The 288,358-nt window shown below is 44.6% G+C and overlaps 6 protein-coding genes and 1 non-coding gene across 17 annotated transcripts in view; 3 read left to right on the forward strand and 4 right to left on the reverse strand.

Annotated features, from left to right (window-relative positions):
* Positions 1–22,328: 22,328 nt before the first annotated feature.
* On the reverse strand, positions 22,329–46,515 carry MALL (mal, T cell differentiation protein like). Of its 2 annotated transcripts, XM_060117689.1 has the most exons (4): positions 46,411–46,515; positions 26,777–26,944; positions 24,395–24,517; positions 22,329–22,391 (listed from the first exon to the last, which is right to left on the reverse strand). In XM_060117689.1, the coding sequence occupies exons 1-4, from the start codon at positions 46,513–46,515 to the stop codon at positions 22,329–22,331; spliced, it is 459 nt and encodes a 152-aa protein (XP_059973672.1). The 2 variants fall into 2 exon arrangements, with proteins under 2 accessions (XP_059973672.1, XP_059973673.1); XM_060117690.1 differs by lacking the exon at positions 24,395–24,517.
* Positions 46,516–57,609: 11,094 nt separating this feature from the next.
* Positions 57,610–116,557, reverse strand: NPHP1 (nephrocystin 1). 9 transcript variants are annotated; one of them, XM_060117682.1, is made up of 21 exons: positions 116,454–116,557; positions 113,467–113,540; positions 104,939–104,999; positions 103,728–103,852; positions 99,264–99,456; positions 98,849–98,950; positions 95,251–95,351; positions 94,887–94,929; positions 93,832–93,919; positions 92,249–92,343; positions 90,161–90,289; positions 79,702–79,776; positions 77,275–77,385; positions 76,121–76,203; positions 74,185–74,261; positions 73,150–73,249; positions 64,528–64,640; positions 62,202–62,275; positions 61,215–61,280; positions 60,250–60,294; positions 57,610–58,789 (listed from the first exon to the last, which is right to left on the reverse strand). In XM_060117682.1, exons 1-21 carry the CDS (start codon positions 116,520–116,522, stop codon positions 58,517–58,519), a joined length of 2,097 nt encoding a protein of 698 aa, XP_059973665.1. In that variant the 5' UTR covers positions 116,523–116,557; the 3' UTR covers positions 57,610–58,516. The 9 variants fall into 9 exon arrangements, with proteins under 9 accessions (XP_059973665.1, XP_059973664.1, XP_059973663.1 ...); XM_060117681.1 differs by having other exon boundaries at positions 93,832–93,916; positions 99,264–99,471; XM_060117680.1 differs by having other exon boundaries at positions 99,264–99,471.
* Positions 116,558–121,458: 4,901 nt separating this feature from the next.
* Positions 121,459–122,756, reverse strand: MTLN (mitoregulin). Its single transcript, XM_060117717.1, has 2 exons — positions 122,414–122,756; positions 121,459–121,554 (listed from the first exon to the last, which is right to left on the reverse strand). The coding sequence occupies exon 1, from the start codon at positions 122,719–122,721 to the stop codon at positions 122,551–122,553; it is 171 nt and encodes a 56-aa protein (XP_059973700.1). The 5' UTR covers positions 122,722–122,756; the 3' UTR covers positions 121,459–121,554; positions 122,414–122,550.
* A 10,743-nt stretch (positions 122,757–133,499) lies between these two features.
* LOC132501554 (two pore channel protein 2-like) lies at positions 133,500–177,157 on the forward strand. Of its 2 annotated transcripts, XM_060117191.1 has the most exons (19): positions 133,500–133,747; positions 141,116–141,204; positions 142,191–142,305; positions 144,609–144,737; positions 148,840–148,956; positions 149,288–149,406; positions 149,605–149,706; positions 151,163–151,289; positions 154,914–155,115; positions 162,399–162,543; positions 164,385–164,570; positions 166,082–166,146; positions 166,942–167,029; positions 168,588–168,657; positions 171,282–171,501; positions 171,603–171,693; positions 173,878–173,991; positions 174,226–174,350; positions 175,291–177,157. In XM_060117191.1, the coding sequence occupies exons 1-19, from the start codon at positions 133,673–133,675 to the stop codon at positions 175,434–175,436; spliced, it is 2,325 nt and encodes a 774-aa protein (XP_059973174.1). In that variant the 5' UTR covers positions 133,500–133,672; the 3' UTR covers positions 175,437–177,157. The 2 variants fall into 2 exon arrangements, with proteins under 2 accessions (XP_059973174.1, XP_059973175.1); XM_060117192.1 differs by lacking the exon at positions 144,609–144,737.
* On the forward strand, positions 173,378–173,480 carry LOC132502256 (U6 spliceosomal RNA). Its single transcript, XR_009534449.1, has one exon. It is a non-coding gene; the product is annotated as a U6 spliceosomal RNA (small nuclear RNA).
* Positions 177,158–182,013: 4,856 nt separating the features above from the next.
* BUB1 (BUB1 mitotic checkpoint serine/threonine kinase) lies at positions 182,014–224,205 on the reverse strand. Its single transcript, XM_060117317.1, has 25 exons — positions 224,097–224,205; positions 220,766–220,825; positions 220,547–220,685; positions 219,534–219,730; positions 217,070–217,113; positions 216,066–216,166; positions 214,521–214,573; positions 214,244–214,428; positions 212,871–213,022; positions 210,173–210,429; positions 208,531–208,589; positions 207,083–207,211; positions 206,876–206,986; positions 206,032–206,131; positions 204,981–205,062; positions 203,828–204,002; positions 198,431–198,518; positions 194,077–194,312; positions 192,795–192,938; positions 185,630–185,745; positions 185,160–185,321; positions 184,825–184,982; positions 184,551–184,725; positions 183,893–183,999; positions 182,014–182,336 (listed from the first exon to the last, which is right to left on the reverse strand). Exons 1-25 carry the CDS (start codon positions 224,120–224,122, stop codon positions 182,141–182,143), a joined length of 3,252 nt encoding a protein of 1,083 aa, XP_059973300.1. The 5' UTR covers positions 224,123–224,205; the 3' UTR covers positions 182,014–182,140.
* Positions 224,206–230,760: 6,555 nt separating this feature from the next.
* Positions 230,761–288,358, forward strand: part of ACOXL (acyl-CoA oxidase like) — a 352,026-nt gene continuing 294,428 nt past the window's right edge. Inside the window, 10 exon segments of the mRNA XM_060116983.1 lie at positions 230,761–230,896; positions 256,824–256,920; positions 268,709–268,763; positions 268,766–268,791; positions 278,748–278,834; positions 279,165–279,263; positions 284,413–284,527; positions 284,838–284,921; positions 285,079–285,081; positions 287,016–287,088. Of these exon segments, the coding sequence (XP_059972966.1) occupies positions 230,772–230,896; positions 256,824–256,920; positions 268,709–268,763; positions 268,766–268,791; positions 278,748–278,834; positions 279,165–279,263; positions 284,413–284,527; positions 284,838–284,921; positions 285,079–285,081; positions 287,016–287,088 (764 nt within the window). The 5' untranslated portion in view covers positions 230,761–230,771.

The raw sequence follows: 288,358 nt of genomic DNA on the forward strand, positions 1-288,358 counted from the left end.
GTGCAGGGAGCTGGAGATGCACAGCAGCCGTGTACACACAGGGGTGGGGTCGCCAACCGGCTCCAGGGTGTACAGCCTGGCGAGAGACCCTGGAATGTAATCTGGGTTTCCGTCATTCCACAGCTGGAACAGGACTGGCCCTCGCCGGCCCATGCTGGGCTGGGCCACGGGTCACTGGGTGCCTTTAAGTCTCTGTCCGTGGTGGAGGACTGGAGCCCAGTGAGCCCACGGTGGGACGGACTGGGGCAGCGCTGGGCCCCCGTCCCTGCAGCTCCGCCACCTGCAAGGGTGTTGTACCAAGTGCTCACGGGAAGGCCTGTTCTGACTCCTGGCCCCTGGGGTGGATAGTATGGGAGTTGTAGGGCAGGGACAACGGGGATCTCAGGAAGGGCCCTCAACGGGCGCTGTGAAGTCTGCTGGGTGTGGGTCACATAGCATGAGTTCAAGTCCACTTCTGTCACCTGGAGGCTGCGTCAAGTCATTTCACGCCCCGAAGAAGCCTCAGTCTCCTCACTTGTTAAGTAGACACACTTGTGGTACCTCCCCTTGGGGCTGCTGAGGGATTAAACCAGCCTTTCCTACCTGGAGCCCATCCCACCAGCGGTCTAATCAAGGACAGCCTCAGGCACTCGTGATGATGCAGACACCTTCCTGTCTCTCCTCTCTGTAAAGCCCACCCAGCCTGCATCCCCCCACTCCACCGGCCTTCCCTGTGTCCTGGTCCGGATGGTCCCTTCCTCTTCACCCCCAATTCCTGCTCCTCCAGCAAGCTCTTCCATGAGCCTTCCAGACGGCAGGGGCCTCGGGGCACAGGTTGGAGACATCATCTGCGACACTGTTTTGACCACAGTGGAGCCAAAGGAACAGTGTGGTGTTGAAGAGGCTATTTCCGGGTTGAAAGATGCCCTCATGCACCCCAACCTGCCAGGGAGGGGAGGCTGCTTCCCTCTCAAGGTGCCACACTGCTTTCTAGACAGACAGCTGCCACAGAGACAGGGGACCGCAAGCCAAGTTAGAGGCGGTTTCATCACCCCTGCCTTGCAGAGATTCTGGGATCTGCCATGTGGAAACTCTAATGTGAACCTACAGTGACCTGGAGAGATGTTCAGATCTACTACATGGAAGGAAGCGTGTGTAGTGAGAGCCCATTTAGCTGCACACGTGCGCAGCGGATGTTAACACAGAAATGTCAGTTTAGGCAACCATGGACGGTAGATGCTGTGTTTCACAGGAGAGGCCGGACCCCACTGGGTAGAAGGAGGAGGGGGCCAAGTGCAACCTACTAGAAGTCAAGAGGCCTGGCTCTGAACGTGACTGAGGACATGGAGGATGTTGGGGCCCCGGTGCACAGCTGCGTGAGAAGGAAGATGTTCTAGAACAGAGACCAGAGCGACTGCTCAGAGTGGAGCCATCTTCATGGGAGTGAGCACAGCACCGTGAGGTCACGTGTGCTAACGTCCATGCATTTACTCGACGAGGAAACCCGGACAGGGCCCAGGGAGGTCATCCCTGCAGCAAGGCCGCCACTTTAGGTCACACTGCGGGAAGCTTTGGCCTGGCAGAGAGGGAAGTTCTCATGGGAACCCCCAGGCACGCTGTGCCCTGGAGCTTTGGAAACAAAGCGATGAAAATCAGTTACAAGACTCCTAACAGTGGGCTCACGTCGCGGGGTAAAAGGCTGAGAGTTGGAAATGAGAAGGAGTTTGGCGGGCCTCAGGAGCTGATCCCCAAGGGGTGGGAGGGGGTATTATCTGCTTCCAGGGCAGGGCTTTAAGGATCCTGCTTGAAGAGGCTAACATGTGACCCCACGGTTTGGGGAACACAGGGACTGGTCTGGGATTCCAGCCTGAAAAATCCAGAGAGTGAGTGACCAGCTGGTGGTCTGCTCTCCTGCTGGAGCCCCCAAGGGTCGTGGCAAAGGATGCTGGGAAGGTTGACTGTGGACCAGAGAGCGAGGGAGGGGCCTCGCATGGGCTCACATGGGAAGAGGGCCACACTGAGGGGCTGGAGGCAAGGCTGGCTGCCCAGGGCTCCTCAGTCAGCAGCCAGGGTGCACAGAGACAACCTCCCTCACTGCGGATCTGTGGGTCACAGGTGCGCAGCAAAGCACTTGAAGGGGGTTGGGGATCTCCCTAGAAGTTATGATAACACCTGTCTAAGAAAGAGGCAGCTCCCATCTCTGCCAGTGCCGGATCACACCACAGGACCCGTCTGGTAAATCTGGTAAAACCTTTCCCACTGCCATTCCTTCCTCTTCCCTGATTCACCTGGCAGCAGCAGAAACTGCATTGGCAGAGGAAGCGACATGACCAAGGAGGAAGGAGTCTGCAGCAGGCTGGAGCTGGAGCAGGTGGGATGGGGGGAGTGGGAAGGGATGCCGCATTGGATCCAGTCTTTATCACCTAAGCATGACCTGACCCCCTGTCTTGGCTGGTATCCAGGATGAGAAGTAGCCCTGAAGAGTGAGTTGAAGGGACAGGGAAATGAAAACGCAGCTGCTTTTCAATTGCTTTGTACAAGTGCCCATGAACATCAGTCTGTTGGAAGGGCTGGGCTTGGTAGGAAAAAGAGGAGCAACTTTCTTTCTTTCTCTCTCACCCCCCCCCTTCGAACGCCAGTCAGCATCCTTCCTCTCCCCACCCCTGGATGAACTCTCGGCTCCTCTCCTCACAGCAGCGCTGTCCAACAGAAAGATAACATGAGCCATAGTTGCCGCGTGCGTAAGTCTAACATTCTAGTAACCACAGTGGAAAAAGCCAAATGAAACAGGTAGAATTAATCCATCTTAATAATGTCTTTTATTTAACCCAGTATATGTGAAACATTATCATTTAAACATGTAATTAATATAAAAATTGAGCTATACGTTTTTTCTGTACTAAGTCTCTGAAATGCAGTGTTTTTTAAAAATTTTTTGTTGATGGTTTCCTTGGCTGTACAGAAGCTTTTTAGTTTGATGTAGTCCCACTTGTTTACTTTTGCTTTCATTTGCCATTGCCTCTGGAGTCAGATCCAAAAAAAAATACTGCCAAGGGCAAGGTCAGGGAGCTTACTGCCTATGATTTCTGCCAGGAGTTTTATGGCTTCTTACATTCAGGTCTTTAATCCATTTTGAGTTAGTTCTGTGTGTATGGTGTTAGGAAATGTTCTAATTTCATTCTTTTACATGTAGCTGTCCAGTTTCCCCAACACCAGTTATTGAAGAGACTGTCCTTTCCCCAGGGTGTGTTCTTGCCTCCTTTGTTGTAAATTAATGGACCATAAATTTATGTTTATTTCTGGGCTCTATTCTGTTCCACTGATCTATGTGTCTGTTGCTAAAGGAAACAGAACAAATGAACAAAGAAAACAAACCAAAACAAAAAACCTCATAGATACAGAGAACAGATTGGGGGCTATCAGAGGGCCAGGGGCTGTGGGTTGGACAAAAGGGTGAAGGGGGCCAGTTGTGTGGTGACGGATGGGAGCTAGACTTTTGTGGTGGTCACTTTGCAGTGTATACACATATCGAATGATTATGTCGTACACCCGAAACTAATGTACTGTTAACACTGCTTTTACGTCAATTAAAAAAATGAAATGCAGTATGTATTTTACAAGTCCAGCACATCTCTGTTCAGACCAGCCTCATTTCAAGCACTCAATAGCCTCATGTGGCTCTCAGACATCGAGGAATGGTTTTGTTTTCAGGTCTTAAAAAATCTGGTCCAGTCTGGAACCAAAGCTGCGATCTTTTATCCCATTCAGAAGTCCAAACAGACTTGGGCTTGGAAACCAGCAGTAGAAGACCAGAGGGTGGCGGGGTGGAGGGCTGCTTTTCTCCCTTCCTCACTTCACCTGTTCTCCCACTGATAGGCAGTCTTCCTGCCCCTCCGCCCCACCCCCCTTGCTCTGCCCAGGACCGGGGGCAGGGGCCATTACAGGACAAGAACAGAATCCTGGGTCGCTGTGTCTCTCCGAAGTTGCTCCTGTCAGGGTAGCACCCTGGGCTGTCTTCTGCCACCGTGGGCTTCCGTGCTGGGGAGTAGCCACCCCAGGTTCCTTGACAGGGGCTCCTCCCCTGCTGGCTGTTTGCACTCAGCTCTGGGCTGCTGGCTACCCTCCACTCCTGGATTCCCCGGGGGGAGGTCACCTTGCCTCTCCAGGCCTCCCGGGCCCTTTGGAGATGCCTGTTCCTGAGACTGGCCCTGCTGCCCACCCACGGAGGGCAGTGCCCTCTCTGCATTACTCTCCCCGCTCTGCTCTAGGGGTAGCTCCAGCCCAGCTCTTGCTCTTAGATCCTCCAGGCACAAGTCTGGTGCTGCACCCTGGCACCTACCTCCCCACCCCCCAGGTGACCCAGCCAAGTTGTCTGGCAGCTCCTTTGATGCCCCTTTGTTTGCTTTGCGGGTACTGTCCTCCCTTACCCCCTACCATCAAAGTGGGTAACGGACAATAATAGTGGTAGAATATCCCTTTGATAAAACCTACGTGGCTGGCCTTCCCATCTCTCCACGGAGACGCCAAGACCCCATTATCACCCCGTCACATTTACAAAGACCGATAGGAAGGGCACGCCCGCACCAAATTATTAACTTTGGCAGTCCCCAAGGTAGAAGCGTTCCAAGTGAGTTTTATTTTCACTTTTGGCACCTTGAAATTTCCTAAAATATTATTAAAATGTCTGCAATTTACTATTTCTATCATGAGTTTTTTTTTTTTTTTTTGAGAAAACCAATGAGCCTAGGAATCAAATAATATGAATATTCTAGAGAAAGTACGCATCAGGAGTGAAGTAAATAGCCGGTGTTTGTGTTCCGGGTCTGTGCACACATGTGTAAACAGGCTGCTGTGTATTTGGAGAGTAAAACTTCTCACCCAGCAGCTCTCCTCCCTTCCTGGGCTCTGTTCTGCGTCATCTCCCAGCCTCCTCACTGGCTGCTGGTGTTTTGGTATCTTTGGCCAATGGCAGAATCTAGCAGGATGTTGGAAGGCGGCAGAAGGAAGGAGCAGCTGTTCTTTCGCTCTGCTTCTGGCGGTCGTTCTGGCTGAAGCAGCAGCCCTGGGCTCCAGGGGCCTCGGGGATCCCCTGTGGCCGTGTCCCACTGCAGCAGTGTCGGCAGCAAGACCTCCTGGCGTCTCCACCTCCCCTCCATGTTCCCCTAGCACTTACCTCCTGCGGCTACTAATCTCTGGGTTACCTCTCATTCCTCGTTTTTGCTCCTTCGGCCCTTCAAACCATGGGTAACAAGTTCCCTGAGTTAAACCCCCTCTCTGTGGAACACCTCACGCGGTTGCATTTCTCCGCACCGCACTCTGGCTGATTCAGTCACAAGCACTTGCCCATCGTCAGCCGGGGTAGCTCTGTGGGCACAGCCCCACAGTCCGCTTGGCCGTCGATGCCTCTCTGCCTCCCAGGTTGTAACAACAGGGAGCACCTGGCCCGAGGCCAGCTTGTCCCTGGCCTGCAGCGCCGAGTGTCAGCCTCAGGCCCGGACTCCTGGTCTCTGTACCGGACATCCTGCGCCGTGCCTGCCCCGGGACCCCACCCCCAGGGACAGCGCACACCCCTGGAGACCTGTCTGTTCCATAGACCCGAGGGGCCTCTCCCCTGTGGCCTCGGCTCACACTGACACCACAGCTACGACTCCAGACTGTCCCCACTGAAGGACCCCTTTGGGACATTTAAACCTTTATCTTCTGGGTGAGGGAATGAAATTGACACAGAAGCAGAGAGAAGTGATCTGTCCAGGGTCACATAGGGACTTGATGGAACAGCCAAGGCCAGATCCCAGGCCTCCTGCTTCCTGATCTTAACCACTTAAAGTAAAGCAAGGGGCTTCCCTGGTGGCGCAGTGGTTGAGAGTCCGCCTGCCGATGCAGGGGACACGGGTTCGTGCCCCGGTCCGGGAGGATCCCACATGCCGCGGAGCGGCTGGGCCCGTGAGCCATGGTTGCTGAGCCTGCGCGTCCGGAGCCTGTGCTCCGCAACGGGAGAGGCCACCACAGTGAGAGGCCCGCGTACTGCAAAAAAAAAAAAAAAAAAGCAAAAACTTTTGATTTTAGATCATTGCGGATTCCTATGCAGTTGTCAGAATAATACAGAGAGAGACCTTGGTACCCTCTGCCCAGCCTCCCTCAATAAGAACGTGTTGCAAAACCATTGTACAGCATCACAACCAGGATGTGACGCTGGCACAGGCCACTGGTCCTGCTCAGATTTCCCCGGTGTTATTGTACTTATTTGTGTGTGTGTGTGTGTGTATTTAGTTCTGTGCAGTTTTATCACACGTAGATTTATGTATCCACCACCACAGTCAAGATATAGAACATGTCTACCATCACAAGGAACCCTTATGTGTCCTTTATAATCACACTCAGTATTCACTTGCCCCACCCCCTCCTTAGCCCCAGGCCCACTGATCTGTTCTTTATTTCTATAACGTTGTCATTTTTAAAAATTTTATTTATTTTATTTACTGATTTTTGGCTGCATTGGGTCTTCGTCACTGTGCACGGGCTTTCTCTAGTTGTGGCTAGCAGGGACTACTCTTCATTGCGGTGCCCAGGCTTCTCATCGCGGTGGCTTCTCTTGTTGTGGAGCAGGGCTCTAGGCACGCGGGCTTCAGTAATTGTGGCACGTGGGCTCAGTAGTTGTGACTCGTGGGCTCTAGAGCACAGGCTCAGTAGTTGTGGCGCACAGGCTTAGTTGCTCCACGGCATGTGGGATCTTCTTGGACCAGGGATTTAACCCGTGTCCCCTGCATCGGCAGGCGGATTCTTAACCACTGCGCCACCAAGGAAGCCCCTATAATGTTGGCATTTTCAGGATATTTTTTGATAGAATCACATACTATGTAACATTTGGGGATTTTTTAACTCAGCATAATTCTCTGGAAATTTATCCAGGTTGCTGTGTATATCAATTGTTCTTCCTTTTTAATTACTGAGCAGTGTTCCATGGTATGGATGTATGACTGTTTGCAGAACTAGTCACCTGTTGAAGGGATCTGGGTTGTTTCCAGTTTGGGGCTGTTACAAATAAAGCTGCTGTGAACACTCATGCACAGAGTTTTGTGTGAATGTAAGTTTTCATTTCTCTGGCATAAGTGCCCAGGAGTACGATTATTGGATCATAAGGTAGTTGCATGTTTAATTCCACCGAGTGCTATGCCATTTTACATACACTACCATCAACAATGTATAAGTGATCCAGTTTTTCCATATCCTTGCTAGCTTTTGGTGTTGCCATTGTTTAAAATTTTAGCCATCCTGATAGATATATGGGTTTAATTAACATTTTCTTACTGGTGAATGAAGTCAACTTTGCATGTGCTTATTGGCCACTTGTATACCCTTTTTTTTCATTCAGATCTTTTGTCCACTTTTTAATGTAGCTTTGTCTTTTTACTATTGAGTTGTAAGAGTTCTTTATATATTGTAGATACAAGTCCCTTCTCAGATATATAATTTGCAAATACCTTCTCCCATTCTGTGAGCTGTCATTTCACTCTTTTAATAGTGTCTTTTGAAGCATAAATGCTTTTGATATTTATCAAAGCCTATTTATTTATTTATTTATTTTGCTTGTAGTTTTGGTGTCTTATCTAAGAATCCATTGCCTCATCCAAGGTCATGAACATTTACTCCTATGTTTTCTTATAAGGTGTTAGTAGTTTTAGCTCTTACATTTAAAAAATATTTTATTTTATTTATTTATTTTTGGCTGCGTTGGGTCTTCTTTGCTGCATGCAGGGTTTCTCTAGTTGCAGCAAGTTGGGGCTACTCATTGTTGCAGTGCGTGGGCTTCTCATTGTGGTGGCTTCTCCCGTTGCGGAGCACGGGCTGTAGGTGTGAGGGCCTCAGTGGTTGTGGCATGTGGGTTCAGCAGTTGTGGCTCATGGGCTCCAGAGCACAGGCTCAGTAGTCGTGGCGCACGGGCCTAGTTGCTCTGCGGCATGTGGGATCTTCCCGGACCAGGGCTCGAACCCATGTCCCCTGCATTGGCAGGTGGATTCCTAACCACTGCACCACCAGGGAAGCCCTTAGCTCTCACATTTAAGTCTTTGATTCATTTGGAGTTAACTTTTGTATCTGGTGCAAAATAGGAACTCAAGTTCATTCTTTTACATGTGGATATCCAGTTGTCAGCACTGTTTGTTGAAAAGACAATTCTTTCCCCATTGAATTGTCTTGGCACTCATGTCAAAAAACAATTGACCATAAACGTGAGGGTTTAATTCTGGATTTTCAACCCTATTCCTTTGATCTACATGTCTAACCTTTTGCCAGTACCACAATGTCCTGACTACTGTACTTTGTATTGTTTTAAAATTGGGAAATGTGAATCTTCCAACTTTTTCAGAGTTGTTTTGGCTATTCTGGGTCCTTTGCAGTTTCGCATGAATTTTGGGGTCAGCTTGTCAATTTCTACAAAAACTGCCACTGGGCCTCCCTGGTGGCGCAGTGGTTGAGAGTCCGCCTGCCGATGCAGGGGATACGGGTTCGTGCCCCGGTCTGGGAGGATCCCATATGCCGCGGAGCGGCTGGGCCCGTGAGCCATGGCCGCTGGGCCTGCGTGTCCGGAGCCTGTGCTCCGCAACGGGGGAGGCCACAACAGTGAGAGGCCCGCGTACCGGAAAAAAAAAAAAAAAAAAAAAAAAAAAAAAAGAGTAAAAAAAAACTGCCACTGGGATTTTGATAGGGATTGCACTGAGTCTGTTGGTTAAATGGGGGAATATTGCTATCCTAACAATATTAAGTATTCCGATGCATAAACATGGGATATCTTCATATTTGTTTAGGTCTTTTAAAATTTCTTTCAACAATGGTTTGTAGTTTTCAGTGTGTACAAGTCTTGCAATTTATAAATTAAATTCTTTCCTAAGTATTTTTTCTTTTTGATGTTATTTTACATGGAATTGCTTTCTTAATTTTATTTTTGGATTATTCATTGCTAGTGTACAGCCAGCAATCACTTTTAATGGGCCTTTGACTAACATTTGTTTTCAACTGCAAACTTACTTAAGGAAAACTCTTCTAACATTTAAAACTTTATAAGTTTAATATATGTTTTCCTTTTTAAGCATTTCAATGGTCTGATGACAAAGTCATTTTGAGACTTTTAATTTCAAATTCTGAATTTGAATATGATGAACCTTACATTCTCTTAAATGTTCCAGCACTGTTTACAAACTTAGATTTCAGCCTAAACCACAAATCTAAAGCAATTACACACCAGAGTCTGAGAGTCCCCAGTCTCTAATACATTACTTGCAAAAAATTCCAGATATGAGACTCCTTCCTGACACCCAGCCCCAAATACCCAAACATTTCTGAATTCATGCGGAGTCCTTCTGATCTGGGCATCCAGGTGCCTGCTGGCAAGGACAGTTCTTGTGCCAGTTACCTGAAGACCTTGGGGGCAAATGCACTCACTCAACTGAGAAACGATCTAAAAGTCTTGATCAGGAGCTGATTGTAGCCAGTTCAGACAAACAAGCTTACCCCCAAAGGTATGTACATAAATGCAAGTGCAAGTTTTCTTTTTTTGAAAATGTATTTTGATGTTTCATACCAATTCCACATTTAATATCTCCCCCAAACTTTTTTTTTTTTTTTTTTTTTTTTTGCGGTACGCAGGCCTCTCACTGTTGTGGCCTCTCCCATTGCAGAGCACAGGCTCCGGACGTGCAGGCTCAGCGGCCATGGCTCACGGGCCCAGCTGCTCCACGGCATGTGGGATCCTCCTGGACCGGGGCATGAACCCGTGTCCCCTGCATCGGCAGGCGGACTCTCAACCACTGCGCCACCAGGGAAGTCCATCCCCTAAACTTTTAAATTTATCTTTATAAGATAATGTAATGAATTTTTTCATTAAGCCCTATATAGTTATCTCAGTTTATCCCAATGTGCAAAAAGAGTTGTATTATTTTCTATGTGTTCCACGATGTATAAAGGATTGGGAAGTAAAATGTAAGGAGGTTCTACTATGTGCCTGGCTGTCGATCCGCATTACCTTACTTCTCACCTCTGACAGCTGACCAGTTGGCTGTCAATAAACATTGGTGAAGGAAGGAATGGCCTGTGCCTGCCACTTACATTTTGGTGTGAAATTATTTCTAGAGCATTACTTCACCTCTATGTGTGACATGAAAGGCAAAGGTTTCATTTAAACTGTATCAGTAAGAGATGCCCGTGGGGCTGGCTGGTTTCAGCCACACAAGTGTTTCGACCCAGGGCTGCAGAATACTCTGGCCTGATTGGGCACTGAAAACCCAGAAGATCTGTTGATCTTGGGCAGATGCATCCACCTGCCTTGGGAACGGTGACTTCAGGCAGAGGGGAACCAGCAGCTTCCTGTGGTAAGCCCACTGCTTTGCCCATTGCTTTGGCCCCAGAGCTGGGGTCATTCATGCCCTGCTTTTTTCCCCTATCTTTCTTTTTTTTTTAATTGAAGTATAGTTGATTTACAATATTATATTAGTTTCAGGTGTACAGCACAGTGATTCAACATTTTCACAGATTATACTCCATTAAAAGTTTTTACAAGATAGTAGCTCTAATTCCCTGTGCTATACAATGTATCTTTGTCGCTTATCTATTTTATACACAGCAGTTTGTACCTCTTAATCCCATACCCCTAATTTGTCTCTCCCCGCTTCCCTCTCCCACTGGCAACCACTGTTTTGTTTTCTATATCTGTGAGTCTGTTTTGCTATATTCATTCATTTGTTTTATTTTTTAGGCTCCACATCAACCCTTGGGGACTAAAACATATGCTACTAAAAAAGAAACCAAGAGGTTAAAGAAGAAACCAAAGAGGAAATCAGGAAACACCTCAAGACAAATGAAAATGGAAACACAACTTTCCAAAATCTATGGGACGCTGCAAAAGTAGTTCAAAGAGGCAAGTTTCTAGTGATACAGGCCTAACTCAAGAAACAAGGAAAATCTCAAATAAACAACCTAACTTACCACACCCTGCTTTATCTTGCCCTTTCTGGAATGCATGGGAGATATTACTAGCCAGTTTCTCACAGAAGCCACCTGAGGTCAAGGGCGGAGCCCTTGTTTCCCTCAGCTTCCCCTCAGCTGTACAGGCCCTGGGGACCTTCACCGGTCAGATCCAGGCCTGAACGCGGCAGTCCCCCTGGTCCTCTGCTTCGTGAACTGTGGCCTGGCTGGGTCCCCCCTTCCACCACCCATAAGCTCTCAGCCCACACCGAGCGAGGACCCAAACCTCCATCCCAGGGAAATGGGCACCGGGCGGCTGACTCAGCTGGGCGACCGCAGGCGTCCCGGAAACAAGCCCACGTGAAGCAGGGCTGTGCTGGGGGCAGGATGGCCCTCTGGCATCTTTGCAGGTTGCCCGTTGCTCGTCACCTGGCCTGCTCCTTACCCTCCCTCCTGAACAGAGGAAGACAGAGGCGGACAGGCTTTCCCACAAGCCCTGCAGGTGTTCCCTGCAGCTTCCAGCCAATCCCTACAACACAGTACTGGGCGACAGCTGCTCTGGCCTTTGCTTGTGGGCTGAGCCGAAGAGGAAAGGCTGTAGTGTCCACAGGTGCGAGTTCAGGCTCATAGATCCCACTGTGGGCAGCACCCTACGCTGAGGGTGTGTGTGTGTGTGTGTGTGTGTGTGCAGGTATGTGTGCAGGTGTGCACACACGTGTGAGCTATGCAGGCTGTAATTTCCAAAACCAAAATGGACCTTTTCCTGCTTTGCACATTCTTTTACATGAAAGAATTTTACGGAAGCATAAAAATGAAATCATAGTCAGCTATAGTTCCAGTGGATCACCTCGGAATAAAAGCAAAAATTTACTTTCTACGAAATTGGGGCTCTTCTAAGAAACTCCAAGATTCCCAGCACTAGAGATAGCGGCTAAAGACAAACTCAGGCCAATGGTCAAGTGGCAGGAGGGGTGTAGGAGCGAGACAGGATCCATGGCCTGGTTTGGCCCTGAAGATGGCTGTCCCTGGTGGTGGCCTCCGTGACGCCCACCTCAGAGCCCTCAGCACCTTGCTTGGCCTCTTTCCCCTGGTTTCTCTTTTCAGGGGTCTGTGAGCCCCTCGAGGGCAGAGGCCATTTCTTACTCATCACGGCATCCAGTGCCCAGTGCCCAGCCTGGGATGCAGTAGGTGCCCCGAACTTGTCAAGGAGTACCTGAGACGGGGTCCTGGGTTGGGGGGAACAGATGGTCCTGATTCTGTGCTTTGTCCCCTCCCCAGGTCCCAGATCTTCTTACTCTCCTCCTTCACATTTCAAGTGACCTCCAGCCAGGACCAAGGCCTCCCGGCCTCCTTGGAGACGTGGGCTCCGAGTGAACGTGGGAGAGGCCCGTATTTGGAGCACCCCCCAACCCTGCTTCCGAGCTGGAGCCTCCTAGGAGCTCTAGCGTGGGGAGCATCTGGGGCCCTTGGAGATGTGGCCCTGGCGCCAGCCCCACCCCTCCACCTGGAAGGCCCCACCAGAAGACAGCGCTTCCCACTCACTTGCTGGGAGACAGCGAGGCTGTCACTTAAGACCTGTCACGTCTCCTCACAAGTAGACACCCCGATGGCCAAGGGAGAAGAGTCCATGTGAGGGCTTGGGTCTGCAAGGCTCTATGAGAGGGTTGGCCATTATTCTAAATTACTGATCTAAATTACCAATTTATGACTAATATGAAAAGTGTAATCCTCCTTATATATGTATCATGATGTGGAATCCAAAGTAGTAGTGTTTTGTTCTTGGGGAATTCAAGGATACAGATTTTTTTTGGCCACACCCCGTGGCTTGTGGGATCTTAGCTCCTCGACGAGGGATCGAACCCGGGCCCTCGACAGTGAAAGCACGGAGTCCTAACCACTGGACCACCAGGGAATTCCCGAGAGTACAGATTCTTAACCAGGACACAAGTCTCCAAAGATGCTCTGGTCAGCAGGGTGGCCAGTGCAGGCACAAGGGTCAGAACTCCCTGCTTAACCCGCACCTCTACCCCGAGGTCCTCATCCCTGTGGGAGAATCGTGGTAACTGCTAAGACCTGTGAGCCCAGGCGCTGTCATGGTCACCCTCCCCACCCCCGCTGCTGTTGGTTCCAGAAACACAGCTGCTTTGGACTCGGAGCCCTTCCTTACACTGTTCCCCATCCCGATGGCCCTCTCCCACCTAAAGGCTGCATCCCACCTTTAGGACCCCAGCCTGCGACTCCAGGTGGGGGAAGGACTCCAGGTGTTTGAACGTGCTGGCAAACTTTCAGGAGGTCCCATTTTCTAGGAGGCCCTTTGTAAATCCCTCCCCGCTATTTCTGAGGCAGGAGATAGATGGGCCCCAGGCCGAACAGCTGGAGTTGGTCCCCTGTGGACAGAAACTCCAAAATAGCAGGAGGGAGGAGAAGCTAAGCCCTGCCCAGATAAGAGATAGGAGACCACATATTTCTCATTCTCAAAGTCAAGGGGACCTTCCAGACTATAAAGCTTCTTGGAGGTCAAAAGGGGAGTGATGTCGAGCTACCCATAGGCCTCTTCCCTGGGATCCATCTTGGCTGAGAGATGTGCGCACACACAAGGGAGGACCCTGAGATAAACCGAATACGGACTCAGAACCAGACAAGTCAAAATGGCGGAAGGAAACCCGGAAGAAATGCCCCATATAAGTGATTTAAACTACCACGAGGGCGCGACTCTCTCTGAGCCCGCCTGTGTGTCTATCCACACGTACCCTTTTTCCTCCTAATAAACACTTTGCTTGCTTCACTACTTTCTGTCTCTATGTGGAAATTCATTTCTACACAGCTGACAGGCCAGGGCCTTGTCACTGGCCACTGGTCCCTGGTGGTCTGAGGCTAGGATTCAGTGCTTTCACTGCCACAGCCTGACCTCAATCTCTGGCGGGGAACCGAAACCCTGCTTCAAGCCGCTGCAGGCCGAGGCCACCCGAGATCACTTCCAGTTTGGGTCAGTGCCCCATCACCCTAAGACGTGAGCCCTGTGGCCCCTGCCATACCCCACTCCTGAGTCCTTGACAGCAGAGCCCTGCCCAGGGCCAGGCATACAGCAGACACTCAGCAAACATGCAGGAGACAGAAGAAAACCTGTGAGTTTTTGCTGACAGCAAACATCGAGAGGCTGCCCCTAGGAGGCATGCGCCCTGCCCCAGAGCTCTCAGCTGCTCCCACCCCTGTCTCCTGAGTCCGCACCAAAGGAACCTGGCTCGGACAGGACCCCCCGGGTTTGACTTGGGCCTCATGACCTGCCCTCTCAGTGCACAAAAGTGACCTGGGGTCTCCCTCCTCGATTTTCTCCTCCACCCTCCCTGACCACCTCTCTAGGAGGAAGCAGTGGCCCCAGAGGGCCTTCCAGTGCATCTTTGCATCCACAGAGAAGCAGACCAAGGCACAGAGTGAAGGCACATGTCCAGGGTTGCAGGTGTTAGTGCACGCTGGGGGCCCCTCCTCGGACCCAGCTGCAGAATTTCAGCAATGGGTAGGGCCACATAACAGGGCTGGGGCCCAAAAACACCTGCATAAAGGTATCTGTTCAGGGGCGCTGGAGGGGGCTGGGGAGCTGGGTGGGCGGGGTCAGTGATGCCCCTGGAAGCGTCTGGAAACCTGGGCATATACCTGATAGAAGCTGATTAAAGGAAAGGCTGGCTTTTAACATCCTGGGATCCTCCATGCTCCGCCCTCCCTCCCTCAGTAGCCCCTGGGAGCAGCCTTAGCTCAGCTCCCACCCAGCATGTGTCCATCCCCGGCACAGGCTCATCACCCCAGGGCCCAGGAGTTTGTGGGCGCTCGGTGAACATAGCCCAGTGAAAAGAGTGGAGTGGGTGGTGATGGCTGGGAGGGCATCAGACAGAAGTCCCTCCGCCCCCCTTCCAGGCAGAGCAGACCTCTCCCCTGGCTTGGGCACAGCTATCCCCCCGCCACAGCAACGGCGGATGGACAGAGGGGACCTCCGTGTGATACCCGCCCCCTCTCCTTCAGCCCTGACCCAACATGCAAACTGTGCCAGAGCAGGTCCCTGGGCCTCCTTCCCCATGTGTGAGGCAGTGGGTAAAGCTCCGAGGGCAGGGAGCATCTCTGCTGTCTCCTGCGGCACGGGCAGCCTTCCCTGGCAAAATCCCCAAAGACGGCCGCCTGCGTCGAGTCCCCACTTCCCGCCACTTCCGGCCCGACCACCTCCCGCCTCCGGGAAGGTCCGCTCTTTCCCGCATCGGAGCGGAGCCCGCGCGCCACCCAGTGGAGCACTCGGATAACTGCACCGAGCTCCTTCAACCAGTTTCCCACCTCAATCTGGCTCCTGAATTATTTTCGCTTAAAAGGAGTCAACTGTGAAAGGAGAAATAGTTTCATGATCTTAATGGAGGTGGAGTCGTTTCCTATTGTTGCTGAAGGAAGGGACCTAACCTCGCGGGCGCCCTTGCGGGTTCCTGCCAAGTCCGATTACACAAGTCAGTAATTATCCCACTTCACAGGTTCCCATCCCACAGCTGCCATGGCGTCGACAGGTGCCCCATAGCTGACCTACACCTTGAGATAACTTGGCATGAGTACATCATAACATTAGCTCATCCTGGTATAGCTCCACTGAACCTTGACATAATACTCCCTGACATATCTAAACCTTGCATAACTGCATCTTGACATAAATGCACCTTAATATTACTCCACCTCTGCGTAATTATAGCTTAACATTAGCTGTTCCTGGACCTAACTTCACCTCGGCATAAGCCTACCTTGACACAGCTCATCTTGATGCAACTGCACCTAGATATCATAGTGTAGGGATCCCGTGCATCCCACTTTACAGATTGGAAATGTGAGGCCTGAAGCGGTGACGCGCCTTGCCTGAGTTCACAAGGCTGGAAAGAGGCAGAAGCAGCCTCCTCTGCACAGCCTTCCCTGCCCTCCACCATCCCCCGACTCCAGGCCTGCTGGAGTTGGCCCCCAGAGAGATGGCCCCTGCATTTGTTTCTTCCTAAAGACCTGCTCTCCAGGTAAAGAAACAAAGACATGAGGAAGGAGGTGCCCTAAAAAGAGCAGCCGCAGCCCGAAGCCAGGGTCCTCCTAGTGCAGAGAGGAGGACCTGGCTCCCAGTAACACCCGAAGCTCACAGTTGCCCCTCCCAGCTCCCAAATCCCCGTGCTTCTCACGTCTGGCTCTGACGTTTTTGGAGGCATCGTCTTAACAGTCCCCTCGGAGGAGCCGCCTCTATACCCGGGCCCTCGGAGCTCTAGGGCGCACTTAGTGCCTTTTTATCCACCCTACTGTGTGCTGGGCCCGGAACCAGTGTGGACCGGGAAGCAAGCCTGCCAGACGGGTAGCTCCAGCCGACTGCAGCAGGACCACCCACGCTGGACTGGGCCCTGGAAGTGGCACACCGGGCTCTTCCGCATTGTGGGTGGGATTCTAGGGTGAAAGGAGCTGAACTGTCACGTGAAAGTCCAGGAAGAAAAGGGACAGGGCAGAGAATACCCGTTTGCCCCCAGGAGGTCAGACCGGGGGCTGGAGGTGAGACCCGGGAGGGAGGGCTTGGGAGCCAGCCCTGCCACCAGTCCCTGCAGGCTGGCAATGGCCTTTGCAAGGCCGCATCTCTGTCATCAGAGCCGGCCAAGCACTCAGAGCTGAGGTCAGGAGGCCCTGGCAGGGGACAGTAGGGAAGCGCAAAGACAATAAAAACATCCAAGACCCACCCCCCTGCCCTTGAAACGTCCTGGTTTGGTGGGGGGACACCACAGCATTTAGAGCAACGCAGTGGGACGGCAGCACACGCCCCAGGTACAGAGGCGGCCTGAGAAGGCAAAGATGAACTCCAGGGGACAAGAAATCCATCTTGCAAGATAAACAAGAGTTTTTTTTACGCACACAGGAAGGTCGGGGCCTTCGAGTTCCCAGGAAGAGGGGATGGAATGTCCACCACATGCACAGACACAGCGGCAGTGCTGAGCTGGACCATCAGAGCTGGGTGAGCCCGGGGTGAGGGCCAGACAGCGATGCAGCTGGACTTGGGACAGGGGTCAGACCTGCATTTAGAGCCTGGGCGGTCACTTTCCAAGGAGTTTGGACTTTATTCTGAGGGCAGTGAAGGATTTGGAGCCAGGGAGGGGCAGAATCTTATCCACGACTGGCTGCCTGGCCCTGGGGACCTGGGTCCTGGGATTCCCAGTGATGAGGACCTGGGAGGTAGTACGGAGAAGACAAATTTCAGATTCATTCAGGACGTAGGGTGTCTGGGGATAGCGCTGAGGGGAGGCCAGGCTTTGCGGGTGGAGGGGACGGCAGGAAAGAATACAAGTCTCAGGCAGCTGTGCGTTCAGCCTCTGTATCAGCCAGCAGACCACGGTGGATTAAGCAAACAGGGAGTCCTTTCTCACATAATGAGAAAGAAGTCTGAGGAAAGACATGGCTATGTTTGTCCAACAGTCATCAGTGTCTGGGCCGATGTCTTTGCCCTCTCCTTGACAGTAGCCCGGCCATGATGTTCTTGTTCACGGCAGGAAGGGACATGGCCGAGCAGTGGGCATGGTGGTGCCTGCCCAGCCCACCTCTTCACACTGATGGACATGCCCCCCTCCCCTCTGGAAACGACCTGATACCAATGATTGCCAATGATGGCTGATGTGGGAGACAAAGGCTCTGCCCTCTGGACTCAGGCAGGGCATCCCTGCAAGGCGGCCAGCTCATCCACCAAGGCCTCGGCTGCCACCTCATTGCAGGCCACCTCCTCCCTCTGCCTGGTCCTGCGTCTCCCACCTGTCCTAGGTGCATCTCCCAAGAGCCCTCCCCAGTGAAGCTGCACACACACAGCCTCGGTCTCAGAGTCTTTCCCCGGGGAAACTCAATCTAAGACAACCAGTGATGTCTGACCCTTTTATCCAGAGAGCAAAAGGTTTCCCCAATCTTGTACCCCACCCTCCACTGGAGCAGACCTCCGCTTCTCTCTCAGTAGCCAGAATCGAGCCCCAGCTGCAAGGCAGCCTGGGTACATTGCTGCTGTTAGCAATAGCTGGATCCTGCCGGCAAAGGGGGAGCCAGACATGGGTGAGGGAACCCTGACTGTCACACGCGCTTAACTTAACAACTCGGCGCTAACGTGAAAGTGAGAAGAAAGTGTGATTCAGGGATGCACAACCTTCCTGGGATGACGTTCTGCATGTTTTGATAAACTGGGCCATATTTTTCTGTTTCCTGTGCTTTGAGAATGGCTCCTTACAGCTAAGGGTCAAGACGAGGAAGAAAACTTGGAGAAACACTGGGGCTTTGAGCTATGACTTGATGGTGCAGCGTTCTAGATGCGAGATCCAGATGTCTTCCTCTTCTGTAAGGTAAGGATGCACCGCCTCTGAGGGGGCTGATACAGGGAGGGGGGCTTGTGCAGAGGCCTGGGGGCGGGGCTGGGAGGGGAAGAATGGGCCAGAGATGACCCTCCTGGCTTGAATCCTGCAGGAGATGCAGCCAAAGGCCCTGGGGCAAGGGTGGAAGTGGGGCCAATGGGACACTTTAAAGTGGGCAGAAACCAGTGTGCTTCCTGGATGCCCTGGTGGATAAGTTAGAATAAAAGAGGTGTCTAGGTGGGGTCTTGACTCACCCCAGGTGCTTAATCACTACCTCTAACATTTCTTCTCTGATAAGACACACACACAGAGGAGATAGAGGGTCTTACACACCCATTCCAGATTTGTATGCAGAGGTCAATCCCAACGCAGTCAGGCTGATTAGGTCAGTACAAGTTCCTGGGAGTAAAGCCTCTGTGCAGGGGAGGTCCAGAGTCACCATGGAAATGTCACCCACAGCCTCCACCCCCCGGCCCACGAGTCGCTGAGAGGTGATGGTCCAGCTGCTGTGTAACGACCAGGCTAGGACAGAGGCAGGGACATGCGGCCTTGGAGATGGTTGACCGAGGGACAGGAGTGCTGGGAATAGGATTCGTCATCTTCTGGTGTCCCAGGCAGCACCGGGTCCCACCCGGGAGAATCTAGCAGCAGAACGTGGGGTGTGAGCTCTGCAGATGTCGGGGGATGTCGGCACTGCTCCCCCACTGCCCATCACGTTGATCAAGGGCTGCCTGAGGTCCCCCATGGTCAAAGTCCAGCTTTCGCTGAGATGTGCTCCCCGGCAAATCCCTAACGGGAAGGTCAGTGACAGATCTGGGGGCAGGAGGGGACAGGAGGGTGAGGGTAACACCCTGTCAACTAGGGATTTTCCATTCCTGCTGAGGTAGACCCCAGAGCTAAGTATGTTGTTTATTTTTCAAATTTTAATGGTTGCTTTTTCTTATCTCATTTAAAGAGCACAGCCCAGTTATTGGTCAAAGCAGACCTTCGGCTGTCTGGACAAAGCTGCCAATCAAACCTGCTACCGACTTGTTCAGCCAGGGCCATAGAGTGCAGCGGGCAGGACCCTGCATCCCAATGCCCGTGGCCCCAGTGCCCAGCATGGGCTTGAGGCTCAGGACAAGGTCGTGGGATTGAGGTAGGAGATAGATGGGCCCCAGGCTGAGCTCCAAAATAGCAGGAGTGAGAGAGGAACTGAGCCCTGCCCAGATAAGAGATAGAGACCACATATTCCTTGTTCTCGAGGTCAAGGAGACCTTCCCGACTATACGTGTTCAGGAGGTCCAAAAGGGAGTGATGTCAACCTAGCTATACTCCTCTTTGCTAGAATCCATCTTGGCTAAGAGATGCATGTGCACACATAGGAGGACCCCGAGATAAACCAAATATGGACTCAGAACCAGGCAAAGCAAGATAATTGGCCAAAGGAAACCTGAAAGAAATGCCCCATGTAAGTGATTCAAACTATCCTGAGGGCGCAGCTCTCTCTCTGAGTCCACCCCATGTCTATCCACACGTACTCTTTTTCTTCCTAATAAACACTTTACTTGTTTTGCTACTTTCTGTCTTTGTGGGAATTCATTTCTGCAAAGCCAAAGGGCCAGGGGCCTTGTCACTGGCCATCGTGGTGTAGAGGCTAGGAGTCAACCTTCTCACTGCCTTGGCCTGACTTCAATCTCTGGCTGGGGAACCGAAACCCTGCTTTAAGCCGCTGCAGGCTGAGGCCACCTGAGACCAAGATGTCTTAGTCTGAGCTCCCCTGAAGCCCACCCTGAGGCGAGGACTTCGGTGCAGGATCCAGGGAGCCCCATGGGAAAGCAGGGGCTCCCTGGATCCTGCCGGGTGAGAGCCACCCAGCAAAGCCCAGCCTGGCTCGGCCCAGGGGGTGCACCCCTCTGCCGGGGGCTCTGAGGAGTCCGGTGGGCTGCCTCGGGTCTTCCGCACAGAAGATGAGAGCTGGGGAGAGTCCTAGAGAGAGAGGACAGCCGTCCTGAAGGCAGGAAGGTGGCCGGGAGCTACAGCAGCTGCAGGTGAACTAGCGGGTGCCGGGGCTCAGGGCTGGGTCCACAGAGTCTGCCCAGTGGGTGGGGGGCTTTGCAATGTGATGGGAGGACAGGACAGCACCCCATGAAGGAGAGCAGGGACATGAGGGCAGAGGGCTGGGCAAGGGGTCTTCTCCTGCCCACCCAGGCCTCTGCACCTCCCAGGCCTGGCCAGGGCATCCCTGACTTTGCTTAAGCTGCATGAGTTTGGTTTCCGGAACTTGCACCCAAACTATTCTTACTGAAGTGGAAATGACACCACAAACCAGAGCCCTGGAGACAGTCTCAGTGTCCCTGTGTAGCTGCCCTAGAAGCAAGGCCTGGTGGGCTGGGCCTTAAAACCCTCCACGGGGTGCTTTCTGTGTAATTGCTGTCGGGACCTGTCACCTGGTGGCCCGTTCCAGTGCGGACACCACGAAATCGACCAACTCCAGGCTTTTGACTGTACAAATGACTTTTATTTGGATGTGGCTACTCAGTAAATATTTAACAATGACCATCTCAGATAGCCACCAGGCAAGACCGTGAGAGATGAACGGTGGCTTTTCAAGCTACGGGGGCGATTAGAAAGTGAGCTGTCAGGGAATGAAGCCGGAGTTTTCTCTCTGGTGACTTTCCCTCCTGCCTCCCCCTCCCCTTCAGGAGCAGAAAAGAGTCAATATAAAACTGTAAGCCCTAGAATAGGCTAAGACAAGTCCCTTCCACATAATAATTTATTTCATTTCAAAACGGCATCGTGCCCATGCAGTTAAGGGGCTGAGCCCTGACTCAACGTTAGAGATTGAGGCCAAGCAGCTGGAACCCCAGCACAGGGACAGAAATGCCAGAGGGCACAGCCTACTTTTGAAAAACATTTACTTGGGAATCCAGCACCTCGATTGTACATTTCTCTGTGCCTTTTCTTTGAGAATGGCCCCGGAGTGCAAATGCATTTGCAAGCCCTGGCCCCTGGGAGGCCTTCAGTGCAGGAGGCTGGCTGGGTGGTTCCAGGCCCCTCCCAGCTGGACCACTCGGGGATGCATGGGAAACAGTAGGAACCCTGGGATGGGTCCTTTCCGGCCTCATCGATGTCCCACGTGTGACAGGAGCCCAGAGGAGAATCCTGGCATGTAACGTCCTGCCGGCTTCCTTTTCTGGGGGACAGGGTGACTCCCAGTCCTTAGGGGGTGGGGTCTGGAGGCCTGACCCAGGGGTCCTGCAGCCCTGCAGTTCTCTGAGCAGCGCGGCCTGACTTACAGTTACAGAGAAGCGGGTTACACCCTTCCCTCCCCGACCCCTCCTCCCCTCCCCTAGGTCTTGCTGTGTAAAAATTCTGTAGAACCAATCGCTTATTTCCCCCACAAATCTACCCTCAAAGCTGATTTTACACAGATTTCTCTTGGCTCCCAAAGCTGGGGAGGAAAGGGGAGGGGATGTGAATGGGGGTCGGTCAGCGGGTTTGGACCACTGCTGAGAAGCAGAGACAGGACCACGGGACAGAAACAAGGTTTGTGGGCCTTCAGGTCTGAAGGCGTTGACAGCACCATTTCGATTTTAAGAAAATTATGAAGGTTCCCATAGACCTGCTGTGGGGAATCTCGTTGCTGAGGCAGGATCCCCAAACAGGCCTGATGATGGTAGACCTGGAATTGTCAGTAGTGAGGGCTTACAGATGTTAGTTTTCTAGAAGACGGAGGTTCCTTGTCAGATAATTCCAAGAGACAGTTACTTTCCCAGGCAACACAAAACAAAACACAAAACAAAACAAAACAACAAAGCCCTCCTCCCAGCTTTTTCATATTCATCACAATGAATTAAAATGTCCAAACAGATCTGCCCAGCATGTGATTTCATCACTCGTTCTGAAAAGATGGTCTGTTGATCCCGTGATGTCATCGCTGAGCTTCTGTTTATGACCCAGATGGTAAATGCTGAAAACCAGCTTCTGGGAGCTGATACTCCAGGCTTCCAAAGAGCATCTCCCATGTCGGCCCAGCTCCCTGCTTCTTCAGTGGTAATAGATGCTGAAGGCATGGAGGATGTAGAGCAGGGAGGTGATGAAGGCGAATAACTGGAAGAGCCCGGGAGTTACTTCCTTAGGGATGCTGGTGATCGCTCCCCGCTCCCAGCCCACAGAGGCCCTTAGCTGCTGGGAGGCCCTTGTTCTGACCCTGCTGCATCGTCTCTCTGCCCAAGCCCTGCCTGGCTTAAGGGCGGCAACCACTGGCCAGCCTCTCATCCTCCTTGAAACGCTCCATCCCCGTGTTCCACTGTGACTGTGCAGCGTCCCTGTCACCTGCAGACGTGGGCTCCTCTACCTGGCCATAAAGTGGGTCCATCTCCATCCCTGCCCTGGACCCACTCCCCCTCTTCTCTCTCTCTCTCTCTGTATCTCTCTCTTGCTGTCTGGTTCTGGGCACTCTCCCCCCACCCACCTTCAGCCACCGTCTGGGCTCTGATGACGAGTTTCACTCACCGGTCCAGAACTCAACTCTGTGCACCCACCTCTCAGCCCCTCCGAGCCTCAGAGGCCCCACGAGCTCCCTGGGGTCCAAACTGAACTCCTGAGATTTCCTCACAAGCTCAGTCGGCCCCAGGACCCTCATCTCATCCAGCTACCCAAGCCACAAACCTGTGATCCCTCCCACGCCTCCCTCCCCAGGGGTCCCTCCCCAACCCGCCACATCCAAAGCCATCCCCAGAGTCGCCCAGCTGCACTGCCTGATGATGTCCTGGCCCAGCAGACGACTCCAGCCTCACTTGAACCCCCTGTCCAATCACACTCTGTTCCATTCATTCATTCATCCAACAAATATCTTGTAAGCACCTGCTGTGCTTCATGAGCAACTGTGGCTATAACGTTGAACAAAAATTCAACAATTCCTATCCTCCTAGAGCTTACATTTTAGTGGCAGAAGCAGAAAATAAGCAAGATAAACCAGTAGAGTAGTACGGAAGGTGGGGCTAAACTCGCAGGAGAAAATAAAGCAGGAAGGGGACGGGGAGGGGAACGGCCTCACCCAGAAGGAGATGGAGCTGCAGTGCTTATCCTGGGGCCAAGGCCAAGGCGAGAGCGGGTCCAGGGGCAGCAAGGAGACGGGTGTGGCTGGAGCAGCAGAGCAAGGGCGAGCAGCCGGGCTGGGGGGTGTGCAGAGCGGTGCTGGGTCAGGAACAGGAGGAAGCAGACAGGCCCGAAAGGCAGCCAAAGTCCCCTGAGGCCTCCCTAGTGGGTCATCTCCCTTGCCTGGCATCCTTCTTACAGTGGGGTCAGCACCCTGCGCCACACCCCTTCCTCCTGCTGCCTGACCCCTCTGGGAGTCCCCGACTGACACAGGACCTTTCCGGTCACAGCGACAGGTGGGGGTGGACTGGGACCCAGCCTGGGTATTAGACCTTCCTGGGAAGGTGTAAGGAAGGGTAGGTGGCTCCAGAGGTGACATTCCCCAGCTGTGAGCCGCCTGCCACATGAGGGCGCCATCCCACCAAGAGAAGAAGGAGGCTGCCTCGCGGGGTCTGGAAAGGCCGGGCCCTGCTGGCCTAGAGTCTCCGGTCCCAGTGGACCTAAAGTCCAGGGGTCCTGCTCGTCCCATGACTCGCCTGGACCACCTTGCCTCAGATTCCATCAGCCAATATGTTACCCTGTGCACGTCTGTCGTTGAAATAAAAGGACACGGGAACTTGAGCCATGCTGAGGAATTTCGGCTCCCTTCCAGCAGCAATGGGAGTCACTGCAGAGTTTTCAATAAGAGATGTGTATTTTGGAAAGCTTACGTTTTGGAAAAACATATTCTGAGGGCAGCGTAGTGGGTGTAAGAGGGGGCAAGAAAACCAGAGACGAGAGATGACACCTGAACTGGGGCTTGGTACCCTGCGAGCTTGGGCACACCTGATTGCGTGCGTGTGCGTGCACGCACGCACACACACACACACACACACACACACACACCCCTCCTCCTATCCTGCAAGGCTCCTTCAGCCTGAGGGCTCAGGAACATCTATTCTGCAGGAGACAGAATTAAGCCTCATGCATTTCCCTCCACGGTGGCAGCTGTCATGCTCTCGTCCAGCACTCACCGAGGCTGCAGTGTTTATGTAGTAGTTTTTCAGGTCCGAGGTCTCAGACACGATCGTGGCATGTACTTGTAAGACGGCGGCACTCATGTACAGGATGCCAGTGGTCCCGTGGTACAGGCTGTCCTGGAAAGATGGAACAGAGGCCATGGCCACAGTCACGCGGACACGCGAGCAGGCAACACTTTCCTCTTTGACTACGTAGCTGGGAAGAGGCGGCAAAAGAGCCTAGCCTTCTCCCGAAACTCCTGCTTTTTTCTTTTGCAGTGTTTCTAATGAAATTTCTATGTGGTGAACAATAGTGGATTAATATACAGCAATAATAATACCAGTATGAACCAACATATTAGACCTTGGCCGGCTTCTTCCCAGCCAAGCTCTAGGCTAAGCCTTTTCCCCATTTATCTCATTTAACCTTGTCAACTACAAGGTCGGTACTATTTATCGTTAGTGCCATTCTGAGGAAAGAGAAGTTCAAGGTTAAAGTCAGTGAACAAAAGCTGAGCCAGGATTTGAGCCCAGGCCACATTAACACCAAGCCTGTGCTCCTAACCATTAGGGCTATGAAGACCTGCTGTGCGCTGGGCGCTGTCCTAACAGTATACACGTGTGTCATTTCATCTTCACAGCTAATTTCATAAGGCTGCTACTATTAACATCTCCACTTTACAGATGAGAAAACTGAGGCTTAGCGGACACATGGCAGAGTCAGGCTAATCTGACTCTAGATTTCAATGTTTGAACCTCTATGTTAAACCCTCAGCAGAGTTTTCAATACCACAAGGATGTCATAGTTATCAATTCTGGGAGAAATGTCATAATAGGTAAATCGGCATTTTGCAGCCCCTATAGAATATTCATCAGTAGATGAAAGAAAGCATTAGAGAAAAAGTTGATGGGGTAAGGTTGTCACAGTGAAAGAGGGACCACCAGTCACTGTGTGTGATGTGACTTGAAGCCACTTCTGAAGCGTTCTTGCAAGAAAGGTTTAACCCATCTTCAGTTTAGCCTTTTAGATGCTAACTTCCAGCTTACAGAAAATTCAGGGACTAGACGAGCAAGTCAAATCACACCAGGAAGAAGCAAACAAACCCAAAATGTGGGACCTTCTACAGGACAGTTGACCACCCAGTTTCTTCAGCAAGTCCCCGTCAGGGAGAATCATTCTAGATTAAAGGTACCCAAGAACCATCACTACCAAGTGCAAGTGGGCATGGTGAGGACGCCGATTCAAACAGGCCAACTGCAAAAAGATGTTTCAGTTACAATGGGGGAAACCTGAATGTGACCTGCGTCTTTGATGATACCGAGGAATTATTGTTCACTTTATGTAAGTGTGATAATATAAGAAAATTTGTGTATTTTTTGGAGGTATACTGACGTGTCTGGAATGGAATGACATGATGTTTGGGGTTTGCTTTAAAATTCTTCAGGGGGAAAAAATAAACGCTAGGTGAAGCAAGTGTGATAAAATCTTGAAAATTCTGGAATCTGGGTTATGGTTACATGAGGGTCCATAATATAATCCTCCCTCCTTTTTGTATATGTTTTGACTTGTTCAATATAGAAAAAATTTTCAGTGGTTATCAAGATGATGTGATGAAAAAAGTTAACGACATAATATTAAACGAAAGACTCTACATCCAAGGTGATTGGTTCAGTGCAATTTATACATTTTGCATAAAATTTGCCGGGAATATGGAAGAATGGATTGTGATAGGTGATTGTGGTAGGATCTTGAGATTGGGGTGATTCTCTTTCTACTAGCCTTTCCTTCAATGCTGCTCCAGTGATTTTACCATAAATTAAATCTAGAGGGAAAACGCTTCCAGAGGCGCTTGCTGCAGGAGTAGCCAGGCCATGGATATTCCGTAATGAGGGAGGCAATGGGGGGGCATACAGTGAAGGATGGACTCTGGCAGAGGAAAGCTTTCATTCCGACCTAATAGTAAACACATTGAAACAAAAAGTCGGGGTTCCCTAGGCCAGGGGTCCCCAACCCCTGTTAGGAACCGGGCCTCACAGCAGTAGGTGAGGGGCGAGGGAAGTGAGCAAAGCTTCATCTGCCACTCCCCATTGCTCCCCATTGCTCCCCATTGTTCCCCATTGCTCCCCATCGCTCCCCATAGCTCCCATCACCGCCTGAACCATGGCTCGTATCACCGCCTGAAGCACCCGCCCATCCCCACCCCGGTCCGTAGAAAAATTGTCTTCCACAAAACCGGTCCCTGGTGCCCAAAAGGTTGGGGACCGCTGCCCTAGGGGCCCAGGCCAGGAAAGGTCTCTGGTTCTCCTTCCCGCCCAGGAGGCCTGCTGTCCTCACCACACCCGGGACGTTGGCCTGGGAGGAGCCTGAGGGCCTGGGTCGCTCTCACTTGTTCTTACCAGGATTTTCCAGGACTCCAGACTTTTGTAAAATCCGAACACATAAGAGAAGAGGAGCATCAGAGAGATGAGGAACGAGGTGAGCGAGACGTACATCACCCACCCTTGTAGCAGGGGGTTTGCTACCTGGGTGGCGGCCACCAGGATCCAGACCCAGCACCCAAATATCTGTAAGAGAAAACCACAGGAGAAGGGGTTTTATTGGCGGGTGTGGGGCACGTTTCCCTTTGCAGGTCACCTCTCTCCTCTGGCTCTGGTTAAACGCTCTTCGGGTGGAGTTAGTGGGGTTCAAGAGGGAAATGGGGAAGGAAGGCTGGCCCCTGAGTCAGAGTCGATTTTGTGAGGAAAGTCACCTGGTTAACACAGAGGTTTCCAGGGGAAGGACTTGGCTAAATTTGGGCTGTGGATAGGTCTTCTTGGCCCAAACAGTGTTGGCATATAGAGTTTTTGAAACATTTCTGCGTAAGTTGCCAACATTTAAAACGGGATATTTCACACAAAAAATTCAGATTTCAGACATTTTCTTGAGAAATCCATAGTTCTGGCCACAGTGAACCCATTTCCCAGGCCAGAGTAGCCTGAAACCAGTTGTGACTGGCTCTTTAAAAAGGACCTGGAGTTCTCAGTGGACCACATCCCCAACCTTCCCAATCCCTATGCCATTGTGTGGCACATTCCCGGTTGCTCACTTTCACTGAGGAATAGTATTCTCCTTCTGGCTCCCTTCATCCACTGACAGTGCCTGCCTGGCCCTGTGGCTATTTGGTTTGGAGCCTCCTGGGTATAGTATCTGGTGCCCTGGAGTCAGTTACCAGTTGGGCCATACAGTTCCAGTTAAATCACCTCTCAACTCTGTCTAGCCACTTATTATCCCTTTGGTGGAAAAGCCAAAACTTTTTCCTGTTGCCTCGGGCTCTGCATTTGTTTGCTTTGGGGCTGGGCTTGCAGCCATGTTGGTGAGCCCAGGGAGGAACTAAATGTCCACCAGACAGCACATTCAGTTAGAGGCCTGGAGGACAAGGGTTTACAGGCACATGAGCACCAAGGAGTTTTGTTCTTGGTTTGTCTCCTCTCCTTCCCAACCCTCCTTAGAATGTCCTGGTGAGTCTCCTGGGTTCCCCCTGTCTTCACTCCTGTTACATCTGTGCTTTTAAGCACCACATGGGCTGGCGATCCCAGGAACCCAGTGCAGGACATTTCTCTCTCTGCAGCCTTCAGCCCTGCATGCATGCTTGATGTCTCTACTTGGACATCTCTCTGCACTTGTATGACCCCTGAGAGCAAGTGCCTCATTACAATTTGCACCCTAGGCACCCGACTTGCCTCACCCCACTCCTGGCCCTGCCCCCCAAGCTTTTCAAGTCTAACAAGTACAAAATCTGAACTCACTGCCTCTCCCCAATTCCTTCAAGACCCTCATCCGCACCTCCTGAGAATGATCCTTCTGAGGAAGAGACTTATGGGATTGGGAACGAGTGTACAGTGGCCTCCAAAGATAATGATAATGTTCTATTTCTTTCACTTCATAGTAGGTACATGGGAGTATATCTTTTATTAAGTAATACAATAATTCTGAAAAAGAAGAATTTGTTGGACTATGAGACCACTGGGGATTCGGGGTGATGGGAAACGGGGAGCCAAGGATGTCTCTTGGGTTTGTGCTTTGGCGGATTCACACTACTAGATTAAAAAATTTTTTTTTCTAAAGTTACAGCACTCAAAATAGTTGTCAGTGCGGGTGACTCACATTTCTGTCCATCTCAGGAGAAAGCTCATCCCCTTCCCTAGTCCTATTGCCTTTTCACACAAATTTTAATATTTTTTACTTAAAAATTTTATTTTATTTAGTTTTTGTCTGTGTTGGGTCTTCTTTGCTGCGCACGGGCTTTCTCTAGTTGTGGCGAGCGGGGGCTACTCTTCGTTGTGGTGCGCGGGCTTCTCTTTGCCATGGCTTCTCTTGTTGCGGACCATGAGCTCTAGGCGTGCGGGCTTCATTAGTTGTGGTACGCAGGCTCAGTAGTTGTGACTTGAGGGCTTAGTTGCTTCATGGCATGTGGGAATCTTCCTGGACCAGGGATAGAACCCGTGAGCCATGGCCACTGAGCCTGCGCGTCCAGAGCCTGTGCTCCGCAACGGGAGAGGCCACAACAGTGAGAGGACCGTGTACCGCAAAAAAAAAAAAAAAAAATGCATTCACTCAGATGGCCTCATTTCTGTACAGCAATTCTAACTCCCTTGGGCTTTCTAAGACCAGAGAGCTGCCACTTGATACCTGCCGCCACTTACTGGCAGCTCACCTGTGCCAGGCCCGCGGGAGCGGGCGAGTGTGCCTCAGCCCCAGCCGGCCTGTCAGTGCTGGCAAAGGGGTCCCCGCCCAGCTCCTGCCATCAGAGGCCACACCGGGCAGACACTGCTGCATGCATGCAGTCTATATGTCCCCACTCATTCTCACCACGGTCTGTGAGGTGCTGCTGACCTGGAGGAGACTGAGGTCTGAGGCCACGCAGGACACAGGGTAGGGCACCTGTGCGTCTCGCTTCACAACCAGATTTCACACCCCAAAGGTAGGGCCTCCGGGCATTTGGGAATCTACTCCAATTGCACGGGAATCTTCTTGGCGTAAAGGTTGCATAATCCATAATTAACATTACACAGAGGAATGTTACTTACTTTTTATTTCCACGCCCTCTACCTTCTGAACAGTTGAAGGGACCAGGGCCAAGGACAAACTCCAGGTGAACTGAAAGCCAGTGGAGTTTGTTATCCTGTTTCTGTCTCAAGCAGCCTAGGTTGGATTCATTACAAGGAAGGCAATTTTGAGTATTTGTCTTGACTTCTTTTTTTAACTTATATTTAGCTTTTTCCAAATTTTCTTTGGCAACCTAAACTGCTGTGTCCTTTTAATCCTCATTTTGTATTTCTCAAGAGCAGGAGATATTTTTAGATGTTTGGGGCTGGCCTTCAACTCAGAAGAATATTTGATTAGAGGCAGACATTTTGAGCAAGTGTATTTCCAATACAGTTCTGGCAATTTCTTAAGCCTGTTCCTTAAGACCAAACGCAGATTACTCATCTATGCATTTTCTAAAGGCTGAACCTAAACTGGAAAGGATCACTTAAGGGAAGACAGAGCTTAACAAGAAGTTTATTAATTTCTCATTCTTCTCTAGAACATGGAGAATAGCCCCCTCACGTTTAGAGAGCTGGTTAAAGACCTAGAGGAGGAGAACCGGGGTAACAGCTCCCAGATGGGAGCGACGGCTGATTCCAGGTCTAGGGTGGGAAGTTGGGCAGGATACCTCATCACAGCAGGTAGCAAAGGCTTCTGGGGTTAGGTCAGAAGGATTCAGAAGGCTCCTGCTGGCCAAAGATGGGACAATTTGACCTCGAACTAAATATAATAACTACTATGGGATTGGACTCTATCAACCAGTCACAAGTCATGAGTTGAAAATGATACTCTTTAAAAAGCCCTACTTTGGTCACTTTTGGAGGATGCTTATTATTTTGGAAGTCATGAGTTGAAAATGATACTCTTTAAAAAATCCTACTTTAGTCACTTTTGGAGGATGCTTATTAGTTTGGAAGGCAGCTATGTTCGCCACTATGCCGCCAATAATTATTATTTTGAAAAATGCTCAATAAAGGAAAAGAATTAAGCCAAAAATATGGCATAAGGGTAAGGAGCTTCTAAAATACATGGATTCCTGAGTCTTAACCCTCAGAGCAGCACCCTGAGTCTTGCTACTCCTGGAACCATCCGGGGACTTTGTGGAAGCCCCAAGGTCTGGGTCCTGCCCCAGAGATTCTGATGGAACTGGTGAGGGAGGCTGCGCTGTTAAAAGATCTGCAGGGGCTGCAGCCAGGACTGAGAACCCCCAAAGCCCCTCTCTTTGCTTCCAGGCTCATCCACTTCAGTTCATGAGACAGGAAGCATCAATGTTCCCGGATTCGAATCCTCCCTCTGCCTATTGGGCAGGTTATTTAACTCATCCACGTGTCCATGTCCTGGTCCATCAAACAGAGGAGGTAGGGATGGCTTCTCTCTCCTGGTTTCTGTGAAAATTAGATGAGTTTCTCTGGACAGGGGGAGTGTTGAGTAACCATTTTTGGCCATGTGATAAGCTATAATGAGATTGGAGGGTATCTTCCCTGAGAAAGACCCAGAAGAGGGAAACTCCAAGGCCAGCCTTCCTGAGGGATGGTAGGTTCACTTCTGTCAGAGCTGGAAGACTAATTAGCGGGGTGAGTGAGAACATTCAGCGAGCACAGACCCTTTTACGGAGTTGATGAAAGCTTTGGTCACCTAGAAAAATGTACCGATGTATGTGCATGAGTTTTGTCTACAAATCTTGGGACTCACAGACCCTCAAAGCCCACCTGCAGCCCCCAGGTTGAAGTCAATTGCCATTGCCATTGCCAGGTTAAATAACGGTGTTGTCAGCCAATCTACTATTTTGACAATATTGATCAAGACATTAAATGCACATATTGTTCGACCCAGTAATTTCACTTTTTGGAATTTGTCCTATAAATAATGCACATGCACAAAATGATGCATGTATAAGGTTGTTTATTAAAGCCTTGCTGCAGAAATAGAGACACAAATGTAGAGAACAAACATATGGACACCAAGTGGGGGAAAGTGATGTTGAGGGTGGTGGTGGTGGGATGAATTGGGAGATTGGGATTGCCATGTATACACTAATATGTGTAAAATAGATAACTAATAAGAACCTGCTGGGGACTTCCCTGGTGGCTCAGTGGTTAGGAACCTGCCTGCCAATGCAGGGGACACGGGTTCGAGCCCTGGTCCGGGAAGATCCCACATGCCACGGAGCAACTAAGCCCGTGCGCTAAAACTACTGAGCCTGCACTCTGGAGCCCGCAGACCACAACTACTGAAGCCCGCGCGCCTAGAGCCCGTGCTCCGCAACAAGAGAGGCCACTGCAATGAGAAGCCCGCACACTGCAATGGAGAGTAGCTCCCGTTCACCACAACTAGAGAAAGCCTGTGTGCAGTGACGAAGACCCAACGCAGCCAAAAATAAATAAATAAATTTATATATATATATAAAAGAACCTGCTGTATAAAAAATAAATAAAGTAAAATTTAAAAATTCAACCCCCCCCCCCAAAAAAAGCCTCGCTGGCTACAGAAAGATAAAGAAACATCCCAAATGTTCATTCAGACGGGGCTAGTGAAAACAATTATGTCTGCACAATGGAACACTCAGCAGCCTTCAAAAAGAATGAAAACTCTGTATACCAAAATGAAACAAACTCTAAGAACTGTACAAGGCAGAGACCAGCGTGCCCAGTGTGCTATGATTTATATAGAAAAAGAAGAAAATGGATGTGTGTGTGCTTGTGTATTATGTGCATTTGTTTGTAGATGCACAGAATGTTTTTGGAATGAGACTCAATAAACCAATCAGTGCCCTGGCCTCCTGGGAGGAAAATTTCTTGGCTCAGGGACAGGGTTGGGAAGGTTTAAACTAATCCAAATCACCAACATATACACTGAAAAAGAAAGAAGAAAGACGCTGTGCTGGATGATGGATGCTCGTTTCAAAAGTCAAAAGATTTTGTAGCAACATGGATGGACCTAGGGATTGTCGTACTGAGTGAAGTAAGTCAGAGAAAGACAAATATCATAGGATACCGCTTATATGTGGAATCTAAAAAAATGATACAAATGAACTTATTTACAAAACAGAAATAGAGTCACAGATGTAGAAAACAAACTTATAGTTAGCAGGGGTGAAAGGGAGGAGAGGGATAAACTGGGAGATTGGGAGTGACATATACACACTATTATATATAAAATAGATAACTAATAAGGACAGCACAGGGAACTCTACTCAATACTCTGTAATGACCTATGCGGGAAAAGAATCTAAAAAATTTTTTTAAAAGAGTGGATATAGGTATATATATAACTGATTCACTTTGCTGTACACCTGAAACTAACACAATATTGTAAATCAACTATACTCCAATAAAAATTTAAAAAAAAAGATTTTGAATGGGAGAGACAAAAACAGAATTGCCTTTCCCTTGGGGAGAATTGCCTTTCCTTTGATCTGTACACCTGGACAGAGCAGCAGAGAGCTGAGGGGCCTCCGAAGGGCCCATGCAGGGGCTGGGCTGCCACAGGGCAGTGAACTTCACACCCTGAGAGCTTCTGAAGACAGAGCTGCCCTAGCGATGACCCCATGTGAAGGGGGGAGGAGGAGCCAGAAGACACCTGGCTCAGGTCTGCACCTGGGCTCCTGGCTGCACCTAGCAGGTGTGGTCCAGGTGGGGCGGACCAGGTACTGAGAACCAGGAGGAGATACTGGCGATACTACAGGTGATACTACTGGTGATACTACAGGTGGCAGGTTTTTCTGCATAGCTGGGCAGTATTTCAGCCTGGCTGGTCCACTCACCACCAACACTGCATTCCTTTTCTTACCACTTGCCTTAATCTTCATGAAGCGTTCATGGCCCCTCCTTCCCTTTCCTGGTACTCGGGTGAGCGCAGACTGTACCACAAAGCCTCAGAAACTGCAGGCTGGGAGGAAAAGGCCTGACTCAAGATGGGGAGGCCCAGGAGGTCAGCAGTGCCAAGTGAACTGGGGGCTCCCACCCGTTCTGATGGCCCGGGAGGAACTGGCTCCATGAAGGACAAGTTCTGGCCTTGAACACGGTGGAAACCAGAACTCCCTGAGGGCTCCCTCTGATGCTGAGATGTCTCGAGATGAAGAAAATGATTGTCCCTCACATTCAGGTATCCATGGCCCACGTTGTGTAAGTCCAGGGTCTTTTGGCCATTGTTTACCCCTCTCCCCTTTAAAAAGAACTGTGGTAAAACACACTGAACAAAATTTACCATTTAAACCATTTTTAAGTGTACAGTTCAGTGGTATTAAGTGCATTCATGTCATTGTGTAACCATCTCCACCGTCCATCCAGCTCCAGAATACTTTTCATCTGGCAAAGCTGATACCTTGCACCCATTCAACAATAACTTACTACTTCCCCCCTCCCCCAGCCCCTGGCAACCATCCTTCTTTTGTCCCTATAAATGTGACGCCTCTAAGTACCTCGTATGTGTGGAATCACAGAGTATTTGTTCTTTTGTGTCTGGCTTATTTCACTCAGCGTATTGTCCTCAAGGTTCATCCATGTTGTCAGAATTTCCTTCCTTTTGAAGGCTGAATAATATTCCATTATACCATGTACCTATTTTGTTTATCCATTCATCCATCGATGGACACGTGGGCTGCTTCCACCTTTTGGCTATTGTGAGTAGTGCTGCTGTGAACATGAACGTACAACTACCTGTTTGATGCACCTCCTTTAAATGGGAAAAATAAGAGGAGATGCATCCAGGGGCTGCACTTTGGACCCCATCGGGCAGTTCTGGTGCAAATGCCCGAGAGACACAGCTCCTTTGAACAGAGCACCCCTGTTTGTGCCACTGTGGCTAGAGCACACGTCCCTTTGGAGTTTGGTACCGTCCACTCAAAATGCCTTAACTCCGGGGTGATTTTAATGGCTTAAACGGCATGCCAGGAATGAGGTCTGTTATTATGTTTCAACCCTAATATTTTAAATTGATTGTAAAAATAATGTTAGCAGCAAAGGAATTTTTTAGTATGTTTCTCCCCAGGCCTAGTGCTGGTGTATACATATTCTTTATAAAGTTGTAAATCATAGTGAACATACATTTTGTTTTCAACTTTTCATATTTGTCTATTTTGCTACGTGGCTCAGTAATACAGTCGATTCTTGTCGTTCAAGGTAGTTCTGTAAAGTTGCCCTCAGCACTGGCAAATTTAGTTGTGAATTGTGAAGCATTGCTCCTGGGAAAATACAGAGCTAGGTTCCTGTGAGATTGTGGTCACAATAGTTTCATCAACTGATCAACACATAACTTTGTTTTATGTGTGTTTCTGTTTAAAGACACCTTATTTTAATATATACTGTTGATCCATTAACATTGAGCTCTCAGCCAACAGCTCTATAACTACAAGCTTATCTAACACCTATTTGCTACATACGGCAAATCACTGCCTTGTCAAACTTAGGAACACTAGAAATAAGTTCAGCAGAGGACTCGGGGCTATTTTAAACAGCAAAATCACCAACCAAAAGCACAAAAATATGCATGACATGGCACTAACCAGGCCTGGGAAAGGACCTTGTTTACAGCATGAGCTGTAAGAAGGCAGCTGTCAACCTCAGGTTTAGCGTGTGTGTTCTCAAATTTGTGACTTAAATGTTTTTCCACTCTGCACATGTCCTCAAATGCCAGTGACAACACTGCAAGTATTGACTTGGGGGTTACACATACATTTTAGTAAGTGAGTTTGCAAATGCAGAATCCGTGAGTAATGAGGCCTGACTATACTTTCAATGCCACCATTACATTCCATCAAGTTGATAAAACTTCATTTACTCAATGAGGCCCCAGGGCAAGGAGGTTGGATGTTTCTAGCTTTTCCCTGTTATAGATGATGCCACAGTAAATAACACTGCAGAGATAGTTGTCTTCTTTTAAATTCTTTCTATGGAGGAAATTGCCCAACTGGGCGTACTGGTGGGTGGCGTGGGGAGAGAGGGGATGTAGTGGGTGACTTTCCAACATGCGTTAGGTTCAACGCATCCCTTGGCTGGGACACATAAGTGACTGCCCTGGCCGGTGAGATGCAAGCCTTCTGGGGACTCCTGGGAAGGGCTTCTTCCTGCCCCAGTGATGAGACAGTTCCACTCCTGCTCTGGCCATGGCTGTGTCTGGTATTAGGCCTGAAGCTATGATGAGGAAGAGGAGAGAGAGAGAAGGAAAGATGCATGCACAACTGCACTGCCAAAGAACCAGCCCTGGCAGAGCCTGCCTAACCTCGGGCTTCCCGGGACATGAGATTGTCTACCTCCCTTCTGCTGGAGCCAGTCTGAGCCAGCGACAGCTCTTGTCATAGCCCTGCTGAGGACGTGGGATGCGAGTCTGCACACATCACCCACACCCCTCACCCCCTCACTGGCTCCCCGTGACCCCCAGGCCACACTCGGCTACCACCCAGCAGGCCCTGCCTGTGCCAGTCTCCCTGAGGCCCCTGCAGTGACCCCAGCATCGGGCTGAGATCTGTTAGTGGGTGTTGAAGTCCATCTAGTCACCACCAGCATTAAGAGGTTAAGTAAACTAGCAGGAACGTGGATGGACCTAGAGATGATCATACTAAGTGAAGGAAGTCAGACAGAGAAAGACAAATATCGTATGATATCACTTAGATGTGGAATCTAAAAAATGATACAAATGAATTTACTACAAAACAGAAGCAGACTCACAGACACAGAAAGCAAACCTATGGTTACTAAAGGGGAAAAGGGGGGAGGGATAAATTAGGAGTTTGGGATTAACAGATACAACCTACTATATGTAAAATAGGTAAACAACAAGGACCTACTGTCTAGCACAGGAAACTATATTCAATACTTGTAATGACCTACAATGGAAAACAATCTGAAAAAAATATATATACATATAACTGAATTGCTTTGCTGCATACCCGAGACTAACACAACACTGTAAATCAACTATACTTCAATAAAAAGTAGCTTGTTTTGAAAAAAAAGTTAAGTAGACTAGAAGAAAAACTACAGTGCATTGTCCATAGAAAGGGAAATACTGTTTCCTGAATCTTTTGTTTCAGTTACACACACACACATACACACACACACACACTCACACACACACGAAGTTGCCATGAAAATACATTTCTTCAGTGCATCACGGTCAGCTGTGGAAACCCCAGCTCCAGCCTGCCTTCCTGCCTCTGGCCCAGGGCCTCTAGCCCTGGGCCTCTAGCCCTCTCCACAGTCCCTTCCTGCACTGTGCCAGCGGGCGGACACTCCCCCCGCGTCAGCTCAAAGCCCTGGCAGCTGCTGCAGCCAGAGCCCCATCCTGCGTCCTGGGGGGCCACGCTGAGGCCTGTGTGGGAAGCGTGAGCCACTGAGAGGGAGGGAGAGGGGACGGCGGGTTGTCAGACACGTGGGGGAGTCCTGGAACGTCCCCTATCTGCGGTGATGGGACTTAGCATAAAGGCACGGGCGGCCTCCACAGCTTGGGGGTTGGGGCCCAGCCTCTTCCAGGCCGCACCCCCCGACTCCGTGGGGTCAGGCACCCCTCAGCAGTCCTGCCCTGGCTGCAGGCCTCCCTGCGGGCAGCGCAGGGCCCCCAGTGCCCACGTGGGTCCTCTTTAGCACACACGAGGCCACTCCCATTTCCACACCCGGGGCTCTCAGCCTGTGAGGATCTCTGGGCTGACAGGTCACCTACTCTGACCCGGGAGGAAACCGGTTTGAGAGGCGGAGCGACTTCCCCGTGGGGGCGCGGCCGGCCCGGGCTGCCATCCCGGACCCCGAGGCCACTCAGGCCACTGGCATTGCGTGGAAGCGCTACGCTCCGTAATTCAACCCGGGACCCTTCCATACAGCAGCCGCTCCATCCTGACTCCCCGAGTGAGAATTTTCTCTCTGTGGCTTTAAGGTGAGCAGGAAGCTGCCGGCCCAGGCCCCTTGGCCTCCACGTGAAGACCCCTGTCTTATTCGGTCCAATCCAGGAACAATGGTGCGGGCCAGAGCTCCGCCCCCGGCAGAAGAAGTCATATACGAACCCCTGGTACCCACAAGGGCTCGCAAGACTGGGCTGGCCGCGCGCCAGGAGATCAGCCCCTGCCCTGGGGTGTGAGCCTGGGAGGGGCAGGATGCCGCTGGGAGGGGCTGGTGAGTCAGCGGCCAGGCCTCCTCTGCCTTCCTCCCCTCGCCACCCCCGTCGGCTTCCTCCCCTCCCCATCGGCTTCCTCCCCGAGGACCGCGCCTGCCCATTCAGACACCCACCCCCACTGGCCCCGCTTCTCATGGACTCAACAGTCCAGATTTACGATGTAACATAAACTAAGGTAATAAAAACCTTATTCCTCCAAAGTCTAAAGGGCTTAAAAAAACAAATAAAAACCTAAGAATTTTAGGGGCAAATTTGTTTCCTTTTAAAAAAAAATTTGACCACCTTAGAAAAGTTAGAAAGTACAGAAAAGATGTGAAGAAGCGGATAAATACATCCCACTCCCCGCAGTGGTCCCCATTTCCCAGGCCTCCCCCCTGGTCTCTCCCTCCTTGGCTCCCACTATGTTTATTAACCTTGGCTCCCTTCACATGTCCCCAGGAAGTCCCCAGATGAGCCCTGGAATTGGGCTCAGGGGAGGGCCCCACCTTCTCCTTCCCTCAGGAACCGCAGACATCCTGTGACCCGTGGCCATGTTCCTGCCCCTCACCAGGCACCGAGGACCCACCCACTCTAGTTCCAGTTGACTCTTGCTCAGCTTGCCCTTCCCCTGCTTGTCTAAGACCAGACCCTCGAGGGCAGGGACCGGACCAATTGTCACCTCCTCCAGGAAGCCTCTCCTGCCTACTCCTCCCCAGTCCCTGAGCTCCTGGATGCAGGACTCTGACCTGTGGTCTTTGCATCCCCGATGTGGGGCACGGAGCCTGGCATGAAGCAGGTGCGCAGCACGTGCTATTGATCCACTCCAGAGGCAGGTGGCAGCTTGCTGGACTCTCCCCTCCTGGCAGCGCAGTCTCATCTACCTGGGCCTGATTCCCACACAGGTGGCAGTACCTGATGCCTTCTGGGCCAGCCACTGGCCCAGCCACGGACTGGCATTTCTGCCAGGAGCCGGGACCACATGGGAACAAACACCCATCTGTTTCATCCTCACGCATTTCCTGCTCCATCACCTCCCGGGCCCTAGAAGTTCTCTAGGTCGGGAGCATCTCCCCTGGGAGAGCAGCTGGGCTTCCCTGGAAAGCTTTTCCAACCCCCTTCCTCCTCCCCCGGCACAGCACGTAGGAAGGACTGGGCAAGAACGTGCTGTCGGAGAGGACGGTGTTCAAATAAACACACACACTCCCACTGCCACCCAGCATCATGTGGGCAGAGAGAGGGGCCGGGTGTCAGGGGCTGGAAATGTAAGCAGTAAGCAGTAAGCAGTGCAGGCGCAGAGAAGCAAAGCTCAGAGAATCCCTCCAAGGGAAGGGGCTGGGGGGCGACGTCTTCGTAATAGGTCAAAGGACTCTGGAGCCCCAAAGCCATGATGTCTGGCCCCCGCTGGGTGGGGAGTCCACGGAGGCCCCACTCTGGGGCCTACCTGGTACCTTCTGGGTCCAACCTGAGGCTGGAGGTTGGGGGCAACTGTAGCACATGGGCACCGTCCGACTCTGCTACAGCAGGGCTGGGCCGAGATGGGGAAGGTCTGACCAGGTGGCAACAGCTGAGGGACAGGCTGGCTGGCAGGTAGGGAAGGAAGGACTGGGGAGAGGGGAGAGGGGTCAAGTCCAGGGAACCGGCGTGGGGCTCCTCCACCCCGCCCTACTCTGGCCTGCTTCCCTGCTCTGCCAGTTGCCCGCCTGGACGACACTCTGGCAGCCTCTCCTGCCTCCCACAGGGAAAGTTCCCCAGGAAAGTTCTCTTGGAAGGGCACTGGCAGAGGTGGAGCCTTCTTATCAGTGAGGCTTCTTATCTGGGGCTCCCTCAGCCCAGCGGGGACTCACTGTGCTGGGCCGCTCCCTGGTTCCCTCTGCCCGGGGGCCCAGTTGTTCCCTTCAGGGCACCTGCCGGTTAAGAGAAGTCCTCCTGGTGGGCTGACCTTCCAGCAGCAGCCTTGGTGGCCTGTCTTGTCTGAGCTGAGAAAGGCCACCAGCTCAGGGAAGGTTGCTTATGGTTTGACTGAATGGTCGGGGGAAGAACAGGACCAGACGTCCAGACACAGGCAGAGGGGAGTGTGCAGATGTGGGCATGTGGGCTGTTCGTTAGTTAGCTCTGAGGGTCTCAGCTCAAGACCATCCTGCCGCACTCTGCTCCGCCATGCGGCTGGAGCCCTGCAAGCCACGTTTCCCGGTTCCCTTTGAAGGTGGATTCTTGCTAGGTTCTGGCACTGGGAGAACTTGGAGGGGACCGGAAAAGGAGACTTTTCCAGGTCCTGTCACTGTCACGCCAGCAACAGTTAGCTCCAACCCCAAGGTCCCTGTGCCCCTCCTCTGGGGCAACCACTGCCTGGCCTCACTGCAGCCCCACTGCACCCCCGCCAAGGCTGGGCTTCCTCTGGAGGCTGGAGGATGCACGGTGCTTGCTTTGTGTACTCATCACTCTCTGGTGCTTCAGCATCTCCTTGCTGTTCCTTCAGCCTTTCAACAACTGCAGGAACAATTCCCTATGTCGAATGCCCTCTGTGGGCAGAACGCCCTGTGCTTTCTGTTCCCTCCTGCATTGAAAGGCACCACTTACTGGTCTCCTTGGCTTGTCACCATCTGCCCCCATTAAGCATCAAACTCCCTGAGACGGGGCCATGTCTGTCTTCTTCCTCATTATATTCCCGTGGTAGGCACAGGGTAGGGGCTCAATACATATTTGTTGAGTGAATACATGGGATTTAAGTGGGGCCGACTTCTTCTTTCCTTACAGCTTGATTTTATATATTTGTTAACCTCTCAGACCTAGGAAGTCTTAGTCTGAACAAGCAAATATCTCATCCCTAATCCAAGCTCTTTAAGAATGCCAAGCCCTCACCCTGAGGGAGCTTGTCCTGACAGCTTCTCTAGCGGCAGGAGCCTTTGACAAGTGAGGCTGTGCACCCTTGCTTTTTACCCTGTTTCCTGTCTTGGGATGCTCCTCAATGTTCATGCATCACTCCTTTAAGACAGGGTCCGGGATTTACCATATCCCTCTTATGATTACATTTTGACTCTTGTATGCCCCTGAAAGCAAAGCATGGGGCTAGAGCAATAGTAGAATCTCAGTAAATATTTCTTGGTTTACAACTGGGATTTGCTCACAAGAGACCCACGCTTTCTAGTAAGAGGTCCAGACGACCACCAACAATAACATAGTATGGGCTCACATTTCTAGAACAGTTGTTACTGAAACCCCAGAGCCGTCTTAGGAGATCTTTGCTGCTGCTGCTCCCCCCTTGTTGAGGCTCAGAGTGGTTAAGTAACCTGCCCAGGGTCTCACAGCCGTTAGGCGGCAGAGCCAGGCTTACCCCTCCCAACTGACTCTATTTTACTGAACCTGAACAGCACAGGGGGAGGGGCGGGAGGCCTCCCAGGGCAAGGGCTGGGCCTGGGGCCAGGAAGCCAAAATGGGTCCAGGCAACTGGGGAGGTTGACATCCGACTCCTTTCCACACGGCGCCTCCCATCCTCCTCAGGATGCTTGCTCTTCCCAGCACCACACTTTGATTTACCTTCCCTTTGCCCTGTCCGCCCTCCCTGTCGCAGCTTTCCTGGGGCCTCCTTGGGCATCACTGTGTTGGGTCTCAGTGGCGCCCTGGCCATGGAGGCTGTTGGCCCCTGGTCCTGCAGTGGCTGGGCAAGGTCAGGGGCGAGGCTGGGGACCAAATGTGCAATGAAGGGAAGGACAGACGCCACCAAGATGAAGTAAAGCTGGGGCACATTGAGTTTACTTTTACTGCTCCCCAGAAGTATGCAGAATTGAAAAGGGAGCAGAGGGAAACAAGAGAAAGGATTTTTCCTTTTGGAAAACTCAACTTCTCAAGAAGTGTTGTAACAAAGGGGAGGTACCTGCCCTAAGCCAGGCCCAAGATGAGCCCTAATTCCCTCTCTCAGCCCCACACCGTTGACTGACGGTTCTGGGGCTCAGTAAGCTCTCAAACGGGCTTTTACATATAAACAGAGTAGAAAAAGAAACAGGCTGGGGCTTCCCTGGTGGCGCAGTGGTTGAGAGTCCGCCTGCCGATGCAGGGGACACGGGTTCGTGCCCCGGTCCGGGAAGATCCCACATGCCGTGGAGCGGCTGGGCCCCGTGAGCCATGGCCGCTGAGCCTTTGCGTCCGGAGCCTGTGCTCGACAGCGGGAGAGGCCACAACAGTGAGAGGCCTGCGTACCGAAAAAAAAAAAAAAAAAAAAAAGAAACAGGCTGAAATGAAGGGGAAGCTGGGAATCTGGATAAGATATAAAGGTGAGCTTCCCCAGCGGGAAGGTTCTGGAATGAGCTTCTAGGGTGGTCAGAGTATTTCCTTCTGACCACTGTGTGGGCAAATTAAAAAGCTGAAAGCATCAAACACCAGAGTGTCCAAACTGACTCTCCTTTTAACTGGCTGACTCTCTAGAAACCTTCTTAGCTGTTTCTTTGTAATTAGTCAAGTATCTAATTAATAAGTTAACTAGTGAAAAGGTTGAAAGTTAAAAGACTTCCTTGGGCTCTTATTTACAAAGCTGTCCCTCAGCTGTAGTCACCAGGGCCAGCTGTGTGTCCACCTTTCATCTTGTAAAAAAGCTGATGAGCCAACTCACAGCAGGCAGGTAACAGTCACGTGATCCCTGCCCCAGGCCGGCCACCCACACGCTGTTTGCTCTGAAGAGCCAGGCAGTGGGGCTGTGAGTCACCTGGTCCCCAGCCCGCCGGGCACTGGTACCAGCAGGCTCCCACACTCACTGAGGAAAGGAGGGAATAAACAATGTCTGTTCACTGAATGAAGGAGAAAGGAAATAAACGACATCTGTTCTCACCTTAAAATGCACTGATTCAAAGGCTCCTCACGCTTCGAGCTTACGTTTTGAAAGTAATATTGTTTTCAGATGAGAAATCTGAATTCAACTGTAAACCAGACAAAATACAAACTTTAATGTTAAAATCCCCAAAGTCTTATCCGCTGCCGGTGGGAATGTAAAATGGCCCAGCCACTCTGGAAAACAGTTTGTCTGTTTCTTAATAAAAATGAAGCAGACACTTTATTATACATACAACCCAGCAATCACACTCACTCTGGCATTTCCCCAGAGACGTGAAAATTACATCCACCCAATAACCTATATGAGAAAAGAATCTAAAAAAGAATGAATAAATGTATATGCCATAACTACTGAAGCTGGAGCGCCTAGAGCCCATGCTCCGCAACAAGAGAAGCCCACACAATGAGAAGCCTGCGCACCACAATGAAGAGTGGCCCCCGCTCACCACAACCAGAGAAAGCCCGCACGCAGCAACAAAGACCCAACGCAGCCAAAAATAAAAAGAAAGAATAAATAAATTTATAGAAAAAAATTATAGGGGTGGAATTAATAGTATTCAGGGGTGAGAGAGAGAGTGAAGGAAGACAAGATGGGGTGACTATAAAACAGAAGCAGGAGGGGAGATCCTCATGGTGATGGAACGGTTCTGTGTCTTGGTGGTAGGGGTCACGTAAATCTACACGTGTGAGAAAATGGCATGGAAGTAGAGACATAGCTTACAAATGTTGGCTCCCTGGTGTCATATTGTAAGAGAGAGTTATTACAAAAGGTGTGACTACAGGAAGAGGCTAGGGGAAGGGTGTGGGAGGCCTCTCAGAACTCTGTTTGCCTATCAATGTATAACTATGACAAAGGTTTGAAAATGTGCATTTTAGTGTTAAAAGCTCTAAAATAAAGCCACTTAGGCAAAGAGCGTTCACAGCAGGCTGTGGGGAGCGGAGCTGGTAGGGAAGCCCAGAGCCCCTGGTGTCTGGGCTATCCTAGTCTGTCATCATCGTTGATACAAAATAGCTGGAGGCTGTTGGCAGCGGGGCTGCCGTGAGGCCCCAGGGGAGCCCTCTGCTGTCCCTGTGTTTTGGGGCCCTCGTTTTATAAGAAGACCCTCGCTGTCTTAGGAAACAGTGGCTGGAGGAAGCTGTGCCTGCAGTCACCCCTGATGTACACCCTGGCCGCCCCCATCATGGACCACTTCTGAATCCAGGTTATAGAGTTTGCTTTCTCTGCCCCTTTTGGCTGGCCGGAGCTCCCAATTTGAGAATTCACTCTCTGGACTCATGGCCTTAGAAAAGCATACGCCTGTCCCTGATGCCTTAGGCCCCCCAGACTGAGAATCTGGGACCCCCCCCCCCCAAGGCCTGGGGCTCTGTGGGGCGGCAGCAGGCAGCATACCCAGGTGGCTGGGGACAGAGGGGCTTCTGCTAGGCTGATCCTGCGCTCTTCTCTCCAGCCCAGCACGTCTCCCGCTCAGGGGGATCAGAATCAACCACCAGGGCGTTCCCCGGTGGTCCAGTGGTTAAGACTCCGTGCTTCCACTTAAGGGGGCGCAAGTTCGATCCCTGGTTGGGGAACTAAGATCCCTCAGGCCACGCGATGCGGTTAAAAAAAAAAAAAAAAGAATTAACCACCAACTGGACATTCTTCCGTCCTCGCCCGTTTACCTTCCCATCCCCACCCCAGATGTGATGCACACTTGGTCCGATATTCCATGCTAGGAACGCTCGTTTAAGGAGAAAGCAGGTGCAGAATAAACCCATTAAACATATACTCATATGTGTATAAATACGAATATATGCATATACATGGATTATAATTCCTTCTGTATTTTCTAAGTGTTCAGCGATGAACAAGGATTACTTACGAATTAAAACTGAAGTTGTAATGAGGAAACACCAGACAAGGCCAAATAGAAGGACATTCTACAAAATAACTGATCGGTATTTTCAAAAGTCTCAAGACAAAGATGGAGGGAATCGGCCCAGATCAAAGTAGATGAAGGAGTTACGGCCACCAAATGACATGCAGAATTCTGAACTGGATCCTGGACCAGGAAAAGGACATTTGTGGGGAATTCAGCACAATCTGAACAAGGTTCATTAGAACAGTGGCTAGCATGGTATCAATGTTAATTCCCTGATTTTGACAGTTGTACTATGTAAGATGTGGCCCTTAAGGGAAGCTGAGTAGAGAGTATATGGGAACACTGTTCTACTGTTACTAGCGTTGCTATAAATCTAAAATGATTTCAAAAGAAAAAGAAATGAACAATATGGAACCAGTGACATCATCCCACGCCCTGGGATACTCAAGGCCCCAGAGCCCAGCATAACCAAGCACTTTTCTTCCCCGCCGGGAATTCGCTGCAGGAGCCCAGCGTCCTGGGGCTGTGGGCACCAGATGGCCCTTCTCACGACTGCCCATCCTGACTCCTGAAGCCCCATCCCTCCAGCCTCCTGCCTGCCAGCCTCTCCTGGGGTCCAGGCCTTTCCCTCTCCTGCCCCCCAGCCTGGAAATCCAGCCTGTCCTTTGAGGTCCAACTGCAAATTCACCTCCTCAGTGACAGGCCCAGACCCCTCTCTGAGGTGACAAGGTCGGGTGGCCTCTCCTTGCTGGTGTCACAGCGCAGGACCTTCGCCCCCTCAAGCACCGTCTGACTGTAGCAAGGAAGTGCTCGCGGGCCTCTGTCCAGCAGACAGGGAACCTGGGAGGGCATGGGTCCTGTCGCCAGTGGCTGGTGTGACTGACATGGAGCATGTGCTCCATAAAAAGGGGAGGAGTCGACCCCGACCCTGGCCATTCTTGTGGCTGTTCCGAGGCAAGGGGCGCGCCTGGTCCAGAGAACTCGCAGGAGCGCTGAGATGCTATCAGTCTGGCGGGATGCCCTGACTTGTATCCCCCTAGGGGCCAGGCCTGGCAGAAACCTGCTTCTTGGGTGGGGTTTCAGCTGGAGCCACCCAAACGTGGGGCCCACCCTGCCTGGCTTCCCTTTCTTTCCTTCTTTCTTTCTTTCTTTTTTTTTTTTTTAAGGCAGTGCCACACGGCATGCAGGATCTTCGTTCCCCGACCAGGGATCGAACCCGAGCCCCCTGCAGTGGAAGTGCGGAGTCCTAACCACTGGACCACCAGGGAATTCCCAGGCTTAGCTTTCTTGTTGCCATCAATGGGCTCTCTTTAGCCAGTTTGCCAAAAGATCACTCAGTCAGGCCAGCCTTCCAGGCAGATGACAGGGTGACAGGGCCGTCAGTTCCAGCTGGAAGTTGGAACCACTTTCTTTTTCTCCCTGCCTGGGGGCAGAACTGCCAGACTCAGAGTTGGTAAAAAAATATCACCCACAAACTAGATATTTCAGAAGGTGCTCGAAAACCAAAAGAAACTTCTCTGCCCTAAAGTGTTCACCAGACTTGTGATCCCCGTCAGTGAAAAGGACATGGTGACAGCCAGCTCGGAGTGGACTCGAATTCTGTTGAACACTCTGGACCCAGCAGGGATTGGGACCCCGTTTCAGCCCAGGGACCCGGAGAGGAAGGCAGTGACAGGTCGTTGAGAGCACCTGGAGCATCTCACACGACTGTTCTATGGCAGATGTTGTCATAAGCAACTTCCCACACAGCTCCAAGTTCAACGTTAGCTGACGTGACAATTAAGAAAATCCTGGAAGAGCTGCTCTCAGAAGGAAAGACAGAGTGCCCCCGTTGTGAACTTTAGAAAAGCACAAACAACAAGTAGTTGGAGAAAAGAAACCACATAATAAAAGTCCGTTCCCAACATCTTCCTGAGGACCCAGGATACTTTAGCAGTTCGCCCACACCTCCGATCACCAGGTCGCCTGCCCAGTTACCCCGGTGGGTTTCATTTTGGGAGGAGGTGACCCACCCATACTGCAGAAGCCCAGAGGCGCTCAGGGAAGGATTAGGGGACACCCAGCCTGGAGCCCCGTGGGGGAGACTGGAGGCCACAGCAGCTCTGGCCTTGGAGCCCCTTCCCCAGGGAGCTGCTTCCAGCTCCAGGCCTGCGTCTCCCAGCCCCGGCTTTATGCAGGTGGCCCCCACGGGCCGCACTCACCAGCTCGGGCAAGAAGAAGGCGTAGGGGATGGTGAGGAACAGTGCGACCCCCGAGGGCACTTCGGGCTGGGTGTAGCTGGTGGGAGGTGGGTCGCGGGAGGCCATGCTCTCACCCACTGCCTGGCGCCCTGGCTCCACAGCCTGTGCCCGCAGCCCTTCAAATATCACCTCCTGCCCGACACACCCATCAGAGGACGTTGCCTGGAAGGAAAAAAAAAAAAAAAAAAAACCGTTCCAGCCCAGCAGGTCCTTCCACTGGCTCCAGCCAAGAGAATCCTCAGTGAAATGCGGTTTGTGCATCAGACAGGTTTTCGCCCGGGCTGGGGCAGAGTCGCTAAGGAAGGAGAGCCCAAGCCTCTTCCTAGACTTTTCCTCCTAAGGAAGTTTTGAATCCCAGGCGTGCTACTCCAGGGGAGGCCGGCTATAGCCACCACCCCAACCGGGTGCCCAGAATACAGGCTGAGCCGCTTGAATGACAAGGACCGTTTATTGAGGAGCTACTAGGAGCTAAGAAATCTGCAGTCAATTCTGGTGCTCCCACAGCCCGGCACGTGACTGGGTGGCCCCTTTCCCAAGTGAGGAGACCAAGAATCTGCCAGGTCAAGTCAACGTCACAGCATGCCCTGCTCCCGCCTTCTCCATCCTTGGGGGCCTCAAGCCAGAGGGAGAGGAATAGCCCTCACTTCCAGCTCCTGCCCCGTCCTGGGGACGTGGCACTTCCTTCTCTCTCTGCACCCTTGTCACCATCCTCCTCTCCTACTTTTCTCTCCCAGCAGAGGAGGAGGCCTCCCTCTCTGGGAAGAATCCTCCCCAGTGGGCACCCGAGCTCTCCTCCCCTCTCTGCCCCAGCGCCCCAGCCGGTGCTTCCAGGAGCCAGGCTTGGGGCCAAGCGGTTCCTTCCTGCCTTCCGCCTGCCTGCTGGCCGAGCTCCAGGGCTGTGACCCAGCAACCAAGTGGCTCCTTTCCCTCTAAAGAAAGGGCCTGGAGATGTGGGCCCTTTGCCTGTCAATCTGAGAATCTGCCACCCTGCAGGAAGGCCTGGTGCCCCAAAGTCTGCTGGGGATGCTCGGGGTTTGGAGGTCCATTCTCCCTGCCCTCTGTGGCCTCAGCCCTGGAGTGGAGGGGATGAGGGAGGACCGCTCTGTGTGCTGGGGTCAGGAAATGTCCACCACAAGAGGCCAGTTCCTGAACAACCAGGGCCGGCCCTCCCGGGCACAGGTCGGGGTAGCAATCTGCTGAGCCTTCGCCTGGTTGGGAGAGAGCTGGGTGAGGGCCAGGGGACAGGGGAGTTTGGACAAATGAGCCCAAAGCAAAGTCACTGCAAAGAGAGGCAAAGGGCACATGGAGTAAACGTCAAGCCAGCCCGGTCATGCCCTCCTTCAGGCCTGGGGAGATCTAGAGGGGAAGTGAGGCCCTGATCCCACCTGCCTTCCAGCCCCACCTCATTTGCCGGATGAACCCAGCACAGCAGGCTCTGCCCCAGGAATCCCACCTCTTGCCTCCTCTCCGGACTGTTGTAAGTCAGCCATGGCCACTCTCTTGGGCTGTAGGATACCCTGGACTCAGCCACCTACAACATGGCACATAGTCTATGGGAACAGCTCAGGGAAAACAAGAAGGAAAATAACCTTTCTCGGGCTATGAAGTAGAGTTAATACCAGAACCTGGACAGGGCCTGAGCCACTTCTACCTTCCGAGACAATTCATATGTTTAGAAGGGAAGATGCGACAAAACAAGGCTGTAAAAAATTTGGCATAGTTTAAACATTTTACATCTAGCCAAGTCATGTTTAATTATATGCGATGAAGTATAGGACACTCTACGGAGGCTCCTCATAAGAAAGCTGTAGGATTCATAATGCACCACAGGCAACGGGATGCCAGGACGGACAGAAGTTTAGAGCTGTGAGAACATCTTCGCCTTCCAGTCCAGCTGATGCCTCGCTGGGGCTGTAGGTGTGGATGCGCTGTGAGGCAAGGTCAGCGCCTGGTGTGAGGCTGTGGGTCACATTTTCTCCTTTGTGTGTTGGGGCGAGTTAAATGAGATACAGTCTATTTGAAAACTTCCAGGACAGTTCTGGCTAACGGCAGACGCTTTACAAGTAGTTGTTCATCTACTTCTAATCCTGAAATCACTTCTCTTTGCTTCTCCTTTCCATAGTAAGACCAGCACCTTCTCTGTTAATATTTCCATCCTGATTTTTTTTTAATTTTTATTTAATTTTGGCTGCGTTGGGTCTTCATTGCTGCGTGCGGGCTTTCTCTAGTTGTGGCCAGCGGGGGCTACTCTTCATTGTGGTGCGTGGGCTTCTCACTGCGGTGGCTTCTTCTGTTGCAGAGCAGGGGCTCTAGGCGTGTGGGCTTCAGTAGTTGCAGCACTCGGGCTCAGTAGTTGTGGCTCGCAGGCTCTAGAGCGCAGGCTCAGTAATTGTGGCACACGGCTTAGCTGCTCCACGGCATGTGGGATCTCCCCAGACCAGGGATCGAACCTGTATTCCCTGCATTCGCAGGTGGATTCTTAACCACTGTGCCACCAGGGAAGTCCCTCCATTCTGATTTTAAAAAATCATTTCAAAATTGTTTTTGTTGATGTATAATATGCTTACAGAAAAAATGCACAAAACATTCAGGCCATGAAACCACCACCCAGAGCAAGAACTAGAACGTTGCCAGACTCCACCCAGTCTTTTCGCCCTCCCTTCTCCCCAGATGTCTTCTCCCATGATGTCTAACCCTATCACTCAGTTCTGCTTGTTTTTGAATGAATTTCTGTGCGTCTGGCTTCTTTCGCCCAACATTATGCCTGGGAAACTCATCCACGTTGTTGTGTGCTGCTGTAGTTTTCCATAGCAGTGTAGCAGTTACTCACTGCTGCACAGTATTCCATTATATAAATATTCTACACTTTATCCATTCTATTGTTTATGAACATTTGGGTTATTTCAATTTGGGGTCTTAATTAGTAACACTGCTATGGAAATTCTAGAACATATCTTTTAGGGCATCTAAGTATGCATTTCTATTGGGAATATCTCAGGAATGGAATTGTCGGTCATGTGGTGTGCGTTTTTAGAAAATGTCAAGCTATTTTTCAAAGTGGTTAAACCATTTATACTCCCACCAACAATGTATGCAAATACTGTTGCTTATAATTGATGTTTGCGTGTTTATTATAATACACTTGGTGTTTGCGTGATATATATGTTCCTACTCTTTTACTTCTAACTTACCTATATCACTATATTTATAATGGTTTGTGTGTGTGTGTGTGTGTGTGTGTGTGGTTATGACAGAGTTGGGCCTTTGTTTTTAATCCGTTTTGCAATTTGCTGTTTTGTTTTGTTTTGTTTTTTGTCTGGGTCACACAGCCTGTGGGATCTTAGTTCCCAGACCAGGGATTGAACCCTTGGCCATGGCGGTGAAAGTGCTGTGTCCTGACCACTGGACCACTAGAGAACTCCCAACAATTTGCTGCCTTTAATTGGTATTTTTAGGCTATTTACATTTAATGTAATTATTGATATATTTGGATTTTGGTCTACCATTTCATTTTTTGTTTTTTATTTGTTTGCTCTGTGTTTCATTTCTTTGTTTCATCTTTTGGGCCTTCTTTTGGATTTTAAAACCATTTTTAGTATTCCATCTTAATTCATCTATCTATTGAGTTTTTTACCATGTCTCTTTGTATTATTTGTTTAGAAGTTGCTCTAGGAGTTACAGTATACATACTTAACTTTCCAGTCAACTCAAGCGTACTTTGCCACTTCGGATGCAGTGAAGACCATACAGGTCCCTTTACCCTCTTCTTTTCAGTTGTAGTTGTCATTCATGTTATAAATGCATACGATGAAAACCCCATCAGACAATGTTATGTTTTTCGCTTTCAACCATCATACATATTTTAAAGAACTTAAGAGAAAAATTTAATCTGTTTACCCAGATATTTACCATTTCTGTTGCCGTTCCTTCATTCTTGATGTTCCAAGCTTTCCTTTGGTATCATTTCCCTTCTGCCTGAAGAACTTCATTTAGCATTTCTTTCAGAGCAAGTCTGTTGACAATAGATTCCCTTAGTTTTCCCTCATCTGAGAATGTCTTAATTCCACCTTCGTTCCTATAGGGTATTGTTGCAGAATATAGAATTATGGGTTGCCAGTTTTGTTTTTTCTTTCAGCACTTAAGAAATGTTTTGGCCTCTGGTTTTGATGAGAAATTCTCAGTAATTCAAACTGTTGTTCCCTCTGTTGAATGCATTGTTTTTCTTTGGTTGCTTTCAAGACTTTTTTTCTTCGTGTTTAGTTTTATAGTTTGATTCTGATATGGCTGTGCATGGCTTTCCCTGAGTTTATCTTTTTTGTTGTTCACTAAGCTCTTGAATCTGTAACTTTTAAGTCTTTCATCAAATTTTAAAAGTTTTCAGCCATTATTTCTTCAAAAAAACTTTTTTTTTTTTTCTGTACTACACTATTTCTCCCCTCCTACTGAGACTCTGGTGACAAGAATGTTAGACCTTTTGGCATTGTCCCATGGGTTCTTAAGGATTTGTTTATTTTTTCAATCTCTTTCCTTTCTATTCTTCAACTGGACAATTTGTATTGACCTATCTATATTGATTTATGTTGACCTATTGAACTATCTTTAAATTTACTGAGTTTTCTATCATCTGCATTGTTATTGAGTTCATCCAATTAATCTTTTTCATTTTGGTTATTGTATTTTTTATTTCTAAAACTTCAATTTGGTTCTTTTTATATCATGTTTCTCTGATGAGACTATTCATTTCGAGGGGATTTGCCCTTACTTCTTCTTTTTTTTTTTTTTTGGTACGCGGGCCCCTCACTGTTGTGGCCTCTCCCGTTGCGGAGCACAGGCTCCGGACGCGCAGGCTCAGCGGCCATGGCTCACGGGCCCAGCTGCTCCATGGCATGTGGGATCTTCCCAGACCAGGGCACGAACCCGTGTCCCCTGCATCGGCAGGCGGACTCTCAACCACTGCGCCACCAGGGAAGCCCCTGCCCTTACTTCTTAGAGCATGATTATAACAGCTGCTTTATAATGTCTCAATTCCAACAACCATGTCATCTCAGGCTTGTTGTCTCTTACTGTCTTTTCATCTTTCCCCTTTGAGAGATTTTCCTGGGTCTTCAAATATCAAGTAGTTGTGGATTTTACCTTGGACCTTTTGAATATTATGTTATAGGATTATGGGTCTTCTTTAAATCCTATAGAAAATGTTAATTTTTTTGTTTGCTTTAGCAGGTGACCAACCTGGTTAGAGGCAGGCTGCAAGTAAGTTCCTGTCTACCTTCTCTGGTCTGAAACCACCTGAACAATGTCAGTTCAGTTTTTAAGGCTTTGCAGTGCTACTGAGATCTGTTTGGTGTGTGTGCTAGTCTTGGACCTAGGATCAGTCTGGGACCGTGCTGCTCAGTTCTAAAATCCTTTGGCATGCTGTTTAGGGGCAGCTAAGACATTCACACACTACTTTATGGGATCACTTTCTTTAGCTCCCTCCTCCCCATGATCCCCCCCCCACTTTCCAGTTCCCAGGTGATCCTGACCCCTCCACCCTCACCTTGGTCCCCTGGCTAAAAAGCCAGGGTTTTACTTTCCCTGTTCTACTGTGACAAAAAGCAACAAGATATATTTACACAGAGAAAGAGAGAGAAAGAAGGATTTCCCCCCATGCTCTTAGGACCACAGTTCCTTTGGTCAGAGAGAAGGGTGCCCCTCCTTAGAGTTTAGTCACCTGTCTGGCTGCCACTGCCATTGTCACCCCTACTGTCACTAGATTGCCTGGGGGCAGGAAAGAACGGCAAAAACTCCACAAATAAACGGGGGTTTTCTACACTCTCTCTGACTTATACAGGCTCTCTTTCCCATTCCTAAGCCCAGAAATGGAGGGCTTTTTCGGAGACGTTTTTGGTCTGCATCTTGTACACAGTTCTAGGTTTCATGTTGTCTGAGCCCAGGCCTAAAGAATCTGGAGGGAAAAAATGGGAAACTCACCACCACTTTGGTAGTATTTTCAATTCTGGTTTCCTTCCCAAATAGTCCCACTTCTACTTATTTTTCAGAGTCCTCAGAAAGCTGTTCCATGCATCCTATCCAGGGCTTTAGTTGCATTCAGTGGGGAGGAAAGGGTAGAATATCTATCTCTATTTGACCAGAACCAAAACTCTACCAGCCTGTTTTGATTCTCTGTATAGCACTTATCACTACCTCGTATCTTTGTTTATTGATTCGTTTGCATATTGCATATTGTTTTTCTCCCGCCCCTGCCCTCCCTCGGATGTTGGCTTCAGGGGAGCAGTAACTTTGTTTGTATTGAATATTGCCTGGCACACAGTAAGCACTCAATAAATGTTTTCGAATGATTGAATCTACCCTCTCCATTAGAAAGACTTTGGAGACAACTGCTTCTCTCTTTTTTGGTCTCTTCTTCCTCAAACTCTATCCCCACCAATAAATCGCCTTATACATTTTTCATAAAAGCTTTATTGGTGGCCTGACAGATAAGGGGCAGGCCAGGAGAAAGCCAGAGATGCTTGGAGAAGGGACAGCGTATCCATTCCTCCCACTGCACGTGTTAGAAGAACCCATCCCACCTGGCTCTAACAACCAAGGGAATTTATTACCTCAGGTAAGTGAGAAGTTGGGGGAATGTTGGCTTCAGGTGAGGCTTGATCCAGGGACTCAAACAATGCTACCAAGGACCTAAGATCCCCTGTTTGGTCAGCCCTGCCTGCCTGTCGCTGTCACTACCATTGGCTTTGTTCTTAACCTCACTCAGTGCTACCCCCATGTACACACAGCTCTAGGCTTTCACTTCCCAGTAGTAAAATCGCTGCAATACACAGTGGTTCCAGATCTCACATCTCCTGCTACACTGGGCAGGAAAGGAGAGGGCTCTGGAGTAAATCTTCTGAGGTTTTCTCTCTATTGGCCCATTCTTAATCCAATCACTGTGACCAGGGGAGTGGCATATCCTGATCTTCTTGAGCCAATCATAGCCCTTCCTGGAGCTGTGATGAAAGGGATGAAAGGGTGTGGTGTAGTGGTGGTGGGGGGGCTCCTCCAGAAGGAGAAGGGGGGTGGAGCTACCAGAAGTCTATGGATATTGGACAGCAAATGCACCAGATGTCCATGCACTTGCTTCCCCCTGTAGAAGGAGGAGCCCAGCCCTCCCCCTTCACACTGCAGGGACACTCATGTCTCACTGGCTCTGGCCTGCTCATTCAGACACAGCTGGATTGCAGCTACTATCTCTACAAATCAACCTGACTCCCAAATGGGGGAGTTAGAAGGCACAAACCCACAGGACCAGGCTTGGGATGCGGCTGTGGTTAATGCTGGTTGTGGCCATCAGGAAGAACTGAGTCTGGTTCCCAGCGTCCTTGGGGTCTGGGCAGGCACAGAATGCTTCAGGGTCAAAGGACAGCTGGCAGGAAAAAGGACAGACTCATGGGATAATGATTGGGTCCTCCAGAGAGACCTCCCTGGAGAATGGCTCAGAAAGCCTGGAGCCTTTTTTGTTATCTCCCCAAGTGGCCTCTTCGAAAGGGCAAAGTTCGGCAAAGTTAATCTTTGTTGGCAAAGTCAAATACAAACGAGCAGGTTAAGGTCCAGTCTGTCTCCAGAGTATGAGAAATGGACTACCCAATGGCCATATTACCAAAGTCCCGAGTGCAAGCTGTTTTCCATCCTTGATTTCTGATTTCCATTTTATACTCTGCCCGCACGCCTGCACGCCCTCATTGTGTCTGTCACTGAGACATAAATTCTGAGGCCTCCGTTTTCCTACCCATCATGCACAGCCCTTCACTCACCATTCATTTATCACTCCTCCCATCCCTCGCCGTCCAAATCTATGTGATTACTCGATTACTGCCTTCAAGTATCAGAATTTCTGCTAGCAAGTCTGGCTCTTGAGGGACCCACATGTTATTAAATCCACATATTCCTGAGTTTCAGACAGCGAACGGTGGGAGTGCAGAGAGTGAGGGATTCATCCAAAAACTGAGTGGAAGCCAGCTGGTCCCCAACATGGGATGGCGGTGTCTGGGGAGAGAGAGCACGGTAAGAAGGACCACCTGTGCTGATCGCTTACTCGGTGCCCGCTTCAGGACTCTTAACCCCGCAGACACGGGATGGCTGGAATTTAAATATCACGGCAGCAACGGAAAGACACAGCGAGAGGCCCTTCCAGCAGTCTGTGCCCTTCTTCACGGTCCTCATGTGTGATTACGTCCACATCGTGCATTGTAAGTCAGGACAGGGATCTCATCAGGGCTGCTCCCACCGGGTCCTCCAAGCCGATGCTGTGCCTGGAGCATAGTAGGTGCTCAGCAAATACACAATGAATGAATGAATGAATGAATGAACGAACGAATGGGCGATTATAAACCTCAGATGTACGGTGCCTTGCATCAGTAGGGCTCTGTCTCAGATTCTCTGTTTTGAGGAAGTAGAACACAAAGCAGCTAGGTTACAGCCAGCTCTGGTCACCTCCACGCCCAGAGAAAACCTCCCAGCTTGGAATGCTTCACACCAAAGGAAGTGAGCAAGACCACAGCAAAGGATGTCCTGTAACACTGTAAACTGACAAAGCCCTGGGCTGGCAGATGTCACTTCCAGTGCCCTCCCTGGTCCCTGGAGGTTTCCCAGATGCTGCTGGGTTGGCAAGTCAAACCTGCTCCGTTTGTATGTGGTATCATGCATTTCAACCACTCCCTTGTGAGTTCTTCTGGCCTCAATCTTAGACCATAAAACCACTGGCGACTGAGGTGGTACCTGCTCTGTAGTGCACGCCCCGTCCCTTGCCATCCAGACGGGGCCCCCAGACCAGGGAATTGCAACATTTTCCGCCTCCAGCAGATCTGATGGATATGATGCTCAATCCATTGCATGAGGCTGGAGGTGGAGGGAACGGGCCAATTCCCCCGTCCTCCACAAGGGTTCTTTTTTCTTTTTTTTAAAGATTTTTTTTGTTTTTTGATGTGGACCATTTTAAAAGTCTCTATTGAATTTGTTTCAATATTGCTTCTGTTTTATGCTTTGGTTTTCTGGCTGCCAGGCATGTGGGATCTTGGCTCCCCGAGCAGGGATCGAACCCGCACCCCCTGCACTGGAAGGCAAAGTCTTAACCACTGGACCACCAGGGAAGGTCCCCCTGCCCCGACCCGTGATTCTGATGCGGGGACCCCCCCTCACAGGGAGGCACCCCATACTTGCTGCCCTCTTCCTGCTCCCCCGCTTCAGTTCACGGTTAAGTCGGTGTGTTGCCAAGTCACGCTCCTTGACACACGGACCCCCAAGGGCTCATTTCCAGGATGTTTTTGGCTCCTTGCCAGCCTCTTCCTGTTTTGGAAGCTAAAAGGTGGCATTAAAAAGCCAGAGAGGTTTCATTGTTTTGAAAAAAAAAGCCTCCACTGACTGAGGAGGTAACTTCAGCCTCTCGATGGCAGAGACACGCTCACCCTTGCGGAACAGCCTCCTCCGTGTGGGCCAACTGCCACCGCGCTTTCCTTTTGGGCCTGAGCGTGACTAAAACTGTTTTCTCTCCTGTCTCTGTGTTTTGCTTATGTGTCAGAAACCCTGAAGTTGGCCGCATTCGTCAAACACGACACATTTCAAATGAACACCAAAGACAGCCTGTGAAAACACCCCCTAAGGAAAGCTCCCTCGCTCCACGCCGTGCATTCACTGAAAGGAATTCACCAGCAGTATTTTCTTTCACTCAGAATGCCCCACCTCTGGCTTGATGCTAAGAATAAGCTAAATGATTAGAAAAAGTAAAAGGTGGCAGCTAGGAATTAAAGAGTCTACAGAAAAATGACCTTCGCAATGGGGAGTGACATGGTTTCATGTTCTCTCAAACAAGACAGCAGGGACCTAAGATGAAACACCTCTGACAGAGGGGGAAATCTCTGTACACACGCTCGCCACCTCCATTTACACAGGCGGGAACCCCTCTCCTGCAGCAGGAGCTGTGGAGGCCCATGGTCCCAGAGGGAGAGAGGCACCGCCCTGGGAAGGGGACAGGCAGCTCATCATGATGGCTTCCCACACGTCACTGAAGGCATGGGGTGGGGTCTGGGGCGGGGGGGCGGTGGAGACGTAGCCAAGTCTCTTCTCCAAGGCCATGTTCTCTCATGACATTTGTGGCTGGGAGCCCTTCCATACCATGTTAAGTTCGGAGATGAAGGCCCACGTTGAGTTTCGGTTAAGGGTTTAGCGGAAGCTGACTAAAGATGTAGCCCAGGAGTTTCATAATACAGTGGATCTCTAAAAGTAAATGCCTGCTTTAAGGCAGCACGCTGTCAAAAAAAGTTCCTCAGTTGGTGCTCTGATAGTTTAGGTTAAACTCTAATTTGATCGTCTTTTTCTTCCAATAGCCTTCTTATGTTTTATTTTCACATGCAATTTTTTTTTTTTTTTTTTTTTTTTTTACGGTATGCGGGCCTCTCACTGTTGTGGCCTCTTCTGTTGCGGAGCACAGGCTCCGGACGCACAGGCTCAGCGGCCATGGCTCACGGGCCCAGCCGCTCTGCGGCGTGTGGGATCTTCCCGGACCGGGTCACCAACCCGTGTCCCCTGCACCAGCAGGCAGACTCTCAACCACTGCGCCACCAGGGAAGCCCTCACATGCAATTCTTAAATGTTTGCACTGATGAGGGGAATGTCTTAGGTTGTAGATTATACATGGTCTCTCTACGAGGTACATTAGCTGTGCCACTTACTAGCTCTGACTTTAGGAAAGTTATTGAATCTGCCTGGCCTGTTTTTTCAGCAGTAGTAATACAGGAAAAAAACAGTGCTGGCCTCCTATAGTAGCTGTGAGCGCTAACCTAGTAAATGAGAACACATGCAGCAGGCACTCAACAAATGCCAGCTGTACTGTTATTGTTAACAGTGAAGCCTTGGGACAATTTACTGGCAGTCACTGGTTTATTTGAAATGCAACAAAATCTTTGTTCTTTGACACAGGGGTGGGTTAACTTAGTCCCCAAAGCCTGGAGGTGTTTTGTTGTTTTGTTTTATTTTCTTTTTAAGAGCACCAATTATATGGACTTGAAAAGGTAAAACTAGGTTCTGTTTTTATATCTAATTAGAATAAACCACATTCAAATATTAGACTGAATTCAGTGATTAATAACACAACTTTCTCAAATAGATTATTACTCTGATTTCCCCTACATTTCACAACACAAAGTTTATTAGCAAAATCGTATATTTAATATATTCTGGGTCCTAGACTCTTATCAGATATATCATTTGCAAATATCTTCTCCTATTCTGTGGATTATATTTTCACTTTCTTGAATAGTCATAAATTTAGCTTTTGATAAAATCTTGCTTTCATACAAATCTATAGATACAGTTAACTTAAATTTGTTACTTGGTATTACATACAGAATGGACGGACAACAAGGTCCTACTGCATAGCACAGGGAACTATATCCAATATCCTATGACAAGCCATAATGGAAAAGAATATAAAAAAGAGTGTATAACTGAGTCACTTTGCTATACAGAAGAAATTAACACAACATTGTAAATCAACTATACTTCAATAAGAAAAAAAGAAACAGACTCACAGATATAGAGAACAAATTAGTGGTTACCAGTGGGGAGAGGCAAGATAGGGGCAGGGGATTAAGAGGCACAACTATTAAGTATAAAATAAATAAGCTACAAGGATATATTGTATAGCACAGGGAATATAGCCAGTATTAATAACTTTAAATGGAGTATAATCTTTAAAAATTGTTAATCACTACGTTGTACACCTGAAACTTTCATAATATGGTAAATCAACTCTACTCAATAAAAAAGAAAAACAAAACAAAAATTTGTTAGTTGGTTTTTGAAAATAAATTCTTTAAATTTAGATATAATAGTATTTCTTATAAAAATTTACTTCATTGTATTAACACATATTCAAATTACCAGATAAATATTTCTTATAGAATGTGGCCTGGACAAAAAAGAATAAAGCCTAAGTTATGATGGGACAGTTACTTCTGGTTCTGTCATGCGATGCAGGTTGTCATGGAGGGTCTATCAGATTCAGCGGGAAGTGGAAGGTCAAGGGGCACCGCTGTCAGGCGGCGATCTTTCTTATTTCACCCAAGAAGTCATAGGTCTGCTCTGAAATGTCAAAAGGCTCATGGAGCCCCGCTGGCGACAGCAGAGCCTGGAGGGCGCCCTCGTTTTCTCGGTTTTGCTTGAGGAAGTCGGCGATGACCTTCCATCGGGCAGCCTCGGTCTCCTCCTCTGCCCACCTGAACGGGGGCAGGAGCGCGGAGTGGAGGAGGGGGAGCGCGCAGTCGTGGTAAACCAGGAGGAACACGGCCTTCAGGAGCTCCTTGTCTCTCTGGGAAAACAGCGGCACCACTAGTGACTGTGAGTGGACCCAGCTCATTACTCCTCACGTGTTACACTGTATGAGCTCTGTTCACTAGAAGCCGCCTAGGGGGTGGGAGGGAGGCGCCATCAGTGTCTGGCAGGGAGTCGGCTCTGAATCGGCTGCTCAGTCAGGACGTGGAGAGAGACAAGTGGTTCTCTCTGAGGGTCTGCAAGGGGCTCCTTGAGGCCAGGGTGCCCCCTGGGTGCCACGGAGTGTCTCGGACATTCCATCAAGCAGACTGGGGTGCCAGAATCTAATTCCGGGGACAAGGGTGCGGTTCCAGGTAAATGGAACTAAGACACAGTGTGACATCAGCTGTATTGCTGAATGAGGTCAAGGTGATACGGGGGTATCAAGGGCTCTGCGTGAAATCCAGAGAAAGGAGCCCCGAGCAGTAAGAACGTGATGTCAACCCCGCCTCCCCATAACAAGAGCTGGGCAATATCCACACGGGTAAGCAGCCCGGCTCTGACAGCTGGGGTGGGAATCACAGCCGGGGTGGCGGTCTACACTGCAATGTGGCCCCCGCAGGCTACCGTGTGTGGAGAGGCAGCTTCTACAGGCCCGAGGCCCAGCACCTGTCCACTGCCAAGCTAGAAGGGCATTAAACCTGCCAGTTTTAGTCAAACAAAAACTCAAACAAGGATACAATATATACACTTTTTGTTCAATTTTTAGTGTCTTTGTTTGTTCTCCCACGATTCCTTGAGGATAATGAAAAGTTCAGATTAGTAGTCCTAAAACCATGGACCATGGGCCCAATGCAGCCCACTGCCATCTCTTTTTAGAAATAGTTTTACAGAAAACAGCCCTGCCCAGGTGTTTACATATTGCCTGAAGCTGCCTTGCTTTACAGTGGCAGAGCTGGGTGTTTGAGACAGACCACATGTGGCCTGCAAAGCCAAAAATATTTACTCTCTGGCCCTTTACCAGAAAAGTTTGTCAATCCCAGACTAGAGCAGTCAAGCCACTGCTCACTGATCACTGCAAGTTCTGTTTGGTAATGACCACATGCTCTGGCCATGTAAGCACAGCCATGCATGCTTTCAACGTGTGCTACAGCTTGTGCCAATTTTCTTCCTCCTTCTCCTTACCTGATACGGACTTTGAGAGCTAGGGGAATTTTTTTTTTTTTTTTTTAATGAGAGAAATTTGATAGCCAACTGGGACACTTTGGCTTAGAAAGTTCCCCTCAGTTCAATAAACTCAGTGATCTGAAATGACTCTCAATCAAGTGTTTCTCTTTACACTTGGAATCCATCACCCATACCCTTCTTGGAAGGTGTCTCTGCAACCGTAATAACACCGTTTAACTGTCAAGAGGGATTAGGACCACGGTTACTTCAGCTAAAAAAGAGGCACGATTAGGGTGTGCAGCAGACACTGAGCACCAAACGTGTGAAGCTCGGGGTGCACAATCACGTTACCTTCTCTGATCTTTTTAATGTACTCTCTTTCTCAGCCCAGGAACTCTAAAAAGCAAATAGAAATATTATGTTAATCCGAGTATTCACAAGTCTTTGCCACACCTCTGCAACTTCACTCTGTAATTACACTTACGGACAGGATTACAAAGGCTGTACAGATCCTGCACGTGTAAGGAGTGAATCTCTAATTAGGCATCATGTGCTAATGACCCAGAACCAGACTGACTAGGCGGGATGTATCAGTGAACGATTCCTCAGAAGCCCGTGATTCTTACAAGTCAAAACTAATTTAAGAACAGAATCAGTGCAACGCTAACACATGCATGCAAACTGCACCAACGCAGCACCTAAACAATAAAATACCATTAAGCTTTCAAGGTAAGACAGTCATGGAAATAGAACAGTCTGCCAAATACCATACTCCTGGACAATTCTGTTGGCCGAGATGAGGAAGATGGTCAGGGAGAGGTAGAATGAAGTACAGCTTTGCAAGTAAGTATTTCCAATCTGTGTACAAAGTTTCACGAAAGCTTCTTTAAAGAAATAAAACAACCAGAGTTCAATTAACCCCATGGAAGTATGAATCAGAGACCTTCCAGGGCCCAGCATGGCGCCTTAGCCATAGTGGGCTCTCGTGAAATATCTGTTGAATGAATCAATGTATGTACGTTTTGTATAACGAGTAAATATTAATATACTAATGCTTTATAGGGGAAGAAAGAGAAATTCTGCATTATCTAACTACAGTGCCAGATGAGCTTGTCTGAAATTACAGATAAGCATATGCCAAGAACATTTTCTTACATCTTTTTGCTAAAACCTCATCATTACTGTTGACACCCGCTCCCCAGCCAGACCAGCACGTGCAATCAGTTTCAGAGTCTAATAAAAACCTCCGTAGATGATGCTCCCTCCTTCCAACTCCACCAGGCCGTGTGACCTCCCTCCTTAGCAAGAGGACTCACCTCCCAACACAGCTCCCCTCCCTCCTGCGCATGTGCTTCTCCACGGCTCTGTGCTGTCCGGAGTCCCTAAAGCAAAACGCTTCATGGGTTGCCCACCACCTACCACACTCTTCACCCACAGGATGAGACTGAGGTCGCCCTTGACCGTCTACACACGACATCCGACAGGCCAGACTGGGTCGTCTGCTCTCCTCGAGAACACGCCCTATTCCCTGCTTCCTCAAACTCTTTGCCTGTGCTGATCATCCCACGTGTGGTGTCTTCTTCTCCCGGCTCAGGATGTCGAAACCCGACTTGGCCCCCAGGCTTTCATTAGGTGCATCTCCCTGAGGACCTCTTTAATGAAACAGGCTCCTGATCCTCAGATGCTGCCTTCTTTAAATCTGCAAGGACCTGGATTACACATCCCCTACGGCACTTATGTTATCTGAGTATTTGCCTCACAGGCCTAATGTTTGTTGATTCTAATATTTAAGTTGAACTTTGTGAAACTGCCGTTTTTGAAGGCCAATAAATGGCTAAAAATTAGAGATTTCATATGGTTCAACCTAATATCCAGCTGCGTTTTCATACAACAGATAACATACTTCAAATTAAAATAAAAATGATATGCATGCCCTGATTCGCCCCTGAAAACTCAGTCAATTTATCTAACAAACCATTTTGGATTTTTGCTCTTAGGACACAATCGGTGGCCATCTTAAGTCAAGGAACAAACAATAGGGAGGAGATAGCAACGGGGTAGATGGCAGGCACTCCATCTGCTTATTGGGTCAGGGAAGGCAGCCCTGGGGAAGTAACATCCACATGAAGAAAGGACAGATGAGACCAAGTTAGCTAGATAATAGACAGGGATCGGGAGACATCATCCAAATAGGGAAGAAACAAACCCCACAAAAACCTAGAGCTGGTGTCAGAACTCATGATGCAGTAAGTCTAACCGCTTTTAGAACCCGCCGGGTTTCCACCATGCCGCATACTACTCACCCTGAGTGCATCCATGATGTCAGGCTGCTCCAAGAGCTTGGGGAAGGTGGCCAGCACTGGATTACTGATTAAATCTGAAATACAAAAGAATAAAAAGGATTTTATATAACCTTCAGCCAATGTATTTTATAGCAACGGACATAAAAACATTCATTCAGATAGAAATTACCGTGCCACGTGATCTGTTGATAACACATCCTACCCACTTGACCCTCTCGGAGGGCTGGAAGCTGCCCCCTCAGCCTCCATCCGCCCCTATATCCACACCCGGGGAAGTCTGAAATGAGTCTGGTACCAAGGAGATAAAGCTTTTAGGTGGGAGTAAAGTGGCTCTGAACAGAGTAAGACGAGAACATTTTGTTCTTTCTATGTTTTTTTTTTTCAACCTCTCTTTCCTCCTCACGACTGAAGTGTGGTGTGGTAATAGAAATCTTCCAATTAGGAGGCTCCCGCACTCTCAGGAGGCTGAGTGGGAACCAGGGGGCACCAAGGGAAAGGAGGTGGAGGGCGGGCAGCTCCTGCCCAGCCTGGGGCCAACGGACGGTGCTGGATGACATCGGAAGGAATGAGGAGTTGGGGATTCTGACCACGTGCCTAAATACTGTGCAGGAGAATACTGATATTACACAATCAATAATGGCACGTGGAGGGCTGTGCAGTGAGGCCCACCAGGAAGGACACTTCAGAAACGGCAAGGGCAGTGACTTCTATAATCTTGTGTCCTCAGTAGAGAAAAATCCTCTCTAGGTCTTACTAAGTTTATTCTGATGCGCAGATTCAAATGAAGCCAACAATTCTGAGTAGGCTTCTCCCTACCTACGGGAAAACTAATAAGCCTTCTCCTCTTTAAGGAGTCAGGTCGTTCGTGAAGTTTTTCTAGAGTCATTGAAACGAACTCAGAGGCAAGTGATGACTAAAAGGCTTAAACTGTCCTTCCTTTAGAATTACAATTATTCCTTGAGAAATGTTGGCGCTTCTCTGACTCTAGGTAGTTCCATTTCTATCTACCTATCCAGGTGGTGTGTGCCTGGGAGGGGACTCGTGTCTAACCATGAACTCCACTTGTCCACGAGAGCCGAGTCACCATGGGGCTCTCTCTCCCTCTCACTCGATTCCAGCCACACTGGCCAGCCTTCAATTTCAATCCTTCCAGTGCACTCAGGTTTTCTTGCCTTGGGTCTTCAGACATGCTGGTCCCTCTATCCAGAAAGGATCCGCCCCCACCCATCTCCCCTGTATGTCTAACTCCTCTCTCAGGTCTTATCTTAAATATTCCTTGGGCTTCCCTGGTGGCACAGTGGTTGAGAGTCCGCCTGCTGGTGCAGGGGACACGGGTTTGTGCCCCGGTCCAGGAAGATCCCACATGTCGCGGAGCGGCTGGGCCCGTGAGCCATGGCCGCTGAGCCTGTGCGTCCGGAGCCTGTGCTCCGCAATGGGAGAGGCCACAACAGTGAGGGGCCTGCGTACCGCAAAAAAAAAAAAAAAAAAAAAAAAAAAAAAATTCCTTGCCCAGAGAAGCCTTCCCTCATCCTATGAATTAATTCAGGTCTTCCTAGGGTATGCTCTTGTTGTGTATTTCCCTTCAGAACACTTGAGGTTGAAAAGGATTATTCATATAATTTTGGGTTTGAAGTCTGTTGTTCCACGAGAGTAGGGATGATGGTGCCTGTCTCATTCATCACTGGGTCCTGGCACAATGCCTGGCATATACTAGGCACTCAATAAAGAATATCCAATAAAATTCAACTTTCTCTGGAGGTAATTCTTACAACACATGCATATCTCTGTGCAAGTTGAATCATGTGTGACAGCTCACTGATTTTTTAAAATTACTTTTTAACATTTTACTTGGAAAAAGTTTCAAGCTGACAAAAAAGTTGCAAGAATAAAAACAGAACCCCTGAACACCGCTTACCTGGATTCACCAATTTTATTGATTTTTAAACTTCTTGCATTAAGAAACAGTTATTTTGGGTAATTTTGGTTACTTTCCAAAAAGATGATATACATATCAAACACGTAGTAAAAACATTATTAAAGACATTAAAGGAAAATATGATTATATCTGAAATTTAGGATCTCAAGTCCCCAGAATCTGAATGGTAAAAAGTGTATATTGTAAAGAACGGAACACGTACGGAGCTCACACAGGATGCACACTGAGCACAATGCTTTGCATCTGAAGTAAGTGATTGACACAGATGCTATTCTAAATATTTTACTCCAAATGTCACCTTCAGAAGCAGAAGATAAAGGCTGGCAGAGGTTACATTTACTCAAAGCATGATGCACTGTTTTACGTAAGGAAACTGCAAAGACTTCTCACCAGCACTGTGCATGCTCATCCTGTCTTTCAGGAGCACGTCTCCAAGAATCTGGCGATAAAATATCAACAAATGAACGGAGCACATACTTCCAATTAATGTTTCCGGCAGTAGACTATTAAAGAAGAAAAAAAATGTATTCATTAAACAATCCCCTATGATCCAACCTATGGTGTTTTTAAAATGTATACTTATTACTCAAATGAAGAGTTTCAAGTTTTGCTTCATTGAAAAAAATGTTTAATAATTTTGAGGAAAACTTCCACTATAAGTTGACCACATTAAACTTCAGAAAACTTTTATTTTTACGTGTGTACTTTCAAGTTGCAACTCTGGGTTACCATTCCTGTGTTTCCATGTTCGCATATACACCCATCTTAAATGTCGAATAAAAAATAAAAGTCATCAATTATGTGCTTTAGAAAGAACGGGACTAGTCAGCTACAAGTTTTAACAAAGCCATGTTGCCACCCCACCTGACGTGACGAATGCAGAGGAAACAAGTCCAGACTGTTCCCGGTGCTGGGTGGAACACAGCAGGGTGTGGCAGACCAGACTGAATTCTGACTTTGCTATGCTACCTCCTAGCTATGTGATTTTGGGTTAATTATTTATTCTCCTTGTGTTTTGGTTTCTTCATTTGTAGAACACAGATAGTCATAGCTGCATCTCAGGTTACTAAAAGGATTAAAATGAGGTAAATGTGGAATGCTTAATGCAATGCCTGGTACATACTGTAGTAAGGTCTCAAGGACAAGAAAATTTCAATATTAAGTTACACTGATATCAGTTTAAAATAGACTGTAAGAATTTTAGGATGTTGTATGTAATCCTCATGGTAACCACACACAAAAATGTATAGAATATACACAAAAGGAAATCAAAATGTATCATTACAAAAAAATCAATTAAAAACAAAGGAAGGCAGTAAGGGAGGAAAGGAGGGACAAAAAAAAAACCTTAAAACATATAGAAAACAAATAACAAAACGGCAATTAAGTCCTTCCCCATTAGTAATTATTTTCAACGTAAATGGATTAAACTCCCCAACCCAAAGACATAGATTGGCAGAATGGATTAAAAAAACAGGATCCAACTATATTGTGTCTACAAGAGACCCACTCTAGATCTAAGGACATTCATAGTTTGAAAATGAAAGGATAGTTAAAGATATTCCATGCAAATAGTAAACAAAAGAGAGCAGGGATAGCTATACTAACATCAGACAAAACACATCTTAAGTCAAAACGCTGTTACAATGAAAGATATTATATAATGATAAAAGGGTCAATTCATCAAGAAGATATAACAATTATAAACGTATACAACAAACATCAGAGCTCCTAAATATAGGAAGTAAACAGTGACAAAAGTGAAGAGAGAAATAGATCTACAATCATAGCAGGGGACTTCAATACCCCACTTTCAATAAGGGATAGAACAACCAGACAGAAGATCAATAAGGAAAGAGAACTTGAACAACACTGCAGACCAACTGTAACTGACCGACATATACAGAACACTCTGCCCAATAGCAGAATATACATTTTTCTCAAGTGCACACGGGACATTATCCAGGACATTCTCCTAACATATGTGGTCATATATTAGGCCACAAAACAAGTCTTAACAATTTAAAAGACAAATTATACAAAGTATATTTTCTTTTTTCCAAAGTATATTTTCTGATCACAATGGAATGAAACTAGGAATCAATAGCAGAAGGAAAACTGGAAAATTCACAAATATGTGGATATCAAACAACATACTTTTAAGCAACCAATGGCTCAAAGAAGAAATCACATGGGAAATCAGAAAATATCTTGAGACAAATAAAATGAAAATACAACACACCAAAACTTATGGGATGCAGTGACAGCAGTGTTAAGAGGGAAAATTTATAGCTATAAACACTTACATTAAAAAAGAAGAAAGATTTCAAATCACCAACCTAACTTTACACCTTAAGAAACTTGAAAAGGAAAACAAATGAAACCCAAAGGAAGCAGAAGAAAGGAAATAATAAAGATTAGAGCAGAAATGAACAAAATAGAGAATAGAAAACAACAGAGAAAAATCAATGAAAGCAGAGCTGGTTCTTTGAAAAGACATAAAGTTGACAAACCTTTAGCTAGGTTGACTAAGAAAAAAAGAGAGGGACTCAAGTTACTAAAATCAGAAATGAAAGGAGACATTATTACTGATTTTACAAAAATTACAAAGGATTATAAAAGAGTACTATGAATAACTGTATGCCAACAAATTAGATAATATAGCTAAAACAAACTCCTAGAAACACACAACCTACCAAGACTAAATAATGAATAAATACAAAATCTGAACAGACTTATAACTAGAAAGGAGATTGAATAGTAATCAAAAGCCTCCCAACAAAGAAAACCCCAGGACCAGATGGCTTCACTGGTGAATTCTACCAAACATTTAAAGAAGAATTAATACCAATCCCTTTCAAACTCTTCTGAAATGAAAGGAATACTTCCAAACTCATTCTGTGAAGCCAGCATTATCCTGATACCAAAACCAGACAAAGACACAACAAAAAAACTACTGACCAATATCCCTGATGAATACTGATGCAAAAAATCCTCAACAAAATACTAGCAAACATAATTCAACAGCACATTAAGTTTTATACACTATGACCAAGTAGGATTTATTCTTACAAGGCGAGGATGGTTCAAAATAAGAAAATCAATCGATGTAATACACTAGATTAACAGAATCAAGGGAAAAAACCACGTGATTTTCTTAGCTGATGCTGAAAGCATTTGACAAAATGCAACATATTTTCATAATAAAAACACCCAACAAACTAGGAATAGAAGGAAACTATCTCAACATAATAATGGCCATATGTGAAAATCCCATAGCTAACCTCATACTCAATGGAGAAAGACTGGAGGCTTTCCCTCCAAGATCAAGATCAAGATCAAGATCAAGATCAAGACAAGGATGCTCGTTTTCACCACTTTTATTCAACATATTACTGGAAGCCCTAGCCAGAGCAGTCAGGCAAGAAAAATGAATAAAAAGCATCTAAGTTAGAAAAAAAAGAAGTAAAATTATCTCTGTTCACACACAACGTGATTTCATATGTAGAAGATCCTAAAGATCACACACACACACACACACACAAAACTGTTAGAACTAATAAATGCAGCAAAGTTGCAGGATATAAAATCAACATACACAAAACAGTCATGTTTCTATATACTAACAATGAACAATTTGAAAAGGAAATTAAAACTTTAATTTCATTTAATAGCATATCTAATAGCATTGAAAGAAAGAAAATACTTGGGAATAAAAAAATAGAAATAAAATTTCAATATTGAGATTTCAAAATATAATCCGGAAATACAACAAGTGAGTGCTTTAAAACCTGACACCTGGTACACACTAAATACTTACTGGGAATATTGAGCACCAGAGTTAACCTTAGCAGATACTCAAGAAAATGTCTTGAATCATTCTAAACACACATTTTCTGTGTTCTTTTTAGAAATACATGAACTCTGTCACTAAGCATGAAGAAGGACCGTATAGGATATCTCGAAAACCTTGCAAACAATGTCCTCTACCAAGAGGAAGATGTCTTTGGGCTAAGGGAAACCACCTAAAGTTAAAAGAGACTTTAACTTCAGAAAATAATCCTTCCTTCTAACTTCTAGGATGAGAATTTTAGAAGGGAAAATTAATCACAGAGGTAACATCCAGGCTTCCAGCCTGCTGAAAGAGAACAGAAGGAACGTGACCCCGGGGATGGTGCAGGAGTAATGGGTCCCTATGACTAGTTTCACGGAATTTAGATACGTATCCTTGACCACTCCCTAACCCTTGCATTTCTAGAAGTGCCCCAAAACACAAGATAGATTCTCTTACCACACTTATGTTCATATAGAGCATTTCATACACAGAGCCAGAAGCCATCCTTTTCCAGCCCTGCTAAAATTCTGATCGTGTATATACCTGACCTAGATTTCAGGTTGGCTGCAGGGGAACATTTAAGCTGCCTTGATGCCACCACATGCCTTCTCGGTGTTCATGCTGTGATTCCCAAGGGTTGTTCTACACCCCGCCCTCTGGTCTATGGCTCATGTGGGCAGTGTTTCAGCAGCTTGCCCAAACTCATGTCTCATGCTGATAAGCAGACATTAATTTTCCGAGGGGAAGGGGTGGAACCTTCCTTCCATTCTCTCCTCCCCTTCTCTCCCAGACTGGCCTGCACTGTCTGGCAGGCATCGCGGCCAGCCTGCAGTAGAGGCCTTCAGCGCCCACAGTGCAGGCACTCCTTTCCTTCTGGCACCTCCCCCTAACATGAAGCAATCCTGCTGGCTCTTTATCAGAGCTTCCTTTAGGGAAATCCTTTGATTTTCCCAAATCCAAGATGACCAGGAAGCTCTGAGCTGAAGAAGTAAAGATATACTTCTTTCTGACCGCACAGACAGACCAACAGAAGGGCAATAAACATGATACTGGCCCCCCCGCAAGCAACACTATTATTTCATTTACTTTTAGCAATAATACAATGGAAGTAAAAGAGAAAAAAAGATGGCATACGTCAAAAAGGCAAAGGAAAATAAACAAATTTGTAGCAAATTTATATACAGGCATGTAGCCTACTGCCACAGACCAGTATGTCTCGGTGTTCAGAACCCGTGCTCTGGGAGTCTGGGTCTAAATTGAGGGCTTTCCCTCATCAGAGGCTTAAAAGCATGCATTTGGCCAAATCACACCAAGTTAAACCCCATCAATAAAACAGCTCCAAAATCAGAAAGGCAAGTCCTGGTGAAACGGAGGATCTATTTGCTCCTCTTCCGTCTCAGCTGAGGGTCAACATGATCAGAGTTGTCTCCGTAAAAGGAGACCCAGGGACAGGATTCTGGTGCTGTTTCTTTGGTCAAGGAGACGAGTCCACGTTGATTCATCGGATTTTCACAGGGCTCCTGACAGCCAAAGGAGACACACACGGAAGACTGCTGGCTGGTGAGAGGGCAGGATGAAGCCAACCAGCAAGGATACTGGGGAAACTGGGCACTAATGCAGACTATAACTGGGCTTCCCACCCTTGGCCCTGCCCGCAGTTTTGTAGGTCCCTTGGCATAACAAAAAGAGCCCCTGTCCTTTCTCCTTCAAGCAGAGAACTCTGGCTAAACAAAGATGAAGGGTTTATTTATTTATTTTTATTTTTATTTTTTTAACATCTTTATTGGAGTATAATTGCTTTACAATGGTGTGTTAGTTTCTGCTTTATAACAAAGTGAATCAGTTATACACGTACATAAGATGAAGGGTATTTTTGTTTGTTTTGTTTTTTCTTTTGCGGCACGTAGGATCCTAGTTCCCCAACCAGGGATCGAACTCGTGCCCCCTGCAGTTGAAGCGTGGGGTCTTAACCACTGGACCACCAGGGAAATCCCCAAAGATGAAGTTCCTAAGCAAGGGAGAGTGGGGACAGAGGCGGGACGGGCTTTTGGAGGAGAGAAGGAGGAGGGCTGTTGGTAGCATCATCCGCCTTCTTTCCCCACTCGCTGCGGGTGGCAGGTCAGGGAGAGGAGACTGGGAAGGGTCAGCCCCGCCTCAGGCTCCACCTCCAGGGCGCACAGGCCTGATCCCAGCCTCTCATCCTGGACCCACAGCACAGCCCTCGCACCCCAGCCCATGGCCCGGCAGTAGGGCCCAAGGCCTCTGGCTTCACCATGCCCATGGCCTGCCTCTGGGAGAGCCTGCCCGAGGCCGGCGGGCCCTGCGGCCCACGCTCGACACTACCAGGAGGGCAGAACGCATTTCTGAATCAGGCAAAGTGGAGCAGCAATTTCAAGACACAGCTCAGGGCTCTGGGCGGAGACAGGAGCGCACACCAAGACGAGGTGGGGGAGGCCAGGGACCGCAGAAGGCAGAGCAGAGCTCCCGACCTCTTTTACACCAGCAGGAAGAGCTCTACTTGGAAATTATTTCACAAACATTTTTCGGGTGCCTACTGTATGCTGTAACCAACGAGGGCTCAGTTCCTGAGGTCAGGGGATGAGGACCTGGGACCCTTCTTTGAGAACCCAGCACACAGAATGTTCATTGCTTTGGGAGAATGGGCCCGCCCATCTGACCGCCGCACACCCAAGTCAGATTTGATCTCTAGATTGTAAGTAAAGCGTATCTGCAAACTGATATTTGGGGCCAAAGAAACACTATTAAGAGCTGTACTTGACAGACACGCTTGGGAGTGCTTCGGACTCTCGAAAGCTTATCAACAAGAGGGGTAGCGGGAGGCTGAAGAAGTAGGAAGAATGGGGCCAAACAGGATTCTGGCTTTTCTTCTACAAAGACCGCTACTGTGCTGCTTTTATTAATCTTGAAAAATAAAAACTGTCCAAGGAAAGATTGGCCAAAAAAAGGGAATTTATAGGCTCTATGAACATCCAGGAAAAAAAAGAGCCAAGAGAATGAATACTACCCGTGAACACATAATTAATGGTTATTGAAAGATTTAACTGTTAACACTATAATTATGATACACATTTCAGTACTAGAGATAAGAACAAGGGATATTTAAACTGGGAGCATGATCTAGAATGAGAAAAGCAACCATTCACAGAGGTGGGCCAAGGTTCCCTGCTTCCTGATAATCCGCGAGCAGAGAGCAGGTCACTGGGGACCAGTCAACTGCATCAGTCTCTGTTCCCAAGCCAGGCTCTTCCCTCTGCCCCTCCTGGCCACTGTGTACTCTCCACATCTCCACGTCATCAAATGGCACCTCTTCCAAACCTTCAAAGCTTATTTTTTTTTCAAAGCTTATTTTGAATCCCCCTGATCCTACCAGCTACATAGCACAACCTCATTTGAACAAATTTGATGGCAGTGCCAGCCACCTGTCATTATATTTACATTTATCTAGACATATGATAATAATAATAGTAATAGTAATAGCTATAGCTGTTTATAATATAGCTATTACTATATAATAGTAATAATTATAGCTGGTACTTATTGTGTGTTACTGTGTGCCATGTACTAGCTAAGTGTTTTATATATTTTCTTTTCCTTAAACCTCTTTAGAGCTTGATGGGGTTAATATTATTATTATGCCCATTTTAAAGACGTAGACCTTGAGACCCTGAGAAAGATGGTAAATGACTTGTCCAGGAGGTTACTGAGTTAGAAATGGATTGACCTGGGATTCTACCAGTGCAAAGTCTCCCTGAAGAAAATGCAAATTAAAACCACCAACAGCTACCACTAATCATTTATTAAAATGGGCAAGGACTTCCCTGGTGGCACAGTGGTTAAGAATCTGCCTACCCATGCAGGGGACACAGGTTTGATCCCTGGTCCAGGAAGATCCCACATGCTGTGAAGCAACTAAGCCTGTGCGCCACAACTACTGAACCTGTGCTCTAGAGCCCGCAAGCCACAACTACTGAGCCCAAGTGCTACAACTACTGAAGCCCATGCGCCTAGAGCCCGTGCTATGCAACAAGAGAAGCCACCGCAAGGAGAAGCCTGTGCACCACAACCAAGAGTAGCCCCCGTTTGCCGCAACTAGAGAAAGCCCGCGCGCAGCAACGAAGACCCAATGCAGCCAAAAATCAATCAATCAATCAATCAAATGGGCAAAACAGAAAAAAATTGATCATATCAAATGTCAAGAATACGGAATAATTGGAACTCTCATATGCTGCTGGAGAGAGTGTAAAATGGCCTAGTCATATTGGAAAACAGTTTGGCAGTTTCTTATAAAGTTAAACAAACACCAGATGATCCAGTAATCCCACTCCTAAGTACTTATACCCACGAGAAAGGAAGACATGCCCCCACACACAAAAAAACTCTTACGCAAATATATAGAGCAGCTTTATTCATAATTGCCCAAATCCAGAAACAACCCAAGTATCTATCAACTAGTGAATAAATAAACACATTATGGTATATCCACCAAATGGAATACTAGTTAGAACAAGGAGGGAAAAACCACTAGCACATGCAACAGCATGGGTGTATCTCAACTGCGTTACACTGAATGAAAGAAGCCAGACTCAGAAGGCTATGTATTGTGTGAGTCCATTGGTAGGACATTCTGAAAAAGGCAAAACCGTTGGGAAAGAAAACAGAGGAGGAGTAGCCTGAGGCCAGAGCTGGAGAGCTGATTACAAAGGGGCATCAGTTCACTGTTTATAGTGATGGGAATATTCTCTATCTTGACTGTGTGGTAGCTATACGACTGTATATACTTGTCAAAATGCAAAGAACGTAAACTAAAAAGGGCAAATTTTACTGCGTGTAAATTATACCTCAACCAACTTGACATTAAAAAAAGTTCCCCAAAGTTCCCTAAGGGTAGGACTGTGGATAATATGTCCCGTTGACTCAAAAGTTTCTATACTATTTCTGACCGTATCTATCATTTGTGCTAACTGGTAAACAGAAGAATAAGCTAATCTGAAATGTATTATTATTCCATTTCCCTACTGATCCTTGGCAGAAGAATTAGGGATGAAAAAAAATAACTAACAAAAGGTGACCAAGCATGTGGAGAAGCCAGAAGCAGAGATGGTCCACAAACGCTGAATGGGCCCAAGTTCACTGGACAGGTAACAGCAGGTACCAACCTTAGCATGTTCCTTGATCTTCTGTTCAAAGATCTCAGTTTTACTAGAAGCTGAGGCTGCCTTCTCACTGTCATCATCTGATGGAAAACACTACCATGTGCTTTAAAAAAATAAAAAATACATCTCAAAACTTTAAGTGCTTAGGCAGTGAATAGAATAAAATAGAGTATTTTATATAATTTTTTATATATAAAAATAAGACAAAGTTTTTTTCAGCACCAGTGGGGCTGAATTGTATGAGAGGCAGGAGTTGCCCATAGGCCCTAAATGGACTGATGAAGTATGATGTGCCCTAAAGACCTTCAGAATGTACCCAACCGGCCCACCCCTGGAGCTGCCACTACATCAGATACCGCGACAGCATTACTGCTGCCAGATGACAAACAAAAAGGGAGTTTAAAGAGCACGTCTGACTCCAGGTAGAACCAGCTGCATCCCAGATCCCAGCTCCTTCCTGTTCCAAGAAGGTGGGACTGGTATTGCTGGGGCGGCAGCAGTGCTGTGTGTCCTCAATCACGGAACAAGGAGGGGGATGTCTGAGGAGCAAGAGGGGAGCTTCAAACCCATCAGGCTCTGAGCTCCAAGAGGCAAGGGCACTATCTGCCTTACTCTCCATGTTCCCTTTATCTAGCACAGTGCCTGGTCAATGAACACATTAGAAGATGCTCAGTATTTTTGGAGGGCAACCTGGTATGTATACCACAATTTCAAATGTCTACACCCTTTGACCTAGCAATAGGCAATCACTGCATTGGCCCATTCTATCAATTCTGTGGTCCAGTGTTCAATGAAAAGGAACCAGTACAGGGTCCTCATGCATCCTAATTTCCTACGTTACAGTCTCAAATATGCTACCAAGAAAATAAGCACTTAGATAAAAATGATTAAGATTTTAACATCAAACGACATATTTTAAAAAATGTGAATTCACGTGAAAAGTGTTACGCTTATTATACTATAGGTATCTTCTCTGATGCATCTTCTGCTTGTTTCATCTTTAAGGAAAGGAAAGAAAGCAACACAGAAGAGTGGTACCTCTTCTGGATACTGAAGGGTCCACTTCAACACCTTTTTCATAAGGGGTGCCTCCATTCAAGAAGAGTTCATAAGTTCTACAAAAGAAAAATATACCATGATGGATACATGTTATGGACATTGAGAAACAGGAGAGTCAGCAGTGGAACATTTTTTAGCACAGATGCATTCACAGACATTTTGTTTATGCCTCATTGGTAAATGAGAATGAAAGTTGTTGATACCTCCATGGGGTTATCATCTCAGTAAATAAAGTCTCTTAACTATGAACCACAGAAAATACATTTTTCTACATAAAAATGAGAAAGATTAATTGATGTCATTAAGGTCTTTTGATTTTAATGACTCGTGTTATTTAAATGCATTTTCCAAATGTTTCAAATCATCATTGGAAATAAAGCTATTATGAATTCATACTATGTTTAAAATATAAAAGTAACATGTAGATTGTTGTAAAAAGTTCAAATGGCATAGAAATGATAAACAAAAAATGAAAAATCCCTCCCCCTTCTTTCCCCCCTAGTTTGGGAGCCCCCTGTCCTATCTGTTTCAATACAAATGGAAACAAACACATACATTTAACCAGTAAATCTCAAACTGACACACGTTTAAAGCTGCGTACTCCGTAAGTGTGGAAGCAGAAGGTAAGAGGCCTCCTTAATCCTGTGGCACCACCTCCCCAGTTCTGCTCCCCAGAGACAACCTCCGGGAACAGTTTACACCCACGCACACACACAGCTCTTCGTGAACAGAAGTGGAGTCGGCACACACACGATTCTGCAACTTGCCGTTTTCATATAATAATATACATTGGAGATGTTTCTGTATCAATACGTAGGCCTCCACCTCATTTAAAAAAATAGCTATGACTTCACTTTAAGAAGGATAGAATAAACACTTTTCCCTCCCACTAAGCACAGCGAGAAACCCTGAACAGTATTAAAGACAAAAAACAAAAGCAGAAAAACAAAAAAAACCCCACAAGAAGCCTGGGCCTCTACATCTACAGGCAGTGGCTGGGGAGGTTGGGTGTGATAGAGTGCCCCTCCCCCTCCCACTGGGGTAACATCAGAGGAGGGCTTTTACCTCTGTCCAGTGGTAAGGAGGTCACGCCCACCCCTGTGGTATCAGTAAAGATGGAAGACGGGAGCATTATCTGAATTAAACCTTTGGGCTTGGGAACTATTATGATCCCATTTTAAAGATGGGGGAAGTTGAGGCTTGCAGACAACCTGCTTACAGTTACACGGACAGAGCCCAGGCTACAGCCCTGAATTTTACCATTCCAAATCTGGGATCTCAATCATCATCCTAGTGACTGCCCATCTGTATCTCTTCTGTGGGTTTCTTACCTTCCAGACTTAGATTTGTGTGTGTGTGCCCATTTTCAAATTTGGATTGTCCTCTTTTTAATTTTTGAAAGCTCTTTTTGTATTAGGGATAATAATCTTGTTACTGTTAGGTATATATTACAAATGCATTACAAATATTTGTTTTTGGTGTTAAATTTGTTTACAGTGGCTGCTGCTACAATTTCCATGTACCACCTACGGAAGAAAGGCGGAGTCACGGAGGACCTGGGGACCCCAGACTCAGCTTTCTCACTCTTTGGCGAGAATGAGGCTCTATTTCAGCACTGTGAAATGTACTAATACCACAGGAAATCACTGAAAGAATATTCTCAGCAGACAGCCGGTGCAAATATCTTTTAAAATACCTTTGCTACATGTGTCATTTCTTCCCCGCTAGGATGAGATCATGTGTACTGTTTTCATATACTACCTAAAAGAACATTGAAATCAACATTAAAAGCCCTCTCCACACAAGTTACTGAAATGTAAATAATACACTCTGGAAACCTGAGGTATCTAGATTCTAAAAAAAAATGAATTTCCACAAAATTTCCCGTTTGGAAGGAATATATAAGCCAACTTACTTTGCTGGAATAGGAATTCCACTGGCATCAAAAAGTTTAAGAAACACCCAGCCACAACTTAATTCTCCTCTCTCACCAGTTGACTAGAAAATAAAAAAGTGTATGAAACTTAATGTCTGCATCAGTCAAATCTATAAGCACATACCAAGTTCTTCTAAAAGGAATAAAACTAGTATTTGCCTTTAGAACTAAAAAATTCTTCACAAGAAAACAAAGGGAAACCCAGTGGAGTCCCATTTGACTTGCAGGCCAGATGGTACAGGCAGGATGTAAAATGAAAATCTCTCGTTAAATTGCTCCTGAAAAACCCCTAAAGCTGATGATATGACAACTGTTACTATTGCTTCTTGAGTGACATAAATATGCTGTGGGATGATTCCAGATCGCCTCAATATACATGAGAGTGGGAGGTTCTGTCTCGGTAAGAAATGGAATGAGCCACTTAAAGCATTCAAGGGTCCTTCTGCTCAGAACTTAACCCCACTGTCAATTGTCAGAGGCATCTGGGGTTCACCTGGGGGAGCTGCTCCTGTCCTACCCACCCGCAGCACACGGATGAATTTGCCTTAAAGAAATGAAAGGACGGTATTACACCATTAACATAATAAAAATTGGCTCTCTGGGTTATCACGAGGCCAAGCACACATCCTACACCTATCAAGCTATTACTGGAATATGGAAATATATAAGTATTACCACAGACCCACACCCACTGATTCAATAGTCTATATGATGTAAATTAATCCAAGTTTCTGGTGTTCCCTTTATAAAAATTACCCCTCTGCCAGGTCCCTTCATTAGAACCCTCATTTACAAGGTTAGGGGCACTCTGACCCTCCAGGACAGAGCTAAAGCACTGTGCTGCAAAGCCGCTGAGCATCTTTTATCACTTTCTGCAAGGTCTCATGTTTTTCCAATCTTCATTCTTTAAAAGCACTGGAGTTTGCCCAAGCTATAAATGTAAACAAGTACACTTATTTTAAACACTACTGGAAAAGTAGCATCATAAAAAAATTAGAATCACTGTCACTCTCATTCCTCAAGAGCTTAAAATTCTATTACACATAAAAACCTCGATTATTTTACTAAAGACAGACATAAGGGAAAACTTCCCCTTTGACACATTAGAAAGCTGTATCTTTCAACTGACATACATTGCGAATATAAGAAATTCCAAGTTCAAATAATATTCCAAGATCTGGAGAAGAAGAATTGGACCTGATGAAACAGTCACCATCAAGCAAGCAGGGCAAGATGCCAGTAACCTGAAATGATACCAAAAACGAAAATTACTAATAAACATGAAAAATGGTTGGAGGATAAACAATGAGGTCCTACTGATAGCACAGGGAACTATATTCAATATCCTGTCATAAACCATAATGGAAAAGAATATGAAAAAGAATGTATATATGTGTATAACTGAATCAGTTTGCTGTACAGCAGACGTTAACACAACATTGTAAGTCAACTACACTTCAATAAAATAAATGTTTTTAAAATGGGGGGAAGGTTCAGCTCTATTCATCTATAAATAGTTTATGTCGCTGCATCATAATAAAGGTCTCTTAAAGGAAACAAAAAGCAGATGGGCTGGACTCATCTATACCAATGATTTGAAATTTTAAAATGTAATTTTTGTGTTGAAGAAAACTACCTTTACGTTCACTTACTCTATGCTTAGAGCAGAGGCTAATGTGAAACAAGCACTGTACCAAGGTCTTCAGAGGTATCACAAAAATAGTTTGATAAGATTTTTTTGGCAGGGGGCTGTGCCACGTGGCACGCGGGATCCTAGTTCCCCGACCAGGGATCGAACCCGTGCCCCTTGCAGTGGAGGTGTGGAGTCCTAACCACTGGACCACCAGGAAATTCCTTGATAAGATATTTATATTTGTAGTAACCGCTGTCCTTTGGAAACAGAACTAAAATTGCGGACTGCACACACACTTGCTCAACTTTCCTCAGGCACGCCTTGGAAATTTTCCTTTCCTTCCCTTCTGCCCTCTCCATTCCCCCTCCCTGGACAACTACATCCCTCTTCCTTGCCTATAAAATCCTACCCATCCTTCAAAGTTTTGTTTCTCTTCTAGAAAACCTTCCCTGAGCCTAAGGACTAGAATTAATTTCACCCTCCTCTGTGCTTCCACAGCACTTGGATCCCTAGGTGCTGCCTGTGTGACATTACATTCTGCCTATGTGCCAGTTATCAACAGCACCCACTCCTTAGAGTGACTCCAAGGATTAGATGAGAAAATGCATATCACGGCCTACCTCACGCCTGGCACGTGGTCAGAGCTCCATAAATAAAGGATATTGGTGTTTTATGTGTCTTCTCTACTAACGTGTAAGCTCCCACAGTACCTAGGAAGAATGCCTCACACCTAAGGACGCTTAATTTCATTCAACAAAGCAACATACACATATTATTTATCCCTCAAAACAGTTCATCTTTATATCCAGGAAAACCTTGGAAAATTCTACCCTAACCACTTCACAGGCACAGAGACGCACTATCAGAACTGTGAAGTACTGTGTTAAAATGGAAGCAGTAGGGGGACTTCCCTGGCGGTCCAGTGGTTAAGACTCCACCCTTCCACTGCAGAGGGCATGGGTTCGATCCCTGGTCGGGGAACTAAGATCCCGCGCTCCGCGTGGGGCGGCCAAAACATAAAAAAAAAAAAAAAAAAAAGGGAAATGAACAAAAAAAAGAGTAGAACAATTATATTGTTACAATTAAAAAAATGTAAGCAGTAGGATGCTTAGAAGATCAAACTGGACTTGTAGGAGTTACGTGGTAGACAAGTGTGGACACACACAGCCCACAGGTGAGGTGACCGGGCCTCCTCCACATGCTGTGTCCTCTCAGTGAACCTCTATCTTGCTGTAAGATCTTCTGATGCAATAGGAGGAGGTTAATGAAGGGTTCTCAGGGGCAGTGACATAAGGGAGTTAGTTGTGGGAGGGAAGTAATGAAACTCTGGAGGTAGAAAAAAAACTAAAGTGAATAGAACTATAGAAAGTTAATATTATTAAAAGAACATAAAGATATCTTTGTCTCCACTGGCATCTATGTGGCACTGACTCGGTGGTTTCAAGCCACTTAACCTCATTCCAGCCTTTGTTTGTCCCAGTCTTGACAGTTGCTGGGTGTAATGACCAGTTCCCTAGGCGTCACCCTTGATTTTTATCTGAAGAAAGCACAATTCTCATGGGCACAGTTGGGGACTGCATTTTTGAAAAACACGCCCTAAATTTTCTCTTTCTGTTTTCATTTTTCATCAGAGGGAATTTTCTAGAATTAAACCTTGTGACCCATTGAATGAGATGATTCATAGGCATTACAACTTTGGTGAGTCAGAAACATGAGTAATTGTTATCAAAGTCCTCAAAGAACATTAATCTAAGGATTCAAATCTGGCCCCATATATTCTATGTTAAATACACATACATTATTTCAGGAATACACTTTGACAATCTTGCCTTAGAAATTAATCATATAATACTTATCAGGTAAAAAAAGAAGTTCATGTTTCATCCCAGTCTGCTTACTTCCATTCACAAGTAAGCAGATTACTTACCTGGGGAGAAAAGGTCCATGTTTTGGGTTTCTTAGGTTGCCACGTGGCCCTGACTGTATGAATGTTGCTCAGAACCTGAAATGAGATTTTCCCATTGGAATCATATCATAGAAGCTCTCTGAAACATTACCACTTCCAGGTCCCAAACACTTAACAGCTGGGCAGAGGGAGAGGGGGATATTTTATTTCTTACTTTGTGTAATTCTGTAATTCTTTTTTCTTTCTACATCAGGTATTATACATACCTAACATTTAAAATGATGAACAAAAACACAAGTGTTACAGCACTTATAACACAACGGAAGAACTGATAAATGAATTCAGACTCAGATCTTTGCACTAGTGATAAACTGTATTAAGTGAAATACTTAATATATGAGATACATTAACCAGAAAATTCAGAGAAATGTTAGGTATGAATGACCTTTTAAGAAATATGACCCACAAGAGCATTTTATGAGCAATCCATTACCCTGCCATCAAGACAGACCCTGCTACCAGCTCAGATACACGGTTACAGTTTTCTTCAAGATCCCTAGGCCCATAAAGTATATTTTTCCTGGAATTTAATCTCTTATAAAATGCTATTGCAAGAAGTTAGTCCTATAATATACACAAATCAATAGAATACAAAAGGAGCAAAAACTGTAAAAAAAAAAAAGAGTTCAAATTCTATAAAGTTATGGCCCAAACTGACATTTTCCAGAAGAAGAGATAATATACAATTTTTATTTTAGATAAAAATATCTTAGTATAGCATTTCTAAAACTAAGCTTTAAAAATAATTAGAAATCATCCTGAACGTGTCCTATGAGGTCAAATTCAATTCACTGCCCTCTGTGTCGCTATTGGTAGGCAGCTAGGAGGATCTCATGGGCAGCTAAGTTGTTTTCCACAGAGAAAGTCTCCATTTCCTTCCACAACTAATATAAATGAATTTATTTAAACCCTTTCTAAAATGATATATATTCCCAGACTGGGCCCTTGGAGTATAAACTCCTTTTGATTACTATCTGGTGTCTAATCTAAGACTGCATTTTATTTATTCTAAGGTCCTTCTTGGTTTTTCAAGAAGGGTTCCCCGCTTCTAATATCTAAGAAGTCCTCTGCAATCATTGAAATTGAGCTCTCATACTATCGCTGCTTTTATCTTCTCAACTTGGAGAATGCTGATTTTGATTGAGGAATAACTTCTTCTGCTTGATAATTTTACATCCTTCTTGAGTTACCAACTCTGAGAGCTAAAAAGGACTTAGTCCAAACATCTCATTATACATTTGAGAAAACTGCCTCGAGAGAGGGTGAATGACTGGCTCAGAGCATAAGGATGAAATAATCAAGGATTCAAAATTTTAGAGATTTTTCCACTCAGCAAACGGCATCAAGAATGCATAAGGGGGACTTTCCAGATGGTCCAGCAGTTAAGACTCCGCGCTCCCAATGCAGGGGGCCCGAGTTCGGTCCCTTGTCGGGGAACTAGACCCTGCATGCCACAACTAAATATTCCGCATGCCGCAACTAAAAGATCCTGCGTGCCGCAACGAACATCCCGTGTGCCGCAACTAAGACCCGGCGCAGCCAAATAAATAAATAAATATTAAAAAAACAAACAAACCAAAGAATGCATAAGGACTTCTGCTCAAGATGAATTTATGCTTCAACACAGCTGTTCTGCTCCAAACATAAAGCAGTGACACTTAAAAAGACAGAGGAGGACTCAAAAGTGAGAGGAATATTTCAGTGGCCCATAAACAGAAGAGAAAAACAAAGAACAGGGCGAGACTAAAACTGGGGGTCTCCTGGGCTCTGAGTCTAGAATGGATGTGGTGACAAGGAGCCGGATTTGTATGTTACAGAGGCTGATGGTACTCAACACATGATAGAGGAACAGAGACAGCCTTATTGCTTGAAGCCAGTAGGATGGAAGAAAGATGGTGGCCAACCCTCCTCCTCATAGGAAGTAAAGAGCCTAAGCAGGAAGGAGGACAAACATGGAGCCATGACACCGGGATCAGAACCAAGTAAACAAGTGAACCTTTAAGTGAATCGCTGATGTCCCTGACATCACCTTAGATCAAGAACGCTAAACTTCACTGCAAGATCTGGTTCTGGACTGGAGTTTGGAGGTGGGGGTAGTATTGGTGGTAGCAACCACAACACCATTAGATTGGTGGGGCTTGGCTGGGGGGGAAGGGTAAAATATCTTCTGCATAAAATGTGCTTCTAAGGACACACGAAGAAATCAAATACTTACAATACAAGAAACAACCCTGAGCATAGATATTAACAAAATATGTCACTATACATAATTACATATTTATTGTTTTTAAAAAAACAGATTTGTTTGCATTAAAAAAAAAAACCCAAAAAACTTCTAGGCAACGAGGACAAGATGGGGCCGTAGGTAGCTAAAGCATGTCAGTATCTTTGGTGTGTTAGGAGAAAGAAACACAGAGTTTAGATTTATGAGAATAATCTACAGCTAAGTAGGTAGGCTAAACATTTACATATTGCAAACTGAAAGGCTTCAATAGAACTAAGTGACAAGGCCATGGGTAGCTGTTATGCTTTTTTCTTCATGTTTCTATGTATTTGAAATAGTTACTAATTTAACAAATATTGCTAATTCCAGTAAAAGTCAGACTGTGGTATAAAACACATGTAAAAGGAAAAGAATAAACAAATTGGAAGATTGTAATGTTCTAAGATAAGAGTCTAAATGTGAGATTTACACTTGTTTTCTATTTCTTTTATTATTGGCAAAACTAATACGATTACTTGATATATTATTTCTTACTGAGTTCTTAAGGGTTTTCAATCAATTTTTAAGGATGAAACATACAATGGTGGTTAATTATGAAATGTGTCAAATATATCAGACAAGTTAAAAGAAACTTATAGTGAACACCCATAAGCTTATCACCTAGATTCTGCCATCAATATTTTACTATACTTGCTTTACCACATATATCTTCTGTCCATCCATCAATTCATCCATCAATTGCAGTGTATAATTTTTTGATACACTGCAAACTTGCAGACATAAGTAAACTTTCCTCTAAATACATTAGCATGCATATCATTAGCTAGAGTTCATCATTTGTTCACAGTTCTTTTTTTGATCGAAAATTTAACACAATGAAATTCAGTAACCTTATTTTTTATCTTCTTGTAATGTCCAGAATGGAGACAGGAAAGTGGGCTGACTAGGAGTCATAGGTCCTGAGGAATGACACAGTGAGTGCTGTCTCTGGAGGCCTAGAGAGGAGCCTGAACTTCCATTAGGGCCCAAAAGTAAGGAGGCACATCTACCCCCAGGGGTGTGGGCAGAGGCCAAGTGGGGAATCTGGACTTCCATTCTCACCTAGCAGTAATAGTGTCAGAGGCCTGCTAAAATAGAAGTTAAACTTATTAAGATCCAGAGACTCCCAACACTCAAAATGTCCAGGATACAATAAAAAAAAAGAAAAAAAATCATTCATTATTCCAAGTACCAGGAAAATCTCAACATGAATGAGATTGGTATCAAAAGATACCAATACTGAGATGACACAGATATTAGAATTATTTGACAAGCATTTTAAAGCAGCCATCTAAAAATGTTTCAATAAACAACTATGGAGATGCTTAAAAGAAATTTAAAACATAGAAAGAAATACAAAGTCTCAAGAAAGAAATAAGGACATCTCAACAAAAAAATGAAAGATAAAGGAGACCCTAATGGAAATTCTAGAACTGAAAAATACAATAACCAAGATTAAAAACAGACACACACACATACCTACAACAAGTCACTGAATAGACTCAACCACAGAATAGAAAAGAGAGAAAAGAATCAGTGAACTTGAAGATAGGAAAACAGAAACTATGCAGTCTGAACAACTGAGATAGAATAGATGGGAAAAAATGACCAGAGCCTCAGGAACCTGTGGGATTATAACAAAAGATCTAACTAACATTCATGTCATCGGAGTCCCAGAGGAGAGGGGAGTTTGGAGCTGGAAAAGTATTTGAGAAAATAATGGCTGAAAAATCCCCAAATTTGGCAAAAGACATAAACCTATGGTTTAAAAAGCTGAGAAAACCCTAAACAGGTTAAACCCAAGAAATCCATGACAAAGTACATAAACTTCTAAAAACTAAACACGATATCTTGAAAGCAGTGAGAGAGAACCACCACCTAGATTCACCCATAGGGAAAAACCAATTCTCATCAGACAGAGGCCAGAAGGAAATGGAACGATATTTTTTGAGTGCTTAAAGAAAAGAATTGCCAACCTAGAATTGTATAGCTAGTGAAAATATCCCTTAGGAATAAAGGGGAAACAGGCATTCTCAGATAAAGAAAATCTAAGAGAATTTGTAGCCTGCAGACCTACCCTAAAAGAATGGTTAAAGGAAGTTCTCTAAATAGAAAAAACATGATAACAGAAATCTCTGAATATCAGGAAGGAAGGAAGAACAGTGGAAAGAGTAAAAACAAGGGTAAATATGAGGAGGTTTCTCTTAAGTTTTCTAAATTATGCTTGACGGTTGAAGGACAATTATAACACTGTGTGATGTGGTTCTCAATGTATGTAGAGGAGATATTTAAGACAATTAGAAAGCAGGGCGGGTAAAGAGGTTTAAAGGGAGGTAAGGTTTCTACATGTCACTTCAACTGGAATGTTGACACTAGCCAACTGTGGGAAGTTATGTAGGTATAAAGTCATACCAAAAGCTATACAAAGAGATTCGCTCAACAGCACGGCAGACAATTCAGAATGGAGTTCTAAAAAATGTTCAGGTAACACATAGGAAGACAGAAAAAAATAAAACAGAGGAATGAAAAAGAGTGAACAAAGAGAAGAAATAAAACAGCAGACTCAAGAGTTAAAGATGCCCCTCCAGGACCTGCCTGCTTTGGGATGCTTTTCAGAGCCCTGAGGGAGTTGCCTTTCATATATTACTCAGAATTTACAGTTCTCATCACTGGGCAAGTTATTTGGAGAAGAGCTTACTCAGTCATTATTGGACGTAGTGTCTCATTAACTAGTTTTAGTAATAACGCTTTTTATTTGTAACTTGGCTTAGGCTTATTAAAGAAGTATTCTTGGGCTTCCCTGGTGACGCAGTGGTTGAGAGTCCGCCTGCCGATGCAGGGTACACGGGTTCATGCCCCGGTCCAGGAAGATCCCACATGCCACGGAGCGGCTGGGCCCGTGAGCCATGGCCGCTGAGCCTGCGTGTCCGGAGCCTGTGCTCCGCAACGGGAGAGGCCACAACAGTGAGAGGCCCGCGTACCGCAAAAAAAAAAAAAAAAAAAAAAAAGTATTCTTAAGTAAATAGCATGAGTATGTAACTATTAAATATGTTCTCTAACTCCTCAACTTGGAAAATTTGGCATAAATTTGTTTCATAAACTAACTTCTATTATTTTTATATACAAGAACTTCTACTATTTTGATATATTATTCAAAATAAAATTCTAATCTTTGTTTTATGTTGTCATGTATGAGAATAGCGAGAGGTACAGCATAAAGTATGGAACCAGATCTGGGAAAAAGAAGGCAATTCATCCTTTCTTGGTCACTGGCGACGCCTACTGGCTCGTTTTTGGCAGTGATCTTGTGTAGAGCATGTAGAAGGAAAGATCCTTACAGTAACACAAGTTCATTTATTTACCCCCAGTGCAGATGAAAGAAAGGCACCTTCCTCATGCTGCGAGTTAGAAGTACACTCAGCAGCAGGAAAGATATCTATCAGTGTTCTCTATCTCACTGCACGTCACCACCATCCACCCAGATGTGGAAGTCAAAGACCTAGTGTCATGCTTGGCGTCCCACTCTCCCTCACCTGCCACATCCAACCCACCACCAACCAAAGTGTGTTGGGTTTTGCCTCCTAAATATCTCTCCGGCCACAGCTCTCATCTCCACTTCCCTAATCTAAGTTACCATCGTCATCTCTCATCTGGTCAACTTTTGATGTTCCATATATTGGTCTAAGTGCTTCACTTACATTAACTCATTTAGTCCTCACATCGACCCTAAGGGATGCACATGAGACAGAGAGCAAGGTCGAGTCATTTGGTCAGCGTCCCACACCCAGCTGGCAGAGCCAGGGTTAATTCCAGGCAAAATGGCTCCAGATTTCGTTTTCTTGAGGTGACACTTGCTGCCCCTTGACCACCACACTGTGACATAGCCCCCAAGTGATCTACTCATATCCCTCTGACCCCCGCCCGCCTTCAATCCATCTCCAGAGAGGAGCCAGAAATCATCCCCAAATGTACGTCTAAGTCATGTCCTACCTCCAGTGACTTTCCCCGCTTTTAGGGTAAAGACGAAACTCCCTACATCATGGCTTACAACGTCTTACGCTGTATCTCCTGCTTCATCCCGTCCTACACTTCCTCTTGCTGCCCCCACTCAGCTCCCTTGGATCCCTTTCCCGAGTCCTTTCCTGCCAGGGCCCTGGCCTGTGCTGATCCTTCAGCCAGGTACACGCTCCCCTTGTCCTCTTTTCTCTTCATCTCCTTACGGCCTGTTCACCCCTCAGATCTCAAGGCAAGCATCACCCCCTCAAGAGGTAGACTATGATATTGAGAATTCTTTTTTTTTTTAACATCTTTATTGGAGTATAATTGCTTTACAATGGTGTGTTAGTTTCTGCTTTATAACAAAGTGAATCAGCTATACATATACATATGTTCCCATATCTCTTCCCTCTTCCGTCTCCCTCCCTCCCACCCTCCCTATCCCACCCCTCTAGGTGGTCACAAAGCACCGGAGCTGATCTCCCTGTGCTATGCGGCTGCTTCCCACTAGCTATCTACCTTACGTTTGGTAGTGTATATATGTCCATGCCACTCTCTCACTTTGTCACAGCTTACCCTTCCCCCTCCCCATAATAGAATTCTTTTCTGGTGCTACAAATTTCCCTCTAAGCAATGCTTTCGCTAACATCCCACAAATATTATACTGCATTTTCATCTTTTTGCTCAGTTCAAAATATTTCCTAATTTCCCTTGAAATTTTCTTTTAACCCATTGATTCTTGAGAAATCTGTTGTTTAATTTCTAAGTATTTAAGGATTTTTCCAGTTATCTTTCTGTTTCTGATTTCTAATTCAATCACATGTGATCAAAGACCGTACATTGTATGACTTCAATTCTTCTAAATCTGCTCAGGATCATCTATTTTGCAGAATGTTCCATACGCACTAAAAAGAATGCGTATTTTCCTCTTTGGGGGTGAACTGTTGTACAAATGTTAATTAGATCCAGTTTGTTCATGGTGTTATTCTGTTCTCTTAATTCTTACTAATTTTCTGTCTACTTGTTCTACAATACTGTAGAGAGAAGTATTAAAGTCTCCAATTATGATTGTGGCTTTGCCCATTTCTCCTTTCAGTTCTATCCATTTTTACTGCATGTATTTTGAAGCTCTGATGTTAGGTGTATAGACATTTCAGATTGTTACATCTTCTTGGTGAATTGTCCATTTTATCGTGTAATGTACCACTTTATTCCCGGTAATTTTCCTTCTTCTGAAGTATACTTTGTCTGATATTAATATGTTTTGAATGGTGTATCTTTTTCCATCCTTCTACTTCTAACCTGCCTATATTATTATGTTTAAGGTGGTTTCTCAAGCATAGCCTATGGTTGGCTCTCTCTCATTCTGGTTTTAATTTGCATTTCCTGGATGACTTATTATATGTTGTGTATCTTTGTATAGGTTCATTGGTTTGTCATATTTTCTTTCTGTTTTTTTAAACATTTGTACTATACTTTTTTAAAAAATTAATTAATTAATTAATTTTTGGCTGCACTGGGTCTTTGTTGCTGCACGTGGGCTTTCTCTAGTTACGGCAAGCGGGAGCTACTCTTCGTTGCAGTGCGTGGGCTTCTCATTGCGGTGGCTTCTCTTGTTGCAGAGCACGGGCTCTAGGCACACACGCTTCAGTAGTTGTGGCGTACAGGCTCATTAGCTGTGGCTCGCGGGCTCTAGAGCGCAGGCTCAGTAGTTGTGGCACAGAGGCTTAGTTGCTCCGACGCATGTGGGATCTTCCCAGACCAGGGCTTGAACCCATGTCCCCTGCGTTGGCAGGCGGATTCTTAACCACTGTGCCACCAGGGAAGTCCCCATATTTTCTTTCTTTAAGTGCCTGTTCAAGTCTTTTGTCAATTAAAAAAACCTGAGTTATCTTTTTGTTTCTTGGATATCCTTGAAACGTTCCTGACCGTAGGGGAAACGTATGCAATATTTCACATTAAGTATGATGATGCTAGTAGCTGTGCTTCAGTTTTCTCTTGTTGCCCTTTACCAATTTGAAGTTCCCTTCTGTTCTTAGTTTGGTGAGAACTTTTTAAAAATCATAAGTGGGTGTCAAAATTTGTCAACTGCTTTTTCCGCATCTATTGAGATGATCAGGTGGTTTTTCTTCTTTAGTTCTGTTAATATGGCAAATTACAATAATCTATTTTCAAATGTTAAATATTGGTTACACAGGTGTGTACATTTGAATTCCTGGAATAAACCCCAGTTAGTCATGATATATTGTCCTTTTTTATACATGGCTAGATTCAATTTGCTAATATTTTGTTTAAGATTTTAGTTTATATATTCATGAGGAATACTGGTCTTGTAATTTTTCTTTTTTGTAATATCTCGTCAAATTTTGGTATCATGTTTTTTCCTGGCCTCATGAAATGAGATGGGAAGCATTTCCTCTTTATGTATTCTTTGGAAGTTTGTGTACTATTGGTATTATTTCTTCCTTAAATGTTTGGAGGAATCCACCAGTGAAACCAGCTGGGTCTGGAGTTTTCTTTACTGGAAGATTTTTAATTACTGTTTCAATTTCTTTAACAGGGGTCATTCAAATTGTTCTATTTCTTCTTGTGTCAGTTTCATTAAGTTATGGTTTTCAAAGAATTTATCTGTTTATTGATGTCATCAAATTTACTGCCATAAAGTTGTTTACAATATCCCCTGCTTATCCCTTTAATGCGTGCAGGATCTGTGCTGAGGTCTCCATTTTCATGTCAGATGGTGACCGTGTAACCAAGCAGGACCCTATGAGGCCTTCCCAGAAAAGAGCCCCACCCCTGTCCTCCGCCTGCCTTTTGTCTGTAGAAAAACTTTACTCAAAGCATAAATTTAATCAGAGAAGTGAAAAAATGCAGAAAGAAAGGAAAACAGTCAAGCAAGACAAAATAATAATACTTTAGCCATTAAACAAAGTCAAGGACCTTTAGTTCTTCCTCAAGGGCTATAGATAATATTCTGAGCCATGTTCTGTGAGCTGTTTTGCAGATACTGAAACCCCCTCCAGGTGGGAGAACTTAACTGTGTGTTGCCCACAGGCACGCAGACCCCAGACTGGTTGGAACCAGAAGGTTGATGACGTTGACTCCCAATGACCTCACCACCAGCCAGTCAGGAGAATGTCCATGAGCCGATCACTCTCTGCTCCTTGAGCGCTGCAACACTCTTCACTACCTGCTCCAGGGTGGAGCACACAGTTCTGAGGGCATTAGCCTACTGTGGCCCCCTTTGCCTGGCAAAGCAATAAAGCTCTTCTTTTCTACTTCACCCAGAACTCTGTTTCCGTGTTTCTATTTGGCACCGGTGAACAGAGGCAGAGTTTCGGCAACAATCATTTGTTTTCTTTCTTTCTCTCTTTTAAAATTTCTTGATCAGTCTTACTAGGCATCTCTCAATTTTATTAATCTTTTCAAAGAATAAACTTTGCCTTTTCTGGTTTTCTCTTGTTTTCTATTTCATTAATTTCTCCTCTTTATTATTTCCTCCATTCTACTTCCTTGGGGGTTGACTCACTCTTCCTTTTCTAGGTTCTTGAGTTCGAGCTTAGATCACTGATTTAAAAACCTTCTTGTCTAGTGTACGCAATTAAAGTCATAAAGTTCCATCCATGCACTGTTTCATCTGTATCTCATAAATCAATTAATTAAGAGTTATTCAAATTTTTTGGTACTGGGTAAAAAATATTCTCTTAGGAATCAGAGAGGAACAGAATGGAAAAGGACACAAGGCAACTTTGTCAGATGATGGTAATGCTCCATATGTTGACTGGGATGTTGGTTATATAGGTGTGTACACCTCTCAAAAATGCAATACTCTAACCTTCAAACCTGAACTGTATACAATACTAGAAGATAGGCATCAGTACCTTTTTGTAAGTGAAAAATCTAAGGCTCAGAGGCGTTAACTGTGATGTATAAATATCACACACTTAGCAACTGAAAGAGCCAGGAGTTAAGTCTGTGTCATCAGAACACATGCAGTTTGCACTCTACCACACATTTTTATATAGATACTTATACACACACACATGGAGAGAGAGAGAGAGGTTGAGAGGGAGAAAGAGACAGACAGACCCTGTGTAGTACGCGGTTAATATGTGGCATTAACACATCGTGGGAACTGGTTTAACTCCTCAGCAAGCTCACCTTATTGCCGTCAAACAGACAGAAGCGCACGTGTCTGCTCAGAACCTGGATGCTCACTCCTGGAAGAGGAATCATCTTACAGCTCCAGAGGGTCAGAATCAAGGAAACACGACTTGGTCTTGACCTAATCTGAGAGAAAAATTAGTTATGAGGAAGGTTTACTTTTATGACTTATAAGACAAATTCATTTTCAAAGCACCTTTTGTAAATGCTTAAGAAAATGCATATAGAATAAAAAAGAACAAAATAATAAATTTTGCTCACAACATACACACACAAGAAAAGTTTCAATAGTCTGTTTAATTTAACCCAAAATTTCAGTTAAAATTTTCATAAATATTTATATTTAAAATATTTGCTTTTGGGACTTCCCTGGTGGTCCAGCAGTAAAGAATCCACCTTACAATGCAGGGGACGTGGGTTTGATCCCTGGTCAGGGAACTAAGATCCCACATGCCACAGGGCAACTAAGCCCGCGTGCCACAACTACTGAGCTTGCACGCCTCAACGAGAGAGCCCGCGGGCTACAAACTACAGGGCCCAGGTGCTCTGGACCCCGCATGCCACAACTAGAGAAGAGAAAACCCGCACGCCACAACTGGAGAGAGGCCTGAGTGCCGCAACGAACCTCCCGCGTGCCACAACTAAGACCTGACACAGCCATATATAAATAAATAATAAATAAATCTTTTTTTAAATTTTGCATTTTTTGTTAAATACACAAAAATTGTGATGAAAAGAACAGTCAGTACAATCAGGGAAAAAGAATGACCTGACCATGGAATCAACTGTATTCCAGGTTCGTTCTTACAGCTCCTTCTTACATAAGGCAGGTCCGCACAGAAGGTCACCACAGCATAGTGGCCAGTGACACCTGGTGTTAATATTATACAGCTAGCTCCTCCTTGTTTCAATTCCAAGCATTTATCTACATTGTTCCCTGGCTTCTTATCAAGATGTTTTGACAGAGAGAACGCACTGACCATTGGATGTAGTTATTCAGTTCTACTTCACAAGATAATTCAGAATGTCAATTAAAAAAACTAGCATTCTAGTTTTTTTTTTATTTAAGAACATCTTCACTTCTTAACATTCTGCTTTATGGTCCTGGGCCTTTCCAGTTAAATAACATATCACTGAAAAAAATCAGACCATGTTTAACAGTTTGTCACCTTTTCAATTTAAGAAATGAGAGCTGACAATTGAGCTCTCTGGGTACAAGTTCACAAAATTAAATGCCTTTTATTCAGTACTAGTATACTACACACACCAAATATAACATATTTGTAAACTTGCAATAGGAGATATTTAATGCTAAAAAAGATTCCAGGCACTGCTCGGGTTGAGAAGGAAAAGAGCACGACAATTCTGCACCACCCCTCCCCAGAAAACCTGACCACACTGGGTTCTCTTATTCTTCCCTGAGGCTCTGGGGGAGCAAGGGAGAAAAAGCAGAAGGTAAACAGGCAGGGGAGTGAGGGGCTCAAATGCACTTTATACCTTCTAAGGAGGAGAAGAGGAGAATTAAACGTCGAGAGCATTTCCTACTTCACATAAGGGGGAGACCAGTAATCCTTCACTCCACGCTCCCCACAAAATATAATCAGAAAGTACTGCCGAGTTCCTCATTCCTATTTAATAAAAATAATATTACTACTACCACTAATAACGATGATACTGGCTAACATTTCCTAAGTTATCGTCACGGGTCAGGCCCTGTTCTAAGGCCTTCACACATTCAGTGCAATTCTCATAATAACCCTATGTCGGAAGTATTATTACTATTTTTCCCTTTTTACAGATGAAAAAATTGAGGCAACGAATGATTAAGACTGATACCTAGTATTATTTCCTTTGTAACAATGGGAGAAGAGAGCAGTGGAGAAGAGAAACAAGATAAAGTCAAGGTGAACAGACCCAAGTTTTGTCTCAGCTATGAAACTGTCACTAAGTGTTTCAAAATTACAATACAGAGACAATTGTTTTTTGTTTTTTTATAACGCATTAATCAATTTACGTTACCTGTATATTTGCAACCATGACAAAATCTGGAAAATTTATAATTTTACTGACAGTAACCATACTTACAGAGCCCGTTTTAGCATCCCACATTAGATCTCTGAAGGCCAGTTGTGAAGTAGTGAGCTCTGGTTGTAAGAAGTAACTTGCTCGAAATTGATTGCCTGCAAAAATAAGTGTTCCTTTATTTTCTTACAAAGAACGAATGAAATTCAAAACCCCAAATTCATGATGTTATGGTACAGACTTAGGAAACAGACGTCGAAAATGCCAAGCTGTTTACTAGCAACTTGCTTCCTAAGACAGACATACTAACAGAGATAAGAGCAACAGCAGGAAACGTAAGGATAGAAGCACATGAGAGCTGATCTTAAAGTGGCTTCAGGAAAGACCTTAAAGGCTTTTAGGCCAGTAACATGCCCCAGGATGAAGATGATCCATTCAAATATTTTTGTAAAATGCAGAAAATCTGTGAACACTTTTTAGATATTTTAGAAAAAGTATATAATCATTAATTTTACTTCTTAACACAAGAGCATTTTAATACTGTTCTTCCATACTTGTGTCATGACGAATACCTATTACAAAATCATTTACTCACCCAAGAACTCAGTTTTGAGTTCCTACTCTGCCAGGTGCTATGCTGGGAGCTGGAAACATAAACGTGAATCAGAGAAATATGGCCCCTGCCCTCATTAGCTTACACTTCAGTGGGGGAAAGAGTTATGAAAAATAAGTAGACAAAAGACAAAATAATTATAAGCTGACTTAGACTTATAAAGGTGCTCAAGTGAATGGGAGTAGGAGGGTCTACATGGAAGGTGTCTCTGGGAATGTACCCTGAGACCCAAAGCATGAGAAGCGGGGAATTCCCTGGCGGTCCAGTGGTTAGGACTCCACGAGGGCCCGGGTTTGATCCCTGGTGGGAGAACTAAGATCCCGCAAGCTGCGCAGCACAGCTTATTATTATTATAATAATAAATAGATAAATAAATAAATAAAAAGAGATTTATAATAAAAAAAAAATAAAACAAAGCATGAGAAGGAGCTGGGTGTTCAGCGAGGGCTGAGAAGAGCTTCCCAACAGAGAAGCCTCAAAGCAGCCCCTCCACAGATGACTCAGCAGCTCAGGGTATACAGGGGAGCCTCCCCACAGCATTATTCCTCTTTAAAATGAGCTTATGAACAAATGTTGCCAAGTATGGGGCAATCCAAGAATGAATAAGGAAACAGAAACAGCGAATAGGGAAAACTCTTTGGAAAAGTCTCACTGTGAGGAAAAGCAGAGAAAGGGAGGCTTCATCCAGAATGGGACAGGGCTGCAGGGAGCTGGTCCGTAAAGGTGGGAGGTTTTAGGTTTGCTAGGACTGCTGATGAGGGAATCAGCCAGTGGGGCAGGGGAGAGCAGGCTGAAGACACAGGAAAGGGTTGATTAAAGAGTCATGTTTTTGAAATAAAGGAAGGGGGCTTGGCCTCTGATAGGATCAGGGCTCCTTCCTCCTTCACAGGCAAGATGAAGGAAAAGATGAGCGTCCAAGAGATGTGAGATGTTACATCTTTTTCAATGACTTGCTTTGGCTGTGCCAGAAAAATGAGATGTAAACCGTGACCGCTTAACTAAAAGTCTGTGGTGGCTGATGGACACCTGTTACCTTCCTCCAGAAGCTGGAAGAGGGTGGAAGGCCTGAACCCAGCAGGAATAGCTCCCATCGTGGTCAATACGTCGACAGTGTTAATCTGCTGAAGAGAGTAAAACAAAAATTTGCTTGGTTTAATTCATGTTTCCTCACCTCTAGGATACTCTCTCTTTATCACTATAGCAACTACAACCCCTGAAAGAAAAACACAAATGTACAGACTTTAGCGGAAGAATATAGCAATTTAACTCCCAATTCCTGAGAAGACGCCATTGCTGAATCCTGGCCTTTCCTGAGGACCTAAGCCCCATGCAGTGCCCAGGGGGCTGAGCTCTGTGCTCCAGACCTGTTGCTTCCTGCATGGCCCCCATCAAAATGGCCTGTCCTGCTCCACAAAGTACGGCCATGTCACAGATCAGTTGATATTATAAACTGATATGCACTGAAGAATTAATGGCTTTTTTGTACACTATATGTACATACACACACACACGTAAGCGCACACGTGCATGTCCATGTAAGTGATAAGTAGGGTAAAAAAGGCAGAAAGAATATATTTACTAAATGGTTAGTGATGATCACTTATGGAAGGAGTGGATTTTCATTTTGTTATGCAACTTTTTAAATGATAGGATTATTGATAGTTTCTTACTTTTTCTTTTTTTTTGGTTGCGCCCTGAGGCATGTCTTAGTTCCCCGACCAGGGATCAAACCCATGCCCCCTACATTGGAAGTGAGGAGTCTCAACCACTGGACCACAAGGGAAGTCCCAAGTTTCTTACTTATTTGAGCTTTTTGGAATTTTTAAATATTAACAAAATTTAACAACTCTCTTTACCCAAATGATAGAAAATTCAAGCAGAATCAATGAGAGACATTTCCAAGCCCTCATAGGCATAGGCTTACTAAACCAGAAATACGTTTTAATGCTCTGTGCATTCCATGCTCTGTATCCTGCTTAAGATCCAATGCTTTCATTTAAAGTTTCCATCCTGTTTTGAATCTGAACCCTCATCAGAGCTATTAGGTAACAAAATGAGACATCATTAATAAGACAAGGAGATACCAACCTCTGAGATGGCTTTTCGGACAGCACTCCAATGAGAATCGGTTCTAGGGAGAAACGGTAGCTAGGTGAGTGTACAGAAAGGTTACGCCTATTCGCTCAATTAGCGAATTTCATTAATCAAAGAACAAAGTATATAATTGTAACTTCTGAAAACCTAAGTCTACCTGAAACTAAGCATAATATCATGTGCTAACAATAATCACCAAGTTAAAGTTGTAATGATCTTAAGCAAACAGTAATATGAAAAGCCCTGCTCCCAAACTATAAGCTGTTTCCATTTCAAGACATTCTTGAATTACTTATAATAGTAAAAATAAACAAAATGTTCCCTAAACCTACTTTGATGTCCCCTCACACCTTTTTACCTTTGTTTAACTTCTGTTCCTTCTGCCGTTTCACCCCCTACCTCTAGGTCTTCTTCACTGCCTTCTTCACTAGACTCCTGGCCTTCTTCTTTATTATAGGGCTGAAAAATTATTGAAATATGAAGGACTTTTTACCTAATGCAAAAATCAAGCAATAAACGTACTTTCAGAAAGGCTCAAGTGTAGATAGGGATTTAGTATATGATGGGCATATAAAAAAATCAGTGGAAAAAGATTTCAATACATGGTTGATAATGTCACTATATGAAAAAATTACAATGACAGAGGTAGAGAACAAGTTTAATAAAAATAAATGCCAGATGGGACATATTCAAATGAAAAAAAAGAAGAAGAAAAGACAAAAAAGCGAAAGAACTATAGAAGTGTTAGAAGAACACTTCTTTTTTTTGGCCACGCCACATGGCATGTGGATCTTAGTTCCCAAACCAGGGATCAAACCCGCGCGCCCTGCAGTGGAAGTGTGGAGTCTTAACCACTGGACCTCCAGGGAAGTCCCTGAAGAAAATAATCTTGAGATTCGAAAGCCCTTTCCAGTCGTGATACCAAAACCATGGAACTTTGATTTAACTACATAAAAAATAAAACATGGGCGAAAGTCAACCAAGAAGATATCTGCCACAGTTTCTAAGGGTTGATATCCTTATTATCAAGATATTACAAAAACTCTTATAAATCAATACAATTTTCAAAAATCCTTAGAAAAATGAACTGAAAAGGCAATTTACAAAGAAGAAATAGAAATGGTCATAAAGCAAATGAAATCATGCTCAACCTCACTAGCAGTACAATAAGTGCAAATAAAAAACAATAATGAGCTTTTTGGGGTTTTTTTTGGTCTATCACAATGGCAAAAAGATTGATGACAACCATCACTGGCAAATGTGTAGACAAGCAAGCACTCTTGGCTGCTGGAGATGGGAGTCCAAATAGGCATAACTTTGCTAAAAGGAAAAATGGCAAATTCAATCAAAATACAAAGGTGTAAACCCTTTGCACCAGCAATGAGCATTTAGGAATTTATTTAAGGGGAATAACCAGACAGTCTACAAGGTATATGTGCAGACTGATCACAACACAGGGTCTTCTTTTCTAACAGGATCCCTGAATATAAGCAATGAATCAGCTAAAAGACTACATTTTCCAAGCCCTCCTTGCAGCTAGGTGTTATCAAGAAACTAAATTCTGGCCAAGGAGATATAACTGGAAGCTTTTTGTGTAACTTCCAAGAAACCTTTAAAAGACGGCAACTCATGCCTTTTGACTTCTTCTTCCCCTTTCCTCTTTCACTGCTTGGAATTGTTAATAACGAAAGATCTAGCAGCCAACCTAAGCTAAAGAGATAACAACCCTAGGAAGAGCTGCTCGCACCTACCCACAGGGTAAAATATTAGATAGCGCCTTACCATTCCTTGATTGCCCATCTCCACACTTCCTCCACACACAAGAGAAATATGCTTCTACCTTATTTAGGCCACTATTTTGGAGCTCTTCTGTAACTCAGAGCGGAAGCTAATCTTACCTTCTTTGCAATGTCATTTATAGTTATTATAGGTTGGAAACCTAAATGTCCATCTAAATGAGACTGGAATACTATGCTACCATTGAAACAGATGACCCAGAACTGAGCTGGGCAATAGGGCAGGCACTCACCACCTGTGCCTACTGACACTTGAAATGTGACCAGTCTAAACTGAGATGTGCTATTTAAGTGTAAAATACACACTAGAATTTGAAGACTTAGCATTAAAAAAAAAGGATTTTAAAATATTGATTATATGTTGAAATGAGATAATGTTTAATATACTGGATAAAATAAATTATTAAAAATAATGCCACCGGGCTTCCCTGGTGGCGCAGTGGTTAAGAATCTGCCTGCCAATGCGGGGGACACGGGTTCGAGTCCTGGTCCAGGAAGATCCCACATACCGCGGAGCAACTAAGCTCGTGCGCCACAACTACTGAGCCTGCGCTCTAGAGCCCGCAAACCACAACTACTGAGCCCGTGTGCCACAACTACTGGAGCCTGCGCGCCTAGAGCCCGTGCTCCGCAACAAGAGAAGCCACCGCAATGAGAAGCCCGCACACTGCAATGAAGAGTAGCCCCCGCTCACCACAACTAAAGAAAGCCTGCGCGCAGCAATGAAGACCCAACACAGCCAAAAATAAACAAATTAATGTTTTAAAAAATTAATAATGTCACCTGTTTCCGTTTACTTTAAAAAAATGTGTGTGGTATAATAAAAATACACATTTGGTCTTTACGCCCAGTCCTTGGCACAGAGTTCCTAAAATTCTTAGAATTTCCTGAGTGACGGAAGTGTCTTTTGTTATTCATAACAAGCCCCTTTCAAACATACTTGAGTTTATGCTCATGAGGTCATGGCTTGGGGAGGGGTGGGTGCTGGTGGCCAGAGGAACCAGTGATTAGAAGGTGGAAACTTTTGGTGCCACTCACCCCCTCACCTTCAGGGAGGGAAAAGGAGCTAGAGATTGAATTTAATCACTGACGACCAATGATTTGATCAATCGTGTCTATGTAATGAAACCTCCAAAAAACCCCTAAAAGACAGTGTTTAGGGAGCTTCTGGGTTGGCCATCACTTGAAGTGCTGGCAGGGTGGCTCCAGGAGCACATGGAAGAACCAGGTCCCACTCCCTCCCTCTCCCAATACCTTGTCCTGTGCACCTCTTCCATTTGGCTGTTCCTGAACTATATCCTTTATAATGAACTGGGAAGCAAAAGTGAGGTGTTTCCTGAGATCTGTGGGTCCCTCTAGCAAATGATTGAACCTGAGGAAAGGTGTGGGAACTTCCAAGTTTAGAGCCGGTCACTCAGAAGCACAGCTAGCCCCAGGGACTTGTGACTGGCATCTGAAGTGGGGCAGTCTTGCGGGACTGAGCCCTTACCTTGTGGAGGTCTGTGCTAACTCCAGGAGCTAGTGTCAGAACTGAACTGAATTGTGGATACCTGGTTGGTTTCAAAGAATCAGTGTGGAAAAACAACATGTATTTGGTGTCAGAAAAGAAACACACAGTTGGTGTTAGAGGTGGTGTGAAGAAAAACAAGACAGCTCAGTGTCATTACTATAAAATTTTAAATTATACTTATGGTTTGCATTATATTTCTATTGGACAGCACTGATCTATATATATTGGCACAGAAAATGACCATGCTATATTATGAAATGTGAAAGAAATAGGCCATAAACATGCATATATAGTATGTCCACATCTTAGTAAAGGATCATATATTTTTGGAAGTTAACACAAAGTTAACTGTGGTTTTGTCTCACAACAAATAATAAATACCTATTAATTTTTATGATCAACATTAACCCACAGAACATCTTCATTGTGGGATAACATTCTAGGGCTCAGCTACATAAGAGCACTTCACAGGTCCCCAGAACTATAACACACAGTGTTTTTCCCATACTCTGTCCCTCTAAAATTGAGGCAAATTCTATATCTTAACTCATTCACTAGTCAGTTGATCAAAGACTACATCTTAGTGTTTTCTTATAAATGAAAAAATGTCTGGAAGAAGAAAAAGGAAAGAATAAACAAAAAAGACTAACCTCCAAGTACGTTCTGGGAATAAGACCTTTGTTTCCTTTGGCATTCTTAGCCATCCACCAACCATCAGGGTTTTTTTCAATTATAAGGAGAATTTCCCCTTTCTTAAAGAAAATAAAAGTAAAAATATTTTAACTAAAATTTACCCCTAAATTCAGAATTATAAACATGAAAACTATTTTCAAAAACAGAAGAGCGTCTACTCTTTTTACCATTTTACTACCAGGTAACTTTGATAACAGAATTTTGCCTGACTACCGCTTGCAAATCTTAATTATCACTTATTTTATTTAAACAGATTCAGTCTTTAAAAAGTCAATATCAGGAATATCTAATCCAGGGATACAGGTAGAGTTTTCTAACTATGTTAGGTATGAAAATTTATCCTTCGGTTAGCTTCCAGTCTGTTTCTACTACCTTAAATGTAAGGTCTCCGACTTGCTGAGCTGTAAAATCTCCAACAGCAATGTATTCTCCACTTGTGGCCTCTTCATCATCATCATCATCATCGTCATCATCATCATCATCATCATCATCTTCTTCTTCTTCTTCTTCTTCATCTTCTTCAGCAGAATTGTCATCATCCTCTCCTTCAGTAAGCGCCCCAGTTCTGCAAAAAATAATTCTTTGACAAGGGTCACCTGCAATAACGTATAAGAACAGATCCAGATTGAGTACGAATATAACTTCTACATATAGAACTGGCCTATATTTGGAAGTGGCAAATAAAGGGAATAAAGGGAAAGTGCAACTAACAGTTTCTACCACCTAGCAAAGAATATACGACCGAGGAACTGAGAGTGATGAGGAGTTAATATATCTGAGGAACGTATGTGACCTGGTGAAGCATGTGCTGGACTTGAGGCCAAGAGACTTGCACTGAAATCTTGGATTCATCCATTCAGCAGATGCTGCTTGACCATTATTGTACAGTGATGAGAGCACGGGCTCTGAGTTTAAGTTCTGGTTCTATCTCCTTCTCATTGAGTGACCTTGGATAGGTTTCTTTTAATCTCCCCATTTCTCATTGGTAAAGTGGAGATAATAATAGAACCTGCCTCATAAGGTCATCATGAAGATGAGAGGAGTTACAAACTTGCAAAGTGTTTACAACAGTGTCTGCAGGCTTTCAATAAAAGTCGGCGATGATGATGATGATGATGATGATGATGATGATGATGATATATGTCAGGTTCCATGTCAGACACAGTAGATACAGAGATAAATGAGACACAATTCCCTGTCCTCAAGGAGGACAATGAAACAATCTATCAGACGGATAAGTACTATATAGTTCAACAGATACTGCAATAGAGGTAAACACAGGATACCAAGGAAGCACACAAGGGGGACACCTAACTTCGACTGCATGGGTGGGGATCAGAAAGGCTTAGAATTAGGTCTTGAGGGATGAGTTGGAATTAATCAGGTAAAAGGGGAGTAGAAAGGTAAGGAAGGGAGTGGAGGAAGGAGGCTCAAGATCAGGGAACTTCAAGTAGCTCATGAGTGGTAGGACGAGGCTTGGGAGAAATAAGCAAGAGATGAGACTGAAAAGAGGTGAGCAGAACGTAGCCCATGTGAGCTTTATCTCTAAAGGTATTCCCTAAAAATGAAGGGAAAGGCATGATCTGATCTGCACTTCAGGAAGATGATCAGGTGTCACGTGGGCAAGAGATTGGAAGAAGGGCTAAAGACAAAGATGGCTGTTAAAAGTGAGACATGAAACAGTTTAAACTAAGAATTAGGGATGAAGAGAAAGGTGTTTGGGAAAGATACTGAGGAGGGAAGAGGGAGGAGCTAAAATACTAGCTTGGATAAGTCGTTAAGTCTCCCTGAGCTTTATTTATTCATTCAACATGCAGCATTTACTGGGCACCTACTGTGTGACAGACACTATGTGCTAGGGGTGTAACAATGAACAAAATAGAGGTCTTTGCTCTCCTAATGCTTACATTAGAGAAGCTTATCTTTAAAATGGGATAACAGGGGCTTCCCTGGTGGTGCAGTGGTTGAGAGTCCGCCTGCCAATGCAGGGGACACGGGTTCGAGCCCTGGTCCGGGAAGATCCCACATGCCATGGAGCAACTAAGCCTGTGTGCCACAACTACTGAGCCTGTGCTCTAGAGCCCGTGCTCCACAACAAGAGAAGCCACCGCAATGAGAAACCCACGCACTGCAACGAAGAGTAACCCCCACTTGCCACAACTAGAGAAAGCCCGCACGCAGCAACGAAGAGCCAACACAGCCAAAAATAAATAAATGAAATAAATTTTAAAAAATAAAAAATAAAAAAATAAAATGGGATAACAATACTTTGATGCAAATGGACATTGCTAACCATAAAACTAGCCAAATAGACCCAAATGGCTCTTCTTTATTATGCTAATACAGTAAATTTCAATTAGTGATTTTTCAATGTTAAATTAACCTTGCATTCTAGAATAAATCCCACTTAGTCATGACGTACTGTCATTTTTATATGCCCTGGATTCTATTTGTTAATATTTTATATTGAGTTTGTGCATTCATTCATGAAGGCCTTGTATTTTTCTTATAATACTCATCAGGTTTTGATATTGAAGTTATCTAGCACTCATGAAATGATTTGGGAAATGTTTCTTTTTCAATTCTCTAGAAAGATTTTATAATACTGGTATTATTTCTTACTTAAATGCAGAAATTTATCAGTGAAGCAACCTGAGGGTTTATTCTGTGGAAAGGTTTTAATTATATATTCAACTTTAGTAGATATTTTGGTAGTATTATTAAGATTTTCTATTTATCTTGTGTAAATTGAGTACATTTTATTTTTCAAGGAACTTATTTTATCTAAATTTTCAAATTTATTGGCATTAAGATGTTCATAGTATCTTCATAGTATCTTTTTAATTTCTGTAGACTCTGTAGTGATTAGTTTTCTTCCCTGTTTTATTGTTGCTGTTTTCCTTCTCTTTCTCTTTTCTTAATCAGTCTTGCTTGGAATTTACCCATTTAATTAACTTTTCCAAAAAACCAACTATTGGTTTATTGATTTTATCTACTGTATGTCTGTTTATTATTCACTGTCTTCTGCTCTTTATTATTTCCTTACTTCTATTTTTCTTGGGTTTAATTTGTTATTCTTCTTCTGGCTTCTTAGGTTGGAAACTTCAGTAATTAATTTTCAACTTTTCTAAACTATGCATTTAAAGTCATAAATTTCCCTCTAAACGCTGCTTTAGCTGCAGCCCACAGTTGTATTTTATTATCATTCAAAATATTTTAAGATTTCCATTGTAATATTTTCTTTGATCCCTAGGTTACATAGAAGTATGTGACTTAATTTGAAAACATTTGGAGATTTTTAGTTATTTTTCTGTCATTTGAGTTTTTAAAAAAATTGATATATAATTGACATATACCATTGTATTAGTTTTAGATTGTCACTGAGTTTTAATGTAATTCCAAGTCATCAGACTACACACTACATGATTTCAATCCTTTGACATTTGTTGACAATTGGTTTATGGTCCATTATGATTCATTTTGGTTAACATTACTCATGCACTTGGAAGAGAGGTGTATTATCTAGTTGGATACAGCATTCTACAAACATATTTTTAATTAGGTAAAGGTGGTTAAGGTTTGTGGATTATATAGCTCTCCTTCAGTGCTAACAATTTTTACTTTATACATTGCAAAGCTATGTTATGAGGTGTCTACACATTAGGGATAATTTTTTTCTATTGAATTTATTATTATAAGATGTATTATTATTTATTTTATAAGATTATTATTATTTTTATTATTATAAGATGTATTTTTATTTTTTATTAGTATAAGATGTATTATTTATAAAAAATTATTATTATTTATTATTATTATAAGATGTATTTTATTATTTTATTATTATTATAAGATGTATTTATCTATTAAATTACTTTTGACCTTAAAGTCTTCTCTGCCTGATACTACTATAGCTGCATCACCTTTGTTTTGGTCAGGGTTAACATGGAATACCTTTTTCCAATCTTTTACTTGTAACCTACCTATGCTGTTTTAAATGGCCCCCAAACATACTGCTGAAATGCTGTGTAGTGTTCCCAAGCACAAGAAGGCTGTGATGTGCCCTAATGGAGAAAATAAGTGTGTTAAGATTTCTTCAGGCATGAATTATAGGGTTGTTGGCTGTATAACAATCCAAATAATCCAAATAATTTTCTTTTTACACATCAACACTGACATTAAAGGCATAGTCCTTATTTTCTTTTTAAAGAATTTTTAAATATATTTATTTATTTTTGGCTATGTTGGGTCTTTGTTGCTGCTCGTGGGCTTTCTCTAGTTGTGGCAAGCGGGGGCTACTCTTCATTGTAGTGCGCGGGCTTCTCATTGCAGTGGCTTCTCTTGTTGCGGAGCACAGGCTCTAGGCGTGCAGGCTTCAGTAGTTGTGGCACGCGGGCTCAGTAGTCGTGGCTCGTGGGCTCTAGAGCACAGGCTCAGTAGTTGTGGCACACGGGCTTAGTTGCTCCGTGGCATGTGGGATCTTCCCAGACCAAGGCTTGAACCCGTGTCCCCTGCATTGGCAGGCGGATTCTTAATCACTGCACCACCGGGGAAGCCCGATCCTTATTTTCTAACATCTGTTTATTTAGCTTTTCCGATCTCTGTTTTATTTCCCCAGCTAGCTTATAAATTACCTGAGAGCAGAGATTATGGCTTCTACTTCTTTACATCTCTCATGGGATCTCACACTTTCTACTATACACAATAAATAAATGTTGACTAATTGTACTGTTACTGCCATTTGTTTTTATCTATATATGACTTTATTCTGAGTCAAACATTAAAACTGCTGGCGGCATAATATCTGAAAGAAAGAAAGGAAGGAAGGGAGCATACTCAGCGACATTTTCTCTACTTATGGACACAGCAAGTTCCTGCAGTTGGTGGGTAAGCTTATCCAAAAGATTGTGTTCCTCCTCTTTCTTCTGATTGTAACTCCCAACAGGGGCAGGTTCATCAGCCTATGAGAGAATATAAGTCTATTTCACTAAAAAAATAAAAATAAAATTTCAGTTTCCGATTACATTTATTTTAAAAGTAAAAAACTCCAATAAGTGCTAAAAGACAAAGCAAATATTGATATGAGACTATGCCTACCTTAGAGAAATAAGTTTAAAAGAAATGTAGATTATTATGTTGGAATGCAAACCACATGACAAAATAAAAGTATACCTCCTGTTTTTTTGTTTTGTTTTCTTGCTTGGTATGGCAGCCCCTCTATAGTCAGTAAGGGACAGGTTCCAGACAGAGGACCGGCTTTGGAGTCAAAAACACAAGTGCCAAGTCCAAGTTCTGCCACTTACTGGCAGTGAGACTGGGGAAGCTGCTTCACCTTTGGAAGGCTCAGTTTCCTCATTTGTGAAACAGGAATAGTTAGGTTTTCAAATTTAGGGTCAGTCTGCCTCCGGAATTACAGTTTTGTGTCACTGGAGAAATGCAGAAGAGACACTCAGTGACCACTTGTCTCAGACGCAGTAAAGGAGATTCACATGCAGGCAGGCAGATGACTTTCAAATGCCTTCCACCCTAAATGCTCTGTGAGTCTCTGGCCCGGACACCTAGCTGAAGCTCAGGCGCATATTAAAAGAGGAAATCCTGATGGGAACTGCCCAGAGTAAATTCTAGTTTGCCCTGTTTCTGCAGAGTCACCAATATCAGGGCTGCCATGTGATATAAGAAGTTTCTCTACCACTTACCCTCAGGGCCAGATTATGTACTCTCCCCACAATGTAATTAAAATGAAATAATTCTAAACTGTAAAACACAAAACTTACTCAATGCAAAAATAAAAATAGCTCCTTCCGGGTTTTTCCGAGTCCTCAATGCTGGGTGAGTTCATTAAAGCTGAACTTTTACCAGGATTTGGAGCCCTGGCTTTTCTGCTCCCAAGCACATTCAGTAAGCCCATCGGGCAGGTCAGCACTGACCACAGTTACACTTCATAACTTAAGTGAACCCAGGAACTTACCCCCTCTAATGAACTTCCACTTAACAAAATATTTGGGTAAAAACAGAATTTTTTTAACATGATTAACCGTAATACTTACTTTGCTTAATTTTTGAAGAGCATTTTTATTTTCATCTATTGCCTGTTTTAATTGGATACATCTAAATTTTAAAAAAGAAACAAAATATTGATTTTTTAATTGTCAGAAAGAAAAGCTATTTTATAAAATCATACATAAGTCTTTAAGCAGGTAAGGCAATTTCTTTTTTTTTTTTGAAAGCAAGCATCTGCCTTTTAAAAATTAATTAATTAATTAATTAATTTTGGGCTGTGTTGGGTCTTCGTTTCTGTGCGAGGGCTTTCTCTAGTTGTGGCGAGCGAGGGCCACTCTTCATCACGGTGCGCAGGCCTCTCACTGTCGCGGCCTCTCTTGTTGCGGAGCACAGGCTCCAGATGCGCAGGCTCAGTAGTTGTGGCTCACGGGCCTAGTTGCTCCGCGGCATGTGGGATCTTTCTAGACCAGGGCTCGAACCCGTATCCCCTGCATTGGCAGGCAGACTCTCAGCCACTGCACCACTAGGGAAGCCCAGGTAAGGCAATTTCTATTGCATGAATGATGTTTAAAAATTCACATGTAAATGCCTTTCCATTCATTAGCTTGGGTGATGCTCATAGTCAAGATCTCAGGTATGAGGTATGATAACCAGAACTCAGAAAACTTCAGTGACTCTGGGCTTCAGTTTCCTATCTCTAAACTAAGGAAAGCACTGGACTTTAAAAATGCTTCTCCAGCTATAAAATTCCATAAACCTAGGATGCAACCAAGACGACAAAACTAATAATGATAATAACAGCTAAAATTTATTTTTTGCATCACAAATACTGCTAAGCAGTTTACAAGCATCACCTCATTTGAGTCTCATAACAACCCTCACTCCAGTTGAAGAAAGTGAGGTTCTGAAAAGGGACCAGAGCTAGTCAGAGGGAGAGTAGCCATGTGAAGGCAGAGTTTAGGATTCTACAGCTGGCCTCTCCCCGCAACAGCACACTCCCCTCGTGAACATGGCCCATCCATATGGGTACAGTGTTTTAGATATTTCATGGACAGCTCATATAATTTGGCTTAAGTCTTAGACACCCAAATTAGAAGTATGAAAACGACCGAGTTTGGGGTTAGTGGAGGCAAACGATTATATATAGAATGGATAAACAACAAGGTCCTACAGCAAGGCACAGCAAACTATATTCAGTATCCTGAGATAAACCGTAAAGGAAAAGAATATAAAGAAGAATGTATATATAGGTATAACTGAATCACTTTGCTGCACAGCAGAAATTAACACAACACTGTAACTCAACTGTACTTCAATTTTAAAAAAAGAGAGAGAAAAAAATGACTGAAAATGGGCTACAGCTAGTTATGAGTTTTCAAAAATCAAATGTTTTCTCCACCAATAACCTGAAAAAGTCATTATTTTTTATGCTGAGTTATTTTTTTTTTCTTCCAGAGACTCATAAAATGAAATGAGCAGTGAAAAGGGGGACAAAAATCCTTTGTGAAAGAGGCAGAAAAGAGAAGTAGAAACATCAACCCGCAGCTGACCCTGCTAGTTATCTACCCCAAAGCCCTTCTGCCACCCTCCTCCATGCTGGCATGCTTGGCCTCCCACTGACACGCAAGTGCTCAGCCTCCACTGCAGGTAGGGTGCGTGTATGGCCCAGCACTGGCCAATGATACATAAAAGAAATGTGTTGGGCAGTTCCTCCCATTTTATTCTCCCTGATGGAGCAGGTAAAGAACCATCACCCTTTCTGCTTTTAGGTAATGATGACTGGGGACTTTGTAATGGTATGCAGGGCTGTCACGGACAAGCTGAATATGACAGAGCAAAATGACGGGAAGGGCTGGTCCTTGAGACCTATATACACAACAGTAGAAGAACCCATGGCAACTCTCTAGAATAATCAGCTTAGTCCCTCATTCTTAAAAAAAAAAAGATAATCCAAGGACCATTGGGCATAATGAAGAAAACTAGCAACATGGAATATAAAATTTAAGACTAACCAAAAGGAAACAAATAAAAAAATCTGAGCCCAGAGGAACCAAAGACAACTCAGAGAACAGAAAAGAACTTTAAAAAAAAAAAAAAAAACTCCCAATCATGGAAGTATTAATGAGATAACCTAAAAACAGGAACACAATGCTAGAAAAAAGAAAAATTAAAGAACAAGGAAAAAGACTTGTAAATTAACAATACAGCTGCTGAAATAAAACATCTACGGAAAAGTTAAAAGAAAAAGTTGGCTGCTCTCGCCTTCTGAGATGGCCCACACTCTGTGGAGTGTGTTTCTCTCTAAATAAATCCACGTCTTACCTATCACTTTGTCTCTCACTGAATTCTTTCTGCAGTGAGACATCAAGAACCTGAGCTTCATTAAGTCCTGAAACCAGGTGTGTGATCTCAGTTAAAAGAAGTCCCAAGCTGGGTTTTGGCTGGGTCTGAGACCTGGCCCATGGGTTCAAATCCCAACCTGAGTTGCACGGTTTCAGAAGGTTTGAGGAAAAGGAACACTGAGAAAGGCTTGTGCAAGGTCAGGATTGGCTAAGATAAGACTGAATTTAGGGACTTCCCTGGCGGTCCAGTGGTTAGGACTCCGCACTTCTACTGCAGGGGACACGGGTTCGATCCCTGGTCAGGGAATTAAGATCCCACAAGCCAAAAAAAAAAAAAAAAGTGTCAAGAGAACCTCTCAGGCATAAACAAAAAAACAAAGAAACAAAAACTAGTGGGGAGAGACCTAGAGGAAAATTCCAGGAGGTTCAATACCTGACTCAAAGGTGTTTCAGGAAGAAACAAACAGAAGTAAAAAAATTATCTTTTAGTAAAAGAAACTCTCCCGGAGCCCATGAGAGACAAGAGTTTTCAAACTGAAAAGACCCCTTGAGTGTTGAGAAGAATTCAAACAACACCTAAATACACCATGACAAAATTTCAAAACACCAAGGCCGAGAAGAAAAGCCTCAAACAGAGATCAATTACAAAGGAATGACCATGAAACTTGGCAGCATCACTGGGTGTAAAGGAACCAGACAATGTCTTCAAAGGTTTAAGTACAAAAATTTTTTACTCCATATCTACCCAGTTATTAATCAAACGTAAGGGTTGAATGTTGTTTTCAGACATGCAAATATCAGTGTGTATTTTAAAATGACTGTGAGGGGATCTTTTTATACACAGAGAAGACTATTACTTGGGTATAAAAATAATTATTAGCTTATTAAAATAAAATTAAAAAATCTAGTTTTCCCTGGTACTTCAATTCAGCATATAACTCTCATTCTATATTAAAATCTAGTAAAGCAAGGACAATTACCTTCTCTTTTTCTTTCATTATTGTTTGATTAATTCAACTTGAGCTAAATTCCTCAAATAATCAATCCTACTAATGAAGGTAGTTAATTAAATTCCCACATCTTAAAATTGATTTAAATTTTATTTTGCTTTTAAGCACTCTGAATGCCTGACTTAAGCAAAATTTTTTCAAATGTTCTAATGAATCATTTAAACTAGCAGCACAAATCTCACATCCATTTGAATGTTATAAATTCTTTAAATACCCAAAGCATACAGATTATTTTAATGATGTCCTAAACTTAATACAAAAGTAATAATAGTCTAATTTGATTTAGTTCATCATGTCTATGTAATTTTAAACTCTAGTTAATTTTAAACTCTCCCAAGGATTAAAAAGAAAATTCAAAACAAAACAAAAAACAATCATCCATCATGAGAACAGTTTTCCCATCTCAAGAGAGCTAAGGTCACCATCCCAAGCAAGGCAGAATTGCTAATAGACAGAGACTTCTGACAGGTCACAGGATCTGGGGCTATATAGGCCAAGGACTTACCATAATTTGGCCTAAGCCACTGATGTTCACTCTGAGCTGTTTTTATAGTTGCTGTCACAACAGCAAGTCCATAACCTTCAGGCTTAGGTTGTTTGCTCTTAGACCCAAATTATACCATGACATAATTCTTGCATTTGATTCAAATGGACCAAAGGCTGCAACTCCACTGAGACTGTAGTGAAGTTCCTTCTCTTGCTTAACTAAATTCTGCATTTCTTGGACAAGTTTCTAGGAACATACAGCCCACCAAAACTGAATCAAAAAGAGCTAGATAATTTGAACAGACCAACCACTAGAGGTGAAATAGAATCTATAATTTTAAAAACTCCCTGCAAACAAAAGTCCAGGACCAAATGGCTTCACTGGGGAGTTCTACCAAGCATACAAAAAAGAACTATACTGATCCTTCTCAAACTCTTCCAAAAGACTGAAGAGGAGGGAACACTCCCAAAGTCATTCTATGAAACCACCATCACCCTGATACCAAAATGAGACAAGGATAACACCAAAAAAGAAAATTACTGGCCAATATCTTTGACGAATATAGATACAAAAATTCTTAACAAAATATTAGCAAACCGAATCCAACAACACATAAAGAAGATCATACACCACGATCAAGTTGTCAGGGTCACATAGATGGTTCAACATATGCAAATCAATGTGATACACCACAACAACAAAAGAAAAGACAAAAACCACATGATCATCTCAATCGATGCAGAAAAAGCATTTGATAAAATTCAACATTTATTCATGATAAAAACTCTTACCAAGGAGCTTCCCTGGTGGTGCAGTGGTTGGGAGTCCGCCTGCCGATGCAGGGGACACGGGTTCGTGCCCCGGTCTGGGAAGATCCCACATGCCATGGAGCGGTTGGGCCCGTGAGCCATGGCCGCTGAGCCTGTGCACCTGAAGCCTGTGCTCCGCAACGGAAGAGGCCACAACAGTGAGAGGCCCGCGTACCGCAAAAAAGGAAAAAAAAAACCTCTTACCAAGGAACTTCCCTGGTGGTGCAGTGGTTAAGAATCTGCCTGCCAATACAGGGGACATGGGTTCGATCCCTGGTCTAGGAAGATCCCACATGCCGCAGAGCAACTAAGCCCATGCACCACAACTACTGAGCCTGAGCTCTAGAACCTGCGAGCCACAACTACTGAGCCCATGAGCTGCAACGAGTGAGCCCACATGCCACAACTACTGAGGCTGTGTGCTGCAACTACTGAAGTCTGCGTGCCTAGAGCCCGTGCTCCACAACAGGAGAAGCCACCACAATGAGAAGCCCACGCACTGCAACAAAGAGTAGCCCCCGACTCACCGCAAATAGCGAACGCCCATGCGCAGCAACGAAGACCCAACGCAGCCAAAAGTAAATAATAAATAAATAAAATTTAAAAAAAACAAAGAAAAACCTCTTACCAAAATGGGTATAGAGGCAACATATCTCAACATAATAAAAGCTACTTATGACAAACCCACAGCCAACATAATACTCAATGGTGAAAAGCTGACAGCCTTCCCACTAAAATCTGGAACAAGACAAGGATGCCCACTCTCACCACTTCTATTCAACATAGTATTAGAAGTCCTAGCCACAACAATCAGACAAGAGAAAGAAATAAAACGTATCCAGATTGAAAGAGAAGAGGTAAAATTGTCATTATATGCAGATCACATGATATTATATATAGAAAACCTTTAAAGACTCCACACAAAAACTACTGGAACTGATAAAGAAATTCAGCAAGGTAGCAGGATACGAGATTAACATACAGAAATCAGTTGCATTTCTTTACACTAATGATGAAATATCAGAAACGGAAAATGAAAAATTTATATATATCAGAAAGGGAAAGTAAAAAAAAAAAAGTCCCTTTTAAAATCACATCAAAAGGGACTCCCCTGGTGGTGCAGTGGTTAAGAATCTGCCTGCCAATGCAGGGCACACGGGTTCAAGCCCTGGTCCGGGAAGATCCCACATGCCACGGAACAACTAAGTCCATGCGCCACAACTACTGAGCCTGCGCTCTAGAGCCCGTGAGCCACAACTATTCAGCCCACGTGCCACAACTACTGAAGCCCGTGTGCCTAGAGCCCGAGCTCTGCAGCAAGAGAAGCCACCACGATGAGAAACCTGCGTATTGCAACAAAGAGTAGCCCCCGCTCGCCACAACTAGAGAAAGCCCACGCACACCAACGAAGACCCAACAAGGAAGATCCAATGCAGCCAAAAATAAATAAATAAATTTATTTTAAAAAAATCACATCAAAAAAATAATAAAATACTTAGGAATAAACCTGAGTAAGGAGGTGAAAGACTTATGCTGAGAACTATAAAACACTGATAAAGGAAACTGAAGATGATTCAAAGAAATAGAAAGAATATTATTAATTTAACTGGAAGAATTACTATTGGATTAATTAGATTGGAAGAATTAATATTATTAAAATGACCATGCTACCCAAAGCAATCTACAGATTTGATGCAATCCCTATCAAATTACCCATGACGTTTTTCACAGAACTAGAACAAGTAATCCTAAAAGGTATATGGAACCATGAAAGACCCAGAATTGCCAAAGCAATCCTGAGGAAAAAGAACAAAGCAGGAGGCTTAACCCTCCCAGACTTCAGACAATACTACAAAGCTAAAGTAATCAAAACAGCATGGTACTGGCACAAAAACAGACATATGGGTCAATGGAACAGAATAGAGAGCCCAGAAATAAACCCACACACCTACAGTCAATTAATCTTCAATGAAGGAGGCAAGAATATACAATGGAGAAAAGACAGTCTCTTCAGCAAGCGGTACTGGGAAAGCTGGACAGCTGCGTGTAAATCAATGAAGTTAGAACATACACTCACAATATACACAAAAATAAACTCAAAATGGCTTAAAGACTTAAATATAAGACATAGAACCACAAAACTCCTGGAAGAGAACATAGGCAAAACATTCTCTGACATAAATTGTAGCAATGTTTTCTTAGGTCAGTCTCCCAAGGCAATAGAAATAAAAACAAAAATAAACAAATGGGACCTAATCAAACTTACAAGCTTTTCCACAGAAAAGGAAACCATAAACAAAACGAAATGACAACCTATGGACTGGGAGAAAATATTTGCAAATGATGCAACCAACAAGGGCTTAATTTCCAAAATATACATACAGCTCATACAACTCAGTAACAAGAAAACAAACAACCCAGTCAAAAAACGGGCAGAAGACCTAAATAGACATTTTTCCAAAGAAGATATACAAATGGCCAATAGGCACATGAAAAGATGTTCAAAATCACTAATTATTAGAGAAATGAAAATCAAAACTACAATGATGTACCACCTCACACTGGTCAGAATGGCCATGATTAAAAAGTCTACAAAAAAACAAATGCTGGAGAGGGTATGGAGAAAAGGGAACCCTCCTACACTGTTGGTGGGAATGTAAATTGGTGCAGCCACTATGGAAAACAGTATGGAGGTTCCTCAAAAAACTAAAAATAAAGCTGCCCTATGATCCAGCAATCCCACTCCTGGGCATATATCCAGACAAAACTCTAATTTGAAAAGATACATGCATCCCTCTGTTCACAGCAGCACTATTTACAATAGCCAAGACATGGAAGCAACCTAAATGTCCATCAACAGATGAATGGATACAGAAGATGTTATATATATATATATACACACACACACACATGCACACACACACACACAGTGGAACACTACTCAGCCACAAAAAAGAATGACATACTGCCATTTGCAGCAACATGGATGAACCTAGAGATTATCATATTAAGTAAGTCAGAAAGAGAAAGAAAAATACCATATGATAACACTTATATGTGGAATCTAAAATATGACACAAATGAACTTATCAGTGAAACAGAAACTGACTCACAGCCATAGAGAACAGACTTGTGGTTGCCAAGGGAGGGGTGGGGGTGTGGGGGAGGGATGGATTCGGAGTTTGGGACTAGCAGATGCAAACTATTATGTATAGGATGGATAAACAGCAAGGTCCTACTGCATAGCACAGAGAACTACATTCAATATCCTGTGATAAACCATAATGGAAAGAATATGAAAAAGAACACACATATATATATATGCACACATACACATATATATGTATCACTGAACCACTTTGCTGTACACCAGAAACTAACATAACATTGTAAGTCAACTATACTTGAATTTAATTAATTAATTAAATATATCTATAAATTCTGCATTTATCTTAAAACATTTTTATTGCCTTCCCACTTTAATGTCTTATAGCTAAGTAATGTTAGACATATTAACTAACCACTGTGAACCTTAATTTTCTCATCTATATTAATGAGTATCTCAAAATGTTATTGTAAAAATTAATTAAGAAAAAGTTTTTAGAGTATGGACCACACTGCTTGGTACACACAGAGTACAAAATAAATGTAAGCTGCCCCTTTTTAACATTTGTAATTCTCTATTTAGTCTTATCATTCCAACATTTAGACTAGGTAGACATAGATAATTAGAAGAAATATTGTAAAATACATTTTGGAAAATTTCATTCATTGTTACCTCAATATTACTTCCCATTATTATTTTGTCTTTTTAGAAATGTTATTAATTAAAAAAGGAAATAATTCCTCAATTTCAATGCTGTAAATACTGCTCACTGAAATGTCAGTATAGTCCTTACAAAGCTAACATAATTTCATATGCTTTACCTTTGGTAAATATCTCGCCTTTTACTGGCTTCTAGAGCTCCTTTCAATCGACTCTCAGAAAGCAAATCATCAACCTACAATAAATGGAGACTGTTTAAAATATCATATTGTTAAATACCATATAACCTCAGGAAATAAAATTTTAATTCTTTTTTCCCAACATTTTATAATGAATACTTTTAAATATACAATAAAGTTGAAAGAACTTTATAGTGAACATCCAAATACCCACCACCTAGATTCTACCATTAATATTTTACTATACTCTTATGACCCATCTATTCATCAATTCATCTTATTTTTTATGTATTTCAAAGTGAACTACAATCATCAATATATTTCCCCTTAATACACCATGGGTATCACTAACTAGAGTTCAATATTTGGTGTAAAAGTTACATACAAATGAAATGTACAAATCTTAAGTATACATTTACTGAGTTTTGGCAAATGCATACACCATGTAATCCAAACCCCTATCAACGTACAGAAAATTACCATTACTCCAGAAAGTATGTACTCATTTGTGTAATCATTTCACAAGAATGTTTTTGAGATACTTCCATATTGTTGTGTGTATCATTAGTTTATTCCTTCTTATTGCTGAGTAGTATTCATTATATGAATAAACCACATTTTAAATCCTCATTCTTACATCTTATATTGTGATTTAGTAATTTCCAAGCACTACGTTTAACTTTGCCAACATACCCACAAAAGAGGCACATACATCTTTTGCATTCTATAGATATTGTGGAGAAGATAAAGTGGATGAAAAAAGAGAAATAAAAATTCTCTACTCTTGCCATTTTGCATCTGTCTGTTATTTACAAAATTCACACACATGGTAACAGAGTTGGTCATCACATGCATGACCCAGATGGGCACCTGATCACTTGTCCCATGGATACCAAGTTGGAAATATGTTCCATTTTTTGCTTCAGGTATCTTCCATGGAGCCAGGGAAGAATGAGCTCACACTACCTACAGAGTCCTTCACAGACATGCAGGGTATCAAAAGGCTCCGGAGCCAGTTTGTCTCCGACTTGAATAATCCTGGCAATAGTTTGCTTTGTTACATCTTTGTAATAATGATAATTTTTTTAGTTTACTTCTACATTTCCTGGTTCTCTCAATGTCTCACTAAATTTAAAATTAAATACAAAACCATATTAAGCATCTGGCCAAAGCTTAGCTTAAGTCAATGTCACATCAAGTTTTATTTTTATTTCTACCAGAAGAGTATTCTATTTTGTTGTACCACTATAATTCCAATAGAGTCCATTAAGAAACATTTATCCATCCCATCTTTTGTACTTTTTAAGTGAAAGTCCAAAAGTGGATAAAATATGAGCATTCAGTACATCTCTTACCTGCTAAAGTTTATAAAATAATTCTATTTAGTGGAAACTATTTGGTAATAGATCAAATGAAAAATAAAAAGTAAAATTAGCAAAGTAAAAGAGGAATTTCAGAAAATAAATTAACAACCCATTAATTACTACTTGCTTTTTTCTTAAAAAAAATTTTTTTTCTTGGCCATGCCACGTGGCCTGTGGGATCCTAGTTCCCCGACCAGGGATTGAACCAGGACCCTCAGCAGTGAAAGCGTGGAGTCCCAACCACTGGACCACCAGGGAATTCCCTTCCTTAATTTTTTTTTAAAGATTTTTTTTTAAACGTGGACCATTTTTAAAGTCTTTATTGAATTTGTTACAATATTGCTTCTGTTTTATGTTCTGTTTTTTTGGCCCCCAAGCATGTGGGATCCTTGTTCCCCGACCAGGGGTTGAACCCACACCCCCTGCACTGGAAGGCGAAGTCTTAACAAATGGACCGCCAGGGAAGTCTCCCCACCCCAACCCAAAATTATGAAAATATCAAAAATTATGAAGCGAAACATAATAGTCATTAGTATTCTGCCACATAGAGTTACCATGCTGGCATGTTTCCTCCCATCTTTTTTTCTATGTATATTACATATAAAATTTTTAAACTGAAATACTGTATATTCAATTTTATATTCTTTTTCTAACTTGACATTTTATCACAAATATTTTCCCTAACATGTTAAAAATCTCCTTAAAATTTTAATCTCAGTATTATATCCCAACATGTTATTTATCCATTCCCCTACTACTGATCATTTAAGTTGCATCCAGCCTTTTGTATTATAAGTAATACTATGATGAATACCTCCATACCTCAACCTGTGTCTCAATTTTTTATTATTATGTACGGTAAATTCCTGGAAATGTAATTCCCAGCTTAGGAGCATGAATACTTGCTACATCTTGTCAAACCACTTTCCAGAAATGCTGTGCCTTATACCCTGCAGCAGTGTAAGTGCCTGTTTCATCACAGCCTCGCCAATACCGGGTATTGTGATATTTTAAGTGTTTGTTATCTCTTACTTCCTTTGCAATTATTTGATTATCTTTTAAGTTAACTTTTCTCATATTTGTGTGTTACTAGTATTTCTCCTTTAGTTCAAGTCCTTTGCTCATTTGTCAGGTCTTATTTTTCTTATATATTAGGACTATTCCTTGACACCTATTTCGCTTGGATTCATGTGAAGCAAAAACACTCAATAGCTCCACTGGATGAGGGATAAAGGAAAGGGGGCATGAAAAGTGGAGGAGAGTGATGTTGGGCGCAGAAGTGGTTGGAATAATTATTGTTAAAAGTTTAGATTTGGAGGTGAGATGGGTTAAGGGAGTTGTTAGGTTGGAGATGGAGCCGTTAGGGTGAGGTGCGGGGGAGGGCAGCACTTAGTCGATCGTCCCGATTTTCTAGCCTCCCCGGGGTTGGGTTGGGAGTGTGAAGGATTATAATCAGTTTGGTGCTGTGGTCAGTTTGATGCTGGGGGTGGGGTAGGTTACAACTTAGAAAGGGAAGGGGGTTGGGTAGGCTCCCAGGGTTAGGGTGCGACCCAGAGCTCGCCCGTCGCCAGAGCCCAGGTCCCCCACTGGACAGCCAGATGATACCTGCTGCTTCAGCTCCCGATTGCGACGCTGCAGGGACTGGAGGGGATCGCGCTGCCGCCTCGCCAGCATCTCCTTCGCCTTGGCGCGGAGCTCACGCCGGTCGCCAGGGAAACCAAGACGGCGGCACCGGAAGGTGACGCCATCACCGCGCGCCCGCCTCGCAGCCCGACTGCTTGGTGCGGGAAGAGGGTGGGGATGATTCTCCCTCGAGGAAGCCGCTCCGCCAGCCCGCAGGTCCTGAGCTCACTGCCCAGCTACTCACCTTTTTCTCGCCAGTCCCAAAGGATTGGGGTGGAGATGAGGGAGAATGCCCCGCAGCGGCCGAAACTACAAGTTCCATGATACTCAGTACTACCACGACATTCCTCCTGGGGTACTTGGTGTTTTGGCACTTGTTTTCTGACACCAGTTTTTCTAAACTTATCTTAAGATACAATTTAAGCATCTCAATGTCTTAAGTTAACTGCAAGGATAGCTTTCCTATATGGCCTTAATGGGATACGTGGTTCTGGCGCATACTCTCACTTCAAAAAGGCAGTTTAAAATTCTTTGCCACTTGGGATACTGCTGAAGTATCACTTCATTGTAGTTTTGCACATTGTCCATCCTGAGTTCTGGGAGGATGGTGACTCTGCTCTACAACAATTTTGTGAGCACCTAATTATGAGCCCCATTTTACATCTCTCAGGGAGGTTGTAATAACATTTCCCCAAGTGGGACTCAGTCCTATAAATCCAGTTCCCAAACTCTTTCCACTACACCGAATAAGAATGACGACCTGAGCTCACTTTTCAAAGATGAACCATACTGATGTGTTCTTCAGTACAACACACAAGGTAATTCCACAGGCCCAACTGCCATAATATTTGCGATACTTTTTTCTTCAATAAAGAGAAGTGACAAGCGCCCACCGCACTGAATTTTCAGGGTGAACACACCCCCATGTAAGTAACAACCCAGATTTGGATACAGAATGTGACCAGCACCCTAGTAGTCTTCCCCTCCTTCTAGTCCCTGCCCACCTCCACCCCCTACACCAAAAGTAAACACTATCCCAATCTCTAACTGGAAAAATCTGTCTTGCCTCTTTTTGAACTGAATAATGGAATCACGCAGTGTACTGGCATCTTGTCAGGCTTTCATTCAACCTGTTTGTGCAATGAATCTATATCATTGTGTGGGTTGTAGTTTGTTCATCCTCATTGCTCTCTGATGTTTCCTTGTATGACATACTCTAATATACTTATCCATCCTACTCTTTTTTGTATCTCATGTCTTTACTTTGAATTAATTTCTCCATCATGGCTCATGATACTTAAAAGTTCACTTAAACAGCCATAGTTTTTCCATTGAAAATCTAACACCAAATGAGGAAGTAGTAAGTACTATAAAGTATTTTTAGATGGATTAATAAATCGTTACTTCTAAGTGATTTTGTTAGAGGTAAGCAAAAAGAAAAAAACAGCACTAAAGACAACCTGTCATTTATGAAATCCTTATTTATTTTACATGTCTATAAAATTTTTTAAAATCTACCTACTTTATAGGGATTTACATATTTTAAGTGGAAAAGTTACAGGGTCATGAAGATGGTACAATTCTATGTTGGTAAAAATAAACAAAATAAACCCCCTACACGTGTACATATGTATGAGGAAGGGTGCAAAAAAGGTTTATTACTCTTGTTCATCTCGGGTGGAAAGATGCTTTGATTTTATACATTTTTGTACACTATTCAGCATGAGAAGTGTTTATTCCTTATGATTCCTGCATCAGTATCATCAATATCACCTGGGTGACTGTTAGAAATGCATATTCTCAGGCCTCACCATAGACCCACAGGATCAGAATCTAAACTTTGACAATACCCCAGTGTTTCATTTGCACCTTCAAGTTTGAGAAATACCACTTAGGTATTCACCACGCTCTAAGGAATGAGATTACTCAGCTAGCTGCCTTCTTTTTCATTAACTTACATTTCTTTTGACTTGTAATGCTCAGTATAGTCACTTTAGCACTAGTCACTGCTTCTGTTGTCATCCCTTGATGACATTACGAAAATCAGAGTAACCTACAAGACCGTTTTGAAGTGAGGTAGCTGAAACCAAAGCAAACCATGGCCATTGTTTCTCTCGAGAACAAGGTATTTCATAAAACTCGTTATGATTTTCTTCCATCAGTGTGTTACAATGTATATCAACTTTGTGTTACAATGTATATCCACTTTGTGTTACAATGTATATCCACTTTGTGTTACAATGTATATCAACTTTGTGTTACAATGTATACCAACTTTGTGTTACAATGTATATCCACTTTGTGTTACAATGTATATCCACTTTGTGTTACAATGTGTATCCACTTTGTGTTACAATGTGTATCCACTTTGTGTTACAATGTGTATCCACTTTGTGTTACAATGTGTATCCACTTTGTGTTACAATGTATATCCACTTTGTGTTACAATGTGTATCCACTTTGTGTTACAATGTGTATCAACTTTGTGTTACAATGTATACCAACTTTGTGTTACAATGTGTATCAACTTTGTGTTACAGTGTGTATCAACTTTGTGTTACAGTGTATATCAACTTTGTGTTACAGTGTGTATCAACTTTGTGTTACAGTGTGTATCAACTTTGTGTTACAGTGTATATCAACTTTGTGTTACAGTGTATACCAACTTTGTGTTACAATGTATACCCACTTTGTGTTACAATGTATACCCACTTTGTGTTACAATGTGTATCCACTTTGTGTTACAATGTGTATCCACTTTGTGTTACAATGTGTATCCACTTTGTGTTACAGTGTGTATCCACTTTGTGTTACAGTGTGTATCCACTTTGTGTTACAGTGTGTACCAACTTTGTGTTACAGTGTGTACCAACTTTGTGTTACAGTGTATATCAACTTTGTGTTACAGTGTGTATCAACTTTGTGTTACAATGTGTATCAACTTTGTGTTACAGTGTGTATCAACTTTGTGTTACAATGTATATCAGCTTTGTGTTACAGTGTGTATCAGCTTTGTGTTACAGTGTGTATCAGCTTTGTGTTACAATGTATATCAGCTTTGTGTTACAGTGTATATCAGCTTTGTGTTACAGTGTGTATCAACTTTGTGTTACAGTGTGTATCAGCTTTGTGTTACAGTGTGTATCAGCTTTGTGTTACAGTGTATATCAGCTTTGTGTTACAATGTGTATCAACTTTGTGTTACAATGTGTATCAACTGTGTGTTACAATGTGTATCAACTTTGTGTTACAATGTGTATCAACTTTGTGTTACAATGTATATCAACTTTGTGTTACAGTGTATATCAACTTTGTGTTACAGTGTATATCAACTTTGTGTTACAATGTGTATCCACTTTGTGTTACAATGTGTATCCACTTTGTGTTACAATGTGTATCAACTTTGTACTGCTGTCTCACGGGAGATACTGAAAAAGAATTTAATAGCTTCGGAGAGACTCATAGTGTAGAACTAGTGGTTAACATGGAAAATGTAATATCTCCATGGAAGGCAATAGTTTCAGGGAAAAAAGCAAACACATTTAAGTAGGGCAAGGGGTAGACAGCTAGAGGAGAAACAGTGAGAGGCAATGTCGGGGGGGAATTGTCCACCACAGGGCTGGGAACACATGGGCACAGTGTAAAGAGGCAATAGGCAGAAAATGAGGGGCAGATTGAGTGGTGTAGGGTGGCTGAAAACCACGTAAGGACTAGGCAGGCCTCGGGGGTGAACAGCACAGGCCCAGAGGGGCAGGATGAGAGAACACTGGGGTGAGACAGGAGAGGGAGACGAGTGTGTCCGGGTGCTGCACATAAGTAATGGGAAAGGAGTCACATTGGAAAGACCAGGTCCACCAGGAACGTGGCACAAGAACAGGCCCATACAGGCAGAACTGGTCATAACCTAGATGCTTAACCAGGCACATACCAACAGTCTGGAGGCACCGTGGATGTGCCATAAGAAACCTACCTTGTCTCAAAGAGCCTCAACTCTTTGACCCTCCGTGATGAATGGTGACTCAGATACTTCAGCCACCTGCAGCCCAGATGGAATGGAGCTCTAAGAACCAACATTTCAGTCCTTAAGTACTGCATTCACAGAATGCAAATAAAATTGGAAGGAATAAAGCATAACGGCCCTACTAAAATGGAAAAAAAAAAAGCTTTCTGTGGAAACGACTTTCCTGAATATTCTTATGTTAATACGGAGCTGATCCTAAATGTACTGAGAAACAAAATTAATCTTTATAGGAATGAGCAAGGGCAGTGTTCTAGAAAACACCTCTGGAAAATTAAAAATAACCTGGGACTTGGTCACTCACTCTTGATTTTCAGACACAGTGATCCCTCGTTATCATCGGAGGATATTATCCTGGAACCCCAGGAGCTGCCACGGATACCAAAATCCAAGGATGCTCAAGTGCCACGGTTGGCCCTTCCTATCCATGTTTCCGCATGTGCAGACTCAATCAGCCATGGATAGTAAGTGGACAGTGGTCCACTTACATATAGATTTATTGAAAAAAATCTACATATAAGTGAACCTGTGCAATTCAAACCCATGTTCAAGGGTCAACTGTAGTTGGGATTTATCACTAAGGTCTATTCAATGAGGTTTCTCCTTCACATGTATACTCCATAATGGCACAAATGAAATTTTTGTCAATAAAAACTTATACTCTGTGCTTGGAGTAGGTTGTCAGCCCCAGATGTGTAAAGGTCTTACATAATTACCCTTACCTCAGTTATTTTTACATAGCCGTTTGCTTTCCAGAGTAGGTCCAGCAAAACTGCTAAGCAAAGGGAATCATAATGGTTCCTAGACCAACTTTGCTTTGCAGTTGTACCAAGGAACTAGCATAGATTCTTTAGAAAACAAGGTATCTGACCAAAAACAGTAATTATAAGTTTTGAGGATCCAAATCTCTTAATGCAGTAAGCTGCATGGGAAGCAAGATACTCCTTTTCCTTTTAATAAAAGGTTCAAATATGTTTAATTTTTTTTATTTTAAAAATAAAATTGATTCATAAAGTGCAAGGAGAAACTATTTCTGTCCAGTTCTCTAATTTCATCTTCAACAAGCTGTTGGAAACAGAAAAGAGAAATAAAAATTAGGGATACATAATGGTTAACTTCAAATTATTCTATTGTTTAGTTAAACCATGAACAACAAAATCTGCTGTTACGGATAAGAAAACTGAGACCCTGTAAATTTGCAGAGCTCTGATGAAAAAGCCAGGACTAGACTCAAGGCTCCTGACTTTCAAGCCATTGTCAGCCTGCCAAGGACCTAAGAATTTAGACTGGAGATGACAAAACATGAATGCAAAGATGTACTATAGTGCTACCAAGGATATTTTAAAAAATAAATTTGGGGCTTCCCTGGTGGCGCAGTGGTTGAGAGTCCGCCTGCCGATGCAGGGGACACGGGTTCGTGCCCCGATCCCGGAAGATCCCACATGCCGCGGAGCGGCTGGGCCCGCGAGCCATGGCCGCGGAGCCTGTGTGTCCGGAGCCTGTGCTCCGCAACGGGAGAGGCCACAACAGTGAGAGGCCCGCGTACAGCAAAAAATAAAAAAATATAAATAAATAAATAAATAAATAAATAAATTTATGTGGGGAGGGGGGAAGGGTGTGGTAGGAACACCTCCACGGTCCTTTTTTTCATTTTCTATTCTTTACAGTATTTTCCATTTTGAAGTTTAATGTTGCCAACGTGCAACGACTTTGCACGTGGTTAAGACAGTCCCGTTAAACACACGCAGTGAACTGAACTGCGACACCAAAATGTGAGTTATTAAGGAAAACAGAACTTCCTCCTCCTTCTGGTGCCTGGGGGGACAAGTCACCTCCTGTGGGCTCTCCAAAGACCCTCCTGTCCCAAGATATCCGGCCGTCCCCGAAGTCTCCCCTTAGAGCGCCGCTGTTAAGTACTGCTCACCGACTCCGGCAAGATCCCGGCACTGAGGGCGGAGAGAGTGAGGCGAGCCTGGCTTCGGCTGGAGCCCCGCGCCGGAGAGACGAGGTGGCTTCGAGGTGGACGCCCGGTGGCCGGCGGGGACCGACAGTGCAGGGATCTCAGGCCAGGTCCAGCTTCTTCTGCGTCGCCGCCAGCTTGTCTTGCAGCCTCTTCTTTCTCCAGTCCAGGTAGCGCCGCCGCAGCCGGTGTGCCTGCCAGCCCACGAGCACTCCGGAGGCGAAAGCCACCAGCACGGACAGCTGCAACGTCCTCTCGGACACGTTCGCCATCGCGGCTCCCAGGCTTCCAGCGCGACCTACGGCGCGGCGGCCGGGTCAAAAAGCGCAGCGCGTTTCGGGGTGGAGCGCGGGCCGTGAGTACCCGGCGCGCCCTGCCGCGCATCTCTTGCGATTTAAAGATTTGTCGATCTCGCCTGCTGCTGAAGACTTCCCCCGCCCTTAGATAGCTCCACAGTTCCCTCCTCTGAACCCCTACCATACTTATTGTTTGGCATTCATCAGATGTTGCCTTGATTTATTATTATTAGCTAACTACGGTGGTGCGTCTTTCCAACCTCATGGTCAGCTCAACCTCTGTATTTTCTCTCAGCAGCAGAATGCGAGCCAAATATGTGACTTTAAATTTTCTGGGAACCCATTTTAAAAAATGCAAACAGATGAAATTATTGTTAATAACGTATTTTACTTAGCTTAATATACATAAAGGATGTTATCTTTTCAACATGTAATCAGAAAAGCTATTAATGAGATCTTTTATTCTTTTTTTATACTAAGACTGAAATCTGGTATAGATGTTATAATTAACAGCACATCTCAATTTGAACACTAAGTTTTCGGTGGAGATACTTGATCAGTTTCTAGAATTCACAAAAGTTAGCTGAAAAATTAGATTCATATACCCACGTTGTTTCAAACACATGTAAAAATTTCTCCAATATCTGAGTTGAGTATCTTTTTAAAAATAAATTATTTATTTATTTTTGGCCGCTTTGGGTCTTCATTGCTGCGTGCGGGCTTTCTCTAGTGAGCAGGGGCTACTCTTTGTTGCGGTGTGTGAGCTTCTCATTTCAGTGGCTTCTCTTGTTGGGGAGCACGGGCTCTAGGCACACGGGCTTCAGTAGTTGTGGCACGTGGGCTCTAGAGCATAGGCTCAGTAGTTATGGCTCATGGGCTTAGTTGCTCCACGGCATGTGGGATCTTCCTGGACCAGGGATCAAACCTGTGTCCCCTGCATTGGCAGGCGGATTCATAACCACTGTGTCAACAGGGAAGTCCGAGTATTGGTTTTTAAACTAAATTTTATTAAGTTGTTATTAAAAATTCAGAAATCAGTTCTTCAGTCACACTAGTCACATAAGGGGCGAGTGGCTACCGTATTGGACAGCAAGGTCTAGAGAGCCATTCTATTCCACAACTAACACTGGGTCAGAGTTGTGGGGATAGAGGGAAAACAAATTCTAATGATGAAATTCATTCTGGTGGACAGACCCTAAGGTAACCCCCAACAATTTCCACTCCTGAAGTTCATGTGTTAAGTCCTTCCCCTAGAGTATGGGCTGATCTGTGATGTGCTGGGAGGTCACTTCTGTGTTTACCTTATGTGATATAAAACTTCTTAACAGACTGAAGACTCCCGTTGTGGGCTTGATGAAGTAAGCAAACATGTTGGAGAAGCTTATATAGTAAAGAACTATGTGTAGCCTCTAGGAATAGCAGCATGCCTCCAGCCAACAGCCAGCAAAAAGCTAGAGCTCTCAGTCCTACAACCACAAGGAAATTAACTTTGCCTGTAACATGAATAGGCTTGGAAGCAGATTCTTCCCCCAGTGCAGCCTCCAGATGAGATTACAGCTTGGCTCATATTTTGATTGTAGCCTTGTGAGACCCTGACAGAGGACCCATGTGCCTGGACCCCTAACCCATGGAAAGTTGAGATTATAAATGTGTGTTGTGGTAATTCATTACACAGCAATAGAAAACAGATACAGTCATGAAAGGGAGACCAGCACGTGGAGCCTGAACTCTTTTAGAGCATGGGCCTGACCTAGCCTCTCTATAGATATCAGCAAATGGACTTTCATACTTGAGATGAAACCTATTATTATTATTATTATTATTAGGGTGATGATACAGACAGTACTGGGTCCAATGTGAATTCAAGTCTGCCATGCTTAATGATCATTTACTTAGCAAATATTTCTTGGATGTTGCAGTAGGTATTGGGAATGTAGAGGTGAATATGCCACAACAGCTGCCCTCAGACAGCTTAGTGCAGAGTGAAAGAGATGGAAAAAAATAATTATGACACACTCTGATGAATTGGAATATACAGTTAAGTATGTAGCTTAGCCTTTAAAAAAGAAAAAAAACCCTCAGAAACCTTCTTTTCTTTCATATTCCGTTCAATCTATTAGTCAATCCTGTAGGTTCTAGTGGAAGAAATCTTCACATATTGAGGTACAGGGAAGTCATTCTGGCTTATGCGTGATGTGCCTTGAACTTTATGCTAACTAAAACAGCCTGTCTTATGGCCTGTCAAGCACACATTATACATCTGCATTAACCATTAAAGAAATTGCCCACCATCTAGTAATACAAAGGGATAAGTAGCAACCCACTGCAGTTGCCCATCTAGAGTACCCCCTGAGGGAAATTCAGGGAAAAAAAAAAAGGATGGGTCATTCTGTGATTTGAATAGATGGTACCTAGGTAGTTAAGATGCATACCTCAGAAAGAATTTCAATGACCCCAGATTTTTGCATCTTCTCTTACATAGAAAGGCACTAAAATCATTAAGTTGTGATATGTGTTCTTTGTGATTGGCAGTAATCTTTTACCAGGATGTATGCTTGACTACGTGTATTTCCTAGCCCCAAAATAATCATGTATATATACTCCTCCCCTACCCCTCCAGAGCAGTCCCTCAGAGCTACTGAGAGGCTGTTTCCCAGGCTATAGTCCTCAGTTTGGCTCAAATAAAACTCTCTTCTGTTCTTATTATAGATTGTTTATTGATTATTTGCATCAATATTTCTACTTTCAAAATATGACCAGAATTAAACTTGTTCTCACTTGACTGCTACCACTGCACCCAAGCTACCATCATCTCTTACCTGAGATACTGCAATAGCCCCTATCAGGTTTGTGTGCTTCCATATCTGTCCACGACATTCTATTCTCAATACAGCAGCCAGAGTGAGCCTTTGAAATCAGAAGGTGGACCATGCAATGCCTCTGCTCCAACTCTGCAGTGCCCAAAGCCCCTGCATGGTCAGATCTCCTCTTCCTCTTACATCTCACTGGTCTGCTCACTGTTTCATTTGTTTTTCGGCTCATTGTTGGGTTTTTTTTTAAGATTTTTTTTGATGTGGACCATTTTTAAAGTCTTTATTGAATTTGTTACATTATTGCTTCTGTTTTATGTTTTTGGTTTTTTGGCCATGAGGCTTTTGGGATCTTAGCTCCCTGACCAGAGATCGAACCGGCACCCCCTGCATTGGAAGGTGAAGTCTCAGCCACTGGACGGCCAGGGAAGTCCCTGCTCATTGTTTCTTGAGCTCACAAGGTTCTGTGCTACCTAAGAACATTTGCATGTGCAGTTCCCCCTGGCGTACTCTTCCCCCAGATACTTGCATGACTAACTCCTTCACCTCCCTTTTTTTTTTTTTTTTTTTTTTGGCCATGTTACTTGGCATGTGGGATCTTAGTTCCTTGACCAGGGATCAACCTGTGCCCCCTGCACTAGAAGCGCAGAATCTTAACCACTCCCTCACCTCCTTTAGGTTTTTGTCAACTGTCACCTTCTCAATGAGACGTACCTGACTATTTAAAAGTCACAAGCCCGGGCTTCCTTGGTGGCGCAGTGGTTGAGAGTCCGCCTGCCGATGCAGGGGACACGGGTTCGTGCCCCGGTCCAGGAAGATCCCACATGCCACGGAGCGGCTGGGCCCGTGAGCCATGGCTGCTGAGCCTGCACGTCTGGAGCCTGTGCTCGCAACGGGAGAGGCCACAACAGTGAGAGGCCCGCTTACCGGAAAAAAAATAATAATAAAAAAATAAAATAAAATAAAAGTCACAAGCCCAACCAGTCCCCACTCTCTGGCACTCCTGATCTCTGTTCTCCTACTGCATAGTACTTACTGCCTTCCAATTGCTGTAGGATTTACTTATTACACTAATTGTTTATCTCCAGCTCTCCCGCTATAATGTAAACTACTTGAGGGCAGGGTTTTTTTTTCTCAGTTGTATGCTGATGAATCCCAAGTGCCTATGACAGGGGCTGGCACATAACAGACCCTCAATAAACATTTGGTGTTGATAACAGGCTGGGAGTGGTCAGAGGAGGCTTCTTTGTGGGTGGCTGAACTGAATCTTGAAAGATAAGTAGGATAATCAGAAGAAAAAACTAAATTTCCCTGAACCTTAGTTTTCTCAGCTGTAAAATGAGGAGCTTGGTATGATTCAATAGCTCTAAGGCATTTTTAAAAGTTTTGGCAGCCTGACCTTGTGTACTTGGGCCACTGGTGTTATTGCAAATTAGAACTTCACTTGGAATCCGTACCTCATCCCTAAGTGGCCTTTGTGTTAAAAATAAGCCCGATGGGAATTCCCTGGGGGTCCAGGGGTTAGGACTCCACCCTTTTGCTGCCGAGGGCCCAGGTTTGATTCCTGGTCAGGGAACTAAGATCCCACAAGCCACGAGGCACAGCCAAAAAAAACCCAGATCATGTACATTGAAGACTTAAATATGGGAAAACCTTAGACACATAGACCTGGCAGAGACCGTAGAAATGCCCTTGTTTTAGCAGAAGGGAACTCTGGCCAGACAGAAGAATGGAACTTCTGGAGAGGAGACAGCTGTGTAAGATTTAAATCCCTCTTAAAAAGCCGGTGTGTCCCTGGTTTGAGACTTTGTATTTTTCCCCTGGGTACGTTGTTTCAACGGGACATTTTAGTAGACTTGATAATGGTCAACCAACTTTGAGGTGATGATTACTGTGGATTTACAGGCTGAATAGTCAAGTGTAATGACTTAACTGATTACAAGAGTGTCTTTTGAATAATACATTAACTGCCACTATTGAGTTTGCTGTTTGAAGTGCTTGCCAAGGGAAAAGATACTACCATTTACAGTATTAGACTTTTATTCGTTGTAGGTTCATTTAAAGTATATACGTACTGCAACTAGAGATGATCATACTAAGTGAAGTAAGTCAGAAAGAGGAAGACAAATACCATATGATATCACTTAGATGTGGAATCTAAAATATGGCAAAAACAAACCTATCTACAAAACAGAAATAGGCTCACAGACATAGAGATCAGACTTGTGGTTGCCAAGGTGGGGGAGGGGGGTGGAGGGGGAGAGGGAGAGGGAGAGGGATGGACCGGGAATTTGGGGTTGGTAGATGCAAACCATTACATTTAGAATGGATAAACAACAAGGTCCTACTGTATAGCACAGGGAACTATATCCAATCTCCTGAGATAAACCATAATGGAAAAGAATATTCACAAAAAAAGAATATTAAAAATAGTATATATGTAAATGGAATTGGTTTCCTCTACAACTCCAGGGCCATAAGCAATGCAGCAGGCATTTTACACCCTAAAAGGTATAGCTTTGTCATGATTAAAATGGAACATTCAACTCAGTAGGTCCTTGAGTTCTGGCCCTGAAGAGCTCTTGCTGGGCCAGTTGTCCCCAGGCCACAAGCCCACACCCTGAGTCTCCGAGTTTAACTGCCAGAGCCTTTGTTTCCCATTCTTATCCCCTGAACTGTTGGATGTGGGAAGAGAAATCCCTGCATGGTTGGGTGTCATGCTGAACGAACTCACCTGCCTCCACCAGTAAGTACACACTCTAAGAGTCTGGGACTGAGGGGAGGTGGGCAAGCAATATCAACTAAATTGTGATTTCTAAGTGTGAATCATTTCCTCCCAGTACAGAATCAAAAATGCAAGGGATGCTACGGGGAAAGCTGCTTCTTCTCTTTGGCAGAAACCATAAAACACTTCTTCATGTCTGCCTCTCTATTCTATAATTCTGGAGACATGCACAGTAGAGTGGTCTCCTATAATCCTTCAGAGAGAACAGAAAAATCCTGAGTAAGACCCCAAACCAGTCTCCTCATAATTCCAAGGTAAGTGGTCACCTATAATTCACTAATTATCACCAGTATTTCCTGAGTGCATACTCTGTGCCAGATATTTAGTGCAACGTAGTCTATGCTGAGCCAGTCTCCAGGATCTACTGGCTAGAAGAAAAAAATGACAACAACCAAATCCTCACACAAATAAATACAGCATTACAAACATTAATCAGTGTGTAGATGGAAAAGTACCATGTACCATGTCTGAGGGAACCCAAAGGAGGGTCATCAAGGTTGGGAGGGTGGGAGTGGTCAAGGGAAGCCTCCTATGGACTTTACGTTTAAAATCTGAAGGCAGACTTAGGAGTAGGAATAGCAGGGAAGGGACTTCTCTTGGCTGAGGGAATACATCTGTGAACATTGTGAGGCTGCAAAAGGCTGACTTAGTGAGAACTTGAGTGGCAGGAGAGGAAGGGAGGTAGGAAATGTAGACAGGACTTTCAGGCCACTCTGATTTTTTTTTATATTTTTAATTTTATATTTTAGTAGAGTTGATTAACAATGTGCTAGTTTCAGGTGTACAGCAAAGTTATACATATACATGTATCTATTCTTTTTCAAATTCTTTTCCCATTTAGGTTATTACAGAGTATTGAGTAGAGTTCCCAAAGTCCCAGTCTGTCCCTACTCTGATTTTATTCACAGTGAAATAGGCAGGCTTTTTTTTTTTTTTAATAACAGGGGAGCTGCATCATCCTGTTTGCATATTATTAAAATTAACCTGATTTTAGTGATTTAACAGAATAGAAACCAAACCTTTCCTTTCATGTACATACATACACACACAAAAAGGTTTATGCTAATCTGGAAGATCCAGTTTAGCTGATTGTAGAAAGATGTTGTGAGATCACAGAAAGCTTTTTCCTTTTCTGCATTCCATGGAAGACGTTCTAAGATATTCGACTTGGTCAAATTATATACAGCCCTTGCTCTTTCAGAAAAGTTTGGTACCCACTGTATCCAATATCTAATTAAACCCAGAAATCCTTCTGACTGTCTTTCCGTGGTTGATCTTGGATAATTTTGATTAGTTTGTAATCGCTCCTTAGATATTGTCCTTCCTTCAGCCAATATGTCTTGGCCAGGTCAGTGAGCAGATGGTTACAGTAAGTCTTAGAATCATCCAGATCAGAGGAACTTAAGAAGAGGACATTTCCATGTGGGATCAAAGGGATCACCTATGAGAATAGCATATCCTTACAGTTTTGGTTTAAGACTTGGGAGAACTATGATGAGGTCTCAATGAATTCCTGGGTCAATTAATATTGACCATCTTTCTTAACTGGGACACTAAAGAAAGTCAAGTATAAAACTATTACAGTGAGGAGAAGATGGTGTTTAGGTTAGGCACTGCAAGGAAGTGAGGTATAACTATTTTGCTAATTCCTCACAGATCTCAAGTCTATATTCTCAGCCATTAGGTATTTTAACAACAAAGCAGATGTATTACATAAACTGGTATAAGGAAGAATTGGTTAGTTACAGTAATGCCCACCAGTGGCTGCTCTTAGGCCTAACTAGACAACCAAACTGAATGACTATAGGGCTTCCCTGGTGGCGCAGTGGTTGAGAGTCCGCCTGCCGATGCAGGGGACACGGGTTCGTGCCCTGGTCCTGGAGGATCCCACATGCCGCGGAGCGGCTGGGTCCGTGAGCCATGGCCGCTGAGCCTGCGCGTCCGGAGCCTGTGCTCCGCAACAGGAGAGGCCACAACAATGAGAGGCCCGCGCACTACAAAAAAACAAAAAACAAACAAACAAAACCCCCTCAATGACTATAATAGGCCACACTTGGATAGGATAGAGGTTAGGAAACAGTATTCTGACCTGGCAGTGTCAGGTGTGTTTCTCAGCAATAGTTTCATAGCAGCACACAGAGCAGTCCAAGTGGAGAGTTACATGTGAGAGAATGAGATCACAGAGGTGGGTGTGAGAGCCAAGCTCAGGTCCCAAATAGGAATCAGTATCCTGCGTAATCATCCCAATAGGCAGAGCTTCCAGGCCACAAGTCCCAGTTACAAGTCACCACACTAAGGGAAGCCCAGAGCTATGGCTTTCCACTGGCATTTATACTCCACTCATGGTCCTTGTAATCTAGATGCATTTTACCAGTCAGGGCTCATTTCTACCATAAGCAATATAGACGTTCCAGCTCTGTCAGGTTTCTAGGGAAAAGGGGCTGGAAAGATAATCTAAGGTCACTTTTTTCAGTGGAGGAGGATTGTTGTTAATCCTTTGCTCACGGGTACAATTGGTCTAAGATCTTCCTTTGCTTCAACATTAAGAAGATATTAACATAGAACAGAATAAATTCCAGAAATAGACCCACAAAAATATGGTCAATTGATTTTTGACAAAGATACAAGGGAAATTTTGTAGGTATAGGATAGTATTTAACAAATGGTGTTGGAATAATTGGACATCCATAAGTAAAATAAGAACCTTGACCCTCAACTCATACTATATATAAAAATTAATTCAAAATGGATCATAGATTTAAATGTAAAACATAAAGTTATAAACTTTTAGAAGAAAAGAGAATCTTCATGAACTTGGGTTAGGCAAAGAACTCTTATTATGATACCAAAAGTACAATCCATACATTGAACTTTATCAAAATTACACAAGTTTACTCTGCTAAGGATACTGTTCAGAAAACAAAAAGACAAGCCAAAGACTGGGGGAAATATTTGAAAATCACATATCCAACAAACACAGTGTGCAGAATACATAAAGAACTCTAAAAACTCAATGTGAGAAAACAAACGGCTTTAGAAAAATGGGGAAAGATTTTATCTGACACTTTACCAGAGAAAATATACAGAAGGAGGAACATGAAATAATGTTCAACATCATTAGTTATTAAGAACATGCAAATTAACACTGTGATGAGATACCACTACACACCTATTAGAAGAGCTAAGACATTTTTCAAATGACAATACCAACTATGGCAAGGATTCTGAGAAACTGGAACTCTCCTACATCTCTAGTTGCAGGTGCAAAATGGTGTAATCACTCTGAAAACAGTTGACCAATCTCTTATGAAGTTAAGCACACACTGACTAGTTGATTCAGCAATTCCATTCCTAGGTATTTGTCCTAGAGAAATGAAAATTTATGTTTACCTTCAAATTTGTACATGAATTTTTTAGCAGCTTTATTCATAATAGCCAAAACTTGGAGAAGACCTACATGTCCTTTCATGGGTGAATGAATGAATAAACTATGTTATATCCATACAGTGCAACAGCACTCAGCACTAAAAAGGGATTATTCTTGATGAACATGGCAACAGGGAAGAATCTCTAAAGCATTTTGCTACGTGAAAGAAACTAGACTTCAAACTGTATGATTATATTTATATGACATTCTGGAAAAGGCAAAACTATAGATTAGACAACAGATCAGTGGTAGTCAAGGGTTAGGGCAGGGGAAGGATTTGACTACAAAGGGGTAGCACAAAGAAATTTTTTAGGGTGCTGACACTGTTCTGTATCCCAACTGTGGTGGTGGTTACACAAATATATATGTGTCTTAAAATTTATAGAATTGTACATTTTTAAAAAGGTAACTTTACATATTAATTTAAAAAATAATAAAAGGTAAACCCAACTGATTTGGAACTATGTGCACATAAAACTTGCACATGAATGTTTATAGCCTATTTCTTCATAATGTCCAAGAGTTGGGAGCAACCAAGGTGTTCTTCAATAGGTAAAGGGGTAAACAAACAGTGCTACAGCCATACAATGAAATATTATTTACAAATAAGAAATGAGCCATCAAGCCATGAAAAGACATGGATTAATCTTAAATGCACATTGCTAAATGAAAGAAGCTAGTCTGAAAGGCTACTTACTGCATGATTCCAATTACATAGCATTCTAGAAAAGGCAAAACTATAGATATAGTAAAATATCAGTGGTTACCATGGGTTTGGGGGAGGGAGAAGGGTTGCACCGTGTAAAAATGCACCGTGGATTTTTTAGGGTGATGAAACTACTCTGTATGTTACGGTAATGGTGGATACATGACATTATGTATTTGCCAAAACCCCATATAACATTACCACACAAAGATTAAACTGTAATGGATGAAATCTGGGGAGAAGTTCTTTATTGTAGTAAAAATACATAATGTTATATTTACCATTTTAACTTTTTTTTTTTTTTTTTTTTTTGCGGTACGCGGGCCTCTCACCGCTGCGGCTTCTCCCGTTGCGGAGCACAGGCTCCGGACGCGCAGGCTCAGCGGCTATGGCTCACGGGCCCAGCCTCTCCGCGGCATGTGGGATCTTCCCGGACTGGGGCACGAACCCGTGTCCCCTGCATCGGTAGGCGGGCTCTCAACCACTGCGCCACCAGGGAAGCCCCTATTACCGTTTTAAATTCATGACCAACAATAATAAAAATCAGGAACATGCTCATGAAAAATCTAGATTTCTGCTTTCTTTCAAAAATTCAGCAGCTCTGTAACCCCAAGTTCCTGTCCAGGCTGGGACTCGGGGAAGGGAGGAGGGTTCCCAACGCCCTCCCCGGAGGCATCTGCCCCAGGTGTCTTCTCTCTGGGTCCACACCCAGCTCTCCAGGGGGTTCTACTAGGACGGAGAGGAAACCATCATTTACTGGGCACCTGCCAGTGGCAGCCACTAAATATATTAACTCATTTAATTCTCAAACAACCCTGGGAGGAAGGTCTTGTTCCTATTTTATTGATACAGAAACCCGGGCTCAGTGACACGCCCAGGGCACATGGCTGGGACCCTTTGCCAGCTTGGCCTCTAACTCTCTGCGCCTCGGGCCCCCCGGATCCGCGTCCAGCCCCCGCCCCCGGCTGGACCACGTCCCCGCCCCCGGCTCCAGCAAGAGCCCGGAGGCCGGGCGGGAAGGGCCCAGAGCCGGGGACCCGCCGCGCCCGCCCCCAGTCCTCCGTCCGCGGGGCCCCGCCGCGGTCACGTGAAGGGCCGAGCGGAGCGCGCCGAGCCCAGGCCTGCTGCCGCCCGAGGGCAGAGTCCGCTGCCCGCGGCCCCGACGCTCCCACATCCTCGCCCCACGCGCCGACGCTGCGATGACCGGGGCCCACCGAGCCGCTCGGCTGTATCGCCCACACCCGTCGTCCCCCGAGGAGCCGCCTGCCCCGGAGGTAAGGGCGCCCCGAGGGCTGGTGGCCGCGAGCCAACGGCAGAGTCCCCCGGCTCCGCGCCCACCGTCCCCGGGACTCCCGGGTGGAGAGCGACCCCGGGCCCAGCCAGCGCCGGCTGGGGGAACGAGGGCCCCTGGGCGGGGATGCGGGTGCGGAGCCCCTCCGCCCCCGGGCTTCCGCAGTCCTCTGGGTCCTCCGGGTCCTCTGGGCGCTCCGGGTGCGGGAAGCGCACGGCGGCTGGAGCGCAGAGGCGCCCTGCCCCAGGCCGCAACCCCGCACGTTAGGGTCGTTACGGAGCTGTCAAGCCTGCACCCAGAGGCCCGCCCGGAGCCGCCTCCCCCGGACGGGGGCCAAGCCGGAATCGGGGCCCGGGTTGCGTGTCGGGGGTCCTGTCCCCGTGTGGCGCGCCCCCGGATCTGGGTGGCCCGTGCCCGCCGCACGGCGCTCCATGGCGGCAGGAAAACAAGCGAGGGAACCGCTGCAGGGAAACGCCCGGGAAGAAGGCTGCAAGATGTGGCGCTGGGAGTGCTGATGCAGCCCTGGCTCTTCCGATCCCTGCGGGCCAAGCAGATGCGCTGCACAAGTCGCTTAGCTCTGCCTTCCCTCCGACAGCCTGAGCTTTGGAAGACTTGAGGCTTTCAAGAGTCCTTCTTGGGTTGTTCCCTTTCGCTGGATGAGAACTCAGAGAGTGGAGAGGGAAGCAAGGCTCCAATGGAAGAGCCTCGGCTCTGATTCAGGAAATTTTAGCTGTGAATTGCAAGACGCTGAAAGCCTCTGGTTTCCCCCTCTGTAAAGTGGCGATGATAAATCACTCCCATCTCGGAGGAGTCTCGAAGACCGTGTCCCTCAGGCCCAGGACACGGTGCCTGGCACACGTAGGTTTTTCATGTGTGCCGCATTTCCTTTGGTTGTGCCAGTGGGTGGGAGCTGAAGGGTGTTTTAACTCTGTCTTCCTCTCCTTGAGTGGCCCCTTCAGCTCTGGGCTGCTGTGCCAGTATGGCCCCTGCAAGCCTGCTCAAGACGGTCCACAGGGCAGGTGGGGTGTAAAAGCCCTGCCCCGGTCATTGCTCCTTGGCCTGCCGGCATCCCAAAGGGACTTGGCCACTTCCAACAGGTGGATTCTACCATGTCCCTGTCCCTTAAGGGAACAAGCAGGGCAGAGCAGTTCAAGGAGAGGAGGGAAAGGATTCTTGGTCCCCAGCTCTGACCCAACCCAGGTCTTGCTCCCCTCATTCTGCAAAATGATGGAACTGACAATGATCACCCATCTTCTATGGCAAGAAAATCTTTTTAGCTTGAGACTGTCCATCTCTCTCTCTGTGTGTACTTATTGCTTCTTTCTCAAAATAAGAGAAGAATGTAAAAAACTAATAATTTGAGACCTCAAGAAATGCGAGGTCTGAAAACAGCCCAGAGTCCTGGCTGAGTCCTGTGTGAGGCGTTGGCTTAATGCATGCCTGCAAGGGCCAGCTATTTATGTCTCAGTATCTTTCAAAGACCTCCCTCAGGGGAGCAGGGATAACAGATGAGGAGCCTGGTACCAACAGGTAGTTCTCAGCAGAACAGTGATAATTGAGTCATGAAACTGAAGCTCTGACCTCGGACACTGGGTAGCCAGTATGACCTGGTTAACCTTTTTAAAAGTTAGTTTGGGGTCACTTCATAAGAAACTGCCTAGTCACCTGAAATGCATTTCCACCCTCTCCTTTCAAGCAGTTTTTTTAGAACCCTTTTCTGCCTGGAGTTTCTTTTGGCTGCTACTAAGATGGCCACCCATTCTGGTACTTTGACCAACACTTTCAGCTTTGAAAAAGAAATAATCCAATGCTAGTGATTCTCAGCCTTACCGTTGGTCAGAATTATCTGCTTTTAGAAATGTAGCTACCCTGAGATTCTGATTTAATTGGTCTGGGTGTGGACCAGGCAACAGCAATTGTAAAGCTACCAAGGATTGAAAGTGCAGCCAAGGCTGAGAGCCGGTGTCCTGTGCTGTTTCTTTGTGACTGTATGTGATCACCTCTTGACACTTCCTGTGCTTCTTTTTGAATGTTCTTATTCTTAAACCCGTTCATCCAACTCTTAGATCACCCTGTTTTGGGGCTCTTGGGACTGTGTGATGCACATGGCCAAGACGTGTGAGTGCAGCTGTTCCAGAATATCTAGCCCCAGATGACCATAGAGACCAGCTAAGTTGGTCCGGACCAGAACGACTTCCTGGCTGACCCAGAGAATTGGGGAAAATAATAAGCGTTTGCTCAGGAGACTGAGTATCAGGGTGCATTGCAACAACTTACCTCAATACAACCCAACATGGCCAGATGTTATGATCTTTTGAAGAGAAACCAGAAGTTCACATTTTTGTGTCTGCTCCAGGTTTTAAAAAATTTGACTCAGTAGCCAGCATCCAGAAAGTGCTCTCTGGGCCAAAGAAAACACATGTTCAGGCTGCCCTTGGCCGGGAGGTTGTCGCTTTCTGCACAGAGGGACATGAGGTGTTTATACCCACACCGAGCTGCGCCCTCTTTTCTTACCCTTCCTGCCTCGGCTGCCGTGCCCAGCTTACCCTCAGCAGCCATTTCTTTGTATGGAATGCTCACCGTATACTTCACAAGCTTCCCTTGGCCGTCTTCCCATATGGAAATGGAAGCTGCTGGTATGGGCAGCCCTCGTGGAGAGAGTGAAATTTGAGATGGGTCCCCGTGAAGGGAAATGGGAAGGGTGTTCTTGGTTTTAGGCGAGCAAGGGATCAGGCGTGGGAGTGGGACAGTCAGTCCACCAATTTGGGCCAGCGAAGGGGGTTCCTGCAGGGAAAATGAGGGATCCAAGACAGAGGGGAGATTGTGAGGCCCCTAAGTGCTAAGCCAGGGGGTTGACATCTGATTCCGTGGGCACTCCAGGCAAAGACAAGTTGCCTGAAGCTTTTGAATGGGGGTGCATGGGAAAGCAATGACCTACTGTATTCTGGACATCAGAGTGCCTGTAACCTATGGGAGGAAAGAAGGGAGGCAGAGACAGACAGACAGAAGGTACAGTGCTTGTAATGACACAGGGAAAAACTGAGACAGGGAAGAATTTTTTATTTGAAATTTATGGTAACTTCTCTTTACCTTAAGTTATGTTAATTTTCTTCTATATCTAAGCAAGTCATATTGGCTTTTTTCAAAGCACTTCTATCAACAACTTCAGTTTTGTCAAGGTTCCTGTTGCCTGATTTAAAGGTATCTGGCGCTTACAGCTATTTATTCCTACACTTCCTTGCTATCCTCCAGAGCTTCTGGAATCCATTTTTCCCTCCTTCTTGTACAATCTCCTCCCTCTCACCCGGAGGTATTTAAGTTATTCACCTTCCTCAGACTGAAGGCATACAAAGTGGGGAAGGTGGGAGGAGAAAACACAAACATCTTAAATACGTTTTTAAGTCTTGGGGAGCGGAAAGGAAATGTCACGGCTCTGAGAAAAGGAGAGAAAGAAAATCAGGAGAAGTCAATTATTGTCGGGGTGCCAAGAAAATACAAAACCTATGAGAAGCAGTAGTAAAATGGCCATATTTAGACCAGTGATGTTTCAATCTTGACTGCACGTTGGAATCACCCGGGAACTTTAAAAATTCAATCCTGGGTCCCACCTTCCAGAGATTCTGATGCAACTGGTCTGGGCAACAGGATCTTTACAAGCAAAACCTCTGAAGGTGATTGTATTCTGCCTCGGAGGTGAGATCTACTGTCCAGGGGGTCAGCAGGGCCTCCCCTAGGGTGGGGCTGCTGTTTTGATGTACGAAGCCACTTATCAGCTGCTTCTGGGGAGACGCCTGATATCCGGTCTTTGCCATTTTCATGGTAGACATGGGCAGTGGTTCTCATGTAAACTTGAAAAGTATGTGCAGTTTTGGAACGGCATGTCTAACATAAGCCACATTCTTGGGGTGGATGAAAAAAATTCATTTTATGGGAAGATACAAATGGCATTAATACGAGTGAGAATGCTCATTTACCAGAAATTTGCCTGTTGAGAGTACTTCTTCCCAAGCAAAAAATGGGTGGAGACTTAGAAGTTATACACAAATGGGATGGAGGGAGGGAAGGCAAGAAGAACCAGAAGATAGAGCAGACGAGACCTTAAAAGGAGACAGACTGTCAGAAACGTAATAGCAGTTAAGAATGCGAACACTTTGAAACGTTACTGTAAAGGTAAATTAGCTATTATGAAAGTGTCAGCATATTTAAACGTGACAGGCATAAGTTCAGCTGGCAAGGGGGCAATTGGATGGGGTGCCGTGGTGCTTGTAGATTCAATGCCGAGAGTCTGGGTGGGGTCTGAGGGAGGTAACCCCCAGGGCCCGGCTGGCTGAGGAATTGCTGGTGAGCATGTTTTTCCTGTTCGTGTTTGTGGACAGACTGTTTTGCTGGGTCTGTTATACCCATCTTTGGGGGTAGATATTAGTACTATCATATTTTTTTGCTTGTTTTTTGTTTTTTTGTTTGTTTGTTTTTTGGCTGCACCGTGTGGCTTATGGGATCTTAGTTCCCCGACCAGTGATCGAACCCGTGTGCCCTTGGCAGTGAAAGCAGGAGTCCTAACCACTGGACCGCCAGGGAATTCCCTCATCATCTTTTAAAATTGGGAACAGTAGTGCCTTTGAGACATTTTGCTTTAAATATTCTTTTTAAAAAACCTTGATATCAGAATTCTTTGCTGTCCCAGTATGATCTTTTTGAGGCTTAATGAAACTTTCTTAAAATTAACATGTGTTCATTAAAAAAAAAAAAATCAGCTCTTGCTGATGCTAGGCATTTTATACCTAAAATAGATTTCTAGGCATATCCTGGGAAACTCTGGTGTTCCTCAATGTTCAAGATGTTCCATGGAAAAATAATTGATATTAGATTTTCTACTATATTTCTAAAATATTTTTGTAAATATGTAAAAGAAAATGTGTGATAAGTGTTTAACATATTTACATGATGCTTCTTCGGTTTTAATAAACTGCCCTTAAGAATTGCCATACCAGCCCTGAGAATGCACATGACTCAGGAGGTGATGGGTTCTTACAGCAGTTAATTCACCTGTGGGGTTATTGTTCCACATCAGTTTTTAATCCAAACTGTTATCTTTTTTGGAGGGCAATTTTTAAAGCTTTATTAAGCTATAATTGATATGTACTAAACCACACATTTAAAGTCTACAGTTTGATGAGCCTTGGTATATAAATACACTTGTGATATTAACACAACATTCAAGGTGATGAATGTATCCATCTCCCCCAAAAGTTTCTTCATGCCTCATCTCTCTGTCCCCTTCCTCCTCCTCCCAAGTGCCCCATCCCCAGGCAACTGATCTGGTTTCTGGAACTATAGATTGGTTTGCATTTTCTAGAATTTTATATAGATAGACTCATATAGTAGGTACTCTTTTTGAGGGGGAGGGGTTGGCCTCTTTCACTCAGCACAATTATTTTGAGATTCATCCATTTTGATATGTTTATCAGTAATTCATTCCTTTTAATTCCTGAGTAATATTCCCTGGTACAGATATATCACATTTTGTTTATCCATTCACCTGTTTGTAGAGCATTATGGTCGTTTCCAGTATTTGGCTATTAAGCTGCTGTGAACATTTGTGTACCAGTGCAACTTTGGAATGGCATGTCTAACATAAGCCACATTCTTGGGCTGGATGTACAAGTCTTTGTGTGGACGTATGCTTTCTTTCTCTTTGATAAATATTTAGGAGTGGAATGGCCAAGAAAGCACCAAACTGTTTTCCAAAGTAAATGCACTGTTTTCCATCCCTACCAACAAGAGTTTTAGTTGCTCCACAACCTTGTCAACACTTGGTGTGGTCAGTCTTTATTTTTAGCCATTCCAGTGGATATGTAGTAGTATCTCACTGTGGCTTAAATTTGCTTTTTCCTAATGACTAAAGACATTGAGCATCTTTTCATGTGCTTATTTACTATCCTTATATCTTCTTTGGTGAAATGTCTATTAAAAGACATAATAACTAATGTTTGTGTTTTTAATGCAATAGAACTTATTTTTTATTTATTTATTTTATTTTATTTTATTTTTTTGCGGTATGTGGGCCTCTCACTGTTGTGGCCTCTCCCGTTGCGGAGCACAGGCTCCGGACGCACAGGCCCAGCCGCTCTGCGGCATGTGGGATCTTCCCAGACCGGGGCACAAACCCATTTCCCCTGCATCGGCAGGCGGACTCTCAACCACTGCGCCACCAGGGAAGCCCTAGAACTTATTTTTTAAAGTGTTGCAATATGAAATAAATTTAAGAAACACAGTTCTACTATGTGTACAAATATCTACTATGTGTGTTTGATATGAAAATTAAATATAAAATTTGGAATCTTTTGACCTCTCTGAATACTTCATGCATTTTCAAAATTAACTTTCTTGACCAGTAAGAGATTTCCATACCAGTCCGGGCAGGAAGATGTCCTCTATTTTGAGGAGGTAACTCCGGTCATCAGTTGGATAATCAGGTTGTGTTTGCTTCTGAAGGACCTAAGGAGGTCTAAATAGCTCGTCTGTTTGTATGTGTTCTTTATCTAGTTTATATAGAATCAGAAGTGTGAGCCATCACCAACGGGGCTCAGCTGTACAGGTCATGGACAAATTAAACTAAATCTCAAGATGCCCCTTTGGTTGATTGGATGTTATCAACCATTTAAAATCATATTAATGTTGGTGAGAAGTAGGAAAACATGTATATTCATGTGCTATTTTGAAGCATATAAAATGCGTAACTTCTATAAGTATTGTCATGAAAAAAAAGTCCAGAATATATTGAGTGAAAAAGTAAGCTTTGTGTCATGTGAAAACAATTTTATTCTTTTAAAATTATGTGTATGTATAGCATGAGGTCATACCTTGAGAAGGAGTTAAGTTCAAAAATTGTCAAGAAAGGCAATAATTTACTTGTCAAAATTAAATTTGAAAATCCCTCTAACCAACTATCAAGTGGCCTAAATATAATTTTATGTTTATATATGTGTGTGTGTGTGTATATTTGTGTACATAACCCTATATATGTATGTATAAATACACCATTTAAGTCATCTATATATACTGTTCAATGCTTTCTTGTTTTCGTTTCCTCCTCTGAGAACCTACATTTAAATTCAGGAAAGTTAAGCATGTCTGTGCCTCGGCCCCACTGCAGGACTCTCATTGCTCAGGAAAACATCTGGAAGTGAACATACAGTACCATTAATGCTGGTTCTGTCTGGCGAGAGTGGGGGCCAGGGGAGAGGTGAAGAGGAGTTTCCTTTTATACTCAATAAATACTTATAGACGAACAAGCAAAGTATCCTTTCTGACTCTAACTGTTGTTCTCCCTTTACTTTCTCCCAACGAGGACCAGGACCTTCTCCTGGCAGCTGCCTATGTTTCTGATGCTCAGTACAACAGAAACGTTCCATTTGAAACATCCCCTCAGGCTGTCAGGTAATTAAAGTGTTAAACGATCACCTAGAATCACCTCTCCTTTAGCGCTTCATATGCTTGAAGTTGAACCCAAACTGAAGGCATTGTTTCCACAAATATTTTGAGAAGTATATAGGGTATGGCACACAGAGTTGGGTAAATCCTATCCTTTTTTTTTTAGTTCTAATGGCATGGTACCTCACAGGTAGGGAAGCCTTCAACAGGTATACTAAGAACAGATAAATGAGTAAATAACACCCAGGACAGGAGATAAAGCATCCAAATTAAAAACATGTCATCATCTTTCCCTCCTAGATATAGGTGTCCTCTTAGAGGCCCCTAAATGAAAAGACGACTTGTACTTTTCCTTTCTGTTGCCTTTTGACATGACTTACATGTTTGTTCTTTTCATGGGAATTCAGCTTTTTCTCCCTAACCCCCTAGGGGTTGAACTAAAACTAAAGCTATGGCTCAGGATAAGAAAAAAAAAATTCTTATCATCAGGACTGAGTGTCAGTGCCTGAAAGGCAGCAGTGAATACCTCATGCCTGGATGCTGGGGGACTGTCCCCCTGATGGGAAGAGACCCGTGTGACCGCGAGATCTCTCTGAGTCCACCATGCCCTGATAGCCTGATGCACATTAGAAATCGGTTAGGCTCCTGTGCCATGTAATAACAGGTCACTCTAATGAGGGTTTGTTCTGCATCAGTCCTCTAAAAATACATCCTAGGGTCACCAGCACCCCACGGGGAGGCTGCTAATCCTAGCTGGAGACTGTTAAGAGAATGTGCTTTGAGATATGATAATATCCCTGATTTTTTCTGTTAGCGGTTTATAGTGTGCGCTCAATTAAATGCTACCCCTCACTCTCTAGAACTGAAAGGAAAGGTGGCCAGAGAGAGGACTTTGTATTTTACCTCCCACTACACTTCTTCTGATGGGATTTGGGGGTGCTGTTTAAGTCCTGCTCATTGTTTATAACCTTCTTTATTCTTCTCTGCTCCAGGCTTTACCACTTCTATAACCACTGGACAACGCGGGCGGTCACCTACTTCTTCATCTGGGTGGACCTCGCTCTCGCCCTCTTCGAGGAACCGGCCTTGTTCCCGCTCCCTTTCTTGGTAAGCATTCAGCCCAGAGTGGCTAACCAGACTTTGTCAGAGATGAGTTGGGTCCCATGCCTCTTCCTTTTTTTCCCCCTCAAATTTCAGTAAGTATGGATTTGGTTTTATTTTTCTTCCTGGGGGGGGGTTGGAAGAATTCTGCCTACTCGCTGAGCTGATGCTTTCATCAGTAAGCATTGGAAAGGGGGTGGCAGGTTTTGGTTTTCTGTGCCTACAGGGACAAGCTGGATAGACAAATGATGTTTTAAAAGCGTATTTATCTAATGCCAAGTAGACAGTGTCATAATATAGTGTAATATATGACTTGTACTGGCCACATTTCCAGCTTTTTTCATAGTCATAAATCATTATTTATAGGTGCTTTAAAGTAATACATCAAATTACCCAACTACTCCAGATGAGTCTAAGTAATAAATTGATGACCTGTTCACATTAATTCTTGACTCGACATGGCTCTTGCCTCTCAGAGTAGTTGTGTCAGAGACTGTATGACTTGCAGAGCCTAAAATATTACTGTCTGGTCCTTTGACAGATAGAGTTCCTTGACCTCTTGCCTTAAAGGACAGCCTTTTATTATCTCCCATGACTCTGCAGGTGACTGGGCTCAACCGGGCAGATTTTCATGTTGGCTAGGATGGTGGATCTCTGGCTGGCAGCTGGGAGCTCACCTGGCTGGAGCTCTGCTTGCCTCCACATGGCCACTCCACATGGCCTGGGCTTCTCCCAGTGGGTGGGTGGGGTCCAAGAAGGAGCATCCGAGGGAGCAAGCACCATCCACCTCCTCACACACCACACTTGCTGATGTCCCAAAGCCAAAGCCCATCACATGCCCGAGCCCTGAGTCAACAGGAGAGGACACTGCACAAGGGGGTGAAAACCAGAAGCATGGTTCTTTGGGGGCTCAAAGTTGGCGGTCTTCCACACATCCGTTTGATGAGGGTGTTCCGATTAGTGAAGTCTCTGGGTAGAAAACTTGTAGCCCGGTGACTTTCGAAACAAACACCAAGTCTGAAGAAGCGGAGCTGTGCATTCGCAAACCTGGACAGGGTCGGTCCCCCTACCCCCCTGCCCTCCCCATGGCACTGGCCGAGGTGACAGGTCCACAGGGTCTCTTCTCAGCCCATTGCCTCCCTCTAAGTCCTCACCTTTCTGTTTGTCATTGGTCACAGGCAGCGTGGGCTTGGCTGCCTGAGTTCCAGAGTGTGCCTTCAGCCAGTGTTTGTACTTCAAGCCTCTAAAATCCAATGTATTATGGGGGGGAGCTTTGGCCAGATTCAGCATTACCAAGAAAATCTTATCTTGAGCAAGGGTGTCCTGGGATTGCCCCAGGCCCTTTTGCAAGCCTGGCCTTGACAGTGAGTCTTTATAGCCCCTGAAAGGTGAACAGGCTGAGAGCTAGAAAGTTTGAGGGGGCTGCAGCCCATATCGGAGCCCAGGCCACATGAGGGCTGGGGTGGGGACGGGGGAATTGTGCCCCCTGCTGCTTTCAGGGCCCAGGCCCAGCCCCTTCCTCCTGTCCCTTAGGAAGCTCATTCCCTCCACCCTCACCCCAGACCTTTCCATCGTCCTAGCCTGAGCCAATCCGTCCCTTTCCCCACCTTGTCCTACTTGCCAACCTCCTCTCCCCATGAATGGAGGAAAGTGCCCGTGTTCGGGAGGACTTACTGTCTCCTGGCGATCGCAGGCAAAGCATGGGCCGCACACACAGCCTGCAGATCTAGCTGCCTGCGGGGAGTTTGGAATTGATGCCCTGGAGCCCACGGAGGAGATGGTCAGGACTTTGCAGTGGGCCCAGGGGCCTCCATTCTCTCCTCGAACCAACCAAATACAGGCAGTGGCACAGCAGTGGCAGCGATGTCTAAGGAATGACCTGGCATTTTGAAACACATCTTTGGAGCGTTATTATTAGAGAAACTGAACTTCTAGGTGTCTATTCTGAGTATGAATGTGGGGAATTTGAGAGCATAGTGGATGTCCCTGCTTCTTCCATCCCTGACCACCCCCCCTATTTTCTGAGGAAATGCCTTCCAGGGGTCCTCTGCCTGCTGATTCAGCCCCTGCCCCAAGGAAGCCCTGCCAGCTGGGTCATGGGATTTGTGGTTCAGAGGCAGGTTTCCTCTTAAGAAAAAGGAACCATTCCAACCAGCAAGGAATTTTGCTGCAACTTTCAGTAAAATTAAGGGACATTGGTAATTCTCACAGGGTGGTGTCAGGGGGGTCGGAGGTCAGAGTGGTAAGAGAGAATTAAGCCATGCCTCTGAGCGGCAGGGCGCTGGCTCCCTCTCTCTCTTCTGTCACAGGCTACCTCGATAGCAGAAGTACTCTGTCTGACTGCATTCTCTGGGAGACTTGTACACTTTGCGAAAGTCACTCCTCAGATGGTTTTCTGGAAGGATACGAAAAACATCTGCATCGTGGTAACCATAGTGGTGAGTGTTCATGACAGTGCCTTTGAGAGTTTGTGGTTAAAGGTAGAAACTATGAAGAGAAAACTATGAAGAGAAACTCAGTAGGTTTGGGGTGGTTCAAGAAATAATGACAGGGCTTCCCTGGAGGTGCAGTGGTTAAGAATCCGCCTGCCAATGCAGGGGACACGGGTTCGAGCCCTGGTCTGGGAAGATCCCACATGCCGTGGAGCAACTAAGCCCACGAACCACAACTAGTGAGCCTGTGCTCTAGAGCCCGCGAGCCACAACTACAGAGCCCACGTGCCACAACTACTGAAGCCCGCGTGCCTAGAGGCCATGCTCTGCAACAAGAGAAGCCACCGCAGTGAGAAGCCCATGCACTGCAATGAAGAGTAGCCCCCGCTCGCCACATCTAGAGAAAGCTCGTGCACAGCAACAAAGACCCAACGCAGCCAAAAATAAATAAATTAAATAAATTAATTAAAAAAAAAGAAATAATGACAATGTTTGTACAGCAAACACCATCAGCACAACTGCCAGCAGATCACAATGACTGAAGCACAAATTGGGCAAAATATGACAGTGTGACTATTTAACATATCAAGAGCACTTCCAAATTAAAGAAAAAAGAGAAACTGCAATAAAAAATGTGCTCAAAATCGGTGAAAGCATCTCATAAAAGAAGAAATAAATAATAGCAGGTATGAAAAAATGTTTAACTTTAAGAACTACATATGAAAGCAGCAATAAAATACCATGTGTTTGCCCATAAAACAATGTTACCAAGATTGAAAACAGAACCCGTCACACTCTACTCGAGGGAGGAATAAGCTGTCTTTCTGGAAGGCTGGTTGGCAGTTCTTTTCGAAAAGCCTTAGGTGTGCATGTGCTTGCTCCCAGATTTCCAATCCTGGGGCTTGGTCTTTAGGAAAAAAAGATGTGTTCAAAGATTTAGCCACAAGATTGGTCATGGCTGAGTTGTTCATAGTATTGAAACATTGGAAACACCTGGATTTCCTGACAATAGGAAATAAATAAAACATGGTACATCCACATCCGTTAAAATGGCCTTAAATGCACTTACGTGTCTATTCTCAAGGAGAGATGCTTATGGTCCGTTAAGCCAAAAGAGCAGGTTACAATACAGTTGGAGCACACCTTTGTTAAAAGAAAAGAGGAAGGAGTGTTAGAGATCCATAGAAAAATCTGGAAGGACATATGCTAAGACGTTATGCCACGTGAGGCAGGGTGATGTGCTCTGAAATGCTGCTGTGATGAGAGAGGGGCCCGGGCAGTGATTAGCTGAGGGTACTTTACCATTAGCATCTCAGCACAGCAGGCAGCCTGCCCAGACCACAGTTCTTCCCAGTTAACCCCCACTCAGAGTCCCCATCTCTGCTCCTTCTACTCCATGTTCTTTGCCTGGAGGGCCATCCATTCTCAGAGCTTCCCCAAACAGTTGGTGGGTAGGGGTCCCCAGGCTGTAGCTGATACTGGTTTCCCCTCTGAGTTTCTTCACTCTGTGGCCACCTACTGGTTGTTTCCCCATCTGTGTTTCAACTCAAACTCAAAGGGACCAAACCCACCCTTTTCATCCCACGACTCCCAGAGCTGCTTTTCATTGGTCTGCGGTGCTCCATCTCCCATCACTCACTCCAAGTCCTCCTTGTCAAGATTCCCTCCGTTCTCTCTCATCCCCGTCCTGCCCAAACCCCCTCAGGATGCCTCTTGCACCGTTTCCCCCTCTCCCCACCGGGACCATTGCCGTGGTCTGATGTGGCCGCGCGTTCTCTCTCTGCTGCACGCCATTCTGCTCCCACGGTGTGGTCCAGAGCCCGGTCTCCCCTTTCAGGAACTGCTATACTCACCTCAGCCCCGGATCCCTGATACATGCATTTGAGATGCCACTGCTGGGTTAATTCTCAGAAGCACACCTCAGGTCACGACCCTCCCTTGCTCAAAAAAACTCTGTGAGCCCCACAGACCGTTGAGCCCGCTGACCCACCCACCCTGCAAACGGGCCTCACGCGGTCTCCTCCACGCCAGCCGCCGGAGCTGCCTGCTGCCCTGCGTGCTCTTCCTCCGTGTGCAGTGTCTCTTGGGCCTAGAATGTCCACTGTCTTTTCTCGCCCTTTCTCTGTTTTTTTCGACTTCCTTTCGCACGTCTGCTGAATGCCCAGAATACACAGAGTATCCGTCTGGTCTTAGTTTTTAGAAATATCTTCACTTTCTATTATTAAAAAACGAATGCAGGAACACTCAACCTGGGATGAGACCTGTGACCACAGCTTGGGTTCAGTCCAGAAAACAGTGTTACCTGACGCAGGAAGGTGGAGGATGAGATGGGTGGGAGAACTGTAAAAAAAAAAAAAAAAAAAGTGTGAGGGGAGGTTATTTTTGGAAGAAAGAGAAATCCAAACGATACAGAGTATATAAAATAGAAAAAGGCACCCCTGCTCTTCTTCTGGGAGAGCGGGTACCTCTTTTGTGGCCCTTTTTGCTACATGGCCCCCTCCTAGGACAGGGTCGGAGGTCCCTTCTCATCTCCTAAGACGCCCAGCATGCAGCCTAGAATATGATGGGCTCACACGCACTCTTCCCTAAGTCCGGGCAGCGTGCTCCCTGCTTCAGATCGTTCAGCGGCTTCCCACATCCCATCAGAAGAAAGCCAAAGTCCTCGTCGTGGCTGAAGCTCTGTGTCCCTCCCCACCCCCATGTCTCCCTCCCCACCAGTGCTGCTCGGTTGCCCCTCCCGCTACGTCCTCAGCCCCTTGCCTCACCTAGGTTTTCTCCAGAGCAGGTCCCACCACCTGCCAAAGAGCATACATAACATCAGTGTTGCTCCTTCCTGCTGGAGGATGCGCCCCTCGAGGGCAGGCACTCTCTAGCTATAGCTCTTTGCTCTCTCTCTGGAGCTAGTACAACACCCTGCACGTAAGAGGCGCTCCGTCAAGGTGTATGGAGTGAACTGGATGAGGAGACACGGTTGCCCCGTCCAGATCTGTCCTGCATCTGCTACCAGGGGTGGGTCTCACTCCTTTGCCTCCATCACCCTTATTTGAAAGACTTTCTGGATTCCCCAGGCCCTGGGAATAAGACTTAGCTTTTTAGCCTGGCGCTCAAGGCCACCTGCCCTCGGTCTGGGGTCTGGTCACTTCCTGCTCTCCTCTGCCCCCACCCCCAGGACCCTCTGCTTCCTGAGAGTCCCTTTCCTGTCTGCCTGCCATGGCTCTTGACTTCTCTGAGTTTTATCCCTTTAACGTTTTTTCTTTGCTTTAAGATTACGTCAGGGACTGCCTTGTCCGGGAAGCCTCCTCAGATACCATAACCCTTGGTGACCTGTCCATCTATGCTGCCCTGGACAGTCACCCGGGTTCCCTGCAGTGGGTGCGCAGTGCAGCAGCCAGCAGCAGCGTCTTTCTGTGTCTCTGTCCTTTCTCTCCCCTGCGCTGGCTCTCTCTCGATTCTCTATGCCTTGCCACCAAAGGGACTGAGCTATAACACTTTTGATGACGGTAGATTATTCTTTTTTAACTTATATTTTTCTAAACTGCACTGGGTCCTTCTTCTTTTGCCTGTCCTCGGGATCACAAACGGACCTGAATAAGGAATGATAAAAATTTTCTGTAGTCTAGATATTTCTACCCCATTGCTAGGCTAGAAAACCTATCTCATGCAGAATTGAAGAGAAGTTAAAGCCAAGTACAATATAGTGTGGGTGCATGTAGGTAACCATGTGTGGGTAACTGCTGGGGCTCTGACGCCAGACTACCTGGGTTCCAGTCCCAGGTCCGCGCCCCGTATTGGCTGTGTGACCGGGGCCACATGATCTCCCTCACTGTGCCTCAAGCATTTCTATTCAGGAATGGTGCCCACTTTAGGGGTGTGGTGAGATAAACGGAATAATCTATGGAAAGCTTATTAGAGGACATGGCACATAGTAAAGTCTCAAACGACAGCTGCTATTAACGTTCTATTATGAAACCAGATTATGCTGTTTATGAAACGTGCCTTTTTCCGTGACGTATTGTGACCCTCCTTCTGGGCCAGTGAACGTGCGTCCACATGGTCACTTCCTCTGTCCTCTGGCAGTACCAACACCTCTGTCCCGTGTCTCTCACAGCTGACCTTGATTGATCTGATTACCTATGGGTCCCTGGAGGCTGTTAACATCCACGGAGTTCGATGGTCAAGGGCCTTGAGGCCAGTCTTCCTAATTAATTTCCCTGAAAGTCGTCAGGTAAGGATATGATTTAGGATACAAAAGGGCGTGTTTTTTTAAACTTATTTTTTACTGAAGTGTAGTTGATTTACAATGTTGTGTTAATTCCTGCTGTACAGCAAAGCGACTCAGATATATATATATATATATATATACATTCTTTTTCATATTCTTTTCCATTGTGGTTTATCCCAGGATATTGAATATAGTTCCCTGTGCTCTACAGTAGGACCTTGTGGTTTATCCATTCTCAATATACCAGTTTGCATCTGCTAAGGGGGGTGTGGTTTTTGTTTTTGCAGAAAATTAGCTGATTGCCCGTAAATGAAATGAAATGTTGTCTTCACAGATCAGAAGGGCTTTTCGAAGCATCCGGAACACTCTGCCTGATATTCTCTACGTCTTCCTGTTGTTCATCTTCAGCATGTTGATATTCTCCCTCATGGCCTTGAAGCTTTTCGGGGATAGGTGAGCAGGCTGCTCTGGAAGTTTCTGCCTGAGAATTCTCCCACGTTTGAGTTCAGCCCGTTCGTGGCAGAATCGGTCACTAGATGCTATCTTCCTCGTTCAGGCACTCCAGGAGGGTTCTCGAAAGAGGAAAAGTGTGTTGGAAACTGCAGCTTCATTTATGTCTGTGGGATTTTTTCACTCTTTTTTCCTTTTTAGGGGTCTCAAAACAGTGGAAGGATTGCCCTATTTCACCAACATCCTGGACATAGCATTTGAGCTCTACGTGCTGGTCACCACCGCAAACAGCCCTGATGTCATGTACGTGAGTCCCCAATTCACGTTCATGGACATCTGTTACCGTAACAGAATTCACTTTCTTAAAAGCAGCTGTAAGAAAAAAAAAAGTGATTTTCTATTTATTCATATTCATTGTAAAATGTTTGTATACTATTTTTTTTTCTTTTTTTTTTTTGGCCACACTGTGCAGCATGCAGGATCTTAGTTCCCTGACCAGGGATTGAACCCATGCCCCCTGCAGTGGAAGCATGGAGTCTTAACCACTGGACCGCCAGGGAAGTCCCTTGTAAACTTTTTGAAGAGTGCAAAGTGTTGGCACTAACGCTAGCCTACCCACTCTATTGAAAACTAAATTTAGATGAATGTTTAAAAAAAGAAAGCAACAGGAAACATCTCTGGAGATACAACTGAAATATTTGAGCCCACTTTCTATTCTGGAATCTTCTTTGAGTCTTGAGTTGAAACGCCTAAGCCATTTTTGTAAAGGAATCATGGCTTGTTCTCCTAAGCATTGAGGTGGTTTTCTGGCTAAATGAAACAGGAAAGAAAAGTCTCCATGCATGTGGACATTATTTAGGAGAAAAACATTATGGTTTTTTTCCCCCCTAATGTCCTGTATATTATGGACTTGCCTTGTTCATGGAGGTAAGATTATTTACCAGTGCTACCCTGAGCAGGTAGCTCTTGGGGTTCTAGAGTGTAGATAGAATTCTAACTGCAAATGTCAACCCCATCTCCTCCCATACTGCACTGCGGGAGAGGGGCGGGCTTTCTGTTGTCTACTTGTGTGTAGGATCATCATGTCAACTTGTTCTGGGTTCCTGCTCATTCTTGGGCCTGGCTCTGGCAAAAAGTGAGCAAGGTGAAGTTCCTGGCCCTCCTTGTGTTTTCTTGGATCTTCCCCTCAAACCTTAGGCTGCCCCCCTCAACATCCCCTCCTGCACAAAATCGAGTTTCCATTAAAGGTGGCGTGAACATGCATCCCGATTTATGCCTTTTGTCCCGGCACCATTATTAATCGTACGCCTTTCATTCTCATTGTCCCAGTGTGGACAGAAAATTATCTGCTCCCCAGCAAGGCAGTCTGGTGTCCCTGAAGAGCCTTGAGTATAACTCCAAGCCATAGTTCAGATTATTTTTGTAATTCTGGGCAAGTGGCTCTCCTTCTGGGCTTTGATTTTCTCATTGTGAAGGAAGGGATGGGAGGGATCTCCAGGGTCCTGCCTGCTTTGAAAGTGGGCACCTCTCTAAGGCAATAAGAATTTCAGAAGGCAGTCTGGAGCGAGCTCTTTAGTGCTGACGGTAGTTATGGCTTTGAGGCCCCATAGCACAGTTTGGGGGAGAGTTAGAGTGAGAGAATCTTTACCTGTGCCTCGAGCACATGGATTGTCCATGTGGAATGTCACCTGCGGTCAGCCTTCTATGCACTGTGGGCCCAGGGCACGGGAAATCATGCAAGATAATTATTTCCTTCTAGGATGCCTGCCTATGAGTTCAACTGGTGGTATTCTCTGTACTTTATAACCTACATCATCATCAACACCTACATCTTCATGTCCGTCTTTCTGGCCGTGGTCTACAACAATTATAGAAAGCACTTAAAGGTAACATGTGTGATCCGGGGGTCAGAGTGCCTGGCTGGGTGCAGTAGCAGGGAGACTGGCAAATGCGTTTGCTAAATATTTGAATGTGTCCATTTACCTTTTGCTTTGGTGAATCTGAAGGTTCGTGTGGTGCCTTGCTGTCCTCTGCTGGGCCAGGCGGTTCTTTGCCAGTCTGCAATGGGTCTGACGGCGTGTCCCAGCCTCACGTGCAGGAGGAGGTCCTGGCTTTGCTCCTCGCTTTTTTTTTTTTTTTTTAAATTTTTACTGGAGTTGATTTACAACTTTGTGTGTGTTACTTTCTGCTGTACAGCAAAGGGAATCAGTTATACATATACATATATCCGCTCTTTTTTAGATTCTTTTCCTGTATAGGTCATTACAGAGTATTGAGTAGAGTTCCCTGTGCTATACAGTAGGTCCTTATTAGTTATCTATTTTTTTTTTTTTTTTTTTTTTTTGTGGTACGCGGGCCTCTCACTGCTGTGGCCTCTCCCATTGCGGAGCACAGGCTCCGGACGCGCAGGCTCAGCGGCCATGGCTCACAGGCCCAGCCACTCCACGGCATGTGGGATCTTCCCAGACCGGGGCACGAACCCATGTCCCCTGCATCGGCAGGCGGACTCCCAACCACTGAGCCACCAGGGAAGCCCAAGTTATCTATTTTATATATAGTAGTGTGTATATGTCAATCCCAATCTCCCAGTTTATCCCTCCCTCCTTCCCCCCAGTAACCTTAAGATTATTTTCTGCATCTGTAACTTTATTTCTGTTTTATAAATAAGTTCATTTGTACCATTTGTTAACATTCCACATGTAAGTGATATCATACAATATTTGTCCTGCTCTTTCTGACTTAATTCACTCAGTAGGAAAATCTCTAGGTCCATCCATGTTGCTGCAAATGGCATTATTTAGTTCTTTTTTATGGCCGAGTAACATTCCATTGTATATATGGACTACATCTTCTTTATCCATTCCTCCTCAGTCTTAATGCATCTAATAGTTCATGGCTCCTGGAAATGTTTTGTATATCATTGGGGTTGGGGATATTCTCCAAGCTCCTTTCCCCACCTGTAACAGAAGCAAAAATACCTTAAAGCCAATAGTTTCTGCCCTGGTGACTCGTGTTTGATTGATGTCTGGAGAATTCCTGGAGATGTTGCATAGGCAGAGGCTTCTGAGTGCTTGGGGCACAGCGTGTTTTATTTCTGGAATCTGCCAGGATACCTGGGTCATCTCACCTGCGGGCCCCACCGTCACCCACCTGAGCACGCCTCTCATTGGCTGTTTTCTAGGATTGTAAAACTAATTGCACAGAGAAACATTTCATCCAAGGGTCATTTTCTTTAAGGGAAGACATAACCTTTTGAGTTAGATCCTTTTTCTTTGCTTAGGGATGTTCCCACCAGGGGGCAAGTAGAAAGTCGGGGAGAACTTAAATGTTCGCAGCTAAGGAGAAGCGGGGGGTGGGCTGAGCCTGAGATTCGGCCAACCTCCCTTTGAAGGTGTCTGGCCTGTCTAGGCTCTGAGAAGTCTGTGCATTGTGGGCACCTCAGCTGCTCCCGACCCCAAGGCCAGGCCTCCCAGGGACCCTCCTCCTCTGACTTCCTCCTTCTGAGCAGAAAGAGGCATCCCCAGAGGGTCTGGTGCTCTGGACAGAATTGTGGCTCCCCCTCCCCCAAGAAGTGTGTCTTTTAGTTAACACTTCCCGAAAAGTAATCTTCTGCCACGTGGATCAGTCAGCAAGCGTATCTTAAACGTGTTTTTTTGTGCCCAACACCAAAGTTCTGAGGAGTCAAAGGCAATGAAGACACAGCTGTACCATTAAGAATGTAAGGTCTATAAATAACAAATACTGGAGTGTGTGGAGAAAAGGGAACCGTCCTGCACTGCTGGTGGGAATGTAAGCTGGTGCAGCCACTATGGAAGACAGTATGAAGGTTCCTTAAAAAACTAAAAATAGAGTTACCATACGACCCGACAATCCCTCTCCTGGGCTTATACCCAGAGAAAACTCTAATTCAAAAGGACACATGTACCCCATGATCATAGCAGCACTACTCACAATAGCCAAGACATGGAAGCCACCTAAATGTCCATCAACAGATGAGTGGGTAAAGACGATGTGGTGCATATGTACAAGGGAATATTACTTGGCCATAAAAGAGAATGAAATAATGCCATTTTAGCAACGTGGATGGACCTAGAGATGATCATACTAAGTGAAGTAAGTCAGACAGAGAAAGACAAATATCATATGATATCACTTCTATGTGGAATCTAAAATGTGATACAAATGAACTTATTTACAAAACAGAAACAGACTCTCAGACAGAGAAAACAAACTTATGATTACTGAAGGGGAAAGGGGGACAGGGATCAATTAGGAGTTTGGGATTAGCAGATACAAACTACTATATATAAAATAGATAAACAACAAGGTCCTACTGTATGGCACAGAGGACTTTATTAAATATCTTGTAATAAACTATAATGGAAAAGAATATATATATATATATATATATATATATATATATATATATGTAAAACTGGATCACTTTGCTGTACACCTGAAACTAGCACAACGTTGTAAGTCAACTCTACTTCAATTAAAAAAAAAGAACTTAAGGTCTAGCCATGTAATCAGCTTAAAGGGAGCAGTAGGGGTGGGCATCGACGTGGCCGATTGTAACATGAGGGGGCTTCTCCTTGTCTGGAAGATTCCCTGTGCACAGTCAAGCCGGATGGCAGCTCCTGGCAAACCCTCGCTGACCCTCCTGCCCTGGCCCTCTTCCTTCTGACCATTTCTAGCCTGGTTTCACTTCCCTGCCTTTCTTCCCCCTCCGCCTCTCTTTCTTTTTCTTTCTTTTTTTTTTTTTGCGGTACGCGGGCCTGTCACTCTTGTGGCCCCTCCCGCTGCGGAGCACAGGCTCCGGACGCACAGGCTCAGCGGCCATGGCTCACGGGCCCAGCCGCTCCGCGGCATGTGGGATCTTCCCGGACCGGGGCACGAACCCGTGTCCCCTGCATTGGCAGGCGGACTCTCAACCACTGTGCCACCAGGGAAGCCCCGCCTCTCTTTCTTGATTGACTTAATGGTAGATCTGTCTTCTCCCTCTCCCGCGTCTCCCTCTCTCTCAGCAGCAAACCTGATTTCCTTCCTTTCTGGAATCTCCCTTCCTCCTGGGCGACGCGGAGCTTGGACCTGTCTGCCTCCTGGTGCTGTTTCTCACCACACAGGTTATCCCTCCTGGGTTCCCTCATTTGCACTTGGTAAGCTGAGCTCTGTTTCTGCAGGTGGGGGTTAGCTACCCATCCCCGGAGCCGGGGAGGGATTTGGTACCTTGCGAATGAGCAGGACCATGGTGACTTCTCTTTGCAGTTCCTCCTGTGGCGTGAATTCCTGAGTTGCTCTTACAAGATAGGCTGTTGTAAACCCAGGAGGGGGGGCTTTTAGGAGTTTTTGTCAAGCATGGTGAGGTCTTTCCTGCTCATCCAGAAAAATGCACATGGTCCCCAGGACACACTCAGATGAACTCTTCCATTGCCTTGAAATGTTTAAGGTGGAAAATCAAGACTTTCTTGAATCTTCCCCTTAAAAAAACACACTTCTGTTTTTTCAAGAATGAGATTCGCACACTGGCATACCTGAAGCGTCACAAAATGATAGAGGCTTTCAACATTCTGAAAGTCAAGGTGGGCACAGAGTTTGTGGTGAAGGAGGCCCAGTGGAGGCAGCTGGCCAAGATCGTGGCGCCAGACATCAGCAGTTCCCACCTGGAGCTCCTTTTGAGGATCTCCGACGAGGGACAGAGGGGTTATGTGGGTAAGAAGCCTCGGCCGCTGAAGTTCCTCTTCCCCGTGCATCACAAAGTGGGGTGGGGGGGCTCCTAGAAGTGATGGGATGTTTGTTCATTTTCTTAAGTTTGCAACTGAGCATGTATATTGGCATTCCCCGCTGGCAGTGTCACAGTGGAATTAGGTTCCTGACGCTGTGTCCTGACAGGGGTGTCGTGGTGTGTGCTGTCAGCATGTGATGAGCCTTCCAGAAGCCCTTCACCTTGTAACACGGTCATTCCCCTCCCAGGATTCTGCTTTAGGGAGCTCATCTAAAATATGGAAAAGGGCTGTATAAATAAACGTCTAAGTTGCGTTTAGCGTTTGAAAAGTTGAAAGTCACCTAAATATTCATGTATTAGTGGTTGATGGTTATTATCAATAATGTTTAATATTGGTAGCATGCTTACTACACATGAGGCACTGTCATGATTGTTGTGTGTATGTGATCTTCCCCAGACTCACCGAGGTGGAGGTCTTGTTATCCTCATTTGTCAGTATGGAAACTGAGACTCAAAGAGATTTGGTCAGTTGCCTAGAGCCACACAGCTGCAGCGTGGTACAGGCCATCTGACTCCAAGTCCCCTGCTTTTTATCATTACTCTAAGCTGCCCCAACTTCTGAGGGTCACTTAATGGGAAATTTTGGTGACATTAAAAATGACTGTGAAGATGAGGTAACAGTGGGGAAAGATGTGAGATGACTAAAATACACCCCACACTGTGGGGCACACACATTTCTCTAGTTTCAAGAAAAGTCTAGATGGAAACACACCCAAATGGAGTGGGAGGTCTGATAGAATGTAAATTTATGTGAGGCAAGGACACTCAAACTAGTCTAGCAGAGCCATGGGCTTTTTAGGACTCGGTGCCTGTGTGAGAAGAAGGAAATGACAGTGATTCTCTGGAACTTACATGAGTGTCCAGGGAGAAGAGAACTGTGTGGCAAGACACTGTTAAATGGGTCATGCCAACATCTTCCAATGAGGGTTTTGGATCCAAGATGGAAGGTCAGCAGGGTTTGACAGGCACCTTCCATTGAGCCCTGGGCACGTCCCTTCAGCCACCCAGCTCAGTGGCTCAGGAGCCAGGCTTCTCAGACCCTGAAGAGATGGCTTTGGTGCCCCCGTTAGGGATTGGCGGTGATGCACTGTGCGATCCTCATGTCAGGGTTAGGGTTCTGCTAATGGTGGGGGAAGGGCGGCTGGGCAACCCTTGAGCACCGTGCTTCCCAAGCTCTTTGGGAAGTGCAGTGAAGCTTTTAAATTGCTAGCCTGTCAGGCAGCTGTATACTTGGGTAAAATACAACAAAAATGAATAACTACAAAAATGAAATAAAAAACATGTAAAACCCAAGTCCCAATTTTTCATTATTAGAGTCAACAGACATGAAATGATCCTGTCAGTTGTTCTATAATTTTCTAAATTTTCAGAGCTGATCTCATGGGGGTGAATGGGGGAACATGAGGACAGGACCAGCCGTGGCCCAGGGACCACGCTCCTCCTCCAGGGAGGAGCGCTGCTCTAGGACTTGGAGGAGAGGTCGGGGCCTGGGTCCCCTTGAATCTCCCACTCCAAGGACTGGGGTGGGACGGTGGCCCATGTCAGTCCAGGATTCCTAGACCTCAGCCCCTCTGTTTTTGAGAATTCTCTTTTGATCATTTAATACCTCTGCTGCTTCTAGAGAATTGAGACTCTGAAGATGTTGATGAAGCTTTAGGGCTTTATAAACTGTCTCTGCGATTCCTCCTGTAGCGTGAATTCCTGGGTTGCTTTTACAAGATGAGCTGTTGCAAACCCAGGAGCAGGGGCCTTTAGGAGTCTTTGTCGGGCTTGGTGAGGCCTTCTCACTTGGGTATCTCCTGCTTATCCAGAAAAGATACACATGGTCCCCAGGACACACTCAGATGAACAATGTTTCTTTGTTTATAAGGTCAGTCTAACTATTGACACTTGGGTGTCATGAAGAACAAACATATTAACACATGGGGACATAGCATCTTAATTTCTTTGGAAACTTCTTTGGTAATTTCCTTATGTCTTTAGGTAAATGCAAGTTATTGACTATTTATCTCAATATGCCTTAGGCCAATGCCCCGAACTCAATTAGTAATTTTAGAAAATATGTTTAAGAAATCATGGGTAGTTGATTCCCTGTTGACACCAAGGATTTGTCAGAGAAGCGTGAAACTCTGGACACTGTATCCATATAGTTTAAGCGAGTTACCCTATAGGACCTTGTGGTTTACAATGTCATGTGATTTACACAAGCCAGTTGATAAAGATTCGAGTTTTTAAATCACATCAGAGTTTGAATCATGCCGCTTGGTTCTGGCCTATGTTTAGGTTTAAAAGACACCTAAATGTTAGCTGAGATCATGATACCAATTGACCCATAAGATAAGGGGGAGGAATGTTAGAAGTTCCAACCATTTTAGCCTCTTTAGAAAACAAAGTTTGCATGAACTAAAACTCCATATTTGCACTTTGTGTTTACATTGGATAAAATCAGGAAAAAGATGCAAAGCCACATTTTAAACCCTAAATCACAAAACAATTTTAGTTTTCCTTTCCTGGGAGCATTAAATACATTTGAATTCAAATTTTAAATTATTTTAATTTGATTTATAAAGTAATTTTAGAACATTTTAATTTTTGGTCAAAAGTGATTTTAAGTGTGTAACCAGATCTTTAAAATGTGTCCTTTTTACCAAAAAAAAAAGAGAAAGCTTGTTTTTTCCCCCAATGGCCTTTTTACAACTTCTAATTGCTGGTCTATTGTTAATTTGCATATCTTAAAAAAATTTTTTTTAATTAAGTAGAGACACTAAGAATATTAAATGAATTAGAATTCCCTGGTTCCCATCTGATTTTCTTAAGAAATGAGAATATAGAAATACTGTTTAAATTAATATTTTGTTGTTTTACATATTTTATACTCGTGGGGGCCAGACTTTATAAACTGATTTGTTAGTTCAAGTTTTTATCTGGAAGGCACCTGTGTCAAGGAGAAAATCATTTTAAGACCTAGTTTCTTTAGCATTTTAATACGTTTGTGCAAGCCGAGAGTTTGTCAGAGACTTTGTTAAAAGAAAAAAGGTGATCATTAAGCTTGAAATTCCTTTTTTCCTCCACCCTAGTGAGTCTTTTTGTTTGTTATGTTTGTTTGGTTTATCTATTTTTTTTTTTTTAGGGGATAGCACATTTAAAGCATAAAGAATTTTTCCTTGATTTCTTAACTCTGGGAGGACCTTTAAGTCTCCATTCAGAATTTAAGGAATACATAGTGTTCACTTTAAAACAATTCATTGAGAAATCGTTGCTTGTATCAGTTTGCTTGGGCTGCCATAACAAAGTCTCACACACTGGGGGGCTTAGACAACAGAAATCTATTTTCTCACAATTCTGGAGGCAGGAAGTGAAGGATCAAGGTGTTGTCTGGCAGGCCTGTGTCTTTGGCTCCTAAATGATTGTCTTCTGTGTCTTCACACCATCTTCCTTCCTTGCGTGTCTGTATGCAAATCTCCTCTTATGAGGGCACCAGTCATACGGGATTAGGGCTCACCTAATGACCTCCTTTTAGTTTAATTACCTCTTCAGAGGCTCCATCTCCGAAATACAGGCACACTTAGAGGTGCTGGGAGTTAAGCCTTCAACATATGAAATTTCAGGGAACACAGGCCAGCCCATAACTCCTGTTTTAGGGGTTCTGTCCTTAGACTGTTGCATTCTCTAGAGCTTTCTTCTATGGTTTACTGTCCCCCACGCCCCAATACTACTCATCTTCGAAAGTCATATTTATATTATTAGCTTATCAAAATCTCAGACTTGAACATTTACGCCGAATGCACAGAACCGCCATGGTTCTGGTTCAGCTGTTGCCCTTTCCCCTTCACACAATGCGACTCCACCTGGTCTGAGGCTGCAAAGCCACAGCAGGACAACAGTGACAAACCTCACCTGTGCAGTACCCTTACTTTCTAATGCCCTGGGGACATTCAGCCAAAGTAGCTCTTGACCTTCTGAGCAGGTGAGAGGGGGCAAAAGAGGTCAGCAGATGCCCTTGAGACACACCCATGACCTTGGCTGCCAGTTGGCTGGCTCGTGACTGGAGTCCTCAGGTCTGGGTCCCCTGCCCTAAGCCCTGCCCAGTTTTGCCGCCTGGGTTGTGATCCTATTTGTAAATTAAATGAGCCCAGGACTCATCTAGTTTGAAAAAAGGAATCCATCCGAGTCATAGATTTTATTAGAGCTCCATGGATGTGGCAAGAAGGCGCCCATGAACTCATGGCTTAGCAGACTTCCCCAGTATTTTATCTTTTACAAAACAGCAATGTCAATTTAAATACCGTTACCAGGGCAAACACATCTCTAGGGAAGACAGCCAATCAGATTTGTTGGCTTTTAGGGATCGCAGGTTATCTTTTATAGGAGATAGCGGTTATTTCTGATGTCTGGGTGTCCAAAGACTCCTTTGTTTAACCAACACTTTCAAAGACAGTTTTTTTGTTTTTTGTTTTAGATTTTTTTTTATTTTATTTTACAAATTTAATCAGTTATACATATACATATGTTCCCATATCCCCTCCCTTTTGCATCTCCCTCCCACCCTCCCTATCCCACCCCTCCAGGCGGTCACAAAGAACCGAGCTGATCTCCCTGTGCTATGCGGCTGCTTCCCACTAGCTATCTACCTTACGTTTGGTAGTGTATATATGTCCATGCCGCTCTTTCACTTTGTCACAGCTTACCCTTCCCCCTCCCCATATCCTCAAGTCCATGCTCTAGTAGGTCTGTGTCAAAGACAGTTTTAATAACAGAAAGCCAAACAGAATTTCATGCTTCACGATGGTCCCCCCTCAGTTTGGGAGATAGCTAGCTCTGTGAACATGCTCGCTTTCCCCCTTGATCGGCAGTTATGGGCAGATGTGGTTTCCAAGGCTAAGCACTGGGATTCTATTAGTGCCAAAAGTGTTAGACTTAAATCTAGTGTTAAAGTGAGAAACATGAAACTTACAGATGTGGAAAGAAAAGGGCTGCATAGAATTATTAACAAAGAATATGGAGAATAATATGTCTACAACAAGGCTTGGTACACAATGGTCCACAGGCTAAATATGGCCACTGCCTGTTTCTCTAAAGTTTTACTGGAACACAGCCATGCTTATTCATTTGTGTATTGTTTATGGCTGCTTTCATGCTATCATGGCAGAACTGAATAGTTGAAATGGAGACCATATTGTCCACAAAACCTAACTCTCTGGCCCTTTACATTAAAAGTTTGCTGAGCCCTGATCTCCAACATAAAGTACCAGATGGGTACAAATTCCTTCTTGACACAAAATTACCATGCTTTTGATTCTCTTTGTCCTTTCTTGTTCTATAGAATCTTCTGGATTAAAAGATGTGAGCCCTGTGATAGTGATGGATTCTCCGTTGGTTGAGGTTACTTGATGGCTGATGTTTTGGCTGGATTCTTGTCAGTAGGTCCCCCCAAACCCTATTTGTGGTTGTCACGTCAGTGTCTCCCTACCTTCTGATGGTGGAGCTCATGTAGCCCAGGTCCTGGATCCAAGTTATCACATCATCTAATTCTCTAAGTCTGCCCTTCCCCCTCAGCGGGTGCTACACGTCTTGGCTATTAAGACATGTCTGTGCATTTTGCTTCTAACTCTAAAGACCCAGGAACTAAGATATCCTAAGACATATAAGAGTGTTTTTCACCCAACTTGATGGACTCATGTTCTTTCATGTTCTTAGGACCATCTGACTCTTCAGGAAAATAACAATGTGAATGTTTAATGTCACTCAGGGTTTTGTCTGATTCAGGCTCCTCACTCAGATGAGGGCACACTTCTGACAAGGCTGAGGCTTTCTCTTTGCCTGGGTGTCTGTTGATGGCAGTTCCCCATCATCCTTCTTGCATAAACCACTATGGTGGCACCTGTAGAACCATGATTCGTTGTTTACTTCTGAAAACTCGAAATGGAGACCTACTCATTTCCAGGCCTCTAAATGAGAAGCATTCTAGGATTTAAAAACTCCACCCTGGGACTTCCCTGGTGGCACAGTGGTTAATAATCTGCCTGCCAATGCAGGGGACACGGGTTCGATCCCTGGTCCGGGAAGATCCCACATGCCGTGGAGCAATTAAGCCCGTGAGCCACAACTACTGAGCCCGCGTGCCACAACTACTGAGCCCACGAGCCATAACTACTGAAGCCCATGTGCCAAGAGCCTGTGCTCCGTGACAAGAGAAGCCACCACAATAAGCCCGCGCACCACAACGAAGCGTAGCCCCCGCTCTGTGCAACTAGAGAAAGCCCGCGCAGCAGCGAAGACCCAAGGCAGCCAAAAATAAATAAATAAATAAATAAATAACCCAACAACTCTGCCTTCAAAAAAAAAAAATGCTCAAAAAACTCCACCCCAGTCTTTAACAGCTGTCTCAGCTATACCTGATCTGTACCTGCAATTTATTACACAATTTTTTTTAAAGTTTGCAAAGCATTCAACTTGGTTTTCAAAGGAGCAGCAACACTCTATGTACAATCTGATTTCATCCATTGATGTGATTGATATTTCTTTAAGTTGTATGTAACAGGAGGTTCACGCATAAACAGATTTGAGAACCAGCCCAGTGGACTTGTGGTCAGCATCCTGGTGAGGGAGAGGCGCATGGGGTGTTGGAGAAGAGCCTGCTGGCTCCGGGCATTCAGCAGGTCAAGAGCATCACCTCCGCAGTTGGGTGGGTCCAGGCTGGTCAAGAAAGTGCCCACTGTACTTTGGCCTGGGGTGATGGGCCAACTTTTTATGGAGGCTGTTGTTTTGAGTGAGTCCCTGAGAAGGGGCAGAGAGGGAGGGTAGGCAGAGAAGAACATACGGGTTCAAGGGGAAGGGTATAGATTATGCCTACCTTGGAGGCTTTGTGAGAAGGAAGGGGAGGTTGGGTTGAGCCTGGAAAGGTAGGTCAGGCAGACACTGAAAGCAGTGATGGCTGAGTGGGGTGGAAGGCAGGGAGTGAGGCAGGGTTGTCTGTGAACTAGCAAAGTCCCATGCTTGGGTTGGCTGCCTTGGACTGGTTCAGGGTCTGAGTGAGGACAAGCAGAAGGCTGTGCCACTCACTGGCCCCTTGGCCTTGGGCCTTCATCCTTTGAGGCTTCATATCTTCACCTGTGAAACGCAGATCCGAGAGTCTGTGCTGGCCTTGTTTCACCCGTTGAACCTTAGTATCCCAGCAGCCATGTATTTGGGGGTCCTTTTTTCATTGCAGACAAAATGAACTTTCTGCGCTTGGCTGACCTCCTCAACATCCAGGTGGTCACCATCAACATCAAGAGACACCCCCTGGAAGCCTGGTTGCCTCGAGTATACCAGTCATCCCCAAGCCTCTTGGTTCAGAAGATGGTTCGTCACAGGCAAGTGAGACGGGGCCGGTTTTCTCCCAAATTGCTTTGAAAATAGAGGAATCTGTTAATGCTGCCTGGACCGAACGTGTTTCATCACTGAAGCTATACATCATTCCCCTGCTCACTGCTTCTGGTTTCTTGGGAAGGCATGGAAACGGTTCTGCTATGTTTAACCTTAGCCAGAGGACAGGTTTCTAGATTATGCTTCCTTCTTCGGTGGTTTTTTTTTTTTTTTTTTTTTTTTTTCTTTTTTTTTTAATGCTCAAGGGCCACAGACTGGCTGTGCTTTCTGAGCCAGGGAAGCTGGCCACTCTCTGATTTCAGGAAGTTCCTGACCCATCAGAGTCATTAGGAAGTTGATGTCAAGTATGGCATTTTGTAAAGTATCTGGTAAGTAGACATGAGTTAGAGCTACTGGAATGACCGTTAAGAATGCCAGTTAATTCTTTTTTTTTTTTTTTTTTTTGCGGTATGCGGGCCTCTCACTGTTGTGGCCTCTCCCATTGCGGAGCACAGGCCCCGGACGCGCAGGCTCAGCGGCCATGGCCCACGAGCCCAGCCGCTCCGCGGCATGCGGGATCCTCCCGGACCGGGGCACGAACCCGTGTCCCCTGCATCAGCAGGCGGACTCCTAACCACTGCGCCACCAGGGAAGCCTGCCAGTTAATTCTTTTATTCCCAAGTAGATGGACTCTGGAAGAGTCCTTTATCCCGGTTGGAGAGTTTATTTTTACTATGTGTGGCCTGGAACACCCCTATCAGCAGAGGCTCCCCTCTTGCCTTCTTTGAATTTAATGTTTCATAAAAGTGAATGGTTCACTTGGGAGACTGGGATTGATGTGTATACACTGATGTGTATAAAATGGATGACTAATAAGAACCTGCTGAATAAAAAAATAAATAAAATTAAATTAAAAAATTAAAAAAAAAGTAAGTGGTACAGAAGTCCTTGAAAGTAGCCCAGCCTATGATGTAGGTAAATATCCCTTTTAGCTCCCATATTTTATATTTACGAAGGCCCTTTATGTAGAGGCTCCTTTCCATTCATCTCCATATTGAACTATTGATATGTTTCACACAGTGGATGTTTGTGTATCCACATGTGGCATCCAGGGCTGGGACCTAGAGTCTGCAGCTTCCCCAGGACAATAGGGTAGGAGCCCCCGCTCCCTTGCTTCCCATGGCCACACCCAGGGTTCACCCAGGATTCTCTGGAGCACAGAGCACAGATGCCTGTGAGGGGCAGCCTGCTCTGTAATTGAAAAGTTGAGTCAGACCCCAACTGTTATATTTTTTTCACCCCTTTTCACCCCAGACTTCGTGAGAAAGTGGGGCACGTCAGTCCCCTGGAAGACTTGTGTGCAATAGGAGTAAAGAGTTTTTCAGAAGCTCTCTGAGTTAGGATGTTAATTTTCCAGGGTCAAGTAGTCAAGGTGGAATGGTCCTGGGCTAAGCCCTAAACCTTCTCCTTGCCCCCTGATCCTTCCCAGCCTTTCATCTGACCCAGGTACTGTGCCCAAAAGGCGAACCTGGGAAAACTAGGCCTCTGTTCTTCCCCCTCACTCTGTCTTCATTTTCTCCTTGGTGGGAAAGGCTATACCAGTGTACCAGTGTCAGTGAGAGGCAGGTGAATTTCAGAGCCCTGACCATGGTGGAACCTTTCCTTCCATGATGAGTGAGTATGTGTGTGTGTGTGTTGGCGGGATGGCGGGTGGTGAGTATCTCACATTCATCACACTGACAGGAAACACAGTAGTTCCTGTAGGGCTCTGAACCTGCTTTTTTTTTTTTTTTTTTTTTTTTACTGAAATGTATGATAACAGAATCTTTTGTTTTTTCCCTCCTGGCAGGATTTTTGTCTGGGTTTATGATGTCATCATTCTAATAAATGCCATATTCATTGCTTTGGATGAGAAAAACCCCTTAATTTCCTATGCAGAATGGCTTTTCCTTTCTCTCTATATCATTGAAATTCTCCTGAAATTGTACACCTACGAACCCAGAGCCTATTTTGGAAGGAAGCAGTTCTGGAACTGGTGAGTCTGTGTGTTTTGGGGAGGGGGCCGTGGGTGAAGAGAGGGGCTTTCTGTCACACTTGGGGGGATAAAGTTGTGGAGTGTTTCAAGCTCCATCTGCCTAGTTTTGAGGCTTCTTTTTTTTATATATAAATTTATTTATTTATTTATTTATTTATGGCTGTGTTGGGTCTTCATTGCTGCGTGCGGGCTTTCTCTAGCTGTGGCAAATGGGGACTACTCTTTGTTGCGGTGTGTGGGCTTCTCATTGCAGTGGCTTCCCTTGTTGCAGAGCATGGGCTCTAGACACGCAGGCTTCAGTAGTTGTGGCACATGGGCTCAGTAGTTGTGGCTCGTGAGCTCTAGAGTGCAGGCTCAGTAGTTGTGGTGCACAGGCTCAGTTGCTCTGCGGCATGTGGGATCTTCCCGGACCAGGGCTCGAATCCGTGTCCCCTGCATTGGCAGGCGGATTCTTAACCACTGCGCCACCAGGGAAGCCCAAGTCTTCTTATAATGAAGTCTTGAGGGCAGGGGAACATCTGGTTGTCAAAGCTGTTATTTAGGATGTCAGTTTGAATGACTGGCTAAAATTAGAGTCACATCTTGGATTTGGAAAGGATCTTAGAATGTCGCACCCAATGAGACAATTCCTTCCATGGTTGCCCGACCCACTTCCTACTCTTGTTATCAGAGAACTTGGCCTGCATGGCTGGATGATGAGGACCCTTAGCAAGCTCTTTCCCGGACTGGATGTTTCTCCTGTGACCTTCTCTGCTCCAGGCTCTGTACCTCCCAGTCTTAAACCATCACCCACATGCTGCAAACCGTCTTGAGTACCACTGCATGTCAGCCATCACAGGCAGTGCACAGCTCAGCAGGGTTGGATCTCTGTGGTCACTGCTCCCAGTGCCAAGAAACTCACTCAGGTGTGCGTGTGGCCAGGTGGCCAGTGTGGTCCAAGGCAGTGGCACTGTTGTGAGAAAGAAAAGTGACGGCATGATGAATCCCCCTTTAATTAAAAAGTTGCAGGGAATTCCCCGAGAGTTCAGCAGTTAGGACTCTGTGCTTTCACTGTCAAGTGTGTGGGTTCAATCCCTGGTAGGGGAACTAAGATCCCCCAAGCCGCATGGCATGGCCAGATAAATAAATAAAAAAAATAATAATAAAATAAATAAATAAAGTTGCAATGCATTTAGTAAGATGAATACCGAGAAAGATTACACTATGTGTTCTGAAAATGTGTCAAAGTATTCTTGCAAGTATATAGTTATGTTGGAAGACAGAGTGATATGAATTAGCTGATTCCTACAAATTTCCTTGGATGGTTCATTGGAGCAGCCAGTAAGTGATCAAACACAGTGTTTCTTGCTTTGTACCTGCTGTCCTAAAAATTATGGAAATCAATCTGATGGCTGGATCATTGCTTTGCCTAAGAGATTGGATTCAGAGTTTTCTCAGGATTCATTGTATCCTGAGCTTGACAGGCCTTTCCCTTGATTCCTCACGGACGTTGCTTCTCCACCAAATCTTAGGTTTGATACGCTGATCATCGTCGCAGCCCTGGTGGCCACCGTGACCAACACCACCATTCAGTCAGGTCAGTGTCACCGGCTCTCAGCTTCCCCGCCTCCCGGGAGCGTGTGTTCAATCAGTAAACTTTGTAGAGCATCCATGGTGTACCATTAGGGTGTTTGGGACGAGGCAGTGGGGAGACAGGAGAATTAGTAAAACTATTCCGCTTTCTGGAGAGGGATGGTAGCTTTGTTTGTGTCTGGCTGTTTGGTAGAGATTTCATTTGTAGGTATCACCACTCCAAGCACTCACCGGGTCATCTCTCCAAACTGCCCTTGGTCTCAGGGCTCATCCTTGACCCTCTGCCCATGTTGGCCCCCAACCCAGGGTCCAGCTGTAGCAGGAACTCTTCATCAGCCTCTGCCCACCACCCTCTCCTTTCTCCCCTCCTCTGGCTCCTCTACATGTGCCTCCACTGCCCTGCGCACTCCTTCCTGTAGATGGCAGAGGGATTATTAGAGATAAAGCAGCTTCTTAACATGACTATGAAATGAATGCTGGGGGGAGGAACAGCTTGCTGAAATGTGTTCTGTAGAACGGGATCCACAGTCAGTTCTGGATTATGGTCTGAAGTCTGTTCCTACACTCATGCTTCTTAGTTTTAGGGCCAGAGGGGATGCTCAGCTCGGTGCTGATTTGCTGGGGGAGTTACTGATTGAAGGCAGTCCTCACTTCCTCACTGCTCAGAGCCATCACCCTGTTCTTGAAGTGAAGTGCATAGTTCCCCAGGACCCACAGAGTCTCAGACCTCACTGCATAAAAGGGACAAGCCAGAGGCGCTCCGAAACCGGAATGTTAGATGGTTGTGTTCTTTTTCCAGCGAGAAAATACAACAGTCAGCAGATACTGGATATTGTCTTGATTTTGAGAATACTCCGGCTCTTACGGATCATTGTCAGCATTCAGAGGTAAAGAAGATGGGAATAAAGACACAGACCTACTAGAGAATGGATTTGAGGATATGGGGAGGGGGAAGGGGAAGCTGGGACGAAGTGAGAGGTTGGCATCGACTTATATACACTACTGAAGGTAAAATAGATAGCTAGTGGGAAGCAGCCGCATAGCACAGGGAGATCAGCTCGGTGCTTTGTGACCACCTAGTGGGGTGGGATAGGGAGGGTGGGAGGGAGGGAGACGCAAGAGGGAGGAGATATGGGAACATATGTATATGTATAACTGATTCACTTTGTTATACAGCAGAAACTAACACACCATTGTAAAGCAATTATACTCCAATAAAGATGTAAAAAAAAAAAAAAAAAAAAGATGAAGCCATGGGAAACAGCTGCACCCGGGCAGTTCCCCATATTGGGGCTTGACAGAAACCACCCTGCCTGGGAACTATAAACACGCCCAGCTGTGAACCCAGGATATAACGTGTATAGAATACCTGGGTTCTCTGGGGGCGGTGGGGAGGGGCAGGGAGCCCGAGAAGGTGGTGAAGAGCCCCCACGTGCAGCTCTCTGAGGGCAGGGATCCTGTCCGTCACTTTCAGCCCTGTGATGTGGTCCCTCAGCTGTGCCTGCAGCCTGGTGACTGTACAGTGGTCATGATGGCAGCTAATGCTAATGGAGTGTGCTAGCCATTGTCTTGTGAAATCCCTCCGACAACCCTTGATGTAGGGGCTTTAATGATCTTTAGTTCCTGGGTGATGACAATGAAGCTCAGAGAGGTTAAGTAGTTCCCCCAGGGGTGCACAGCTAGAAAGAGGCAGAACTAGGATGCAAACCTAGGAGTCTGATCCCTAAACCTGGAAACACCCACCCTGCTTTGGATAGGCCAGATTCCTTTCAAGGAGTGTGTGGGGTGCCTCCATCTGAGGACTGGCATGCTCCCCCACAAAATAAGTAGGGGAGCAGGCCGGGTCAGCTAAGTCTCCAGGTCAGCTTTAATACAGGCTGAATTTTTTTTTTTTTTTGGCGATATGCGGGCCTCTCACTGTTGTGGCCTCTCCCGTTGCGGAGCACAGGCTCCGGACGTGCAGGCTCAGCAGCCATGGCTCACGGGCCCAGCCACTCCGCGGCATGCGGGATCTTCCCGGACCGGAGCACGAACCCGCGTCCCCTGCATCGGCAGGCGGACTCTCAACCACTGCACCACCAGGGAAGCCCCCAGGCTGAATTTCTGATGAAGAAAAAGGTTGGGGGAAGAAAGCAGATGAGGGTGGATGGTTTTTCAGCCTCAATACCCACCTGTGTCCTACTAGTGAAACTCTCTGTGATTACCTTTCTTAGGTTTTTACAAACGGTCTTGCTTTGTTTTGCTTTGGGGGAAACTCAAGTTAACTCCCCACTCAGTTCAGTAGATGGACTGCTGCTGACCAAATTGTAAAGGTGGATTCCTGACAGCATTTACAGCACAGATCCAGGACTGGGAGGAGGGGCATTAAACCAAACAGGCTAGTGTGGTGTCAGTTTTACTTACATCTTCCCTTTGCCTTGTGTCCGAAACTTTGTTTCATCCCAGATTCCGGGTGATCGTGACCACCTTAATTAACATCGGCCCCACCATGCTGGCGTTTGGAGGTCTGGTCTTGGTGAGCGTTCTATTCCTTTTCTACGTGAAGCAAGCGTTAAGATGTTCATTCTTAGCAGGTCTCTGTGAGCCTTATTTTAAGTGAGGGAAAGAAAGAGAGATGAAGTCAATGAGATTCAAGGGGTTTCTAGGAGCTATTTTTTTTTTTTTTTTTTTTGCTGTACGCGGGCCTCTCACTACTGTGGCCTCTCCCATTGCGGAGCACAGGCTCCGGACACACAGGCCCCGCGGCCATGGCTCGCGGGCCCAGCCGCTCCGCGGCACGTGGGATCCTCCGGGATCGGGGCACGAACCCGCGTCCCCTGCATCGGCAGGCGGACTCCCAACCACTGCGCCACCAGGGAGGCCCTCTAGGAGCTATTTTTAGAAATATCCAGTGTGTAGAAACATGGGGCATATAGCCATCCAGGTACACTGGCTGCTGTAATAAACCCAACCTCAGTGGGTTCATCTCGTCAAATTTTGTTTCTCACCCACAGTCCAGGGGGGTATTCCTAGCCAGCAGGTGGGTCTCAGGGGTGTAGCCTCCTTCCAGAGCATGGCTCTGCCCCCCGGCCTCAGATCCTTCTTTGTTCTGCTCAGAAGAAAGCCCACCTGCTCCTCCAGAAGCCCAGTGGTAAAAATGTGGCCACACAAGGCTATGAGGGGACTGGGCCCCCCACCCAGGAGTGATTCCATGCTATGGACGAGGAAGCTTGAATATCGGTGGACACCCTGCTACAGGGTACTTATTTTCTGTTCTGTTAAAGTGGTAAAACAAAACAAAACAGAACAATTCAATTAGTACAGAAGAATGAAAGGTGGACTGCAGGTCACGCATTCTCATCCACCACATGCCTCTTTCCCAGAGGCAGCCATTATTAAGAGTTTCTCGTTAAGCTTCCTAAACATTTCCATCCATACAACAGGCATGTCATTTCCATATGTGTATGTATCCAGTTTATTGCTGTGTCAAATGGGATCATCTGTACCAAATATTGCACAACTTTTTTCTATCCAATGTCTTTCCAATGTCTTTGTCACATGTCCTGGAGGACACATGCACCCATGTGAGTTCTGCTCTGATGAAAAGTGTCCCACTGAGGGAAGACTCCAGAACATGGCTGATCAGCCCCTCCACCGGCTGACCACTAGAGATTTCACTTCTTTGCCATCACAGATGATGGGGTGAAGCCCATCTTGTGTGTGTCTTTGCTTTTGTGAGTGTTTCTGTAGGGTACATTCCTAGCAGTGGAAGTGCTAGGTCACAAGGTAAATGTGTCCACAGTTTGGATCAGTGGTGGCGAATTGCCTTTCAAAAGATGTGCTCCCTGTGTATTCCAAATGCCAGTGTATGCGGCATCTGTTTCTCTGCACCCCTCACAGCTGGGTTTATTAAACATTTCCACACTCTGCAATCTGATGGGTGAGAAAATGGCACTGTGTCCCTTTGACGTGCATTTCTTTCTTTTTTTTTTTTTTTGCGGTACGCGGGCCTCTCACTGTTGTGGCCTCTCCCGTTGCGGAGCACAGGCTCCAGATGCGCAGGCTCAGCGGCCATGGCTCACGGGCCCAGCCGCTCCGCGGCACGTGGGATCTTCCCGGACCGGGGCACGGACCTGCGTCCCCTGCATCGGCAGGCGGACTCTCAACCACTGTGCCGCCAGGGAAGCCCCTGACGTGCATTTCTTTAGTTATTCCAGAGGCTGAGTGTGTTTTCCATGTTCTTTGGGCCACTTATGCTTATCTTTTTTATAAGCAGCTTAATTCATATCCTTGGTCTATTTTTCTATTAGTTGTATTTTTTTATATGATTTGAAAGAGCATTTTGCCAATCAAGGAAATAGGCCCTTGGTATGTTGTATACAGAGTAGTTATTTTTCCTCATCCATCACTTGTTTGTTTTTGTTTTTCCTAAATAAAGGTTTTCTGTTGTATTTTTTCGGCTGTCTGAAAGTTTAAATTAATTACGTAGTCATACTTGTTGATGTTTTATTTTACAGTTTCTAGTTTTATATCATGCTTATAAGGCTTTTCTCTACTTGATTTTTTTTCTAGCTCCTTTATAGTTTGGTTTTTACATTTAACTCTTTGATACCTTTGGAATTTATTTTGATATAAGAAACGAGGTAAACGGGACTTCCCTGGCAGTCCAGTGGTTAAGACTCCATGCTTCCACTGCGGGGGGCATGGGTTTGATCCCTGGTCGGGGCACTAAGATCCAAATGCCGTGTGGCACAGCCAAAAAAATCCAAAAAAACAAAAAACAAAAAAAAAAATGAGGTAAAGATCCAAATCTATTATTTTTTTCCCTAGAGGCCTAACTATTGATATTATTTATTGAGTATTTAACCCACTAACTTGCTAACAGCATCATTTTGTCTTTGTAAATGGAGACCACAGCAGAGGTCAAGGTGTGGTCCAGCTGGCCGTGCCCCCTGTCCCTGATCAGCCCAGTGGCCAGTGGGCTGACCCTTCCCACCCTGTTTCTGATGCTGCTGGAACTTGTGGCCATGGGGAAAGCCATCCCCAGAATGAGGGCAGCAGCCCTTCCTCCTGGCCATTGTCGCAGGCTGACCCGTGTCCACGTCCTCCTGCCTCCCCTCATCCCACCTGCCCACTCGTGACCGGTGCCGCCCACCCTAGGTGGTCTACTACGTGTTTGCCATCATCGGGATGGAAGTGTTCCACGGCAAAGTCCACTTCTTTGACCCCAGTTCCACCAGTCCTGATGCCCTGGTGTGTGGGAACCCAGCCTTAAAAGACTCAGCGTTTGCCCGAGGCAGATACTGCAGGAACAATTTCAATGACTTGGCTGCCTCTCTCATCCTGCTGACCGAGCTCACTGTGGTTAACCAGTGGCACGATATCCTTTCCGAGGAGGCGGGTGTGGCAGGGGGTGCTGAGGGCACCTTCCGGGAGGATTAGGTCTTGGCTCCTTGAAGGCTTGGTTCCTTAGCTTCGCACTCCTCGCAGATGGCTTTGCCCTCGTGACTCACCAGGCGGCAAAGCTGTATTTCATCAGCTTCCACGTCGTGGTCGTCATCCTCATTGTTAAGTGAGTTTGCTCCTGCTGGGTGGGCCGTTTCATATCCCCCCTCTCAGATCTACAGCTGCTGCTCGCACCTCCCTCCTCCCTGGCTCCACCCTTGAGTACATTGTGGGTGGGTCCCATCTCCTCCGCTAGATGCTAAGGCACCAGAAGGGAGGCATCTTCCTTTTGTTCACATCTGGGTTCTCCAGTGTCAGCCAGCCGTGCACGTCAGTATATAGTATACATCTCATAGCCTCGCCAGTTGTGTGGGTCAGAAGGGCTCTGGGGTCCTGGCCGGTCTCCCTACCCTACCCCAGTGGGATAAATCACCTTTAGAACATCCTTGTGAATTGTGTCCACCCTTTGTTGACATCTGCACAACTCCTGGGACTCATTAGAACCTATACGAGTCAATTTCCTTGTCGTGCAGCTCTGGTCCTCACCTGTCCTTGCAGGTAGAATGGAATGTGCTGGTTAATTACTGGTTAATTTTCTTCATTGGGTCCAGTTCTGTCCTGACTTCTCTTCTGGGGAGAACTCAGTCACCGTTTGAGAGCTGCTGTGACATCTCACCGCTCCAGAGGGCTTTCCTTCCTGCTTATCAATCTCTGATTCTAGCGCCCCTGTTCCTTGTGGGACCTGAATTTGAGTCCCCTTGATCCCTGTTTTTTTCCCCCCAGAGATGTTTTCTGGTTGTCGTATCCCTCTTAGAGCCCGGGGCCCACAATTCTTGGGGTGACAGCCCAGCCCCGGGCCTTCCTTGTCACATCAGAGCTGCTTTGGCCACCATATCCTGCTGATTTTGGCTCCAGAACATCCCAGCAGAGGGAGGGGAGGGGAAGAACTGCTCAGGGCTGCTTGTCCTGCACCTTCTGAATGGAATATGTAGTAGGAACGAGAGAGGAGTGCTTCTGAGTGATTCTCAGAGAGGTTTGCAGAATGCTGGGATAGGCCGAGGCAATGTGAAAAGCTGTAGGCGTTTTTCAGCTAGTCCCCCAAAAGCATGCGAGTATGGTGACAGCCCTGGGCTCCATCAGCATCATGTTAAGTCACAAGTGCTGAAGGAATGGGGATACCCTACTCACAAGTTGCAGGTCAGTGTGCGTGTACGTCATGTGTATATACTGACAAAGTGTGATGCCTTGGGTCCGAGACAAAGATAATTTATTCCTCATGGCAGAAGCTGCAGCCAGAGCAATACTTGGGGCAGCTCCCTGAGCCCTAATCCCCACTGCACAATGAGGTAAGGGCCAGTTGGATGGGCTGCATTGCAGGAGGGGAACTCCAAAATGAGGAAACCCCGATCTGTGTAGCTGGGGAGACCTGCCCCTCCTCCCCTCTGGAAAGAGAGAGAAAAAGAGAAAGACCTTATTTTTACTCTCGACTGTAAGCAAGTCTCCGGGGAGGACAAAATGAAGTCTTTGCTACCCTAGTGGTCGCTGGGGAGGAGACAGTAAGTAACAGTAAGCTTTACCATTGTGGAGCGTATCTGGAGACACACATATCGTGTGGACCAAAAAGTTCGTTTGGGTTTTTCCATGTCACAGACCGCCCGGACGAACTTTTTGGCCAGCCCAATATGTCCCTAAATTGGTTCTCAGTGCCTTTGCTCAGAGGACCTAGACTGTGCAATAACACGAGATAGTCATGGAGAACTGTCTACCAACAATTATGTGGCCTAAGCTTCCCCTTAAAATAAACTGTATTTTCGAGCTCACTTTGGCAACACATACACTAACACCGTACAGAGAAGGTTAATGTGGCCCCTGTACAAGGATGACATGCAAACTGGTGAGGCATTTCCATATTTTCACAATATAGGGGGAGGGGATTAAGAGGTACAAACTGTTAGGTATAAACTAAGCTGCAAGGATGTATTGTACAGCACCGGGAATATAACCAATATTTTACAATAACTCTAAATGGAGTAAACCTTTAAAAAGTGTGAATCAAAAAACACCCCCCTCTATTTTCTTCTTAATAGTCACTGTTTAAATACGATGGAGAGGAAGAATGATTTTCCGAATGAAAGCAAGTTGTGCCTGATGCTTGAGAGACATTTTGCCGTTTCTTCCCTATGTTGTGTTTTCTTCGCAAAGATGGGCGGCCTTTTTATTTGGGCTTGAGCACTCTTTGGAGCCATGATTGCCCATCACCTAGACCATGGCTGACTCGATGTAAAACCCTCTGCCTTTTACGTTTTCTCAGTATTTTCATAGCATTCATCTTGGAAGCGTTTTTTGTGGCATATTCGTTAGAAAAAAGTGAAGTGGAAACTGCCATTGAGAAGAAGATTCAAGAGCTTGGAGTCGGGGTCCAAGAGTGAGTAGCATTTCCCGACGCGGCTCATGGACTTTGGAAAAAGGATGTTCTTGGCGGGGTGGGTCCTGATCACATTTAATCCCCGAGACCCCATGGCAGCCAGCCTGGTCCTGGGTGCCAGTTCTCAGGGACCCTTGCTGGCTACATGGGTGACATGGGGCCATGGCTGGGAGGACAGAGGGGAACTCAGCTGAGGGACCAGGCTGTGTTCATAGCATCTCTTCCTCCCCGAAGGGAAGAAGTGCAGGATGGGAAGCTCATTGACAATGTGGACGCCAAGGACAGTGGCTTCAGTGGGGACGACGGAGACAACAAAAGGAAGGCCTTGAAAGGACTGTACTTTAGAATTGCATCAAAAAGTAAGTTTTAACCCAACTCGAAACTTCCTCCAATCCATCCTCTGCACAGCAGTCAGTGAGATGTTTCCAGGATGCAAATCCGACCTTCAGGGGCTTCCTGTGTCTCAAGGGCGCCTGCCGTGGCCTCTAGGGGCCACATGCGTGGTTCCCTCAATACCTCAGCCCGTCTTCCTTCCCCCAGGACCCCCCATGCCTCTGCCCTTTAGCCCTGCTGTCCCTTTACTTCTTCGGGTCCCCTGCTCCATCCTGCCACAAGGCCTTTGCACACGCTGCTTTCTCCCCTTGCTCTCACCTCACCTTGCAAAATCAAGGCTCTTCCTCCTGCAGGTCTCTGCTCAGGCAGCACTTCCTCAGGGAAGCCCTCCGGGCTCCCCGAGAAGTCAGGTGCTCCTGTGCACCCCCCCACCCCCCATCTCTCCTTCCCTGCCTTTCAGCACCTGTCAGCTGTACATTGATCACTGAGTGACTGTCTGGTCACCATCTGTCTTCCCTGCAGACTCGAAGCTCCACATGTGCAGAGCCATGTCTTTTTTGTTCTCCATTGTATCCTCAGGGCCTCACCATGTGCCCGGGACATGCGGGCCTTAATAACTGTTTAAGTACCTTATTAATTTTCAATGAATTAACAATTGACTGAGTAAACCCAAACCTGTCTGAATCTCAGCTGGGCCTTTGGTGGGGACACCGTATGGTACACTTAGACACAGCATAGCATAGATGTCGGGTGTGTGTGTGTGGGCGGGCATGCCACCCCAGAGGCGGCCATCCTCCCCCATCCTTCAAGGAGGACTTCTCCTTGGTCTCCAGAGCCTGCAGGGTCTGGGGAGCTCGGTGGGGTGGGCTCAGAGACCCTCCTTCAGGAAAGCTGAGCTCTGCGGGGCTGGGTGCTCCCCTCGGACCCACACGGGCAGGTCCCATGTGCCCCTCTCCTTCCTCCCAGAGTACAAGACCGTGGATGCTTTGCTGCAGCAGATGTTTGAGTCTGAAATAGCTCCAGAGGATGAAGGCCCTTCCTTGGAGGAGATTCTCAACTTCTCACCCAGTGACATACATCCCAAGAATCCCAGTTTTGAAAACAGTGCCTGACCCTGGGCCTGTAAGGGCCATAGGCATCCACAACTGGAAACCAAGATAAGCTGTCGTCACTGTTTGCAGATGCTACCTAGAGGTTACTTTCCCAGCCCAGGTTCTCTTCTGTGTTCTGATAAGACTGTGAATCGGCCTCCCCTGCCCTGAGTGGTCGGCTCTGTGTGCTCTCCTGAGGTCGTGCTTAGGGCTGATCATAGAAGTGAGGAGAGGAAAACCTACAAGGAGACTGTGGCGAGGACTTACCATACAAGTGTTCGTACGTGTGTAAATCCTCTCAGTGGGCATATAAAAGCTTTCATTTATTTTTATATGATATTTTGCTACTTTATTAAATGAATACTGTGCTACTTACATAAATGAATTCAAAATATCTTAATATGCTAAAGGAACATGTTCTAGTACAGTAGCTTTTGATGCAGTGTTTATTCGAAATGAAGAAAAATATGAATGTGAAGATCAAATTCTGTCACAATTGATTCTTTTTTGGGGGAGGCTCTCAAAGTTTCTTCTGTTTTATGTTTTGGTTTTTTGGCCATGAGGCATGTGGGATCTTAGCTCCCCGACCAGGGATCGAACCCACACCCCCTTCCTTGGAAGTGCGGAGTCTTAACCACTGGACCACCTGGGAAGTCCCTCAAAGTTTCTTTAATTAAATTACAATTATAGCAAGATTTTGAGTAAGTTGCTCCCTGAGGTCACTTTCCCCAGCTGGAAATCTCTCAGTACAGCGACCTACTCCTGGGAAATTAAAGGGATTTATTTCATTTTATTTTATTCTATTTTCTTTAAAACGTTTCATTGTGGTAAAATATACAACATAAAATTTACCATTGTAACTATTTCTGAGTGTACAGTTCAGTAGTCTTATGTACAGTCACATTTTAGGAACACTCAGCAGACTTCCAGGGCTTTTCATCACCCCAGATGAAGCTCTGTACCATTAAACAGTAACTCCCTAACCCCCACTCCTTCCAGCTCCAGGCGGCCACCATTCTACTTTCTGTCCCTATGAATTTGGCTACCCCTGATCACAACTGCATTGTGAGCAAGTGAATCCTTTCCAGAGTTTTCAGGGTAGGTAGGACTCTGTCTTCAGCACCTCGTCGCAGCTCCTACCCTGAGCAGGGGAATCGGGGTGGGAACCAAGGCTTCCTGACCTGAGGGCTCTGAATGCAGTGAGGCCGAGTCCCGTGTCATGTCATGTCTCACCTGTCAGCATGGCAACCGAACCTGGCCTGGGAGGGCCCTTTCCTTGGTCTGAGGGCGACCTCTGGTGTCGGAGCAAAGCGGAGGCTTCACGGCTGGGACTTTGGGGCCAGGCTGGTTTCATGCCTGACTCCCCACTGACCATGCCACCTAAGCTCTCTGGGCCGTACTTCCACACCTGCAAACTCAGGGCAGATGGCACCTCCCTCCGAGGATCGTGTGGAGTGGGGAGGAGGAGGGTGGGGGTGGGGATGCTGACCAGGCTGTTCCAGATGGCGCTTCCTGGTTTGAAACCTGGAAGGCTGGTGTTTGGTGTGAGGCTTTGGGATTCCATCACCACCACGATTCCCAGGAGGTGGGAGCCTTGCTGACCCGTCTGATGGGATTTGTGGAGTCCTGCCATCCATCCAGACCTCTCTTATTTCTTTGTGTATTTAACATTTATCATTATATAAAGGATTAAGGCTAAATATGCTGAGTGACAACTTAATGTTTTTAATTTGAAAATATGATGGGCATTTATTTTTTAATTAGAAACCATGCGGTCACTGTAAAACATTCAATACAGAAACATAGTAAAAAGTCAAAAGTTTCTCTTTATTCTTCCTTCTCCTCACCCCTTCCCCTCTCATTCTTCCACTTGCAATCTGACACCCCCTTTCCGGTGGGAACTGCTGAGTTTGTTGTTTTTCCTTCTGGAACTAAATGGATATCATGCATAATATAATCATTTTTTATCATAAGTGGGATGTCATGACATTTATCATATATAGATCAAGAACTTGCTTCTTTCACTTACTAGTAATTGTTTCATGTTGAGATATAGGTATAGAGATAGATATAGACACACACACACACACACACACACACACACACACACACACACACTGCTGTCAAGTGTTCCATACCATTGATGTTTCTTGACATGGAAGAATTCACATATCCATGGACCTGTACGTTATTCCACGTGTTCAGTGTTAAACGATAGTGGAGGAAAATTTGTTGTGTGATTTTTTTCTCAAGTGTGAGCCCTTCAGTAGGAAAGTCTCGGGGTCAGACTCTAGGGATCCGGTTACCACTGTCCTGCAGCAGCCCCCATGGCCACCAGGGGGCGCCAGCACCTCAGCCGCTGCACACAGTCCAAGGGAGGGGACAAGGGGCAGGAGTTGTGGCAGCATTGCCGCTTTTCTCCAGGTCTTTCTTCGGCCTTTTAGGGGACTAGTCACCCCGACATTTTGGCCCATGGGCTCCCAGCTGGACACCTCATTCCTCAGTCTCCCTGGCAGGGGGATGGGGCAACATGATTGTGTCTGCCCCGTGGGCTGTGAGCCCAACTGGGGTCCACACCTCGCAGGTCTTGCCCGTGGGAACGATGTCCACCTCTGCTGGGATATGACAGCAGTCAAAACATCCTGGAAGCCTTCTGTTGAGGACGGCAGGGTCGGGGCCAGTAGAGGATCGCCCACCCCAGACTGTAATGCAAGATCGAAATCACTTGTGTCTTCTCTAAGCCCTGTGTGGGGTCTGTTACTGGAGCTTAGCCTGCCTGCAGCCTGACCAGTCCAGAAATGGGTTCATCTGAACCATTCGGAATGGAACCAACGGGACAGATGGACTCAGTGGAGGGATGAGATAAAAGGAGGACCACGGACACTGACTCCTGGGACCAGTGGCAGAGAAGCAGCTTTGAAGGTGTATTTGCATATCGTGCTGATGCCCACGCATCTCGGAGCATTATTTCTGATAGGCCCGGACTACACTTGGTGTTTCAGGTTTGTCTTATGAAAAAATACATTTTAGAACCATTGCCTTAGACACAGATATAATCCAGGGTGAAAATGCACTGGTAACAGGAGTCTCTGAGTCTCCAGAGTAGCCAGCCTTGTTCTTAACTGGGACTTAGAACGTGGAGCAGGGCTGCCGAGAATGAATGGGAAAGGCCTTGGCCCGAGTAGGTATTAAATCAGAACCTAGGCTGAATCTAGCTGGTATTTGGGCACTTAGGATGAGCTGAGCCCTTGCTCAGCTCTATCCTTGGGGAAACTCCAGTCTCCTTAGTGGGTGAGATGGAGGTTTCTTTGCCTTCCAACTCTGATGTCTGTGGCATCCGTCTCAGTGGCCCTTTAGATGCAAAGCTTATTTCCTTGTACAGATGAACTCTGTGTTTGTGTGTATAATTTAAAACGAAATGAAGATGATCACTGTAGTTTGTACCAGGAAATGGACCAAAAAAACCACCTACTTTCCTGAAGTGCTTGAAGCAACTTCTTTCATTTGGATGGAGACTTCCTTCCTGGGGACAAGGCTGTTGCTTAGGAAATCTGACTGTGAAGTTTATGTAAGTGGAGCCCTTGGCATAGACTGGACACCAGATGGGCAGCCACAGTGCTGAGATGACGCTGGTCAGGTTGAAGTTGTTGGTGTGAATGGCATGGAAGGTATCTTGGGTGTGATAGGAGCTGAAGATCCAGTAACAGCAAACGGGCTGGCGGGGACGCAGGATATGTTGACAGGGGCTGGAAGCCCAGGTCAAGTGTCCTCTCTGCCCAAGACTGAAGGCACCCACAGCTGCCTTTCATGGGTGGACACATTTCATTCTTAGTTTAGTAAAATAGCACCCTTATCTACTTTAGTCCTGTTTCCTTTGACAACAGACATTTTCAAGGGGAAAAATTAAAAAATCCCACAAATCTGGCTTTATCAATGTTCACTTTTGACACTTTAAGAGTAAATTTAATGTTGGTTTGTCTGATGAGGTCTTGTCCCTGGATCAACTTCCTTCCAATTTCAGTGTATGTGTAATCGATCGCATAGGTTACTTTCTTTATTTTCAAAATAAAACATATTTGGAATCCCATTCTATTAATTTATCCTGCAGACACATTTGCACCTGCACTCACTTTTTTTTTTTTTTTTTTTTTTTTTGCAGTACGCGGGCCTCTCAATGTTGTGGCCTCTCCCGTTGCGAAGCACAGGCTCCGGACGCGCAGGCTCAGCGGCCATGGCTCACGGGCCCAGCCGCTCCGCGGCATGCGGGATCCTCCCGGACCGGGGCACGAACCCGCGTCCCCCGCATCGGCAGGCGGACTCCCAACCACTGCACCACCAGGGAAGCCCTGCACTCACTTTTTTATAGCAATAAAACTGTGAAGCTAATTGTCTCTAAATAGAGAATTGTTTAACTAAAATATGGTACATTCATATAGGGGAATGGCATATAGCTGGTCCAATACAGATGAAAAGAGGGGCAAGAAAACTGTGAAATAATGTTATGATTCACACTTGTAAAAAGAAATGGATGGATATTTCTTCAACATGATTAAAAAAGGCTACCTCAGGCCAGCCTCATGAGCTTACTGGATAAACATGGGAGGAGCTCCTTCTAAAGCAGGAGACAGAGATGTCCAGCACCATCCCTGTTTAGCCCTCTTCTCATGGTCCTGGGCAATGGCGAAGGCAAGAGAAAAATCACCAGTGAAAAACTGGCAAAGATGTAAAATAAGTGGCATTTTCATAGTGATGGTTATTTACTTGGAAACTTCAAAAGAATCAACTGAAAAGCTTTTTATAGAAATCAATAGTGTTCATATAGTCAAAGTACCAGCTAGAAAAAACAAGAAAAAGTGACATCTGATTTAAAACAACCGAAAGTTTAGTCTTAAGTATTTAATTCAGTACTAATATGAAAACATTAGAAGACTCTCTTCTTATTCTCTCAATTGAAGATGGCATTTTAAGATGCAAAAGCCAAAAAAGGCTTTAAAGAACCTTATAAATCAGAGTATGAAACAAAATTAAAAATCACGTCAGGCTTCCCTGGTGGTGCAGTGGTTGGGAGTCCGCCTGCCGATGCAGGGGACAGGGGTTCGAGCCCTGGACTGGGAGGATCCCATGTGCCGCGGAGCAGCTAAGCCCATGCGCCACAGCTACTGAGCCCGCGTGCCACAACTGCTGAAGCCTGTGCACCTAGAGCCCGTGCTCCACAGGGGGAGAGGCCACCGCAGTGAGAAGCCCGCACACCGCGACGAGGGGTGGCCCCCGCTCGACGTAGCTAGAGAAAATCCTGAGCGCAGCAACGGAGACCCAACACAGCCAAAAATAAATAAATTAATTAATTAAAAAAAAAATCTTCATGTCAACAGAAATCTTAAGTCAAGAGACAGATGACAAATTGGGAGAAATAGAAAGGGGTCCTACAACTTAAACTGAAAAAGAGCAATCCCAAGTGAAAAATTGAGAAAGGATAGAGTTCACAGAAAAAGAAAAAAACACATAGCTCTTGAATATATGAATATATTTGGCCTAATTCAGAAGAGAATGCAAATGAAGACCACAAGGAAATACCATTTTGTCACCTGTCAGAGTGGCAAGGGTCAAAAAGCCTGATGTGTCCTGTTAGTGGAGGTGTGGGGAACAGACTCTGATCCCTGCTGGCACAGCCCTACAGGGGGATTATTTGCAATATTGAGACAAAATCTTAAATGCCCTTACCTTCAACCCAGCAATTTCCCTTCTAGGATTTTACACTACAAATTATGGCTATATATCATACAACCAAATATTACACAGCCTTCACAAGAATGAGACCATTCTATATGTACTTACATTCTCCACCATACATTAGGTGAAAAAAAGCAGAATTATGCTAGCTTTGTCAAAAAACATTATATATATATATATATGCATGGAATAATTTTTGGAAAGGTCAGAAAACGTGGGCTGAGGTTGTCTCTAGAATGGGGAACCTGGTGGCTGGGAGTGAGGGTGGAGGCAGAAGCCAGTCACTGTGTTTTCTTGAACTGGGTGTCCCCTCACATTTGTCTTCATCATGTGCTAAGGGAAGCGGGAGGGATAGAGGAGGGAAGGTCAATTCAGGTTATAGGACCTTTCCAGCTTTAAGTCAATAAATGCTAAGTTGGCTGCTATAATTTCAGAGCTAATTAATGATGCATGGAGCTTACGTGACTATTTTCAAGATCTGAGATATTCTTTGGAATCATGCTTTTAAAAAACAAAGCTTAAGATTTATACCTGCAATATTTCCCATGGATAGCAACGAGGAACAAGTACAATAAAGGACAGGCACATCCAATTCATAAAAACATTAAGTCTGCCAGATATATTTGGGGAATTTTTGTTTATTTTACACAAATATAAACTCCCCAATTTAGAAAAAAACAAACAAACCTGACTTGGCTCTTTTTTGGCTTAAAGTGAACAGGTCAGTTGCTTAAAAAGTGCTTTTAGAGAATGTTCACTTGTCGATTACTCTCATGAATGCTCGCATCCCAAGAGCTGCCCAGCCAGCCTGCTACGGCGGGGATGTTACTGTGTTGTGTATTTTGTTGAAATATTTGTAACAACTATGTCCCAAGGATATACTTTGTGGGCTTTATTTTTAAGAAACATGTACATAAACAATAAATGTGGAAACATCAAGGTTCAAAGTGAGCAGGCTAGCATTTACAAAGAGATTTTTAGGGAGTGCCCATATTTTATTTTCGAGAACGCTTATATTCTAAGAGCAGTACAATTAGCCTATTACGAAGGGTCTTAATCTTGTTTGTATAGTGTTCTTGAAATACTTTCTTCAGCTTCTGCCTTAACAAATCCAAAGATGGAAGATGATGACAATCTGGTATATTCAACATTATGTGAAAAAATTCATTCCACATATCCAGATGAGGAAGCCTGGAGAGACAAACCATAAATGAAGGATAAAATGTAGCCTTCAGGGTTTCCCTGGCGGCTCAGTGGTTAAGAATCCACCTGCCAATGCAGGGGATGTGGGTTCGAGCCCTGGTCTGGGAAGATCCCACATGCTGCGAAGCAACTCAGCCCATGCGCCACAACTACTGAACCTGCGCTCTAGAGCCTGTGAGTCACAGCTACTGAGCCTGCGTGCCACAACTACTGAAGCCCGTGGGCCTAGAGCCCATGCTCCACAAAAAGAGAAGCCACCTCAATAAGAAGCCCACGCACCGCAACGAAGAGTAGCCCCTGCTTGCCAAAACTAGAGAAAGGCTGTGCGTAGCAACAAAGACCTGAGGCAGCCAATAAATAAATAAATAAATTTATTATAAATAAATAAATAAATAAATTTATTAAAAAAAAAAAAAGTAGCCTTCAGCGTGCAGGGTAATCCCACTCTTGCATCTGACTTAACTCTAACCTCAACCCAACCTAATGCATCAAGAATAGATATGTTGGTGGGAATGTAAATTGATACAACCACTATGGAAAACAGTATGGAGCTTCCTTAAAAAACTACAAATAGAACTACCATATGACCCAGCAATCCCACTACTGGGCATATACCCTGAGAAAACCATAATGCAAGAAGAGTCATGTACCACAGTGTTCATTGCAGCACTATTTACAATAGCCAGGACATAAAACCAACCTAAATGTCCATCGACAGATGAAAGGATAAAGAAGATGTGGTACATATATACAATGGAATATTACTCAGCCATAAAAAGAAATGAAATTGAGTTATTTGTAGTGAGGTGGATGGACCTAGAGTCTGTCATACAGAGTGAAGTCAGAAAGAGAAAAACAAATACCATATGCTAACGCATATATATGGAATTTAAAAAAGTATATGGTACTGATGAACCTAGTTGCAGGGCAGGAATAAAGATATAGAGAATGGACTTGAGGACATGGGGTGGGAGGGCGAAGCTGGGGCGAAGTGAGAGTAGCATCGACATATATACACTACTGAATGTAAAATAGTTGACTGGTGGGAAGCAGCTGCATAGCACAGGGAGATCAGCTCCGTGCTTTGCGATGACCTAGAGGGGTGGGATGGGAGGATGGGAGGGAGGCTCAAGAGGGAGGGGATATGGGGACATATGTACGCATATGGCTGATTCACTTTGTTGTACAACAGAAGCTAACATGGTATTGTGAAGCAATTATACTCCAGTGAAGATCTATTACAAAAAATAATAATAAAATTAAAAAATTCAAAAAAAAGAATGGATATGTTGAATCTATTATACATAGGAGAAACTGAAGATCCAGTGAAATGTCTACACACAACTTGTTCCACAAAAGTTACAAATGGAGAAACAGAAGCACTTAAATAACTTGCTCACTACACCCAGGGTCCAGGGTTATGCTATTTCACCCTACTTCCCAAGGCATGGGTCTTCTGTGGCAAAGATCCATTTTCCACTAGATGGAACTCAACATTCTACTGTATTTATTCTTTTCACTGTAGCACCAATGCTAATACCCACCTTCTAAAAAGACCTTCAGGCTTCCAGACTCCCCCTTCATTTTTCACTTTCATGTAAGTGCCAAAAAGCATGCAGTACACTGTTGCAGCAACTCCAAAGTAATCAATCTATAAAGAAAATATGGGTATATATGACTAATACAGTATCTTACACTTGAGCATATTCCCATGTCTAAGTTATGCAGCAAATATGATAAATCACAGGAAATAAATAGTCACAGGATTTCACTTCTAAAGAATTCTGGAAGTGTGCGTTAACCCCACACTGACACGTCCTATGAATGCCCGTCTAGGCTTTGCTGGAGGCTTCCACGGACGGCAGATCACCCGCCACCTCCCTAGGCAGCGTCTTGGGAAGCTCTGCTCTTCCTGAGCTACCGCGTCCTTCGTTTTGTCACACAGAGGCAAACACAACACTAAGCCGCTTGCAAGCCCTCCCCGCTCCTCCCCCCAGGACTGGCTGTGGTCTTCGAACTGTGCTCCAAACCTCCCGAGGTGCGATGTGTCCACAACTGGAAACAACCCTAGAGCGTCATCTGAATCCAGGGCTAGAAGAAGACTAGATCAGCTCAAACTATCTAGAGGCCCAAATTCATTTTGAAATTATAGTGAGTGTCATACAGGGAAATGTTTTCAAATCTCTCACTCGAGTTCTCTACCTGGTAGTTCCAGGGCTTGTTGCTGAGCATCTCAGTACACTGGAAACCAGATGTTTCACACTTTGCCGTAAATGCAGTTCCTTTTGGAAAAAGTTTCATGTCTATACTCTGACCCAGGTCGATGAGTGCCAAGCCAGCAGATAAATCATCATCTTCACTGTCCTGTTCCAAAAATCTATATTAAACACAAACAAGGGCCAGGCTGCGTGAGCACAGATAATAAAAGGCTGCTGGGGAAACGGTAAGAGAAGGACCTGTTAACAGGGCAACTTGCCTGTTTCCGAGTATGAAATTGTCTGGCTTGATGTCTCCGTGGATGATTTCGCAGTCATGGACTTGTTCAATCATGCACAACACTCTGATAGCAAACGCGAGGACTAGAGCTTGAGGCATCACTTTTTCAGGGGTATTTTTATAGAGGTTAATGGCATTCTAGAAACAATGGAAAGTGGAGTCCTGAGTTGGTTGCACAGGATTAATGAAATTTCAAGTCAAGAGCTTTGCCCCCACCCATCACTCCAATAAAAGCTCCAAGTGCAAAAGGTATGTGCAAGGCATAAGCTAAAAATGTACTTCAGTTCCTGTTTGTCATAAAAGCAATACACTTACTAGTAATGTCCCATAGCTGTAGAGATCTCCTACTAACACACTGCCATTCTGGAACAGGTGGGCAGAATAGAATTTGATAAACATGTGTTGCATGCTTGGCTTTAGTCTCTCCATCAGCTGGGTCCCGATGTAGAATTCCCAGGGGTTGGCGGGCTTCTGGACCTGCAAATCAGGTATGTGACATTCATATCCAGCTCACATTCTGGAAAATGATAGCAAGAAAGCCACTTCATCCAAATACAGGACGTGGGGTAGAAAGTGATGACAAGCTATGAATTGTTGCTGCAGCGTGGGAACTGCGGCAAGGTAATTTTAGTGGCGAGGCAATTCTGAATCCTTGTGGGATAGTTTTGTTTCTTAAGTGCTGACAATAGACCTAAGTGAAACCACCACTATCTTAAAAAAAAAAAAAAGGAGGCTGGCAAACTCTAGCCCTAAAATTCATTTTCTATATTGTACAGATCATTTACCTTCAAAACAAATTTCTGCTTATTTTTGCTATTGTTCACATCTCCGTGGGTAACTTCATAGACGTGGGCAAAAGCCCCTTCTCCAAGAAGGTGATCAACATAGACCAGCAAAGAACCTGAGGACATAGGTAAGTCAAAATGAAAAAAAGGCTCAAAACATTAAAGGCTATCAAAATGGAGTATTTGTAAATGTTTCTTGGTGCTTGAATTGCTTTAATAAATAAAAATGGATGTAGCTCCCTTAGGAAATGTTTTTCCAGTCTTATATGAAAGTTAAACAAATACCTGCCACAAAATACCCCCTTTATAACGAAGTGATGGAGGAGCCAGAGCAGCACTGCCGGGACGCAGGCCTGTCACGGAGCAGCAGGGCCTCGGGCAGCCATCCCCTCTTTACCAGCGCTGTTATATTTAAAGGGGGAGTATGTGTGCTGCCTACTTGGCAAGACTGTTGTGATGACCGAAAGACCAAGTGGACGTCCTCTACAAAGTGCTAAACAAAGCTCTAACATGCCTTTGAAAAATGCAAGCATTTTACAGCAGAATAAAAAGGGCAGAGTATAATTGTACCGGTATTTCTAACAGATAATTTAAAAAATTTTATTGCAGTCAACTTTCTATTTGAGAACAGTGTTTGATTTATAGAAAAGTTGAGAAGATAGTAGTGTCTGTATGTTCTGCCTCCTGTTTCCCCTACTGCTAACTTTTACAGAACCAAGTTACACTGGTAACAAACAAGAAGCAAAACTGGTATGTTACTGTTAACTAAACTCCACACTTTATTCGGATTTCACTAGTTTTCTCCTAATGTTCTAGGACACATTCATCAAGTGTCCTCAGACTCTGCTAGGCTGGGACGGTTTCTAACTTTTTGTTCTGATGACCATGACAGTTCCAAGGAGCACTGTTCTGGTAAGTTGTAGAATGCCCCTTCAGCTGGATTTGTCTTGATATTTTTCAGTTACACTGGGGTTATTGGTTTTGGTAGAAAGATGACAGAGGTAAAGTTGTAACAGATTTTTAAATTTTTTAAAAAAAGAATTCATGTGTTTAAAATCAAATATAAAAAAGTAGCTTTCTGGTTTCTAGCTGGCATGTAAGGAGTTTGGAAGTCGTGAGTCTACCCTCACAGTAAGAAAAAGCCGAACAAATTGAAAATCAACAACTCTTAGGTCTGTTAGAGAACTGAGGTCACAGGGAAAACTGCTGGCCCCCAAACGGAGGAGACAGACAGGTGAATACAGAGAATAGCAGAGCCCAGAAGCAGAAACTACCACTGAAGCCAGTACCAAAGGGGGTGGGGTGGGGAGAGGAGTCACCACAGAAAGAACTGATGTCTCAGACCTTATTTAAGAACAAGTCTCTAGGGAAGCCCAAAGACAACAGGGGAGACAAATAAGGACACAAAGGGGAATTTCAGCCTTTGATACCTACAGCCACAGAAAATAGTAAACACAGCCTAAGCCCAAGACAGATAAGCATGAACTTTACACTAAAGGGCTATTTATCTCAGTTCCTTTCAGCAGGATATCAGGACTGGCTTCTAACAAAAATTAAAAGGCATAATAAAAGACAAAAAACACAGCTTGAAAAGACAGAGCAAGTATCAGAACCAGATACCGATACAGAAAAGATTTTGGAACTATAAGACCAGGAATAAAAAAAATTATGATTAATATGCTAAGAGCTGTAATGAAAAAGGTAAACGAAATGCAAGAATACAAGAGTAATGTAAGACGACAAATACAAACTCTGAGAAAGAATCAAAAGGAAACGCTAGAAATAAAAAAGGACTGTGACAAAATGAAGAATATCCTTGATGGGCTCATCAATAGGCTGTATGTGGCTGGAAAAAGAAACTGTGAGCTTGACAAATATGCCAACAGAAACTTCCAACACTGAAATGCAAAGAGAAAAATAAAATGAAAAAGATAGAATGTTCGAGAACTATGGGACAACTACAAAAGGGGTAACAAATGTGCAATGGGACACTAGGATGAAGAAGAAAAAGAGAACAGAAGACATAGCTGGGGTACTAATGGCTGAGAAATTTCCAAAATCAACGACAGAAACCAAATCACAGATCCAGGAATTTCAGAGAACGCCAAGCAGGAAGAATACCAAAAAGCTACATCTAGGCATGTCATGTACAAACTGCAGAAAATCAGACAAGGAGAAAATATTGAAAGAAACCAGAGGAATAAAACCACCTTACCTATAGAGGAGTAAGCATAAGAATCACACTGACTTCTCTTCAGAAACCATATAAGCAAGAAGAGAGTGGAGTAAGTGTTGAAAGAAAAAAAAAAAGCCAAAAAACCACAAACCAAGAATTCTTCCCTTTCAAAAGTGAAGAAGAAATAAAGACTTCATTAGACAAACAAAAATTAAGGCAATCTGTCACCAGTAAACCTGCCTTGAAAGAAATGTTAAAAGAAATTCTGGGGGGTGGGATGAATTGGTAGATTGGGATTGACATATATACACTATTGATACTATGCATAAAATAGATAACTAATGAGAACCTAACATATAGCACAGGGAATTCTACTCAGTGCTCTGTGGTGACCTAAATGGGAAGGAAATCCAAAAGAGAGGGGATATATTGGGTTGGCCCAAAAGTTCATCTGTTCCGTAACATCGTATGGAAAATCCCAAACAAACTTTTTGGCCAAGCCAATATGTATACGTATAGCTGATTCACTTTGCTGTACAGCAGAAACTAACACAACATTGTAAAGCAACTATACTCCAATAAAAATTAATAAAAGAGAAAAAAAGTTCTTCAGAGGGAAGGAAGATGATACAGGTCAGAAACTCAGATCAGAAAAGTATAGGAAAAGGAATAAATGAAGATAAAATAAAATCTTTTATTTATTTATTTTTTATTCCTAATTGATCTAACAGATAGCTGTTCAAAATAATAATAGCAACAATGTGTTCAGTAAGCACAGCCTGTTGGGTAAGTGAAATGAGTGAGGAGGGAGGAATTGGTAACATTCTGTTATAAGGGACTTGTGCTATTTGTGAAGCAGTATAGTGTTATTGGAAGGTGGACATGGATTACTTGTAAATGTACATTGCAAACTCTAGGGCAACCACTAAAAAAAGTAAAGAAAGAAGTATAATTGATATGCTAAGAGAAGAGAGAAAATAGAATCACATAAATAATTAAAACCAGAGAAGGCAGAAAGAGAGTGAAAGACAAAAAAGGAAATGAAGAACAAGAGCAATAAATAGAAACCAGTAACAAATATAGTAGATATTAGTCCAACTACATCACAATAGATAAAAATACAAGACCCAACCATATGTTGTCTACAAGAAACACACCCTAAATATAAAGACACAGAAAAAATAAAAGTAAAGGCATGGAGAAAGATATGTCACGCCAACATTAATCAACAGAAAGCTGGTGTAGCTATATTAATTTTACACAGAACAGACTTAAAAGTAAGGAAAGTTATCAAGGATAAAGAAAGGCATTACATAATGATATAGGGCTCAGTTCTCCAAGACATAACAATCCTTAATGTGTATGAGCCTAATAACACAGCATCAAAATAGGCAAAAATTGACAGACTTGCAAGGAGAATAAATCAATTCACTATTACAGTTGGAGATTTCTACATCCCTCTATCAGCAATTGACAGATCCAACAGGCAGAAAATCCTTAAGGGCATGGTTGAACCAAACAGCACCACCACCAATCAACTGGATCTAATAGACATTCATGAAATACTTAATTTAACAACAGTGGAATATACAGTCTTTTCAAGTTTACATGGAACAATCACCAAGAAAGACCACATTCTAGGCCATAAAACACAACTTCACCAAATTAAAAAAAAAAAAAAAAATGAAAGAAATCATACAAAGTATGCACTCAGTTTACAGTGGAATTAAGCTGGTAATCAATAACAGAAGGATAGCTGGAAAGTCCCCCAAAACTTGGAGATTAAATAACACACTTTGAAAAACATAATTTATTGAAATTGTGAGATGTGGAAAATGCAGTATTAGAAATTTATAGCATTGAATTCATATGTTAGAAAAGAAGATCTAAAATCAATATTCTTAGTTTCCACCTTAGAAAACTGGAAAAAGAAGAGCAAATTAAATCCAAAGTAAGCAGAAGAAAAGAAAAAAATAAGAATCAGAGTAGAAATCAACAAAATTTAAAACTGAAAATCAATAGAGGAAATCACTGAAAATAAAAGTTGGTTCTGTGGGGAAAAAAGTCGGTTCTTTGAAAATATCAATGAAATTGATAAGCTTCTGCCAGGCCAACTAAGAAAAAGTAGGGAGGACACATATTACTAATACCAGAAATGAAAGAGGGGGCATCACTACAGATCCTATGGACATTAAAAGGATAATAAAGGAATACTATGAACAGTTCTATGCCACATGTACCACAAATGAATAAGTGGAATTTGAAATTAAAAACACAATACAGGGCTTCTTCCCTGGTGGCGCAGTGGTTGAGAGTCTGCCTGCCGATGCAGGGGACACGGGTTCGTGCCCAGGTCTGGGAAGATCCCACCCACATGCTGCGGAGCGGCTAGGCCCGTGAACCATGGCCGCTGAGCCTGCGTGTCTGGAGCCTGTGCTCCGCAGCAGGAGAGGCCACAACAGTGAGAGGCCCGCGTACCACAAAAAAAAAAAAAAACCCCACAAACACAATACAATTTACATTAGCAACCCCCCCCAATGAAATATTTAAGTATAAATGTAACAAAATATGTACAAGGTCTACATGAGGAAAACTACAAAACTCTGATGAGACAAATTAAAAAATCTAAATATATGGAGAGATATTCTATATACACAGATAGGAAGACACAGCATTGTGAAGTTCTTCCAAACTTGATCTATAGATCCAATGCAATACCAAGCAAAATCCCACCAAGACCTTTTGTGGATAATGACAAACTAATTCTAAAGTTTATATGGAAAGGCAAAAGAATCAGACAGCCAACACAGTATCGAAGGAGAACAAATTGGAGGACCAACACTACCCAACATCAAGACTTACTATAAAAGCTACCAAAATCAGGACAGTGTGGTATTGGTGAATAGGCGAATAGATTAATGAAACAGAGGGGAGAGCCCAGCAATAGACCCAAACAAATATAGTCAACTGATCACTGACAAAAGAGTAAAGGCTATTCAATGCAGGAAAGATAGTCTTTTCAACAAATGGTGATGGAACAACTGAACATCAACATGCAAAATGAATCTAGACACAGATCTTATACCTTTGACAGAAGTTAATTCAAAATGGTTCATAGATCTGAATATGTAACACAAAACTACAAAATTCCTAGCAGATAACATAGGAGAATATCTAGGTGACCTTGGGTTTGCTGATGACCTCTTGGATACAACACCAAAAGCATGATCCGTGAAAGGAAAAAAGTGATAAACTGGACTTCATTAAAATTGAAAACTTCTACTCAGCAAAAAACACAGCTAATAGAATGAAAAGACAAGCCAGAGGCTGGGGGAAAATCTTTGTAAAACAACTGATATAGGATCACTGTATAGCCAAAATATACAATGAACTCTTAATAAGAAAACTAACAACCTGATTGAAAAATGGGCAAACGATCTGAACATATATCTCAGGAAAGAAGATATTCAGATGGCAAATAAACATATGAAAAAATGTTCAACATCATACATAATTAAAGAATTGCAAATTAAAGACAAAAGTGAAATACCACTGCACATCTACTAGAATGGCTAAAACCCCAAACACTGACAATACCACATGCTGACAAGAATGTGGAGCAACAGAATTCTCATTCATTGCTGTGGGAATTCAAAATGGTACAAACCCCGTTGGAAGACAGTTTGGCAGTTTCTTACAAAAGTAAACATAGCCTTAACGATATGATCCAGCAATCACACTCCTTAGTACTTACCCAAATGAACTGAAAACTTACGTCCACATAAAAACTGTACAGGAATGTTTACAGCAGCTTTATTCATCATTGCCATAACTTGGAAGCAACCAAGATATCCTTCAATAGGTGAATGGATAAATAAACTATAGTACCTTCCCACAATGGAATACTCCTCAGAGATGAAAAAGAAAGAGCTATCAAGTCATGAAAAGACATGGAGGAAACTTAAATGCATATTGCTAAGCAAAAGAAGCCAATCTGAAAAGTCTATATACTGTAATGATTACAACTATGTGGTGACGGCAGTAGGAGATTAGTGGTTGCTAGGGTTTCAGGTGGAGGAAGGGATGAATAGATGAAGCGCAGGGGTTTAGGGCACTGAAACTGTTCTGTATGATACTGTAATGACAGATGCATGTCACTACATATCTGTCAAACCCCACAGAATGTACAACACAAAGAATGAATCCTAATGTAAACTATGAACTGTAGTTAATAATAATGTATCAATATTGGCTCATCAACTTTAACAAATGTACCACACCGATGCAAGATGTTAATAATAGGGGAATCTGTGTGTGTGTGTGTGTGTGTGTGTGTGTGTGTAAAGTACATTATGAGAAGTCTTGCTCCCATTGTTACCACATCTACCCTGTTTCCCCTCCCACTAACAATTAACCATTTTTATTAGTTTTGAGTACCCTTCAAGTGTTCTCTGGAAATATTATCAAATATGAATATATATTATCTTGCCCCTTTTTAAGAAATAAAAAGCAGCATATAACACTAGCCTGCCCTTTCACTTAGCAGCATGTTTTGGAGATCATTCCCTAGCTGCACAGAGTGAGCTGTAGTTTACTGTAGAGATGTCCCATAATTTATTTAAGCAGTCCCCTTAGATGCCTATGTTGTTTCCAATCTGTTGCTTTTACACACACCTCACTTTGAATATATCCAAGTGTATCTGCAGGAAATTCTTAAAAGTGGATGTCTGGGTCTAAAAGCATATGCATTTTAAATTCTGATAGATATTGCCAAACTGCCCTTTATAAGTTACAGTCCCAACAGCAATCGAAATCCTACAGTCATGGCCTAACAAAATGTTCTCATCTTAATACTACAGATAAAACTTCTTACTGCAAGTGGGGGAGGGGGGGTAGGGGTAGGGGTGAGGGTGGTGCCAGGAGGAATAAACATCAACTTCCCACAGAGAAAAAAAGAGTTTAAAGTTTTATTACCCATATGGTTCTTACCCAGTTGAAATTCACTCTTGGGTTTGATGGCTGGAAGTTTACATTGCCATTCATAAGTATTTGGATAGGAACTCACTGGTTTAGAAAGCCCAGATAAAAGTTTGACAATCAACTCATCATCCCAGGGATTCTCAACAGTGAAGTCTTAAAGGAACAGGAACATAAAAGAAAAGGAATTCAGTATCCAAGACTTTTACCAAATAAATCATAGACAAAGCAAGTGGAGACACTCATTAAATAAGCTTTCAAAAGCCTTATCTTTAAAGAGCATTGATTCAAAGAATAAAGAACCATTTTCAAAAGTCAAAATGGGTACTTCTGCACAGTTCATTATCTGTCATTTTAGATCTACAAATTTAAATCAATATTCAGTTGGGGCATCTATTCTAGATTTTGCCTTTAACACAGTTATGGGTACATGTCTTAAAGGCAAACTTGGAGATTAGTTACTTCTAACATGATCATATATGTATTCTTTAAATTGCCTTCCACTTCTATTTACAAAACACGCTGCCTTTTAACACATACTACCTACATGCAATTTGTCTGTATGAGATATACTTTGGGTCCACAAAGACACAAAGAGGAACCGTTTCTAAAGGGAAGAAAAAGGTTTCTGCCCAATTTAGAATGCTATAAAAATTCTATTAGTGGCAGTTATCAAAGACTAATCCAACATGATTGATACTTACTAGTGCTAAGCAGATGTGGGACACTTTTCTGAGCCCTTGATGTTTAGTAACTCACTTGGTCCTAACAGTAAGACCCTAAAGTAGGTACTGCCAACCCCTCCACTTTATAGAAAACAGGGCCACAGAGAACTGAAATAATCTTGGCCAAGATCACAAGACAGCCTAAGAGGGGGAGTTAGGATTAGAATCCAGCTAGTCTATCTCCAGAGTCTGTGCTCTTGCCCACTGTTAAGATTGTTTCTGTGTAACCTTGGGGTGGGGGTGGGGTCCTTTAACCCTGAGCCTGTTTACTTTTCTGTAAAATGGGGATAACAGTATTAGATTAAACGCCTGGCATAATGGGCCCTCCAATTCCAGTTCTCTTTTCCAACAGTAGTTATTTTGATACCTTTTAAAATTAAAACAAATTAATTAGTACTTCAAGTATGTTACTGTTGTATGCACGGTGGTACAGCATGCAAGTTTGTCTGAACTTGCGTTCTACTCAACGGCATTCAAGGCCCTGCTCTTTGAGCTTCTTTCATGGAACAGCTTTTAACAGGTTATTGTCCTTATTCAGGGAACAATTAAGAATGAGCATCTGTTCACACCTGGAGCGTCGACATTCCCAAGCAAGCCGGTCTGCATTGGTTCTGCCTGGAACCTGGCATTGGCGTCTGCTGGATCCTCTGCAGGGGCAAGGTCAGGGTCTGTGAGTTTACAGGCCTTGAGGCCCCACTCCGCCTCGCTGGTCAGCACAGCTGCAGCAGGTTGGCTCAGATGGAGCAAGGATGCTGAAGAGACATCTGTGGGGAACGCTGGTTCTGGGCTTTTCTCTTCAATCGGACTGGATGTGTTAAAGGGACAAGATAAACACACACGATTACAAGCTTTACTGGGTTTGAACACGTAAAAATCCCACAAAACAGTTTCCTTTTCATTCTAGGAATGAGATTTCAAAACTGCTTCACAAAGAGTTTATTAAGGCATTTTCTTCATACAAACAAATATATGCAGATACACAGCTCGTACAGTAGGAATAGAAATAAAATACAAAACGGGGTAATATATTAAATAGGTGAGGTGACACATTGGATATTCTTTAGTAGGAGATGTTGGTAGGAAAGGGTTTATTTTCTCAAGTTGTCTTCTAAGCATCACTACTGTAAGAGGGACTGAATCTTTTATTCCAAAAATGGCTTCTTTTATAACACTGAAACAAACAGAAAATGTCAGCCACAGTCCAACAACCTAACACCAGTACATTTCTACACACACACGCACACACACAGTTGATCTTCATTCCTCAAGGATTCCACACCTGTAAACTCACCTACATGCAAATATTTGTCTGTTACCCCAAACAACACCCATGGTGCTTCTGCTGTCATCTCAAGACGCGCAGAACAATGAAAAGTTTGAGTCACTCAACATTTATGTTCCCAGGAGAGGTCGAGCAAGGTCACACTCTGCCTTCTCATTTCGGCTCATACTGTAAACAGTGGCCTTTCACAGTATAGTTAGAGATGTGGGGTGTTTCTTTTTCTTGCATTTTTGTGCTTTTAGTTGGTGATTTAGCTGTTTAACTGTTCCCCAAGTGTAGTGCTCAAGTGCTGTCTAGCGTTCCTAAGTGCAAGAAGGCTGTGACGTGTCTTCTGGAGAAAATACGTGTTGGATAAGTTTCATTCAGGCATGGGTTACAGTGCTGTTGGCCATGAGTTCAATGTTAATGAATCAATAGTATATATTCAATAAGTGTCTTTTTTTTAACATAAATTTATTTATTTTATTTATTTCTTTTTGGCTGTGTTGGGTCTTGTTGCTGCACGTGGGCTTTCTCTAGTTGCGGTGAGCAGGGGCTACTCGTCATTGCGGTGCGCGGGCTTCTCACTGCTGTGGCTTCTCTTGTTGCGGAGCACGGGCTCTAGGCGCGTGGACTTCAGTAGTTGTGGCGCACGGACTTAGTTGCTCCGTGGCATGTGGGATCTTCCCAGACCGGGGCTCGAACCCGTGTCCCCTGAATTGGCAGGCAGATTCTTAACCACTGCGCCACCAGGGAAGCCCTAAATAAATGTCTTTAAACAAAGGGCTGTGACCAGAGCCCTGTAGGATCCTAACTGTGTATTTCCCCTAGAAGCAACGGGTCAGTATTTGCTAATTCAGTGTCTGCAGTGATTTTATAGAAAAGAACCAATGCAAATAACAAGTTTGGACTGTACATACGTCTCCACACACATATTCTCTCCACATCTTTAGATCCACATATCTACAAACAGATGCACGAGTATATATTTTTATACAAATGAATTCATGCAACTTCATGTTGCATTTTTTACTTCTTGACAGGCATTTTTCCTACCATGAATTTTTTAAAAAATGAACTAATTTTGGAATTTAGATGTAAAGGAATGTCACAGAGATCCAAGAGAATTCCCATACGCTCCTCACCCACCTCCTCTAGTGTCACCACCTGACGTTAAAGTGGCTCTTGTCAAAACCAATAAATCAACCTTTGTCACATTACTATGGACTAACCTCCAGACCTCGTCTGGATTTCGCCAGGTTTTCCACAAGCCCCGTGTGTGCTCCAGGAGCCAACCGTGGACACCATGCTGCATTCGTTGTCAGCCTCCTTACTCTCCTCTCCTCTGTGACACTTCCTTAGTCTTTCCTAGTTTCCTGAGACCTTGTCGGTTTTGAGGAGTACTGGCCAGCTATTTTGTAGACTGTCCGTCAATTTGGGCTTCTCTTGTTTTCCTCCTGGCTAGACTGTGAGTATTGGTTTGGGGAGAATATCACAGAGGTGACGCGCCCTTCTCCTCCCATGACATCACCATGTGTCATCACGGGTGATGTCAGCCTGATTATTTGGGAAAGGTGGTGTCTGCTGGGTTTCTCCACAGTTCTACTGTGGATTTTAATGCTGCACACCATTCAATCCAGTGGATGTGTGATGAAGTGTAACAATTCCCTTGTTCTTAGATATTGAACGTATTTCCAATATTTTATATTACAACAAAACAGATGTGTTTCCAAACCCATGTATATTGCTACTAGCAACATGAGTGCCCAAATTACCGTGGGTGCATAAACGATGAATCAAATCCTTTTCCCTTCTCCACAAAACTGTGGATTTTGGTTAACTTTCTAGCTCTTCCTCTTCTCCACTGAAACTGAAAAGGTAAGGTATCACTGTCATCAATGCTTATGATAAAAAATAGCTGTGTCTGGACTGGGAGAATTATGAACATGTGCTGGGAATCCATAGATTCAGGCTTCAGGTGTAATGATTCTCGTAATGGGCCTGTCCCTGGCAGGGACTCTGGAAACTAAATCTATGGAGTGTTGCAAGAGCCGCTGACTCCCTGGGAATAAGGTTTCGAAGCTAAGGAAGCCTCTGTCCCTGGGTGTCTCCCCACGTGAGTCTTGTTTCCTTGCAGCTTAACTGTCACATGCAGTCAAAGACAATAGTTTCTTGGACAGTATTACCCTGCTGGCAACAGTGATTTCTGTCCTATATACATCGAAGTTAATCTTATGCCAAGTGTGGTGTATGGTAGTCTTATGATTCAAAAGTTTAGCTGCACAAAGGAAGACTCCTGGTGGGCAGTAACAGACTATGTGCCCACTGAGTAAAAGTTTAAATTAAAAGGCAAAACCTATTTAATTTGCATTAGTTTTATTTCTAGTGAGTTAACCCTTTTCTACATGTTTATTCATTAATTTTTCTTTTGTAAGTTCTGCTCATGTCCTTTAACCCAATCATTTATTTACTGGGGTCTTAGTTCAAGAAGAGTTTTTTGATAATAAGAAGCAGTACAGCACAGTGGTGAGAGCGAGGATTCTGAAATCAGAGATAGGGGTTCAAATCCCAGGGCTGCAAAGTAGAAGCTGTAGGGCTTCCGGTCCTTTATTTAGCCCTCTGGATCTGGTTTCTTCATCTATGATGCTGGAAAAGAATAGTTCCTACAACTAAAGTTATTATAAGGGTTAGTTAAAGGGTGCAGTACATGAAAAGTGTTAAGTGCTGTGCAGAAATGTAATAAATACTCAAAAGATTGTAGCTACTTTTAGTGTCTATGACATTCACCAGACTATTCAAATATGGCAGAATCTTACTTCTGCAAAGCATTAGTGTATGTATGGTAAGTCTGCATTTTGCATCAGAACCTAAGAGGCTTAAACATTCTATCTTCCTCCTCTTAAAAGAAAGTTATTAGGACTTCCCTGGTGGTGCAGTGGTTAAGAATCCGCCTGCCAATGCAGGGGACATGCGTTTGATCCCTGGTCTGGGAAGATCTCACATGCCACGGAGCAACTAAGCCCGAGCACCACAACTACTGAAGCCCCCTCGCCCTAGAGCCCATGCACCACAACTACTGAGCCCACGTGCTGCAACTACTGGAGCCCGCGTGTTCCAACTACTGAAGCCCACGCGCCTAGAGCCTGTGCTCCGCAACAAGAGAAGCCACCTCAATGAGAAGCCCGCGCACCGCAACGAAGAGTAGCCCCTGCTCGTCAAAACTAGAGAAAGCCTGTGTGCAGCAATGAAGACCCAACACAGCCAAAAAGAAGAAAAAAAAAGGAAAGTTATTGATTTCCTCAATTATAATGGGTATACAGAAGCAATTAGGTGTTTGCTCAGTTCTGCAATAGTCTTTATATGTCACGGTCTTTGGCTGGCAAGAGCATCTGCAGTTCTGCTCCCCAGATCAGTGGAAGTCAGTCACAGGAACAGTTTCCCCAAGGATCCTCTGCTACCCCAGCTGCTTCTCTCACTGCCCTGATGTACCAAGTGTCATTGTATTTATATGTACAGAGAGTAGCTTCTGACTTAAAGCTCTGAGTTGATAAAAACTCTGGCAGCCCTTAAAGAAGGGCTGGAATGAGGTATTCCATTACAGCTTAAAAAGCAAGCTAGAATGAAAAGGGAGAGAGACAGGACCACATGCACCCACACAATACCTGAACTTTCTCTCTTTCAAGGGTTCCATCTTGTTCCTTTCACAAGAATCCAAAGTCACATGGGTGTACTGTTCTGCTACCACATTTTCTGAAATATACAGAAAAGTAGAGATGGACATTATACACACACATATGATTTTATATGATTATAAACTCCAGGATTCCTTTTTACACTGACTTTCATTATAATTTCAAAATAGTATTCTGTGGTAAAGTGTACTATGTTTAAAAAGCGGGGAAAAAAAAATCACTTAAAAAAATTCTACCATTATATGTGAGCGTTTCAACCTTATACATCTAATCCATACAATCCTTCAAGAGAAAAGAGTCCAGAGAGCAGCAGGTCCACCGTGGGAGGGTGACCAGACCACGGGAAGTTACGGGTGGCAGTGCGCACACCCTGTTTGAGGAGAAGCCGATGCCAAGGCCATGGAGAATAAAAGGCTGAAACGCTTGTGGAGGGCGGAGATTTTGGTGTCTTTCAGTCTAACTCGCCTTATTTAGTCAGCGTTTAGCTGACTGAACTGACTCAGAGTGTTTACACCAGAAAGCAACCTGGCAATACTTAACTATCACTCCCTTTAATTAAAAAAAGAAATCTATCTATGGAGAGACAAACTAGATAGGGCAGAAATACAGAGCATACTTCTACCAAGTGATACTAATACAATATAGAGCCAACTATTACACTAGATTAAATTTTATCATATACTGCTTCACTGAACAGGTGTTAACACTTTTTAGTACTAGAACATTAGCTTCTTATTTATACAATCAAAGTAGCAAATACACTATGAAAGGTCAATATTGATTTTATGAAAGACTCTTGACTGTTAAACAGATTAGGTTTTCCAAATTGAAAGAGCTTTAAATTTTTAGAATTAAAGTAGCAAGTCTGTGATAGCACTTGGCAATTGTCCAAGTTTCAACTAAATTCTCCTTTAAAATTCAGGAAAGAAATATATTTGGTTAGTACAGTAAGAAAAAATGTTTACTCCTTAGCTAAAAACTTTTAGGCCTATAGGCTCAGACTTCACATTACAATAAGCTTTCATCCAGGGGAATGAAGTTCTTTTGCAGTTCTTTCACTATTCCTTCAGTGAACAACTGCTATTAAAAAAAAAAAAAATGCCAGCAGTGATAGTGTTTGGCTAGTAAATTAGCAGAAAAGGTAAAGCGGTCCCAGATCTCATAGTACAGGCATACTTCAGAGATATTGTGGGTTTGTATCCAGACCACTGCAATAAAGCGAATATCACAATAAAGCGAGTCACACAAATTTTTTGGTTTCCCAGTGCATATAGATGTTTTTTTTGTTTTGTTTTGCGGTACGCGGGCCTCTCACTGTTGTGGCCTCTCCCGTTGAGGAGCACAGGCTCCGGACGCGCAGGCTCAGCGGCCATGGCTCACGGGCCCAGCCGCTCCGCGGCATGTGGGATCCTCCCGGACCGGGGCACGAACCCGTGTCCCCTGCATCGGCAGGCGGACTCTCAACCACTGCGCCACCAGGGAAGCCCAGAAGTTATGTTTACACTGTACTGAAGTCTTAAGTGTGCAATAGCATTATGTCTAAAAAAAACAGTGTGCATACCTCAATTAAAAAACAGTTAATTGCTAAAAAATGCGAACCATCATCTGAGCCTTTAGGGAGTCGTAATCTTTTACGACGGGTGGAGGGTCTTGTCTCGATGTTGGTGGCTGCTGACTGATCAGGCTGGTGGCTGCTGAAGGCTGGGGTCGTCGCGGCAGTTTCTTAAAATAAGACAACAGTGAAGTTTGCCACATCGATTGACTCTTCCTTTCATGAACGATTTCTCTGTAGCATGCAATGCTGTTTGACAGCATTTTTTTTTTTTTTTGTGGTATGCGGGCCTCTCACTGTTGTGGCCTCTCCCGTTGCGGAGCACAGGCTCCGGATGCGCAGGCCCAGCGGCCATGACTCACGGGCCCAGCCACTCCGTGGCATATGGGATCCTCCCAGACCGGGGCACGAACCCGTATCCCCTGCATCGGCAGGCGGACTCTTGACCACTGCGCCACCAGGGAGGCCCCTGTTTGACAGCATTTTACCCACAGTAGAACTTCTTTCAAAATTGGAGTCAAGGGCCTCCCTGGTGGCGCAAGTGGTTGAGAGTCCGCCTGCCGATGCAGGGGATACGGGTTCGTGCCCCGGTCTGGGAGGATCCCATATGCCGCGGAGCGGCTGGGCCCGTGAGTCATGGCCGCTGAGCCTGCGCGTCCGGAGCCTGCGCGTCCAGAGCCTGTGCTCCGCAACGGGGGAGGCCACAACAGTGAGAGGCCCGCATACCGCAAAAAAAAAAAAAAAAAAAAAAAATTGGAGTCAATCCTCTCAAACTCTGCCGCTGCTTTATCAACTCAGTTTATGTAGTATTTTATATTCTTTGTTGTCATTTTGACAATCTTCACACACAGCAACTATACTCCAATAAAAACTAATAAAAAATAAAAAATAAAACAAAACAAAACAAAATAATCTTCACAGCATCTGCACCAGGAGTAGATTCCATCTCAGGAAACCACTTTCTTTGCTCATCCATGAGAAGCAACTCCTTGTCCATTAACTTTTTATCATGAAATTGCAGCAATTCAGTCGCACCTTCTGGCTCCATTTCTAATTCTAGTTCTCTTGCTATTTCCACTACATCTGCAGTTACTTCCTCCACTGAAGTCTTGAACCCCTCAAAGTCATCCATGAGCGTTGGCATCAACTTCTTCCAAACTCCTGATAACATTGATATTTTGACCTCTTCCTATGAATCAGAAATGTTTTTAATGGCATCTAGAATGGTGAATCCTTTCCAGAAGGTTTTCAATTGCCTGCCCAGATTCATCAGAGGAATCACTGTCTATGGCAGCTATACCTTTATGAAATGTATTTGTTTTTTTTAAAATTTATTTACTTAGGCTGCATCAGGTCTTCATTGTGGCAGGCAAGATCTTTGTCATGGCATATGGGCATCTCTCTAGTTGAGGTGCGCGGGCTTGGTTGCCCCACAGCACGTGGGATCTTAGTTCCCTGACCAGGGATCAAACCTGCGTCCCCTGCATTGGAAGGCGGATTCTTTACCACTGGACCACCAGGAAAGTCCCTGAAACGTATTTCTTTTTTTTTTTTGCAGTACGCGGGCCTCTCACTGTCGTGGCCTCTCCCGTTGCAGAGCACAGGCTCCGGACGCGCAGGCTCAGCGGCCATGGCTCACGGGCCCAGCCGCTCCGCGGCATGTGGGATCTTCCCGGACCGGGGCACGAACCCGTGTTCCCTGCATTGGCAGGCGGACGCCCAACCACTGCACCACCAGGGAAGCCCCTGAAACGTATTTCTTAAATAATAAGACTTGAAAGTCTAAATGACTCCTTGATCCATGGGCTGCAGAATGGATGTTGTGTTAGCAGGCATGAAAATAATCTCATTGTACATCACCACTGGAGCTCTTGGGTGACCAGGTCCATTGTCAATGAGCAGTACTATTTTGGAAGGAATCTTCTGAGCAGTATGCCTTAACAGTGGACTTAAAATATTCAGTAAACCGTGTTGTAAACAGATTTGCTGTCATCTGGTTTTGCTGTTCCATTTATAGAGAATAGCCAGAATAGATTAAGTATAATTCTTAAAGGCCCTAGGACTTTTGGAATGGTAAACAAGCATTGGCTTCAACTTAAAATCATCAGCTGCATTAGCCCTAACAAGAGAGTCAGCCTGTCCTTGGAAGCTTTAAAGCCAGACCTTGACTTCTCCTCTCTGGCTATGGAAGTCCTAGAAGGCATCTTCTTCCAATATAAGGCTGTTTCATCTACATTGAAAACCTGCTGTTTAGTATAAACACCTTCATGAATGATCTTAGCTAGATCTTCTGGATAACTTGCTGCAGTTTCTGCATCAGCACTTGCTGCTTCACCTTGCACTTTTGATAAGGAGATGCCTTCTTTCCTTAAACCTCACGAACCAACCTCCGCTACCTTCACACTTTTCTTCTGCAGCTTCCTCACCTCTCAGCCTTCATAGAATTGAAGAGAGTTAGGGCCTTGCTCTGGATTAGGCTCTGGCTTCAGGGGATGTTGTGGCTGGTTTGATCTTCTATCCAGGTCACTCAAACTTTCTCCATATCAGCAATAAGGCTGTTTTGCTTTCTTATCATTTATATGTTCACTGGAGTAGCACGTTTAATTTCCTTCAAGAACTTTTCCTTTGCATCCACGTGGTGAAAGAGGCCTACCTTTCGGCCTAACTGGACTTTTGACACGCCTTCCTCACTAAGCTTAATCATTTCTAGCTTTGGATTTGAAGTGAGAGACGTGCAACTCTTCCTTTCACTTGAACACTTAGAGGCCACTGTAGGGTTATTAACTGGCCTAAATTTCACTATTGTTGTGTCTCAGGGAAGAGAGAGGCCCGAGGAGAGTGAGGAAGACAGGGAATGACCAGCGGGTGGAGCAGCCAAGGAACACACACAACAACCATTGATTAAGTTCACCATCTTCTGTGGGTGAGGTTCGTGGCACCCCAAAACAGTTACAATAGAAACATCAAAGACCCCTGACAACAGATCACCATAACAAATATAACAATAAGGAAAAGTTTGAAATATTGCGAGAATTACTAAAATGTGACTCAGACACAAAGTGAGTAAATGCTTCTGGAAAAATGGTGCCAGTAGGCTGCTTGACACAGGGCTGCCACACACCTTCAATTTGTTAAAAAAATCCAGTATCTGTGAAGTGCAGTAAAGTGCAATAAAACAAGGTATGCCTGTATTTATTTTGCAGGATGGTGTTTAATAGGTAATAATTATCTGTATTCAATAACTGTGTCATTCATTAAGCTTCAGTTCATATGTATAAAGATCTTTGATATGAGAATGTTATGTTTGGGGAAAATAAGGACCATCTGTGAGTTTTATCAGATCACTAAAAAATTTTTAAATATGATTTTCTGAGTATAGTACTTGGCTACATCTCTAAAGTAATAAAATTTGTAGATACATATCAAGGATTAAAATTTGTTGTTTGTTACTCTTATCAAATTAGAAAATAAAATGTTCATATTTTTAACATTCAAGTCTGTCTGTAGTGGCTATTTTGTTTGTTGTAAAACATGAAATAAAGCTATAATCCCATACAAATGGGTTGGACTTTTTATCTTTGCCTTTAAATGCTTCTATAGATTTTTCTCCCATTCTACCTATAATCTAAGTTATTAAACTTTTAAAATGCACATAGCCTTTAGAAAGACATTATGCCAAAACCAAAAACCATATATGTAATAATACAGTGAATGGATTTTAAGTTTCCTCTTTATGATTTTCAAATCTTCCAGAAGAAAACTGGAAGAAAAAGAACTGAAGTTGGCAGAAGCCACTAAGATAGTGTAAGGCACACCTTTATCTTCTAGAGGGTGAACTGAATCCACTGGAAGTCTGTGGAAGGGCGTAGATGCCAGCTGTGCAGCAGACGTAAAGTCTCCCGGGCTCTTGGGACTGGGCGCCAGGGTTTTGTTGCAGCGGACACCCCACACGGTTGAATCATCCAAAAACTCGTCAGTGTGAGGTACTTCCTACAACAAGAGACGAATGGAAAAAAAGCAGCAATCTCCTTGTTTCATAGATGAAATTTAACACATTAATACTTTTTAAGATTCAAAAAAATGAGGAATTTTAATTTTTTCGAAGAAATGGATGTAACCCCTGGCTAACACAGAGCCAAGGACATCGTGGGTCTGTTCTTTTCCCCAGAACTGGGACACTTCATCTTTAACACACTCCAGTGGAGTTATATCATATGCAAGAGTCACATTTTGTTTACCAATTTTTACTTTTTTTTTTTTTTTAAGATTTATCATTTATTTTACTATTTATTTTTGGTTGCTTCAGGTCTTAGTTGCGGCACACGGGATCTTCATTGCGGCACGCAGGCTTCTCTCTAGTTGTGGCATGAGGGTTTTCTCTTCTCTAGTTGTGGCACGCAGGCTCCAGGGCGCATGCGCTCTGTAGTTTGTGGCATGCAGGCTGTCTAGTTGAGGCCCGCGAGCTCAGTTGCCCTGTGGCATGTGGGATCTTAGTTCCCTGACCAGGGATTGAACCCGTGTCCCCTGCCTTGTAAGGCGGATTCTTTACCACTGGACCACCAGGCAAGTCCCTACTTTTTTTTTTTAATTTGAAAAGTCTAGATTTACAGAGGAATTATAAAGATAATACAGAGTTCCCATATAGCCTGTATCAAACTTCTTAGGTCTAGGAAAAATATACATGCCCCCACTGGTTCCTCCTGTCTAAAGGGAAGGCTCTTAGAGGGCAAGGATCATATCAAACTCATTTTTCAGTTTCTATATCTATCTTAATGTGTGGTGCATAACAGATTTGCAAATAATTATAGAATAATGTTCTATAACACTTAATTTTCACATAATATTTTATTTTTTCAGCACAGGTGTTTTTTAAATACACCACCTCATTTGACTGGCACAAGCATTTGGTAAAATGAAAAGAAAAGGGTTGCGGGACCCATTTCATGGATGAAGCACAGATTTACTTACATGTGGTTTTGAAGGGAACCTCCACATCGAGCGTTCTCCAAAGGTCCTGGCTCCTGTGGGCTTATTTTTAGGCTGTGGTAATCTAAGGAAAGATTTGCAAAATTACAAACAGCAAAATATGCTAAGGAAATAAATTCTACCACTTAAGTTAGAGTGTTAAACATTCTCCCCTTTTCCTATTTAGTTAATATTTATACACATATTTCTTACTGTTACAGCAAAACTGAGTGCAGGTTGAATTAACTTGACTATGTATATAAAAGTAGATCTACAGTTACTTAAGCGAGGGTGGAAAATACAGAACTCTCTATTACACTGAGTTTTAAGTTGGTTTTTTTAAAAAAAAATTTTAATTTTAATTTTAATTTTTTTTGAGTTTTAAGTTTTAAGGACAAAAAAATAGTTAGGGCCGTGGCCAACAGAATGGCATGGATGCCATACGTTTTATTTCTTATTCCCAGTGCTTGGTCTAGCTACACAACATGAATCTCTTCTACATCATACCTTTAGTTCACACCTCTCTTTCACGGTTTAAATTATTAATGGTGAAACTTCCTGGTGCTACCCTACTCTACCCTGATGGGGCTCAGCCTTAAAACAAATGTTCTCTGCAGTGTGACCCAATATAAGCCATTTCCTTTTCTACTTTATCAATCCTGCAAATATATACAGAGCATGTATGGATACCTGTACTGGTGAATTAATTTACAGCTAATACAATTTCAAATCTATAGGATCCCTTGGTTCTCTGATGATTTATAACCATACGGTTTCCTTTTGTAACAAATACTTTTGTTATGGAAGGACTACTTTCTTGTAACCCCCCAGAACTCTGCAGATCTGGAAAAGAACTTCAGCAGCTATCTCCCGGTCATGTGGTCAAAAGGCTCATCTGTGGCAGAGCTGGGGCTGGGGCCCAGGCCATTTGATCGGCAGGTCCTGTTCTCTCACCAGCTCACCACCTGGACTCCTGGAGGGATCTCCGCACTGTCCCTGTCACTATGGCAATATGCATCTCCCCCAGTGTTATCTTAACCAGATATTTCTTTACCCATAATTTTCTTTGTTTCCATCTTCGAACACAGGAAAAGCAGAGGACAGAGAAGAGATAATCTTATTGACTCCCCAAGCCCCAGAAGACGCTGCATTTTCTGCAAGGGTAAAAAAACTGCAGTTAATTATTAAAATAGGCCAAAAACACTATCCTTTAGGTGCAACTTCAACTACAAATAAGAAAATGGAAAAAGAGCTTACAGAAAACAACTGATGTCAGTTTTTGAAATACTAGGCAATGAGGTAAGTCACTCTGCAGTGACATGAAGGGACTAACTATGGTCACAAGGGTTAGCACGAGAGCCTCCGAGCTGAAGCTCCTGCCACACATAAAGCAGCATTCGCCGTTCTCCTAACACACTGCTGTGGTCACTGACACTGAATAAAGCTCTCCATGTCTTTGCTTTCCTACAAGGAGGAACTAAGCTCTTAGCTCTATATTTACCTTCATCGTGATCCCTCTCTGGCTTCCAGCACAAATCCTCTGACTCTAGACAAAGGTGGGCTAGTCCTGGCTCCCAACACTCCAGCCCGAACATTCCCCTGCTGGGCAAGGCTCAAGTATCCCTCAACTACTCAGCCCTTCCTGGACATTCCTACCCTTGCGGATTTTGTTCTTCTTTAGCACTTACTATTTATTATTTTTTAAGAAACAAACCAAGTCTAGGGCACACATTGAGTACCTTGCCAAACAACATTGTGTTTTTTATTTCACAAACTCCATGCCCTTATGTGACAAGCTAACCAAGGGCAGGACCACTTCTTGTATAATCCTTGCTATTTCTGTGGGCAACCACCCACAACGCTATCCACTTAGGAGCTATTAAACAATCTGTTATTACTTTGAAACTGGGCTTCAAATGCATCTTCATTTTGACCTAGAGATGGCCATTCATCTTTGTCATCAGAAACATCAGGAAGGGTAGGAGCCTGAAACATATTCATGATGAAACCTTAAAAGAATAGAAAGAATGGTAAACATGGCTGCAAAAGAGCTTTCATTAATTTGTTGTCGGATGCTACACATTCAAACAAAAGGCCTTACATACCTAATGCTTCTTTTGTGTGCACGGTGGGTGACGGCTGCACTTTGGATGGCGTTGCCTGAACCAGTCCCAGTGATGTGTTAGGAGTTGTGTGAAAAGAACTTGTGTTAACAACCTTCTGTGTTTCACACCCTATTAAAGAAATGGGGACAAAATGCAGCATCAGTAGAGAAATCAGAATAGTTTAGAAGGCACAATTTAAGAAACTTATTGTACTTATTATACATTTTTATTATTCTTGATAATCCTCACTAAGGACTTCCATTACTATAATGCTTTCATATCTTTCATTTTTCTCTTTATAATAGTCCCACGAGGTAGGCAAGGCAAGAAGTATCCGTTTACAGAAAAGGAAATAAAAGCTCAAAGAGATTAAGTGGCTTGATCTAAGATCATATCAAATTAGCAGACTGGTCATGAATAGCCCTCTTTGCTCCACTATACCCAAGAAGTAGTTAATAGTGACGTTGTATATCTTAGGATTGGCTTTCCATCTCCCTCAGCCGGGCCCAAACTATGGTGTACACGGCCCTGCACAGCCTGAGCCTCTCGGCTCCCACCTCACCTTCCTCCTCCTCCCCTGCTCCCTGCGGCCACTGGCCGCTCTGTTGTGCTCCAAACAGTGCAGGGATATTCCTGCCTGAGGGCTCTGCCCTTGCTGCTCCCTCCACCTGAACCAGGTTTCCAAGGGCTGCGTGGGCCCCTTCCCCCGTCAGGTCTCTACCCAGATATCACCTTCTTTGTGAGGGTCTTTCCCAGTTGCCCCTGAAATTTCAACCCCTGGGCCCTCTCCACTCCCCGAACAGCCACACTTCCTTTCCCCTCTTTGCGGGTGGGGATTTCTGTCCTTTCTGTTCACGACTGCATCTCTCATTACGTAGAACAGTGCCTGGCTTCTACTAGTGCTCAGTTAGGTCCTGGTTAAATGTAGGTGTCACTGCTTTTTCAAGTAGCTCAGCTCCCACTAAACTGTCATTGGAAAGGATGGCACAGTACCTGAAGGAGTGGGGGGAATGAAGACCCAATCCAGGGGTCTTATTTTATTTATAAAACTTACTTTTATGCAAATACCTCTAACAAAGCAGTACCGAACAGAAGTATAACACTCCTAATTAAACTTTTAATCACCTTTCCATCTTCACAACATATTAAAGATGACTGGTTTTAGATTAAAATCTGCTGAGAAATTTAATAGGGAAGTTTTCACAAATCAAGTTTCCAAAGGATTCCAACTAAGAAGATGTGACTGTCAAGTGAATTTCTACCTTTATTTGAAATGGTCTGGGGTTTAACGAACCCCTGCCTTCTAAGAACGGGAAAGCTGACACCCAGGTTCATGAAGGCCTGAAGCCTTCATGAACTGCAGCCACCAAACAGACCCTTGAGCGACCCGGACGAGTCTGGGCAAACAGCTTAGACACCAATGTATTATATCAATAGTTAAACATTACCTTCTTTTATCTCTGCTCCACTCTGCGGCTTGAATTCATGAGTACTTTTATTCATACACCTGGAAGAGAAAACTCTTGAGACACACTAACTCTCAAGAAAGAACAGTAAGAAATGTCAGCAATTACGAGCCTGTTGTTAAAACACAGATGGGGCTGTCTAGGTCTACAGTGTAAGTGAATAAGATGTTTTATGTTTTCTTTCATTTCCTTTCGAGGACAATAATTCTTACAGATAAAGGCCAGGAATTCACGTTTGCTTGACATAGTGATTCTGTACTTTAACACCCGATCGTCATTTATACATGAGGTAGGGCAGGATAAGGGCTTCCCTGGTTCAAACGATCCCATTTATTACACAGGCTAAAGGGCTAACCCCCAGCTCTGGGCCTGCCGCCCGGCACCACCCTCCTGAGCTGTGACGTGGGGGAGCGCTGGCGCCTTCGCCACGGGGCCACCTCTCTCGTGATGGGCAGGTAGCCACAGTGCATTGTCCTCTAGACTTCAGCAGTTATCAAGAGGGGAAAACATGGTACGTGAGGCACTTAGAACACAGTTTATTTTAAGTACAGTCGTGATAGTGGACCTCATCTGTCTAGTTAACGCTGCTTCCCTTAATGGACCCTGTGAGGTTATAAAGTAAAAAGTGCAAAGCACTTTTAATCTTACAAATCCCCTATTAAACTGTCATAAAAACGTGAGTTTTATATGAGATACCAGAGAAAGGTGCCCTTTCTCTGTCGTGGTCAGCTGTCTAGGCCACTGAGAGCATGATGGGGGGGTCCTTTCAGTCCCTTGCCTAGGCCAAGGTCAGGGTCAGTCTGAAAGGCTTCTGAGTGATCTGAATGCTCATTAGGTTAGAGAGTTTCATAACTTTATAAGGTTCAGCTGGACACGCATCACGTCTCCGGGGGCCTGTCATTGCTGCTGCGGTGACCATCTTATTGTTGCATAAATTAACTACGAAGAACTAATGAAGTCACAGCCCCACACAACAGTCCTCTTTTTACATACATGGTTTGATACAGGACACAGGTCTGAATTATTGTCCTAATGTGGCTGAAAAAGCATGATCGTTTTAAATCTTATTTCCAGGAGAAATCATTGGTAAAAGTTAACCTCGGACATTGAGGAGAACCAGTACTGAAGAACCATAATCTGTGCCAAGGGGTTCAGCCCAAGCTGAGGGTGTGAGTTACATTGTAGCTTTTGTTTTTTCTAATAGATCAATAAAATTTTTATGTTTAAAAAAGAGAGAGCGGGCTTCCCTGGTGGCGCAGTGGTTGAGAGTCCGCCTGCCGATGCAGGGGACGCGGGTTCGTGCCCCGGTCCGGGAAGATCCCACATGCTGCGGAGCGGCTGGGCCCGTGAGCCATGGCCGCTGAGCCTGCGCGTCTGGAGCCTGTGCTCCTCAGCGGTAGAGGCCACAGCAGTGAGAGGCCCGTGTACCGCGAAAAAAAAAAAAAAGATTTGGGGCTAATGTTTTGGTGACTTGTTTTTTCCACTACATGCCCATCTAAAAATTATTTTGAAAAAACAAGACCCATCTATCATGTACACATTGCTCTTGATATTGCAGGTCACGTAAAGAAGCCGTCAGACACCATGCAGATCACTATCATCTCTAGGGCTACCTTTGGCTTACCTGGCATCTTTGCTGGCCACCGTAAACATGGCATCTGTCACTGGCTGGGCTGCCAGAGGAACCTGGGGAGCTACACTCTGGATGACGGCTGGGGACACCAAAGCAGCGGTGACAGCACTTGCCATAAGAGGAACAACAGATGCCTCTCCGGGTGTCTCTCCTGCATTCTCTGAGGTCTGCTGATGGACAGCTGGAAGACTCGGAGCTCCCAGTCCCTGCGGGGAGCCTGTGTGTGGCCCCACACATGCTGGACTGACCTTTCACGGTAAGCAAACAGACAAAAACAAAGCCATGAGGTCCAGACTGCTACTAATTAGGTATTACAGCTTTTCAAAGAATGGCGCCTGTCTTCTTCAGTAGATTCCTTTCCTCCTGAGCCAGCTCCTTACCCCTCCAGGTATTCTGAAATGAACAGCCAACAACAAAGGCCACTCGACGTGCTGGATGCTTCTGTAGCTTTTTAACCACACACTCAACCGTCATACTTCTCACCACTAAAATACCAGCCCCGGGGCTTCCCTGGTGGCACAGTGGTTAAGAATCCGCCTGCCAGTGCAGGGGACACGGGTTCGAGCCGTGGTCTGGAACGATCCCACATGCCGCAGAGCAACTAAGCCCGTGCGCCACAACTACTGAAGCCTGCGCACCTAGAGCCTGTGCTCTGCAACAAGAGAAGCCACGGCAATGAGAAGCCCGCGCACTGCAGTGAAGAGCACCCCCGCTCGCCGCAACTAGAGAAAGCACGGGCGCAGAACCGAAGACCCAGCGCAGCCAAAAATAAGTAAATAAAATAAATAAATTTTTTTTAAATTTAAAAAATAAAATAAAATAAAATACCAGCCTTGACCATTCATTAGTATTTAAGAACTGGCACATTTCTCTTTACTTAATTTTGGGAAAAGACTAAGTCAATGTTACCAAATGCTCACAATGGTGTTCCTTCTATTAAAATACCCTTAGTAACCATTTTCTCTTTACTGAGTAGGAAACATGACCATAAACTGCACTAACTGCCACAAAAGCATGGCTCACAGTGGGAAGGACACGGGCCCTTAACTTGAAATCTTTGCTTTTCTACTCACATGTACTTAGACTGTACATATACACTCCTATGCTACCAAGTTAAAAGACAAAGAGTGGGATTTCCCTGGTGGTCCAGTGGTAAAGAATCTACCTTGCCATGCAGGGGATGTGGGTTCAATCCCTGGTCAGGGAACTAAGCGGGCAACTGAGCCCACTCGCCACAGCTACTGAGCTTGCACACCTCAACTAGAGCCCGCATGCCACAAACTACAGAGCCCACATGCCCTGGAGCTTGCAAGCCACAACTAGAGAAGAGGAAAACCAGCACACCAAAACTAGGGAGAAGCTCATGCGCCACAAGGAAAGATCCTGCATGCCGCGACTAAGACCCAACGCAGCTCAAAACAAATAAAATAATAAATAAATCTTAAAAAAAAAGACAAAGAGTTAACTTCTCACCATAGAAAAGTATTCTCACAAATTGTTAAGAAAAGCACCAAATATCTAGGGCAAGAATAGTTATTTCACAGACAAATGGACAAAATATAAAAAGTTTATTCTCACTAGTCATCAAAAAAGATAATTAAAAATGACCTATATACCATTTTCTCACCTATCAAATTAGTAAAGATTAAAAATAAACATAATATTCATTTCTGAAGAAATACATTAAAAAAATAATAATCAGACTTTCTCCACCAGATACCAAAACATGCAACAATGCTATAGTAAACACACAATATGGAATGATGAAGAAGAAACCTATTGACTAAAACAAAGAGACAGTTATTTTAGAAATGGATCTTATACCTTAAAAATTTAGTATGTGATAAGATATTTTAAACCAATAGGGAAAGGCTGAGCTGGTAAGTAAATGATTTAGGGCCAAATGGAGATCCATTTGGCAAATATATCCTTATACCACTCATATGCAGAAATAAGTTCATAAACAGAGGCTTCTGGTTAAAGACAGTGGCTTAAACACGTGCTTTATCATCCACGTCCTCCCGAAACCTCACCAAAATGACAGTAAAGGAATCCTAACACCTAAAACAGCAGCTGGAGGAGGCTGATCTCCAGAGAAGTTCAGAAATTTGAACACATCTCAGGATGGACGTGAAGGTGGAGCTGAAAGCAGGAATGTGGCCACAGTAAGTCTGTAGAAAAAACAGGTCCTGAGACCCATTCTTGCAGGTGCGTGCTGGCTTCTCAACACAAACTAAAGAAATCATTATATTTGAATTTTCATTAAATAACACAGTCATTGTACACACACCCCCAAAATCAGAAAAAGGATTATATACGCTAATACGTAAGTACATAAGTATGTGCCTACACACACACACACACACACACACACACACACACACACACACACACACTCTACACATTCTGTTCTGTAACTTCCTTTCTCATTCTACATTTTGAACACCTTTCTGGGTTGGTGTTGAGAAGCCCAGCGTCATTCTGATTCTTGGCTCTTTAAGTGTGACCTCTGCTGTCACTGGAAGTGTGTTGGATTGTCTTTTCCCCCATTGTTGGGGGGAAAATAATTCAGAAAGCTAGTAACTAAATTAACATCAGAATTAACTCTAAAAATAGAGCACACAGAGGACAAATAGAAACAGAGACCCCTGTACTGGGCATGGGAAGCGTCGGCAAGGCGCACACACACCTCAGACCTCCCCTGGGAAGAAGGCAGGTTCTCATGTGATGTCTCCACCACTTGGTGCAACTTCTTATGAAGCTCATCCATTTTCTGTTTTAATAGTTGTTCTTCAAAAGCATTTGCTTCTTTCCTTTTCATATAATGCCTGTCTTCATTAACTTTAGGAAAAGAGAAAATATGGTTTGCATGTGAAATTTAAATTCAGGTCATCAGAGGAATCCATGCAAAATCAGTAAAAGGTTATTTTTAAGATGGCAAAGTTTTTACTAGTCTTTTCCATGTGTATTAGGTTATGAGAACTGAAATATGTATGACTTTTCAGTTATAATTTTTACCTTCCCCTAGCAGTTACTTTTAAGTTCAGGGCATGTAAGTTATAAAAATTTACATGAGGAGCAACAAAAAGATTTGGTAATAGCACGGTATGATACTAAGCACCGCTTGTAGAACTGTGCAAATCATTTGAAAATGGAACAGTTTTTAAAAGATTTAAATCTCTAGATGCTTTCTAAGAAGGAATAAGAGTAAAGTGCACCAAATGGTCAGTGTTTCAAGTACACTGCTCTTGGTCCCATTTCCAGTAACTGGTTAACATAACCACATCCCGTACAAATCAAACCATCCAGCTCAGACTTCAGTATCTGTGCAAGGCACAAGAGTCCTCCACGAGCGTCAACTGACTGTCCTCTCAGTTGTCAACCAAAAGAGAAATGATGAATGAACAAAAAGTGGCCTACAGAGTGGGCACAGCACAAATACTTAGATGGTGTAAAAGCCCTGAGTAGGACAGAGGTTCATTTCCCTCTGAGGTCCACATTGTTACAGCAAAGGTAAGTGCCAACACTGGTGCTAACATTCAGTTTTCCCTGGGGAGCGAAGCTTGATCCACGGTACCGCACAGCCATGAATAATGTGGTACTGTCATCAGAGGACTCCTGAATCTCTCATTTACAGTAGTTGCAGATCTTGAAAAATCTCAACTCCAGTTCCTAACCTAATCCTTTCACAGTCCAAATAACGGACCCAGAGGTTTAGAATTGCTAGATAAAGAAGTTCAAATCCGTACAGATATTATTTGAAAGGTTAAAGATATCTACTTCACTAAAAGCTAAGGCAACACTGGTGTGGATATCTATCTCCTTTAGTGCTGTTTCAACCCCGAGTTTTGCTGTCAAAAGACACCAGTTTAGCCTTTGGACAAATGTGGTTGCTACACTAGTATTAAACGGAGATTTTCAGGCTCCTGACAGGATGCGCTAGAGACATTTTTCTTGCAGATTCTGTCAGTCTAGTCAATTATCTGCTAAAAATGTAATTACTCAGAGATGAGGATTATGCTAAGTGGCCTAGGACAGCTCAGACTGTAAGAGTGCAAGTACCCCATTGCTCATGCTTTCTCCGTTGACTGTATTTCTGGGCTCTCAGCTCTTCAAAGGAAAACTCTGACTCTCCACGAATAAGCTTCTCCTTGCAGTACATGACAACCTGCTGCACATCAGCTTTGGCTGCCACAGGTGGGTGTGCAGAATATCCTGATTTAGAAATCATGATCACCCTTTGTTCCCTAAAACGGGGAAAATACATTATTTACAACAGTGTACTGAAGCAGCTCTTGAAGGAAACTAAGCAATAGATGAATGCACTGATTGTACTTGCATATTCGACTCTTTACCACAAGCTGAAGATGTTACTCCAGAAAGTTCTGAACCCTAGAAAGACAGAAAAGAAACACAAGCACTCACTTATCTGGAAAGAATCTATCATCCAAATGACTTCACACAACAATATGAAAACACTTGAGGGGTCTCTGAATCATCGAGTAGATGTGTATGTGTTCTTTCAAGTTACAATTAATATCTGAAGCCTAGGTTTGCATTATTACTTTTATGATAACTTTTGCAACTAGAGTCTGATAAGAAAGCGATTTTAAAATATCTGCTTGGTAGTCGAGAAGGGCACTTATGTCCCTTGATACATAGTCCAGGAGCTGAGCCACAGCACCTAGGTGTAATGAGTTTAACATTCCAAATAGCTACATTTAAAAACAAATCACTAAAATTTTCTTCTGGTACTATTGTATGTTGAGGAGTCTCCAGTGCTAGCATTCATTCACTAGACAAGTATTTACTGAACATCTCATACGTGTCATGTCCCGAGCTAGGTCCTGGGAAGTGACCGTAAACAAGACCCAACTCTGCTGCCTAGAAACTTACAGTCGGGACAACAGGAAGCAGTGAGACTGGCAAACATGAGTAGGATGTAAATTGGGATCATCTGAGTATCTGTCAAAGTTGGAAATTCATATTCTACATCAGGAATGTGCTACATTAATAAAACCTGCACATGTGTATTACGAACAGAGGCATTTCCATGGGATTTAGCTTAAGGGAGGTCCTTAGCCACCTTTGAAAGAGCAACAGTACTGTGAAGAGGAAAGACACTGGGAAGCAAGGAAGGAGCGTTTTCACATGCTGATAAGCCATCAGGGCAGGAGAGCCACCTCGGCCCACTGCAATGGAGGGAAAGGTGAAGTTATTTATTGGTTGGTGGCAGAAATGGACAGACATCATCTGATGGCTTCTGCTGTTTCACTGAAATAGTATTTTTTGCCAGTTCCTGAGAAAGAGGTTAGAGGTAGTCGGGTCCCAAGTTTGAGGAGAGTAAAAAGAAGTGTAAAATCATTATAATTTGGCATTAGAGAGTAAAATGGGAAACATAAGTGATACGTAAAACATAAAAAGTGAACTGGGAAATTGGAAGCGTAATTGCTGGGGAGTAGTAAAGCCCTGGCTGAGGTTACAGTTCGAAGCCAGGAGTGTTTTAGGTGGGCTCAGGTGGCTCCACGTGGGTGTGACCCAAGGTAGGGGATCCTGGGCCTGTGCAAGGGAGCCCCGCAGAACAAAGGAGGAGAGAGGCTGCTGGGAGGAGGCGAAGACAGGAGGTCATGGAGCAGGGGTCCCTAGGTCAGACAATGCAGGAAGTTAGGATCAGTGAGTTATTTTAAATTTAATATTTGAGGTGAGCAGTGGTGGATGATGACAGGCCCGGAAAGGTGCCACAGGCACAGGTGGCTGACATGGAGGTTAGAGTCTTGGGAGACAAGGTCAAAGAAATGAGATGCCCAAGTAGCTGTGGAAGGCAGCTGGATGACCGTTCCATACCCTTCCCAGTTCCCACACGAACTACAATCATTATTATTACCTGATTCTTAGAAATGCAGGCTGAGTTATTTCCTGGATTGGATTTTGATGTTACCAGTTGGTTTAAAATCTGAGCATTATGCAGAGGTTCTGAGGTTCTTGCTATGAGGGGAAAAAGATGAAATAAAAAGAAATAAGGGTAAAACCATATTAAATAAAATTATTACAAATACATTCCCTTGATCTTTCAATAAGTAGCATTAAAAAATAAATTCATTTACACTGTCTCAGAAAATGCAGCTAAAGGGCTTCCCTGGTGGCGCAGTGGTTGAGAGTCCGCCTGCCGATGCAGGGGACACGGGTTCGTGCCCCGGTCTGGGAAGATCCCACATGCCGCGGAGCGGCTGGGCACGTGAGCCATGGCTGCTGAGCCTGCGCGTCTGGAGCCTGTGCTCCACAACGGGAGAGGCCACAACAGTGAGAGGCCCGCGTACCGCGAAAAAAAAAAAAGAAAATGCAACTAAAATACTTTATAAATAAGAGAAATATGGTAGAGATAGCTTTCTAATCAATTCAAAATGCCCAAGAAAGTCCCTGAAAGACATGTAAACACTAGTTATTTTAAACAACAGGATAGTCAATGCTTAATGTTAGAATGTAATCTGTTATTTCTAAAAAAAAAAAAAAAAAAAAAAAATACTACATTTCTTTAAAAGTTGCATTAAACACATTTGATTCAATTCAGAACAGATTCACTTCAGAGTAGGTATTGTCCTCTATGTGGGGCAATTTTTATTTTTATTTTTTAAAAATCCTAAAAATACAATGAAATCACCAAGTTTGTGTGTGTGTGTGTTGGAGGGGGGTTTCTTTTAAAGTGCTATGACAGAGTCCCTGCTCTGCTATTTATCAGGCATTATTATTATCATAGCACCACCCCTGTTATCTAAGACAATATAATCAAGAAATAGTGGATGGATTTGTTTTTTAAGGAAAACAAAAAAAAGGTAGTGAAAATCAGACTAAATTACCAACGTCTTGGACATTTTAGAAAGCATTACTTACCTTGAGTTGGCAAATGGGTTTCGGTGAGGCGTGTCTGAAACAACCTAAAAGACAGCAATAAAGGCATCAATGTAGATTATAATTTATAGTTCAATATATATTATATTAAAGTGAAAACTAGGGACTTCCCTGGTGGTACAGTGGTTAAGAACTTGCCTACCAATACAGGGGACACGGGTTCGAGCCCTGGTCTGGGATGATCCCACGTGCCATGGAGAAACTAAGCCCGTGCGCCACAACTACTGAGCCCACGTGCCACAACTACTGAAGCTCATGCGCCTAGAGCCTGTGCTCCACAACAAGAGAAGCCACCGCAACGGAGAGTAGCCCCTGCTCGCTGCAACTAGAGAAAGCTTGCGCACAGCAGTGAAGACCCAAAGCAGCCAAAAATAAATAATTAATTAATTTTTTTAAAAAGTGAAAAATAAACATGATAGACAGCTTATTATAAGCTAGTAAAGACTGAGGTTAAGAGAGAATGTAAAGCTGAATTTTAGAGCTGCTTCAAATTAAAAAAAAAATTCTGAATTGTCTTCATACCCAATACACTTAATATTAGAAAAATTCCTTCTTTCGCCTCGTTTATGTTAGTATTTCTTAAATTCATATAACAAACATACACTCCTTCTGAGGGTATCAAGTATGTACATGTTACAACATGGGGTGTTTGAACTCTCTATTTTAGGCATTCTCTACATCTGGAACATATGAAAAGTACAATGGTTTGAAGAAAGATGTTAAAGTACAAAACTATTTTAAAAAGCAGATATATTACTGTTCATGCTGTGAGGACTTCTTAAACATGTCATTTCATGCATCTTTGCATGTTAATCAACCTATCAAGTAATATGCAACCTCCAAGCCCAACATTTTTGGGTGATATGAGGAGGGGTGCACAGTATGAAGAGACTGAGAGATGTACAGCCAAATGCAGACAAATGCCAATGTTGTTTGACTCAATTCAAACAAACCAACGGTTTAAAAAAAAGGCAGAAAACAAAAACATTTTACATAATGAAGAATAGCTGAAAATTAGATGATATTAAAGAATTACTATTCATTTTGTTACGTGTGAAAATGATGTAAGGTTCTGTAAGAAATCACCTTTTTGAGATGTTTATGGAAGTGTTTAGGGTAAAATATTTTGCTGTTTTGGATCTGCTTTAAATCCTTCAGCACAGGGACTTCCCTGATGGCACAGTGGTTAGCAGGTGATGCAGGTTCGAGCCCTGGTCCGGGAAGATTCCACACTCCGCGGAGCAACTAAGCCCATGTGCCACAACTACTGAGCCTGCGATCTAGAGCCTGCGTGCCTAGAGCCCGTGTTCCGCAACGAGAAGCCACCGCAATGAGAAGCCTGTGCACCGCAACAAATAGAAAGCCAGCATGCAGCAACAAAGACTCAATGCAGCCAAAAGTATATAAATAAATAAATTAATTAATTAAAAAAAATCCTTCAGCACAGCGTGATCAAATATTAATAATTATTAAAAGCAAGTGATAAGTAAATGCAGGTTCATTATATTAACTTTTCTTTTTTTAACGCATACTTGAAAATTCTCATAATAAAGTTTAAAAAGAGCATGTGCACTGGAGCAAAGTGGAAAACAATGAGCGTATTAAGAGCTGGCAAGGGGTGCAGTGAGACAAGCTGTCTCTATGCTGCTAGACAGAGACAGCAGAAACCTGTACCACCTTTTGAGAAGGGAATTTGGTTACATGTACCACAAGCCTGAACAATCTTCATACACCCTTTGACTCCATAGTTTCAATTCTGAGAATCTATCAGAAGGAACTAGATAATAATAGGAAATACTTTTATGATGAAGAAAAAAGACCCTGACACAGGGCTGCATATGTACGTAAGACACGCCTGCAACCCTATTACAAGTGGAGAAAAAAATGCGAACTAAAATTGACGGGTTTCTTCTGCTTCCTTAGTTTTCTGTATTAGGGTATATATAAATAACACCCTAAATGAGGTGAAATCACTGAAAAAGTTAAAAATTGTGAAAAACAAAGTTACTCATTAAAATATTCATTATGTTGTTATTTATAAAAATCAAAATGTTGGAAACAACTTTAATGTTCCATTGGAGAACAATTAAATTATGACACAGCTCTGCGACAGACTTCACAACCACTTTATAAGTAGTATAAAAGTGCATAATTTCTTAAGAGCAGTATAAAGCTCAGTACATACAACCAGACATACAGTACGGTCTACTATAAAAATACACAGACACTAAGGCACACACATAGGCATCGGAAAAGATACTGGAAGGAAGTGCACAAAAATGTTAACAGTAATATTTCTGGGCAGCTTTTCCCCTATTCTATATATCCCCGTTTTCCCCAATGAGAAGGATTTCCCTGTACAAACAGATAACAATAAAAATCTTTTAAGAGCAAACATTGCATTTCAAGGTAGGAGACACTGCGTGGAGTTTTATTTTCGAACTACCTGTACTGTTGCTGCAGCAGCTCTCTAGGTTCGGCCTCATTCTGAATTCCTCTCCGAAAAACGGCACTGGCGTGCTGCCGCTCCCCCTGGCCTTCCAGATGCCCAGCCCAGGCTACGTACAGAGGAGCTGACAGGGTCCCAATCCCATGGTTGTACAGAAACTCAAAAAACTGATGAAGGTCACTGTTGCACTCAGCCTGCAGAAATCCAAAGCAGACAGACATGAGAACGAAGGCACTGCCAGTCTCAGTGTGGCCGAGTCCAGCCAGCCCTCAGCGTTCGTCTTCCTGGAGGCTTCGGGATGTACTGTGCAGGGGAAGGCCTGTGTGGTCCTCTGATGGCAAGCCTCAAAGTTACGCTCGTTCCTTTCCTTGACATTCAATGTCCCCAGATAACCCACATTATTTCCCAAGACAGCAGGTTCTGTAACATAGTATATAAAGTTATACTTGCTCAAGCTCCACAGGCCTCTAATCCTCATATTTGGAAACTTAGTGAACAAATCCCTGTTTACTTTATCTATTCCATTCATGATTTTATTACTAGAAATCACGCCCCCAAGCCTTTATTTCAAGATTGAAGAGACCCAGCCTAACCTGAGGCGGCCTTCTCCTTTTAGTACTAAATTTCATTTCTGAGAGTTAGTATTTTCTTAATTATTCATAATGAATTTAATTTACTCCCAGGAACCCACTGGGAGTGCCTGCTTATCTCCCCTTCCCAAGCATGCTTCTCATCCAACGAACCTTCTTTTAATCTAATGGTTTCTACCTCGTGTTGTCACATTTCAGACTTGATACACAGAGAAGGAGGATTTTAAAATTAAATCACTGATTCCAGAGTACAGAAGCCAAAAGGTTGTAAAATACGGGTCTCTGGCCATACAACTTAAAAAAATTTATGAAACATAAGGTATCAGAGTAAGACAGTCTAAAATGATCTTCAAATCTGGGGTAAAAAACAAAAGGGCAACATGACTAGAGATGTGATTATACATCTGAAAGTATACTTACAAATTTTAAACAATAATTGATGAACCTTGGGTCATTGTGGTATCTCTTCTTATCTAAAAATTCTTTCATTAGATGCTCTAATAAAGTTGTCATATATTCTTTATTCTCAGGAAAATTCTCTTCTACCCATCGCATGTAACTAGAAAAAATACGGATAATATTAATTTTTCAGGGCAGCACATATAGTTTACAGAAAAAATAAATAAATGAAATGCTAACCTTTCCCATTCACCAAGTGGGTCATCGCCCTTGTAGCTCTGCATATGGGCTTCAAACATTCTAGAGCAGAGAAAAATATGTACATGGGATTATTAGGAATACTTCCTAAAAGCAAAAGATATATTTTATATTTATCATTTATACACCTTAAAATAGAAACCTTAAATATCAATTCCAATGCTATAATAAAAATGAAAACAGCATTCCCTCAGAAGTCAGAAAACTCATAAGCAGTCAGTGTTTCTTCAGAAGAAAGTGAGATGCAAGACCCCTGAGGTAGCCCTATAAAGAAGCAGCTAAAAGAAGGTCCCCAGGTCTATCCCGAAGAGTCTCCTTCCCCTCTCACTGATTCCCGATGTCACTACCACCACCATCAGGGGCAGCACCCACAAGTTTGCTGCCCCTCCTCCTAATGTTGGGACCCAGGCATGGCACTGACTCAGACCCCTCCCCTTGCTACTCAGGAGCTCGGCTGGAAGACTTGAAGAGGGCTTGTGAAGGGTGCGCGACAGCCCAGGGTCCCACCAATCAGGGCCTCCAGATCCAGTTTGCTTTCTGGGCCTCAGTGGAACACAACGTCCCTGAGGAAGAACACACAATGGCAATGCTCAGAAGCCAGTGGCTATAGCTCCCTGAGAACTCTGCTTGGCCCGACCTCTGTGTACCCAACCACAGCTTAAAAAAAACCAACCAAGCACAGCAAAGTTCTCCAGGGGCCCCCAGGTGCTAGTGCGGTAAACAAACAAACAAAAAGAAAACTGTAAAATATTGTCAGGTGACATTAAGCACATAGGAAAAAGCCCTCAAAAGATGGGAGAAGGGGTAAGAATGTGACAGGACTTACTATTTTTAGGTAGAGTGGTCAGGGAAAGAAAGCCTGCCTCTGAGGGACTTACTATTTTTAGGTAGAGTGGTCAGGGAAAGAAAGCCTGCCTCTCTGAGGGGGTGACATTTGATAGGTGCCAGGGATCCAAGCAGCTATGTAAGTACACTGAGCTAGGAGAAGGGTGGGGATGACAAGATCTAATTTGCATTTTAAAATGTGCATTCTGTCTCTCCAAGTGAAGAAGCGGGTGGGGGATGAGAATAGAAGCCGGAAACCAGTTAGGAAGCTACTGCAGAGCCCCAGTGACAGGGTGGACCATGGTAGGAACAGTAAGTGTGGAATGTGGGTGTTTGGGAAAAGGAAACAATGAGACTTGCTGATGGGATTGCACACTGGGTAAGAGACAGTCAAGCTAAGGAACACTCCTAGGTTTCTATCAGAGATGCTACATGACTTTTGTTACATGACTTTTTTCGGGTGGTAGGGAAAAAAGGTTTGAAAGTAATAATGTCTTCTAGCTAAGGAACACTCCTAGGTTTCTATCAGAGATGCTACATGACTTTTGTTACGTGACTTTTTTCGGGGGTAGGGGAAAAAGGTTTGAAAGTAATACTATCTTCTAGCTCTTTTACCTCAAGATACAGATGAAATCAATGTTTCTTATGACTCAAAATCCAGAAGCCACAAAAGAAAAGCTAGATGAAGTCGACTATATATAAATTAAAAGTTTCTATATGTCAAATAAAACAAAACACGAAGCAGAGTCAAAAGAGAAATGATAAACTGGTATAACCAAACAGAGCTTCTAGAACTTGGGGGAAAAAAAACAAACCCAACCCTATTTAAGAAATGAACAAAAGGTATTCCACAGAAAAATACTCAACCTCTCTCATAAGAGAAATTCACCTCCCTGAGATACAACTTCTCACCCACCAGATTGCAACAATGTGACAAGTGTAGAGGGGAATCAAAGGAAACAGGCCCTCTTACAACTTGCTTGCAGGTGGGAGTGTACACAGTCCCTGCCAGGGCAATTGGTAATAAGATCTACCAAAATTCCAGATGGATTTACTTTTGATCTAGCAAACCCACTTCTGGGAATCTAGAGGACAGATATATGCAAAATGTCACGTGTACAAGATTTTTCACTGCGGCACTATTTGTAATAGCAAAATGTTGTCCACAACCCAAGTATCCATCAATGGGGGACTTTTTAGATCAATTGTGGTACATGAAATATCACGTAGTTGTAAAAAAGAATGAGAAAAGAATCTATGGATTGATAGAATGAAATCGCCAAGGATAGTGTTAAGCAAAAAAAGCAGTGTGTACACTCCGCTACATTTTATGTGCAATAAAGGCAGGAATTGTACACATGCGTACATATATGTATATAGATATGCTCATATGTTATTATAATATATTTATATTTGCAAAATAAATATAAAAATAAACTAGAAAAATGGTTACATATGAGGGAGTGGGAGAGCAGTCAAGTATAGAGGGCAGTGAACACTTTTCTAAATCTTTTTTTAACCATGTAAATTAGTACTTATTTTTAAAAGATAAAAAGTCAAAATAAGATCGGAAATACCTGATTTCTTTTTTAAAATGGGGGAAAACGAGCCTCTAATATCGAAATCCTTTGCAGGCTGGGCTAAAGAAAAAGTCTTAAGGCAAACAAATTTTTGTTTTGACAGCACTTAACCACCTGAGTCTTCGGATCCCCAGAGAGTTAAGATTACCTCGGTGCTGATAAAACTAACCAGTTTTACTTCCTGTCGCATATGGTTTAAGTGTTTTAAATGCTTTTGAAACAGTCTGGATAAATCACCTAAGTCATACAAATAAAAAGCAAAGGCGTAGGAATTTTAAAAATTGTTAGCAGGTTGACATAAATGATGATAAACATAAGGGAACATTTTTCCCCTTAAAGTGCACATTATTCAAAGACTTTTAAAAACTGACTGTGGGATTAGGGGTTAAAGCAATTTTAAGTTCTCTCTCTTTCGCAGAATTTTAAAATGAGTGGCTTTGAAAGTTTCTCATGAAACCTACATGTAAGTTTTATTTTTTTGTTGGGTTAGACGTTTTACTTCCACAGCGGCGATCTGCCCAGAGCGGATTCCTTACAAAGAATCAAGGAGCGCTGAGGGCCTCAGGAACCGTCCAAATCCCCCCAGACTGCCACTCCAGCCGCAGCTCGGCCTCAGGGCCGGGGTCTCAGCGGAGAGTCCCGGCTACACGGTGCGCGGTCCTTTCCACGGCTCCCTAGTGGCCCACAGCCCAGCTGGGATGGGGTAGGGGTGGGTGGCGTGACGGTGGGAGGGGACAAACTCCGGAGCCAAGGAAAGGGGTTGGGAAGGGCAAAGGGAGGCAGGTCTGGGGCGGGCCGGGCCGGGGACCTGCAGACCATCAGGCCCGAACCCAGGTACCCCAGCCCCCTGGCTGCCGGCAGCTGGGGATCACGCCCCCGCCCCTCCCCTCTCACAGACCCACACTTACTGAAAAACATTTTCCGGGTTATCCATGGCTAGAGGACGCGAGCCAGCAGCAGCTGCACCTGCACCGCCAGCGAGGAGCCGCCGCCGATTCGAAACTCCCGCGCAGCCGCAGTCGCCACGCCGAGCGTTTGCAAGGCGCCTAACCATTGGCCTCGGCTGCAGATGGGCTGGCCAATCGCCGGGGCCGTTGCCGGGAGACCAAGCCCCGCCTCCATCCCGCGCGCCGGCCTCTCCTTTCGCTTCCCGCAGCCATGTTGAACCGAAAGCTCGCGGGGTCTTGAGCGGGGGCTGGGATTCCGGGTGCGGCCTGGTGAGGGCGCCCTAGGTTGGGTCAGGAGTAGGGAATGGGTTTTTTTTCCTTAGCTGTCCAAGCTGCACCTGGCTTAGCTGTCCAAGCTGCACCTGGCTTAGCTGTCCAAGCTGCACCTGGCTTACGTGGTTACACGGTTAAAGCATCATCCCAGGGAAGGTATCGTAGGAGAAAAAAAACTAACTTGAGGTTCCTGAGGTGGAAAAAATTGTGCCTCGGCCCTTGGGTCCGGAGAGTCGTGCCTCTTCCATCCTTTACTTAAATAAATAAACCAGAATCGTTATGTCTGGTTTATGGAAAAAGGAAAATTAATCCCGTTTGTAGAGTCGAGACTTGTTTGAGGTCGCAGAGTCCTGGGGGAAATGCCTGCCTCTGGCTTAAGAGGTAGGCAGGTGTGGTGAAAACGGAACCCCGACGAGTGGCACACTTCCCGGTTTCCCGCAGTTTTCTGTTCCGCGTCCTTGCTGTAAGGAAATAACCTAGATGCTGAAGCCCGTGAAATTTTGGTTCCAGACCCTAAAATGCTGTGACAGAGTGCTAGGGAGTGAGTCATGAAAAGCCCAGGGAAGAACCTAAGTGGGTTTTTAGCTTAGTGGCTATAACGTGAGGGCACGTCGGTAGGCACTTCAGGGTTAGTTATGTAAATTATATTGATACATGGCAAATGAAAGCGATGGGTTGGTACCCTTGGAGACCTCCAGGCTTGATTTAACTGATCTGAAAGGCTGTGTGGACAGAGTAAATGAGGACTCAAGGGACTGGGAGTTGTTCCTGCGTCCAACTGGTAATTAAAGAATGGAAGTTTGGATAGAGTATAGATTGGCGGCCGGAGAGTTGTCATCATCTTCCGTGGAACTAGAAGCTCTGGAGACCGAGGACGTATGGATTCGAAAACCAAAAATGAAGAGACTTCCTTGTCACGGAGTCCAGATGTCTAAGAAGACATATGTCATACGCTGATGCTTCCTACCTCAGAGTGAGTTGGAAAACAGTCAGCCTAACCTTCTCTGCCCCTTGGTCTTTTAGTAACTTCCCATTCTACTTCTCAAGGTTCTTTCAAGAGCCACTTGACAATGCAAGTAAAATATAAAGAGCTATTCATGTGATTACCTTCCTTTTAGAGAAGCTGTGTGGATATTTTGCTCTCTTAGAGCCCTTAAGTTAAATAACTTCTAAAAAAAATTAGGTGCTTTTGGAAATCCTGATGCTCTCAGAGTCCAGAATTTCTTTCAGGGAATTAATTAATTAATTTGGATCTACACAAGTATCCAATTTGTGGGGTTGTTAACTCAGAGGGTGCTCACTCCGGGGTCCTTAGACAGGTTTAGGTTCTGCTAACCATTATAGGAATTAACACATTTTTAGGTCTCACTAACTCAAGTCTTCAGCTTGTGTCTGATAGCACCTCAGTCAGCCAACAATCAGGAAACGTTGATTGGGCATCCACTGCTATTGGATTTATACCTAATTATAACCTTATCTTACTGAAACAGATCCTGTCCTTAAGAAACTAGTGGTATTATCTGGGAGATGGAGATACAGACATAGAACCCGTGTCCCCTGCATTGGCAGACGGATTCTTAACCACTGCGCCACCAGGGAAGTCCCTCCAATTCAAATTTAAGGTAAGGATTTAACTTAAGGATTTTGCCTTAATTTCTTTGATTTTGGTTTTGTCACTTTTTTGTGTTAATGATCTTGGAATCTAATGCCACTTATCTAGTTAATTATTTGTTTTATATTACAGCATACACAAAACAGTTTCAAAATAACACCAATATTACTACTACTACTAGGACTATTAAATGTAGTATAAAATTTCTCTATATTTCTTTTTACCCTTCTTGGGCTATATTCCTAGTGGGCTGTTCAAAGTAATGAATTTAAAGTTAGTTGAATAGTTTTTCTCTTGTGATCATGCCACCTACTTGAAATAGAATTGAGTAAATTTGTTTCAGTTTGCTTTTTTAGGGGCCACTTTACTTTCCCATTAGGTTTAATTTTTTAAAGTTATGTAAAACATTTACCTAGCTCCAAAGTAAAAATTATAAAACAAGTTATATTCAGAGAGTTTACCTTCCATCCTCATTCCCTCTCTCCTCTTATAGGTAATAATTTTCATTGGCTTTTTTAAAAATTAATTTTTATTGGAGTATAGTTGCTTTACATTGTTGCATTAGTTTCTGCTGTTCAGCATGGACAGCTACATGTAAAAGAATGAAATTAGAACACTCCCTAACACCATACACAAAAATAAACTCAAATGGACTAAAGACCTAAATGTAAGGCCGGATACTATAAAACTCTCAGAGGAGAACATAGGCAAAACACTCCTTGACATAAATTGCAGCAAGATCTTTTTCAATTCCACTGCCTAGAGTAATGAAGATAAAAACAAAAATAAACAAATGGGACGTAATGAAACTTAAAAGCTTTTGCACAGCAAAGGAAACCATAAACAGAACGAAAAGATAACCCTCAGAATGGGAGAAAATATTTGCAAATGAAGCAACTGGCAAAGGATTAATCTCCAAAATATACAAACAGCTCATACAGTTCATTAGCTTTTGGTTTATCCTTGTCTCTTTTTGAAAATATAAGTAAATGTGCACACACACATACTCTTCCTGTTACACAAGAGGTAGAAGATTTTACACACCATTCATCCCTTGCTTTTTAAACAGCTCGTCATGGAGATCCCTGCATGCAACATACAGAGATAGTCCTTAGTGTGTCATTGGTCCATGTTCACACTGGGCATTCCCAGCATGTGCCACTTGTGCCTGGTGGGGCTGGAGTGTGCCCTTTGGAGTCCATTTGTCAAAGACTCCATCCTGGTGAGAAAAGGAGGCAGGCACATCGGGGGTGATCCTGTAATGAAGCTGTGGCTGTTTGGAGGGGTGGGTATTCCTGAGGACAGCGTGGTGGCTGTTTCTGGAATCTTCCCCCTCCCTATCCCTGGGCACCTGTCTAGCTGCTGGGATAAGAGAGGCAGTCAGCAAAGGCTGCTGAGTTTTCTCATTGCAAACTCTGCTGGAGGGCCCTGTTCACAAAGTGACATGATAATAAAGGGAGCTGTGTCTCCAGGCTCCCTTCCCCACATGCACCTTCTGGTCGCAGCCCAGGGCTCCACATGGAGTCAGACTGTGTCCAGTGGGAGAGGCAGCGGAGCTGCTCATGATCACACGGGAGAAACTTCTCAGGGCGCCTAGCAACGGTGGCAAAATGGGAAGGACGGGGCTTATCCAAGGGCTAAGGCTCTGCGTCCACAGGTGAGACCGCTGAGTGGGCCACTGAGCAGTAAAAAACAAACAAACAAACCACCGTAAATTAATCTAATATGCAGCCAATGTGGAAACCGCTTCTTTTCTAAGTTCATCTCTTATAATAACTTGTCCGACACCACCAGTAGCAGCCAACATGCGGTGCTAACATTGTTTGCAGCATCTTCTTCTGAAGTGATGAGTTCATTAGGCCGTGTCATCTGTTGGTGACAGTGCTGTCAGATGTTTGCCACTTCATAACGTGAACGTCCTTCCATCCAGCTTTGTTTCATATCATCTTCACTGCCCTCTCCCTTCAGTGTCTCTAAGCCAGTTGCACACACTTTGGTTTTTTATTTCAGCATCAAAATTCTTCCAGGATCTTCTAGGATGGGTTAGGTTATGGTTGGGTAGCAAACAAAGCTCCAGCAAAATCTTCGTGACTTATAACTACAAAGGATTTTTTTTCTCACTGAAGTTACATAGACTAGGAAGCTTACTTAGTAACTTATCTTTTTAGCCTTTAGGTCTCTGAATCGAAAGGTACCACATCCTGACTTGATGCAGAGACTGCTGTGCATCCCCCAGGGGCCTTGGACTTGATATTGTGATAGTCTGGGACTTTGTTTGGTTGTCTCCTTTGGGGAGTGGAGAGTGCATATTGCCTATGGGACAGACAGTGAGCCAAATGTTCGGCAAGATTTAGTAGCCACAAGTGCTGCTCCCAGATTATTTGGGGTGTTGGCCTTCTGGGCATGTCCTGGACGGTACTTCCCTTCCCCCATAGAGTCAGGAGTGAACTGCTTTGACCCATGGATTGTGTGTGGAAGTTACACAGGCCCTTTCCAGCTGGAAGCTTGAAGAGCCTGTGTGGCCACACAGTGGCTGTTCTCTCAGCTGGGACCTGGAGAAAGAGGACCTGGGGCAGAGCCCCTAGGTGGTGTGCTGAGAATTAAAGTCTTGTCTTTTTAAACCCTAAGGTTTGGGGTATTTGTGACCACAGTGTGTGTCGTTTTGAGGTCGTTTCTTACTACTGTGCTATCCTGACTGATATAGAAAGAAATGCCCCTCTTCTGCTTGGCACCAAGTGGTGCTTGGAGCTGCAGCATCCATCTGATGACCGAGAGATAAAGATAACACACTGAGAAAGGATGCTGGAGAAGAAAGATGGAAAGGGAACCTGGGTCCCTGGGGTAGAGCCACTGAATTAGCCCTCGGGCTTTCCTACCCGCAGCCTCCCTGTTATATGAGAAGACAAAGTCCTTATTCATGGCCTCTGGTAGGTATTGTTACTTGCAGCTGCACAGGTGGTATGGTGGACAGAGCAATGGCCCACCAAAGACGTTCATAGCCTAATCCCCAGAACCTGTATGTTATCTCACCTGCGGAAGGGGATGTTGCTGGTGTGATTAAATTACAGATATGGAAACAAGGAGATTATCCTGAATTATCTGGGTGGGCCCAATGTAATCACCAGAGTCCTTCTAAGAGGGAGGCAAGAAGTTCCAAGTCAGGAGACCAGCAAGGAAACAGAGGTTGTTGGGATGCACTTTGAAGATGGAGGAAGGGGCTGGGACCCTACAAATGCAGGCAACTTCTAGAAGCTGGAAAAGATGAGGAAAGGGATTTTTCTCCTGGAGCCTCCAGGAAGGATCCAGCTCTGCCAACACCTTGATTTTTAGTCCTATAAGATCTATTTTAGACTTCTGACCTCCAGAACTTTAACAATAAATGTTTGTTACACAAGCCGTAGGAAACTGATACAAGTGATGTCCATTAACCTAATGACAGCAGACAGCGACCCAACTGCCAGCTACACTACACCCCCAAGAGTCATCTCCCCAGCAGGGTGGTCTTTGGAAGCTCACATTTCCTTCATACTTAAAAGGAGAATCAATAAAGTATATGAGACTTAACAGAGAGGAAAGGAATGAACATTTGTCACTTGTTAAAACAACAGAAGGAGGGTGCTGGGAGATGAGTTAGTGTTTGTTCGTTGCCTTGTTCTGTTTGCATCTCCCAGCTACTGTGCAGGCCTGGGCCACCCCCAGATTACAGTAATATTAAAGTTCATTGGAATGCCCAATTTGGGGGTGGCAAGGATTTGAGCTGAGCTGCAGCTGAGTTGGGTCTGTAACAGGGAAGAGCCAAATCTGACTCCATGTTGGATCTGTTTCTTTTACTTTAACCTTTGCTTTCCTCTGTTTTTGTTCACTAAAAGGATACTGTCTATACATAATGGCCTACCTCGGGGAACCCTGCCCCTCTGCCTGAATGTTAAACCAAAGTGCCTTTGTTCAGGGAAACATCGGGACCCTGTCCACCTGTGGATGGCTACAAGAAAGCAGAAATTAACACATCCCCTCCCCGAGGCTGGCCATTCCAGGTGATATTTGCAAAACGTATGCCTTTTTACTGCCTTGTCTCCTCCCCCTCTCTGTGCTATAAAAGAAACTGGCATCCAGACCCCCATGAGATGGCTGTGTTGAGACTTTGCCATCTTTTCGGCCCGCTGGCTTTCATAGTAAAGTCATATTCTTTGCCTCAGCACCTCATCTTCCATTCATTGGCCTGGCTCCAGAGAGCAGAGTGAGCGTGGACTCCGTAAGGAGACCAGAGCATGGCCTGGGGCATCTTGGATCTCGGTGGCAGAGAGGCTGGCATGGGAGGTCCTCTGAGTAAGCTGTCACAGCTCTGAGCAACCAGGAGCCCTGTGCCCACAGCGTACCCTGTGTCTACCTCACCAACTCCCCCTGTAGGGTTCTAATACTCACTTCTTGTGGGCCAGCGACTGGAGGGACGACTAAGCCGTGGGCACGGGCGGCAGAAACGAAAGCCCCAGGGCCAGGCAGTAGAGCTTGTTCCAGGGGAGACCATTGTAAGAGCCCAGACTCCCTGGACCGTTCTTTCTTCACTTGGTGCCCAGGGAGCCGGGGCAGGGCCAGCGCGGGGGAGGAAGGGGACGAGCAGTTGAAGAGAGAGGAGACTGGCTGGCGGCGGCGTGCGGATAAGAGGGCGTGCGCTTCTCGGCCCCAAGTGCCAGCAGCTGGAGGAGGCGCGCAGGGAAGCGGCCTCGCGGACGCGCCAGAGGACGGGCGGCGCGATGGAACCGGCGCCGGACCTGGGGCTCGGGGACTCGTCCTTGCACCGCTATCTGGACTGCGAATTCTGGAGCCTCAAGAACGAGCTGCTCTGGCTTCTGGGAGGCTGCCCGCTCTTCCGGCACAGGTACCGGCCTCGTCGCCACCCCGCCCCGTGCGTCCCGCCGCCTGCCGCGTCCCCTCGGTCCCCGCGCGTTCCTGCGAGGGCGAGGGCGAGCTGGGGGTGTGGGTGCTGTGACCGAGAAGCAGGTCCCTCCCGACTTGGCAGATGATGGACTGCCCTCCCCAGTCCTGTGGGCGCAGCAGAGCCGGCGACTTCATCTGCCCCTGGAGGTGTCCTCCGCCCGTCGAGCTCCCCCCTACACCGGGAGTCGGGGTGCACGGGTGGGCCCCCGCAGCGGCGGGCGGGGTGCTCGGCCGAGAGTGGTGGCTGGAAGGATCGGCCTTGCTTCTAAACCTGTTTCTTGACTCCCCGCCTCCGCGTGTCCCACCCCTGCACGGAAGAAGGGTCAGAAAACCCAGGATGAGGCGGGAGTGGAGCGCGCCCAGGGCCACCGTGCAACCCTGTCCGGACCAGGAGCGCGGAAACGGGGGCAGAACAGCGTCATCTCGGGTCGTGCCTGCCGGGAAGTAAGAGGATTTTCCCGGCACAGGGGTGGACTGGCTCTGCCTAGGGTGTGTCTGGTCGTCGGCGTGGGGCAGGCTCCCAGGGGCCCCGCGGAGCCCAGGTGTGCAGAGAGGCAGCCTAACAGCAGCTGAGGTGCTTGGGTTGTAAGGTGGGCTCAGGCCCACGAGGTCATTTGATGACAGGACAGCCCTGAGAAGTGGGCAGAGGGCTTGGTGCAGCCTAAGTTTTCAGAGGGAGAAAATAACCCAGGGACCAGCCAGTCAGGACCAGAACTCAACCCTTGTGTCTCAATGGGGACTGTTTCTCCTGTGCTCTGTTGGGCGGCTGACCCCATCTCAGGCCGTCTGATAAGCCCACTTTTAGAATCAGGCTTTGGAGTTTTAGTTTAAGAAAGCTCCAGTTAAGAACACCAGTATGTTCCGAAGGAAGATTAACTACTTAGCCCACGTCTCAAGGTTGAGCTGGGCTGAGAGGGAAGGAGATGCTTGGAGTAAAAGCAGCCTGTCCTTGGCCAGAAAGCTGCGGTTTCTGCCCTGGTGGTACCCAGTGGGGAGAGGGGAGCTTAGGGAAGGTGAAAGCTGACAGGTGTGAGATGGTGGGTGTGCCTTTGAGTGTCTCCCCACCTTCTTTTTCCTTCTCTCTCACACCCAGTTCTTTTTTTTTTTTTAATTTATTTATTTATTTATTTTTGGCTGTGTTGGGTCTTGTCTCTGTGTGAGGGCTCTCTCCAGTTGCGGAGAGCAGGGGCCACTCCCCATCAAGGTGCGCGGGCCTCTCACTATCACGGCCCCTCCCATTTTGGAGAACAGGCTCCAGACACACGGGCTCAGTAGCTGTGGCCCACGGACCCAGTTGCTCCGCGGCATGTGGGAACCTCCCAGACCAGGGCTCGAACCCGTGTCTCCTGCACTGGCAGGCAGATTCTCAACCACTGTGCCACCAGGAAGCCCTCACACCTAGTTCTTTATGTCATGATTCTCAAAGCGTGGTCCAGGGACTCTGGGCGTTACCCAAGACTGTCCCAGGAGCTTCACAAGTTAGAAATTATTTTAGTCATAATATGAAGCAGTTATTGGCCTTTTCATTCTCATTTTCTCACAAATGTACAGTGGTAGTTCCCAGAGACTACATGATGTATAATTTTCCAACATGTCTGCAGAAGCAGATATGAGGATCCAGCAGTTTTAAGGCAGATATGAAAGAGATTTGTAAAAATGCAGAACAATGCCACTTTTCTAATTAAATTTTAATACTTTTATTTTTGAATGATTTAATAAATATTTGAACAATTTTTCTGTTATAATTTCTAAGATGATAAATACCAATAGATATTTGGGGCCCCCAATAATTTTTTTAAAGACAATTTTAAAGAGCAGTTTTAGGTTTACAACAAAATTGAGAGGGAGGAACAGAGATATCCCATAAACCCCCTGTCCCCACACAGACATAGCCCCTCCTCCATTATTAACATCACTCACCAGAATGGTATTTGTTTTTTGGTTTTTTTTGTGTGTATTTTTTTAATCAAAAATGAATCTATTGATTTATCATAATCACTGAGTCCACAGTTTACATTACAGTTCGCTCTTGGTGTTGTACTTTCTGTGGGTTTGGACAAAAGTATAATGACATGTACCCATCATTTGGTATCATACAGAATATTTTCACCAAAAAGAAAAAAAAAAAGGAGAAAAAGAAAAAGGTACAAATTACCCTAACAAACACTTTTCCATGCTGTCCAGTTCTTGCTTATTGACTTCATAATTTCAGAGTTGAAATAAGAGCCTAAATTTCATATTGCTTTTCCCCAGTGATTACAGATTGTGCTATCTGCTTGAATGTTCACATTGTGTCGGATTTGATCTTACTGGGGGTTAGAAGACAGTGATCCTGATTTCTCAATGTTTTTTTTTTTTTTAACATTCTGCTGCAGTAAAATGCTCCATGGGAGGCAAGAAATAAAGCTTCTCTAGCCACAGATTCACTGAGGCAAGGTGAGGCCTCCTGTGGCCGGTCTCCCCTCCCCAGGGCTTTGAAGTTCAAGTAGGTATGGGAGGGGGTGGGGTTCATTAGTGTGAGTGCTGTGTGTATAGTGGGAAGTTTGTACAGGGTCCGGCACTCCCAGGACATAAGAGCCCAGGAAACAGTTTGCTTCCAAAAAAACAAAAACCTGGTTGTGCAGTTTTCTGTGCACATCATAGCTGCCCTCAGTGCAGGGATTCATCCACTAGTCCGCCTCCCGAGGTGTGGTGTGGGCACAGCCAAGTTCCCCCGTCTCTCCCCAAGACCAGCTTGCCAGGCCGAGTCCTCCCTGTCCCTACTCAGGTGGAGGGTCCCCCAGGCTCCGGGAATGCCCCGGCTGCTGAGGGTCACACCTGCCCTGTGGTGCATAGGACAGCATGCCCTTGACTGGGACCCCAGAGGATTCTGGGCCACTTGAGGCTCCTCCCTGGGGTTTGCAGGGAATATTTAAAAGCAACATCTGAAATGAGATAAGCTTTTTAAATGTTTTTGAGTTTGTTTCTTGGCAAACCGGAGCTCTCTCCTGAGGGCCTGGCGGGCGAGTGGGTGTGCACAATGCGAGGCTTACAGCCCCCACTAGACATTTCTGGGCCCCCAAGCGCCCCTCACCACCCTTCCTCAGGGCTCCCCTCCCTGGCCTGGCTGTGCTGGGCCTGCCTGCTTACCCCTCCCCCTTTTTTCTCTTCACTGCCTTTTCTTTCCTTCCCTGGAGCAATGCACATTTCTCTTCCTTAACTTTTGCAAAGGTTTAGTTTTTCCCCTCAGTCTTCTATATACATGCAAGTATTTCAGGAAAAACTTCTCATTGCAAAGAGTTAAATAATATGGAAAATGTGAAAGTTTCTTAAACTGTCCCCTCGCCCAACCACTTTTTCTTTTCTTTTCTCTCTCTTTTTTTTTTTTTGCGGTCCGCGGGCCTCTCACTGTTGTGGCCTCTCCCGTTGCGGAGCACAGGCTCCGGACGCGCAGGCTCAGCGGCCATGGCTCACGGGCCCAGCCGCTCCGCGGCATGTTGGATCCTCCCGGACCGGGGCATGAACCCGTGTCCCCTGAATTGGCAGGCGGACTCTCAACCACTGCGCCACCAGGGAAGCCCCCTTTTTCTTTTTTGATTGTGGTGAAATATACAGAAAATAAAATTTACCATTTTAACCATTTTTAAGTGTGCAGTGGCATTAGGTACATTCACAGTGCTGTGCGACCATCACCCCCGTCCATCTCCAGAACTTCGACCTCCTCACAGTTTGAAACTCCTACTCATTAAACACTAACTCCCCTTTCCTCCCTCCCTACAGCCCCCGGCAACCACCATTCTACTTTCTGTCTCTATGAATTTGACTACTGTAGTTACTTCACATAAGTGGAATCATACAATATTTGTCCTTTGGAGTCTGGCTTATGCACTTAGCAGAGTGTCCTGAAGGTTCGTCCATAGTGTGACATATGACAGAACCTCCTTCCTTTTTAAGGCTGGATAACACTCCACTGCATGGATAGACCACATTTTGTTTACCCATTCATTTGTTGATGGACTTTTGGTCCTCCGACCACTTTGAATACTTTAGTGTGTTGTAGGGTTTTTTTCTACTTTTTCTATTTTCCTATGAGTTCACATATACATGCGAACATTTTCTTATATAAACAGGGTCATACTGTGTGTTTTGTCCTACAGTTTGCTCTTGTACAATTTAATTTTTATGGTCATGATACAATGTATGAACCTATGAGGTTTGGAGTGAAAAGCATCCACCCCTGTTCCACCCCCCCTTCATCCCTCATCCCCTTTCCTCACTGGCAAACACTTGCAAGTCTTTCATTGGATTCTTATGTTATTTACCTCTATTTCCTTAAAAGCACACGTAAGCAGCTACTTCTTGATTATATAATGACTTACTCGTATAGAAAATGAAGATTCCCACTAATGCCCACTTTCTTTCCTTATTCCCCCAAATCCGTGCATCCCCAGTTTTACTTAAATCAGTATCCAATGTTCACAACGCTGTAACTACATAAGTATTATTCTCAGCCATGCCCCTTAGTGTACCATATTTCATTTCCTTTCTTTCACAACTTTTGGTGTTCGTTTGGGCTAACCATTGCCCCTTTTATTCATTTGCTTAGTTTTGTATAAACTCATCACTCACTGGCCTCCACACTTTTGGATAGAACAGTTGCACTCCTCTCAATTTGGTCAAACCTGTCAGGTAACTGGCAGTTCTGTCCCTCCTGGCCCCCCACGGACACATCCATCCAGGAGGCCTCCTTCTGGGGCTTTAGTCTGGACTGGCTTTACCATTGTCTTCACCATTATCTTGGGAATTTCCTTTGCATCTCCTCTATAGTCAAGTCACTGTTTCCCCAGGCCTTCTCTTTTTTAGTTACCCTTTGTGGAGGATTAGAGATGGCCACAAGTTCTTTAACACTGCTCCCGTTGAGAGGTGTGGTTTGTGAACCCTCCCCTTGAATCTGGGTGGCTTATGACTGCTTTGACCCACAGGATATGGCTGAAGTGACAATGTGCCAGTGTCCAGGCTCAGGCCTAAAGTGACCGGTACCTTCCACTTCCTGTCTCTTGAGGCCCCAAGCTTCCGTGTGAAAAGTTCTACCAGCCTATGGCTGCCATGCTGTGAGGAAGCCTGAGCTGGTCCATGTAGAGATGCCCCATAGAGAGATGCTGACCATTCCCGACTGCTCCAGCCTCCAGCCATGTAAGTCATTTAAGCCGGGGCCCCAGACACTGAGAAGCAGAGACACGCCATCTCTACTTGATCCTGTGTGTCCAAATTCCTGTTAGAAAGAGTAGTGAGATATAATGATAATGAATTGTTGTTTTAAGCCACTAAGTTTTGGGGTACATTTTTACCATAGCCATAGATAACCAGGACAGTCTCTCATCTAATAGCTTCTTGAGAAAGGATACCAGAGAGTTAACTTTTTGAGATTTTTGAGATCTTCGTATCTGAAAATATTTACTATCAAAATCGGCTGAATATTTGTACAGGTGTAGAATTCTAGGCTGGAAGTAAAATTTCCCCCAGAATTTTAAAGACATTATGCCATTGCTTTCAAGTATCCAACATTGTTATTAATGAATCTGATCGCTTCTGCACCCTGGCATTTTAATATATAAATATATGACTTGTTTTTCTTCCTCCCTCCTGGAAGTTTCTAGGGCTTTCTTTTTAGCACTGGTTTTATGGAATTTCACCACGTTGTGGCTTGACGTGGGCCTCTTTTTCTTTCATTATGGGGGGCATGCGATGGGCTCTTTTAATTTGGAAGCTCATGTTCTTCAACTATTTGCACTGCTCTCTTATATGGACTCCTTTTGTTCACATGTTGGACCTCCTGGGCTTGTCTTCTAGTTTCCTAATCCTTTTCATCTCTTTACCTTTTCATTCTAATTCCTGGGAGATTTTCTCAACTTTATCTTCCAACTGTTCTTGAGTCATTTTAAATATCTACTATTGTATTTTTAATTTTCAAAAGTTCTTTAAGTTCTTTATTCCTTTTTTATAGCATCTGTTCTTGTTTTCTGGTTGCAGAGTCTCTTATTTCTTCGGAATAGTTGATGATAACTTTTGAGATGTTTCTTTCTGTTCTCTACTTTGTCTCTATTTCCTTTGAGTTCCTTTTTCTTTTGCCGTTTATACTTTTGACCTCTGGCTTTCATGTCTGAGGCTTTTGTTAAATGTCTAGTCAATCTTGGGTGTTTGTTCAAAGTAGTAGTGAAGTGAGTAATATGAGCAAAATGCTGATTGTGATCAGGCAGGGTCCTTGGCCACAGGCTCTCTTTTTTTTTTTTTTTTTTTTTTTTTTTTTTTGTGGTACATGGGCCTCTCACTGTTGTGGCCTCTCCCGCTGTGGAGCACAGGCTCCGGACGCGCAGGCCCAGCGGCCATGGTTCACAGGCCCAGCTGCTCCACGGCATGTGGGATCTTCCCGGACCGGGGCACGAACCCATGTCCCCTGCATCGGCAGGCGGGCTCTCAACCACTGCGCCACCAAGGAAGCCCCAACCACAGGCTTTCTTGGTCAGAGAGAACCTTCCTTTCAGTGGCAGACCAGTATTAGTGTTTTGTTTTGGTCAGGGTTAATTTCTCCAGAGATGAATCTTTTAGTCCCTGAGGGATGGGTGCATGGAGAATGAATGACAGGTCATAAGCCCAGGTGCCTGAAAGGATGGTGAGCAGGGATCCTCCGTGTATGACTTTATGCTCATTAGAAAATGATGCTCCTCTTATGTGTGAAATCTAAAAAAGCTGTGAACTCATAAAAATAGAGTGGAATCGTGGTTACCAGGGGCTGGGTGGTAGGAAGAATAAGAGAGATGTTGTTTAAAGGTACAAACTTGCAACCAGTAGATAAAAAAGGCCTGGAGAGCTAAGGCATAGTATAGTGAGTATAGAAAATAATATTATATTATAAACATCAAACTTGGTAAAGACAAGGCTTTTTTTTTCTTATTGAAGTATCGTCGATTTACAATATTGTGTTAGTTGCTGATGTACAGCAAAGTGATTCATATATATATATATATATATACATGTACACACACACATATATATATGAATATATATATATTCTTTTCCATTATGGTTTATTGCAAGACATTGAATAAGTTCCCTGTGCTATACAGTAAGTCCTTGTTGTATATCTATTTGATATATAGTATTTTATATCTGCTAATCCCAAACTCCTAATTTATCCCTCCCCCACCCCTTGTAACCTTTGGTAACCATAAGTTTGTTTTGTATGAAGTTTGTTTTGTATGTCTGTGAGTCTGTTTCTGTTTCATAAATAAGTTCATTTGTATTATTTTTTTAGATTCCACATGTAAATGATATATAATATTTGTCTTTCTCTGTTTGATTTACTTCACTTGGTATGATAATCTCTAGGTCCATCCATGTTCCTGCAAATGGCATTATTTCATTCTTTTTTATGGCTGAGTAGTAGTCCGTTGTATATATGTACCATATCTTCTTTATCCATTCCTCTGTCAATTGACACATAGGTTGCTTCTATGTCTCAGCTATTGTGAATAGTGCTGTTATGAACATTGGTGTGCTGATTCCTTTTTTTTTTTTTACAAAGTTAGCATAAATTAAGCCAACAATATACTCTTTAGACATACCTGGATATGTGAGAAACTCTATAAAATGAAAGTAAAGGAATGCTAAACCAAGATTCTAGAGGATTGGAGGGGGAGGGCAGAGAGATGGGAGGGGGACACATGGGTGTGGTTAGAAGTTACTGTCATTGTGCTAGTTCTCCAACTGGGTGAGGGTGTTTATCATAGATTTAAAATGATGACTTAGCCCGTGTTGCCTCCCAGTTATGGTTGTAAAAGTCAGAATTGTTTCCTGGTTGGACCAACAGTTGGAAGAAAAGAAAATAGTAAACTAACCAAGGGTCCCTCCACAGGATACTGGCAGAGAGAGAGACAGGAAGGGACTGAGAGAGAGACTGAGAGAAAGAGAGATCTAGAGAAAGGAACTAAAACCCCTGCCGGTAAAAGGCCAGGAGACTCAGTGGTCCCACTTCCCCTACACAGGGCTGTCTGTGCAGTTGGTTGCACACTTTTTATATTTGATCTCTCATCTGACTCTCAAAGGGGATAATGATGACGTGTGAAAAGGGAATAGTTCTGGTGAAAAACGTAGAGAGGAGAGGACAGAGACAGTGAAGAGGTGGGATCTGCAGGATTTGATCATTATAGATTCTGTTTACTAATTTAATGTGAGAAATTCCCTTAGAGAAGATCGTGATGTATCAATAAATACCTGGGTGATTATAAATGCTAGCTTTATTGTAACATTGGTTTGTAACTCCACTTTTTGTTTTCTACCTGCTTTAAGAGACCAATACAAAAAGACAACATGCGTTGGGAAGGATGTAGACAAACTGGAACCCTTGTACGCTGTGGTGGGAACACAAAATGGTGTAGCCACTGTGGAGAACAGTATGGAAGTTCCTCAAAAATTAAATATAGAACTACCATGTACAGCACAGGGAATATAGCCAGTATTTTATAATAACTTTAAATGGAGTATAATCTATACAATTTTTGAATCACTATGTTGGATACCTGAAGCTAATACAATATTGTAAGTCAACTATACGTCAGTTTTAAAAAGTGATTGGGAAATAAATAAATAATAAAAAATTAGGGCAAGGGGAAAAAACCATAAGGAAGATACAAACCTAGTATAGTAGTACTACTTAAGGCAAAATGTTTGGGTAATTACAGGTCAATGAAAACAACAATAATAATACCTAACATTTATTGGCTGGCCAAAATGTTTGTTCGGGTTTTTCTGTAACATCTTATGGAAAAGCCCAGGCGAACTTGTTGGCCAACCCAATAGTAATTTCTTTTCTTCCTCGTTTGCCACAGTGTTAATGAAGTAAACGTTTGTCTTCACATCACGCCTCTTCCCAGAACTTCCTAGGTTTTCATTTGGGCATGTGACCCTCTCCCGTAGGTTGTATAATTCAGAGAAAGTAGACCAGTCACCTCATCGACCCCCCACCTTGACAAAGGGATTGACCTGTAACCCTGAGGAAGCCAGTGCTACTCCGGTTGGTACAGGAATAGTCCCGTGATCCAATTTTGGCCAATAAAATAGGAAAGGAGGTTTCTGAGGGCTCCTGGGAAAGATGCTTCCTTGCTTATCTGAGAGATCTTCCGGATGGGCACGCCCTCTCATCTTGGATGCAGTGGAGTCTGAATGTGAGGCTGGCTAGGCGTGCAGCCATTTTGTCACCAAGAGGGAAGCCAGCCCTAGGAGGAAGTGACTCACAGAGGCAGGGCATGATTGAGCCAGGGAGTCAAACGTGCCCTGAACCCTGCCCCTTGTCCTGTCTCTGCAGTTCCGAGAAGTAGCAAGTTCCCTTTACTGTTCAGGCCACTGTGAGTTGGGTTTCAACCAAACTTTTGGTTTTCAACCAGAAGCACCCCAATTAGTTTGCTTTTATTTCACTTTTGTTTCACTTGCAGAGACAGAAACACAGCTCACCTTGGCTTCAGGCACAGAGGCTGGCGTTCAGGTTGCTGGGGTGACACAGCCAGGAGTCCTCAGCTCTGCTCTCCTCACGTCCAGACAGACCCTGGCCACCTTGTGGCCTTTGGAGCTTTGGGTGCATGTCTCAGAGCTCAGCAGCCAGGCTGGAAGAGAGAGACTCTTCTTGGCTTCCAGCCTGGCCCACATCACCTTCATTGGCTCAGCTGGCCATTGCCCATTGCCTTTCCTTGAAGTGGCCCCTGGGGCGGGTCACCAACCAGAACCACGTGGGTGGGGGAGGGAGTGGGAGGCTGCCAAAGACAAAAGGAGGTGCTGTGGCCCAGAAAAGGGGAAATGCGTGCCAGACTCACAGAGCACTGGGCACCCATCCTTGGCTTCTTCCTGAGTCTCTGGGTCACGGCAGTGAGTGAAGGATGTCTCAGAAGAGCACCTGGGAAGCCAGGTCAGGCATTTCTGCCTTGAATGGGGGCACTTAAACACTGCCTGGTAAGTTCCCTCCCCCTTCCTCTGGCAGTGACTTTGATCTGAAGCTGGGCAATAGCTTGGCTTTTCTGGGCAGAGACTTGCTGATTGATCCCAAAAGGAAATGTTATGCATGCAAGGGACCAATGTCTGTGTAGAGAGACGAGGGGTCATGGGTGCTCATTCCTCTCAGCCTCGGGAGGGACTGCAATTTCGGAGGAAATCAGGCCTGTTTTCTAACCGGAGCCATTCTGACTGTCATGAGATCTCAGAACCGGCGCTGTTTTCGGGGTGCCGTCCCACAGCCCTCTGCCCGCTTCTTTCCCTGCCAGGGAGCTGAGATTCTCCTGTGACCTCCTGTTAGTGTGGGTATGTTTTTACTTTTATTTACTTCATTGCACCGAGCTTCGATAGCATCTCTTTTCTTTCTAAGTTCCCTTCTGTCCATCCTCTACCTTACAATCACATCCAGGCTACAACATTTATACTCTGTTCTCCCTCCGTGAATAAAGCTTTGCAGGTGGGTTGATTCCAGGAGCTGAGATTGGTTCTTACGTGGTTATGACCGTGACAAAAAGTGACTGCAGGGCCCCTGATTACTTGCCCTTCTCTTCACAGGGACGGCTCTATGGACCATGTGCAAACCTCTGTTTCTTTTGACACTATTTATGGACTTATTGTGGGAACTCAGACATCACGGGAGACCCCTCAGAGCCCCAGGGTCTCTCCCCATGCCCTCTTGGCAGCCGTGGGAGAGTGTTGACCTCCTCTTTGCCCTTCAGAGACCCCAGGTTTGAAGTCCAGGTCATCACGGGCCCCTGAGGGAATCTCCATGGGCATCTTCCCATTTACCTGTAAATGGACAGGTAGGTGGACAGGTAGCTCTCAAGGTCTAGGAGGGAACCCTGGCTCCTGTGCATGTTAGACTCACTGAGGGTGCCTCCTACACACCCAGTGAAAGGATTTGTTGTTGAAGATGATGGATTTGCCCTCTAGATCTTCTCCTGAAGAACTTGTGTACCATAATGTTCCACCAAAGACATCCTTTGGGTTACCAAAGGTGTCACTACAATTAGAAACAAGGAACCCCATAAGCCAGCAGACTCTGCCATCCCATGGTCAGAGCATGGTCTTAGGAGCCAGTCAAGGCCTGGTTGTACCTGTAGACTACAGGGCTGGGCATCCTCCAAGACCCTGAGCTGTCAGCCGCAAACCCATGACTGCTTTCTTCGCTAACCTCTCAGGTGCCACTCCCATCTCAGCACCTCCCACATGCACCCTAAAAAGTAACCCCCCTTGTTTGAAGCTTCAAGTCTCATTTCTAAACCAGTCACTGTCCCGGAGGTTGAGATCCCTGTGGTGACCTGGACCAATCAGGAGCTGGCCCTTCGGGCCGAGCTGATGCAGCAGCCCCAGGATCCTGGGCAGGGGAGGAAGAGCCCCAGCAGTAGCTGCCGCACATACCTTTACCTAGTGAGCGACGTGCCCGAGTTGGGTGACAGTCCGTGCTTTTGTCTCGGGGGATTGTATCTGCTCCTACCCCCCGCTCACTCGGCCCCATTTCCCCATCGCTTCCTTCCTGCTCACCCTTCCACCCTTTCCTCCTGCCCTCCCCGCCCTACTGCCTGCCTCCCTCCCTCCCTCCTGGGACTTCCTCTCTCTGCCCACAGACACCCCACTCCTCAGCGGATCCTGCAGAGCCCCTCGGTTCTCACGGCTCCGCCTTCTCTCGGGTCCTCCTGACGGAACCAGGCAAAGGTAATTGCTAAACCAACGGCTCTCCATTCCAGAAAACAGCCAGGCCGTGCCTGGGAGGCGGCACCCATCCAGCCACGTGAGGTCTAACGCTGACATGTGCACTTTGTACGGGACCCCTCTTCCTCCTGCTCTGTCTTCCACGCTGGGCTCCAAGCCCTTTGAAGGGAGGAGCCAGCCCGGCTTGTTTTGAATTCCTAGTGTTTAGCTGGTGTAGGCGCTTAATGAACGCTCAAGGAAGGAAGGGGAGAAGAAGGATGGGGAGGGAAACTCCCTTCCCCATGGTCACTGGGTCACTCAGCGGAGGCCCAGGATGCAGGGCTGGGGCCTGGAACTGCCTCCTTCAGGGATTCCTGTGAGGTTTTTGTCTCTGGGGAGGGATCTTTCCTTCGCCTTCTTCCCTTTGCTCTCCATCTTCAGAGCCTTTCTTCCTGAGAACTTTGTAGACTGTGCCCATCAGCCAAGGTACCTCTCGCCAGTTGAGGGAACGTCACAGCTAGAATTAAACCTCAGCACTTAGAAACGACCCCCTTTGCATCTTCTCAGGCGCCCGCTGGCTCAGGGCCTGCAGCCTTTGACAGTTACCGCAAGATGATTCAACAGTTTCTCTTTCATTCACCGTCTACTCATCCAGGTTGCACGTGGTGTTCTCAGGGTGGTGTCAAGGTTTGGGGCATCGGTGGTCGGGTTGTGATCGCAGTGTTTGCTAGAAGGCACATGGGCCTTGTGCTCACTGCCTCTGGGGAGCCATAAATGCTTATAGCGGGGTGCACCTCACTTTTTAATGGAGATGGAGCATTTTTGATTCTTGCTGATTTCAAAGAGAAGAGGGAGTTATCTTGGGCTGAGCTGGAGGTGCCTCCAGAAGGAAGTTACCAAAGAGACCAGGACCAAGGTGCGGGTTATTGAAGCAGAGCCCTGCTGGGACACCAGGGTTGGTTTTCAAGTTCTTGTTGGTATTTTATTCCAGAACATCTGTGCTACCAGGAGTCACATGGTGGTCAAAAGCTTAGGTGCCAAGGATGTTCCTTGTCATGAGGACATTCGCATTTGGTATCTGAAGATGTGCTTTCCCCTAGACCAAAACTCATTTTGACTTAGAGTTAGAGAAAAACACACACCACTGCTTTTTTTTTTTAAGTCTATATTGAATTTGTTACAGTATTGCTTCTGTCTTGTGTTTTAGTTTTTTGGCCACAAGGCATGTGGGATCTTAGCTCCCCGACCAGGGATCGAATCCGCACCCCTAGCATTGGAAGGCGAAGTCTTAACCACTGGATCGCCAGGGAAGTCCCACACACAACTGCTTTTTTTTTTTAATTGATTAATTAATTTTTTAGCGTCTTTATTGGAGTATAATTGCTTTACAATGGTTTATTAGTTTCTGCTTTATAACAAAGTGAATCAGCTATACATATACATATCCCCATATCTCCTCCCTCTTGGGTCTCCCTCCCACCCTCCCTATCCCACCCCTCTAGGTGGTCACAAAGCCCTGAGCTGATCTCCCTGTGCTATGCGGCTGCTTCCCACTAGCTATCTATTTTATATTTGGTAGTGTATATATGTCCATGCCACTCTCTCACTTCGTCCCAGCTTACCCTTCCCACTCCCCGTGTCCTCAAGTTCATTCTCTACGTCTGCGTCTTTATTCCTGTCCAGTGGTGTGTGTGTGTGTGTGTGTGTGTTTTAATACACAACGGCCTTTTTGATTTTGTTGTTGCCTTGCTTGTTGTCTCTTTTAAATTTTATTTATTTAATTTATTTTTAACATCTTTACTGGAGTATAATTGCTTTACAATGGTGTGTTAGTTTCTGCTTTGTTGTCTCTTTTTAAAATGGATTTTTTATTTTGGAATAATTTTCAATTTATAGAAAAGTTGCAGAGATAACAGAGTTTTCTCATCTCCCTCTCACCAAATTTCCCCTGTTGTTAACATCTTACAGAACCACGGTACATTTGTCAAAACGAAGGCAGCGGCATTGGTACGTTGCTATGAATTCAACTCTAGACTTTACTTAGGTTTCCTCAGTTTTCCCCATGATAGCCTCTTTCTCTTCCAGGACCCCATCCAGGACACCACGTGTTTCATTGTCACAGCTCCTTGGCCTCCTCTGGGCTGTGACAATTCCTTAGTCTTTCCCTGTTTTTCATGACCTTGACACTTTTGAAAAGTATCGGTCAGGTATTTTGTTGAATGTCCCTCAATTCAGGTCTGTCTGATGTTTTTCTCATGTTTAGGCTGAGGTTCTGGGTTCTGGGGAAGCGTATGAGGGGAGATGCCCTTCTCATCACATCACATCACATCACATCACATCACATTATATCATATCATATCATATCATATCATATCATACCATCCCATCTATCCTATCCTATCCTATCACATCACATCACACCATATCATATCATATCATATCATATCATATATCATATCATATATCATATCCTATCCTATCCTGTCCTGTCACGTCACATCACATCATATCATTCCATGGCATACATCCTGTCAACATGCCTCAGATTTTTTTCTTTTGCTGTAAAGTACAATGAAATACAAAACTGTTAAGTGTATACTCTCAGATGCATTCACCTATGTAACCCAAACCCCTATCAAGATAGAGAACGTTACTGTCACCCCAGAAAGGTCCCTCATGCCCTTCCCAGGCCCTGCCTTTCCCCTCCCAGAGGTAACCACTGTTCTGTTTTTGTTCCTACCGTGTTTTAGTTTTGTCTGTTTTAGAATTGAATACAAATGGAATTACACAGTATGTTCACACAGCATATTTTTGGTGGTATATTAATTCAGTTTAATCCCACACAGCAATGAAAATGCATGAAACACAGCTACAGTAGACACTAAGATGAATCTTATTAGCCACGTTGAGTGAGAGAAGCCAGACTCAAAAGAATACATAGTGTCTAATCCCATTTCTTTAATCTTTAAAAGCAGTCAAAAATAATTTATGGAGTTACAAGTCAGGACAGCAGCTAGTATGGGCAGGAGGGAGGGAGTGGTTGAGAGGGAGACCAAGGGGAGAGTCTGGTGATGTAATGTGATTTCCCTGCACTTGGGTAGAGATTATACAGGTGTGTGTAATCTTCGTGATAATTCATTAGGCTATACTTTTATGATTCTTGCTTTGTTCTTGGTGTGTTACATATTATTAAAGTGTTTTAAAATAAGATACTAGTTCACGCCCATCAGTTGTTTGTGTGTATGACAATGCCATGTGTACTCCTTATCTACTGATGTGTAGAAGATTACCTCAAAACTTAACAACCAGTTTCTGTGGGTCATGAATTTCACAGCTTCTTAGCTGGGTGGCTCTGGGTCTTTCATGAGGTTGTATATAAGATGTTGGTTGGGGCTTAAGTCATATAAAGGCTTGACTGGGGCTGGCAGATCCACCCCCAAGGTGGTGTACTCACATAGTTGTTGGCAGGAAGCCTCAGTGTTTCTCCCACGTGGACCTCTCCACGAAGCTGCTTGAGTGTCCTCACATCATGGCAGCTGGCTTCCTCCAGAGCAAGTGATCCCAGAGAGCCCAGTATAATGTTTTCTAAATTAATACATGCCATTTATGTGTATCAGTAGTACATTCCTTTTTATTGCTAAGTAGTATTCCATTTTACGACTAGACCATAGTTTATTTATCTGCTCTGTTAGTGATGGATGCCTTGGCTGTTTCCAGTTTGGAGCTATCATTGATAAAGCTGGTATGAACATTCTTCTGCAAGAATTTTTATGAACAGTTTGCTTTTCTTGGGTAAATACTAGGAGTGTCATTGTTAGGTCATAGAGTAGGTATATGTTTAGTGTTATGAGAAATTGACAGAACCTTTCCCCAAGGTGACTGTATTGTTTTACATTATGACAACAAAACATGAGAGTTTTAGTTGCTCCACATCCTTGTTAATATTTAGGTTTCTCATTAAAAACTTTTTTTTAGCCATTCAGGTGGGTGTGTAATGGTATCTCATTGTGATTTTAATTTGTATTTCCATGGTGACTTAATGACGTTGAGCCTTTTCTCTCATGCTTATCGGTCATTTTTATATTGGTCATTCTTTTGTGAAGTGTCCAAATCTTTTGGAGGGGGCTTCCCTGGTGGCGCAGTGGTTGAGAGTACGCCTGCCGATGCAGGGGACATGGGTTTGTGCCCCGGTCTGGGAAGATCCCACATGCCGCGGAGCGGCTGGGCCCGTGAGCCATGGCTGCTGAGCCTGCGCGTCCGGAGCCTGTGCTCCGCAACGGGAGAGGCCACAACAGTGAGAGGCCCGTGTACCGCAAAAAAAAAAAAAATCTTTTGGAGGACATCTATGTGTGTGTGTGTGTGTGTGTGTGTGTGTGTGTAGTTCACACATATAGTTTTGTGTAACCAACCACCACCACAATCAGAATACAGAACTATTCCATCACCACAGAGAAACCTCCTGTGTTTCCCCTTTGGAGTTAGATTCTCCCCATACCCTAACTCCTGGCAGCCACTGATCTGAACCTCATTACTATAATTTAGTCATGTTGAGAATGTTATAAAATTGGAATCCTATCGTATGTAACTTTTTGAGATTGGCTTTTTTCCACTCAACACAATGCCTTGGAGATCCATCCCAGTTGTCATGTGTATCAGTGGTTCATTCCTGTTTATTGCTGAGTAGTACCCTATTGTATGGATGTACCACAGTTTAATCTATGCCCCACTCAAGAGACATTTGGGTTGTTTCTAGTTTTTGGTGATTGCAAATAAAGTTGCTATAAACATTCATGTATAAGTGTTTGTGTAAACAAAGGGTTTCATTTCTCTTGGGTAAATACCCAGGAGTGGAATTGCTGAGTTATAAACGTCAGTGTGTATTTCGCTTCCTAAGGCATTGTCAACCTCTTCCAGAGTGCCTGTACCATTGTTTAAATCTTTCCCACCAGCAGTGAAGGAGGGGTCCAGTTGCTCTGCATCTTCTGAACACTTGGTAATGTCAGTATTTTTTATTTTCGCCTCTCTAGTAGGTATTTATGATTCGATTTTGAAGCTTAGTATCTTGTGGTTTGGTCCTAATTCCACGTGTGAAACTTCCCAGTAAGGCTTCGTCTTACTCATGCTGGATGCCCACACCCTTCACCCATCCGAGGGAAGGTGAGATTCATATCTTTTGCTTTAGTTCTTGCTGGTGGCATATCCTAGTTCAGAGGTTTTCTACCTTGTTCTTAGTACAGGAACCATTTTTTCTCAAGCTAAATCCTACACAGACCGCCGATAAGTCAGATGATGGTGGAGCTGCTGAGGGTAGAGCAGGGCCCTCTCTGTACCCCATACAGACACACCCCGGAAGATGTGTCTCTTAATCTCAACACGAACGCCATCCACCCAGGACCTGCCAAGTCTCTTAATTCTATAGGGCCTCTGTCTGCCATTTGAGGCACAGAGGTAATAATATTTGCCAAATCTTTATATCTTACAGACCCAAGAAACCAGAAAAGAGAAATTATATCTGTTATTATAAAATACCCCAAACCATCGTTGTTTATGAGTTATACTGTCTCGTTATACACATAGTATTTAAGGTGTCCCATTAAGATGGCTAAACGTGGAGGCTGATATTTAAAGACAGAAAATGCACAAACAAATATGCATGTTGCATAGGAGTTGGGAGAGCTTGAGATGTTCCTGAAATCCTGACTTTTCCATCGCAGAGATGGTTACCTTTTTGCTTGAAAAGTGTTAGGAATTTAAATATTCATATTATGATAAGCAGATGTTCAAGCTTTCAGGGAGACAGTTTCTAAGACTTCTTCATCCAGCTTTAATTTCTTTGTTAAATAGGAATGAATTCCTTGGGGGTGGCAGTTGGAATGAAGAACAAGCGCCATCTAGTGGTTATGTTTAAGTGTACAATTTAACATGTTTTAAAACATCTGTTTTTGGAATCGTTTTAGTTTAACACGGTTCAAAAGTCAGAAAGCAAATAAAGGTACAGTGCTGTTCCCTCTCTGCCCAATTCCCCCCACCTCCACCCCACTCACACGAAAGCTCAGCACTGTTATTAGTTTCTGGTTTTAAAAAAACAACATCTACCAAGCAAATATGTAGTCTTCTCCACCCCATTTTTTTTTTAAACATATAGAGCAGCAGTAAAAGGAATATATTCACTTGTTTGCACCTTGATTTTTTTCATTTAAAACATATCTTGGCAATTTCTCTATATTGCCATAGAAAGAAAAATTTTTTTGTGTGTAATATCCCATTGTATGGCTCTACCATATCTTACTCGATCACTTTTCTACTGATGGTCTTTTAGATGTTTGCAATGTTGCGCTGTTACAACACTATAGTGAGTAGCTTATGCCCATGGAGCATTATGCTTATCCCTAATAGTGCATTTTGGGAGTCAGGGTGGGGAATGTGAAAGACCTGTAATTAAAATGTCTAACTTGTTCCTGTTGAGAAATTTCTTTAATGTAAGGAGGCTGGGTATTAATAGTTGAGAGCTGTTTAGTAGTAACCCAATTTTCTTGAGGTATGTTTATTTTACTGGTTATAATAATTTCTCAGTTCCTCTGGCCAGTGTATATATTACCTGTGCATTAATAGTCCTCACCTAATCTTGTTCTGTGTCCTATTTTTCTATGTAGACTGACATAAACTGTTACTAAAATTTGACTCCAGTGAGATGCTTGGTATCCGTATGAGTAAGAAGCTTAGTTTAATGTGAAAGTAATGTGAAATTAATGTGAATTAGGGATTTTATTTTATTTTTTAAAATTTAAATTAAAATTTTTTGGGCCGTGCCACGCAGCATGTGGGATCTTAGTTCCCCGACCAGGGATGAACCGGTGCTCTCTGCAGTGGAAGCTCAGTCTTAACCACTGGACCGCCAGGGAATTCGCTCTGAATTTCGGATTTTAAAACAGACGAATAACAACCATTTTATCAAAAAGTTACTGGAATGGAAGTGTAAAGAGAGAGCTATCAATAGTTACTTACGTTTTAGAATCTTGTCTGTAAAACACACCAAATGTCATTTCCATAGACTTTGCTGTCTGGTCTTTTTAGTTTGCTGTTTCTCTTGATCCACATTTTTCTTTTTTGATTACAAAATTTGTAATTGATGAATACTACAGTTTATATTAAAAAAGAGGATCCATACCTCATATTATTCTATAGCTTATATCTCCTCACATGTGTGAGGATGTCCAAAGGATAAGTTTCTAGAAGTGGAATTGCTGGGTCACAAGGTAGGTTCATTTGTAATTTTGATAGATATTTTTTAATTGTTGCACATGCAGACGGTACCAGTTTGTACCCTCCGTCCCTCAGACTAGTGTGTGAGAGCATCAGCTCCTCACAGCGTTGCCAATGTAGTGTGTTATCAGACTGTCTGGATTTTGTTCAAGTAATAGGTAAAAATCAGTATTTCAGTGTAGTTTTAATTTGTGCTTCTCTTACTGCATATGAGAGCAGAGATTTAAAACTATATTTGTATCACTTGTATTTCTTATTCTGTGGCCCATGTGTTCAAATCATTTGCCCCCTTTTGGTCTGTTTTTTTTTTTTTTTCAACTGAGGTATAGTTGATTTACAATTTTATGTTAGTTTCAGGTATACAGCATAGTGATTCAGTATTTTTATAGATCATACTTCATTAAAAATTATTACAGAATAATGTCTGTAATTTCCTGTGCTGTACAATATATGCTTGTTGCATATCTCTTTTATGCATAGTAGTTTGTATCTCTTAATCCCATGCCCTTATCTTGATCCTCCCCCACCCTCTCTCCACTGGTAACAACTAGTTTGTTTTCTATGTTTGTGAGTCTCCTTCTGTTTTGCTAGATACCTTAGTTTGTTTTATTTTTTAGATTCCACAAATAAGTGATAGCATACAGTTATTTGTCTTTCTCTGTCTGATTTATTTCCCTAAGCATAATATTCTCACCTGATCCATCCACGTTGCTGCAAATGACAGAATTTCACCCTTTTTTATGGCTAATATTTCACTGTATATACATACATACATATATATATATATATATATACATACCACATTTTCTTTATCCATTCATCTGTTGATGGACACTTGGGTTGCTTCCGTATCTTGGCTATTGTAAATAGTGCTGCTGTGAACATTAGGATGCATGTATCTTTTCAATTAGTGTTTTTGTTTTTTCCAGATATATACTCAGGAGTGAAATTCCTGGATCATATAGTAGTTCTATTTTTAGCTTTTTGAGGAACCTCCGTAATGTTTTCCATAGTGGCTGTACCAATTTACATTCCCACCAACAGTGTACAAGGGTTCCCTTTTCTCCATATCCTTACCAACATTTGTTGTTTGTGGTCTTTTTGATAATAGCCATTCTGACATGTGTGAGGTGATATCTCATTGTTGTTTTGATTTGCATTTCTCTAATCAGCAATGTTGAGCATCTTTTCATGTGCCTGTTGGCCATCTGTATTTCTTCTTTGGAAAAATGTCTATTAAGGTCTTTCTTCTGCCCACTTTTAAATTGGGTTGTTTGTTTTTTTGATATTGAGTTGTATGAGTTGTTTATATATTTTGGATATTAGCCCCTTGTTGGTCATATATCTGCAAATATTTTCTTCCATTCACTACATTGTCTTTTCATTTTGTTGATGGTTTCCTTTGTTGTGCTTGCTGGTATGTTTTTAATGAATTATAGGAGCTCTGTAATTAGGGAGCTTCATCCCTTTGCAATGACATCAGTAACAAGTATTTTGTCCCTGTTTGTCATTTGTCTTTTGACTATTCTTAAGGTGTTTTTGTCATGCAGAAGTTTTTGTTATTATATAGTCACATTTATCAAATTTTTCTTTATGCTTTTAAATATTATATCATATAGAAAGTTTTTTTTTGCATTGAGATCATGAAAGAGTTCCTTATGTTTTATCTTAATACCTTGTGGTTTTGTTTTCCTCCATGTTAATCCTGATCAATTTGGAATTTATTCTAGTATATGGTGTGAGATAGGGATTCAACTTAATTTTTTCTTCCAGTTGGCTAACCAATTAGAACATCTCAATGTTTTGTTTTTCCCAAGATTTGATATTCCAGCTTTCTCTGAAATATATTAACTTTCCATATGTATTTAATTCCATTTCTCGACATTCTGTTTTATTCCATTGGTCTATCTGCCTATTTTTACACCGGTTGAATTACTGAGGCCTTATCACACAGATCATAGCTCCTCATTTTTAGAGTTTTTCTGGTTGTTTTTGCTTGTTTCCTTTCATATGTGAACTTCAAAATCCCTTATTGGTGTTTTTATTCAGATCATATTGACTGCATAAATCAACTTAGGGAGAATTGATTTCTTTGTGGCATTTCTTCTTATTAAAACAAATGGTCCATGTTTCTATTTGTTCAAGTTTTTGCTTGTGTACTTTAGGAGTGTTTTAAAGTTTTCTTCAGGTAAGTTATGTACGTATAAAAAGTTTATTCTTAAGTATATTTTTCTTTTGTTTTATTACTTTTGCAACTGGGATCTTTTCTTTCATGTACTTTCTAACTGATTGTTTATGTATCTATATGAAAGCCATTAACTTCTATTAATTGTGTATCCTGCCAGCTCTTATTGTTTGTAGTAATTTTAGTTGTCTTGTGGGCGTCCAGGTATATAGGACTATTGTGTCAGTTACCTATAATGCAAAACTTAGCAGTTCAAAACATTAATTGATCAATATTATGGAGTTTTTGGGTGGCTGGGGGGGTTCTTCTAGTCTTGTCTGGGCTCATTCATGAATCTGTAGTCAGCTGTAGGTTGAATAGGCAGCTCTTCTGATCTTGACTGGCTTCTTCCACATGTTTAGTGGTTGCCTGGAGGTAGGCTGGTCTATGATGGCTTTGGCTGATACAACTGAGCTCTTCGTACTTGTCTCTTACTTTATACACCCCACCCCACCCCATAGGCTAGTCCAGACATGTTCTCAGGGGAGGTTTCAGAGGAGTAAGAGAGCAAGGAAATGCACAAATACTTTTTCGAGCCTTTGCATCTCTCAAAGATACCAATATCTTATTGGCCAAAGCAAGTCACATGGCCAAGCTCAGACTCAAGGGTTGGGGAAGCAGACTCTGCCTCTTTATGAGAACTGCAGTGTCAAAGGACAGGGATCAAGGAGAGGTCAAGCAGAGGGGCCATCAATACAATCAATCTAACACAGGCATCATCGGTATATAGTGAGAGTTTTACCCATTTCTTTCCAATTCAGATTTCTCTAAATTTTGTTCTCTTGTCTAATTGCATTGGCTGACTCCCCCAGTACAATGTTTAACAAAAACCTCTATGGTGGTTGTTTTCAAAGAAGCAGCTTTTGGATTTACTAGTTGTACTTTTCTGTTTTCTAACTGATTACTTTTCTGCTTTTCTTTTAATAATTTATTTTTTTCTCCTTTCCTTTAGTTTAATTTGTTATTTTCTTCTCCTGATTTCTGTAGTCAGCTGCTATAGCAGTTGCTGTTGATACTCCACCCTGATCCCTTTACCAGGCCTCTACACTCATCTCCTAGCTGCTATCAACATTGACTGTAATCAACTCACAGCAAAGGTCCTTGGAATTGTCCTTGCCCAATGGGAGCGACCTTCCCAGGAAATGCTTGAGGTTATGCTTTCTCCCTGGGAATGCCCACAGCTACTGACTGACAGAGTGGGACAACTCTGTGGTGCCACTTATACTCCAGAGCTCCCCACTCTGAGGCTAGATTTTAGCTGAGCCCACGTCTCTGCAAGCCCCCTGGCAGCCCATGTGATCTGAAAGCCTCCTGTCCCAACTGATGCTGGGAATCCTGCTGCACATCCACACTGCCAGTTCTGATGGTCTGCTTCCCTGCCCACACTCCCAAAGGCAGTCTGTTGTTTGCTCAGCAACTTCAGACCCTTTTGCATCCTTCAGCTAAGGAGAACAGGCTTCTCTTGGAGTACTTTTTGTCTGTGTCTGCTGGAGATTCTGGGTTGGAAGATTCTATAGCATCTTGTCCAGCATACATACATGGGAGGCAATAAAGAAACCCAGAGAATTTGCTGGCATGGCATTCCTCAAATTCTGAGTTCCCCCAGGTGGTCTGCCTTCTTCTTTGACTCTTCAGAGTCATCCTATGCTTGTTTACTGTGCAATGTCTAGGGTTTTTTAGTTGTAAGAGGGAGGATCTGGGAGGAATGGGGCTATTGCACCTTGGCAGGACTGGAAGTCCTCCATTATGTAGTATTTCCACCAATAAACAACCCAAAGAACATAGATAATAGTAAAATATAATAACATAATTAGGAAGGGATGAGCTTGAGTATTACTTTTATTTTTAAAATAGAATTTATTTCAGTGCAACTTTCTATATATTAATTTTTGATAATGGCTGTGTTTAAAAACTAGTTCACAAAAATTCTTTAACATTCTTTAACATTTAACAATTGTGTCTCATGAGCTAATTTAAACTGGCTCTAACACACCACTGGTTTTATTAATTTAATTTAATTTAATTTTTTTTTAAAGATTTAATTTTATTTATTTTTGGCTGCATTGGGTCTTTGTTGCTGTGCACGGGCTTTCTCTAGTTGCAGTGAGCGGGGGCTACTCTTCGTTGCAGTGTACGGGCTTCTCACTGTGGTGGCTTCTCTTGTTGCGGAGCATGGGCTCTAGGTGTGTGGTTTTTAGTAATTGTGTCACGCAGGCTCAGTAGTTGTGACTCACAGGCTCTAGAGTGTAGGCTCAGTAATTGTGGCACATGGGCTTAGTTGCTCTGCGGCATGTGAGATCTTCCTGGACCAGGGGTTGAACCCGTGTTCCCTGTGTTGGCAGGCGGATTCTTATCCAGTGTGCCACCAGGGAAGTCCCACACCACTGGTTTTATATAATATGTAGATAATATTTGGTCTCAATTTTTATTTGCTACAGGATGACTTTTTTCCCCCTGATGAGCGTTTTTAGTTTTTTAATAGATTTGCTGCTCTTTGTAGTGTCATTGTTTCAATTCTATGCTAATTTCTGTTTATTACTTATAACTGAATGATGTGAGTGAAACTGAATGATTTCTAGCCTGGATTTTCTAAGGGGTTTCAGGGTTGGGGAGCTGGGAAAAACTTGGATAGTGATCCAGGGTGGGTCCTTTTCATAACATGGAAACTTTTTCCTTCCCTGCTGCCACTGAGATAGACCACTTCTCTCAAACGTGACCTGTGCATGTGATTCTTCATGTCACCCTGACCCTTAACCTATAGCTCAGAGACCAGCGGGCCTCCTGCTACCTGCTAGCTCACTGCCCTTCCTATCCCGCTTTCCAGATAAGAGCTATAGGTTTTACGTCTCGGTGTACACATCTTCCATTTAGGAAGTGAATTTTTACTAGCATTTCCTGAGATCGGTCACCATTTGGCCCTTGTGCTGTGAGATCTCTCTCTGTGGTTCTTCTTTTCAGTTCCTCCTGCCCAAAGCCTGCTTGACTGAGATGCTTTGGGCAGGCCTTACTTGTATGTTCAAATGTGGAGATTTTTCTAGTCTCCCATTTTATTGAAATTGGCATTTTAACTTTCTGTTCTCCTTAGGGAAAATACTGACTTCATGCAGTAATGTTTCTACTGAAATCCTCACCAGTGGTTCTGACTCAGAAAAAGAAAAAAGTAAGAATGGGCCTGTCCTGTCTCAAGATTTTTTTGTTAGGGAGTTTCTGTGACCATTTGGCTTTTTTTTTTTTTTTTTTGGTGGGGGGGTGTTATCTTTTACATTCCAGAATGCACAGTGGGTCCTCTTGGATTTTTCAGTTACCTGCAGACTGGACAGAAGAGAGAAAGTCAAGATGGTTCTTGTTTGGTCTGGGGCAATTGGCCAGCAGGTATTTAGGGAAAATGTTTAAATGTGAGATGCTCTGCTGGTCCTCAGGGGCTACACAGGAGTTTAAGATGTGGACTCTGAATGCATGCAGTTTGTATTCTGGGTGGAAATAAACTTGACCTGAGGACAGTATGTGTAGTAAGCATGTCTTCGGGGGCGTCCGTGGGGACTGCCTCCACAACCTGGTCATGAAACTTGAAGACACAAATACGTTTAAGTTCAACCACCATTGAAGGGGGCCTCACGTGGGCCAGGCCTTGTAGGGGTGCTGGGACTGTAAAAATGGGTCTGACACAGTGTCTGCCCTTGAGAAGGAGGAGAAGGGGTAACTAAGAGCGTGAATGGCGGTTACTACTATTGAACACTTACCATATACATGCAAGCCCTAGTCTAAGCATTTGAAACGACACTCCTCTGAGTTATGCGTGACTCTCATTCCCATCTTACAGATGGGAGAATGGAGCCATGGCAGGCCACTTGATGTTGGTCACGCAGTTAGTGACAGTCAGCATCTGAACCTGAGTGAGGTTTCCCCTAAACTCTGGCTGTGCTTTGTGTTTAAACACTTTAGGCAACAGCATGGATCCTCCCCTCCTATGTCAGTTGAGGTTCGTTGAGAAACAGACACCGAGATGGGACTAGATGTGCAAGCGACCTACTGGGGAAACATCTAGAAGGGTCATAGGGAGGGAGCTGCAGCAGGTGGGGGAACCTTTGGGATGTGTGTGAGCAGGGCTGACACCATGAAATGAGGGAGAAGAAAGGGCCCGGCACCGTCACGAGACAGTCTGAGTGGGCTGCTGGGGGTCCCTGGGCAAAAGTCTCGTGGTGGGCAGGAATGGCCTGAGTCTAGAACCTTGCCATGCTCATCACCAGCCAGGAGCAGCCTGAGGGCAGAGCAGCCTGGGGCCAACGCCAAGGTGAATCCCAAGGAATGGCAGCTGCAGGTTGCTGGGAAATGCTGCTCCCATTGTGGGTTCTCTTGAAGGAAATTCTAGGTGACACTGCTGGGGCCACCACACAGGTCTCTCCCATCTCCCCCATCTTCCCATCCCGGACACTTGGGTAGAGGAGGAAATGTTAGAGTCTTGTTTTAAGATCATTGTCAGGGAACCCTACTTTCTTTCCTTCCATTTTGATGCCCCCCCCCCACAGTCTGTGTCACACACATGGTGGCCTCCTTTGACACACAGCATCAAACAAGAGCTATAGAGAGACCCAGCAAAGATGTCTGTTCTGTCAGATCCCTGGGTCCAGAGGCTCCACTCATGGTCACCATCAATCCAACGTCTTAACATCCATTTTGTATCCATTTGTCACAGGTATGATTTGAATCTGGATGAAATAAGAGCTTTGACATTTCAGAGAGTGACGTTTACCATGGGTCTACCTCTGATAAAACGTACAATTCAGGATCAGGTAAGTTTCATTGTTATTTTGGTGTCGTGTGTGTGAGTGAACAAGAGAGAGACAGAGAAAGAAAAAGATTTCGTTTCATTTTGTTTGCTTTTGTGACTTGTGGAAGGAAGCACATTAATTTTGCCCTGGGGGAAACAGACAATGTGGTCGGGATGGGGGAGTGGCTCCTTCACCCTCCCTTTCTGTCCCCTCCCTGTGTTATCCTAACTGATTCACTTTTCCCGAGCCCACAGGCCAGGGAGTAGGGGAGTGAGCAGAGGTAATGAAATATTTGTTCACAAAACAAATATAATTTGGGGTGTAAAACTCAAATATCTGAGAAACATAGTGAACTAATTTTATGGGCTTTTTAAGCATTTTAGACTTGTCCAAAATGGATGAGTCTTGTTTGCCTAAAAATTGCCACTCTCAATGCAGTTAAATTATTTTAGTCAATTTAGCCTCATTAAAAGAAAGAAGGAAAGAAAGAATATGGGATGAGAGGATTCCTTCTGATGCTAGCATCAGAAGCTCTATATTTTAGGCAAATTTAAGTCAATTCATGCAGCTTCGTAGCTTCCTTAACCTAACACTTTACACAGGAAAAAAATACCCCCTGGTGAGACCCCTGGGGGAGGGCCCTGAACTGGGGATGAGCTTCAGGAGATGCTGAGGAGCTGCATGTATTCTGCTGTGAGCCTGGCTCCCTTCCTGCCCAGCGTGGTCTGCGGAGGGAGAGGCTGAGGAGTGAGGGGGTGGAGGTGTTTCCCATTCAGGAGACCATGGGGGCTCGTTTCTCTGTGGAGTGTGGATCAGAGCTGGTGGGGGCCTGAGTCCGTGTTTGAGACCAGATCACCACCCACCCACCCCCTTCGGTTGGCTGTCTGTCCTGAGGTGGCAGAGACAGAACTCAGTATCTTCTCCTGAGGAAGAAATTACAGGCAGAGCTTTGGCACCTCACCTCCTGGTGAGGTCCAGCAGCCCCTCCAAGGTGACAAGGGCACGGCATCACCTCGGAGAGCGTGTGCAAGGAAATACCCCCAGAACAGGGTGAAGCATGCTGGCAAAGTCAGGAAAATCATTTCATACCAAGTAGAACATGCTGGCAAAGTAGATGTTCAAGCTAGTAAATTGCCTCTCAATGAAACATACATTTAGAGGTGAATGCAGCCATCCAAACAACCAACCAACCAACCAAACAGCCAACCAACCAACCAACTAAACAGCCAACCAACCAACCAACCAACCAACCAACCAGCCAATCAACCAACCAACCAACCAACCAACCAACCAACCAACCAACCAACCAAACAGCCAAACAGCCAACCAACCAACCAACCAAACAGCCAAACAGCCAAACAGCCAACCAACCAAACAGCCAAACAGCCAACCAACCAAACAAACAAACAAGCAACCAAACAAACAAATGAACAAACAAACAAACATAAAAACCCCAATCCCTCTTTGCTTTCAGCCACTTTCTCCATCAGAATCTGGCCTCCAAATGTGTCCGGTGTAGGGCTGGCAGGAAGGTGAGATTCCGACATGGGGGCCAGTCTCCTGCCCCCTTAATCAGCCCAACATGTCTAAGGCTTAAGTTAGTGTCAAAAATCAAGACCCGGATGTGAGGGTTGATCCTTTAATGAGGTTTACCGGTTGCAGCCTGAGCCCCCCACGTCTGAAGGATTAGCCTGCGTACTCTCGCTACTGATGAAGCGTGTTAAGCCCTGGTTCCAATTATCTCCCTGTTTTCACGGCTCCCTCTGTGGTCGTCAGCAGCCTGGACAGCTCTGTCCCGTATGATGAGGTGTAATTCCTCTGGGAGGCACAGGATTGGCCCTGGACGATCCCTCCAGCTCATTTCTGTTAGTTATTTCAGCCTGTTTGGCGCTTCTCTCTGTGTGAATTTGCAAAAGCCAATGAACCTGAAGGAAATTAAACCAGTCAGTCATCGGTCACTGGGGCTGCAGGCTTATCTCATGGGGCGGGTGTCATAAGACTCAGCAGAACGTCTGCATGTGAAGGCTCTCAAATTCCCCCCTGTGAAGAGCTGGAGGAGCTGTCCACATCCAGTAATTCTAGAAGTGTTGCATGATTCATCCCACCTCTTCATGAAAATATTGAGTCATGGACTGCCAGTTCAGAGAGCACTCCAGGTCCTTCCATCTTTCCCTGGCCCTCGTGTGTTGCTCTTAACTTTTGGGGATGATTGGATAAGCCCCCAGGCAGAGTGCAGCGTGTAACATGTGATGATGATGTCCTTAAGGACAGACGAGGAGCGAGCCTCATTCATCCCAGGGCTCGGTGAACAGCCCACAGGCTGAGAAAAAGCCACTAAAATGTTTCCACTCTGTCTTCTCCCCTCTGTTAACTGCAGTAGATTTGAGGTGTTGCAATAATTTTAAAAGGAAAACAGTATCTCAGCCTGACTACAGAGTGCACGTGGATGCACACGTACACACACACACACACACAACGTGAACAATCTCATTGCACCTTTTCAACCCCTCCTGCACCTGTTTCCAGCAACATCACACTTGTGCCCCTCAGCCAACTCTCTCCTCTCTCCCTGAGGATTCAGGACTGGGTCCTGCGTGGGGGGAGGTCTCTGACTTCCGGAATTTCCAGATGAGGAGACGGAGGACCCAGTCAGGACATCTACTTTGTGGCAGCGCTGGGACTGGACCCCAGCCCCTCCCTTGGGTGCCTGGTCCTGTCTGTGTGGCACCCTCCTGAGAGACACCCTGGAAGCCAACAGAGGCTGACAGCCTGCACCCAAATCACCATAACCAGTGACAGCTCACACTTACTAAATACATATTTTGTGTCAGTCACAGCTCTAAGATCTTTAAATGGATGATCTCATTTAATATTCCCGACATCCCTAGTGGTATTCCTATTTTACAGATGAGTAAACTGAAGCTGAGTAATTGGTCAGAGGTCATACAACTAGTAAGCTGTATATATAACTAGTGGAGCATGGATTCAAAGCCAGGTGGATTGCTTCCTGAGCCCACTCAAGTCTGGTGGGTCTCACCCCAGGGTGCACATTAGGACTGCCTGCGGAGCTTTCCAAACTCTTGCCATCCAGGCTTTTGGTCAGGCTCATTGGATCAGCATTTAAACCTTGCAGGTGATGCAGTGTGCATCCTGGCTTGAGTACTGATGCACTGTCCTTCTTTCCCGGTACCCTGTACTGTTTCTCCTGAATGGTTTCTAATTCTTCTGAATTGTTCCCATTCAACATTTCATCCCTCCCAGTCATGGTGCAGGGCTGACTCATAGGGATGCTCCATCCCAACATTTCCTTTCCTCAGGAGGGAGCCAGTGGGACTCAGGCTATTCCTGGCTAACTGTAGTGAGGAGTGGGGACAGTGGATAATGGATAATGAAGTTCCCCACTCCGTCCATGACTGCTTACCCCCCAACCCTGTCCCCAGCCATCTTCTCTCTCATCCTGAGCTCCTCTCGTCCTCACCCACATGATCCACATGGGCCGTGGGCATGGTAGCATCATTACTGAAGCCAGTGGTTCTCAGAGTAGGATCTGAGGACCCGTGGGGGTACCCAAGATCCTTTCTGTTACTATCTGAAAAGTAGATGTCCAACTACCTGTGTGCACAACACCAGGTTTTCATCATCAACGTCGACCAAAACAACATATGGCTACAGACTGAGTGCAAAAGCAGACATGAGAGGCCAGCTGTCTTTTATTAAGCCAGATGCTAAAACAATTTGTAAAAATGTAAAACAATGCTATTCCTCTCATTGATTTAGTTTTTGGCTTGAAAATTATGGCTATTTTTCATAAGAATTATGTCATTTACATTAACATGTAATAGGCTTATTATTGTTATTTTTAAATGAATAAACATTTTTAAAATTCTCAGCTTTAATTACTAGTACAGTAACTTGATAGATACAACCTGCATAAACTAAAGCTCTTTGGAATCCAAGATAATTTTTTTTGCCATTTAAAAAATATTAATTAATTTATTTTTTGGCTGCGTTGGGTTTTCGTTGCTGTGTGTGGGCTTTCTCTAGTTGTGGCAAGCTGGGGTTACTCTTCTTTGCGGTGCACGGGCTTCTCGTTGCGGTGGCTTCTGTTGTTGCGGAGCACGGGCTCTAGGTGTGTGGGCTTCAGTAGTTGTGCCTCATGGGCTCTAGAGCACAGGCTCAGTAGCTGTGGCGCTTGGGCTTAGTTGCTCCATGGCATGTGGGATCTTCCTGGACCAGGGATCGAACCCATGTCCCCTGCATTAGCAGGTGGATTCTTAACTACTGTGCCACCAGGGAAGTACCTGAGATAATTTTTAAGAGTATAAAGGGGTCTAAAGCTTGAGAACTGCTGGTCTAAATCATCCACTGTTTTCTCAAACCACCCATCTCAGATCAGCTTGGAGGGGGATTGGTGGCTTTATATTTATATTATACTTATTATACTGTAATTATTACATTTCCATCAGAATTTAAGATAGTGTCAGTTTGGGATGGTTTGGGGTTTTGTATTTAGAGAAATACTGGGGTTGGGGGCGGTGATCAGATCTGGAATGGAATAAGATTTGAAAGTCAGCTCCCCTTAGAAGGCATCAGGGAATGGGGAACGTTGTTGCTTTCCTCATGAACCCCTGAGAAAAGGAGCAGCCTTTCCCAGGAAGCAGTTACACTGAAGACATTGGCATGTTGCAGAAAATGAGCTGAGCAGGGGTTTCACCAAGAGACTGAAGCCCCATCCCAGGACTGGTTCCTGACCTACTTTGAGCTCTTGGCTCCAACACCCTGGCCTTGGCTCTGCCCTTGGTCCTCTGGCTTCTGTTTGTACCGGGACCCAGGCTTTTCCTAGTGGGCTGGACAGGCTGCCCCTGGCTCTGCCTTGTGTGCTGCTGCCTTTGGCAGGAGGCCCTGTCCCAGCTCTGGCTCCACGACTTGGACCCTGGCCACTTGGCCAGTGCTCTGGTCGGGTCAGCCCTGGCCCCGTGGGATGCCGTGGAGGATCTGAGCACAGATGACAGGATAGAGGGAGGGCCTGTTTATAGAAGTTCCTCTGTGTAGATTGGCACCTGAACTGATTTGTCATCCATGACAGCCAACAGGGATTACTTGAAAGGGCATGCCAGGGAGTGAGCTGGGACCTGCCTGGGGACTCCGGTGCAGCTGGAAGCCTGGTGCTATTTATTTACTGCACTGGAAACCATTCTGCATAATGGAAACTTCTCATTTTAAGGCATAATTATTCTTCTTGCATTGAAATATTATGTTAAAAATAACAATAATGATTACTTGTTATCATTTGCTAAGTCCCTTCTGTGTGCCAGGCTAGGTGATTCATTCATTTTACAATTATTTATTGAACACCTACTATGAGGTAGTTCAAGAGGCAGTGAACAAAGCAGGTAAAAAATACCTGCTTTATGGAGCTTACATTTTAGGGACGAGGCAGGCTACAAACTAATAAAGTACATTTATGTCAGATGGTTGTCGATGCTGGGGATAAAAATCAAGCATGGGGCCTCCCTGGTGGCGCGGTGGTTGGGAGTCCGCCTGCCGATGCAGGGGATACGGGTTCGTGCCCCGGTCTGGGAGGATCCCATATGCCGCGGAGCGGCTGGGCCCGTGAGCCGTGGCCGCTGGGCCTGCGCATCCGGAGCCTGTGCTCCGCGACGGGAGAGGCCACAACAGTGAGAGGCCCGCATACCGCAAAAAAAAAAAAAAAAAAAATCAAGCATGGTAAATTGGGAAAGAAGAAGTAAACCTATCTCTGTTCACAGACGACATGATCTTATATGTAGAAAACCCTAAGGATTCCACCAAAAAAACTGTTAGAACTGATAAACAAATTCAGTAAAGTTGCAAGGTACATAATCCATCACTCTTTTCAATTAAAATTAATGTAGAATAATGCATTTTTCGTCAACAGCAAAGTAAGCTCATGCATCAGGCTGGTGATGTCAACACGATGCACTCATCATTACGTGTTGTCAGTATTGATAAATTATGTGATTACACTAATAATCAGAAACATTTTCAAGGCAGCTAGGAATTTGGTATGAAGCATGCTGCCAGACAAGAGGCATTAAATTTAAGGCAATAATTTGGCAAATCCGAAACTGTCAAAGTACTGCAGTAATGTTGTGACAGATGAAAAATGTCTTTGGACAGAGCCGTGGGAATGTCACTTTCATCCTTCCTCTCTTGGGCTTTCCTGGAGGAGACAAGGCCCCTGGGGAGGGCAGAAGTACAATGGCCACAGACAGCCTTTGTCACAGAATCCTCCCAGCACTCTGCTCAGGGATCCCACTCTGTGGTCCCGGGAGAGAATCAGCAGAGGATAAGGAACAGCAGAGAGCAAGAAGAGTCAGACGTGGGGGCCACAGTGAGAAGTTTGGATTTTTTGCCAAGATAAATGGAGTCATTGGAGGGTTTTCTCAAGGGTGGATGGGGAAGGAGAAGAAGGCAAGCACAATGTAATGCTTATTTTAAAAGTGTTCTAGTTCCTTGATCAAAATTTATAAGTTGATTCAAAAAACATACATGGAAAGGCAAAAGGCCTAGAATCGTTAAAGCAATTCTAAAAAAGGATGAATTTGGAGGGCTCTCCCTATTTGATTTCAAGACATTAAAAAGCAACTCAAGAGTATGTGGAATTGGCATTAGGGTAGACACATAGATGAATGGGATGGAATGAAGAGTCCTGAAATAAATCCACACCCATATGTTCACTTGAGTTTTGGACAGTGTTGCCAAGGCAATTCAATGGGAAAATGAAAGTCTTTTCAATAAATGGCGTTGGAACTACTGATAAAATGATAGAAAAAATTTAACCTTGATCCCGACCTCACACTACACACACAAAAAATTTGAGATGTATTATACACCTGAACACAAATTCCACAATTACAACGTTTGTACAAGAACAAAGGAGAAGGCAGAGGTTTCTTAGAGAGGACCTCAAAATGTTGAAAGTGTAAAAGAAAAAAAACGGATAAGGTAATCTTTATCAAAATTAAAAACCTTTGTTCATCAAAAGACATCATGAAAAGAATAAAAAGACAACCTACAGGACTTCCGTGGTGGTGCAGTGGTTAAGAATCCGCCTGCCAATGCAGGGGACACGGGTTCGAGCCCTGGTCCGGGAAGATCCCACATGCTACAGGATAACTAAGCCCGCACGCGACAACTACTGAACCTGCCATGAGCCATCTAGAGCCATGAGCCACAATTACTGAACCCACGTGCCACAACTACTGAAGCCCACACACCTCGAGCCCCTGCTCTGCAACAAGAGAAGCCACTGGAATAAGAAGCCCACGCACCGCAACGAAGAGTAGCCCCTGCTTGCCGCAGCTAGAGAAAGCCTACACGCAGCAACGAAGACCCAACGCAGCCAAAAAAAAAAAAAAAAAAAAAGGCCATCTACAAACTATGAAAGAATATCTGCAATGCATGTATCTGAAAAAAAGTTATGTCCAGATACAAAGTATTTGTACTCGGAACATATGAAGAATTCCTAGAGCTCAATGATAAAAAGACACACAACCCAAGTTAAAAAATGGGCAAAATCCTTGCAAGAGTCAGACGTGGGGGCCACAATGAGAAGTTTGAATTTTTTGGATTCTATAAAAGAGTCCAAATGGCCAATAAGCATATAACAATGTGCTCAGCATCTTTAGTCATTGGAGAAATGCACATTTAAACCATAATGAGGTGATATTACAATCCCTCGAGAATAGCTAAAGATGGGAAAGAGTGACAATATTGATGAGGATGTGGAGCAACTAGAATTCTCATATATTGTTGGTTGGAATGGAAAATGGTGCAGTCATTTTGCAAAAGTGTTTGGCACTTCCTTACAATATTAAACATAAACCTACCCTTCAACCAGCAGTTGCATTCCTGGGGGTTTACAAAAGAGAAATGGAAACAAATAGCCACAAAAAGACTTGTGCATGAATGCTTGTATCAACTTGATTCATAATAACCCCAAGCTGGAAACAACCCAAATGTCCCTCAGTCAGAGAATGGACAAATTGTGGAATACTCACAGATGGAAAACCACTCAGCCATAAAAAAGAATGAACTATGGATACAGAAAGCCACACAAATGCCTTATCTGCCTGGAAGAAGACAGACATGAAAGAGTACATACCATATGATTCCATTTATGTAAGTTCAAGAACAGGCAAAGCTAGTGAATGTTGATGCAAAAAGAAGAGTGGTTGCCTGTGGGGGGCAGGGAATCTGAAAAGGAGCAAGAGGGCACTTTCTGGGGGGCATGGGAACGTTCCATGATCTTAATTGGCGTGATGGTTACATAGGTAGATAATGGACCAGAACTCATGCATTTATGCTCTGTGCATTTCACTGTATATAAATTTTACCTTAATAATAAATATTAGATCACCATGCCTGATGTTTGGGGCAGAGTGGAACAGGAGGCCAGCTGGGAGGTTGTTACAGTAGTCCAGGTGCAAGATGGTGGTGGGAGATGTTAGCAGTGGCCAGAATTGGGGTCTCTTTTGGAGGGAGGGTAAGGACTGGATAGCCCAGTAAGCAAGCAACTATCTTGTTTAGAGCAGGCCCCAGATGACTGAATCCTTGAAAATTTATTTATTCTATTTGTATATTTTACTCTGATTCCTTCTCTTTCTAAAATAATTTAAGGCTCATTGTAAAAAAGGACATGTATTCAGTAAGACTGAGACGATGTAACTAAAATAGGGAAATTGAAACTAGAAGACAGAAGAAGCACATATGCCAGTTTGGGGACTGATGTTAGAAAACTAAGATCAGGAACCTGTTTTTGCCCAGTCCTCTTGGTAGGGCTCCTAATGGGGCCCACTGATGGGTTATAAAGGGAACAGCAAGGGTCTTTAATATCAGAGGGAAGACAGCTCAGATTATAGATTCCCAAGCAATGTTGAATCAGTTGATTTTAGTTGAAGAAAAAGATTTGTCTTTTAGAGACTCTCTGGGCTTATAAAACCAAAAATTTACATTTTTGTAAAATTTGATTTGTAACAGAATATTACATCATGAAGGTCTGATACATCAAGTGCTCTACAAAGAAATGGGGTTTATTTTAGGGAAAACTACCTTCCTTCTGTTTGAGACTGAATTTATTAAGCAGAAATGTAAATAGCATGGGGTATAATTTCGGATAAAATACAAGTTTCAGTATATTCACCATACATATATGGAATCATTATCATTAAAAATTACTATAAACTAACAGTCTGATATGGGAATTGATTTTGACTTGAATGTATTAAATCTAAATGAAGGCAGCTATTGATACAGTAGAAATACTGCAAAAATGTATGCTGAAAAATGCATTAATTATTGATTGATCATTATCAGTATGGGCAGTTCAGTATGCTGCCAATTGAATGTGAGGGGAACCTTGTCAATATTTGACAGTCTTTAGGAACAATTAGTGGATCGGAAATGAAAGAAGAACTGAAGAGAGAATTTACGTGCGGAAAAGATATTTAAAAATATATGCTAGTAAGGAAATCCATCAAATCAAGCCTCATCTTAGTTCTGGAACTTTTGCTCGATGTCTTGAGATGGACCAGCCCAAATGAATGCTTAAATCAACATCACAGCATTAATGGCGAACTCCTACGGCATTGCCCGTTGGATCTAATAGCAAAGATCGTGGTCCTGTGCAGAGATTCGGGAAGGAAAAGAACTGTCACGAACAATTTATAATGCTCCAGGGTGGCTACATTTGGGATTGGTTCTTTAGCAAATGTGACTGCAATTTATTTCAAACTGGTGAGTAAAAATGACCACAGCTGGATACCACCAATGACAAAGTCATTCTCCTGCCTCCACAGTGTAAATGGAGAGAATGAAATATGAAGAAAACCATGACCGGTTGGAGATTCTGAGGGATTTACTTAGTCCTGATGGTTAAGGTTTGGCTCCAGCAGAGCAGGTTGTTTAAGGGGAGGAGGGGGTTGTTGGAATGAGGTGGGCTGGGGTGACTGTCAGCAAGGTTACCTGGCACTGGGACGTGTTGGTGTCAGGTGCTCTTTTGCAACAAGGCTGGTGGTACAAAAGAGGGGTGGGCTGGCAATAAAGATTGGACCACCCAGGGTCCCGGGGCTCCCTCCAGCTTAACAGTGAAGGGCATTGAGGGCTGGGGACAAGAGGTCCATGTGAAGAATACAAAGATCTGGTTTCTGGCCCTTTTTCTACCACTTACTAGGTGACCCTGGTTGGACAAGTCTTTTGACCTCCCTGAGCCTAGACTTTTCCATCTGTGACATGGGGTCAGCACTTCCTGCCCTGCTCAGCTCCTCCTGGAGGACTGCTGCGGGGATCTGCAGGACAGAGGACCCAGGGGCCCTCCAAAAAAGCCCGCGAATATCCGCTACAGTTGTTTTTTATTATTTGCTGGGAACGAACCCTCCTGTGTGAGCGGATACTGGAGCCAGGCAGTGGTACGTGCTCCAGCCTTGGAGGAGTATTTTAGGAAATAATCAATACAAGATGCACTGGGTTTGAGCCACGATAAGAGTCATAAATTTTGACAGTCTGCTGCTTGATAAAATTAATAATGCTTGAGAGAAACATTGTAAAAATCTATGGGAGGGAAAGCAGAGTGTGTCTGGGGAGAGAGTCTAAGCCAGTGTGGAAACGTCCTCCAAGGAAGGTCGGCTCCTCCTCCCGCTGGTGGGGAGGTTTACACGCACATACGCACACATACACACAGGCATACACACACCACACACATATGCACTTGTGCACATGGGCAACAAGCACCAGCTTTGTTGGCTGTGTCTCAGAAGAGACTGGTGAATCAGAAAGGCTAACATTAATTCCAACAACAGATAATTGGAATTACCTTTGGAAGAAATGCCACCTGCCTCTGAAATTCTAAAATAAAACAGTGACAGTGTTCTTGCCCTGTCCCACTTCCCGCTGGTGGAGAAGAGCGTGCTTGTGTAGCTGTGGGATTCGAGGCTGCTGTGCACAGCAAGGGAGAAGAGGGTAACATAGGGTGACCAGACCTCATGGTTTTTAATCAAAGCCCTGAGATGCTCTGTGGTTAGAAAGGAAGGGGAAGAATACTGCTTTTCCTGTGTCCAGAATGTTCCCAAATCTTCCAAATCCTCTGTCTGGGAAGATTGTCCAAGACGTCAAGATGGTCACCTGGACTTGTGCCAGCTGCTCACTGTTGGTGGGAGCGTCGGTGAAGAGATGCTGCAGGTCTGAGTTGCTATGTAGAACCGTGGTAGTGGTGAGGGGGCCCAGGGACAAACTTGGTTAAGGCCATGTGAGGCCAAAGGGGAGTCCGCCAGGGGCTGGCCTCCATGCACATGCAGTTGACTTGCTATCGTGTGAGTCTTTAACTACTTCGTCCGTGGTCAGAGACCAGACGACCCCATTAAATAAGGATGAACAGATGTTCACTACCATATATAAAAGAGATAAACAACAAGGTCCTACTGTACAGCACAGGGAACTTATTCAATATCTTGTAATAAACTATAATGGAAAAGAATCTGAAAAGAAAAAAAATATATATATATATGTAAAACTGAATAATTTTGCTGTACACCTGAAACTAACACAATATTGTAAATCAACTATACTTCAATAAAAGTTTTTTAAAAAGGGATGAAAACATTGGCTACTGTTCAGTAGAGTGATGGAATTACTCTTAATTTAAAAATTGCTTTTGCTGTGTTGAATTTTTTATTGTAAAAGTAACATCTGTTTATTATTTTAAAAAATGTTAATTTAAATGGTCAGAAAAAACCGTAAGGAAATCTTGACATTGGGTCTGTCATGTTTTCAGGCAGAGAAAACAAAGAATTTTGTCAGTCGGAGCCTGGTCATAGGAGAAGTCCTCTCATAGCAGACATGGCCACAGGAGTAAAGGTGAGAGACACTGGGCAGCCTGCCCTTCATGAACTGATGGTTTTGAATGACAAGGAGTAAAAAAAGAAGAAGAAGAAAAAAGACTCCATAGGCATCAGGCTATTCCTGCACTAGATGTTTATAAGATGGTACACCTTTCAACCCATCCCCCTTGGGGACTTCCAAGACTTCCAGGACTTCCTCTTCAACCATTATACTCAATACTGTATTTATTTTTCTTTGCTTTTCTTTTTGTATAGCTTTTTTGCATTTATGTCAATCAATTTCCTTTATTCTAATTTTATACAGACAGTATCGTAGTCATTTGTGATGTACTTTCTTCACTTAAACATTATCACTAAGATTGATGTATATTGTTGCATGCCACTGTAGTCATTTTGTTTATTTTTTAAAAAATCTTCCTATTTTGAAATAATAATGCTCACAGGAAGTCACAAAAGTAGTACAGAGTCATGTGAACCCTTCACCCAGTTTCCTTCAGTGGTGATATCTTATGTAGCTGTAATGCAGTATAAATCAGGAAATCAACATTACTACAGTACTGTTGACTGTAGACCTATTCAGATTTCACTAGTTTTTACACTCAGCTGTGTGTGTGAGTTTGTGTGTGCGTGCACATGTGTAGCTCTATGCAGTTTGGTTCCATATATAGTATCATGCAACCACTACCACAATCAAGATATAGAGCTGTAGGGCCTCCCTGGTGGCGCAGTGGTTGAGAGTCCGCCTGCCGATGCAGGGGATGCGGGTTCGTGCCCCAGTCTGGGAGGATCCCATATGCCGCAGAGCGGCTGGGCCCGTGAGCCATGGCCGCTGGGCCTGCGCATCCGGAGCCTGTGCTCCGCAACGGGAGAGGCCACAACAGTGAGAGGCCCGCATACCGCAAAAAGAAAAAAAAAAAAAAAAAAAAGATATAGAGCTGTTTCATCATCACAAAGAAACTTATAGTCGTGCCCATTTTCTTTTTTTTTTTTTTTGCGGTACGCGGGCCTCTCACTGTTGTGGCCTCTCCCGTTGCGGAGCACAGGCTTCGGACGCGCAGGCTCAGCAGCCATGGCTCATGGGCCCATCCGCTCTGCGGCATGTGGGATCTTCCCGGACTGGGGCACGAACCCATGTCCCCTGCATCGGCAGGCGGACTCTCAACCACTGCGCCACCAGGGAAGCCCAGTCGTGCCCATTTTCAAACGCATACAGCCCCTACCCTATCCCTGTCCTTTGGCAACCACTAATCTATTCTCCATCTGTATGGTTTTGCCATTTCTAGAACGGTATATAAATGGAAGTTCATTAATTTTTGACTACAGAAAGATATTCCTTTGGGTGAATGTGCCACAGCACTTGGAATTCTTAGACTTCTCCATTTTTGCTGATAAAATGGGTATAAAATGGCATTGCACTGTGGGCTTGCTTTGCATATACCAGCTCACCAAGGATGGTAAACAGAATAGCTTGAAAGGTGTGACTGCCATGGCCCCTTCCTGTGCCCTGAGCCTCCCAGCAGGCATGCGGCCCTGCATTTGCCCTCTTCTCCCTCCCTGGACACCACTGCATCACCAAATCAGTCCCTACATGTAAATATCCAGTCCTGATATCCCCAAAGGGGAGAAATTATAATTAGAAAATGATGAATGAATGATCAGACAAGAAAGTAGGTCAATCATTGATGAGTCCAAGATGGAAACTCTTTCTGTTCTGCAATGTAGACATTTTAAAATGGGTAGGAATTAAAAACGAAGAAATCTGTGAGCACCAGCTGCAGTGAGGGCAGCCACCATTAGGTCCTTTGGGGAAAACTGGCTTCCCTATGATTTCATCCAGGCAGGGTCTCTTCTCTCTGGGATGGGTTGGCTGTGGCTTCCAGAGAGAAGAAAGTCAGCTGAGATGCAGCAAATAGATCCTCCTCTCAGAAATCCTAGGGGGTCCTGGTTGAGACTCATGATCCTCCGTTGGTGCTTTTACCATATGCCCACACCTGCCTTTTCTTTAGCAAGCCTCCGGTGGGCCATGACCATGGGAAGTCTTCATGGGGTGTTGCAGCTCTCTGGGTGGGGAGCCCTCTCCTCTCCACCTCCAGGGTCTTGCACTGAACCTGGTGCACACAGTTGCATAGGGAATGTTTGAGCAAATGAGGGAGGGGCAGCTTGTAGTTTCAAGCAGGACTTAAGAAACATTTCAACCCATTGCAATATGTGGACCTTATTTAGATCCTGGTTCAAACAACAGACTGTAAAGAAAAATTAGACATCAGTTGGGGAAATTTGAAATTGGATATTTGGCAGTATTAAAGAATTATTATTATATTTGAGGTGGAATAATGGTTGTAGGGTCATGCTTTTAAAAAGAGTCTTTAGGGCTTCCCTGTGGTGCAGTGGTTAAGAATCCATCTGCCAATGCAAGGGACACAGGTTCAAGCCCTGGTCCGGGAAGATCCCACATGCCACAGAGCAACTAAGCCCGTGAGTCACAACTACTGAGCCTGGGTGCCACAACTACTGAAGCCTGTGTGCCTAGAGCCCGTGCTCTGCAACAAGAGAAGCCATTGCAATGAGAAGCCCATGCACCGCAACGAAGAGTAGCCCCCACTCTCTGCAACCAGAGGAAGCCTGCGCACAGCAACAAAGACCCAAAGCAGCCAAAAATAAATAAATAAAATAAATAAATTTTTTTAAAAAAAGAGTCTTTATTTTTTACAGATGCATAGGAAATACTACTTAGGGATGAAATGATAGGATGTCTGGGATAAACTTCGAGATCATCTGGGGTATAGAATGGGAGGGTGAATTGGGGGAAAGATGAATAAAATGGATCATGAACTGGGCATCACTGAGTTCATGATACTTTTCTATTTTGTTTGAAATTTTCTACAATAAAAAGCTCTTTAAGAAAGTTTTACTCCTGAGTATCCTAGAAGGAAATTTGAATAGATTTAAAGGACTGGATCTTTAAAAATGCTTCTCTGGTCACATCAGTCTCAGCTGAAAACCCCTTCCTGTTAGCTTTAGAGAAACCCTCCAACCCTTGACATGTCTCACAGGTTCTCGTGTGGTATGGCCCTACACTCACGTCTCCAGACACCTTCTGTGCCATGTAATCCTACCCGGGAGATCTGCTGTCTTGAACTTCTTTCGGTCCCTTGTTTCCATATTTGGACCACTCATGCTATCAACCTAGAATGATCTTTTCCCCTCCTTCACCTGCCTGACACCTGCTCATTCTTCAAGTCCCAGTTCAAGTGTCCTTCCTTCAGGTAAACCTCCCTCAAGCCTGCAGTTTAAATCCCACCTACATGTCATCTGTCTTTGTGCCTTATAGTATTCTGTCATGGCATGTACCCATTTTTTTTTATGATCAAGTTTTTTTCGGAGGGGTTTAAGTTTTATTGGAGTATAGTTGCTTCACAATATTGTGTTAGCTTCTACTGCACAGCAAAATGCAAGGATTCTGCAGTATATGCAAATCAATCAATGTGTTACACGTGATACACAATTAACAAATTGAAGAATAAAAACCATATGATCATTTCAATAGAGGCAGAAAAAGCTTTCAACAAAATTCAACACTAATTTATGATAAAAACTCTCCAGAAAGTGGGCATAGAGGGAACCTACCTCAACATAATAAAGGCCATACATATATGACAAACCCACAACAAACATTATTCTCAATGGTGAAAAACTGAAAGCATTTGCTCTAAGATCAGGAACAAGACAAGGGTGTCCACTCTCGCTGCTATTATTTAACATAGTTTTGGAAGTCGTAGGCATGGCAGTCAGAGAAGAAAAAGAAATAAAAGGAATCCGAATTGGAAAAGAAGAAGTAAAGCTGTCACTGTTTGCAGATGACATGATACTATACATAGAGAATCCTAAAGATGCCACCATAAAGCTATTAGAGCTAATCAATGAATTTAGTAAAGTTGCAGCGTACAAAATTAACAAACAGAAATCTCTTGCACTCCTATACACTAAAAATGAAAGATCAGAAAGAGAAATTAAGGAAACAATCCCATTTACCATTGCAACAAAAAGAATAAAATACCTAGGAATAAACCTACCTAAGGAGGCAAAAGACCTGTATGCAGAAAACTATAAGACACTGATGAAAGACATCAAAGATGACACAAACAGATGGAGAGATATACCATGTTCTTGGATTGGAAGAATCAATATTGTGGAAACAACTATACTACCCAAAGCAATCTACAGATTCAGTGCAATCCCTATCAAATTACCAATGGCATTTCCCACAGAACTAGAACAAAAAATTTTACAATTTGTATGGAAACACAAAAGACCCTGAATAGCCAAAGCAATCTTGAGAAAGAAAAATGGAGCTGGAGGAATCAGGCTCCCTGACTTCAGACTATACTACAAAGCTACAGTGTTCAAGACAGTATGGTACTGGCACAAAAACAGAAATATAGATCAATGGAACAGGATAGAAAGCCCAGAGATAAACCCACGCACCTGTGGTCACCTAATCTGTGGCAAAAGGAGCCCAGAATATACAATGGAGCAAAGACAGCCTCTTCAATAAGTGGTGCTGGGAAAACTGGACAGGTACATGTAAAAGAATGAAATTAGAACACTCCCTGACACCATACACAAAAATAAACTCAAAATGGATTAAAGACCTAAATGTAAGGCCAGACACTATAAAACTCTTAGAAGAAAACATAGGCAGCACACTCTCTGATGTAAATCGCAGCAAGGTTTTTTTTAAATTAATTAATTTATTTTTGGCTGCGTTGGGTCCTCGTTGCTGTGCGTGAGCTTTCTTTAGTTGCAGCGAGTGGGGGCTACTCTTTGTTGTGGTGCGCGGGCTTCTCATTGCAGTGGCTTTTCTTGTTGTGGAGCATGGGCTTTCTGTTGTGGAGGCATGTGGACTTCAGTAGTTGTGGAACGCAGGCTCAGTAGTTGTGGCTCACCGACTCTAGAGTGCATGCTCAGTAGTTGTGGTGCACGGGCTTAGTTTCTCCATGGCATGCGGGATCTTCCTGGACCAGGGCTTGAACCTATGTCCCCTGCATTGGCAGCTGGATTCTTAACCACTGCACAACCAGGGAAGCCCGCAAGATCTTTTTTGACCCACCTCCTAATGAAAATAAAAACAAAAATAAACAAATGGGACCTAATGAAACTTAAAAGCTTTTGCACAGGAAAGGAAATCATAAACAAGATGAAAAGACAACCCTCAGAATGGGAGAAAATATTTGCAAACGAAGCAACTGACAAAGGATTAATCTCCAAAATATACAAGCAGCTTATGCAGCTCAATATCAAAAAAAAAACCCAATCAAAAAATGGTCAGAAGACCTAAATAGACATTTCTGCAAAGAATACATACAGATGGCCAACAAACACATGAAAAGATGCTCAACATCACTAATTATTAGAGAAATGAAAATCAAAACTACGAGGTATCACCTCACACGGGTCAGAATGGCCATCATCAAAAATCTACAAACAGGGCTTCCCTGGTGGCACAGTGGTTGAGAGTCTGCCTGCCGATGCAGGGGACACGGGTTCGTGCCCCGGTCCGGGAGGATCCCACATGCTGCAGAGCGGCTGGGCCCGTGAGCCATGGCTGCTGAGCCTGTGTGTCCAGAGCCTGTGCTCCGCAACGGGAGAGGCCACCACAGTGAGAGGCCAGCGTACCGCAAAAAAAAAAAAAAAAAAAAAAATCTACAAACAATAAATGCTGGAGAGGGTGTGGAGAAAAGGGAAGCTTCTTACACTGTGGGTGGGAATGTAAATTGATACAGCTGCTATGGAAAACAGTGTGGAGGTTCCTTAAAAAACTAAAAATAGAGATACCATATGATACAGCAATCCCACTACTGGGCATATACCCAGAGAAAACCGTAATTCAAAAAGACACATGCACCCCAATGTTCATAGCAGCACTATTTACAATAGCTAGGAAGCAGCCTAAATATCCATCAACAGGAATGGATGAAGAAGATATGGTCTGTATCTACAGTATACCCATTTTGGATTGATGTATTTATTCACAGGTCTGTTGTTTGTCTCTTAGCACCACTAGAGGGCAAACTCCTTGAAGACTGTCTCTGTCTACAGTCTTGGTATGTAGGAGGTGTCAGTACATGAATATTAAATGAATGCATAGAATCAAAACTGTATGGCAGTTACTGAAAAGGTTAAATTTAGAATTACCATATGATCCAGGAGTTCCACTCCTAGGTATATACCCCAAAGAATTAAAAGAGGGACTCAAATAGATACCTGTATACCAATGTTCGTTGGCAGCATTATTCACAGGAGCTGATAGGTGGAAAGAAACAAGTGTCTGTCGACAAATGAATGGATAAACAAAATATTGTATATATAAGTGTCTGTCAACAAATGGATGGATAAACAAAATATTGGAGGTACCATGGAATATCATTCAGCCATAAAAAGGCATGAAGTTCTGATACATGTTACAACACGAGTCTTGCAAACATGATGCTAAGTGAAATAAACCAGACCCATAAGGACAAATACTGTATGATTCCACCTGTGTGAAATTTTGAGAATAGGCCAATATATAGAGGTAGAAAGTAAATTACAGGTTCCCAGAGGCTGGGGGAAGAGGAGAATGGGCACAGGTTGCTGGGGGGTGATGAAAAAGTTTTATAAGTAGTGGTGATGGTTGCACAACGCTGTTAATGTACTTCATACTGCCGAACTGTACGTGTAACAATGGCTAAAATGGCAAACTTTATGTTATAGGTATCGTATCACAATAAAAAAATTTTGGAAAATTTAACAAAAATGATGATTCACCCTGTTTGCTTTCCCACACATCATTCATTGCAGGGGAATTTTTTTTCTTGTGCTTGGACACCCTAGACAGTTAGCGGAACGTGTAGGTTGTGCCGCTGGTCCAGCCCAGGAGGCCATGGCTGCCTTTCCTGTTGGTGCTGGAGGGAGACTTCCAGGGAGGGGACGCAGTGCCTCGGGAGCAGGTTGGTCGTGACTTCCCCAGATCTCGGTGCCAGCCCAAGGCCCCTGCTGGCTTTCCTGGTCACCTGAGCTATAGCCATCAACCTGAGCATCAATTCATCAGTGTCTTCTTCACCCCGCAGGCCTGAGCGCCTTCTCTCTGCCGCTGGGTCCATGTCATCCAGAGGTTCCAGGCATCCCTAAGTGCTTTGGACAAACACAGTTGAACTCATGCAGCCAAGTGCCGGCTGAGCCAGGGGCTGCTTGGAGAGTGACTCACAGTGAGGGGGCGGGAAAAGGACAGAGGTGCCAGGGAGACTTTCTCTCCTGAGGGCTTTGAATCCCCACTCTAGCTTGGGAGCCAGCCCAAGGTCTCCCGCCAGGCAGGCTGATGCAATCTGGACGGACTCTACAGCCCAAAGAAACATGACCTGCTTCCTTTTCTTCTTCCCCGTGACGGCTAGCTTTCTGCCTTATATGAGTCATCTCACTCTGTCTTAGTTTGCTTGGGCTGCTGTGATAAAATGCTGCAGATCTGCTGGTTTAAACAACAGAAATGAGTTTTCTCACAGTTCTGGAGGCTGGGAAGTCCAAGATCTAGCTGTCAGCTGATTCAGTTCCTGGTGAGGGCCCTTTCTGGCTTGTAGTCTGACCACCACCCAGCGGCTCACCGTGGCGGCCACTTTCTGGGCACCTTTGGTCTGCCTGCCAGGCTGGGCTCCATGCCCCTTACAGGAGGCACCTGCTCAAAGTGTACATTGGGCCAAGGAGTCGTCTGCTTAGAGCCCTCCAGGGGCTCCCCCATTTGGTCAGATTCCCTGCGCTTCAGAGCATGTGGCTTTGGCAACACACGGGTCAGCACGTGGGGGAAGAGGCCCACGTCTGGACGGACTGTGGGAACCAGGGTCCCGCAGGCACTGCCTCGGTTAACTCCTGTAGTTTTCCACAAACCTGTGGGTTTCACTCACCCAGCCCAGTGCTCCTACTAATAGCGTTTAGTGAATGGAGTCTTTCAAAAAGTGGCTGAAACACTCATTGTTTTCCCCTCTCCAAAGAGAAGGAAAAAATGTAAAACCTAGGAAAACTATACTGTAAAGAACGTTTTAGCCACCAGCCAAAGAGATTTAAGGCTAGAAAATTCAACCTGTTTTAGTTTTAGAAAAATATTTTTCTTTAACTTGATTTCCAAGAGGGTTTAGGGGGAAAAAAAATCTACCATCTGGATGGATTCCATTTTCCTGGGTTGGAATTAGTAATGCAATTTGCAGGGTCGGCAGTGATTCCGAAGAGCAGGGCTCTGAGAAATCAGGGCGTTAAGCATCCTCCGAGGATACTTGATGATTCTCCAAATGAAAAGCACCTCCTATGTGAGATGTGATTAGTGAAATTCGTCTATTGTGATGTCAGAGCGTTTTACCTGGTCCAGTGGTGCAGTCTGAGTTGATGGGGTGGCCTTTCTGGAAGTTAGCGTCAGGCTGATCACACACGTGTGGTGCAGGGACTGGTCCTCACCAGAGGCTGATGACGGTTCTCAGACAGGAGCATGTGAAGATGCCATTTCTGCTGCTTCCCTGCAAGGTCTTCCTTGGGGGTCACTGTGTCCACTGGGGCTCATGCCATTGCAGTGACCCTAGAAAAAAGGCACCTGTTGGCTGCTATACTCGCAGAGTCCAGGGTATAGCTGGCTTCAGGGGTGGGTGTGTGGGACCTGGTCTCTCTCATCTCTCGGTTTCACCTCACCTTCATCCCCACACGTTGGCTTCCTTCACCAGCTCTCGTGATAGCAGGAGGAGCCCTGGCCTCCATTCTTCCAGGTTCCATTGCTTCCAGAAAGAGCTTCTCTTCACCAGTAGCTGACTCGTGTGTCCCAGTGGCAGCTCTGATCGGACCCATCCAGATCACGGGTCCATCCCGAAGCATCCCTGTTGGCCATGATGTTATGCAGTTCGGCCAGTCCTGGGTCCCAGGCTCATCCTAAAGCTGGGCTGGAGGTTGACATTAGCCACGAACCACTTGGACTGATTCTGGGGGAAGAGGGCTCCCCAGAGGGAAACTGGGGCTGTGTTTCTAGGAGTGGGGGCATGCTGACCGGCAGGCACAGCAAATGTCTGTACACCTGAGCTCTTCCGTCTTTGCAGTCCATCCCCTGCTCCCTTCAAACGGCCCTGCTCGAGCCACCCTTCCTTCTCTTCTGAATCCTCGCAGCAACCGTATGAAGGGCTGTTAGGTGTCAGGAAGCTTGAGTGTGAACCCCAGCCCTGCACGCTTTCTCAGGTGCAGCCGTGTCCTCTCCTGAACCTCAGTGTCCCCATCTGTCACATGAGAGGGATGGTGTTTTCTTCCCAGGGGCGTCACGAGGGTCAGTGGGTATGTGGAGCCCAGAGTCTGGAAGGCGGGAGGGCTCAGGAAGTGGAGGCTCGTCGTTCAGTGCATTTGTCCGATGGGAAAACTATGTCATTGTGTCATTATCCAAGGCCCCACAACCAGCTAGTAGCTGAGCTGGGATTTGAGCCCGGCCTGTCTCATCCCGAGCCAAGTGCCTGCTCGTTCTGCAGCCTGGCCTCTTCCGTTGACCTTCCTGTTTGTGGAGGGTTTCTCCTGGTACAGCTCACCTCTGCAGGCACCTGGGGTCAGTGCATAAACGCTGTTGCACATCTTCAGTGTACCAGGCACTAAGCTAGACCCTGAGCAGACAAGGCAGAACGAACATTCAGAGCAGTCATTTGATGGGGTGAACCGGGCAGCCCCGAGGGTGGAGGACGGATGCTTCGTGCCCTAGGGGTGACCTCTCCAAGAGAGGAAACCGTGTGAGCTGTGTCTGCCCAGAGGAACTGGGGCTGGACAGGCAGTGAGGGGAAGGATGTGGATGCCTTGCCACTTTAGTGGGGCGTATGGAAAGCTTGATGAGCTGATTGGTGTTCCTTGAGTGGAGTTTGCCCAGTGGGTTTGGTCATCATTAAGTTGTTGACTCTTGCTAACTATGGCTTGTAATCTCCTTGTTTCCAGTGTGGAATAATTTATTGGCTATTTGGTGGTGCCGTCAGGAATCTCGGAAGCCCAGCACGTGTAACTAAATGGCTTCAGCCACTCCAGGTATGGCACATACCTCCATAGATATCATCTATGGAGAGACTTAAAAATTCACAGTAGTTAGGAGTGTGTGTGTGTGTTTGCAGAAAAAGAAAATAAAACAGAGAATTAGTGCCAGCCAGAACTTCATTTGAAAGGAGAATTTAAGACTACTTTTTAAAATTGCACTGTCTGTCATATTGTCATCACATTAGCTGTCACCAGACTGAATTTTTACAATTATCTCCAACTCACCGCTCCCTTTCTCGCCGACATTCTTAATGATCTGAGAGGTAAGCAATTAGAGCAGCCGTCTGACTAGCTGATTCCCTTCTAACACCCAGTAAACTCCAGGAGCAGAACTACACGGGGATGTTTGCGATGACTGAGAGGGGCCACAGGAGCAACGTGAGAAGGATCCAGATGGAAGCCGCCTTTGACCTCTCTGCACAGGTGAGGATTCTGCCCGTTGGCGGTTCTAGGCAGCGGACCTGTACACAACGGACTCTCCTTTCTCCTGAGTCCACCTTCCCCCCTGCTGTGTGTGCTCTCAGGCGAGAGGGTGCTCAGATTCAGAAGAAACGCCTAAGTGCTTTAGTGGACATAGGCTCAGCCTTCCTGAGTCTAACACCAGCCAACACTTACACAGCACCTACTGTGGGACGGGCACTGCTCCAAGCCCATTATGTACACTCATTAACTTAATGCTTTGGAAAAACTCGGTGAGAACGGGACCTAATCCATTCTGTGGTCCTTCTTAACAGTAGCAGGTAAATGGGTGGAAGAGCGGTCTCTGTTGGCGTGTTCCATCGCACCGGGTGTGATGTGTGTGGCAGGAGGGCACTGTGTGTGCTGGGGCCTCCTTCTGGGAGCCAGGTCCTCGGTGCTGGCATGATGCAATGTCTGTACCTGTGACCTGCACACAAATCCACATGGCAACCGAAATAAAATTTCACAGCACAGGGGCTTCCCTGGTGGGGCTATGGTTAAGAATCCGCCTGCCAATGCAGGGGACACGGGATCGAGCCCTGGTCAGGGAAGATCCCACATGCCGCGGAGTAACTAAGCCCGTGCACCACGACTACTGAGCCTGTGCTCTAGAGCCCACGAGCCACAACTACTGAGCCCACGTGCCATAACTACTGAAGCCTGCGTGCCTAGAGCCCGTGCTCTGCAACAAAAGAAGCCACTGCAGTGAGAAGCCCATGCACCACAACGAAGAGTAGCCCCCTCTCACCGCAACTAGAGAAAGCCCGCATGCAGCAACAAAGACCTGATGCAGCCAAAAATAATAAATAAATTCATTCATTCATTAAAAAAAAACAACAGTAAAATTTCACAAAACAATCTGACTTTATTATATGGGATGAACTCCAAAATGTTGGTAAGACCCTCTAACTTGACATCTCTCCACAAATGGGTCACAGCAAAAACCCTGCTCTGTAAATCCCACCCCCGTCCCCATCTCTTTAGCTCCTATTCTCAACACCCTGGTGGGTGTTGCCTCATACATGTGCGTGTGGTGACTCAGTCTTCATTTTGGATGAGGTTGTCCTTTGCTTTTGTTGTTGTTGTTGTTGTTGTTTTCTATTTTCTTCCCTCATTTTAAAAAAGTTTTTTTTTATTGTAGTATAGTTGCTTTACAATGTTGCATTAGTTTCTACTGTACAGCAAAGTGAATCAGCTATACGTACACATATATCCCCTCTTTTTTGTATTTCCTTCCCGTTTAGGTCATCACAGAGCATTGAGCCGAGTTCCCTGTGCTATACAGTAGGTTCTCATTAGTTATCTATTTTATACATAGTATCAATAGTGTACATATTTCAATCCCAATCTCCCAATTCATCCCACCTCCCCCCTTTCCCCTTGGTATCTATACACTTGTTCTCTATGTCTCTGTCTCTATTTCTGCTTGTAAATAAGATCGCCTGTACCAGTTTTTTCAGATTCTGCATATTTGGAATCTGGAGTTTTGTTCCCAGGATTTTTCTGACCCAAGAATGCTAGATGGAGGTGGTCAGCACTTAGAATGACAGATGCAGGTGAGGGTTTTTTTTTTTTTTTTTCCGGTACGCAGGCCTCTCACTGTTGTGGCCTCTCCTGTTACGGAGCACAGGCTCCGGACGCACAGGCTCAGCGGCCATGGCTCACGGGCCTAGCCGCTCCACGGCATGTGGGATCTTCCCAGTTCGGGGTACGAACCCGTGTCCCCTGCATCGGCAGGAGGACTCTCAACCACTGTGCCACCAGGGAAGCCCCAGGTGAGGGTTTTGTTGGAGGATGTCCTGCCTTTCCTCTGTCCTGATGCTAGTTCTCTACAGCAGCCAGTGATGTCCAAGGTCATAGTAAGAACCAGAATAAGGACTGCCACTTTCTGAATGCTCCCTCTGTGCCAGGTCTGTGTCAAACTCTCTCTGTATAGTATAGTATACCACACTCCGTCACAGCAACAATCCCATGAACGTGGTAATAAGCCACTTCTGTGCATTGAGCACGTGTGCTAAGTGCCAGGCTAAGCACTCTGCATGCAACATTGTGTTAAATGTTCTATAATGTTATAGGAAGATATCCTTGTCCCCATTTTACAGGTGGAGAAACTGAGGCTCACAGAGGTTAGGAAACTGACTTATGGCTATGCAGTTAACGAGAGAATCTCAGGTTCAAGGGGGATTGTCCTTAACAACTTAGCTTTCCTGATGGGACACTGACCAAACGTCTTTGGGGTTTTGGCTGCCCCATTTTTTCTCCCGAAACCGTGGTATTGAGGTCACCTTGCTGTCATCAAAGGGAAAAAAATCCCACTCACAATTCTTATTTATTTGTTTCTTCTTACAATTATTATTATTGTTTTTTTGTACAGAAATCATTTCCCTGTGTTAGTCCCATTTTCCCCAAACAGCATAAATGATTTAGCTCCCTGCTGCGCTATGGCAGCTGCCTCTCTCGGCAGGGGAGTTGCAAAGTTGAAATCGTAATGATGAGAAGACGCTGGTGAACGTGCTGCTTCCCGAGGGACGGAAGAAGCCCATCATAAGCTCAGGCCACTGAGGGTTGGCTTGGCAGGGAATGGCTTTCTCCTTCATTGGTTTCTGTGTTTTCCTCTTCATTTCCCTTTTTAAATGTTAGAGCATATCAAATGAGCCCTCTCTCCCTCCAGGGCAGTTTCAATCTCTTACATTTTTTGGTTGGGCATTCCTGTGGGTTGGTTGTTTTATTTTTATTTTTGGATGATGGATTGAGTAGCGGCATGGAGAGTTTCGAGGCAAGAGAGAGTTTTATTTTTACAGTTGAGGCAAAATCGCAAAAATAAATGAGGCTAAGAGCTCTCTGGCCAAGGCCGTCTCTTTGAGTGCTTGCAGGACCGACCGTTTTGTTGGCCTTCAACAGTTAAAATAGGAACCGACACACATGGCGTGCATTATTTAGATCCAGCTTTTTAAAAAAAATTAATTGGAGCATAGTTGATTTACAATGTGTTAGTTTCAGGTGTACAGCTAAGTGAATAAGTTATACATATACGTAGGTCCACTCTTTTTTTTTTTTTTAGATTCTTTTCCTATATAGGCCATTACAGAGTATTGCACAGGAGTTCCCTGTGCAATACAGCAGGTTCTTACTGGTTATCTATTTTATATATAGTAGTGTGTAGGGGACTGACATAGATCCAGCTTTAATGCCAGAGTTTTGGCTGAGGCAGACTTTCCACATCAAGTATTTTTGCCAGAAGTGACAAGTTTCCTTTCCCAGATCAGGTGCTGATGGGAACAGATGCCCTCTGTCCCGTCCCTGCCCCACCAGAGCTTTCCTGCCAGGCCAACCTTTCTCTGTTACTTCCCTTCCCACCCTAAGGTGTCAGCATCCCCTCAGCACGTGAGTTTTGTTGTTTGTTACTGCACCCACCAGACTCACAATAACTCCTTTCTTTAAGAAGTCCTGGCTGGCCTGATAAGACAAGGGCAGCGGCCTCCAGAGACTTAAACAGACCTTGTCCATTTCTGTTTCTGAAAAGCCCTCGCCTGTGTTAAAAGTTTCTCTGTGCACATACGTGTCAGGGGATGTTTCCTTGGGCTCCAAGACTGTATTTCTTTGCCAGAGGGAAAGCGTAGCCTGTATACTTAAAAATCTGAAATCTGAGATGATCTTTACATGATCAATAGCTTGTCGGTTTGGTTCGGCCACATCTTCGATATTGTCAGCTTTGATTAAGTTTGCTGTTCTGCCTTTTCACCATTCCACCCTCCCTCCCCTGCTCCTCACCCGCCCCGGACTCTCCGACCTGTCCCAGGTACCTGGTATCCAGAGCTGGTAGTTATGGTCCGTCTCTCCTTAACACGAGGTTGAAGGGTATCCCAGGTGGTAAAAAGAATGAGGGAGGACCCAGAAGTGAATGGGGGCGTTTCCATGGTGATCCTTTTCTAGCTCCTGGAGAGGAAGAAAAAGAAGGCAGAGTCTTGAGCAGAGTGAAAACACAAAAGTACATTTTTCCCCCTGCTTATTCTTAACCAGTACTAACTTCGGACTGTTTTGAGCTGGAATCCTTGGTCATATCATGGAGACGAGCTAGATGGCATGTTCTAAGATTCTTTCCCTGATAAGATAGAGAATTGTTGACAAATGCTTTTCAGTTTAAGGGCTTATCCATATGAGCTTTTGAGGGAACCTTTTATTATTATATTCATTGATGAGGAAAATGGAGAGGCAGGTTCTGAAACAATCATCCCAAGGCTTAAATGAGGTATTTCTTTTTATAAAAATCAAAATTGTCTGGGCTGAGATTCTAATCAATGGTAGGAATGGGTCACGGTTGCCTAGTAGTCTTGTTTGCGTCCCGGTGTGCACATTTAACCTTTGGTTAGTTAGCGGCCATTTAAACAACAGACCCATACCTTAAAGGTAAGCACCTTCAAGACCCAGGAGACAGTGGAAGGCATGAGGAACCAAGCGATTGGTCCAGAAGGGGCAATGCCCAGTAGACAAAATGAAATACATAGACATGGACTCATCGAACTAGGGGCCCCAGATCATTGGATGTTCCATCCTTTCTTGTGAATCTCAAAGGTGGAGTGTTTGGGGGCAAGGGGCGTGTGCAGAGCTGAATACATATCAGCAGGGCTTTTAGGGGTTTGGTGCTGGATTATTTAGAAGTCAGAAACTCAGTGTGGAGTAGTCTAGAGAGGAAGAAGCACAATGAAGAAAGCCTTTATACATTAAAGCCATAGGCTCAGACAAATAGTACACATGCCCGTGCAACATTACATGGAAGAGAGACCGGGAAGAAGTGAATGAACAACTTTCATCCATCGACAGGTGGCAATGTATTTTCCTGATTGGAATAGTCATTGACAAAGCACTTTAATTTCCAGTCGTTTTCAGCGTTAAGGTGGAGGTGAACCGTGCACACTGCCGTGGTAGCATGGTGGTGTTGAGCTCACGAGGTTGAATTAGGCAACTTTGGGTCGTCTGCGCCTTTTCTGTGAAATCACCTGAGTGGGTGCCGCTACACGGCATGGATCTGCTTCACAGTGTTCATTGCACTGAACCCAGGAGTTGTAACGAGCCATAAGAAAGAAAACTCTGTTGCTTTGCTGTTTCTGTGTAGGAGTTTGTAATCGACACACCCTGCGAAAATGCTGAGGAGATGTACATTGGAAACGCCATGTACGGGAATTATGCAGCAGTCTTTGCCCAGCTCATCATAAACGGAAGATCTCAAGGTTTGTTACCGACACAGAAACCTAGGATATTTCCCTTTACTAGTACTATTCTCCCGTGAGTACTTTACACAGAAAACCCACCTCAGAGGGCTGTTTCTACCTTGTAAAAGAATTCAGCACTAACGTTATCTCCTAAACATACATGATGAGACGATTTATCATTACATTCAACATTAGACACTATAATGGGCAGTGCACAGTCATAGAACAAAATGAATTTCAAGATCAACATAATTGTACACTGTCCCAGGAAATGAGCAAAGCTTTGATTATATCTTTAGAGACCTTAGTGTCTCTTCACCTTCCTTAGGGCCCCACTGTTTCATCGTTCCTGTCCACGATGAAAATGGAAGCAGGTACCCACGAGTGACAGCTATTGATACGATGTATAAAGGTGAGTCCCCAGGTGACCCCTCTCCCACCCTTCTTTGAGCTTCCTGCCTGTTCCCTACCCCACCCAGTGAGAATCTAACCTAACTCACGAAAGCAGTGAAGGCAGAGAAGACTCTGATTTTGAAGCCTGATTAGTCTTCTGTGTATGGCAGTTAGAGAAGGTTGCAGACTGCCATTTATGAACACGCTTCGGTCCCATTTCTCCCAGCCCCTCCTGTTTACGAGTCATGAGGTAGCTCTGTCCCCAGCTGTTTCATCTCCTCTCTCCTTCTTGGACTTGTGGGCCCTCAGAGGGCAGGTTGATGTTCTCTCTTTCATGGCCCCGAGCCACCAGCCTCTGTGGGTCCTAAGGATTGCCTCCGTGGACTAGTTTGCTAGGGCTGTTGTACTCACACTGAGTGGCTTAAACAACAGAAATGTATTGACTCACAACTGTGGAGGCTACGAGTCCGAGGTCAAGGTGTCAGGGGAGTTGGTTCCTTCTGAGGGCTGGGATGGGGAGGGTATTCTCCAGACCTCTCTCCTTGGCTTGTAGGTGGCCATCTTCACGTTCACACGGCGTTCTCCCTGTGTGCTTGTCTGTGTCCAATTTCCTCTTTTTATAAGGACGCCGGTCATTTGAATGAGGGCCCACAAATGCCCTCATTTTAACTTGATCGCCTTTGTACAGACCCTTTCTCGAAATAAGGTTACATTCACAGGTATTAGGGGTCAGGACTGCAACATATGAATCTTGGGGGAGACACAATGCAACCCAGAATGCTTGGTGAGAGCAGGCCATGCCTGTGGGCTCCACTGGTTGTCCCCAGCCAAGTGAAGCCAAAAACGCAGGTGGGGGTGCTTCCCTGCTGGTGCAGTGGTTGGGAGTCCACCTGCCGATGCAGGGGACACGGGCTCGTGCCCCGGTCCGGGAAGATCCCACATGCCGCGGAGCGGCTGGGCCCGTGAGCCATGGCCGCTGAGCCTGCGCGTCCGGAGCCTGTGCTCCGCAACGGGAGAGGCCACAGCAGTGAGAGGCCCGCGTACCGCAAAAAAAAAAAAAAACAAAAAAAAACCCAAAAACCAAAACCCCCCAAAAAAACGCAGATGGGGGGAGAAGGGAAAAAAGAGAGAAGAAAGAGCAGAAGAGAAGGGGGAGGAGACGATCCTCTGGAGGATGGGGCTAAGCCCACCCTGGCCCCGTAGGGATATTGACCACCGTGTGCCTGCAGGAATGGGCTACAAGTGCTTTAGGTGACTGAGGCCCTGATCCCTTGAAAACACCTGGCGTGTCAAGTGCTGTTGAGAGTAGAGGGGTCACCCAGCCCTCATGAACTGGTGCCAGACATTCATGACACTGGCAAACCCAGAAAGTCTGAGCTGGTTTCCTTGTAAGCTTGTAAGTACCACTGTGACCTTGTCAAGGGGTCATGTTCTAAATAAGACCTGCACTAAAAAAAGATCTTTTCTCCCAGAGTAAGTCTCCCTAAGTGTGAGATGAGCAAAAAATCGACCCCAGATTCCGACAGGTGTTCTGAGGAAATGGGTCTGGCAGATTTTAAGAAACTTCTTGGGAGGTGGTCACCCTACCCACCCACTGCTGTTTCTCTGGCCGTTTCCCAATGTCTTCTGGGCATTTGCTGTCACAAATTCACCCCGTGTTCTGGGGAGGAAGCACCGAGAAGTGGGAGGAATTTGAGTTCTGCGTTCACTGGTGGGTGTAAGGAGCTTTCCTCCTTCTCTGTGTTCAGTCTGATGTTCTTTCAGTTGCCTAGAATTCTCCCTTTTCTAGTCACAGCAACTGCTCAGGTGGGAAGCTGTGTCCCCGCCAGACCCCACCCCCCAGCTGGCCTCAGAGCAGGTGGGCTGCCCAGAGGGTCTAGCATTTTCTCCTCTATTCTTGGTAGGGAGGAGGGGGCTGGAGAAGCAGGCACCACTCTTCATGGAAACAAGCAAACAGCATCCCCACCCCAAATAAGAAAGCAGGAACAATTCTGGAAGTGAGATAAAGGGCTTTGCGTTTTAGCAGCGACAGACCTGGGAAGTGGCAGGGACAGTATTTCTGATGCACATAAACTTGCCCCCTACAGCTCCGTTTCCCGTCTGCTCTCTCTAGGTCTGCATGGTGTTGATACCAGGATTCTGAGATATGACAAGGTTCGGAGACCAAGGGAGAACCTGTTGGAGAAGTGAGTAGTTGTTTCCTTAACTTGGACTTGCTGTGCGTGTGAGCTCTTTGCCCTCCTTCCCAGGCCTGGTTCCTGGGTCTCATGGGCTGTACATCCAGAGTGTCTTCTCATAACCTCTCCTACAATTTTACTGACAATTAATTGAGAAATGTAGGTAAGCAAATCAAAAAAATTTTTTAATTATCCCAAATGCTATCACCCAGACACAATGTTTGTTATACTTTCATATATAACACTTTAGACTTTTCTCTATGAGGTTATATCTAAAGAGAGAGAGAGAGATGTTTGATTTTCACTGAATGAGGTCCACTTAGAAATTCTATTTTTTATAACTTAAAACTTTTTATAAACTCTGTTTAACATTATATGTCCAATGTTTCTGTGCAACAATAAATACACATAGGCATTATCATTTTTATTTTTATTTATTTATTTTATTTTTGGCTGCGTTGGGTCTTCGTTGCTGCACACAGGCTTTCTCTAGTTAGGGCGAGCGGGGGCTACTCTTCATTGCGGTGCGCGGGCTTCTCATTGTGGTGGCTTCTCTTGTTGTGGAGCACGGGCTCTAGGCATGCAGGCTTCAGTAGTTGTGGCACAGTTGTGGCACACGGGCTCAGTAGTTGTGGCTCGCGGGCTCTAGAGTGCAGGCTCGGTAGTTGTGGCGCACAGGCTTTGTTGCTCCGCGGCTGTTGCTCCGCGGCATGAGGGATCTTCCCGGACCAGGGATAGAACCCGTGACCCCTTCATTGGCAGGTGGATTCTTAACCACTGTGCCACCAGGAAGCCCCTATCATTTTTAATATTGCCATAATAGACTGTTAAATGATCTATAAGTTATGTATCAATCCCTTATTGTTGGTATTTAGGTTATTTCCTTAAAAATTTTTTTTGGCTATCATAAAATAATTAGTGTTATTGCCTCCTTTGTGGATGACAGGAGATAAGGTACCATCCTTCAGCTTCAGAGACTGTTCTAACCAGTACTGATTGGGTGGATAATATCAGAGGTGCTTAGTGTCATTTCCCAGTATCCCTCAGTGAGGTCAGATGGGTGAAAGAACGAGGTGAGGGTTCCTTCTACAAGTGCATTCCAGGGATGGAGCCCCAGGGGTTCACTATGCTCTTTGCAGAGGCTAAGAAACACCAATTAACTTTACTTTTCTCAGCAGCATTTCATGTATCCAATAAAAATCCTGAACTACAGTGATATTTAAATTTGTGAAGAAGCAAGCCATCAGGCTTGCTGCTTGCTTTCCTATAGATTTTCCTT

This window comes from Mesoplodon densirostris, chromosome 14 (genome assembly GCF_025265405.1).
Source record: "Mesoplodon densirostris isolate mMesDen1 chromosome 14, mMesDen1 primary haplotype, whole genome shotgun sequence".
In the NCBI taxonomy this organism is placed as follows: Eukaryota; Metazoa; Chordata; class Mammalia; order Artiodactyla; family Ziphiidae; genus Mesoplodon; species Mesoplodon densirostris.

Excerpts from the sequence above, each read along its gene's own strand:
- MALL (XM_060117689.1), bottom strand. The coding sequence starts at position 46,515 with ATGGCCTCCCGCGACCCACCTCCCACCAGCTACACCCAGCCCGAAGTG. Across the intron at positions 26,945-46,410 it reads CCTTCTTCTTGCCCGAGCTG|ATATTTGGGTGCTGGGTCTG; the intron begins GTGAGTGCGGCC and ends TTTCTCTTACAG. Across the intron at positions 22,392-24,394 it reads ACATAAACACTGCAGCCTCG|TTATTCGCCTTCATCACCTC; the intron begins GTGAGTGCTGGA and ends GGGCTCTTCCAG.
- NPHP1 (XM_060117680.1), bottom strand. The coding sequence starts at position 116,522 with ATGCTGGCGAGGCGGCAGCGCGATCCCCTCCAGTCCCTGCAGCGTCGC. Across the intron at positions 93,920-94,886 it reads TCCGAAAAGCCATCTCAGAG|CAGATTAACACTGTCGACGT; the intron begins GTTGGTATCTCC and ends TACTCTCTTCAG. Across the intron at positions 90,290-92,248 it reads GGGATGCTAAAACGGGCTCT|ATTAGGTCAAGACCAAGTCG; the intron begins GTAAGTATGGTT and ends TTTTTCTCTCAG.
- MTLN (XM_060117717.1), bottom strand. The coding sequence starts at position 122,721 with ATGGCGAACGTGTCCGAGAGGACGTTGCAGCTGTCCGTGCTGGTGGCT.
- LOC132501554 (XM_060117191.1), top strand. The coding sequence starts at position 133,673 with ATGACCGGGGCCCACCGAGCCGCTCGGCTGTATCGCCCACACCCGTCG. Across the intron at positions 151,290-154,913 it reads ATTATAGAAAGCACTTAAAG|AATGAGATTCGCACACTGGC; the intron begins GTAACATGTGTG and ends TGTTTTTTCAAG. Across the intron at positions 164,571-166,081 it reads AGGAAGCAGTTCTGGAACTG|GTTTGATACGCTGATCATCG; the intron begins GTGAGTCTGTGT and ends ACCAAATCTTAG.
- BUB1 (XM_060117317.1), bottom strand. The coding sequence starts at position 224,122 with ATGGATAACCCGGAAAATGTTTTTCA. Across the intron at positions 214,574-216,065 it reads CCTGCATTTCTAAGAATCAG|GGTTCAGAACTTTCTGGAGT; the intron begins GTAATAATAATG and ends CTGTCTTTCTAG. Across the intron at positions 192,939-194,076 it reads TGGGAATGTCGACGCTCCAG|ACTTCACTGTTGAGAATCCC; the intron begins GTGTGAACAGAT and ends TGTTCCTTTAAG.